General features: G+C 40.9%; 1 protein-coding gene across 1 annotated transcript; it reads right to left on the bottom strand.

Annotated features, from left to right (window-relative positions):
• Window positions 1-65847: 65847 nt before the first annotated feature.
• Window positions 65848-199931, bottom strand: LOC136859766 (dynactin subunit 6). The gene is made up of 5 exons (XM_067138715.2): window positions 199728-199931; window positions 111371-111532; window positions 93721-93845; window positions 90778-90919; window positions 65848-66271 (listed from the first exon to the last, which is right to left on the bottom strand). The coding sequence occupies exons 1-4, from the start codon at window positions 199832-199834 to the stop codon at window positions 90846-90848; spliced, it is 468 nt and encodes a 155-aa protein (XP_066994816.2). The 5' UTR covers window positions 199835-199931; the 3' UTR covers window positions 65848-66271; window positions 90778-90845.
• Between the last annotated feature and the right edge of the window lie 88427 nt (window positions 199932-288358).

The following is a 288358-nucleotide window of genomic DNA, read 5'->3' as shown; positions in this document are numbered from 1 at the left end:
GCTGCCGATATCTCACCGATGCCGTTCGGACCCCTCAAGTACCCTGAGATACCGCTCTCCCGCACTATGAGAGGGGTGGTGGTGCTGCACGCCGCAGATGAGAGGTGAAGTCTCAGTCTCCAGCTGAGTTGATGGAAGAGCCGCCGCGCAACAGCCCGTGCCGGGAGATGGACTCCGGCGCGCCGTACTAAAATAGCCATCACGGGAGTGGAGTGGGCCCGTACCCCACCTCAGTGGGAGTACGGCGCCGAACAGTAGCGGAGCACTGAAACATTAAAATTTCTGCGGCAGAAAGATGTTTTTGGAGACAATTAATTTTGGGTACGGTATAGTGATTGAGGCAGAGGGGCCAGCGGCGTGAACTTTTTCATAAAAGCCACTAGTGTGTTTTAGCAGGAGACGGGAGCTTGGTAATGGCCGAGGTGGACAGGACAGCAGATTAACAGACGGGGGAGGTTGTACAATGAATATAGAAATACAAAAACATTATTCAAGAGCAGAAGGCCTTAAAATGAAACCAAGAAGAAGAAAAATATAACCTTCAGGATTCTTACAAAATTATAAAAACTAAGTTAGAACGGAAATTACACAGGTTTCACCTGCGACAGGTGGACCCTAAATATCCTCTCGGTGGCTGGATTGCTTAGTAACAACGTCACCGGGGTAAGGAAATCTAAAATGATGCACGGCCCATGGAATCTGGGGGCAAGCTTGCCCGCGCGAACAAAATTCTTGACCATGACTTGGTCGCCTACCTTCAAATGGGTGGGTCTCCGTCCACGATCATATCTTTCTCTAACTTTTTCATGAGGAACTTTAAGATTGGCCTTAGCCTTCTTCCAAACATCTCTAACATTATTTGGATCAATTGTCCCCGGGAGAATGTCACTAAGGGACCAAAGGTTAGAGAGCGGCGTGTTGGGTACAAACTTAAACATTAATGAAGCTGGAGTACATTTATGAGATTCATGAACCGCCGAATTCAAAGCGAAGGCTAACCAATGCAGGGATGTGTCCCACCTGGAGTGGTCGTCATGATGATAGGCAATTAGAGCCGACCTCAGATTACGATTGACCCGTTCAGCAAGAGATGGTTGAGGATAGTAGGCAGAAGTAGTTACATGTGAGATAGATAAATCAAAACAGAATTTACGAAAGAGATTGGAGGTGAAAGCTTTAGCATTATCGGACACAATATATTGACACGGACCAAAAGAAGCAAAAATGGAATTTAAACAAGAAATGGTGGACTGAGCGGTAGCCAGCTTAGTCGGAAATAACCATGAAAATCTAGTGAAACCATCTACACACAGAAGGATGAATTTATCAGCATTCCCCTTTGATTGGGGAAGGGTCCGACGTAGTCGATATACAGGCGTTCCATTGGCTCGACGCTTGATGAGAAGACAATAGGCCTACCTTAGTGGACATGGTGGGTTTACTAAGCAAGCGAGATTTACAAACTTTTACTAGTTCATGAATTTCACCGTCCATACCTTTCCAAATAAACATCTCCCGGATCTTTTCACGGGTTTTGAAGATGCCTAAATGCCCCCCGAATGGGGTCTCATGATAGTATTTGAAGATCATGGGCACAAGAATAGTTGGAACCACAACTTTCATCTTATTATCATGCCTCGACGGGCAACATAAAACACCATTCCTCAGCACATAAGGGACATGTTCCCCAGAAGAAAGGGTTTCCATGATAGGGGCCAGCGTCGGATCTTCACGTTGATATTTTTCAATATCCCTAAACAACATGGGAGCATCAGTTAAAATGGCAATTACACCATAAGGTATGGAGTCGGGAAGTGAAGAACTGTCTTCCTGTTCAGAGTTCTCTACATCACAAGAAAACATGCGGCTAAGTCCGTCTGCCACAACATTTTCAGTTCCCCTTATATGCCTAACATCAAATTGGAATGCAGAAATTCTGATGGCCCAGCGGGCTATACGACCCGTACGACGCGGCTTAGCTAAGACCCAGCTGAAGGCTTGGTTATCTGTCTCCAAGTCGAATTTGACATGTTCCAGATAGAGGCGGAACTTTTCTAGAGCAAATAATACTGCCAAACCTTCGAGCTCATAGATGGAATACTTGGCTTCTTGAGCCGATAGAGTCCTAGATGCATAGGCGATGGGTCGCCTCCCGAGTTCAGTCTCTTGAAGAAGGACTGCGGCCACGACGACGCGTCGGTTTGGACGATGAATTTCTTCGCGAAATCAGGCATAGCAAGAACAGGGGCATTACAGAGAGCTAATTTAAGGTCTTCGAAAGCGGCTTGTTGAGAAGGCCCCCACTCAAATTTGACGCCTTTCCTACGAAGAAGGTTCAAGGGCGCCGCTCTGGTAGCGAAGTTAGGAATAAATTTCCTGAAGAAATTCACCATGCCGATGAACCTGGCAATACCTTTGATGTCCTTGGGAGGTTTGAAATCACGGATGGCCTGTGTTCTAGAATGATCTACTGCAACACCATCGGGCGACACAATGTGCCCTAGGAATGACATAGAAGGCTTAGCGAAGGCTACCTTAGATAACTTCACCGTTAACCCAGCCTTACGAAGGCGATGAAGGACCTTTTTTAGATGATCTAGATGTTCTTCAAAGGTCTCAGAAAACACGACGACATCATCAAGATAGTGGTACAAGTACTCAAACTTGATGTCGGAGAAGACCCTATCTAGCAGTCTAGTGAGCACAGCTGCTCCCGTGGGGAGTACGAAAGGCACGCGGTTGTACTCATACAAGTTTCAATCCATGGCGAAAGCTGTTAGATGTTTAGATTCTTCATCTAGAGGGATCTGATTGTACGCCTGATTGAGGTCTAAGATGGTGAAAACTTAGCTTTTCGAAACCATGAAAAGCAAGAGTGAAGGTCGGGAAGGAGCACAGATTGTAACACTACCTTCTTATTTAATGCCCTATAATCAATCACGGTCCTAAAGCCACCTTGGGGTTTTGGAACCAAGAAAATAGGCGAGGAGTACGCCGACTTAGAGGGCCGAATAATACCATCTTTTAACATTTGATCAATGATCTCCTTCAGGACCTTCATTTTAGGCGGAGATAGCCTATACGGAGGAAATCTAACGGGGATCGAATCATTAACCTCAATCTTGTATTCGATAAGGTCAGTAACACCGAGAGTATCAGAGAAAATATCTGGAAATGACTGACACAACTTACGAATATTATCAGTCTGCTCCTCAGGTAGATGTCTAAGGTCTAACATCTCATCCTGGGTAGGCGACACAGATGAACATGACGCAGAAGTACATTTCAATAAAGGGATTTTACGATTAGAATCAAATTTGAACGTGCACGATTGACTCTGTATGTCGAGCACTAAACCAGTAAAAGACATGAAATCAGTTCCCAATATAATGGGGCAAGACAAGTGCTTAGCCACCAACAGTTTAACTTTCCAAGTGAATTTCGAAATGCGAATTTTGACATATAGGGAACCTAAAATTTCTAATGGAGATCAGTTGGCCGAAACACATTGGACCGAAGACGAAGGATACTCGGCAAGTTAACAGACAGACTTTAATTTCGAATACCATTCACCCGAAATTATGGAACACACACTACCCGAATCTAATAGAGCGGTTACGGGTTCATTATTCAATTCAATTTTGAGAAATGGAACCGGTGCGGGGGTATCCGCCGCAATCCTACGACATTCTTTGGGGCCTTCAAATGATAGATTAGAAGACTGACACTTCCCTGAGATTTCGCCGGATTTAACCAGGGCTGAGCCTTGTGGAGAGGAAGTAACAGACTCAGCCGCTGCCACTAGTCACTTATTATTATTATTGGTGTTGATGGAAGTTGCACCAGAAGTTGAGCAGGGGGGGGGGGGGGGTGTTATTCGAATTTGGGCAATTCTTGGCGATATGAGAAAATGCGCCGCATTTAAAGCAGCCTTGGGATGACCGTGCTCCATTATTCGTCCTACTAGATTTAATTAATGGACACTTATTCCGAAGATGGTCTGGCGACCCACAAGCACAACATTTTCGGGTTGTGACGGTTCGGCGATGTGGAGGCCGAAAGTTACCTGAAGACGGAGGGGGCTCCTTCGCGACACGTAATGTGTCAGCATACCTAACCCCTTCGGCTGACACAGCCATAGCTTCTAGCTCAGAAAAGGTTTGCGGGCGCGACGCAAAACACAAATATGACCTGTAGGGAGGTGAAATCCCTTCCACAATAGCCTGCACAATTTGATCTTCTGGGAAATGAAGAGCAAACACCCTAGTATAAAATTTGATATCCTGGATGAAGTCGGCAAGATTTTCGTCTAGACGCTGTACACGATAATAGTACTTTTGAATAAGAGATGACCTAGCTCGAGCCGGAATGAAATGAAATTTGCGAGAAGGTGTGCATGAAAATCTTCAATAGATGACTGTTCAGCTATGGCTCTTACTATTTTGTCAGAGAGGACACCAATGGGATAGGGATATATTATCTGAAGAATTTGGCACGGAGAAAGAGAAAAGACAATAGCATGATTGTGAAACTCAACTAGAAATCTTAAAAATGCGATCACATCAGTGGTTGAGTCGATTAACGTTCTTATACGTAAATGGTATATGCGTACATATATTACGGGCAATTTATGAACTATTCTAGGATTGATTTGTATATAGTCATCGATCAGCTCCTCGGAATCCACAATCCAGCTGTATATAGTAACGATCGTCCATGCCTCATCTGGTCTGTGTACCTCCGTTTTCAGGTTATCTCCTACGTCTACTGATGGGCTTTTTTTAAACCCCCCTCCATTTTCTTCGTATTCTGGAGCGTTAGGGTTCAAGTTCCGCCCTCTATTTTCTTCCATGTGTCGCTGATATTCTCTGCTCGTGGCCCCTACTTCATTTATGTCACGGCGAGTCTGTACTGCCTCTCTCCATCGCTCTCCTTCCTGTCGTTTGTCCTGTAATTCTTGCACGTATTGCTGTGCTTCCCTTCCGCGATTCTCGGCTCCATTTTCAAAAGAACGATTTCTCGGCCTTTCGTTGCTCATGTTCGCTCGTGCATACGGTCGCCTCTCACCTCCAAAATTGCCGTACCGATAACGGTATCCTCTGTCTATTTGTCTATTATTTTGCTGGTTAGGTCTCTCGACCGGCATCGTCACTTCTCCTATCGTGGTTGTAGTTTCCACGGTACGGTCTCCGGTTATCCATGTAACAATTGTATCTATTAGGTTGCCGGGTCTCTCTCATGTTTGTTTGCGTCCCTGAATTTAATCTATCGTTTCCGCAGTTGCTAGGCGGTAAATTCTCCTCGTGCGTCAAATCGATAGTGTGTACTTGCTCAGTCTGCCGTACCCTCGGTAAATTGTGCGCTGATGTTTGATCGAGTTGACGTAACGTAAGTTCAGCCTCGACAGCCGTCTTGATGTTCGCCGCTATGAGAGTACGTTGGACTTCCACTGGCAACTGACGTGAAATAGATACTATTAATTACTGTTCGCTGGGTGGACAATCTAGTTGGCTTAACTTAATAAGCTGTATCGTGAAGAATTCTGAAAAGCGAGTTGGGGCGCTAGCAGCGTATTTCTTCGAATACATTTCCATCCTTAACTGTTGCTGCACACTAAGATTCCAGTATTTCTCCAAGAACGCTCGTTTAAACTCTTCGTAGGTGGAGAAAGTATACCTGAACGCAACCATCCAGCTCAGAACGGATTCCCCTAAAAATCGTTCCACGGTTCTCAGTTTTCGCTCCTCCGGAACCCTGCAGTCATGAAAATACGCCTCCATCTCTCTAAGAAATGTTTTGGGAGTGGTACCATTTTCCCCCGTGAATTTCTTAGGCTTGTCTTCCCCATTCCTTATTAACTGATATATAGGGATGGCTCCGTGCGCGTCTGGAGTTGAAGTACGGATGTCCGGTCTGGGAAGGCTTAGAATCTCCCTTAAAGGTGCCTGATCGCTGGCGTTACTGTGATCTCTCGTTGCATGCTTCGCTGTTTCCGCTAAGCCATCTGGTAAAGTGTGTTTTCCCATGCTATATTCCTTGCCTCCTGTAAGGTACAATAACTCCACCTTGTCCTTTAACCGCCCTATTTCCTTATCGATCCCTAGTACTTTATTATTCGTCTTCTGAGAGAACTCGGCCCAAGCTTGGATTGCAGAATCATGTTCTTGCTTCTGAGCCTTATATATCACTCTATCTGCTACTACCATATTCACGATTTCATTCCCTTTCCTAGCAATCTCTGCCGTAATTTCTTCCTTCAGTTTCTCTCTTACTATCCCCCGTGCTTGCTCTATGCGGTCGCTAACTTCATTTGACATCTCCGCCAATCTGGTTTCCGTCTGCCGTTTAATCATCTCAATCGTACTTTGGTTTTGTGCTACTCCGACTAAAGCATTCTCTACTCCAGTATTCAAGGTTTCTATTCTCCTATCCGTGCTTTCAAATTTCTCTCTCATATTCTCCTCTATAACTTTTACCGTTATTTCTAGCGCCTCGATTTTGCCATGTGCCGTGTCTCTTACTTCGATTAATTGCTTTTCCAACCTGTCCGTACCTTCTATGCAACATCTCCTAACCTCTTCGACCCTTTTATCGAGCAGTACTAGAGTTTCTTTAGTTGCGGTATTGTCTTTAACTATCGTCTATTTGCTTAGCTTTAATTGTTCGCTAGTAACACGCGCTGATTCTGTTAATTGTTCGCGAGTGTTTTCTGCGACCTCCACTAACTTTTCACTATTACTTCGCACAGCCTCCGCTAACTGTTCCTTACTCTCCCTCTTCATTTCTTCCATCTTTGCTAGAAGCGTTTCTAGCGTCACCGCCATACTGATTCAAAACTTTGAGAAAACGTCCCGGCCCGTGAGCACTTCAGCGATATGCATATGATAAATCTGACTTCCACTTATGACTGATTTATTCTAATTTAATTTACTTCTGCTTAATTACGTTAAATAAACAACATCAGCAAACTCGGCCTCACAAATCAACCGTACAGAAGCATTAAATGTTGACGTATTTCTTATGCTTTAGTAATATGAAAACACCGTGAATGAAATCCCGAAAATTTTGAAAATATGACTTTCGATTAGCCCCAAACTGAATTTATAAATATTTAGGCCTCCTATCGCTAACTTTGGGCTCGAATTGTACTAGACAACAGTACACGGTCATAATCATACTATTGCCCGCGACTCAAGACAAGTGTTCCACCCAGGTTCATACGTCTCGGCTAGAAAGCAACAATATATTATCACCATCAATTCAACTGTGAGGATGAGGTTCCCTCATTACCGATATTTAACAATTTACACGAAAAATCCCGGATCTCGGCTATGTCCGCGAATGTTTTACCTGATGGATAATTAACATTCACTCCACCTCAAATAGGAATCATTGCATTGTCCTATAGCTCCGATTAGAGTCTTATATTGTGACATGCCTTGGTAAGTGCCTTAATGGATTCGTATCACAACAGTGATGCTCCATTATTTGCTTCTCCTTTATCCTTATCTAATTTGAATTTTAACTTTATTAGGTCACTTTCTAATTCGAATGGTCGCCGTGGCTAGTTTAGGTTTACTGACTTCCTAAATCATCCGTTACAATGCGATCCATCCCCAAACTCATGGTATCACAATTTTCTATACACACAGTGGATAGAAATGCACACAATGGTGAATAACACCGCCAAACGTTTGGGTCGACATTTTAATATTCACTACAGTAAATATAAATGTGCGTCTAACAACGAATCAGCCCTCACGTATTTGCGCCATTTACTATGTACCCGATCCTGTCCATGTGCCTAAGGCCTAGCTCACCGGAGAGATGCGTGGTTAGTCCGAAAAAAGAATAAAATGGGTTCAAACGTCTATCCAAAGTAAAATATACGCACCAAAGAGGACAGGTCTAAGAATACATAGTATTTAAATGAGAAACGTGGGTTAAAAGATCGAATAAAAACTTTAATTATAAAAATTCATGAGAAAATTACATCAACGTACAAACTTTACACAAATATACACAAATATAACACGGTATCACATAGCGTGACCCTTCGATGTGAGTAGAAGACTCAAATTGACAGTCATTATAAGTGGTGAATCAGCTGACTCAATATGCCTGTTCAGCTTTATGTTAGTTGGATTCGATCCGCAAGTGGCGTACAGCCTTAAGAAAGTTATATAAAAAACGCAAGTAAACAAGATATCATTCGCATTGTAACGCCCAAATATTTACATGAATAAAAACCCGAATACATCAGTAAACATAAATACACACAGCAGTCTTGGGACTGACGGCACTAACCCCACAATAACACAGAAGCTAAATACGGACGGCCCGTATGCAAATGAGAAGTCAGAACTTCCACCCCGGCAAAGCAGTCCGTACCGTTTCCCATAAGTTAACACAACGCTGAATGCACTCTATGACAACATCACACAACAAACATACACTTCAATATCACAAATGTCTGAAAAGGAAATACATGTAAATATACACTTAACTAACAATTGGCGCGTTCCTCAGTCATCTCCAGGAAGTCCGACTGTATGCAGGTACGCCCCCTCGGCGTGTTTCTGTAGTAACCACAACAAACTCTCAGCTGGAGAGCGTAAATGAATGGCGAAAGTGAAAGCGATCAGCTGTCAGAACCTTCCCTCTGCTTTGAGATATGTGAAAGGGACCTGCTTGCGCCGCTCGGCCGCACCTTGCACTTTATTCCGTACAAACCAACTTTCATGGCCGCTAAATAGCCTCGACTTTCTCCTCACAGGCAGAAGCACCTTACATAAAGAAATTATCCTCGGAAATTATCCCATCCGATAATACTATGCCATCTCTGGGCACCTTACTTCATTGTCTTGTTATTAGCACTCACGGCCAACACAAAATCTCTACCAGCGCTCTCGGCTTTCACAACAACAGTATGCCGGTTCACAACTTGGTCATATCGCGGCTTTTCACCTCGTTGCCACGCAACTCAATATCTGTATCTCCTCGGCCGTGCAAATATAACATGGCGCATCCTGGCCATCTAAATATGTCCCTTCCAATCACATCTCATATCCCTAGCTACGGTTCGGTTCCTCGCTTAATCGTAAAGAAGATCTTGCTACAACGGTGGTAAACGGTTCCATACACTCTGCTCGAAGTACCAGCTGTAAAAACATGCAACACAGCCCTTCCTATTTTTAACTATCTCTTGTTCTGGCATCATTCCCTGCACAACATCTGAGGTCCTAGCACCTCTATATATTAAATGATCATGACTTCAGTATAATCTTGCACCAGCAATACGGTGCCATAGGAATATTGTAATCAACACGATAACATACTAAACTACCGTTCCCATTAACCAATGATAAACAAAGCTAAGTATAATATAAAGAAATGGATTGTCAGCCCCAAGTACTAATTAAATTGGTGAAGAAAAATCATATATGCATAAGGCATCAAAGTAAAGCAAACTAACATGCATATTTACAAATTAACGTAGTATAAGAAATCCGAATGCTCTTATTTAGCATGCAAAAATATGTGGATCAAACTCAACCAACTTCTGCTTCATCGCTTTCGGCTCACTGGCCGAGACTTATGTGGTATTTAGCCCATCATATTGCCGGAGACGTCTGGTCTGGAATGGTGGTCTTCAATCCCTGGGATGGTCTGGATCATGTTCTGGATTTTCTTTCTTGCGCTAATACAGGAAGTTCTTCTTTCTTGAACATATATCAACAGGTAAAGCTGCCTGGAACACGAACACAGTGATATCATTTGCCTATTATGCACTGATGATGACGAAATTGTTATACTCGGTCTCACATAACGGACTGGTTATCACTCGTAGTGCTCACGTTAATTAGAGACATTCGATTATAGTTTAGTTTGTGAAGGCAAGGCAAAGCGCACTTGAATTCCCTTAACTTCCCTTATATCTCCACCTATCACTGTTTCTCGGATGAGCTTCTAACACTCTATTAATTAATATCACAGTTTATTAATTAATTAACGAATCACAGTCTAATTTCTGCGCGAATGGATCATATCTTATGACGCTTATATAAATGTTCATCTAGAGTTGTTGCACGAAAGCACACGGTCTTATATTATGAAGTCAGTTCGCGCGGCACACAGGATGTCACACAATGGAAAGTACTATCACGGCGCGACTGATCACATCAACCGACCTCGACAAGTAGCTGCAGCAGACTGGCTGAGGTTCGCGTCTCTGTACTCTTCTCAAATCAGGCTTGGGGCGCCGCTCATAAGTTCCGTTAGGTTCGTTTGAAACTTCTTTGTAGTCTCACCGTTGCCTCTTCAACCACTTCTTCGTTTGAATTTCATGATGCTTAAATTATTCGCATGATATCGAGGTGATATTTTATCAAATTTCCAAATTTCCAGCATGCAGCATCTGGTCATATCGGCATTAACTATTGCTCCTGTTAGCAAAAAGAGTAGAAAAATGACCGTCTATCGGTCCTGGAACTCTCATATTTCCGTGGGCCAGGTTGGTAGTCTCTCTTCTACGTCACGACTTTCAAAATTCTCTGTCTCAAACTTCAGTGAACTCACACCCGCCAGCTTGGTTTGAAATTGTTTGAACTCAACGAGCTTCGAAACGTTGGTCCACCACACCTATCTGTACCGTTAGCCTGTACCTGCGTAGGTGGCACTCCCTAATTCACACAATGCCAGTCTTACCCAGCTTCTCTTCAGTTTTCAGGATGATAGAAACTGGTGAATAAAATGAAATATACTGTAGATCCCATTGCTTTTACGGTAGGTATATTAATTGAACCGTGACCAGGTGATATGGTTTAGTTTCATGTTATCACTAAACTCTCTATCATTGACAAGTTTACGCTACGTAAACAATACCGTACATATATAAGCTCGTTTTTAAGTGATTTCATAGAATCTGAGGATGTTCTTGTAGAACGAAACATGTCATTCTTTGTATGTTAGTGTGTATTTTACAGGTATGTTTATAGTGTTATAGTTTACATTGTATTTGCTGTGTGTTTGACAGACTGAAAAGCCTTTTTTACATTTAATCGGAATAATATGAACCCACCGCCAGTGTTGCCTTGGGAAATATATCCTACAAAATTTACTGATTTCCCGCATGATCCTTTCTGCTGGGTTGGATTTTGGGTGTCTGATAGAACTCATGACGTGCTGGATTCCCATTTGCTCCATAGCACGGCGAAATGTAATAGACGTGAATTGGGACCCGTGATCGGTAGGCAATCATTCCGGTTGGCCCATTTTCGGAATGATCTTATTCCTGATCTGAGCAATAACTGTACGGGTATTCGCTTTTTGCACCGGGCATAAAACAACTATTTAGTGCACACATCCATGCAGACCAAGATGTATTGCAGCCCTCTGGTCGCCTTGGGGAGGGGACCGTAAAAATCCATCGAAAACAACTCACGTGGCCTCTCAGGTATTATTGGCTTCGGTGGTTGTTTGAGCAAGTATGCGTTTGATTTAACCCTTTGACAGGTGTCGCAGGTCATCAGACTGTGCGCGTTATTCTCTTCATCCGAGGCAGTGTGAAGGTCTCCCTAAGTGTGGCCATGACCTTATCAACTCCTCCATGCCCTACGGAATGATGCGCAAGCCATATTAAATCCACTTGGAGAGCAGGCGGAACGACCACTCTAAGACTAGTGTGCGCTTCGTCCACATATTTGTACAAGACTCCGTTTATGAAATTGTAACTTGGAGCGCGCTTCTCGGCATCTTGATACTCAGGCGTTCCTGGCTGTAATTCTTTGCGAAGGAAACGGATCATACGACGGGTTTCAGGCCAGCTTTCCTGTTCTTCCGAAATTTGTCTCAATCTGTCAAGAATCTCTTGGTCACATTCAACAAGCTGCAATGGATGCACAGTCTCAATTTCAGAATCCGGGTTTCTGCAAAGTGCGTCGGCGACTACATTCTCCTTGCCCGCGCAATGTTCCACCTCCAGATCGAACTGTTGTACAAATAATGTCCAACGGTTTACTCTTTCGGATGACATAGTGGATTTAAGCATGAATGTGAGAGCTCGATGATCTGTACGCAGAAGTATGGGAAACCCATTGATATACTTCCGCCAATGGTTTAGAGCTGTGACGATAGCAAGCATCTCAAGCTCAGTTACTGTGTAATGACGTTCATGTTCACGCAGCTTGCGGCTCATGAAAGCCAAGTAATTTATCGGTGGCACAGTATCTTTCCTCTCTTGATAGAGTACGGCGCCTACCCCAATCATAGACACGACCGTTTGGATGACAAACATTTGACTGGAGTCAGGATATCCCAATTTCACGCTCCGGCTCATTAACTCCTTTGTCTTATTAAAAGCTTATTAACACGTGGCATCCCACTTCCATTTATGATTTTTCTTTAGTAAATCTTGCAATGGCGCAACGTTGGCAGTTTATGCAGGACAATGGTCCGCAAAAAATCCACATAAACCTAAAAATTGTCGAACATGATTGACCCTCGTGGGTTTCGGAAAATTCTGAATTGCTTTTATTTTCGTTGGATTTGGAGGAATACCCCTGCTTCGATTACATGTCCTAGGAAAAGAATGCTGCGTTGGCAAAAGTGCGATTTCTCGAAGTTAATTTTGAAATTGTTCCGACTCAGATCTTCGAGGACAAGATGCAAGTGTTCCAAATGTTCTTCTAATGTCTGCGTGGTGATCAAGATATCATCCACATAACGGACCGTTATCTGTTTGACTTTATCACTCAGATTTCTATCGAGTGCTCTGATTAGGGCTGACACAGCATTCTTAATTCCAAATGCAGCCGATTATAAACATAGGTCTGCTAATCAAATAAGAACCCCGTCAAGACCTTAGACTCAGTGGTTAGTTCCACGTGGTGATAAGAAGATCGTAAATCGATACTTGAGAACAACTGCATAATTTGAAATTTCTTTAAAATGTCCTTAATATTTTTGCCCTGTCGTACTCTGGCACGAGGCTTTCGTTGATGACCCTAGCATCCAGGCATACCCTCAGAGAGCAATTTGGTTTAGCTAGAACGACTAACGGGTTTAAAAATGGTGTTGGAGCCTTGGATATGATATCATGAGCTTCCATTCCTTTAATAAGCGTGCGCACCTTCGCGTGATGTTTCTCTGGGATAGGATAAGGATTTTTCTTGAATGGTTCCCAACTAGTCACCACCAGATTATATTTGTAATTAAAAATTTTCCCAGGTTGTGAGCCGAAAACATTTCTATGCATTTTTAGGATTCCCTTCCAATTATCTTTGTCATTATCATTGATTTTTGCCTCATCTAATTTAATCTGCAATACGTCTTCAAATCTAGGCTCTTCACCTTCTTCTTTCTCCACAACCATCATCTCGAATTTCTCCCTGATTTCTTCCATCATTTGAGCGTTCCAATTGGGAAATTCTCTAGGGCTATCTTCTTCGCTATGGAGTATCTGCGTTGTCCAGATCCTTTCTCCATCTCCTATTTCTGGCCTATCATTTAACTGGATATCCTCTCGGCTCATATTGATGCAAAATTTGACATGGTTTTGGTCCATGTCGATAACCGGTCTATAATCACGCAAAAGATCTGCACCCACAATCAGGTTGTATTCCATCTTATCTAAAACCAAGAATGAATGCGCAAGAGTAGAGTTACCTATCTCTAGGTCTAGATATACTTGTGTATCGCATACAGTCGTGCGATCCGGAATGATGCCTCGCACCTTTACCTTAGCTATCGGTAAAGTAGAAATTTTAAATTTTGATTGGAACTCTCTAACAAAATTTCTCGATACGACGCTAACGCTGGCTCCAGTATCCACTAAACAACGTACGCGCAGTCCATGAACACGTATGTAAATCACCGGTAGTTCTCTAGTTATCTTTTTACTGCATGGATTTGGGTCTTCTATCAGGTCCTCTGCTTGCATCACCCAGGTGTCAACGGTGACGGTGGTCCATTCTAATTCGTTTTGGTGGTTGTTAGTGTGGGGAAAACTACCTCCTCGCTACCTAGTTCATCTTTTTTACAGCTCCACCCCCAGCATGATATTCACTCGCGTGAGAGTTGAGTCGATTCTCGGAATCCTGTCTACGTTGGGCCTGAAGTTGGAGACTTTCCGCCCCTCTACTTTCTTCCAGTGTGGCAATCTCTTGAATTGGGCCTTCCCATTTGTCATTCATAACAGGTTGACTTCTGAGCTGTTCAACATATCTTCGAGACTCGGCCTGACGATCCCGTATCTGGCTGTCCGAGCCTCTAGATCAGGGCCTCTCAGGGTGCATGCACTGTGCACGGTGCAAAAGACGACTTCGCTTGGTTGACTAGAGTGCAGACCCCCACTCCTCGATTTGGAGAAATAGCGCTGTCTCTCTCTTTCCCCACGCCTGTCTCGCTCGCTCCCCCTGTCTCCCTCTGCCCCACTTGCTCCGCAGCGCTCCAAACCCGAGCTGAAATGAGCCGAGTAGAGCCGAGCTTAGCCGAGTAGCCCAGTGACGAAGCGTTGGTACGAGCCAAGCCGAGCGGCAGCGATGCACAGTGCACGGAGCTCTTGCGCCTCGATCTGCACGCGTGAGATTTTGGGCGTTTGAGAGGCCCTGCTCTAGATCCCATGACCGTCCTCTATCACTTCTCCATTTCGTGTACGGTCTTCGATAACGATCGACTTGATTGTATCTGAGTCCGTTTCTTCTTTCGTAGGGTCTTCTGTGTTCGTAATTTCGAGAACCCCATCTTTCACGATACCGTTCTCTTGGTCTATTCCACTTCGAAGTATCCCTATCTTCTGCCCTTGGTGTAGAACACATTTCTCTCCTTTCCTCTGTACTATTCCCCTGATTTCTGAGCTGAGGTGTTCCTTCTCGATTTGTATTGTTTGTGTGGATGGCCTCACGATGCCTCTGTCTAACTTATCCCCCGTTAGTTGATTGGTCCAGCTGTCGCAAAAGGTTTTCAGCTTCGACCGCTGTCGTAACATTAGCAGTGATAAGTAATTTCTCCACCTCTAGTGGTAACTGCTTCCCTATCGCCGCTACTAATTCCAATTCCGATGGTGGACTGTCCAGTTCCTTCATCCTCTGGAGCTGGTGCACGAATTATTCACAGAATCGTGTCTGCCCTGTGGCCGAATATCGCCCAGAATACAGTTCCAAGCGTTGATTTTGTTGAGTTTCAGTCGACCAGTATTTCTCAAGGAATCGACATCTGAATTCTTCGTAGCATCCGAAACAATATTTGAACGCCTTGAACCAAATGAGAGGCTGTTCTACTATGGTTCATTCCACGTTAAGAAAACAGTATTGCTCTTATGACAACAGGGATGCCATGTCGAACTGCTGTGCGCAACACAATCACGGGGAAATGGCGGCACATAAATCTGTGAAATTTAATATTAACTTCAAGATAACAAGCGGAATAAACTAAGCTGCAAATAATTTGTATGAACTAAAGAGGACGGGGAGTTTACAGGGGCTATTTTTGGTTTGTACAGAATGAGAGGTAAACTACGGCACATAAAAACCTCAGCATTGAGGTGTATGGTAAATCGGCGGAGAAAATAGGCAAATGATATTTTTATGGGCTCGAAGGGTGAAGGATGCATATAATAAATTTCCCCAGACGGGATGAATGGCTCAGACTGTTGAGGCGCTGGCTTTCTGACTCCAACTTGACAGGTTCGATCCTGGCTCAGTCTGGTGCTATATGAAAGTGCTCAAATACTTCAGCCTCGTGTCGGTAAATTTACTGGCACGCACAAACTCCTGCGGGACAAAATTCAGGCACCTCGGCGTCTCCGAAATCCGTAAAAGTAGTTAATGGGACGTAAAACGATTATTATTATGATTAAATATTACCAGGCAACGCAGGGTACTACTGCGCTGTCGTATCGCTTAACAGAAGACAATAGTAAAATTTAAATGCGGTCTTAAAGAAAACAGCGGTAATTAAAATACGCTTAAGAAAGAACAGCTAAATAACAAAACCAAGCACAAACAAAACACATGACAAATTTTTGTTTCAGTACAAGTTATGCCATGACTTATCGTTGCACACCACAGCATCAAAATCTTCAGTAACAACTTCTGTACAGTACGAAAATAATACAACACACACACATACTATGCAATATACAACCAAAGTAAAATATCTGCCATTAGACAACTTTATGGTACTCACTCAACAGAAGATTATTATAACAGAAGACAAATACGCACTGATTTACAGTCTAAAACACACATGCAATAAAGAAACATTGCACGTGACTTCACGACAGAAGTGAGCTGCCCGCGGTTCACAGATACTTGTTCCAGAGCAACACAGAAGGCAAATGAAGCAAGGCAACGAAGCAATAGCTGTTCCCGCCATTGTACTTCCTCCCTACGAATATATTTATGAAAAATACAATGTTATATAGTTATTTTAATATCTCACGGGCAAAAATGCCTCATCCTTTTTATCAGTCTTTCATAATACATTACAAAGTACAGTGTAATATCTCTTAATCATGAGGAATTATGGGTGTCTCAGAGGGGGTATGTTCACTCGTTGTAGGTCCGTAAGAGCAATACTGTTTTCTTAACGTGGAATGAGCCATAGGTACTTCTCCGCCATTCTTAGACGCTTGTCTGCTGGAATATTGTGATCAAGAAAGTATTGGTCCATTTCAGACAGGAACCCTCTTGGTGTCATGTGAACATTCGAACCGAACGTCTTTGGTTCATCATAACTCACACGAAGAAAGTTGTAAATTGGTATTGAACTACAATCTTGTGGTGCCGAGCTACGTCCGGGTGGAAGACACATTGGATTCGTTTCATTGATTTGCGAAGAATCGTCCGTTTTATCCGGTTTGGTGCGATTTCCCAGAATATCGTGTTCACCTTTCTCTGGCTTCTTTAAGGCGGATTTTAGTACCCCGTCTCCTCGAGACTCTTGAGATTTAAGGTTCTCGATCTCATCCTGTAACTCCAGTATTAATCTGTCGTGGACATCAGCCTTAATACTAGCTTTATGAGCCTTCAGTTCGAACTTATCAACCTTGTCCTTCGTTTCCTTCAACTTGCTTTGAATTTCCCGTTGTTTTCTCTCGACGTCGGTTTTCAACTCGACTTTCATTAGGTCCACCTGTTGGTCGAGGTACTCCCTACATTTCGTCTCTGTACTGTCGGTGACCATTATCAGTTGCGCCTCAATGTCTTGGGATTTCACGGACAATTCTTCAACTTGAGTTCGTAAATTTGTGACTTCTTCCGTTCCGGTATTAAACTTTGCTTCCAACCTATCGATTTTATTCTCCTGAGCGGTAAATTTTGCATTTACTTCCTTTATTTGTCCCTCTAGACGGATGTTTGTTTGGTCTAATTTTTGTGTCAAAGAATCTATATGAGTGGTTAAGTCATCAACACGGGAAGTGAAATGATCTTTAAGTTCCGCGGCCTGGGCCTTACATTGCGCCTCGTATCTCTCTAAGCGTTCAGTGAGTTGCCCAACCTGGCTGGTCTGTTGGTTCAAACATTCATCTAACTTACTAAGTTGCTCTTTGGTTTCAGCGTTCGCTTGCTCATGTCTAACAAAGCGTTCCTCAAGCCTGTCACTATCGACCCTAATCTGCTCCTTCAAGAGTTCCGCTTGCCTTTCACTATCGATCCTGATCTGCTCCTTCAAGAGTTCCGCTTGCCTTTCACTATCGATCCTGATCTGCTCCTTCAGTTCGGCCAATAGACTGGCCATCATCGCCTTTATCTCCTCTACGTTCATACTACAGTTATTTTTGGAGAACGTGTACCCCCTGAATCGAGCTGATCGCAGTATCCTCAGTTAACATGATTTATTTTCCTAAATTTAGGTAGGTGTGTTAATTTTGCATCTCCGAATTTACCTTATACCAAAATTAGCTTCACAACAGCTACGTCACACCTCCTAAAACTACAAGTGTTTTCTTAGTATGCCAATACATCATTCGCAAATATATTCCCGAAACTTACTGCAAAATAACTTTCTGTAGCCCTCTGTCAAATTAAATGTCACCCGAATTCACGACCTAAATTGGCTCGGTACTTTACGTATACCAGACACATGGTATATTCAATAAACATTGGATGCTGTCAGCTTCAAGATTTACAAGTTGCACTAGTAGTCAGTCGTCCGTCTATGAGCTGACAACATTTCACTGTTCATTTTGGGAAATATAAGTCATGGGGTGAGGCTCCCTCTCTTACTCGCGGTTTCTAATATTTACATAGGACGTATCCCCTAAATTACCAAGGCCTGCTACTAATGCATCGCCATTAGCACAAACCCGTAACCAGAAGGATTTGACGAATTCTGTCCGGTCACTTTATCCTCACTAATGGGAAAGTCACTTTATTGGTTTCCTGAAGTTTCACCATTGCGTAACTTCATCGGGTCTGCCATGATTATGAGTGACCATCGTGTACGTTTCCACTTAATCTGGTTACACGATTTCTCCATTTTCTCCGTGTCTTTATTAAATAATATATTCCAGTCACTCATTCAAATATCATTACGTGTGATACAACTGTCTACGGTAGTGACCTAAGCACTCCGTCCGACACATCATTCATACTAGCTACTGTATTCACACGCTCTGATTTTATCTCGTATTCCTCCTTTCTAATAGATTCAATATTCGGATAAATTCGGCATTTCTAATCCTTTAGTTCTCATCATACCCCTTTGGTAGTGCTACTTTACCAGGTACTCCTTCTATAGTAGTGGTGTTCGAAACAAGCCACATGTTCGGAAATAAACTTGTACTCTGAAATACGGATGTAGATTTTTGCCACTAAACTATCATATCAAGTCCCTAAACTACCATATCAATCGCCCAAACGTTGGCCGCCATTTTGTATGCACCTGTCCAGGGCTCCAGTGGATAACAATTTATCTTAATTGGCTTATGAAGTGGCTGAAAGGATTTCCTTGACTAGACCCTCGAACAATCCCCGGAATTGAAGTCCATCACCCCTACTAGAGTCTTTCCTCGGTTGGCTCAAGTGCTTGGGTACGTGGTATGTCCGGAAAGGGGCTTAAATTATTTAATTCTAATTAGGGGGAGGAGTCACGATTATAAGAGGAATACGAACAGACTACTAAATGAGGAGGATCATCTATTTTTGCAGAAACATTTATTAATTACCTAAGGAAACACTTGTATAATGCGCTACATAAAGACATGCCGAGACATTTACATATACAATAACATTAATTTCTAAATTAGGTTTGAGCTTCGAATGTCCATTTCTGTCTCTCTCAGATTAGCATTTATCACTTCCTAATCTTCAAAATTATTGAAAATACATCGAAAGGGCGTCCCTTTCCAGACTCATTTAACACATGGAAAACCTTATTATATATCCTAATACAACACTTTACACATATCTTTTACAAAGGCATATCTCCTTTCCGGCATGAATCGTTTTACTCAGTTTATCATTCATTTTATATCGCGATCCCGTGAGATCATGTTGATTGAGGTTTACTGCAAACTCCCTGAACGCATTTTAACCACATGACAGTTATGTCACATTATCTACGTTAATGACCTCGTCTAATTTATCATACGGAGTATTAACTCTTCATAACGTCTGCTTCACTGTGATTATCTGTATACTAATATTAACACCTGACATTTCAACTCAAAAGTGTCCCTAAAATAAACGATACATATAGCAACTCAATCAGCCAATATATTACATTATATGGCACATAATATTAACACTCACTGGAAGAAATAATGTAACATCATGCACTTCATTTCCATGGGAAAACAGTATCCGGCATTATCCATCTCCATACCTGCCAACTTTCCCGATTTAGGAGGGTGACTCCCGATTTTCGACAGTTTTGCCGCCTCCCGATTATTCTATTATTTCTCCCGATTTTAGCTTATTTTTTGGTGAACTTCAAACATTTGTTTTCAAATCCCTCCATTTCAGCTTTTTACGCCAGTGGCCGGAAGTCCTTTGCTCATTGGCCGCTTTCAAACGAAATATCGACGTTTATTAATGCGCGAAAGTGCGATGTTTATTGAAAACTGTATATCGTGACCCGTATATCAATTGTCAATCTCTCGTTCTCACGCGCTATGTTCGTGTTCGTTCACATCAGTCTAGTAGATTCCATTCTCTTCGGTCGATTCTAGACTGTAGCCTCTAGATATTGAGTCTTTCTTGGTAATTTAGTGACAGAATTTGAATGATAACGACTAGTGAGTTTTCTAGACAGTTTAGGAGCCATTTGGAGACATTTCTGATAATTTTAATTTATCTCAATATAAATAAAATAAGAATATTGTCTGTACATTGCTCAGAATTTAAAAAGAATGATATATCTGTACCGGTCGTGACCATAGAAACAAGGGAAAATGCACGTTTTAATTTTCCGTAATTTCTGTCTGTCTGTCTCTGTCTGTCTGTCTGTATGTATGTATGTATGTATGTATGTGCGTATGCACGATCATTACGAGAAAACGGCTGAAGAGAATTGAATGAAAATCGGTATATAACGTCGGGGAATAAGTCGGTACAATCTAGGCGATAAATAACTTTATTCACGCTGAATGAAATGGTAGTTTAGGGGAAGGCCTAAAGTTTAATTCTCAAATATTTGTTATTATTGGCCCTATCCATAAATACTAAATAACTAATATTATTCAATTTCCTATCATTTATGTCATATACATTTTTACCGTACGGGCTATGATAACAGAGATATTCATGAATTTGTATATTTTTTGCTAAGTCCATATCAGCGCTGTGGTACGAGAAAATGGGTGAACAGAATTTTATGTTAAGTCGGGAAATAAGAAACTACAGTCTACGCTATAAATAATTTTATTCACTCTTTTCGAAATGGTAGTTTAGGGAAAGGTGCCAACAATTTAATTTCTAATTAACTATCTTACTAGTCATATTGAAAAGTACTACATAACCAGAGTTATAGAGAATACAATTTCCGATTATTTATGTCTTATTCAGTTTTGCAAGAGATAATTCTCATGATTGATCCGTACTGAAATTAACTTGAGCAAATTATCACAAAAATAATTTATTGTATTATCACCACCTATTGAACACAAGCCACGTGCTACGTGGATGAAATCTACATAATACTATATACACTTCTCAGGGACATGTTTCGCCCCTTGTTAAGGGCATCATCTGCCTATAGGTGACCTTAAGGTCAAATGTCTGAAACATTATCTATTCGTATATGGATTACATTGAAAAATATGTTACACATTAATAGTATTCCAGCTATTCGATCCCTACTCGGAGGCAGTGATTTGAATGAGCAGTGTGCACACTTAAACGGAATAATTACACAAGAGTGTTCGCCGCGGCTGTCTGCAGCCTGGTCATTCTAGCTCTGAAACTTGGAACTGTTAGATCGACACCGTAGTACTTTTCGCTAAAAGTGAGAAAATGTGCTGTTTTCATTTTATCGAATATTTCATATGACAGCAATGCTTTTAATCGCGACATTCATACTCTTGTCATTGCAATGACCTATGTTGATTTCAGTTGGGAAAACTATAAGGACAGCCTTTCTGAGAATTCCGTAGAGAAGCACGGGTATATCAGCTAGTTATTTGATCCAAATAGCATTCCGTTTCGCATGATCGCGCGGGCACTTGATGCAGTATATTAATATATGTATTTTCTAAGTAATGCCATTTTAAGTGCATGACTGATTCACACATGTGGAGCATGAGTTAATACTATTTTCGAAAGGCTTATCAGAGACCGATCATCTCACTCACATACTTCCTGTGAGGGAATAGAGATGTGTAATTTGTAGCCTTGTAGCCTCGTATAGCAACAGTCAGGCTTTGAGAGTGTAAGTGTTATAAATATATCGTAGTACTGTATTGCGCAAGACATGTAGAATAAGCAGTTTTATCTCCTGATTTCTCCTGATTTTCGTATCAGAATCTCCTGATTTTGGGTTTTGTAAAGTTGGCAGGTATGCATCTCATTTGCCGCGGGTGAACAACAATCATGGCCAGAGTCTGGAATTCACCCACGGACTTCGACGAGTAAAGGTGTAACAGCCTGAAATTCCTATAGCGGTTTTTATTTTAGTAAAACAAAATAATCGAAATGTGGGAGGATTTCATTCATTGATCAAATCTGGGGTCTATACAACGATGTCTTTTTCTTAATTTATGCATGTCTCCGTTATACTAGAGGAAGAACAGAGCGAACTGAATGTATCTCCTTTCACAAAGTGGTGAACAAAGTTCGTTTGAGGTCTAGCTTCTCCCATCCCCTCATAAAACTATCACACCATTCGGTCACAGTCGTCCGCTCGGTTTTTTCTTTTTATCCTTGGCAGAGCAAAGCTTCCGGACTTTACCTGCTATTCTTAAATATTCATATAATCGCAGAGACATTCTCTCTGTCCTCATCGTAACACCAAGGTGGCATTTTACATCGCCCTCATTACAAACATTTAACAGGGGAACTCATATATTTAACACCACTACACTCTAAAAATTACGAACTTACACATCAGGTTCCGTCTTCCCCTTCCTCATATCCCGAGAACATGCAAATTTTAAAGAGAAGATACTAACCTTCAGGAGCAAAAAAGAAAATTTCACGGTTAATCGCGATCTACATAATTCACTTACACCCTCACAGTTGACTTTATGTTGTCTTGAAGTTTGCCGTCTTAACTCTATGTAGGAGGGACCTGCGATCAAGAGATGAATAATCGGAGACTCTTATGATGACTCATAACATTTAATCGTAACTTTATGACTGGATCATATTACGAAAAGTTATCCCTTTGCATTACATCACGTCACTTGTAAATCATACTAGGGCCTTATAACTACCATGCAATGTTTCCCCATAATGAATGAAATTATTGGTACAACACCACGAAGAAAACCTCACAGAAAAATCTTACGAAAACTATAATCCCTCTGAAACATCGTCATGATCAAATAATATTCAATGCATTTACATGCAAGCTACTTATTTATCTGAATGTGACCTAACTGCCATGCGAATAAGTTCAAAACAATGTACTCAACACTCAGATATCTGCGATCACCTTTCCTCAGGGAGTACAGCCGTGGATTTAAGCTGCCATCAGCATGTCTTCACTTGCGGTGGCTCCTCGAATCGTCCTCTATTGGTTCACTTGCTCACTGTTATTGTAGGTTCAAGCCTTACTGTAACACTGCTATCGAACTATCCTTGTACTGAATTACTTCCTTCATTTCAACCTCATTTATATGACTCGTGTAATTAGGTACAATCCACTAAACTCACTCAGATCAATTTCGTAATTGCACACGTAAAAATTCACTTCAATCGACCACCTCTTCTTTTTACAATCCCGTGCCGCTCTGTCACATAATCAAAGTAAATTTTTTTATCACATACGAGTCATAGCAATCTGAAATGCACAATACTGTTCGGAAACAACCTGAATATTGAAACTGAATGCTTATTTAAGAATGGGTCTGCTGATTACACCGAATGCAGTGAATATACTTTGTATACGCCTTCTTGCTACTCGCCTTTATAGTGAGAAGCCTTACTTTTTGGAGGGGTGCCTTCTTGCTACTCGCCTTTATAGTGAGAAGCCTTATTTTTAGGAGGGGGAGTCAGACCACGCCCCCTTGTCCAACCACGGTCCTTTGGAAGGTAGATTTAAAGGTTGAATTTGATATAAAATTAAAGCCTGTACATCCTTCTTTCCACTGATCAATTTTCGTTCCGAGTCCTTCGCGGGTTCGTCTGCAATCATTAAAGCGTCCGTATCAATTCTCAGTAGGTGGAGACTGACCCCGGGGATTTTTAAGTTTTCCTGGTCCTGTCAGAGTCGAACATCTGGTTTCACTCTCTTCATGCCATCAACTACCTGCGCACTTCCTATTATTCTTATTATGTAAAATGGTTCTCGGCATGATAAATCCGCATAAAATCTCCTCATTCATTGAAGTCGTAACTCGAAATTATCCATCAAGTATTTCCGAGTTGTTAATGTTAATATCATCGAAACAGTTGAAAGCTACACAATGGTACCAATGGATTTTTAGGGGAATACATAGGGTGATATCATCTCGCACGTTGAGACGACTCCTCTCAGGCTACTCCTCAGTCACGTGACATTTGTCTCGTTCTAGCTCTCTCGCTCAGAGAAAGATCGAACTCCACTTACAAGCGCTCGTACTCGCTCTTTTTCCCAATTGTGTGCAACGAGAGGAGGTGCGCGCGACTCTACGGCGCTCAGCTCGAGCCCTGGAACCTACAAGAATATCCTCGTTTGGCGGCTATTTAACGTAGAATTGCGCGGAAAACGGCATATTCTCTATGCAGGATGTCTCTATATTCACATGACGATTTCGTGAGCGGTTTCAGTACATCCTATCTACAGTTATTAAAAAAATATATAGGGTTATTCAGCTAAGATGTCCACCTCAAATAACTCGTGAACGGTTTTTTACTGACGTACTGTTTTCACTTTCGTTAATGGCATTATGGGGCTCATTATAGAACATGCAGTACTTTTCTAGGCTTTTCACAAAATTTATTGTTTCCCTATGAGAACGCTGATGGTATACTATGGAGCTTACGCTTGTAGTTACTGGGATGTCGCACAGATCGCAGCACTGGAGGATCTGTCTCGAGAGCATTGCCCATCACTACCCTAAATCTATTGAAGAAACTATTTAAAATTGTTTATATTGGGTCCTGAAACATGTATGATAGAATAAATAATTTTCAATCATTAAAAGTGTATTGACAAGGTGGACCCAACATAAACTATTTTAAATAGTTGCTTTAATAGTATAATAGATTTAGGCAAGTCAATTCAGGATCAAATGAAATACCAATTATGGTTAAGGTTATCAACATCACTACCCTGTCGATAGAATTGAAGCAAACTCGGGCATTTTAGATTACACGTACCACTCATGCGTAATGTTGGTTGCATATGCAGCAAGGCACACATTGTCCCATCTCACGTTTGAATAACGCACTCCTCTAGTATCCAGGCATCCAACAGTTATTCACGAATTATGCGGGGTTATTCAACTAAGATATCCACTACAAATAAGTCGTGTACAGTTTACGATACCGACATTCTGTTTTCACTTTTGTTAATTGTATTAAGGGGTTCATAGTTGAACATGAAGTAGTTTTATGGGCTTTTGGCAAAATTTATCGGCACAAATTTCTATATGAGAACGTTATTTCTTGCAATAACTGCTGATATACTATCAAGCTTACACTCGTAGTTACTGGAACGTCGCGCAGATTGCAGCACAGGAGAATCGGTCTCGAGAGTCAAAATGGCTATGGACCTTAGAGCCATTCAGTTCTACCTCCAAAATGCTTCGAGAAACTAATAGTCATAAATTTCATTGTGTTCCGTATTGAAGTAGGATTACAGTAAATTAAGATTTTCAAAGGCCCACCTATTCAATACAATAATATTTTAGCGTGAGTCCATCACATGTCATAAGGATACTAGTTTCGGCATGTGTTATATGCCATCATCAGCCCTAAATGTAAATTGAACAATTCCTTACACATACCTAAAGCAACCTAAGACACATAACTAGCAACTACAATGATGCATGAAATATTTTAAAATTATGGTACAATTGAAATGCTGCAGTATATAATTCGTAAATTTTTTACAATTCCGTTGTAAAATTATTATGTAATGTCCAGGTTAGGAGAAATCTATACTATTTTTATGTTGTCTACATGAGTTGGCACTTGTTCACTTGAATTAGGTGGTTCCAAGAAGTTTAATTGATCATATTGAACCCTTTAACTTACCATTCCATCGTTGGTCGGCCACAGCTGCTACAGTAGAGCAATATTGAACTCTTAAAATCTTGGGGTCGTTGCGGGAATAATTCGGTCACGATCTTAAACAAACGATGGGGTTCAGAAGAGAGCATAACTACTTGAAATGAGGAGCAAATATGTGCTTACTAACTTTTATTGAATCCTTAATTGCGCAAAAAATGTTTATTTGTATAAATCCTTGATAAAAATATTAATTATTAAATGTTTCAAACGCAGCCACATTGCATAGCGTTAATTTGTCAATTACAAAATCGAAGAATTTTCTTCCGAAAAAATTGAAATCTCATAAATTAGTGGACAGCAAAACTGAAAAAGTGAAAAGAAAACCTGAAACGATAACTGAGAATTAATCCACACAATCCGTGGAAAATCTGAACTTCAACAAGTAGACTGCCTGATTTATTCTTAATTAAGGTTATCCACCAGTCGAATACCCTTTCGGATACGGAACACCCGCCGAATGGACCCTTAATCGAAACAAATTGACTATCAGTTGCTTTGGATAGGTTGCGAAATATTATTGGAAAGCATGGTGATCACTACAAGTTAACAGCAGCATTCACAATTGAAAACAAAATTCCACCATGTATTGTCATTTCATGACACCCTTAAGTTATAAAATAATCCCGATGCCAAACGTGCATCACCCCAAACTGCTGTTCTGAAGACAACACGATCCGAGAGGATCTTACGTTACGTCGTTCTGAAGGAACAAACTGCGAAATGCAGGAAACACATATTCATCACGCATTTAGAAGAAATGCCAAACACTGAAGTTAAATCAAAAGTGGTAAATCACTCGAAAAAATATTATTATAAAACCAACTTTCAGGTTATAAATGGTTACGTTACGCTTAATAAAATTACAAGTCCACATGATAAAATTAAAACAAAATTATAGAATTCTTTCCTTTACAACAATAACTACCATCATAGATCCATCTACTTATTGTTTGTCCCAAGACACTACCTACAAAGTTATTAATTTACCACACTCAACACGTATAAAATACAAGAACGACAAAATTGAAAATAAAATATATTACCGGCTGACGAATCGAACCCGCATTCGTAACTCAAGTCTCACACTAATACGTTGAATGTTAACACGCACCCTACCAAAGCAAAACGGACGTCAGAACGACAAAACAATTAAGTCCGCGGAATAAAATACAATACTGAAGTTCATTGAACTCAAACACGCATGGCAAACTGTAGTAAATATTCAATCACCCTTAACTCAGTACCCAGTATTGGACAACCCTCAATGCCGTTAGTGGTTCCGTAATCTTAGGTAAACGTCTTCCAGCTGGTGAGGGCTGCATGCAAGCTTGGCATCAATATTACTGAGCTAATACTCTTCGCATCGCATACACTACCATCGCTCAACACTTCGCCAAAACATCTAATCTAAGACTTGAGTATGTACAGCTGACATCCCAGACCTGTCGTCGGGCATACCTAATGTCAGTACACCCTAACACTAACCCCTATGTACATACACATACCTTCCTAAACCTATTGCTGAGCGTGAACTAGGACCCCCATCATCAATATACTCCTAGGATAACATGTGACGTCCTAAATCTATTATCGAGCGGAAACTGGGTCGTATACGCTTCCTCTAGCATATCAAGCGAAATCGTAACTTCAGACACACTCTTAGATATTTAGCTGTAAACCTGGTCGAAACTAATATCACACAATGAACGAATCTTGCCATAGAATGAACGCAAGTCAGGAAAATGCAACTAAGTCCCTACCTTGTTAATAAAACGTGAAATCAAAAAATAAATAAAGCGTGGTGAGCAATCTACAACTCCAACACTATCTCAGCATGCGCAATGAATTTTGGAAAATTTATAGCGACTTCCAAAACACGTCTAACATTAAATGAATGTCGTCAAAAACAATATTCATCACCACCGCAAAAATCCACACTAATTTTAGGGTGAAGCCCTCAAACCGCCTACCATCATTTTCCACATATTCATATCCATGACTATCCAGTAAAACAAAACTCAATGAATCTACACAGCCAAACATATCACTTTAAAACGTCCAATATCTCGTCCCACAATGTTTCCGATTTAATGATAAATTATCGTCTCGTAATTTATGAAATTTACTGATTGGAAACTTGTCATTATAGTCAAATAACAACAACCGTGTATTCAGAATGCTCTTCTATCCTTGAGGTCACATTACTATAATGTTCATTATACTGACTTTACGTAACTAGTTACTTGGATTTAACTATCACAAGCTACACTCTTCAACAGGAATTGTTTCTCACTTGGGATCTTAACTTGAAGTCTTAATACTCATCTAGAACCAATCTTCTCCTGGTCTCAATTTTCGGATTGTTAGCGGAATACACTACAGCCTGCTACATAAATATCACATTTAATATACAGCCTGTCTCAAAAATTCGTTCTCATCAGCAAATATAGCCTGTCTCAAAAATTCATTCTCATCGCCTTCTCACGACGGTATTATATGAAATATACAGGCTTCCTCTGCCGTCAACATCTATACAACTCTTATCTCAACATATATACATTCTTCGCCCTCAATCCATTTTCTTATATTTCAAGAGTTTTCAAATCTCAATCCTCTCCTGATAAACAACTTTTATAAAAATACCTTTTCATTTATTTTACTACAACTCTCGGACCTCACGAATACAACAACACACTGTGATTTCCTATATACCGACATACACGCTGTCACAAAATTTTACTTTCCATGAATAAAACATAACTTTATCAGATTTCACTGGTTTTTCCTAGACCCACGCAAACCTTATTGAACATAATTGTTAAATCTACTTTAAACATAGAAAAATTTTATCCCGCGATAAACATTATCGTCATTATTTTTATTATTATTTTGACAAAAGTTTCTGAATTCAAACGGTATTCGAAATTAAGACATTCACCACGACTACGTTATCGTCATCACCATCCTAATTTTACTCAATTTGAACAATATCTCAAAGAATATTAACACAATATTTAAACTTCGCATTTTATAGTTTCTCGACATGAATTTTACAGCTCTACCGAGTTTCACACGACGTCCTGAAATGGAATACTTTCGCCTGACCATTATTAAATATTACTCCGACACACGCACTGAAAAATTGGTTGGGACAAACAACAGTCTAACTACAACATAATACAAAATATAGACAGACCTGCATTGGTGTCATCTTCAGATATTCTGGCTACATTTAGCCAGCTGCCCTCGTGTTTAGCCGCACATGGCTGCAGGGAACGTCATCTTATATATATCTATCTTACAAATACTGCCTTTTCACACGTTATTGAATGACAACACAAATCACGCACTTCCTAATTTTATTTGGACGGCGAACCTCCCTCTTTTTGCAGTCGACCGCGACTGTCTCCGTTCTCCCAAGACTCGGCTTGCCTTCACCCTAATAGACAACAGGTGTTCCAAAGATAACGAAATCAGACCTACTCTGACTAACTTCCCAACTCTCTTAACAATTTCCAACACACACGAGGTAATACAATAAAATCAGCTATGTATTTAAGCAGACGCCTATGCTTTCACAGTTTTCGTCGGCGGAAGTTCAGAAAAATTTCTATCACCTTCTACTTTGATATTATATTTGACCAAGTTATTCGAAGAACAACTCCTCGCACTTTTCTTCCAGACGAATGACGTGAGCTCTGCCGCTCAGATAACCAGACAAAAAGTGTAAAATAGGGCTTTTACGGAGGGCCCCCGTAGCCCGCTCGCCCGCCGTGACCATCGACTCAATCTACATGGCCTCCGACATGCTATTAATTTCTAAGTAGAAAAGAGATAGCTGGGTAGAGTGGGAAGTGATACAAGGAGTATCTGCCTGTTTCCATGTCAGACACGTTATCAGGCGAGATTGTGTTAGGTATGTGGTGTTGAAGTATGGTATTGAAGGGTCAGGGAAAACCACATAGGCAGAAAATAGAAAGAGCCTACATGTAAAACCTGACATTTTTTGATAGCACATGCAAGGATGTGGGCTGGAAGTCCAGAGGTTGTGTTAGTTAGGAGTTTGTGTCATGCAATCATAACCATTTACCTAGCTTTTGTCAATTATTATGGGGATCAGTCCTTCTTGTCACTGCCTGGTGCGGCTCGGGTCCGCTGGCGCCTGGGCTTCGGGCCACAGGTTAGTCCCTCGGCCCAGGAGCCAACGGTCCCTGGTGCCAAGTCTCCTTTAAGGAGAAGGGTAGTAGAGCCAAGCCTTACTTAGTGTAAGGGGCTTCTTCTTTCTTGCCTGATGACGTCCCTTCTTTGCGGTGTTGGTTTCACACACTTGTCACTGCAACTATATACATACATCACATCATATATACATTGATATACATCAACTAATACTCTTCCTCTGTAGAGTGCGGGCCGCTCTTCCGCTCTCGTGTCCTGTGAAACAAGTAGATTAACTAGTTGAATGATATATGCAGGGGTGGGTTTATGCGTCCACTCCCTTATCGCTGGTGGGTGGCGGGGGTGGATTGAGTCGTCCTTTATTATGGCTGTGTTGCCTTCGTCATGGTAAATGTTTCTTCTCTCAATCCTCCCTCGCTTGATTCCCTGTGATGTATAGATCTCTAACATAATAATAATAATACAACATACATAGTCTGGGACAAGGAAATAGATATACAGTTATGTACAGATATACAGCTGTTTGCAGTGTGGTTTGTGTGGGTAGTATTCAGTGAAGCGGTGTAGTGGGTTGGTGTCAGCTTAGGAGCGAGGGCGGGTTTGGGCCCCGGGCCTCCTAACCCTGTGGCTGAACAGAATGTGTTTTGGCGTGGGGTACTTTGTGTATAGGTCGACGTCATAGCATCCTATTCCACTGACAAGTGGGTTGACCTTACTACCCCATGACTTCGTGTACATTCGGAGTGTTTGTTTTCGTATATGTCTTATCGAGCTGACATTCGCAATAGAGCGTAGTTGCCGTATCGGCGTGTCGTACGGGAGTCTAGCCGCTGCTCGAATGCATTTGTTTTGTATTAGTTCCAGCTTATCCATGTTTGTCATAGCAGTGTAGCCCCAGGCGGGGGCTGCGTACGTTATTATCGGCCTAATTAGGGCCTTGTACATGTTTATTGCTACTCGCTTGTTAATACCGGTACTTGATCTTTTATTCAGTATCGGATAGAGCTGTGACAGTTGTGCGTGTGTTTTTCGCTGGATGTCTTTAATGTGATATAGCATGGTTAGTTTTCTATCCAGGACTACTCCTAGATATTTGACCTTGTCGTGCCATGCTATATCACGATTAAATAGTTTGAGCGGTTTTATATTGGCTGGCCTATGTGTGCGTCTGTTCTTCCTAGTGAACATCACAGCTTGGCATTTGTTAACGTTGACCATGATACGCTATTTGGTTAGCCTCGTCTCAAGGGTTCGCAGTGCTACTTGTAGTCTCTTTCGGGTGCACGCTAGCTGAGGGTGTTGTACTGTGATAGCAGTGTCATCCGCGTAGAGGTGCGTAGTAGTGAGTTCCGCTGTCGGCATGTCATTCGTAAATAGGATGAACAGGATTGGGCCTATTAGTGACCCCTGAGCTACCCCCGCCCTGATCGGTCGCGTGCTTGACAATGTGTTGTGAACATCTACTTGGAACTCTCAGCCTTCCAGGTATGATTTAATTAATCTTATGTACCCTGGGTGGAATTCGAGGTCTATTAATTTCGCTAATAGGCCTTCGTGCCAGACTTTATGGAATGCCTCCTGGATATCAAGGAATACCGTGCCTGTATCCCTCCGCTTGTTTAGTCCGGTGGTCGTTTGTTCTAAAACCCGGGTAAGCAGTTTCGGGGCGGAGTGGCCATTTCTAAATCCGAATTGTTCGTTTCGAATGATTCCTCTTTCCTTGATATGTGTTATTAGCCTTTTCAGCCGTATTTTCTCGAATACTTTGCTGAGGGTGTCTAGGAGACTGATGGGCCTGTAATTGTTAGGGTTAGATTTGTCCTTGCCTGGTTTGCCGAATACAAGGATTCTAGCCTTTTCCCACTGTTCCGGATAATACTGCAATTGAAACATTGTATTATATATTTTAGTGAGTAGTGCGAGGGCTTTCGGAGTTAGCTTTTTGAGTATTATGTTCTGAATCTCGTCTGGGCCGGGTGCCTTCTTCGGGTTAAGGTGATCTATTATCCACTTAATTTCGTGGATATTAGTCTTCTTAACCTCGGGCTTAGGTGCGTTTGCTAGGAATTCCTAGCTGCCTTGGCCTCTGTTTGCCTAATAAAGGCGGGGTCTGACGGTACATCATTGGGCTTAAAGGCCTCTTCAAGTGAGTGGGCTATCACCTCTGCTTTATCTTGGTTTTCACATACTGGTCCGTTTGGTCCCTTAATTGTTGGGATGACGTGTGGTTCTCGCGTGAAATATCTCGCTAGGTTCCACACCGGTCTGGTATTTGTGTCAAACGTACTCAGTTTGTTATTCCAGATCCGAGACCTATACTCCATTATTTCGGTTTCGATTTCGACCATGAGTTCATTTTTACGTATCCGGTCTTCATCGCGGTGGTATCGGGCCCAGTTGCGCTTGTGTCTGTTGCGCTGGCGTATTAGATCTTTAACGTGGGCCGGTATTTCGAAGTTAGTGTTTTGTCTAGGTTTGTGTACCGGGATGCTCGCAGTTGTGGCTGCCTGGATCGCATTTATAAGTGTTTTTAGGGATTCATCCGTTTGGGCTGGGTTTACTATTTGTATGTCCTCAGTCCCCTGTAGGAGTGAATCGAGTTTTCTTTCGAATTTACCCCATTTGGCTGATTTATAGTTATGTCGGCGCTTGGGGTTATTCTCATATTCCTCCGGGTTCGCTTCCAGTGTGAATATTACTGGTTGATGCCTCGACCCCAGGTCGTTAATGACCTCTATGGTGTGTCTTTGAGGAATATTTGCCTGAATGGCCTGGTTTCCTTTTGCGTGAAGCGCCTATGCCTGAAGGGCCTGCTTGGGCTTTAGGGTTGCCACGCTTGTTACCCTTTTGCCCTTTGCCTTGAAAGGCGGCTTCGAAGCCCCTGCGGCTGGGGCAGTCCTTAAAATTAGCCGCGTGTTTCTCCCCGCAGTTAGCGCACTTAGAGTACGCGGGATCGCTGCCGTGGGGGCAGTGGCGGGACAAGTGGGAGGCGGCGTATCTGCGACACCTGGGCTCCAGTCTGCACGCCGCCCCTGGATGGCCATGCCTCTGACACACTCCACATTGGGGGCCAGTGGCTGGGGGGCGGTATGGCTCGACCGACACCAGCATGTTCGCGAGCATCCTCATTTTTCGCAGATTGTCCGCGTCTGGTGTGTCCGCCACGGCAACTAGGAATAGTTGCTTCCGTTAATGGGGGTCCTCACTACGAACCGCTTCATTGTGCTGTTGGGCAATACTTTTACAAAATTAATATTTAGCCCTTTTAGCACCTCGATAGCGATTTCGTAGCTCTCAAAGCTCGTCATGTGTAGCCGGATCGCTTCATGTGCGTCTACTCTCCGCCTAGAGAAATAATATTTTCTCTCTTCATGCAGCAGCTTTTTGAGGAGCTCCATTTGAAGTGTCTTGGTGTCCTTGGTGTATACCGTAAGAGGTGGGGGGGGGGGTTGACCCCTTACGGGTGATCGTTTTCTTTTGTTGTGGTTGTGGAGGTGGGCTCTGACGAGTCTGCCTCCTGCGTGTGGTGAGCTGGGATTGGGTTGAGCCGATAGATGTTTCGGTGCTACTATCGACTTTAATTGGCGCCATTCGCCGAGTCCGTTTCTTCTTCCTTTCCCCTCCCTTGTGCGCTGTTGCCTCACCGCTCAGGTTGGCGGAACTGGGTCCCGCTTTCCCGGCGTCCGGCTGGCTGACCACTGGGCTGGGTGTAAGGGTTCGGTTCGTTTTGGGAGGAGAGGTAGCCTCCAGTTTATGTCGGCGTTGCTCCACAGTCACTGGCTCAGCGGAGCCATATGACTGCTCCTTCCCGTGCTTGGGTTCCGGCACTTCGGGGCCTAGGCCCGGTTCCCGGTCGCCCGAGCACAGCGTCACGCACTCCAGCTCGGTCTCCAGGCGCAGCCTGTTCTTAGTTCGGGGGTCAGCCTTGTGGCTGTCGGGCCGAATGGGCAGCGGCTGCACCGGTATGTGCGAGCTGGCCTGTACCGACGGGGTGGTAATCGGAGATGTCGTGGTGGTGGTGCACGCATAGTTGCGCATAGCTTGCCCCGTCAGGTAAACGTTTCCCGTCAGGTTTATTAGCTGTGAGTCAGGGGTACATTACGCTTCCTGCTCTCGGAGCATGCTAGGCGCTGAGTCACCCCCGGCCCCAGCTCGGCCGGGTCATTGACCGGAGCGAGGGCCGGTAGCGCGACGCTATGCGCGCTGGTAGTGTTAAACCCTGCAGACGTATTCAATACATTACTATTAAAAAATAATATATTGCCGGTGGGGGTTGTTGGCGGGGGGCAGCGCTGTGAGAACTGCGATTTGCCCTCCGCTGGTGAACTGACGGCCGTAGAGTGATCAGAGTGCCGTGATAACGACAGCTTCTCACAGTACTTGAAGTTCTCCGTTGAGTGTCTGTAAGGTTCCAGGCTTGCCGACAAATTGCTCTTTCCGAAGCGATATATTGCTCTTTTCGGAATAGCAAGCCTGGTCCCGTGTGTGTAACTGTTGGGACATTTTAATAACGAGCTAGTAGACGCGGGATGATCCGTTGTTTAGCGGGTTCCTAGCCTACAGATTCCCTATCTAACCCTAGGTACCGAGAAGCGGTAACCGGCTGGGACAGGTAGTGTAATCTCTAGACGTTCTCTGAAGGTCTCGGTGAAGGGAGAGAGAAGCCGGAGCGAGAGACACGTACGTCCTTCCGCTACGACAGTCAGCTCATCCCTGTGTATGTAAAATAGGTGTTTTTTTAAATACGGGGGACCCCCGTAGCCCGCTCCCCCGCCGTGACCATCGACTCAATCTACATGGCCTCCGACATGCTATTAATTTCTAAGTAGAAAAGTGATAGCTGGGTAGAGTGGGAAGTGATACAAGGAGTATCTGCCTGTTTCTATGTCAGACACGTTACCAGGCGAGATTGTGTTGGGTATATGGTGTTGAATTATGGTATTGAAGGGTCAGGGAAAAACTACATAGGCAGAAAGAAGAAAGAGCCTACATGTAAAACCTGATTTCTTTTGATAGCACATGCAATGATGTGGGCTGGAAAAGTCCAGAGGTTGTGTTAGGAGTATGTATCATGCAATCATAACCATTTACATAGCTTTTGTCAATTATTATGGGGATCAGTCCTTGTCACTGCCTGGTGCGGCTCGGGTTTGCTAGCGTCTGGGCTCTGGGCCACAGGTTTGTCCCATTGCCCAGCTGCCAGCACTCCCTGGTGCCAAGTCTCCTTTTGGGGAGGGGGAATTAAAGCCAAGCCTTACATGATGCAAGGGGCTATCTTCCTCCGCCTGTCGATGTCCCTCTGTGCGGTGTTGTTGCAACACACTTGTCTCTGCAACAATTTGTACACATATATATACATTTAAAACTTTAGAGTACGGGCCGCTTTCTTCCGCTCTCGTGTCCTGTAAATCAAGTATATAAGTATATCATATAATGAAAAGAATGAAAAGTTATTGAAAGGTATTTTCAGGGGTGGGTTATCTGTCCACTCCCTTGTCGTTGGCAGGGGGCGGGGGTGGATTGGGTCGTCCATTATTATGGCTGAGATGCCTTCGTCATGATGTATTTCTTCTCTCAATCCTCCCTCGCTTGTTTCCCTGTGGTGGCTATATCTGCAATATAATCTAGGATAGCGATAGACATATGTACATATATATAAAGTGTTTGCAGTGTGGTTTGTGTGGGTAGTAATCAGTGGAGCGGTGTAGTGGGTTGGTGTCAGCTTAGGAGCGAGGGCGGGTTTGGGCCCCGGGCCTCCTAACCCTGTGGCTGAACAGAATGTGTTTTGGCGTGGGGTATTTTGTGTATAGGTCGACGTCATACGTATGTGTTGCCTTGTCGAGCTGACTTTCGCAATAGAGCGTAGTTGGCGTATCGGCGTGTCGTACGGGAGTCTAGCCGCTGCTCGAATGCATTTGTTTTGTATTAGTTCCAGCTTATCCATGTTCGTCATAGCAGTGTAGCCCCAGGCGGGGGCTGCGTACGTTATTATCGGCCTAATTAGGGCCTTGTACATGTTTATTGCTACTCGCTTGTTAATACCGGTACTTGATCTTTTATTCAGTATCGGATAGAGCTGTGACAGTCGTGCGTGTGTTTTTCGCTGGATGTCTTTAATGTGATATAGCATGGTTAGTTTTCTATCTAGGACTACTCCTAGATATTTGACCTTGTCGTGCCATGCTATATCACGATTAAATAGTTTGAGCGGTTTTATATTGGCTGGCCTATGTGTACGTCTGTTCTTCCTAGTGAACATCACAGCTTGGCATTTGTGAACGTTGACCTTGATACGCCATTTTGTTACCCAGGGCTCGAGAGTTCGCAGTGCTACTTGTAGTCTCTTTCGGGTGCACGCTAGCTGAGGGTGTTGTACTGTGATAGCAGTGTCATCCGCGTAGAGGTGCGTGGTAGTGAGTTCCGCTCTCGGCATGTCATTCGTAAATAGGATGAACAGGATTGGGCCTATTAGTGACCCCAGGGCTACGCCCGCCCTGATCGGTCGCGTGCTTGACAGTGTGTTATGAACATCTACTTGGAACTCTCGGCCTTCCAGGTATGATTTAATTAATGTTATATACCCTGGGTGGAATTCGACGTCTATTAATTTCGCTAATAGGCCTTCATGGCAGACTTTATCGAATGCCTTCTGGATATTAAGGAATACCGTGCCTGTATCCCTCCGCTTGTTTAGTCCGGTGGTAGCTTGTTCTAAGATCTGGATAAGCAGTTGCGGGGCGGAGCGGCCGTTTCTAAAACCGAATTGTTCGTTTCGAATGATCCTCTTTCCTTGATATGTGTTATTAGCATTTTCAGCAGTATTTTCTCGAATACTTTGCTGAGGGCGTCCAGGAGACTGATGGGCCTGTAATTATTAGGGTTAGATTTGTCCTTGCCTGGTTTGCCAAATACAAGGATTCTCGTCTTTTTCTACTGTTCCGGATAATACTGCAATTGGAACATTGCATTGTATATTTTAGTGAGTAGTGCGAGGGCTTTCGGAGTTAGCTTTTTGAGTATTATGTTCTGAATCTCGTCTGGGCCGGGGCTCGGGCTTAGGTGCGTTTGCTAGGAATTCCGCTACCTTGGCCTCTGTTTGCCTAAGGGGGCTGTCACACAGGTTCGATCGAACGACTGCGATTAACCGACTAAGAAAACAAACCTACAGAAGGCAGTGGCACCGGTCACACAGCATCGATCGTCAGCGATCAACTGCGAGCGATGAAGATCGACTGGTTTGTGAAAACAAACGTGTCCGTTTTTCAGTCGCAGTCGTTCGATGATGGCGGACGCAACATAGTCATCTGTTGATGAAATCGAAACATTAATTTGCTTAGTGTATGAAAACAAAGTGGTGTGTATAATCCTAGACTCCCTGGATATAATAATAGGGACACCGTGAATTTTGTATGGCATTCTATAGCGTCGAGAATTCGGACAAAAACTGGTAAGTAATTATTAGATTGATTAGATCATCTTATGAATAGTGTTATCTTAGGTTATTTATTGATAAAATATATTATACGGAATAGATTGGTAAAAGAAGTTACACTAGGAGAAGTAGTAATTATCATTCTTGTAACTTAATTGAAGAAATGTTTGGAAAACATAAGCAGTGCTTTCCTAACCTCAATCTCGTACCTAATGAAATGAATACCATTGTTCGCTTTAATGACAAATAAGTGTAGGCCTATGCCATAAGTAGGCCTACTACATGTATATTTTCTTTGTCACAGTATTCTGATTCATTGTTTCAGGAAAAAGTTGTACCAAAACATGGAAAATTCTGAGAGCTGGATATCGAACTTGGAGAGATAACATCCTCCCTCTCCTCCCAAGTTCTGCTGTACAGAAAACATAAAATGGGTCTACTTCAATGCCCTCAACTTTCTGGAACTCTTCATTGCTGGAAGAAGGTACAATTCAGTAATATTTATTTTTAAAAGTAGGCCTACACTACAGACCACTGTTCTAGTTGTGAAAGAGTGAGGGGAAGATTCAGTCTGTAGGCCATAAGTTCCACCCATCTGTTCATCAATTTATCAGATATAACTGAAAGTAATATAATATAATCTAACCTAACAATCATCTTACTAAAATAATTGTTGAAAGTAACAATTTCTTAAACAGAAGTCTTGTGTCCAGACTAAAATGTAGCTCCAGTTTAGAAGAATTGGATTAATATGTTCATTTTTTCAGTTCTATAACAAACACATCTATGAAAGTGGCACCTGGTGTATGAGAGCCTTTTCACCAAGCTGAAATAGAGGAGGAGGAAGCAGAAATAATTTGTTGGAGGGGTCTAACTCCTACAGTTCAGAAATTACTGAAGGGACTTCAACTTCCAGTCCAGTGGCTTCTGCTTCTACAAACAGCTCTGCTAGCAGTTAAAAATAAAAGAAACAGAAATATGACAGTGATGTGTTAAGTGAATATTTAGAAAAGATACTGAAAATTGAAAAGAAAATGTAGGTGATCATAATCAATGTTATTTTTAGTGTCTTCATGATGACATGGAAAGAATGAGTGTACTAGGTCGAAGGGTTTTCAAAGTTAAAATTCAGGAACTGTTGTATACACTGTTAGACCAAGAAAGAATCTAATAAAATTTATGTTCTTGAGAAATGTTCTACTTTTTAAACTGAATCAGTTTTTGTTATCCTCAGTGAGTTATGTGTATTAACACCTGATGGGAAAGAACCTTAACTCCAATTTTTATTAATTATTAGCATTATTACAACATCTTAATTTGTATATTTTATGTGGTAGAACATGTATGGTTTACAAGGAAAGGAGTATTTTGAAATACATGTAGTAGGTCCTTTCTGTGTGTATGTAGTAAGCAGTTGTACAGCACAGGTGGTCTGAAACCAGACTGGCGTATTGATAGTTCTGACCAAGAGCTGACTTCCTTCTTACAGAATACTGTTGATCGCAATTGCAAACTCATTGCACTAGGTTTGTACAGCACAGGTGGTCTGAAACCAGACCAGTGTAAAGACATGAGTAGTTTTGTCCATGAGCTGACTGCCTTCTTACAGAATACTGTTGATCACACCTGCAAGCTCATTGCACCGGGTTTATTGTATCTGTATTCAATGTTGCTTACTATACTGCCATCCTGGGAGAATACACATCCTAAATATCTATTTGAAATTATCTACCTGTTCCAGTTTTGTATTCTCAACCTGACATTCAGTTCTATTTTAGGTGTCTTCCCTACTGCCATCACTTTAGTCTTGAAACGACTAATTTTCATGTCATATTCATTGCATCCTTTTTGAAGTTGCAAGATATTAGATTGCACAGTTTCAATAGACCAAGTCGTTCGTATAGGACAAAGTTCTTACTACAGTTATACCTGACAGAATCCCTCCCTGCCACCTTATACCTTTGTAACTTAACCTTTATCTCCTCATTCCAAGTACTCTCCTGCCATTGGTACCTGTCTGCACCAGCAATCATTATTTTCATGTCTGTTACCATACTTATCATTTATTAATAACATATAGGCCTACAGAGGGCATCAAGGTAGACCGATTATTTTATTTTTTGTGTGATGTAGATCCATATAAACAATGAAAGACAAAGATGAAAAATTCATTTGTAACTATTTTGACAGGTGTTTCTACCAAAGTTTTGTAGATTTTAATCTGCAACATAAAAAACTGTATTTTGTGTGATGTGATATTAAGGGGATATGATGGCCAAACATGTACATATTTATAAAAAATATATTCATAAGACAGTTACATGCTTGTAATAAAAGGTTGAGTAGATTAATTACCCTGTAAGTCAATCCAAGATCTTGCAAGACCCATACACCCTACTCTGTCAAACATTAATTTATATAATCGGTATTTACAAACAGTTTTGACAGGCAATGTAAGATATAGCAAAATTAAATCATTTACCACCTGAGCAATAGGCCTAAATAACATTTTACTGTAGATGGCAATAGTATTTAGTTGTTAGAAAGGCATACTCTTCACTTCTAAAAATAGAAGGCAAGGTGCTTGTTATTAGCACCTATTATTTTTTGCAGTGTTTGGTTCTCATTTTTGGTGAAATTGAAGGCAAAATTTTCATTTTCCTTGAACTGATTCATAAGGAAAGTATTTCAGGATGGATAGATAAGCTTGGTAGTGTTCACATCAGTAAAGAAGTTACATATGAACAATACACAGAAAGGCAAAATCAACATTGAGGTAAGAAAGAGAGTCCTACCAGACCTTTACAGAAAAAGTTGTTACTCTTTACCAAGGAGTTTACCAGTAACTTGGATGGAAGTGCAGGATTTATATTAATTGGTTTATTATTGCCAAGTGAGCAATTAGATCAGCTTGCCAGTGCAAAGTTTGGGGAGACAGTACTTTATGCTTAGTGATGAGGGTAATAAACAAGACCTTGTGTATAATTTACATGTAGTTGTGACAAGTCCCAGTCTATTACACTGCCAACTTACTTATTAGAACAATATTCCAGGAGCTTTTCCTATAGTTATTAAGCTAGTATACAGAGCACTAGCCTCACCTGAACTCCTCAAAAAATGTACACATATGTAAATACACAGAATCCTAAAGAGAATTTACTTTGAAAGAGATGTCCATAGACAACCTTTCTTCACAGCGATTTGGTAAAATTAGCTGCTTTTGAAGCTGCTGTAGTCTTCAATGATATAAATTAAGACATGATTGTCATTCTTGCAAAGTTTGGATGTGGACCTAGATTCTTTGCACAAAACACAGTAGGGCCTACAGAAATTCAGCAACATGCTTGTCATGAAAGCAATATGATACTATTCTGAACATGGCACAATAACAAAGAAGAGGAGAGGCAACAAGAGATTTGCAGAGGATCATGAGGAAGAGAAACAGTGTAAGGAACTCCATTGCTTTTATTATTTTCACAATATTCAGAACATATGTGCATTTTTCTTTCTTTTAAAATTATTTACAGGATTGTAATGAAACTTGACACACTATTTCTACATTAGGTAATGTAAATTTTGACTGGAAGCATTTCTTGATATGTCTATTATTTTGGCAGGTGGGATCTCACCAAGAGGTATGAAAAAAAAAGAAGCTGTTAACCTCCATCTAACAAACACCTCAAAATATCATTTTAAAGACAGTAATTATGACCCAAGATCCAGCATCATTAAAACAAATAATCATAAATGGTATTAGTCTTATATTTGAAGTAGGCTACAATGAGCCACTGTTGTGAGGCTTTTGTTGGAATTTTCACCCTGTCAAGAATTCTGGCTGTAGTGCTCTATGAATGGCATCACATATAATAGGAACAAATCCACTGATGTATTGTGAGCAATCCTAAATCTGTATGAGGCCTAAATAAATATATTTCCACTGTTGATTGTAGCACCATCAAATTAAGAATTCAAATTGATGTACAAAACAGTTTTCAGTCATTTTTATCAATACTTTATTAGAATCCTGTAGAATGCAGAGAAATGTACCTGCCACTAATCTTTTATTTGATATATTTTGCCACGGACATACAGTAGTTGTTTCGGAGGTGAACATCACTTCTGACTTTAAACCTAAAATTTCGTTGTGAATATTGAATTTAACGATAGTATCAGCCTTTCCTCAGAACTTACACTTTTCCTGTAATTTGTTTGCCTGATGTTTATTAGTGACTTCATTTCTTCCTCTAATTCCGTATACCGTAATTATTGATGGGCATTCGGTACTAGTTCCTGAATTTTTCTTCGTCATTCCACAACGAAGGCACACTTTGGTGGAATTCTCCATGGCGCTTTACCTTGTCCACTGCGATCGTCTGGTTCTTTCCTTTCTCCTGATATATTCATAGGTTAGAATCATATTTCCACCCGAATTATCGCTTTCACAACACATTCTTTTTCTCTCGTGAATATGAATACGTCTGTAGCCTGTACGGTACTGGGCGGGTGTATCAGCTTTTCCGTGCAGTCCATTTAAACCGCAGTGGTACGTATAAGTTAGAAAATTTGTTTGGAAGGGTAATAGGGAGGTACATTCAGGGCAGTAGCGTAGCCAGGATCGGCCAATGGGGGGGGGGGGTTACAGTTACAAAATTAAGATATAACATAATGAAAGTGCTTGTGCTTGTGCGTGTGTGGTACGCGCATGCATGACTGTCATAAGGATACTGATACAAGAGTGAATTACTGTATGTGATATTCAGATTGCAATACACTACAAAATTCTTACTTTAAAATACAGAACAAGAACAATATGATCGCGGTCAGCAGTTTTATCTCAAACGGTATGTTCAGTTTACAATCTAAAATCTAATTTTCGAGGCTTCCTAGAAAATAAATTTAACACATCTGTTGGTTTTACAACTATGTCTCTGTGAATGTTCAAGGGAGCCAACCCGTTGAGTCGACTTTCACTTGTGGTATTTCTGAGGTAGGTTTTAAGGCGTCTTAATGTTGAAAATGATCTCTCACTGGCTGCAGTGGTGACAGGTAGTGTGGCAAACACTCTCAACAAGCAGTAGATTGCAGGGAGTTTATCTTGATCACATAAAAGAAGTTTATTGTTTACTGTCAGTTTCTATTTATTTTCTTTTTGTGAAAGTTCAATGGGGGGGGGGTTCTAACCCCCAGTAACCCCCCCCCTGGCTACGCCCCTGATTCAGGGAAACGGGATGGCCTAGGGAGCGGTGATAAGGGAACAGGGAACTGGAAATCAAGTAGGGATGACATAAAATTGTTAGTGTTGAACTGTAGAAGTATTGTAAAGAAAGGAATAGAATTAAGTAATTTAATATATATTTATCAGATATTATAATAGGAGTTGAATCATGGCTGAGAAATGATATAATGGATGCAGAAATTTTCTCACCGCACTGGAGTGTGTACCGTAGAGATAGGATAGCAATGGTGGGAGGCGGAGTGTTCATTCTGGTGAAAGAAGAATTTGTAAGCAACGAAAAAGTTAAAGATGAGACACATGAAATTCGAGGTGTAAGGCCCATTTCTAAAGATAATAGGCAACTTGATATATTTGGAGTGTACAGATCGGGAAAGGGTAGCACTGACGCGGATTCAGAATTATTTGATAGGATAGTCACCTATGTGGGAAACGACGTGGAAAGAAATGTGATTGTAGCGGGAGATCTGAATTTGCCAGATGTAAATTGGGAAGGAAATGCGAACGAGAGGAAGCATGACCAACAAATGGCAAATAAGTTAATATGGGAAGGACAGCTGATTCAGAAAGTGATGGAACCAACCAGAGGGAAAAATATCCTGGATGTCGTGCTGATAAAACCAGATGAGCTCTATAGAGAAACTGAAGTAATAGATGGTATTAGTGATCATGAAGCTATTTTTGTGGTAGTTAAAAATAAATGTGATAGAAAGGAAGGTCTTAAAAGTAGGACTGTTAGGCAGTACCATATGGCTGATAAAGCAGGTATGAGGCAGTTTCTAAAAGGTAACTATCATCGGTGGAAAACGGTAAATAAAAATGTAAACAGACTCTGGGATGGGTTTAAAGAAATTGTTGAGGAATGCGAAAACAGGTTTGTACCTTTAAGGGTGGTAAGGAATGGTAAAGACCCACCTTATTATAATAGAGAAATAAAGAGACTAAGAAGGACGTGCAGACTGGAAAGAAATAGAGTTAGAAATGGCTGTGGAAGTAAGGAGAAATTGAAGGAACTTACTAGAAAATTGAATCTAGCAAAGAAGGCAGCTAAGGATAACATGATGGCAAGCATAATAGGCAGTCATACAAATTTTAGTGAAAAATGGAAGGGTATGTATAGGTATTTTAAGGCAGAAACAGGTTCCAAGAAGGACATTCGAGGAATCATTAATGAACAAGGGGAGTGTGTATGTGAGGATCTCCAAAAGGCAGAAGTATTCAGTCAGCAGTATGTAAAGATTGTTGGTTACAAGGATAATGTCGAGATAAAGGAAGAGACTAAGGCCAAAGAAGAAATAAAATTTACATATGATAACAATGACATTTACAATAAGATACAAAAGTTGAAAACTAGAAAAGCGGCTGGAATAGATCAGATTTCTGGGGATATACTAAAGACAATGGGTTGGGATATAGTACCATATCTGAAGTATACTTATTTGATTATTGTTTGGCCCAAGGAGCTATACCAGATGAATGGAGAGTTGCTATAGTAGCCCCTGTGTATAAAGGAAAGGGTGATAGACATATAGCTGAAAATTACAGGCCAGTAAGTTTGACATGCATTGTATGTAAGCTTTGGGAAGGCATTCTTTCTGATTATATTAGACATGTTTGTGAAATTAAAAACTGGTTCGATAGAAGGCAATTCGGTTTTAGGAAAGGTTATTCCACTGAATCTCAACTTGTAGGATTCCAGCAAGATATAGCAGATATCTTGGATTCTGGGGGTCAAATGGACTGTATCGCGATTGACCTGTCTAAAGCATTTGATAGGGTGGATCATGGGAGACTACTGGCAAAAATGAGTGCCATTGGACTAGACAAAAGAGTGACTGAATGGGTGGCTATATTTCTAGAAAATAGATCTCAGAGAGTTAGAGTAGGTGAAGCTTTGTCTGACCCTGTAATAGTTGAGAGGGGAGTTCCTCAGGGCAGTGTTATCGGACCTTTATGTTTTCTTATATATATAAATGATATGAGTAAAGGAGTGGAATCGGAGGTAAGGCTTTTTGCGGATGATGTTATTCTCTATAGAGTGATAAATAAGTTACATGATTGAGAGCAACTGCAACGTGACCTCGAAAATATTGTGAGATGGACAGCAGGCAATGGTACGTTGATAAACGATGCTAAACGTCAGGTTGTGAGTTTCACAAATAGGAGAAGTCCTCTCAGTTCCCTGGGGTAATCACATAAATGGGATTGTAAATAAAGGGTACCGATCTCTGCACATGGTTATGAGGGTGTTTAGGGGTTGTAGTAAGGATGTAAAGGAGAGTGCACATAAGTCTCTGGTAAGATCCCAACTAGAGTATGGTTCCAGTGTATGGGACCCTCACCAGGATTACCTGATTCAAGAACTGGAAAAAATCCAAAGAAAAGCAGCTCGATTTGTTCTGGGTGATTTGCGACAAAAGAGTAGCGTTACAAAAATGTTGCAATGTTTGGGTTGGGAAGAATTGGGAGAAAGAAGAAGAGCTGCTCGACTAAGTGGTATGTTCCGAGCTGTCAGCGGAGAGATGGCGTGGAATGACATTAGTAGACGAATAGTTTTGAATGGCGTCTATAAAAGTAGGAAAGATCACAATATGAAGATAAAGTTGGAATTCAAGAGGACAAACTGGGGCAAATATTCATTTATAGGAAGGGGAGTTAGGGATTGGAATAACTTACCAAGGGAGATGTTCAATAAATTTCCAATTTCTTTGAAATAATTTAGGAGAAGTCTAGGAAAGCAACAGATAGGGAATCTGCCACCTGGGCGACTGCCCTAAATCCAGAGCAGTATTTATTGATTGATCCCTCTCGATCGATGAGCAGTGTGACAATGTAAATGAATTTAGTCGTTAGTACTCGATGCCAGTTGGTCGCTCTTGATCGTTCGATGCCCTGTGTGACAGCGGGGTAATAAAGGCGGGGTCTGACGGTTCATCATTGGGCTTAAAAGCCTCTTCAAGTGAGTCGGCTATCACCTCTGCTTTATCTTGGTTTTCACATACTGGTCCGTTTGGTCCCTTAATTGTTGGGATGACGTGTGGTTCTCGCGTGAAATATCTCGCTAGGTTCCACACCGGTCTGGTATTTGTGTCAAACGTACTCAGTTTGTTATTCCAGATCCGAGACCTATACTCCATTATTTCGGTTTCGATTTCGACCCTGAGTTCATTTTTACGTATCCGGTCTTCTTCGCGGTGGTATCGGGCCCAGTTGCGCTTGTGTCTGTTGCGCTGGCGTATTAGATCTTTAATGTGGGCCGGTATTTCAATGTTAGTGTGTTGTTTAGGTTTGTGTACCGGGATGCTCGCAGTTGTGGCTGCCTGGATCGCATTTATAAGTGATTTTAGGGATTCATTCGTTTGGGCTGGGTTTACTATTTGTATGTCCTCAGTCCCCTGTAGGAGTGAATCGAGTTTTCTTTCAAATTTACCCCATTTGGCTGCTTTATAGTTGAGTCGGCGCTTGGGGTTATTCTCATATTCCTCCGGGTTCGCTTCCAGTGTGAATATTACTGGTTGATGCCTCGACCCTAGGTAGTTAATGACCTTTATGGTGTGTCTTTGAGGAATATTTCGCAGTAGGGCTATGTCCAATATATCGTCGACCTGTTCGTTTGGCGCTAGGAACGTGGGTTCACTGGGGGCTGTTACCACATAGTCCTGAGATAGCATGTGGTTGTACAGCCTTTCGCTGTCTGCGCTAGGTTTCAGGCACCCCCAGCTGGCGTGTTTCGAATTTAGGTCTCCTCCTAGGATCGTGTTTCGATTTAGCCTTAGTACCATTTCTATGTCTTGTGTGTTAAGGCTTTTAGGTCTGGAGTATGCCGATATTACATTGACGAGTGTCCCTCGCACTGGCATGGCAATTCCGCATGCTTCCAGCTCGACCAGCTCTGGTAAGTCTAGTTCCATATATTTAATGTCCTTCCTTACCAGAACTGCCACCCCTCCGACTCTATTAACCTTGTCGCTTCGGTGTATTTTATAGCCTCTTATGGCGAACTTCTTCCCCGGTGGGAGGAAGGTTTCTGTTAGGAGAGCTACGTGTATGGTGTTCGCGGCTAGGAAGGCTTCGAGTTCATATTTCCTGGACCTGACGCCCTGGCAGTTCCATATTAGAACTCGAAGCTCCTGCGTGTTATTTTTATTATTGTTGTTATTATTATTTTCATTGGGTTTTTCAGCCTTCCGGGGTTAGGAGTTCGGAGATTGCATTAGCTAGGTCCCTTAGCCAGGGGTAGGGGAGCATGTTGGCCATCATAACCCCAGTGGTTATGGCTACCGAGAGGTTCAGGTTTGGAAAGAATGTTTTCAGGATTTCTTCTATCCTTTCCCTGAACGCCTTTACTGCCGTGTTCCCCGCTGGCTGTTGTGCCTGTTCTTGCGTAGTTGGTGTGATTGGTGTGGTAAGAGGGGGGCGATGGGGGTGGTGGTGCGGATGCCGGCTGACTATCGGCAGGTTCTTTGCGGGGGGGTGGAGCTGGCCTGGGGCGGGCCCTCAGGTAGCTCGGTGGGAGCTCGCGTGGACTTAGCCTGCCTTTGTTCCTTTACATGGGACTGGGCCTTCTTGTTGTTGTTGCTTGAAGTCTTAGCTTGGACGGTGGTGGGGGCTGGTTGGGCTGAGGGCCCGGGGTTGAGTTTACCCTCCGTTCGTACGGGCTTAAAATTTAAAATGCCTCCGCCGGCGCTGCGTGCCTGAAGGGCCTTGGTTTTGGCCCTTTGTACCTGAAGGGTCAGCAGGACCTGAAGGGTCAGCAGGACCTGAAGGGTCCTTTTTGCCATATGGGCCTGGGTTTCTTTTGCGTGAAGCGCCTGTGTCGAAAGGGCCTACTTAGGCTATAGGGTTGCCACGCTTGTTACCCTTTTGCCCTTTGCCTTGAAAGGCGGCTTCGAAGCCCCTGCGGCTGGGGCTGACCTTAAAATTAGCCGCGTGTTTCTCCTCGCAGTTAGCGCACTTAGAGTACTCGGGATCGCTGCCGTGGGGGCAGTGGCGGGACAAGTGGCGGGACAAGTGGGAGGCGGCGCATCTGCGACACCTGGGCTCCAGTCTGCACGCCGCCCCTGGATGGCCATGCCTCTGACACACTCCACATTGGGGGCCAGTGGCTGGGGGGCGGTATGGCTCCACCGACACCAGCATGTTCGCGAGCATCCGCATTTTCCGCAGATTGTCCGCGTCTGGTGTGTCCGCCACGCTAACTAGGAATAGGTTGCCCTTGGCTGGCCTATTCCCTGTGCGCATCCGCACCACGTAGAATGCGGGGATATCCTGAGCTTTCAAGGCAAGCTGGATTTCGTCCGCATTGCCTCGGATCTATGGGAGTAACGGAGTCCCACTCCCATTTGACAGGCGAGGGACTCCTTGGAAAAAATTTGGCGAACGAAATGGAATTCGATGGGGAGCTATTAATATTAATGGGGCATATGGAAGAAAGAAAGTAGAACTGGCTGAGTCAGCAAAGAGGATGAATCTGGATGTGCTAGGAGTAAGTGATATTCGGGTAAGGGGAGATAATGAGGACGAGGTTGGAGACTATAAAGTGCACTTGGCAGGTGTTAGAAAGGGAAGGGCAGAAAATGGGGTAGGGCTGTTTATCAGGAATACCATTGCACGCAATATAATTTCTGTTAGGCACGTAAATGAGCGAATGATGTGGGTAGATTTGGCAGTTGGAGGATTTAGGACGAGAATTGTCTCAGTGTATTCACCATGTGAGGGTGCAGATGAGGATGAAGTTGACAAGTTTTATGAAGCATTGAGTGACATCGTGGTCAGGGTCAACAGCAAGTATAGAATAGTGCTAATGGGCGATTTCAATGCGAGAGTTGGGAATAGAACTGAAGGATACGAAAGGGTGACTGGTAAATGTGGGGAAGATATGGAAGCTAATAGGAATTGGAAGCGCTTTCTGGACTTCTGTGCTAGTATGATTTTAGCAGTTACGAATACATTCTTCAAGCATAAGGCTATTCACTGCTACACTAGAGAGGCTAGGGGTACCAGATCCATAATAGACTATATCTTAACCGACTTCGAATTCAGGAAATCTGTTAGGAATGTACGAGTTTTCCGGGGATTTTTCGATGATACAGACCACTATCTGATCTGTAGTGAACTAAGTATCTCTAGGCCTAGGATAGAGAAAGTGAAATCTGTCTGCAAACGAATAAGGGTAGAAAATCTCCAGAATGAGGAAATTAGACATAAGTACATGGATATGATCAGTGAAAAGTTTCGAACAGTAGACAGCCAGCAGGTTGAAGATATAGAAAGAGAATGGGTGGCATACAGGGATGCTGTAGTAGAAACAGCAAGGGAATGCCTGGGAACAACTGTGTGTAAAGATGGGAAAAGGCGAACATCTTGGTGGAACGATGAAGTGAGAGCAGCTTGTAAACGTAAAAAGAAGGCTTATCAGAAATGGCTCCAAACAAGGGCCGAGGCAGACAGGGATTTGTATGTAGATGAAAGAAACAGAGCGAAACAAATAGTTGTTGAATCCAAAAAGAAGTCATGGGAAGATTTTGGTAATAACCTGGAAAGGCTAGGTCAAGCAGCAGGGAAGCCTTTTTGGACAGTAATAAAGAATCTTAGTAAAGGAGGGAAAAGGAAATGAACAGTGTTTTGAGTAATTCAGGTGAACTCGTAATAGATCCCGGGGAATCACTGGAGAGGTGGAGGGAATATTTTGAACATCTTCTCAACGTAAAAGGAAATCTTCCTTGTGTTGCGAACAGCCAAGCTCATGGGGAGGAGGAAAATGATGTTGGTGAAATTACGCTTGAGGAAGTGGAAAGGATGATAAATAAACTCCATTGTCATAAAGCAGCAGGAATAGATGAAATTAGACCTGAAATGGTGAAGTATAGTGGGAAGGCAGGGATGAAAAGGCTTCATAGAGTAGTAAGATTAGCATGGAGTGTTGGTAAAGTACCTTCAGATTGGACAAAAGCAGTAATTGCACCTATCTATAAGCAAGGGAACAGGAAGGATTGCAACAACTATCGAGGTATCTCATTGATTAGTATAGCAGGCAAAGTATTCACTGGCATCTTGGAAGGGAGGGTGCGATCAGTTGTTGAGAGGAAGTTGGATGAAAACCAGTGTGTTTTCAGACCACAGAGAGGCTGTCAGGATCAGATTTTCAGTATGCGCCAGGTAATTGAAAAATGCTACGAGAGGGATAGGCAGTTGTGTTTATGTTTCGTAGATCTAGAGAAAGCATATGACAGGGTACCGAGGGAAAAGATGTTTGCCGTAGTGGGGGACTACGGAATTAAAGGTAGATTATTAGAATCAATCAAAGGCATTTATGTTGACAATTGGGCTTCAGTGAGAATTGATGATAGAATGAGTTCTTAGTTCAGGGTACTTACAGGGGTTAGACAAGGCTGTAATCTTTCACCATTGCTGTTCGTAGTATACATGGATCATCTGGTGAAAGGTATAAAATGGCAGGGAGGGATTCAGTTAGGTGGAAATTTAGTAAGCAGTCTGGCCTATGCTGATGACTTGGTCTTAATGGCAGATTGTGCCCAAAGCCTGCAGTCTAATATCTTGGAACTGGATAATAGGTGCAAAAAGTACCGGTATGGTATGAAAATTAGCTTGTCGAAGACTAAATTGATGTCAGTAGGTAAGAAATTCAACAGAATTGAATGTCAGATTGGAGATACAAAGCTGGAACACGTGAATAATTTCAAGTATTTAGGGTGTGTGTTCTCCCAAGATGGTAATATAGCAAGTGAGATGTAGTAAAGCTAATGTAGTGAGCTCGCAGTTGCGATCAACAGTATTCTGTAAGAACGAAGTCAGCTCCCAGACGAAACTATCTTTACATCGGTCTGTTTTCAGGCCAACTTTGCTTTACGGGAGCGAAAGCTGGGTGGACTCAGGATATCTTATTCATAAGTTAGAAGTAACAGACATGAAAGTAGCGAGAATGATTGCTGGTACAAACTGGTGGGAGCAATGACAGGAGGGTACTCGGAATGAGGAGATAAAGGCTAATTTAGGAATGAACTCGATGGATGAAGCTGTACGCATAAACCGGCTTCGGGGGTGGGGTCATGTGAGGCGAATGGAGGACAGGTTACCTAGGAGAATAATGGACTCTGTTATGGAGGGTAAGAGAAGTAGAGGAAGACCAAGACGACGATGGTTAGACTCGGTTTCTAACGATTTAAAGATAAGAGGTGTACCGGGTGGTACACCTCCACGCCGCTTATTTAAAATTTGCGCCAATTAAAACTCCTCTGCTGGAGGAAGTCTGAACTTTATCTACCGTATTAATTTTCAAGTTTATCAGAAGATGTCACTACTTGGAAACTTTGGAGTTTTTGAACGGGGTCAATTTTGAAGTATTGCTGGTATTACCTGTAGTAAGAAGTGTGAACTTTCTCTTCTAGAGGACACTACTGAAAAACTAAAATGGTCCACCCTAGTGCGAATTGAAAGAACTTCTTTTAGGAGAAAATTTCATTTCAAAAGTTTGTTCTTTGCTAAATTTCTTTCAGTCATTGTTTAAGTTGGCAATATTAACCCTTTCTTTCCCCTTGTTTTGTATTTAGCCAATCCCTTATTTCTTCAATTAATTTTCCACCAATTATGTGTTTCTTCTTCAGATTGTGTAGGGGTTTTCTTGGTTAGCCAATAAAGTTTTTTTGGGAGAGTGTTCTCATTCCCCTAACGCCTCGAACTTTCCGCGAGAGTATATAAACTGCTGATTTTAGGGTCTCTGCGCCACTTCAGTAACATCTTTCAGTGTGTAAAGTACGTAGCAGGGGGCGGGAAGCGCCTCTTTCTTCGGGCAGCAGCTCAATAACCAGGTAATGGCCTTTTAATAACTTCTTTTCTTGCTAGCTCAGCAGTTCAACTCTCGGGGCGGGTCCGAAGCGTTTCCACCATGTAACCCTTTCCTAAAATGTAACTACTCTTAGCATCTATTCTCTTTTAAAGCTACATATTGGGATAGAGAGTGCTTAACCCTCTCGAGCTCCCACTCATATTGTTTTGAAGTGAACTTATTTCTCACAACCCATTCTTCCTTAATGTAAAGTAAATGGTTCTTTTCTAAAGTCACCTCTGTAGTATGGGATTAGCCCTTGCATTAGCGGCCTAGAGCCAGATTAGGTTTTAAACAAAATGTATTAGGAGCGCAGATCGCCTCCTCTCAAGTCGTTATTTTAGAGGTCATGTAATTAACCTTTTTCTTACTTAATAGACCTCAGTAGGTTGGGTATGTTACCCCTGTATCTATGTCCTTAGAGGACAACTTGAAGGTGGAGTTTGGTGTGGCCTTTAATGGGCTTAATGTTGAGAGCGAGTGGCTCTTTCTCGAAAATTGAGTGTTGTATGCCTCGAGGAGGCTTTACTGTGTAATTGGGAGCGAGTGCTCCTGGGCATGATTGGGGTCCTCTGCCCCTTTGTTGAATTTCTGTATATCGTAAGATTGAGCTAATTGTTCATGTATTGTGGGTTTGGCTCTCGGAGCCCATCCTGTAACTCTGTAATTGTACATTCTCGAATAGTGGCTTTGCTACTCTGTACCTGCCATGCTTGTTATTTCTTAATTTTGAAAAGAAAATATAACCTTGTTAAATTTTAAATTCACTTTAATTTCGTAGCCTGAGACCTGTTCACCCCCCGCACCTTCTTTCACCTCTAACTACCACGGAAAACTCCGTAACAAGTGGTAGCAGAGCGTGGTTGAATGGCTCTCAATTTAGCCCCTTTTGACGGCTAAACATTGTTTTGATTCGAACTCTAACAATTTTCTCAGTTGCTGGATTTTTTTAAATTTTCCTTCTTCAAAATTGTTCTGTCATCATGCCCGGCCCTTGCGATGTTCTCCATCTTAACTATTTGCGCAAGGAGGAGTTGATCTATGAATTAACTATTAGAAATGTTCAATCTGGAGGCACGGTTGCGGTAGATAGAAACAAGCTTGGAGAGTCCCTTGATTTGCCCATTTCCATCCCCACTTTGGGAGAGAAAGAAATTGACGACTCTCTTTCCACGATCACCGAGAATACTACTGGGCTAGCATCTGTAGTTAGTTTTTTGACGAAAATGATCCTTCTCCTAATCAAATTAAGCGTGTGCAAGCCAGGCTATATCATTTTTCAAATAGAGTTAACGATCTGTTGTCTCTGAAGTTGAATGACGTTCAGAGGAAGGAAGCTAGTATGTTGCTTGAAAATATTTCTGAATTATCCAGTATGGATACCCAATTGTTAACTGGGGAAGTTCCTCCCAAAATCGATCAACCCACCACGATGAATGCAGGTAGCGAGGAAGAGCCTCCTAAGGGAGAATTTAATAGGATAACCGTTGCTGCTCAAACTATCTCTGCCCCATTGGACAACGAGTCTGAACGCCGTAACTCATTGAATAATGTACGTTCTGAATTAACTTATTTGCCACTTAAACCTTTACCGACTATGTCACCTGGGTTCAGCAGTTTGCCTCATCCATTGGCAATGTTGCTCAGAGGTATCTCGAAGTTTTCTGTCAACACCACCAGTGAAGTTATTTCTTTCTTAAGGTTTTTAGTTGAATTTCAGGATCATGCCCTTGTTTTTTCTCTTTCTCCATGTCAAATTTTGCAAATCATCTATCCTTATGCAATTGGTATTCTCTCTGACAAAATGGTAAGAGCCATAGCTGAACAGTCATCTATTGAAGATTTTCATGCACACTTGCTTGCAAATTTTATTCCTGCCCGCGCGAGGTCATCTCTGATTCAGAAGTACTATTATCGAGTACAGAGATTGGATGAAAATCTGGCTGATTTCATACAAGACATTAAGTTTTATACTAGGGTGTTTGCTCTTCATTTTCCTGAAGATCAGATTGTACAGGCTATTGTAGAAGGAATTTCACCATCCTATAGGTCATATTTGTGTTTCGCGGCGTGCCCGCAAACCTTCTCTGAACTTGAAGCATTGGCCGTCTCAGCGGAAGGAGTTAGATACGCCGATTCCTTGCGTGTCGCGAAAGAACCCCCACCTTCTTTTAGTAATACTCGGCCTCCACCTCGCCGATCAGTCACACCTCGTAAATGTTACGCTTGCGGGTCGCCTGACCATCTTCGGAACAAGTGTCCATTGATCAAATCTAGTAGGGCAAATAATGGAGCTGGCTCATCACAAGGCTGTTTTAAATGTGGGGCTTTCTCACATATCGCCAAGAATTGCCCAAATTCAAATAGCACCCCCTCCTGCTCAACCTCTGGTGCAAATTCCACCAATGCCAATAATAAAATGTGAATAGGGGCTTCGGCTGAGTCAACTTATCCCCCTTCCCGAGGCTCAGCCCCTGGTAAACTGGTCGAAAATTCAGGGAACGTTCAATCTGCAAATCCATCTTTTGAATGCCCCAAAGAGTGTCTTAGGATTGAGTTAAATAACGAGCCGATAACCGCTCTATTACATTCAGGCAGTGTTTGTTCATTTATTTCGGATCTATGGTATTCAAAATTGAAATCGGTTTGTAAACTACCTGACTATGGTTCATCTCCTGTTCAATATGTTTCGGCTAATTCATCTCCATTAGAAATTCTCGGTTCTTTACATGTCAAAATTCGTATTTTTAAATTTACATGGAAAATCAAACTGTTTGTGGCTAAGCACTTGCCTTGCCCCATCATATTGGGAGCGGAATTCATTTCTCACACTGGTCTTGTGCTCGATCTTCAGAGTAAATCGTGCACATTCAAATTTGCTTCCAATTGTAAAATCCCCTTGTTAAAATGTAATTCTGCATCATGTTCATCTATTTCGCCTACCCAGGATGAGATGTTGTTAGACCTTAGACATCTACCTGAGGAGCAGGCTGATAGTATTCGTAAGTTGTGTCAGTCGTTTCCAGAGGTGTTCTCTGATACTCTTGGTGTTACTGACCTTATTGAATACAAAATTGAGGTCACGGATTCGATTCCTGTCCGTTTTCCACCTTATAGGCTATCTCCACCAAAAATGAAGGCTCTGAAAGAAATTATCGATCAGATGTTGAAGGATGGTATTATTAGGCCCTCTAAGTCGGCGTATTCTTCGCCTATTTTTCTAGTCCCGAAACCCCAAGGTGGCTTCAGGCCTGTCATTGATTATAGGGCTCTCAATCGGAAGGTGGTGTTACAATCTGTGCCCCTTCCTGACCTTCATTCTTGTTTTTCATGGTTTCGTAAGGCCAAGTTCTTTACTATCTTGGACTTGAATCAGGCCTACAATCAAATTCCCCTTGCGGAAGAGTCTAAACATCTTACAGCGTTTGCCACGGACTGGAATTTATACGAATACAACCGCGTGCCTTTCGGGCTCCCCACGGGAGCAGCTGTACTCACTAGGCTGCTAGATAGGGTCTTCTCCGACATCAAATTTGAGTACTTGTATCACTACTTGGATGATGTCGTCGTATTTTCGGAGACCTTTGAAGAACATCTAGATCATCTGCGAGAAGTTCTCAATCGCCTTCGTAAGGCTGGGTTAACTGTCAAGTTGTCCAAGGTTGCCTTTGCTAAGCCCTCTACGTCATTCCTAGGGCATATTGTGTCACCCGATGGTGTTGCAGTCGATCATTCTAGAACACAGGCCATCCGTGATTTTAAACCTCCCAAGGACATCAAAGGTATCGCCAGGTTCATTGGTATGGTGAATTTCTTCAGGAAGTTCATTCCTAACTTCGCTAATAGAGCGGCGCCCTTGAACCTTCTTCGTAGGAAAGGCATCAAATTCGAGTGGGGACCTTCTCAACAAGCCGCTTTTGAAGATCTTAAATTAGCTCTCTGTAATGCCCCTGTCCTTGCTATGCCTGATTTCTCAAAGAAATTCATCATACAAACCGACGCGTCGTCGTCAGGAGTAGCTGCAGTCCTTCTTCAAGAGACTGAACTAGGGAGGCGACCCATCGCCTATGCATCTAGGACCTTGTCGGCTCAAGAAGCCAAGTATTCCATCTATGAGCTCGAAGGTTTGGCAGTCTTATTTGCCTTAGAAAAGTTCCGTCTCTATCTGGAACATGTCAAATTCGACCAGGAGACAGATAATCAAGCCTTAAGCTGGGTCTTAGGTAGGCCGCGTCGTACTGGTCGTATAGCCCGTTGGGCCATCCGTATTTCTGCCTTCCAATTCGATGTCAGGCATATCCGAGGTACCGAAAATATTGTCGCTGATGGACTCAGCCGTATGTTTTCCAACGACGTCGAGACCCATGAACCGGTCGACAGTTCATCACCTCCCGAGTCCATACTATCTGATGATAATGCCATCTTAACAGATGCTCCCATGCTCTTTAGGGATATCGAGAAATACCAACGTGAAGATCCGACGCTGGCTCCGATAATGGAAACCCTTTCTTCTGGGGAACATGTCGTCCCTTATGTCCTGAGGAATGGTGTTTTATGTTGCCCATCAAGGCAGGATAAGATGATGAAGGTTGTCGTTCCAGCTGTTCTTGTACCTATGATCTTCAAGTACTATCATGAAACCCCATTAGGAGGGCATCTAGGCATCTTTAAAACTCGTGAGAAGATTCGTGAAATGTTCATCTGGAAGGGTATGGACGGTGAAATCCGTGAACTAGTAAAGGTTTGTAAATCCTGTTTGCTTAGTAAACCAACCATGTCCACCAAGGTAGGCCTTTTGTCTTCTCATCAAGCGTCGCGCCCCATGGAACGCCTGTATATTGATTATGTAGTACCCTTCCCCCAGTCGAAGGGAAATGCTAACAAGTTCATCTTTGTATGCATAGATGGTTTTACAAGATTTTCCTGGTTATTTCCGACTAAGCTGGCTACCGCTCAGTCCACCATTACTTGCCTAAATTCTATTTTTGCTTCTTTTGGTCCGTGCCAATGTATTTTGTCTGATAATGCTAAGGCGTTCACATCAAATCTTTTTCGTAAATTTTGTTTTGACTTGTCCATCTCTCATGTAACTACTTCTGCTTATTAACCTCAACCATCTCTGGCTGAGCGGGTTAATCGTAATCTCAGGTCCGCGCTTATTGCCTATCATCATGAAGATCATTCCAGATGGGACACGTCCCTGCATTGGTTAGCTTTTGCTTTGAATTCGGCGGTTCATGAATCACATAAATTTACTCCAGCTTCTTTGATGTTTAAGTTCGTTCCCAACACGCCGCTCTCTAACCTTTGGTCTCTGAGTGACATTCTACCTGAGACAATAGACCCGGACAATATTAAAGATCTTTGGAAGAAGGCTAAAGCCAATCTTAAAATGTCTCATGAAAAGGTTAGGGAAAGATATGATCGTGGACGGAGACCCACCAATTTGAAGGTAGGCGACCAAGTGATGGTCAAGAATTTTGTTCCCGCAGGCAAGCTTGCCCCCAAATTTCATGGGCCGTGTGTCATTCTTGATTTCCTTACGCCGGTTACGTTGTTATTAAGCAATCCAGCCACCGAGAGGATATTTAGGGTTCACCTTTCGCAGGTGAAACCTGTATAATTTCTGTGCTAACTTGCTTCATATAATCTTGAAAGGAATATGAAGGTTATATTTTTTTTGAGTTTCACTTTTAAGGCTTTCTGCCCCTTCTATAATATTTTGTTTTATATGTAAGCATTTTTGTAAAACCTGCCCCGAACCGTTAAACAGCCATTCTGTCCTTACCACGGCCATTACCACGCTCCCGTCTCCTGCTCCACTACACACAGTGGTTTATGGGAATTAAATAAATATCTCCACGCCGCTGGCCCCTCAACCTCACCACAATGAATATACCCTAAAATCATTCTGGTCCAACAGAAATTCTGCCGCCGAGCTTTAATGTTTCAGTGCCCCCGCAGCCGCGCGGCGCCGTACCGCTACTGGAATAGAGGAAGGGCCCCCTCTCCTCCAGCGAGGTCGACCAGTGTACGGCGAGCCCGAGCCCTCCTCCCGGCCAAGGCTGATGTGCGGCGCACGACCTGCTACTTGCCCGCAGCCTGTATATGTTTACCGCGGGCGCGGCGTGCTTCAACACCACTACTCCTCCCATAGTGCGGGCGAGCGGTATCTCAGGGTACTTGAGGGGTCCGAGCGGCCTCCTCTGGACACAAGCTGCAGCGGCCGGTCTGGCCATCCTATTTAATCAACTACATGGACATTTACTACCAGCAATTACTACACTTGGGAATTCTACTGCAATATTTGGTGGACTTAGAAAATGTTTCCTCAACTTTAAAAACTAAAGATTTCCTTCCGAATTTAACTTCTACAAACATAAAGACATTACTTCAGCAGTTACTACGAGAATTTTTAAAAACTGGATCAAATCAAATTTCAACAATTTTGATAAATGCTTCTGCAATTAATCTCCATATCAACATCATAACTTGGACCGGGTTTTCAAACAAAAGTTTATGTTCTTCTGTGTTACCCCCTTGGAGGAACTTTTTTTGGGGGGGGGGAGGTCTGTACCGGGTGGTACACCTCCACGCCGCTTATTTAAAATTTGCGCCAATTAAAACTCCTCTGCTGGAGGAAGTCTGAACTTTATCTACCGTATTAATTTTCAAGTTTATCAGAAGATGTCACTACTTGGAAACTTTGGAGTTTTTGAACGGGGTCATTTTTGAAGTATTTTTGTTTTACCTGTAGTAAGAAGTGTGAACTTTCTCTTCTAGAGGACACTACTGAAAAACTACAATGGTGCACCCTAGTGCGAAGTGAAAGAACTTTTTTTTGTGAGAAAATTTCATTTCAAAAGTTTGTTCTTTGCTAAATTTCTTTCAGTCATTGTTTAAGTTGGCAATATTAACCCTTTCTTTCCCCTTGTTTTGTATTTAGCCAATCCCGAATTTCTTCAATTAATTTTCCACCAATTATGTGTTTCTTCTTCAGATTGTGTAGGGGTTTTCTTGGTTAGCCAATAAAGTTTTTTTGGGAGGGTGTTCTCATTCCCCTAACGCCTCGAACTTTCCGCGAGAGTATATAAACTGCTGATTTTAGGGTCTCTGCGCCACTTCAGTAACATCTTTCAGTGTGTAAAGTACGTAGCAGGGGGCGGGAAGCGCCTCTTTCTTCGGGCAGCAGCTCAATAACCAGGTAATGGCCTTTTAATAACTTCTTTTCTTGCTAGCTCAGCAGTTCAACTCTCGGGGCGGGTCCGAAGCGTTTCCACCATGTAACCCTTTCCTAAAATGTAACTACTCTTAGCATCTATTCTCTTTTAAAGCTATATATTGGGATGGAGAGTGCTTAACCCTCTCGAGCTCCCACTCATATTGTTTTGAGGTGAACTTATTTCTCACAACCCATTCTTCCTTAATGTAAAGTAAATGGTTCTTTTCTAAAGTCACCTCTGTAGTATGGGATTAGCCCTTGCATTAGCGGCCTAGAGCCAGATTAGGTTTTAAACAAAATGTATTAGGAGCGCAGATCGCCTCCTCTCAAGTCGTTATTTTAGAGGTCATGTAATTAACCTTTTTCTTACTTAATAGACCTCAGTAGGTTGGGTATGTTACCCCTGTATCTATGTCCTTAGAGGACAACTTGAAGGTGGAGTTTGGTGTGGCCTTTAATGGGCTTAATGTTGAGAGCGAGTGGCTCTTTCTCGAAAATTGAGTGTTGTATGCCTCGAGGAGGCTTTACTGTGTAATTGGGAGCGAGTGCTCCTGGGCATGATTGGGGTCCTCTGCCCCTTTGTTGAATTTCTGTATATCGTAAGATTGAGCTAATTGTTCATGTATTGTGGGTTTGGCTCTCGGAGCCCATCCTGTAACTCTGTAATTGTACATTCTCGAATAGTGGCTTTGCTACTCTGTACCTGCCATGCTTGTTATTTCTTAATTTTGAAAAGAAAATATAACCTTGTTAAATTTTACATTCACTTTAATTTCGTAGCCTGAGACCTGTTCACCCCCCGCACCTTCTTTCACCTCTAACTACCACGGAAAACTCCGTAACAAGAGGTATAGAACTAAATGAGGCCACAGCACTTGTTGCAAGTAGAGGATTGTGGCGACGTTTAGTAAATTCACAGAGGCTTGCAGACTGAACGCTGAAAGGCATAACAGTCTATAATTATAATGTATGTATGTATGCTTCCGTTAATGGGGGTCCTCACTACGAGCCGCTTCATAGTGCTGTTGGGCAATACTTTTACAAAATTAGTATTTAGCCCTTTTAGCACCTCGATAGCGATTTCGTAGCTCTCAAAGCTCGTCATGTGTAGCCGCAATGCTTAATGTGCGTCTACTCTCTGCCTAGAGAAATAATATTTGCTCCTGACAGGTACAATATTACAAAGAGCATAGTTGCTCCTGATAGATACAATATTGTGAAGAGCATTGTTGCTCCTGATAGGTACAATATTATGAAGAGCATAGTTGCTCCTGACAGGTCCAATATTATGAAAGATCATAGTTGCTCCTGACAGGTCCAATATTATGAAGAGCATAGTTGCTCCTGACAGGTACAATATTATGAAGAGCATAGTTGCTCCTGACAGGTACAATATTATGAAGAGCATAGTTGCTCCTGATAGGTACAATATTATGAAGAGCGTAGTTGCTCCTGATAGGTACAATATTGTGAAAGAGCATAGTTGCTCCTGACAGGTACAATATTATGAAAGAGCATAGTTGCTGCTGACAGGTACAATTTATAAGGGTCTCAGCTCCTGGACACAAGTGGCTAACCTCAAACAGGCTATTGGTTGCTTTTTACATGCTTAATTACACTCAGTAACCCCTAGGGTGACCCCACTTCAAAGTATTCATACACGGTTGCCCCGTGGTGGGCTTGCCTATTACAAGCTTCCACAATTAGGTTAAGTTTTGTTTCCAAAGGGAACCAAAACATAGACACAGTTACCAAAAGAACTGTGAAGTAAACTGGGGCATATATAATTACCCATACTGCAAGGTCTTAAGAGTAGAATGAAAAGGTTACATACAACCGGCCATTAACGAAAGGCAAGAAGGCAAATCACCAGTGCTCCTTATAGAACATTCTGGAAGAGGCAAGAACCTACATGGTCTTAAGGCCCAATGATACAGAGGCTAATCTCATGCTAAAAAAGGGTGACTAAAGGGGGATAATTTGAATGCCGAGACAAGATTTCCAAAATTTAGAGGCTGAAAAGTTTAGTCACCCAGCTCAAAAGTTGAAGGGGAGTAAACTGAGGGTAACCACTCCTAGTGGTGGTGGTGGTGGTGGTGGTGGTGATTATTGTTTTAAGAGGAAGTACAACTAGGCAACCATCCTCTATTAACTCTAATCAGAGAGAAGAAAATGGAAGGGTACGAACACTTCGAAAAATGAAGGTATCGGCTGAAGGAATACAAGGGCCACACAGGGCCTGAGAATGAAAGACTCCCTAGGCCTCGAGTGCTCTAATACTCTCAGGGTCGGCAAAGGACAAGAGTTGACCAAGGGAGATCGAATAGGATAGATGAAAGTGAGGAGACTGGCACGAGTAAGTGGAAGCAATGCCAGGACTCAGCTAAGGGTCCCATGGTCACCAACCCACGCTCCCATGTTGAGAGCCCCTTGGGCCCCTTTAATCGCCTCTTATGACAGGCAGGGGATATCATGGGTGTTATTTTATCGCCCCCACCCTTACATTAAATATTTTCCCAGTAGGGAATAGAGTCCGAAGACTGCGCAGAAGGTCCTACATTTTAACCCAAAAAGATAAGATTACATTTTAGATATTACAAAAACTCCTGAAAGCTTCTCCTCGAAATACCCGCAGGCACAATCACAGGTTTAGGTAAGTTCTGCTATTACCTTATAGCGTTGGCTCTTCTCCAAGCCGGCCGCGCCCTACCCCCTAGCCTTCATCAAGACGCACTCCAAAGAACTGGAGCAATTCAGACAAGACGGCCCTAAAGAGCTCTCCTTAAATAGTTCTGTATGGGAAAGTTCCAGACTAAATTAAAATACAATACGCTGATAGGCTGAATTTCCATACACACCCTCAGGTTCGACTGGATAGAGAACATAGTTACAAGCATGTGATATGTGGATTACAATAGGGGAGGAACCAGCAAAGGGTTGACAACTTTGGTACATTAAAGAAACAATACTCAGAAAAAAGGTTTACCACCTAAAAAAAAATTATTCAGCTGTTAGTTTTTGTCTAGCCATAAGATGTCCCTAGCAAATAGATGGCAGAGTCATCTAACCGTCGAAGAAAAAGGTTTCGAAAGTTTTTAAAAGTTTATGTTCACTGACATAGATGGCCATAGAGAAAGCGTGTACCCCTGGTACAATAATAATCACAACAACAAGAACGGTAATACTGAAGTAAGTGCTAACAATAAAAATAAAACACAGCATGTCATTGCCGTAGATAATGGGAGGGGTGTGACGTGGCGAAAGTCCATTTTGGACCCACGCCAATGACCTCACAGTAAATGCTGGAATAGAGACAAAGGAGGACGACATGAAGATAAGTTCCAGATATCAATTTGCTAACTATTAAACAGAAATAAACATTTGAGTGTGACTTGATAGAATCTGATGATATCATGCTTTGTTCAATAGCGTGTATTTGATTCCTTGTTTAACAATGTGTGTTACAGTGTAATATTAATATTTAAGTTGTCTGATCGACAGACTGAAAATATTTTAAATTACCTTTGTTTGTTCTTGTCTTTTCTTTTTGTTGCTTTCTCTTCTCACAGTGACTTGTCGCTGTGTTTATCATATTATGTGTTCCTATTTTATTTTACATTCTTCCTACAGCATCTATTCTTTAAAAAAGTTTAATGATGAATGAAAGAAAGAAAAGATAACGTCCATATGCGTGGTTCCTAAAAATGGCAGTGGCGTGCACTGAACCCCAGCTACCCCACCGCTGCTCTACCGCGAAACCAGTCCAGGTCTCTCCAGCGAGGTGGATTCTTTTGCCGGCGCGAAGGAGAGCTACCCCAGCGAAATTCAAGTCGCTTGGTTGACGTGTGCGTTCAAACCTCCTTTTCTCAGGGAGGCGGGGTGATAACTGTTGGCCTCGCTCGAGATTCACAGTCTTACGGTGGGGGAGCAGCTAGCTTGGGTACATGTTAGTTCAGCGCCACACACCAGAGGCTACAAGATAAAATAGTATAGCCACTGGCAGATAGTCTTGCTAACAGAAATAGCCATTTTATGAAATCAATTGTAATAAAAGTATTTGCTAATTGCTTTACGTCGCACCGACACAGATAGGTCTTATGGCGACGATGGGATAGGAAAGGCCTAGGAGTTGGAAGGAAGCGGCCGTGGCCTTAATTAAGGTACAGTCCCAGCATTTGCCTGGTGTGAAAATGGGAATAAAAGTATTTTATTGTTGGATTTCGGCATGTATGAAGTTCTTGGGGGCGATTCATTGATGGCACTTGTAGAGGAAGTTTTTTCACACACACGGAAAATATAATTAGGTTGCCCTGCTTGAACACAGAGCCAAGCGCGAAGTATAGTAGAAAAAATGTTGTATATGGTTGCTCTGTACGAGTGGGCTTGCCGTGGTAGCGTTCCTCTTGGATTGTAGGTGAAGTTTCGCGAATTCTGTGGCATTCTTCGTGAATATAACAATGCGGCACGAGGAACATTTTCTCTCGTTTTTCGTTGCTGTGCCTACACTCGGTAAGCGAGTGAAGCTGTAAAACTCTGGTGACGGTAAAACACCTGCTAAATTTTGCTCATTCAGTTTAGGTTAGGCTTTTTTTAAACAAAAGTTGGTTCCAATATATTTCTTTGAAAACCACAACTGTACTGTTACGAAGCAACAGCGGGTGAAACTAGTGTTTAAAATTTGCTGTAGCTTAAGGTGCGATGGTTTCGCCACTGCCGTGAATGGCAATTTGGAAATATGTTTGAGTATGTGGTTGAAAACATTCTTATTCAAGTGAATTGTAATTTCATAAATTCTTCAGTAGGTACCTAAATTGTCTTATTCATTTTCTGAACAGTTAGCTTTTTATATTTCCACTTAGTTATTGAGTGAACATATGAAATAGTGATGTTGGCCTTAGAGAGAGTGGTGGGACTCCGATTGCTATTTTTTCATTTTCATTTTTGCAGCTGGGGTAACGAATGTGTTCACCACACGCCACTGAAAAATGGAGATATAACCTTTCAATGCACTAATTGCTATGGCAGTGATGAAGGTCTTGGGAAGTCTGAACTGCTTATAGAAGCCTACACATAGCTTAGGGGTGGTGCCTCTCACTCAGATCATCAAACCAGTGACTGATATATCTGTGAGGTGATACTTTTCTTTCAAATATTCAACGGTAGGTTAATAGATTATCTTCTTCTCTGCACTGAAGTCCTCGGGTTGATTGGCGTGAGTCTCAAACCTTATGATAGGTTTTGTTCGTATTTGTTCCTCGCATATCCTTAATACACTTGCTTAACTTCCTTTTTGTGCTACTCAGATTGGCACAGAGGTTCCGTTGCAACAGATAACAATTTCAGTGCAATAACTTTCATAAATCTAGTTCCGTAGTTCCTTGACTTCTGCGGCTAAATCTGCGCGGTGAAAGACCAACTGGCACAGCCTATATCTTGATCAATATTGGAAAAAACAGCAAATAAATATTCATAAGCAATGAGAAAACATACTCCTACACGGCACTTTTTATGTACTTCATCTTTGAAAGGATTCTAGAAAAAAGAAAAAAGGAAGGACAATTAAAAAGTAGTGCATTATGGCTTTACAAATACAAGATCATCCCTGATGGAAAAGCTGCAGGAATATGGAAGAGAAACGGTGATGGGAAAAGGCAAATGATAGCGTCCCCACAGCAAAGATATTCAAAGTCATGAAACAGAACGGATTTGGAAAATGAATAATCGAAAAAGTGCAAGCAACGTACAATTGTTGCAGCAATGTACAGACCTATATTGGTAGGGCAGAATAGTTTTTATATGTAACTGAACTAAGGCGAGGAAGTGTGCTGTCGCCATTGTTGTTCATAATGGTAATGGATGAAACTGTGGAGGAGACAAGGAAACATATGGGGACAGAGAACTGAAGGCGGTAATGTTTGTGGTAATGATGGGCAGTCTAAGACGGTTCTTGAGATTTCTCAAGACTACAGCAAGCACTGTTTCTCGCGAGAAATTTCAAGAGATCTCTCGAGAGCGTTGTCCTTGCATTGTGTGACGAGAAGCATGTCATAGGCTTATAGGTAGACGGAGCGCAGTGTTGTTTGTGCCAAATATGCGAATATCCAATCATGCGCGTTCTTCATTCCGCAAATCCGTGTCAGGAAGAGACTAGGGCATTAATTTCTACCGAGGTCTATTTTGACGCAGTACCGGTATAACATAATCTTAAAGGATACGCATTGTATGCAGCGGTAGTACACGAATGAGTAGGCCACGTACAGAAAATGACGGCTACTGTAGATGTACATCAACATCCACTTGACCAGTGCTTATGTTTATGGACATTATGGTGACAGAGTAAATAATTCCTTACAATGGTATAGAGTGTTCGCGTCATAATCAGGTACTTCAGTATATGATGGTGCAATCTGTGATTATGTCTAAATGTACGCAACAACTTTAAGACGATGTACAAAATGCAATGCTGTGTTTTTTATTCAAAATAAGTAAAACATGTCAGTAGAAATATTTCTGAGATTATCCGGCACTTAAAAATACATAATATCAGCGAAGAGGAATCGTCACAGAGAACACCTCCGGCCCGGTCTGCATCACAAGAAGCTGTCCTGTCGACAACAAACACCAGGTATCCAGGTAGGAGTACATCCTATGTCTATCTACAGTTATTCACAAATTATCAGACGTCCACTACAAATAACTCGTGAACCGTTTAAAGATACTAAAATTATTTTCTCACTTTTGACAAAAAATTTGGCGCATACGTTTCTATATAACTGCTGATGATATAATATCAAGCTTACGCTCGTAGTTACTGTGGCATCGCACAGATCGCACCACAGGACAATCGGTCTCGAGATCGTTGAGGTCTGTGACGTCAGTCTTGCCCTTGTCTAGTTTGTGGTGTCTGATTAGCACAAGGACAAGAGGACATGTTGAGTGAGTATGTTGGTAATTGTGGAATGAAAATAATTAGGACAGGACAATGGAGTTGACTAGAGAAAGAGAAGGGAAGGATCACAAGACCTAGGATCTGTAGAAAGTGAACTGATGCAGCACCGGACATGGAGTTCAGTTTTATTTATTTAGCACACAATACAATGAGAAATTATACAATTTACAGCATTAGGACCATACTGAAAGGTCTGTAATCCCTGAGACACTGAGTGGAGTTCAACCGACGCACTGGGGTACGAGTGTAGAAGGCAATCCTTCATGATGTGTTTGATAAGTATACATTTCAAACTACAGTCACTTCAAGGAGAGTCTAACCAGCTCCACCAGTTAGAACAGTGCTACACCAGACTGTCCGAGACAAATTGAAACCAGATAGTCTATTGATAGATTCACAGAACTGAATAAGGCCGCAAGGTGTTTGTATCCCATTTTCTTACACTGATTTTCTGATCTGGTGGCCTTCACGTAGTGGTTTCTTCAAATGGTGGTAATTTGGTAACACTCTGGTCAGGAAGTATAGTTGAAGAGCCGGCTGAAATAAGAACACACATACTTAAGTTCACTTTATACACATTTCTTAATTTACAATACGTTTACACAGAGGACACACAGACAGCACCATCGTGGTCATAGTTACCATAAACAATTGTCAAGTATTACATGTTTTGTTTATCTATTTGTGCACTTTGAACACCGTCAGAGCACATAACAGTTGTCTATTAGATTAAGATAGTAATGGTAGTTGTAACAGCGGTCCACAGTGTCTGGGGATAGACAAATAAGTGACCACATAAATGGAAAACACTAATATATTTTCTATCTCACTCATTTCTCTTTAACAAGAAACCACAACAAGATAGTTAACGATGGTGATCAATCACACTTAACAATAGTCTGGTAATCATTTAAGTAACTTTATTTATAACAACATGACAGCTCACAGAGCTTCATAAATAATACGAGAGAACTGAGCTCCCCAAGGGAAACCATGAAAATACACATACGAACTGATCAGGAGCTAAAACACTTGCTACAAATATTCATTAATGAACTTAAACTGGATCCACAAGTACTTCACAATACGCACACTGTTAACTCACCACTGTTGCAATCCAACTAGAAATGTTCAATTTAAATAGTTCAATATCATCTACTCCAAGTTACTCAAGTTACCAAGTTACCAGACAAAAGAGTGACTGGATGGGTTGCTATATTTCTAGAAAATAGATCTCAGAGAATTAGAGTGGGTGAAGCTTTATCTGACCCTGTAAAAATTAAGAGGGGAATTCCTCAAGGGAGTATCATCGGAACTTTATGTTTTCTTATATATACAAATTATATGAGTAAAGGAGTGAAATCAGAGGTAAGGCTTTTTGCGGATGATGTTATTCTCTATAGAGCAATAAACAAGTTACAAGATTGTGAGCAACTGCAACGTGACCTCGGGAATGTTGTGAGATGGACAGCAGGCAATGGTATGTTGATAAACGGGGTTAAAAGTCAGGTTGGGAGCTTCACAAATAGGAAAAGTACTCTCAGTTTTAATTACTGCGTTGATGGGGTGAAAGTTCCTTTTGGGAATCATTGTAAGTATCTAGGTGTTAATATAAGGAAAGATCTTCATTGGGGTAATCACATAAATGGGATTGTAAATAAAGGGTACAGATCTCTGCACATGGTTATGAGGGTGTTTAGGGGTTGTAGTAAGAATATAAAGGAGAGGGCATATCTCTGGTAAGACCCCAACTAGAGTACAGTTCCAGTGTATGGGACCCTCAGCAGGATTACCTGATTCAAGAACTGGACAAAATCCAAAGAAAAGCAGCTCAATTTGTTCTGGGTGATTTCCGACAAAAGAGTAGCGTTACAAATATGTTGCAAAGTTTGGGCTGGGAAGAAATGAGAGAAAGAAGAAGAGCTGCTCGACTAGGTGGTATGTCATAATCTACTATAAACTATAGACCAAGTCCCACATACAAATTATCACAATTTATCCAAAGATTTCTCAAGAAACATTATGTGTTCCAGGCCAACAAAACCATAAAAACTCAATAGAATTCTGCAATATTACTAAAAACATAAAAATAGAACAGCACCATAGATTAGCATCGTATGACATAATAAATATGTAGCCCAATATACTTACACAGAAAACTATAGAAATCATGGAATACAACCTCAAAGATATAGCAAGCTCAGTAAGTTAGAAATAGAGGAATTCATATAATTATTACACTTTGCCATTAACAACAATTACTTCAAATTTCATGACACTATATATCACCAGAAAGGATTACCTATGGGATCCCCAACATCGGGTATTTTGGCAGAAATATATATAGACTACCTGGAACACCAAGAAATCCAAAAACTAGATAATATCCATTTTTGGTGCAGATTTGTGGACGATGTATTTGTTATAATAGATAACAGGTATACCAACGAAAATAAAATCCTAGAACAACTAAATGAAATAGATCCTCATATAAAATTCTCCATGGAAATGGAAAACAACACCATCATAAATTACCTAGATATATCCATAATTAGGCACAATAACCATTTAACATACAAAATATACAGAAATCCTACCCACACATCCAACACAATAAAAATAGTTTCTACTCACCCACACACATAAAAAAGCCGCATATTACAGTATGATATACAGAGCATACAACATACCACTCACAAAAAAGATCTAAATAAAGAATTGAATTTAATTCACGAAATAGCCAAACAGAATGGATATAAAAAGAAATGATTAACAAGATTATCAACAAAATAAAAAACCGACCTAAAACCAAGCTAACTAGAACCGAAAAAGATAAAAAAGACTAAGTACTATTCACCTACAACAATAGCCACATACATCCCATAACCAATATTTTTAAAAAACAAGGCCTGAAAATAGCATACAAATCTCACACAACTCCAAATCAGTCAACAATATAAATCAATACAACTACTCAGGCGTCTACCGCTTGAAATGCAATGACTGCGAGGCCAGTTACATAGGGCATACCGGGAGAAACTTTCAAATACGATATAACGAACACATAAATGCAGTTAAACAGACATTTTTCAGCTATGGGACAACATATCAACGATCAAAAACATAGATTCACAAATATTAATAATGACATGCAAATCCTAAATACCAACCCCAAGAGCCCCTTGCTCAGTATATTGGAAGAATTATATATAAATTTAGATCAATACGTCAACCAAAATTTCAACCCAAATGAAATCACAGAAAGAAATAACATCCTTTTCGACACAGCCATTCCCCTTCTAAAGAATTATTATTTAAAAATAATTAAGAAACAACAACTCACACATACAAATGAACCGCTTAAAACCCCCCTACTCTAGCCCCGCTCCTTCCACAGTCGCTCCACCCATCCCTCCAAACCTTCCCTCCGCAGCCGCGAACTACAGTCCCAGAATATCACGTAACAGATCTCAACGTGCAGCCGTGCAGCGCACACAGTGCCAACACTCAACGTAAGTACATCATACATATTCACTCTCCACAGCCAATTATACGCCGTTTCTTACACAAATTATCTCTACTTACAGATATCGTACTCTACAACATAAAAGAAGCCCTCACATTATCACCCGAACAAATATATTGGCAGACATTCAACATAGTTTAAATCCTGTATCAAGATGCACGGCATACTAAACGAATCCAGCTCATAATAGGCATTATTTAACTTAGCAATGGCATACGCAATTTCTCACAACATCTAGTACATGAAGATAACTTCATTACCTGCATACCAGCAGCAGTCAAGAAACATTGGAATGAATGATAAACCAATATAAGCCCTAACATTAGCATACTTACTGTGCACTTACCATTTTATAAGTACAATGCAGCAATAATGAACAGTACAAAATAGAGCAAAAGTGAACCCATTTTACGTTGTTTTCACCAATTCATTCACTTTTAACCAGCCTGACATATCAGGTCAAAAACTTTTTACGTATTTATACCGTACTTTTTTAAGACAATGAATGCTCTAACACTATAAATGTAAATATGCAATAATTTTACAAATACCAGTGTAAATAAGCTATAAATTTTACTTGATGTTCACTAAATTTAAGTAATAATGAAGTGATATGCCTCACATAGTAGGTACTATTTTAAAGACAATGAATGCTCTAACACTATAATGTAAATACCGGTATGCAATGTAACGGTTCAAATCCCGTTACAAGATAATATCTGTATTATTATTATTATTATTATTATTATTATTATTATTATTATTATTATTATTATTATTATGTCCATATTATTATTATTATTTTATCTGTGAGATTACCATTATTTTGTTATAATTATCATTCAATTCCATTATGCAATGGTTGTCGCTTGCGTATTTGTAATTGAGTGTATGCATATTGTTACCGTGTTTTAGCGGTAGGTAGAGGTGTAAGAAGGTGCGGGCGTGAATGGGTTTTCAAACTACGGAATCAAAGTTAATGTAAAATTTAACGAGGTTATATTTTCTTTTCAATATTAAGTAATAACAAAGAACAGGTACTTAGTAGCCAAAACACAATTTGAAATGTAAAATTACAGGGGTTACAGAGTTTGGGCTTCGAGCCCAGAGTTCACAATTCTTGAGCAACTAGCCCAACTTTCCGATATACAAATTTTAACAAAGGGGCAGAAGACCCCAATCAAACCCTGGAGCACTTGCTCCAAATTACACAGTTAAGCCTCCTCGAGGCACACAACACTCCGTTTCCAAAAGAGCCACCCGCTCTTTAATTTAAGCCTCTCCCAGGCCACACCAAACTCCACCTTCAAGTTGTCCACAACGGACACAAACCCAGGGGTAAAATACCCAATCTACTGCGGTCTATTAAATGAAAAGCAGGTTAATTAAATGACCTCTAAAACAATTTGAGAGGAGGCGAACTTGCACTCCTAATACACTTTGATTTTAAAACCTACCTTGGCACTAGGCCGTTATTACAAGGGCTAATCCCATACTACAGAGGTGACTTAATAGCAATTTACATTACATTACGGAAGGATAGGTTGAGAAACAATAAGTTCACCTCAAAACATTATGAGTGGGAGCTCGAGAGGGTTAGCACTCTCTATCCCAGTATGTAGCTTTTCAAGAGAATAGAAGAAAAGACTAGTTACATTTTAGGAAAAGGTTACATGGTGGAACGCTTCGCACCCGCCCCGAGAGTTAAACTGCTGAGCAAGAAAAGAAAGAATTTATTAATCGGCCATTACCTTATTGTTGACCGCTGCCGAAGAAAGAGGCGCCTCCCGCCTCCTGCTAGGTACTTAACACACTGAAAGAGGGAACAGAAGTGGCCCAGAGACCCAAAAATCAGCAGTTTAAATACTCTCGCGGAAGTTTCTAGGCGTTAGGGGAAAGAAAACACCCGCCCACAATGTTTTTATTGGATAGGACCCCGCAACAGATACAAGTTGGGGGAAAATACACCAGATTGGTCAGAAATTACTAAAAGAAATTCGAGATTGGATAAATCTAAAACAAGGGGAAAAAGAGGGGTAAACAGCCAACTTAAACCATAACAGAAAGAAATTTAACAAGAAACAAACTTTTGAAATAAAAATTTCTCCAACAAAATAGTTCTTTGACTCCGCACTAGGGTGCACTATTGTTGATCTTCAGTAGTGTCCTCTAGAAGAGAAAGTTCACACTTCTTACTTCAAGCGAAACAAAAACACATCAAAAGTGACACAGTTCAAAAACTCAAAATTTTCCACGTGGTGACATCTTCTGAGAAAGTAGAGAATTAATAGAGTAGATAAAGTTCAACCTTCCTCCAGAAGATGAGTTTCAACTGGCGCAACTTTTAAATAAACGGTGTAGAGGTGTACCGCCCGGTACAGACCTCCCCCCCCAAAAGTTCCTCCAAGGGGTAACACAGAAGAACATAAACTTTTGTTTGAAAATAAGTTCCAAGGTTTGATGTTGAGATTAAGATAACTTGCAGAAGTATTTGAGAAATTTCTTAAGTCGGTTCCAAAATTTTGTTGTTGCAGGTGAAGTAAAGTCTTTATGTTTATAGAAGTTGAATTTCTGAAGATAAGCTTTTAATACTTAAAAGTGAAGGAAAAATTTGCAATGTCCACCAAATATTGCTGTTGAATTCCCAAGTGTAGTTATCTCTTATAGTAACTGTCCATGTAGTTGATGTTGATGAAGTTGGATGGCCGGACCGGCCGTTGCAGCTTGCGTCCAAAAGGAGGCCGCTCGGACCCCTTAAGTACCCTGAGATACCGCTCGCCCGCACAATGAGGGGAGCAGAGGTGTTGAAGCACGCCGCGCCCGCGGTGAACATATACAGGCTGCGGGCAAGTAGCAGGTCGTGCGCCGCACATCAGCCTTGGCCGGGAGGAGAGCTCCGGCTCGCCGTGCACATGTCCTCGCTGGAGAGGAGGGGGCCCATCCCCCTCCCCAGTTACTGCACGGCGCCGCGCGGCTGCGGGGGCACTGAAACATTAAAGCTAGGCGGCAGAATTGTGTTGGACCATCATGTTTCTTTTAAGGGCACAGGCATGTAAAGAGATTGAGGGGCCAGCGGCGTGCAGATATCCATGGCATTTCATCTAAGCCAGCCACTGAGTGTAGTGGAGCAGGAGACGGGAGCGTGCTAATGGCCGTGGAAAGGACAGAATGGCAGTTTAACGGGTCGGGACAGGTTTTACAAAAATGCTTACATCTGAAACAAAATATTATAGGTAGTGCAGAATGCCTTAAAAATGAAACTCAAAAAAAAAATATAACCTTCATATCCTTTCAAAATAATATAAAGCAAGTTAACACAGAAATTACACCGGCTTCACCTGGGACAGGTGAACTCTAAATATCCTCTCGGTGGCTGGATTACTTAACAATAAGGTAACCGGCGTAAGAAAATCGAGAATGATACAAGGCCCCTGAAATCTGGGGGCAAGCTTGCCCGCGGGAACAAAATTTTTGACCATTACTTGGTCACCTACCTTTAAAGGGGTGGGTCTCCGTCCACAATCATACCTTTCCCTAACCTTTTCATGAGATACCTTAAGATTGGCTTTAGCCTTCTTCCAAAGATCTTTAATATTATCCGGATCTATTGTCTCGGGCAGAATGTCACTCAGAGACCAGAGGTTAGAGAGCGGCGTGTTGGGAACAAACTTAAACATCAAGGAAGCTGGAGTAAACTTGTGTGATTCATGAACCGCCGAATTCAAAGCAAAAGCTAACCAATGCAGGGACGTGTCCCACCTAGAATGATCTTCATGATGATAGGCAATAAGTGCGGACCTGAGATTACGGTTAACCCGTTCAGCCAGAGATGGTTGAGGGTAATAAGCAGAAGTGGTTACATGAGAGATGGACAAGTCAAAACAGAATTTACGAAAAAGATTTGATGTGAACGCCTTAGCATTATCAGATACAATATATTGGCACGGACCAAAAGAAGCAAAAATAGAATTTAGACAGGTAATGGTGGACTGAGCGGTAGCCAGCTTAGTCGGAAATAACCAAGAAAATCTGGTAAAACCATCTACACATACAAAGATGAATTTGTTGGCATTTCCCTTCGACTGGGGCAAGGGTCCTACATAATCAATATACAGGCGTTCCATGGGGCGCGACGCTTGATGAGAAGACAAAAGGCCTACTTTAGTGGACATGGTGGGGTTACTGATCAAACAAGATTTACAAGCTTTTACAAGTTCCCGAATTTCACCGTCCATACCTTTCCATATGAACATTTCACGAATCTTTCACGAGTTTTAAAGATACCCAGATGCCCTCCTAATTTGGTCTCATGATAATACTTGAAGATCATTGGTACAAGAACTGCTGGAACAACAACTTTCATCATCTTATCATGCCTCGAAGGGCAACATAAAACACCATTCCTCAGAACATAAGGGACAACATGTTCCCCAGAAGAAAGGGTTTCCATTATCGGAGCCAGCGTCGGATCTTCACGTTGGTATTTCTCGATATCCCTAAAAAGCATGGGAGCATCTGTTAGGATGGCATTAACCTCAGATAGCATGGACTCGGAAGGTGATGAACTGTCGACCGGTTCGTGGGTCTCGACGTCGTTATGAAACATACGGCTGAGTCCATCAGCAACAACATTTTCGGTACCTCTGATATGTCTAACATCAAACTGGAAGGCGGAAATACGAATAGCCCAGCGGGCTATACGACCAGTACGACGCGGCCTACCTAAGACCCAGCTTAAGGCTTGATTATCTGTCTCCAGGTCGAATTTGACATGTTCCAGATAGAGACGGAACTTTTCTAAGGCAAATAAGACTGCCAAACCTTCGAGCTCATAGATGGAATACTTGGCTTCTTGAGCCGACAATGTCCTAGACGCATAGGCGATGGGTCGCCTCCCTAGTTCAGTCTCTTGAAGAAGGACTGCCGCTACTGCTGACGACGATGCGTCGGTTTGGACAATGAATTTCTTCGAGAAATCAGGCATAGCAAGGACAGGGGCATTACAGAGAGCTAATTTCAGATCTTCAAAAGCGGCTTGTTGAGAAGGTCCCCACTCGAATTTGATGCCTTTCCTACGAAGAAGGTTTAAGGGCGCCGCTCTATTAGCAAAGTTAGGAATGAACTTTCTGAAGAAATTCACCATACCAATGAACCTGGCGATACCTTTAATGTCCTTGGGAGGTTTAAAATCACGGATGGCCTGTGTTCTAGAATGATCGACTGCTACACCATCGGGTGACACAATATGCCCTAGGAATGACATAGAGGGCTTAGCAAAGGCAACCTTGGACAACTTAACAGTTAACCCAGCCTTACGAAGGCGATCAAGAACTTCTCGCAGATGATCTAGATGTTCTTCAAAAGTCTCTGAAAATACTACGACATCATCTAAGTAGTGATATAAGTACTCGAATTTGATGTCGGAGAAGACCCTATCTAGCAGCCTAGTGAGCACAGCTGCTCCCGTGGGGAGCCCGAAAGGCACGCGGTTGTATTCATATAAATTCCAGTCCGTGGCGAACGCTGTAAGGTGTTTAGACTCTTCGGCAAGGGGAATTTGATTATAGGCATGATTTAAGTCCAAGATGGTGAAGAACTTGGCCTTACGAAACCATGAAAAACAAGAATGAAGGTCGGGAAGGGGCACAGATTGTAACACCACCTTCCGATTGAGAGCCCTGTAATCAATGACAGGCCTGAAGCCTCCTTGGGGTTTCGGTACTAGAAAAATAGGCGAAGAATACGCTGACTTAGAGGGCCTAATAATACCGTCCTTCAACATCTGATCGATGATTTCCTTCAGAGCCTTCATTTTAGGTGGAGATAGCCTATACGGTGGAAAACGGACAGGAATCGAATCCGTAACCTCAATTTTGTATTCAATAAGGTCAGTAACACCAAGAGTATCAGAGAACACCTCGGGAAACGACTGACACAGTTTGCGAATACTATCAGCCTGCTCCTCAGGTAGATGTCTAAGGTCTAACAACATCTCATCCTGGGTAGGCGAAATAGAAGAACATGACACAGAATTACACTTTAATAGTGGTATTTTACAACTAGAAGCAAATTTGAATGTGCACGACCTAGACTTGAGATCGAGCACAAGACCAGTGTGAGAGATAAAGTCAGCTCCCAATATAATGGGGCAAGACAATTGCTTGGCCACAAACAATTTAATTTTCCATGTAAACTTAAAAACACGAATTTTGACCAGTAAGGAACCTAGAATTTCTAATGGAGATGAATTAGCCGAAACGTATTGAACAGGAGAAGAGACATAGTCAGGAAGTTTACAAACCGATTTCAATTTAGAATACCATTCAGCCGCAATAATCGAACAAACACTACCTGAATCTAAGAGAGCTGTTATAGGCTCGTTATTTAACTCAATCTTAAGAAAAGGAACAGGTGCGGGGGTATCCGCCGCAACCCTAAGACATTCTTTAGGGCATTCAAAAGATGTATTCGAAGACTTATCGTTCCCTGAATTCTCGACCTTTTTGCCAGGGGCTGAGCCTTGGGAAGATGGATTAGTTGACTCAGCCGAAGCCACTAGTCACTTTTGACTGTTGTTGGAAGTTACCCCAGAAGTTGAGCAGGAGGGGGTGCTATTTGAGTTCGGACAATTCTTGGCGATATGTGAGAAGGCCCCACATTTAAAACAGCCTTGTGCTGAACCAGCTCCATTATTTGCCCTACTACTTTTGACCAATGGACATTTATTGCGAAGATGGTCAGGCGACCCGCAAGCATAACATTTACGGGGTGTGACTGGTCGGCGAGGTGGAGGCCGAGTGTTACTAAAGGAAGGCGGGGGTTCTTTCGCTACACGCAAAGAATCGGCGTATCTAACTCCTTCCGCTGAGACGGCCAACGCTTCAAGTTCAGAAAAAGTTTGCGGGCACGCCGCAAAACACAAGTATGACCTATAAGATGGTGAAATGCCTTCCACAATAGCTTGTACAATTTGGTCCTCAGGGAAGTGAAGAGCAAACACTCTGGTATAAAACTTAATGTCTTGTATGAAATCAGCCAAGTTTTCATCCAACCTCTGTACTCGATAATAGTATTTCTGAATCAGAGATGACCTTGCGCGGGCAGGAATAAAATTAGCAAGTAGATGTGCATGAAAATCTTCGATGGATGACTGTTCAGCTATGGCTCTTACTATTTTGTCGGAGAGAATACCAATAGCATACGGATAGATAATTTGCAAGATTTGACACGGAGACAGAGAAAAAACAAGGGCATGATCCTGAAATTCCACTAGAAATCTTAAAAATGAAATTACGTCACTGGTGGTATTAACAGAAAACTTGGATATACCTCTGAGCAACATTGCCAATGGATGAGGCAAGCTACTAAATCCGGGTGACATAGTAGGTAAAGGTTTCAATGGCAAGGAAGTCAATTCAGAACGGATGTTACTCAATGATGCACGACGTTCAGATTCGTTGTCCAATGGGGCAGGGATAGTTTGAGCAGCAACGGTTATCCTATTAACTTCTCCCTTGGGAGGCGCTTCCTCACTACCTGCATTCACTATGGTGGGTTGATCAGATTTGGGAGGAACTTCCCCAGTTAACAATTGAGTGACCTTACTAGATAATTCAGAAATATTTTCCAGGAGCGTACTAGCTTCCTTCCTCTGAACGTCATTCAGTTTTAGAGACAACAGATCGTTAACCCTATTCGAAAAATGATATAGCCTGCCTTGCACACGCTTAATTTGATTAGGAGACGGATCATTTTCATCAAAAAAACTAACTACAGAAGCTAGCCCAGTAATATTCTCCGTGATCGTGGAAAGAGAGTCGTCAATTTCTTTCTCTCCCAAATTGGGGATGGAAATGGGCAAATCAAGAGACTCTCTAAGCTTGTTAGTGTCTATTGCAACCGTGCCTCCAGATTGCACATTTCTGATAGTTAATTCATAGATCAACTCCTCCTTGCGCAAATAGTTAAGAAGGAGAACATCGCGAGGGCCGGGCATGGTGACAGAACAATTTTGAAAAACTCAAAAAATTCCAGCAACTGGGAAAATAGTTAGAGTTCGGAACAAACAATGTTTAGCCGTCAAAAGGGGCTAAATTGAGACCCATTCAACCACGCTCTGCTACCACTTGTTACCGTGTTTTAGCGGTAGGTAGAGGCGTAAGAAGGTGCGGGCGTGAATGGGTTTTCAAACTACGGAATCAAAGTTAATGTAAAATTTAACGAGGTTATATTTTCTTTTCAATATTAAGTAATAACAAAGAACAGGTACTTAGTAGCCAAAACACAATTTGAAATGTAAAATTACAGGGGTTACAGAGTTTGGGCTTCGAGCCCAGAGTTCACAATTCTTGAGCAACTAGCCCAACTTTCCGATATACAAATTTTAACAAAGGGGCAGAAGACCCCAATCAAACCCTGGAGCACTTGCTCCAAATTACACAGTTAAGCCTCCTCGAGGCACACAACACTCCGTTTCCAAAAGAGCCACCCGCTCTTTAATTTAAGCCTCTCCCAGGCCACACCAAACTCCACCTTCAAGTTGTCCACAACGGACACAAACCCAGGGGTAAAATACCCAATCTACTGCGGTCTATTAAATGAAAAGCAGGTTAATTAAATGACCTCTAAAACAATTTGAGAGGAGGCGAACTTGCACTCCTAATACACTTTGATTTTAAAACCTACCTTGGCACTAGGCCGTTATTACAAGGGCTAATCCCATACTACAGAGGTGACTTAATAGCAATTTACATTACATTACGGAAGGATAGGTTGAGAAACAATAAGTTCACCTCAAAACATTATGAGTGGGAGCTCGAGAGGGTTAGCACTCTCTATCCCAGTATGTAGCTTTTCAAGAGAATAGAAGAAAAGACTAGTTACATTTTAGGAAAAGGTTACATGGTGGAACGCTTCGCACCCGCCCCGAGAGTTAAACTGCTGAGCAAGAAAAGAAAGAATTTATTAATCGGCCATTACCTTATTGTTGACCGCTGCCGAAGAAAGAGGCGCCTCCCGCCTCCTGCTAGGTACTTAACACACTGAAAGAGGGAACAGAAGTGGCCCAGAGACCCAAAAATCAGCAGTTTAAATACTCTCGCGGAAGTTTCTAGGCGTTAGGGGAAAGAAAACACCCGCCCACAATGTTTTTATTGGATAGGACCCCGCAACAGATACAAGTTGGGGGAAAATACACCAGATTGGTCAGAAATTACTAAAAGAAATTCGGGATTGGATAAATCTAAAACAAGGGGAAAAAGAGGGGTAAACAGCCAACTTAAACCATAACAGAAAGAAATTTAACAAGAAACAAACTTTTGAAATAAAAATTTCTCCAACAAAATAGTTCTTTGACTCCGCACTAGGGTGCACTATTGTTGATCTTCAGTAGTGTCCTCTAGAAGAGAAAGTTCACACTTCTTACTTCAAGCGAAACAAAAACACATCAAAAGTGACACAGTTCAAAAACTCAAAATTTTCCACGTGGTGACATCTTCTGAGAAAGTAGAGAATTAATAGAGTAGATAAAGTTCAACCTTCCTCCAGAAGAGGAGTTTCAACTGGCGCAACTTTTAAATAAACGGTGTAGAGGTGTACCGCCCGGTACACATATATACGTATATGTAGATTAACATTAAATACCTGTACAGTGAGAGTCTCGATGTATCAGATGTGGATGTGACGTTGTTATATTTTTCACTACTGGCGATTCTGCCAAGTCATTGCTACGACATGGCTGCGTCATCGTGAGCTTTCAGTAATTCGCTCAGAGACTCAGCCGCCCCAGGGCATTTCACCATTACATGCAACAGTTTGAGGCGTTATGGGAGTATGTCATTGTTATTTCTGGAGATTGCGTAGGTGTGCCATGCACGTCTATAAAAGGAGGATGCATATTGTAGCGTCAGTCATTATTTAAACGGAAGCAGTACAGTGAAGAAGCCAAAATGGATAAGTGAACAGTCATTAGTTAAACGGAAGATGAACAATGAAGAAGTCTACTAGATGCAGAGGCCTCAGTCGGTCAGTCAACGAGTGTGAACGAGAGATGGAGAAGACTCAGTGAGCCATTAATCATTGGTCATTGAGAGAGTGAGACCAAAGTTAGTTGGTCACTTACTTGAAGACACGGACGCAAGGGCTTACCATGGAGTCAGAGAGGGCAACCCTGGACCTGCCATGAGGTAATAACATATTGACTTACAAAGAAGTCAGATGATATGGAGAAGAAGCAGTCACAAGGATGTATCACCAAGTTAGGCGTGACACATCTACAGTAAACACCAGATCAAAGGAATACGTCGTAATTACACTCAAAGTGTTGAAGGTACAGTCAAGTGAATCAGTGAGGGAAATATTTCGTATAAATTGTTAAATGTCCGGTCAAGAAGAATTCAAATTCATGCCTAGTTTCTTTCAGTTGCCATGTCATAATTTCATATTCTCATCTGTTTTATCGCAACAAGACTCACTATTTTTTATATATTATTCCAAGAATATATTTTGTTCTATCAAACGAATTCTTAGTTTTATTTCAATAACAGTAAAATATCTTAACCTCAAAATTAATGGGGAAACCGAACGCCAATCTCCTTTTCCCAGAACTTATATGGTATGTTGTCAAAAGTAAGCTTATTACCCCACACCCTAGAGATGGTCAAGAGTCTCATTCTATTATTGCTGCACCGAGTGGTAGCTGGCGCACTTCAAATAACGTATGTGTAAGTAAGCAAGCAACAAGTAAGTGTGAGTACAAGGTCCGACGAGTGTGTATTTTATTTAATGAATATTAATTTTCAGATTTTCCATTTTAAATGCATATATTCAGATTTTTCAATTTAAATCCAGATTTATATGTCTGTAAAGTTAGTAAGAGAGTTAGGAACCTCTCAGCAATAATTTTACAAATACCAGTGTAAATAAGCTGTAAATTTTATTCGACGTTCACTAGATTTAAGTAATAATGAAGTGATATGCCTCACATAGTAGGTACTTTTAAGTCAAAGAAAAAGGATCCATTTTACTATTTTGAAAAGCAACATTTTAATGATTTGCTACAATTGGGTCAATTATGTGAAAATGTTAAGTTTTACAATGTGATGTTTTTGTAACCAATTTAATGTGTGATAGCTGAAGATGACCCCATAGGGGTCGAAACTGGTACTAAATTTACAGCATTAAGTAAATAAATATTGTATTGATAAGGTGGAGGCTTCTAAGTTATTACTATTTTATGTTGTAAGCGGTATGTTCCGAGCTGTCAGCGGAGAGATGGCGTGGAATGACATTAGTAGACGAATAAGTTTGGGTGGCGTTTATAAAAGTAGGAAAGATCACAACATGAAGATAAAGTTGGAATTCAAGAGGACAAACTGAGGCAAATATTCATTTATAGGAAGGGGAGTTAGGGATTGGAATAACTTACCAAGGGAGATGTTCAATAAATTTCCAATTTCTTTAAAATCGTTTAGGAAAAGGCTAGGAAAACAACAGATAGGGAATCTGCCACCTGGGCGACTGCCCTAAATGCAGATCAGTATTGACTGATTGACTGATTCAACTAAACAAGATTCCTCAAACTTTTCTGACAGATGCAGATAAAATATTGAAGAGTGGAACTAAAGAAATATTACAACCACCAGTAGACGTTCCGGATTACATGGTGTACAGCGAAAGCAAGTATAAAGGCCTCGGATTATTTTGTGCTACTTGGGAAGCCAAACTGCAGCATATCAACGTTTGTAATTAATTAACACTTGCAAATAACGGCTACATTCATGCAACTAAGAGGAACATCTAACTTGTTTGCAAGATGTAGGTATAGAAATGAATGATCAAGTTATGTCCATAAGTAGCCATCTTCCCAATGTAAGGAAGGTCCGGCAGTTACTATGAGACAGAAGTTCAGTCATGGATGAAGCTGTTGCACAAATGAAAGGGCATGACTCTTTCAGGAATACACGCCAGGGAGCAAACAGATAAGAGATCACCGAGGCTTATGCTGTGCGAAATGGAGATACGCTATCAACATGACGGCGAATGTGCGCGCCGTTCGCTCCATGCCGGGAAGGTCCCAGGGCAGCACCTTCTATCGACATTGGCACAGAAAGCATGAAACCCTTGCCCATGTCCTGGGTGCCTAAACTCATGGGGAGGTATTGAGAAATTCCCGCCATGATTCGATACGGAACATCATTGTGAACTCTCTGAGATCACGGTTTCACAGTGCATGGAGAAGTTTCTGGCCTCGCTATGGATGGGGGTAACAGGCACATTGACATGATAGCCTTTCAACCAACTAGCAAGCAAGGACCGATTTTGGATTCCACAGTACGCTTCACGAGTCACATATTGGCCAGCCTGAACTGGTGGACACAGAGAAGAAGTCGATTTGCCAGCAACTTTTAAATCTAAGAATTTCATTTTTTGTCCGTATTGAACTGAGAACGTAAGATAGGAAAATTAAAAGGGTCCACCTTTTCAATACAAATAAATGTTATAAGTTTATTTACAACATATATATACACTTGGAACTAGTTTCGACGCTGTTTGGCGTCATCTTCAGCCAAAATGTGGGAAAAAGGCATAGGCGTAAGCATGGAGACATTTACATTATACAAGATGTTAAAACAGTGTGATTAAACGAGATACATGAAATAGTAAATTACATTGTCAGTTAACAAAATGGTCAAGAAGGGCGAGTCAAAATTGTATAAACATGAGTTAGGGCTCAAAAACATAATCACTTAAAACATATAAACCGCAACAAAAACATGCGGAAGTTCAAGATGAAATTGGCACTGGAGATTCAAATTGTTTCATACACTCTTCTACTGAAAGTTGCCTGTCGTGAGTGTAGTACAAAACATAGGTTAGAATTCAACAGACACGTCGTCTCGAAAATGCACATAACATTTTAAAATATTTTTGGGATGAGGTGAAATTTGGTAGTTAGGGATTGAAATCACTTATTCACTAAGCGTCAAATCAAAAATAGCTGTGAAGGGTGAGGCAAAATTGTGCAAGTGTGAGTTTGGACTCGATCTTCTAGCACTTGTGCAACTTGAAATGATTTTTCTCGAAATTCATTCTCAATTTTTGCATCCTTAACAAACATATCACTGTCTGATCTCTTCATTTAAGAGAAACATCGACTTTCACTGTTTCTGCATCAGAATCTGCACAATCTTGAACAGAACCCTTTACTTCCACACTCCTACACTAACATATTTCACCATCTATCACTTCATTGTTTAGTGACACTTTCAACTTCCCTGTTTCTGTATCATCAATGCTATCTATCGTTCCCTTATTTCCTACATCACCTTGAATAGCACATGTCATATTCAAATATTCCGTAAGTACAAGGTGAAATTGGCAGTTAAAGAGTTAAATTTGTAGACAGTTCTCCGTCCGATGCCATATAGGTCAAGCGCAGCATAAGTATGAGACAGGGCTCAACATATCCAAACTTGTGTAAATGCATATAACATATCTAAATCCAAGTGTGAGATGAACATGGTAGTTAAAGAATCACGTTTGTTGAGGGTGTAGTAAACATATTCAGCTCGACAGGAGTACAAAATTCGAATTATGTAAGATGTTCCTCTGAGAGCTTAGAAGTTGACTGTGCTATTATTTGTGGTCTATTGTTGCAACGTTACGTGTAGGGTGGGGGCAGTTTCTATGATGTTCAATGTTATTTGCGGGATGTAAGGCGGTAAAGCTATGGCGCGAAAGAGGAGGAACAGAGCACGATGGATAGCTTAGGACGGGGGATCGGCCATTGTTGGATTAGGAGGGGGGAGGAGAGGAGCGGTAGGGGAGGAGGAGTGGAAGGAGGGGGATTGTGGAGGGTGATGCGGTGAAAGTGTGTGGCGTGATAAAGTATTATACATAATGTGAAAGACAGATCTATTTTTCGGAATATTAATGTTTTTGAAAAATTCAATGAGAAAGTCGAACAGGATCTTTGGTTTCTCTGAGATATCATTTAAGTTTAGGTTTGGATTGAAATATTGATCTAAATGAATATAGAGGTTTTCAGTTATGTCTAGTAAAGGACCTTTGTTTAGAATTTCTAGTACCTCAAGATCTTGATCTATTTCAGTAAAGTTGTGCTTAAATTCTTTTATATGTAGGCCAACCGCGGAAAAACGATTGTGCTTTATGGCATTGACATGTTCTGCATATCTGATTTTAAAGCAGCGTCCTATTTGCCCTAGGTAAGAGCTTTTGCAGTCTTGGCAAGGAAACCTATATACACCTGATTTTGGAAAAGGACTATTTTTATTTATTGATGAAGAGTTATGCAGGATCTCTTTGCTTCTATTGTTAGTTCGAAAGGCTATTTTAACGTTGTGTTTTTTAAAAACGTTAGTGATGTTGTAAATTTCTTTATTAAAGGTAAATGTAGAAAACGTGGTATTGCTAGTATTGTCTTTTATTAGGGTGGTTTTTGGGCGGTGTCTAAATTTATTGATTATTCTTTCGATAAAGGCTTCACTGTATCCATTAAATTTTGCTACAGAGCGAATGGTGTTTAGTTCTTTATTTAAGTTTTTTTCTGGACATCGGAATCTTGAATGCTCGATCTACTAAGCTAGTGAATATTTGGTGTAAGGGTAGTTGGTATTTGATGTTCGTTGTGTAATTGTTAGAGCAGATGTATGGGATATAAGTGTATGGTATTAGAGTAAATGGAACGGTAATGAACCACATTGAGGGAATATTTTTCTTGCGCCATGTAGGGCAAGCAAATTATGAACCGGTCTTGTAACCCATTATGTACCTGCACCGACTCCTTTCTTGACTAGCCCGACAAAAGTTTTCTTCCACCGAGATGTTTTTGACTGGGCTGATAATCTCCTTTTCAAGCCTCACTGTTGGCGACAAGTAAGTCTCTAGCTAGCTGCACTATACATCTCAGGGACGAAGATTATACATTAAAAAATATTTTTTTATGTGGACTCGACTGGGAAACCGCTCCTCCAATTTTCTAGTACGTCTGCATATCCGTCTGTTCTTTAAATGTAATTATAATCAACTTTCAAGTTCAACCAACCATTATCCTCGAAGAAATCAAAATTAATCTTCCATAATAAAAATAGCAATAACAATTTAAATTATTAAATACTAGCTTTATTTATAACAGTTTAGTAACTCAGGATGGATTAATAAATTATCTAAACATTCATTTGCATACATCATAGTCTCATTCAGAAAAATAAAGAAAATTCTTGTTTGAAATGTAATTATTATCTTATTAAAAGAAAATGTTGAAATTATTAAAGAGAAATGTTAATATAACGAATGTCACACATTACGAATGTCAAAAATAACAAATAACAATATTGTCGAATGTCAAAAACGCTTGTTCATTTTTATAACTTCTGATCATTACTTTCATGCTATTCTCTTCTCACTTCATAACGTAGGCAGAATAAGTAAATTCCACCAGCATAGCTTCCAATGGCTACATTTCAAATTTATATCAACAAATAAACAAAAATGATATATAAGTATTATCTGTAACTGGGTATATACCCGTAAAATTTCCTGAAAAATATGTAGGAATTTTCTAACATAGCCTTATCATTTTTTATAAATAGGTCATACAGCTACCGAGGTCAAATCTTCATTTAAATTCTATCACCTGGTCGCGAAAATTCAAGGAATACGGTAGATGACATCTCTTAATTCGTTAATGGCAGTAACATAAAAATTATGAAGACACTTTCATCAATGAATTATTGTTTTGACTTAAATCAGTTAAAACACAATGCGACTTGCGAAATTCCCCTTGGAAATACCATGACTGTACCTTAATATCAGTTATTTGGAAATAATCTTTTGAAGATCGTACACCGTTATTAGCCTATAAATTCAATAAACAAATATCACCGTATGTATATCACATCAACCCACATTATACGCTACTCCATAATTCACATTGCTATCACGAAAAATATAACCTAGGATTAGAATTGTGTCGTGAACTTACTATCAATTAACCATAAATAAATACCTTTCATCATATTTTGTCGTAAATATCATAATTCCACAACAACTGTATCAACTAATATATATCAATCATAATACTCACAACTCTAACCACATAATTCTGTCGTATTTGTTTTCTGCCACACATTTAAATATCAATTAATCTTTTCCTGGCAGCGTATAATTCAAAAAGTTCGATATCATAACACAATGACGCTTTATGTGTTTCTAATTACCATTCACATAAAAAATAACTATACTTTCCTTATGGAAATTCTAAGTTCCCTCCATTGGGAACTTAGAATTTCCATTTGGAATTGCTACGCGGGCATTAATTCCATTGTGGAGTTTTATCTCCCGTATGCAGTTATCAGACTGTGCCTCTTAAATATGCTTCTGATAAGTTCACCTGCATACACCCCAGTGTCAGTGGGTAGGGTCTGACACATCCCACTCTGAAAAGTCTAGTGTCAGACCCAAGACGAAACACTGGTTAATAGAGCAAACGCCTGAAAAGCCAACATCTAATTATACTTTTCTTGTCAAAGAATGAATATATCAGGCTCATATTTACTTACATTTGGTGTCAGGTTGGTGTTGAATCTAGTCTCAATATCCTACAAGTCAATCCATTTGCATTTCAACTATATTGGATCGCATTGCGCATGGTTTATCTCTTTAGAAATAAGTCAAAAAATTATTATTAAAGCTCTCCACTAGTAAATATCATCTTCCCTATATATGGATGTTATCTTATGTAATCGAGGACTACCTACATCCATCATTAAAACAATATTATGAATTCTTTCGCAAAGACACTGCACATTGAAATTATCTCTCGAAGATACCATAATCGACCTTCTTTTCATAATAACACAAATATCAACTAACTACATATCAGGTTAAATATGGAAAATCTACAAATAAATTTCATGGAACTTCGCTTATTTTGCCCGCGTTACTGGACTGGGATGGCTATCATCTAGTTCTTCTTTGGTACATCATCTCCAGGATATGATTGCGTCATGTCCGGGTTGTGGTTACTAGTCTTGGGTTCACAGAATCAGCTGGTTGGTCTCCGTCAGATGTCAATCCCATTCTCAGCTTAGTTGTTCATCATGATGCCGTTGTATACATGTGACAGAAACATAGTTAGAGATATCATTAGTTTCACAATTCTATTATTTCTCTTGAGTTTTATTTCTACTATATAAAGTAGATTATAACACCGTAGACGATAATATCTCAGATTAAATGACTTCTAAAATGCTTTAAATATCTCCTTGTTTGATGAAGATATACTTCAAATTAGTGATATCTAATTTCTGTTCTAAGTAATCCTTGTTAATTTTCGATTCAATCCTAGACTACCGACAGCTATTCTTTTCCTTCTCCTTTCAATTAATGTGCTTGATAATCTTGTTACATATACGAAAATTGGCGTAATATTTCTGTATTACTAATCGTTATGAAATCTTCTTTCCAAAACAAGCTCCTTTTCTTTGCGTGCTAATCCCCTCATATAACTTCGTCTTGATGCTCAACGTAATATTTGATTGTTCACTGAGCCGGTTTAACAATTTAAAAGTTCTGCACTTTTCTCAATCACGTCAATTTGGATTCCGTAGGTCTGAACATTTTTACTTCCCGATCATGGCTTACTTGGTTCGATACGTCTGTATTTTCTTATAACATATTCACGGCCTATTTAATTCCATATGTCTGTATTTTCTTATAACATATCCTTCTACTGCATAATTTCTGACATTTTATCGCAATTCATGGTAAAAGTTACTATTCTAACACCTTGTTTCGACGTAATCAGGGCAATGAAATGGTACATTTTCTTCCCTACTCCAGATAAATAAATGTACTGCTCGCAGTATATTTATTTCCATTTCATTTCTTTATATAAATGGAACTTTTCATTGATCTGTTTGAATGACTCCGTTATTTATGATTTGAACATTGTACTTTATACTCTATTCATGATCTTTTTCATAATATAATTTCATACTGGATTCATTGTATACATTTCTGTATGTTCCTGTCGGATTTTCAACTACATAAGCGTTGTTACGTAGCACTTTCTTTATAACGTAAGGACCATCAAATAGGTGAACAAACTTTGAAAATATCCGCCCTGAAACATTAGAATTTGGTGCTTTCTTAATAATTACCATATCATTATTTTTAAAAGGTGGATGGAATCTTTTGTTTTGAACTCTTTTCTGTCGTGTACCAGCCTGTTCTCTAAGTCTGGCATTAACCATCTGGTTGATTTCTACACTGCTGGGTCTTGATTGATCGTTTTCCCCTAAAATATTATCCCATGGTCTCTTTGGTTGTTCGTTTAAATGTTCAACACTAGGTATCTGATTTAGGAATCTCAATGGATGAAGCTGTACGCATAAACAGGCTTCAGTGGTGGGGTCATGTGAGGCGAATGGAGGAGGATAGGTTACCTAGGAGAATAATGGACTCTGTTATGGAGGGTAAGAGAAGTAGAGGGAGACCAAGACGACGTGATCTTGCCTGGGTTTGCTAGGTGTGGAATTGTGTTGCCAGACTAGCTTACTCAGGCAGGCAATCTGGGACATGGTTAATGTTGCATAACCCCAGCGGGTGCGCAATATTTTCAAGTCAAGTGCTTATCAGCATCTGTCGTTCATTGTCATTTAATTTTTCCCCTATCAGTGGCGCATTTCATTTTAGTTTGTCTTATTGTATTTAACTTTGCCATTATACAGTATTTTACCAATTTAATTTTGCCTGATTGTAAAATACGTGTGCCGTCACTGCCGTAGTGCCATGGCCATTGGATCTCCGGTAAGGAGTTGTGCATGGCCATTTATCAGCATCTGTTGTTCATATCATTTTAGTTTAAATCTGGCTATAGGCTGGACATTGTTATTTTTCTCATTTATCAGATCAAATGGGTATTTGTTTACTGTAGATCTGGAGAAAAAATAATAAAGTCACAAAAACTAATATTACAATCTAGAATATACAACTTCAAGCAAACACACACTATAGTAATTGAATAATGTTCAGCATCTGAAGAAAAGCACTCAGCATCACAATCTTCATCTGCTGCATTGGTTGACTCATCAGCCAAGTCTGCAGAACTACCATCAATGCTTTACAATTCTATAAGGAAGAAAAGAAGAGAGTTATACAAAGCATCAAAAGGACTGATGAGGCCGCAGGTAGAAGCGAGAAGGCAGTGTAAAAAAGCAGATCTCTGGTTTCTGAACCAAGACGAATCACAATCCTTTCGAGTTCCTGTTCCATTAATGAGTCAGAGTCCATTCTGTACTTCATTGTATTCCATGAAGGTTACACATACAATACCTTGTCGAGGCAAATCTTCTTGGCACATGCTCAAAGTTTACCTGGAGTTTACCCTGATCTAGTTTCTCACACTGCTAGTCTTGTCACTTCTACCAACAGCCTTAGTTTCAGTCCATTTCAAGGGTTTGGTAACCTCCTTTTCTTCTTTACAGAATTATAAATCATTGTACAATCGCTCTGTTCTAAGAGCAGATTACTTCATACGATTTCACTGGAGGCATTTCCATTCAATAGAGTGTTACAGTTCCACTAAACAACAGAGAAACAAACCAAAAAGTACAACAAATCTCTAGACAGTTTTTCACTACACATGCCCAACATCAATACTATTGCGAAGAGTGTTCCTTGAAGACGTGAGTGTACCAATCTAACTGAGGTAAAAGAATGTGTCACTGTTTAGAGCAAGGAGTATCTGTCTGTGCTGCCAGTAATCACTCATCGGTGAGGTGACAGAATGCATCACTCTGTTCAGAGAGAGTAGTTTCTGTCACAGCCACCAGTAATCACTCATCAGCCGATTAATACTGTACCGGTTGGTACACCTATACGCCGCACATTTGAATTTTCCGCATTAAGTAATCCCCTACAGGAGAAACTCTGAACTTTAAAATCTGAATCAACTCAACAGTTTCTCAGAAGATGTCACTACCATAAATTGTGTAATTTTGAAGTTTTCTGAACTGTGTCAATTTCGAAGTGTTTTGTTTGCTATCTAGAAAGAAGTGTGGACATTCTCTTCTAGATGTCACTGCCTAAAAACTATGATTGTGTACCCTGGTGCGAAGTGAATGAACTGTGTTTGAAGAAATTTCGTATTCATAAGTTGTTGTCTTTACTAAATTTTGTTCTTTCTTTTGTTGGGTTGGCAATATTGATCTCTTCTTCCGCCAGTTTTGAATTCAGCCAATCCCTATTTCATAAATTAATTTTCCACCAATCCTAGGTTTCTTCTTCAAGTTTGTATGTAACTTTTCCAGTCACCAATAAAGGAAAGGGGGCGGGGTTGTTTTATTCACGAAAGGTCTCGAACCCTCCACGAGGGTATAAAACTGCTAATTTTCATGTCTCCTCGCGACTTCATCAGCATCTTGCTTAGTGTGTGAACATGTAGCGGGAGGCGGGAAGCGCCTCTTTTCTTCAGTCTACTACTCTTCAACAAGGTAATGGCCGTTTAACATCTTTATTTCTTGCTAGCTCAGCAGTTTAACCTGCGGGGCAGGTCCGAAACCTTTAACATGTAACCTATATCTTAAATCATGTAAACCTTTTCTGTCTTTGAAAGACTTTATATATCTTTAACTGTAATTTGGGGATAGAGAGTGCTTTTCCCTCTCGAGCTCCCCTTCATTTTGCTCTTGAGGTGACTACGTTTTCATAACCGATTTTCTTCTCTTCTTAATGCAGTAAAGTTTTCTTATTCGAGTCACCTCCCTAGTGTGGGAATAGCCCCTGTGTAATAGGCCTAGTGCCTCTTAGGTTTTAAGAAGTGTCATTCAGGAGTGCAAGTATTCGCCTCCATTCATTTGGTATTTTGGGCCATTTAATTAACCTGTTCTTTTTCGGCTAAGGCCCAGTAGTTTGCGTACAAGATACCCCTGTTTAATTTTTGTGATGCCTCGATGGCAAGAGTAATGTAAAGCCTGTCGTGGCCTTGAATAGGCTTGAATAATGGAGAGCAGTTCGGCTCTTTTCTCTCTATAGTAAGGGCAAGTGCTCTTTGATTCAGGGGATTTCTGCCCCAGGTAATAGGTGGTATGTTTGTAAAGTTGAGCTAGGATCTCATGACGTTTGCCCCTAGGGCTTTAAAACCAAAATTGGTAAAATTCAGGGCTGGTAGCCCAAGAGTGTAAAATCCCTAAAATTGGGATACTTCTAGTCTTGCTGCTAATTTTGTCACTGTACCTGATTGTCATTTATTGACTTCTTGTTAAACATTCAAAATTCTATGTGAATATTGTCAAGTTTGCTAATTTCGAAAATATAACCTTTATTTAAATTTTAATTATTCTTTTCGGCCTTGTACCTAGACCCATTCCAGCCCGCACCTTCTTTCACCTCTGCTGTTCCACAGATAACTCGGAACAAATACCATCTCACCATTCTGGAGAAAAACACTATATGCACTGAGTATTGTGCAGTAGACTTTGAACACTGTACTTACAGGAGTATGGTCTGCCTACTACCTCCACATACACTGACGATCACACACTACTGAGTTTGGGGAAGCAACTATGGGCACGTCCCCACGCATGCTGCGCCCACAATACAATTGTTGGTCAGCTCCACTTCACGTCCAAGAAAGCCTGGAACAGAAAACAAATGTTAAGGGCTGTTTACATAGAAGATCTATACTAAATGATATTCTGATCTGAAAACTGGTGGGGAAAATCAATGATAAAGGGCTGGTTCTGTTGACAGACTGCATGCAAAGTGGGAAGTAAACACCCTGACCTACAGTAGTAGTGATATTGGGCCAGTGTTTTATGGTAAAACTGTCAGCTTGTTCAATCTGTCAAAACGAATTTATGATTAAATAAAATACCTGAGAAAGAAAACATATAGCAACAGATTATGCCTGATATAGCCTAGAAACAATTTAATTAAAATTCAAAAAAGAAACATCAGACTCTATAACTGTACTTTTATTCTTATTAATTGATTAATATTGTGAAGAAATGTAAATAATTCTAATATGAAATGTTATAACAAGTTATATTAACAATTAACAAGCTGCAAATTGCTTGTTACCTCCAGTGACTACATTCCCTTGGTCCGGTCGTGGTTCCTATGTAGCGGGGAGAAAGAATTGTAGACAATAACTCTGTTCAGTGGAGAGGGGAGGGGAATCAATCAATCAATCAATCAATCAATCAATCAATCAATCAATCAATACTGATCTGCATTTAGGGCAGTCGCCCAGGTGGCAGATTCCCTATCTGTTGCTTTCCTAGCCTTTTCCGAAATGATTTCAAAGAAATTGGAAATTTATTGAACATCTCCCTTGGTAAGTTATTCCAATCCCTAACTCCCCTTCCTATAAATGAATATTTGCCCCAGTTTGTCCTCTTGAATTCCAACTTTATCTTCATATTGTGATCTTTCCTACTTTTATAGACGCCATTCAAACCTATTCGTCTACTAATGTCATTCCACGCCATCTCTCCGCTGACAGCTCGGAACATACCACTTAGTCGAGCAGCTCTTCTTCTTTCTCTCAATTCTTCCCAACCCAAACATTGCAACATTTTTGTAAGGCTACTCTTTGGTCGCAAATCACCCAGAACAAATCGAGCTGCTTTTCTTTGGATTTTTTCCAGTTCTTGAATCAGGTAATCCTGGTGAGGGTCCCATACACTGGAAACATACTCTAGTTGGGGTCTTACCAGAGACTTATATGCACTCTCCTTTACATCCTTACTACAACCCCTAAACACCCTCATAACCATGTGCAGAGATCGGTACCCTTTATTTACAATCCCATTTATGTGATTACCCCAGTGAAGATCTTTCCTTATATTAACACCTAGATACTTACAATGATCCCCAAAAGGAACTTTCACCCCATCAACGCAGTAATTAAAACTGAGAGGACTTTTCCTACTTGTAAAACTCACAACATGACTTTTAGCCCCGTTTATCAACATACCATTGCCTGCTGTCCATCTCACAATATTTTCGAGGTCACGTTGCAGTTGCTCACAATCTTGTAACTTATTTATCACTCTATAGAGAATAACATCATCCGCAAAAAGCCTTACCTCCGATTCCACTCCTTTACTCATATCATTTATATATATAAGAAAACATAAAGGTCCGATAACACTGCCCTGAGGAACACCCCTCTCAACTATTACAGGGTCAGATAAAGCTTCACCTACTCTAACTCTCTGAGATCTATTTTCTAGATATATAGCAACCCATTCAGTCACTCTTTTGTCTAGTCCAATTGCACTCATTTTTGCCAGTAGTCTCCCATGATCCACCCTATCAAATGCTTTAGACATGTCAATCGCGATACAGTCCATTTGACCTCCAGAATCCAAGATATCTGCTATATCTTGCTGGAATCCTACAAGTTGAGCTTCAGTGGAATAACCTTTCCTAAAACCGAATTGCCTTCTATCGAACTAGTTATTAATTTCACAAACATGTCTAATATAATCAGAAAGAATGCCTTCCCAAAGCTTACATACAATGCATGTCAAACTTACTGGCCTGTAATTTTCAGCTTTATGTCTATCACCCTTTCCTTTATACACAGGGGCTACTATAGCAACTCTCCATTCATCTGGTATAGCTCCTTCAGCCAAACAATAATCAAATAAGTACTTCAGATATGGTACTATAACCCAACCCATTGTCTTTAGTATATCCCCAGAAATCTGATCAATTCCAGCCGCTTTTCTAGTTTTCAACTTTTGTATCTTATTGTAAATGTCATTGTTATCATACGTAAATTTTATTACTTCTTTGGCCTTAGTCTCTTCCTCTATCTCGACATTATCCTTGTAACCAACAATCTTTACATACTGCTGACTGAATACTTCTGCCTTTTGAAGATCCTCACATACACACTCCCCTTGTTCATTAATTATTCCTGGAATGTCCTTCTTGGAACCTGTTTCTGCCTTAAAATACCTATACATACCCTTCCATTTTTCACTAAAATTTGTATGACTGCCAATTATGCTTGCCATCATGTTATCCTTAGCTGCCTTCTTTGCTAGATTCAATTTTCTAGTAAGTTCCTTCAATTTCTCCTTACTTCCACAGCCATTTCTAACTCTATTTCTTTCCAGTCTGCACCTCCTTCTTAGTCTCTTTATTTCTCTATTATAATAAGGTGGGTCTTTACCATTCTTTACCACCTTTAAAGGTACAAACCTGTTTTCGCATTCCTCAACAATTTCTTCATCATCTTTTAATGTATTTTTGTGTATTAGGGAGTAAATGCAAGCTAATGATTTTGATGAAATGAAATTAAATTAAAGAGTATGTTACGAGACATTATTTTTTGTGGTAAATAATATCATACTAAAATGTCTCAAGTTCGATAGCACTGCCTGTACAGAAAGTATTCATCTAACCCAAGTGAGTGACTTACTTCCAGACTCCAAGATGTTGTTGTTCCCAATCTTCAGAGCCTCTGAATGACTGCCCCCTTTAAAAATATTGTTATTTCCAATGATGAGAACTTGCGCGTCGGAAGACTTCTCTCCAGGAGGCAGCCTGCAACGTAAACGATCAAAGCAAGTTGAAGAATATGTTAAAGGTTTGAATTTTAAAAAAGAAATCATCCTAATTAAGAGAATAATACTAAGTCATTATTACTATTAACAGTCACCCAACATAATTGTTATATACTGAAGTTATGTAGTCCATATCGCTTGCAAGGACTTTCTTTTTCTTTCCTGAAATCACAATTGCCACAACACAAGAGAAGATAATCCTACTACACATGCAATAATACGTAGGTGGATCAAAAGGTTAGTTGCACTAACGCGCCGCAGCAGCGCGCTGTGTGTCGCAAACGTGGAGAAAGGGACAGACACTCCCACACGTCTGTTAGGCAGGTCGCTGTGGTGTCTCGTCTAGTATTGTGTGAATAGCGGCGAAATGCAATGGCGTGTCAACTGGACGTTCACTCCAAATATGAGGTGCGTGCGACAATCCGATTCCTATGGGCCAAAAGGAAGAATTGCACGGATATTCATCGTGAAATTAGTGCTGTGTATGGGGAGCGGGCCATTTCCCGGCAAGGTATCGTAAAGTGGTGTCAGCAATTCGAAGCCAGACGCACGGATATCACGGACAACCATCGCGAAGGCAGGCCCGCAACGTCCAGGACCCGTGCAAAGTTCAACAGTGTGAATACGATCATTAGACAGAACCGGCGCATTAAAGTGAGAGAAATCGCGACGCAGCTGAATATGTCGTATGGCAGTGTGTTCGCTATTGTTCACGAGGACCTTGGATATCATAAGCTGTGCCAATGATGGGTCCCACGTCTTCTCACCAATGAGCACAAGGGACAACGTTTCCAATCCTCCCTGGCATTTTTGCAACGCTATGCCGCAGACGGCAATGAGTTTCTGCGGCGAATCGTCACAGGTGACGAAACGTGGGTCCACCACTTCACTCCCGAAACGAAGCGAAAATCAATGGAATGGGTGCACCCCTCATCACCACAACGAAGGAAGGCCAAGGTTCAATCAATCAAATATGTTATTTCACTCCCACTCCTCGGACGAGGAGCGGGCGGGCCGACAACTATACTAGTAGCTCTTTGGTCAAGTGAAAAGGAAAGAGCGTTATAGAAAAGCATACACAGAGGAGGTGTGTGTCGTACACACCATAAGAAGAGGAGAAAAATATTGAACTGGCGCGAGGACACCATGACAACAAGCCGGGACCCAGGGGAGGCCCGCAGAGAACCCCGCCCAAGCTGACCCCCACAATCGGGAGAGGAAAGGTCTGAAATTGTATTTTACGTAAGGCGTATGTCGGGCGCGCAATGCGAAAAAGAGAAAGTGTTACATCGAATTACAAAGTTTACAAACATTGAGGTGGTACTATGGTTGGATGGGGTGTGAAATGGGAGTAAGGAGGAAGGTAATGTTGGGAGAGGAGGTAATAAAGTGTCGTGGTGATATTAGTAATGGAGGTAGCAAGTAGTCGAAGAAGGTCCAAGATCGGGAGCGGCGGAAGGAAGAATTGTGGGGGTGGAATGGATGAATAGGCAGCTAGCGGAAGGGGGGGGCGGGTAAGATGGGGTGGAGATCAAGAGTGTTCCACTCGATGATGCCGACGACGGAGATGGACGCCGAAGGTGACCAGTTGATAGACGTCTGCATCACTGGGTAATTGGAGACGAACCATGAACGTCGGACCTCGGTCGTTATAAATACGGAAGACGCACTGAGCTGGGACCCCTGCTGTATGGAGTTCGTCCATGATGTCTTGTTCCGTGACGGCAGGGTCAACACCTCGGACCACGCAACTCGGCGACGGAAGTTGAGTGGAGGTCGTTGCGGTGGTGCTGGCCTGTCCTGAAGAGACTGATTGAGCCGTTCCTGTGGCAACCGTTGAGGCTGGCTCAATACAGGGCGGTATAGTAGGGAGGGAGACGGTGGTCGTGGATGGAATAGGAAAAGAATGGCTAGATGTAGTGGAAGGAGAAAAAGGTAAGGAAGTGACGGTCGAAGTGGTGAGGGAAACAGTAGTGATAGTAGTAGTGATGGACGAAGGCGGAGTCGGAAGCACTGCAGGGTGCACTCGGGGAGGGAAAGGGGAGTCAGAGCGCAGTTGTTGGAGAATGTACTCAGGAGTGGGGACCACTTTGTAAAGTTGTCTATCGATGTTGGCGCCACTGGTTAGGAAGGCTGGCACGTCGACGTCCGGGAAGAACTGGACCAAGACCTGTGTTGACAATGCATTAGTGGTGTGATCCAAAAGCCGTTCAGCATAATGGATAGGGAGAGAGTCGAGAAGCGTAGATTCGTCAATAGTGGTGTCCACACCAAGAATGAGATGGGTGGTGGGCATGATGAGTAGGGGGAGGCGACTGCCAACGAGGTGTCTGCCGTTTGATTATACTTGGGCCGACTGAGTAGCTGTTGAGAAGAGGGCCACCCAGCCGAAAAAATAGTGGACATGCGACGTACGATGAGGGATCGCCGAGGTTCAACGTTCAGCCGGTAAGGTTATGGCGACAGTGTTCTTTGACATGGAGAGTTTGCTGCACGTGGAATTCATGCCGAAAGGAACAACGATCAACGCGGCGTCGTATTGTCAAACGTTGCACCGGTTGCGTAAAGCGATTAAAGAGAAGCGCCGGGGGAAATTGAGCGCCGGTGGGATTTTGTTGCACGATAACGCAGTACCTCACAAGGCCCGCCAAACGAGAGAACTGCTGCAGCGTTTCAAGTGGGAGGTCTGGCAACATGCACCCTACAGTCCCGACCTAGCGCCATGTGACTTTCATCTGTTCGGTAAGCTCAAAACGGAGCTCGGTGGTCGACGTTTCCAGACCGATGAGAAGGTGAAGGCCGCTGTCTCCGAGTGGTTGCAGAACGCTGGAGGAAATTTCTATGCATCCGGCATCGACAAGTTGGTTGTGCGTTCGCAGAAATGTTTGGAGTCTCTTGGAAACTATGTGGAAAGTGACGTTACAGTGTAAGTCGTTATAGTCGTGTTGCTGTTGTATAGTTGGTGTAATAAATGGCCATAACTGTGCAACTTATTTTCTGATCTTTTTTTTGCTATTGGCTTTACGTCATACCGACACAGGCATGTCTTATGGCGACGATGGGACAGGAAAGGGATAGGAATTGGAAGGAAGTGGCCGTGGCCTTAATTAAGGCACAGCCCCAACATTTGCCTGGTGTGAAAATGGGAAACCATGGAAAAAGCATCTTCAGGGCTGCCGACAGTGGGTTTCGAACCTACTATCTCCCGAATACTGGATACTGGCCGCACTTAAGCGACTGCAGCTATCGAGCTCGGTATTTTCTGATCTGCCCTCGTATAAATAGTAATGTACCGAATGAATTGGTCTTGCAGTTAGGTTCGTATAGCCCTCAACATGGTTTTCCGTGGTTTAGCATTTTCATACCCCTTTGAGTAGGGGCGGTAGAATAACACCCACGGTATCCCCTGCCTGTCATAAGAGGAGACTTAATTTTTTAGTAGCTGATGTACCCATGGTTCGCTACGGAATTCTCAGAAAGACTGCCTTTGTCGTTTTCCCAACTGAAGTCAACATAGGTCATTACAATGACATCAGAAGGAATGTTGTGATTGAAAGTAATGCGCTTATATGAAATACTCGATCAAATGAAAAGACGCACATTTTCTCACTTTTAACGAACAGTCCAAAGTTCCAGAGCTGGAATGCTATGATGAACCCGTTTGTTTACGTACCAGTAGTATGAGTAAATTTATGAACCAGAGGAATGGCATGCTAACGAAGAGACAGATGTAACTCTCCAGCTCCTTTCCACCAATATTCAGGTGGGCTGTTATACCGGTACGCAGCAGTAATCCCATCTATCAGAGATGATTGACAGCAGAAGACACAAAGCACATCACAACAAACAATGGTCCATGTAATGTTATTGTTGATCAATTTTATGTGCTTTCTATGTTGTAGGCCTTCATATTTAGTTTTATTTCGACTCTGTGATATAAGGGGATCTAATGTAAAGTGAAACCTCCTTTCTTTCACGACTCCCTCTTGTCTTATTATTCAAGTGATTGTTCCTTTAAGGTGTTTTCCCATTTTTATAAAGATCTTCCATGAGTCCTGGCATTGCTTCCACTTGTGCCAGTTTCCTCACTTTCATCTATCCTATCCGACCTCCCTTAGACAACTCTTGTCCTTTTCTAACCCCGACAGTATTACGTACGGAGGCCTAGGGTGTCCATTTTCACGCCCTTCGTGGCCCCTGTCTTTCTTAGATCGACACCTTCGTTCTTAGAAGTGTCAGATCCCTTTCATTTTTTCTATCTCAATAGTGTTACATAGAGGATGACCGGAAATTGTATTCTCTACAACTTTGGATAGGCCCAGTAACACAGGTAATTAAAAATTAAATTTTAGGCGCTGCCCCTAAACTACCATTTCAACCAGGGTGAATAAAATTATTTATAGCGTAGACTGTAGTTCCTTATTGCCCGACTTTACATACAGTACCGATTTTCTTTAAATGGTGTTTGGGCGTTGATATGAACCTAGCAACAAAATTCCAAATTCATGAATATCTCTGTTATCATAACCGGTACGATAAAAATGTATGACATAAATGATCAGAAATTTAATACTATATAATTTTAGTTACGTACAGGGCCTTTTTGGGGAACCTCTTCGTGGGTACAACTCTCTAAAAAAATATTTAGACTTCAAATATGATTTTTTTCAGGTTAAGGAATTTTAAAAATATTATTTTTACTGTTCCCGCGCTAAATGACCTTAATTGAAAAGAAATTATCGCATATCGCCTTGTTATTTCGAGAATCGAAATCGAAAACATTCTTCCGGTTTGCTGGCAGCATGGATATACGGTATTCGTGCTTGTTCTTTCTTTGCTCACTTTGTAGCTGTTTTGTATATTGGTCCTAGTTCTAGTTACGTTTCATCTGGATTGCCCTCAATATAGAGTACTGTTGTTTGTTCCATTCTCAGCCGTAGTTTGTACTACTTCCTACGCGGCAATAGACATAACCTAGATCTGTCGACCACGAGGCGAGAATGAAAAGAATTTCAGAATATTTTTGTGTGCCTACCACCAAACGCAAAAATTGCCCAAGCAGTTCGTCAGTCCATGAAGCTGGAGTATCATCAAACTCAAGTGTGGAACTTGAAGTAACAGATGTGTCGACGAGTTCCATAACGGTCTGTAAAGTTTAAAGTGAATTTCAAAGTCTGTGGCCTAGTTGTTGGACTGTAGAACAAAAGAACTATTTTGTAAAGAAAAACGATTGGAAGTTTAGGTGTACAGTAGAATGTGGGTATGCGACTATCAAAAGAGTGCGTAAACTGTGAAATTGTGTCTTATGGAGAAAATCGTAAACAGAAGCTAACATCTCTCAGGAAAAAGATTTTTGACCACAAAGAAATTGCTGGACACAAAAGTGCTAATAAAATAACTGAAGAAGGAAAAAAACTTGAGACAGTATGTCTAAAGTCATTAGAGAGAGAAAAGGAAATTACTTGTAAAGTATTTCGTACTGCTTATGAGGTGGCAAAAAAGAACCAGTCTTTCTAAAATTTTGAAACTGAAATTGATTTTTTTTTTGCTAGTTGCTTTACGTCGCACCGACACAGATAGGTCTTTGGCGAAGATGGGACAGGAAAGGGCTAGGAGTGGGAAGGAAGCGGCCGTGGCCTTAATTAAGGTACAGCCCCAGCATTTGCCTGGTGTGAAAATGGGAAACCACGGAAAACCATTTTCAGAGCTGCCGACAGTGGGATTCGAACCTACTATCTCCCGAATACCGGATACTGGCCGCACTTAAGCGACTGCAGCTATCGAGCTCGGTGAGATTGATTTACAAGAATTGAACGGGATTGATATGGGGAGAATTTTGCATTCAAGTAATGCCTGTATAAATATAGTAAACTACATAGGCAGTGAAATGAGAACAAGATTGATAAAAAATGTGCTTGATTCACAGACAAGTTCTCTCTTATTCTTGATGAATCATCTACTCTAGTCAAAAGTCTGTTCTGATAGTATATGTTCGCACCTACATTGAAGAAATAAAAATGGCAGAACCGGTCAACCTTTTCATTGATTTAATTGATTAGATGACGTAACAGCAAATGGAATTTACAAAAGCTTGATGTCTTCTATAGGAGCACTAGGGTTCACAGAAGATTTTCTAAAGGAAAATTTAGTTTCACTGACGTGTGATGGTGCCGCAGTAATGTTCAGAGTACGGGGAGGAGTTTTTAAACATTCCAAAGACAGATTTCCTGCCATTGCTTTGTGGCATTGTGCTAGCCATAGACTGGAATTATCAGTACACGATGTTGTGAAAGAGGTTTCTGGCATCAATAGATTTAAGAGTTTTATGGGCAAATTATATGTTATGTATCATGCGTCTCCAAAGAATGCAAGGCAGCTACACTGGAGATGCAGATTTTAAAATTTGGAAGAATTATGTCCACAAGGTGGGTTGTATCCAGCTATAGAACTGTTTTGGCTGTTTGGCAGAATTTTGAAGCAATGGTACTTCATTTTGAAAGAGGTAAATCAGAAGATGGTTGTGACAGAAAGGAAAATGCACTTATGAAGTTCTTCACAGGAAAATAACATGTGGAATTAATTTTGAATCTGGGATTAATTTGCGATGCTTTGCAAGAACTGTCTGAACTAAGCTTAGATCTGCAGGAGAGAAATGATGATCTTTACAAAGCGCACAGCAAGACTGAGTGTCTTGTTGATTTTTGTGAGAAGAGGAAGTCTGTCCCAGGGCCTTCCTATCAGAAAGCTCTTGAGGCAGCTGCAAATCTACAGTTTAAGGGTATTCCATTGCATAAGAAAAACATAATTTATGATCCACCAATCTCCCCGAATGCTTTCTATGAACAACTTAAAACTTCTCTACAGAAAAGATTACTTTCCGAAGAAGACACTGAACTGTCAAGATGTGCAAGAGTTCTGGATTCTAAGAATTGGCCAGCAAACTCAAGAGAAAATATTCTGTATGGAGAAGCAGAAATAGGCACACTGGCAAGAAGATTCCAACTGAATGAAAGAGAAGCTGTTCGAGCCTTCAGAGATCATCTGAAATTCAGAGAAGTAATGCCCAGGGAACTTTCTCGGGTTCGGAGGACTCTCATCACAATAGCTATATCTTCAAATGAATGTGAAAGGGGATTTTCTCAGATGAACTTGATTGTGACTCCAGAAAGTTCATCTTTGTCAGTGAAAACCATTACCTCATTACTATTTATAAGAATTGTTGGACCTCCTTTGACGGTATTTGATCCAACGAAGTATGTCAAAACTTGGTTGTTACAAGGTCGTCATTCAGCCATGGATACAAAAAGCAAGACCAGAAAACGAACCGAGGAGGATGATGACATGTCAAAAATTTGGAAATTGTTTTGAATTCAGTGTACGTAGGTTTCTTTGAAAATTACATGCTTTCTTAAATGTTCGGAAAATCCCATGTATTCTTCCTTAATTTCCCTCCTGTGAGTTCCGGCACCTCTTTTTCCAGAAAGAAAAGCCCTGGTTATGTATTATTTATTGAGAGAACCACTATTAACATAAATATTGAGAATAAAATTTTAGGCCTCCCCCTAAACTACCATTTCACTCAGCGTGAACAAAACTATGTATAGCCTAGATTGTAGCGACTTATTCCCCGACTTTGCATGCCGATTTTCACTCAATTCTCTTCCACCGTTTTCTCGTGATGCGCGTACAGACAGACAGACAGACAGACAGACAGACAGACAGACAGACAGACAGACAGACAGACAGACAGACAGAAATTACGGAAAATTAAAAAGTGCATTTCCTTGTTACTGTGGACACGGTCAATGCAGAAACACAATTCTCTTCCAATTATTCTGAGCAATGTACAGACAAAACTCTTATTTTATATACCGTATATAGACTCGTGTCAGTAGCACAATATAGATTACAACTACATTTTACAAAATTAAATAAAATTCGTGAAATTACAATACTTACAAAAATTATACAATTATTTACAAAATATCGGCCCAGAATTTGGCCATATTAACAGCACTGATATTGGCCTGTGCTAAATCAAGTTCTGTGCATTTAACAGGGCCTTGTGGTTTGTACCACGCCGCATTCACATAGGGTCTGATTCCCCTTCAGGAGGCCCCATTTCTTCATATTGTCCTTGGATCTTCCAACGCCTGCTCTTAGTACGTTCAGTGCCTTGGATGTAGTCCAGGTTTCTTCATGACCAGGGGGAAGATTTTCCTCCATTTTTAACATTCTGTATGAAAAGCGTAGGGTTACCAGACGTCTGTATTTACCAGGATTTGCTCTTATTTTTAGCGTCTGTCCTGGCGTCAATATTTATTTTTTAATTATTTGCTGATTGTCCGTATTTTCGTCTAATAATGTTAAAATGAACTTTTTCCAAATGGAAACCCATTTTTGTAAACTTAGACTCGCTTATTCCACAACCGTTGACTTCAACTGCAGCTTGAACTTTTTTAAATTCCTGTAGACTTTGACTAGAATATCATCGCTGGTCGAAGTAGATAGTCGACTTTGGCGAGAGCATACGAAAACGGAAGCTAAAAACAAATAATTTTCGTCCATATTGCTGATTAGTTGTGCCACAATCCTTGTGATCTACTCTACAATATCTGTTGTGATCTGTTGGTACGTTAAATGTATTATGGGGAAAAGAAAGTGTAAGTTCACTGCTGAATTGAAGAAAAGATATAAATGCTTCGAAAAGGGCCACGCCGAGGAAGAAGCCATGTGTCTAGTATGTAAACCAGGAACATACGTTTCTGTGGCTAATCGTGGAGCTATGGATTTAGGAAGTCACATTACAACGGGCAAACATAAAACTAATCTTCAAATAATGTGTTGACATTTTTTCAAAAAGAACATATCACTGAACGAAAATGCGATTCTCCAAAGACCGTAAAAGTAGTTAGTGGGACGTAAAGCAAATAATTATTATTATTAAAATGCTGTTCATCACGGGAGCTACAAAACTGTGGATTGTATGTCTAAGTTTCCATCTAAATTATTTCCTGATTCTGAAATAGGGAAAAATATTCAGTGTGCTCGTACAAAGTCTGAGGCCATTGTCAATAATGTACTTGGACCTCACTGTGTAGCAAGTGCCATTAAACAAGTCAAAGATGTATCATACATATGTGTTTGTACGGATGGCAGCAATCATGGGAATATAAAACTGTTTCCTGTGCTCACGCAGTCATACGAATTTTAGTGAAAAATGGAAGGGTATGTATAGGTATTTTAAGGCAGAAACAGGTTAAAAGAAGGACATTCCAGGAATAATTAATGAACAAGGGGAGTGTGTATGTGAGGATCTTCAAAAGGCAGAAGGATTCACTCAGCAGTATGTAAAGATTGTTGGTTACAAGGATAATGTCCAGATGTGCGGATGATGTTATTCTCTATAGAGTGATAAATAAGTTACAAGATTGTGAGCAACTGCAGCGTGACCTCGAAAGTGTTGTGAGATGGACAGCAGGCAATGGTATGATGATAAACGGGAATAAAAGTCAGGTTGTGAGTTTCACAAATAGGAAAAGTCCTCTCAGTTTTTAATTACTGCGTTGATGGGGTGAGTTCGTTATCGGGATCATTGTAAGTATCTAGGTGTTAATATAAGGAAAGATCTTCATTGGGGTAATCGCATAAATGGATTGTAAATAAAGGGTACAGATCTCTGCACATGGTTATGAGGGTGTTTAGGGGTTGTAGTGAGGATGTAAAGGAGAGGGCATATAAATCTCTGGTAAGACCCCAACTAGAGTATGGTTCCAGTGTATGGGACCCTCACCAGGATTACCTGATTCAAGAACTGGAATAAATCCAAAGAAAAGCAGCTCGATTTGTTCTGGGTGATTTCCGACAAAAGAGTAGGGTTACAAAAATGTTGCAATGTTTGGGTTGGGAAGAATTGAGAGAAAGAAGGAGAGCTGCTCGACTAAGTGGTATGTTCCTAGCTGTCAGCGGAGAGTTGGCGTGGAATGACATTAGTAGACGAATAAGTTTGAATGGCGTTCATAAAAGTAGGAAAGATCACAATATGAAGATAAGGTTGGAATTCAAGAGGACAAACTGGGGCAAATATTCATTTATAGGAAGGTGAGTTAGGGATTGGAATAACTTACCAAGGGAGACGTTCAATAAATTTCCAATTTCTTTGAAATCATTTAGGAAAAGGTTAGGAAAGCAACAGATAGGGAATCTGCCACCTGGGCGACTGCCCTAAATACAGATCAGTATTGATTGGTTGATCGGCGTCTCCGAAAACCGTAGAAGTAGTTAGGGGGCGTAAAACCAATAAAATTAATTGCATTTGGCTTTTAACAAGCTGAGCATATCACGCAAGAAAAGTATCTTGGTGACATTTTAGTCGTTCAATACAGGAATGTCTTTGGGTGCTGTGACTTTTACTTTTTTATATTTTTTTTGCCATTTGCTTTACGTCGCACCGTCACAGATAGGTCTTATGGCGACGATATGACAGGAAAAGCCTAGGAATGGGAAGGAAGCGGCCGTGGCCTTAATTAAGGTACAGCCCCAGCATTTGCCTGGTGTGAAAATGGGAAACCACGGAAGACCATCTTCAGGGCTGCCGACAGTGGGGTTCGAACCCACTATCTCCCGGATGCGAACTCACAGCTGCGCGCTCCTAACCACATGGCCAACTCGCCCGATATTTTTACCCTTCGGTTTATTGACTTGGCTTGCATAACCTAAAACTTAGGCTAAGTTGGATCATATTTTAAACACCAACATCACTATTTTCACCTGTGTGCAATTATGTTATTTATTTAATTAATATTATGATAATTATTATAATTGAGCATTGTTAACTTATAAGACCCCGATAGACAAGCATTGGTTTTGTGTAGAGATATACATTTGTTAAATTCACGATTTCTTTCAGGACGTACATGCCTATTTTTTGTTATATTATAGAGTCTTTAGCTATAGGCTATATTTCTTTACAAATGTAAGTTCTTCAATAAAGACATTAATAACTGTCGCATGCCAAGACAGATTAGTATAATTAACACTGTCAATATGTTTCATAACCCCCTTGATTTATTACCTTGACATGGTTCACCCAAAACATAGGTTAGGTTTGGAGAATACTTTAATAATCAGCATTAATTAATGCACTCTTTATTACTTTCATATTCCAGAATGTAATTGAAGCATTTAATTAAAGTATCATACATTAAAATTTAAAGTTTTACCACTAAAACAACTGACATGGAAAAATGATTGAAAATTCAAACAAATTCAACTTATGTTAAAATGATCTTCAAAAAAATAAAATGTAGACATTTCCGATATGTCACCAGCATTTCTCCGGCCCGCCAAAATCAATTTCTCCCTAGTTTTAGCGTCTTAGGAACATTTATAAACAATTTGTTTGGGATGGTATGCGATGTGCTATTGCACATCAGAACTATACACCATTTATAAGTTTTCTGCCTCACTGTCTGGGCAGGATTCATTTTAAGTCTAAAATATACCACTCAGATTATTATCCAATGTATAGCCTTCAAAGTTAACTACACCAGACACTAACATAAAGTAGAAATACGCAAAGTGTATCCTGCTTCTCACAGGACACTAGGTGTCATTTCGTCTGCTCATTCAGTCAACCTGTACGATGACGTCAGACCAATGAGATCGCGCACTTGCATCACGTGACATTTTCGTACTTTAATTTATTTTTTTATCATGTTTGGAGTTATTATTTGTACATTCTTATCACATTTTTTAATTCTGCATGAAATTTTGAATCAGATTAGCACATTTTTAATTATCATCCCGGATCGTGCATGTTCCCTATTGTAGAAGCACTGTAAACAAAGGAATCGAATTAAGTAATTTAATAGATATATACTTACCAGATATTGTAATAGGAGTTGAATCATGGCTGAGAAATGATATAATGGATGCAGAAATATTCTCACGGAACTGGAGTGTGTATCGTAGAGATAGGATAGGAATGGTAGGAGTGGGAGTATTCATTCTGGTGAAAGAAGAATTTGTAAGCAACGAAAAAGTTCAGGATGAAAAACATGAAATTCTGGGTGTAAGGCTCATCTCTAAAGATAATAGCCAACTTGATATCTTTGTTGTGTACAGACCGGGAACGTGTAGCGCTGACGCTGATTCATAATTATTTGATAAGATAATCAGCTATGTGGGAAACGATAAGGAAAGCAACGTGATTGTAGCGGGTGATCTCAATTTAACAAATGCCAATTGGGAAGGTAATGCCAACGACAGGAAGCATGAACAACAAATGGCAAATAAGTTAATAAGGGAAGGGCACCTGATTCAGAAAGTGACGGAACCAACTAGAGGGAAGAATATTTTGGATGTGGTGCTGATAAAACCAGATGAGCTCTATAGAGAAACCCAAGTAATAGATGGTATTAGTGATCACGAAGCTGTTTTTGTCGTTGTTAAAAATAAATGTGAACGAAAGGAAGGTATTAAAATTAGAACTGTTAGGCAGTACCATATGGCTGATAAAACAGGCATGAGGGAGTTTTTAAAAAGTAATTATGATCGCTGGAAAATGGTAAATAAAAATGTAAACAGACTCTGGGATGGGTTTAAAGCAATTCATGAGGAATGTGAAAATAGCTTTGTACCTTTCAAGGTGGTAAGGAATGATAAAGATCCACTATATTATAACAGAGAAGTAAAGAGACTAAAAAGGAGGTGCAGGTTGGAACGAAAGAGAGTTAGGAATTGTTATGGAAGTAAGGAGAAATTGAAGGAACGTACTAGGATATTGAATCTAGCAAAGAAGTCAGCTAAGGATAACATGCTGGCAAGCATAATTAGTGGTCATATAAATTTTAGTGAAAATTGGAAGGGTATGTATAGGTACTTTAAGGCAGAAACAGGTTCAAAGAAGGACATTCCAGGAATCATTAATGAACGAGGGGAGTGTGTATGCGAGGATCTTCAAAAGGCAGAAGTATTCAGTCAGCAGTTTGTAAAGATTGTTGGTTACAAGGATAATGTCCAGATAGGGGATGTGAGTAATACTAAAGAAGTATTAAAATTTACCTACGATAACAATGACATTTACAGTAAGATACAAAAGTTGAAAACTAGAAAAGCAGCTGGAATTGATAAGATTTCTGGGGATATACTAAAGGCAATGGGTTGGGATATAGTACCATATTGAAGTACTTATTTGATTATTGTTTGGTTGAAGGGGCTATACCAAAAGAAAGGAGAGTTGCTATAGTAGCCCCTGTGTATAAAGGAAAGGGTGATAGACATAAAGGTGAAAATTACAGACCAGTAAGTTTGACATGCATTGCATGTAAGCTTTGGGAAAGCATTCTTTCTGATTATATTAGACATGTTTACGAAATTAATAACTGGTTTGACAGAAGGTTGTTTGGGTTTAGGAAAGGTTATTCCACTGAAGCTCAGCTTGTAGGATTTCGGCAAGATATAGCAGATATCCTGGATTCAGGAGGCCAAATGGGCTGTATTGCGATTGACCTATCTAAGGCATTTGATAGGGTAGATCATGGAAGACTACTGCCAAAAATGAGTGCTATTGGACTAGAAAAACGAGTGACTGAATGGGTGGCTATATTTCTAGAATTAGAGTAGGCGAAGCTTTATCTGATCCTGTAATAATTAAAAGGGGAATTCCTCAAGGCTGTATTATTGGACCTTTATGTTTTCTTATATATATCAATGATATGTGTAAAGAAGTGGAATCAGAGATAAGGCTGTTTGCAGATGATGTTATTTTGTACAGAGTAATAAGTAAGTTACAAGATAGTGAGCGGCTGCAGGGTGACTTCGATAGTGTTGTGAGATGGACGGTGGGCAATGGTATGACGATGAACGGGGTTAAAAGTCAGGTTGCGAGTTTCACAAATAGGAAAAGTCCTCTCAGTTTTAATTACTGCGTTGATGGGGTGAAAGTTCCCTTTGGGGATCATTGTAAGTACCTAGGTGTTAATATAAGAAAAGACCTTCATTGGGGCAATCACATACATATGATTGTTAATAAAGGGTACAGATCTCTGCACATGGTTATGAGGGTATTTAGGGGTTGTAGTAAGTATGTGAAGGAGAGGGCATATAAGTATCTGGCAAGACCCCAACTACAGTATGGTTCCAGTGTATGGGACCCTCACCAGGATTACTTGATTCAAGAACTGGAAAAAATCCAAAGAAAAGCAGCTCGATTTGTTATGGGTGATTTCCGACAAAAGAGTAGCGTTACAAAAACGTTGCAAAGTTTGGGCTGGGAAGACTTGGGAGAAAGGAGACGAGCTGCTCGACTAAGAGGTATGTGATATGCTAACAATATATTAATTGTTTTGATCCACCTTTTCAATACGAATTGGTATTGTGTTGCTAGCTCATAATATTACAACACTAATTTACAGGGATATGTTTCGCTTTATTTACAAGCATCTTCAGCCTATATAATTGTCTCAAGGTTTGTCATATTTGAATTATTTTTACATATTTAATTGCTTGAATGTAAATCTAAGTTCAGTAATAACATATAAAAACATAGCAATAATGTACACATTAAAAGTATGACAATGTGATTTACAACGTTGAATTTTAGTAACCCTTAATTCTAAAATATATTGATGTCCAAAACATAGTATTTACAATTTGAAAATTTGGCTAAAAATATTTTTACAGTGTTATGGTAAATTGAACCAACTATAATTTGGCATTAAATTTCGAGTCATAATTATAAACTGAAGGTTAAAATATAGGAGCCATTGTTTCTAAAATCCATTGGTTTCTAGAATACAGTAACCTTCGATATTGAGAATTTTAGCTAGGAATTGTGTTCTCTAAATAATTTTATTTAAACGACTGTAAATTTGCTCCATGTGTGATTTGAGTCATAATGATAATCTGAAATTGAAATCTTGGAACCGTTGGAGAACAGCTTCTAGATTTATTGAGGCCTGCTGCTGCAGTTTGGCAATTTGATCAGAGAAAGTGTTGGCATAATTGATTCTTGTTTATAGCGACCAGACTCTCAGTTGGAAGCAGATTGTATTAATGTAAGTTATGGTTAAAAGGGGCTTCAAACCAATTCTTGAGTAGCTGATTATGTTTCTTTTGAGATACAGAATGGGAGAAGCATCTGGAACAAATGGAAATTAACTTGAATAATGTTGTGTGTATGTTGTGCTTATAATGTGAGTTTGATGTTACGTTTTCACTTACCCCCTTGACTGCTGCTGCAAAGTCTTATGGACTTTCTTACGTTACTGTGACTATTGTCTGTTGTGGTTCTACTCCTTGTGATGTACGTATGGAAGAGCTGTTGTGAGGGGCGGGTAGGGGGTTGAGGGGGAGAGATGCTGGGCGGGGCGTTTGCTATTGGCGTACCATGTGGTAGGGAGTTCTTATCTGTTGTCGAGGTGGGAGTAGGGGACGACCCTGCGGGCGGGGCGTTAAGGTTTGACGTGTTATGTGGAGGGGGATTTTTTGCGTTGTCTTAATAGTTTCTGTTGTGGGTGTTTTAGATTAAATATCTTAAAGAATTTGCTTTTATCTGATTTGAAAGTTCGTAATAATATTGGCAACTGCTGTATTAACGGGCTTTTTATTTCGACCGCGTCATTCATGTTTTTTTCCTTATTAAAGTATTGATCCAAATAAATATATATATGTTTTTAAACTCTGTCATTAGCTTTCCCTTTTCGATTCTTTTGATTATTGTGAGGTCTTTGTCTATTGAGGTATAATGATGGCCGGTTTCTTTCATATGATTACTCATTGCGGAGTATTTATTGTGCTTTAAGGTTTTAAAGTGTTCCATGTATCTGGTTAGGAAGCTGCGGCCAGTTTGGCCAACATATGAAGATTTACACTGTGTGCATGTTAGTCTGTATATTCCGGAGCCTTGAAATTTGTTATTGTAGGAATTTACTGTGTTATGATTTAAAAATAAGTTTTTATTAGTGTTATGTGTTTTAAAGGCTATTTGCATATCCCTTTTTTGAGTGGGTTTGCTATTTGGTGAATCGTTAAACTGGTGTAAGTGAAGGTTGCGTATTTTGATTTTTTAGTCTTTTCCGGTTCGAAATTTGTGGCTAGTTTGAGCTTTACTTTGTTGATGATTCGATTTACTATCTCTGCTTTATATCCATTTCGTAAAATTCGCGGGTGATCAGGTTATTTTGTGAGCTCTGTAGACCATACAGAAAAAGGTTGCTTGTTTATGGGATTTCGGGTGGAGTGAATCATTTCTTATTGTTATTGATGTGTGTGTCGGTTTTCTGTATATTTGATAATCGAATTTAGAATTCGAAGCCACTCCCGCCGAATACATGCGCTCTTATACCTTAAGATAATATTATTAATAATATAATTCAATTGCAACTGATTCCTAAACAATCAACGGTAGGCCAAAACTGTAAAGGTAGGAGTTATAGAGCACAAAAAAGAAACTCTGGTAAGGCATACTGTTACCTCCAACAGCTGACTCTCTACAAGCGATTTTCTCGGTAAAATATTAGCTCCTTAAAATTCACTAATTATTTTGAGCTTGTTCATGAATTCCCCAAACAATATAATTTGTTTAACCTCCTCTACAATTCTATAAGGATGAAAACAACCTTTAAAGAACATAATTTGCACTAATAGTTCAGAAGTTCTGACCTATTTTAATCGAGCTGTACCCGTCCTGGTCAATACCACCTGGACTTCCCACCAAAATTTCCCGGACACGCCAGCACGAAGCATGTGCGCTTCTTGCATATGGGAGGGTCGCATCGCCTGGCAGTCAAAGTTCAGCGCCGGCTGCCGGTACTTGTTCATCTTCTTCGCCTTCTTCTGCTATAATAATAATAATAATAATAATAATAATAATAATAATAATAATAATAATAATAACAATAGAAAAGGTAGTATATTCTGATTCTTGGTGTGGTACCGTATCGCTGGTATAAAACTGGATATCCAAAGTACAGTTTACCAAAAGCTCAATTGATACTGTGAAGGACATGATTGGTGTGTGTTGTGATTTTCAAACAGACCTAACCAGTCACTATTAGCAATTTTGTCAAACACAATAACATAACCATCATTATCAGTAATTTTGACACAGCTTGTAATAAGTATAACACTCCCTGTACGATCTCTCCAAACTCTAAACTAATCCCGTCACCAACAGTAACCATCGGGGACCATTAAGGCGTCATAACTAACAGTGATGTTCGCCCACAATGCGATTAGTGCATTATGTATTCTGTATATTGGCAGCCACGTAAAACCATTGGCCATCAGCACTCCAAGTGGAGAATGGGAAAGTGAAGGGAGGGTAAGAAGATTGTGAAATGTCAATGTTGTTAAAACAACCACAACCACCATTTGCATATTTTCGTACCATTACTTAAGTCAATTCAGTTTTCTGACTGAGCGCTCAGGGACTTCTAAAACTGCCAGAACCTCCTCTAAGCGTGTCTCTGAATCTTTCAGAGTATGACCCTAGTTTCTTACCTGTTAATGATAACTGCCTTATCATCAATGATGTTGGTCGAGCCAATTATGATCGGCCCGTCTTCAGCAATGATAGCTGCCCCTGGGTGAATTGTATTAGCGCTACCCATGGTGATAGGATAAGGTCCCCTGCTCACCACAGCACCAGAAGCAGTCTTCAAACTAGTAACAAAATAAAATTTCATAAGTAACAGATATAATTATAAAATAATGATGCTTTCATATATTGCTAAAATACACAAAGCAGATGAACCTTTAAATACATGTACAGTCACTAAAAAGAAAAGAATGAGCATATGGTGCCAAGAGAGTTTCTCGTATATAGGGTGCTTTATATCCAATGAGCCTACACATAGATTGCAATGATAGGTATTCAAGATAAAAGCACAGAAAATGATTCGAAATGATCTGGCAGTTGATATTTGCACAAGAGATGCATTGAAGTAGTTCTCTTCAGGACCCCAGTTGACAATTATGTCCATAAATACAGCCTAGAGGGAATGTCTCTGGCAAAAGAGAAACGTCTGCAGAATCTTTGTAGAACAGGTCTACATGGCTGTGACTTCCTTTGTGTTCAAAAAACACACCGAGACAGTACTTAGCATCGTCCAAGAGTCAGTCTAGCTTAAACCAGCAAGGAGGTCAGGCGTGTCGTGCGGTGTGTGCCGGCTGAGTGGAGTGGTAAAAGAGTGCGGGAGCGGTCGGGTCAAGTGGAGTGTGTGGAGGAAGTTCGGAGGAAGAGTTTAAAGAAGATGATTGGTGTGGAAGAATACAGGGCAATAATAGGAAGATGGCAGGGGAAAAAGAAGAAAGAAGAAGTGAAAGTAGGAGGGAGTAGAATGGTATTGGGAATTATCACGTAGTTTCCTGACATTCAAGCGATAGTTGTGGCATGACCAAGGACAAACAGAAATTAGAACATTAAAACAAAACTTACCTTCACAGTCCAAAAGGTCGCGTAAACGTGAGAGCGAACAAGACCCAACAGGTCTAATGAATCACCAGAAGAAAGAATTCTAATATACTGACTTAAATAAGAACACTGCATATAAGGAAGTGATAACTTTAATAAACTGAAATTGATTAATTAATTAATTAATTAGGTTTCCAGACAATCTTAAGGTCCAAAGAACATAAAATAATTACGAGTTCCCGTTCAATAAAAGAAACACACTTCAAACCCACCGATCATAAGATGATGCTAACTATAATTACTTGGGTTTACAACCGATTGATCAATTATCAAGAAAAAAGAGATTTACTTTATTTACAATTCTGCGATCTTAGATCACACTTGATTTAAAATGTGGGAGCCGAACACAGTCTCTTATGGCTATCTCAAAACGAAATGAGGCATCCCCAACGCAACGGTCAGCAAGAGTAAGTTCAGGGAGAACAATTCACCGAAAAGCAAAATCAGAAGGTAATTCGAGAGATCACCGAACGGCAAACTCTCCAAAAACAAGTTATATTAAAACATTAGTTATGCAGAGAAAAGTCTCTACACCGACACATTAGGCATACACCCGCCCACAAACATAACCCTCACGAATATGTCTCTTCTTCACAATAGACTCACTTCATATGTTGAAAAGCAATAATGATGGGGTCATACGTCAAATGTCAAAATGAAAATAGTACACACCCACAAATATGTGTACTAAGAGTAGCCATGGGAACACATCACGTGACACCCGAATGAAACATGGCTGCCCAAACAAACTGAGTTAGTCAAAGAAACAATTTTACGGCTCATTAATTTACCCCCGAGCTCGGAGTTTAGTAAATCAACCCATAATAAGGAAAATACTTAGTAACAGTATGGATCTTCATGACATTACGAGTTACACAGACTCTTACGACCCATTACGATATGTAAATTTTAACAAATAACACCAGATGTCTAACAAATTTATGAAATGGTCGCTCAAGCAAGCTTATTCTTCAAAATATTATATCAAAATAAACCCCAAATAACTTGGAACACATTTACTAGATGATGGTGACCGAAACACAATATTATTCTTTTCTCAATTGTAATTTCATTATCCCGGAAGTTATTCAACGCAATTAAAGCATAACTTAGGCGCCCAAATCCAGAAGAACTTGTTCACAGTTTTACTTTAGGTTGAATTGATCACATCATTTCTGCTTTCAGATAGGAAGAACTGGTAGCTTACTTACAATTTCCAGGAAACCTTAAGAATGAAACAAAATGTAAGACTTGTTTCGGCATAACGCCGACCGGCGATTGGTTTACCGCGGGTCAACGTGCAGCACCATTTCTTCTTCTTTCAATTACTGTAAATTAGATTAAATTTCAGTAGCACACAAAGGGAGGACGTTCCTCCTAACGATCGACAACAACCAAAACAACTGCCACTCTTCTCATTGTAGCGCGTCCATGCGTTGACAAACGACTGTCTCAGTTCCATCAACTCAAATAGATGGCTCCACTATACAGTCAGGCACTCAGAGGAGATCAGCTGTAGCGGCGCACAACGGAACTATTGCGAAAACACAGGGCACCGCAATGAATTTAATTACAATCCGCTGACAGTTCAAGGAAACGGAAACATGCAGAATAATGCTCATTGTGACATGTTTAAGTATGCTGGGTGGCAAAACACCTCTAAATTTAGTATAATCGCCATAGTCTCCTCCCCCAAAAGGGTTGGGCGTTACAACAACACGCGACGGAACAATCTTTTTTTCAATTCCAGCATATTATTACACTCTTACTTGAGGTTGGTAGGAGCCATATTTGTTAGATATAGACATTCCAAAGGTTATGGCAAAGGAGAAATTCCGACAGTCATGAATCGGGCGGTATTCATTAGAGTTCAATAGTCCAACATTTAGTACGACTTGACCACATATCTTCGACACTGGTACTACCACGAAAAACGGAAACGGTCATCCTTTTTGAAGGAATAATACACTAATAGTTAGTGTTTTTATGCACTGAATGTTACACGACGTTTGGAGTTGACATAAGACTAGCCCCGGAAAGAAAAACAGGTCATAATCCCAATATTGAAACATATTTAAAATTTCCCTTATCAAGTAAATTTGGGACTTCTATCATAGAGAAAGAAAGGCAGAGTTATCTTGTTTATGACTAAACTGATTCAGAAATAATACTCTCACACACCGACCGAAGGAGAAAAATAAAAATTACAGAGATAAAGCAGAAATCACCGCAAACTGATGAATCAGCGCATAGATGTACATAAATAAGTAAATAAATACATATATTACATACTAATCTCTTCATCAACAGGTATCAGTCAGCATCAACATCAATCACCCAAAAACAGAAAGATCATAGGAACTAAGTAGATCAAATACAATACAATTCACCAGAATAATGACTAAATATACCTAGGTACGACCTCGAGAAAGCGTACATTTAACACTACAGATTCAGAACATCAGAAATCAAGCTTTAAAATCAAAATCAAATTAGAACATTTCAGCCTCAGAACTACAAATCAGCGAGTCTTTTTAAAATTCCCCAAAATACATAACCAAGTCATGCAATTTATTCACAACTGTACTTGTTCACATCCATATGTACCAAATGTATAACCCAGCAGAAGAAGAAGAAAGGTAGGAATTCACCATACCGGCAGAATAGTAACAGAGTAGTAACAAGGATAAGAGATCACCCTAAATTCATGGTTTTTGAAATAACAGCATGCCAAGCAAGGAGAAACAGGATGAACACGATTGGAGACTTCGAGCTCAATTAGATGGAGGGTACGCATTATGTTTGTCATCGACAACAGATTCATCGAATAATACCAAGCAAAGCATAGCACCAAGATAGAAGGGGCAAAAACTCGATAAAAGATAACCGTAAACACCATTGGAGGGGAAGGATAGAACTCATTAGGAATAGTTCACATCAGCATACAATGATCTGACATCAGCAGTTTAACCAAATCCATAGAAATACACCAAAATAGACCTCCATGATAGGCACCCAATTAGATGAAAAGGTAAAGAAATTTACCTCAAACCAGGTGACCACAGGAAAAAAAGGAGCAGTAATCTATATCATACACCACCAGTAAACGTCTAATGACAGGTAAGGAGTCAGAGTGATAACCAATGCTCAATAGGACTAAGACAGTTTCATGATTATGTCCGAAAATGGGTTATGCAAGCAAACACAAGGATAGAACCAAGACATTACACTAGGAACTAGAAGGTTGCATTTAACAATTAAGGTGCTATAAGATGAGTTGCAGACACCTATAAATAAATCACAGCCCATACTTCAATGACACAGAGGTAACATGAATAAAGGCAAAGACCTGCATCACCAAGTGTCTTAAGCAAGAAATAAACACCAACATCACAATCACGCCATTATATATAGAGTTGGGTCGTTCATGAACTAACTAGTTCATTTGAACGACTCTTTTATTTGAACTAGTACGAGTCTGTTCAAATAATTTGAACTGGTCGTTCACGCAAGCATACAGCATGTTAGAGGACGAAGACCTAAGCAAGCACCATCTATTGTAAAATGTACGTACTAGCTGGCGCCTCGTTCATTTGAACGAGTTCGTTCATTGAATGAAGTGGCGCGAGAGCTGATTCCATGAAGACAGCACAAATGAACTACCTCGTTCATTTGAACGTCAAAATAAGCTCGCACATAAATGGCCAATGGCGTGCCGTGTTAATGATCACATGACAGCACATCTCTCACACTTCTCAACTGGCGGCGACGCTGTGCATTTGGTACCTGTTTTCTGTTCGTGCTAGGAGCTCCGAAAGACGACAATCAAATTCCAAGTTCGCAAAATGTCGTACCGGTACTTGCCTGCCATCTATAAATGAGCTCGTGTTTGTTCGAGTCCGGTTTTATGCAAAATACGGTCCACAGTACACACAATGGAGTGATAATATCGCTGGTTTACCTCTTAAAACATTACGAAAAAACCCCCGTGTTTATAGTCTGGCACTTACGTACTGTAAGCGTTCTATAATACACGACAGTTGTGGGAATTATACACGGGCAATGGTAAATAAATACTTTGTCTACACAAAAACAATCAATGTCAACAACATGAGGCACAACGAAATCACACGCACTTGGAGCAGAGTAACAAAATCATGTTATCACGTGGTAACCGACACAAGACTACGGTATTGTATTCAGTACGCATAGGCTATCATAAGATGAGTGTATTGGCGTAGAAGAATAATCAACTAAAATAACAACATATGCTATTATTGTTCCTACCACATAGAAAACGCTCATAAATTTCAAAGTGCCCAAATACGACAGCCTCTTGTCAGAAATTTACTGGCAGGTAAAAGAACTCCTGCGGGATAGAATTTCGGCACCTCGACCTCCATGGAAACCGTAACAATAAATGGGGGCCGTAAAACAGTTCAGATATTACTGTTCATAAAATAATAGCTGCTCAACCATTTTTCCTTTTCCTGTGAGACGATTCTTATTCTCGGTTACTATCTGTCCTGCCCCACGTGTAATGATGTCTAAAATGAGTTGAATGTAGTAGTGGTTAAAATTAGCTGGTGATCGACAGAAAACTATAGAAGTTCATAATTTCAGTCATTACTCCCCTTATAACAATGTAATATTAATGGAAATATTAAGGGAATTAGACTTTACACACCAATAGAGCATATCAAAAGTTAACGGGCTTCTGATAAAACACCAGCATACATCCTACCGTCAGTGGGTACGGCCTGACACATCCCACTCTGATGAGTGCAGTGTCAGGCATAAGGAAAAAACATTGGTTTACTAGAGTAAATACTTGTATAGACTTATATCTAACATTGTAATATTAGTTAGTTATTCAGGAACATTCCTTATTAACAGGACGTTTCCATAGGATTCGTCTTCCCCACCTCTTTAACAGCTAAAAAGGACAATTATCATCTTAGAGAAATTTTTCCCCTGGATAAAACAGGTAAATCGCTTCTTCTCTCTCAAACAGCTGATTCATACGCCCCTCGAACCGCCGAGCTTTAAACAGCGTAAGAGGTGCGGTGTGGTTGAAGGCTATATGGTTTGTCGTTCATATTAAGACCTAAACAAGCACCAGCTATCGTAAAATATACGTACTAACTCGCGCGCTATGCTGGTGCTAAGATGCTCATAATAAACTACCTCGTTCATTTGAACGACTTCGTTCATTGAACGAAGTGCCGCGTGAGCTCTTTCCATGTAGACAGCACAAATGAACTACCTCGTTCATTTGAACGACTTCGTTCATTGAACGAAGTGCCGCGAGAGATGTTTCCATGCAGACAGCACAAATGAACTACCTCTTCATTTGAACGACAAATAAGCTTGCACATGAATGGCCAGTGGCGTGACGTGTTAATGGTCACGTGACAGCACATCACTCACACTTCTCAACTGGGGGAGAAGGAGTTATACAAAATTAGAAAGCTTACATGTCTCTCCGTCTCTTAGATACAATTTCTTTACTTAGGCAGACGAGCGTAAGCATTGTGTAGCTGTTTTCTGTTCGTGCTCATAATAAACTAACACGTTCATTTGAACGAAGTGCCGCGAGGGCTGTTTCTAGGCCTGTATCACGTCATGAACTACCTCGTTCATTTGAACGACTCAATGCTTTGAACGGTATCTAATGAACTAGTTCGAGCAAATGAACTAACTGGACCCATCCCTAATTATATAACTCTACATAAAAGATACCAGATTACATGAGTCATTCCCCGAAGGTTAAAGGAAAAATTTTACAACCTACAACAAATGCCATCAAATCACTATGTAATCACAATCAATTGCAGAAACGTTTCCACAATATCGTCACGCACATTATTCCCAACAAAGGATCAAAAATCATATCATTCAAATTAAGAGGAGATTACTCCTTTACACTTCAGGTTAAGATTCCTTAGTAGCTAGATAAGTCTTTCACATCCTCGTCAGATAAAACACATACGCAAATTGGTCAATGGTAACACTTACTCGTTACCCATAGAAATTTACCCCCCCCCCCAACAACAACCAGAACAACTTAACTCACTCACTGAAGTGCAGACTGAAGGTAAATAAGCAACATCATAATCACATGAATAACACATAACCTCACCATCATAATTCGTCAGGATAACTTTTAACTGTTTACCAAATCCTAATTTTCTACGGTTGAGACGATGGGCACAGTTAAACCAAGAATACAGTTCCTTCCAAACATCAATACACCTGCATCAAACAAAATTCTATACACCACATGTTCATTAATTTCATGAACAATATCGTTGGTGATTTTCCAAATTTAAAAGACGATCATGTTTAATCGAAATGATAACCGGGCAATTACCCTCAAGAAGCCAAATTTAGAATTAACCTATACCAAACACAACAATTATACAGGAATTCAAGCCGATTTGACTTGAGAGAGATGAACTCTTCCTATCCTTTTGGCAATAGGATCACTTATCAGCATAGATACTGGACTCAAAAACTGCAAGATGGTACAAGGACCTTGGAACCTAGGAGCTAACTTCGAAGAAAATTTACTAATAGCTTTGCTAATAGGGTAACACTTAACAAAGATTTGATCTCCAACCCTCAGCTTGGTGGGTTTTCGTCCCTTGTCATAGTTTTTCCGTACTTTCTCATATGACACGGCTAACTTTGCCTTGGCTTCATCCCACACCTTACGGACATTACAAGGAGTAGATAGGTCCGGTAACAGTTCCTCAATATGAAGGAGGTTTGACAGATGTGAAAATGGAATAAAACAAAACATCAATTCCATAGGAGTCTTACCATGAGATTCGTGGGTTGCTGAATTGAAGGCATACGACAGCCAATGTAGACAAGTATCCCACTTGGACTGGTTAGAATGATGGTACGCAATTAGTGCGGCTTTCAAATTTCTGTTCATCCTCTCCGAATACGATGGGTTTGGGTAATAGGGAGTAGTAGTGGCATGCGAAATGCACAAGTCGAATAAATATTTCTTAAACGTGTGGCTGGTAAATCCACTAGCATTATCTGAAATCAAGAACTTAGGTGCACAAAAGGAAGCAAAAATAGAATTTAAACACTTAATAGTTGTTTGTGAATTAGTAGATATGGTTGGGAAGATCAAACAAAACCGGGTAAAAGCATCAATGCACACTAATGCATGAGTATTCTCACGAGAAGAACGCGGCAAGGGTCCGACATGGTCAATAAAGAATCGCTCCATGGGTCTGGATGCTTGGGAAGAAGACAGCAATCTCACTCGGTTATTCAGATTAGGTTTACTAAATGCACAAATTCTACAAGATTTAACCATGGATCTTATGTCACCATCCATCTTCTTCCATATGAAAAACTGCCGGATTTTCTGCCTTGTTTTAAATACACCCAAATGTCCACCAAGAGGGCTATCATGATAATACTGGAAGATGGTAGGAAAAATAATTTTCGGAGCAACAATCTTTAACCTTTTATCATGATGGAACTGACAACATAGAACACCTTTCTCACAAGAATATGGCTTCAGATTTTCGCCGGACATGATTTTCTCTAAAATTACTTTCAGTTCAGGATCATCCTTTTGATATTGGGCAATGTCTTGGTACAGCATAGAAAGATTAGATAAGACTGGATTTACCCTTACCAAACTACACTGACGAATATCTTCTACAGAATTTTCCGGGGGGTCCTTTTTACCATCAAACATTCGACTGAGCCCATCGCAATTACGTTATCAGTACCAGGAATGTGGCGAGCACTCAAATTGAAGGCATAAATCCTTAATGCCCATCTAGTCAACCTGCCAGTTCGCTTAGGCCTTCTAAGCACCCAAGAAAGAGCCTCATTGTCAGTCTCCAAATCGAAATTTACATGTTCCACATACATACGGAATTTTTCCAATGAGAACAGAACTGCTAAACACTCAAGTTCATAAATAGAATACTTCCTTTCCAGGGGAGAAACTGCCCTGGATGCATAGGCAATGAGTCTTCTTCCCACTTCCGAATCTTGCAATAGGACTCCAGTGATAGCTTTGCCAGAGGCATTAGTTTGGATGATAAATTTCTATTTAAAGTCAGGAATAGCAAGCACCGGAGCATTGCTAAGGGCGGTTTTCAGGGAGTCGAAAGCAACTTGTTGAGGTTGATCCCACACAAACTTGACATCTTTCCGCCGTAAGGAGTTCAACGGGGCAGCGATTTCAGCATAATGAGGCAAACATTTCCGAAAAAATTGGTCATGCCAATGAACCTAGCAACGCCCTTCACATTTTTGGGTAGTTCGAAATTGTGGATGGCCTGGGTACGGGCATGATCTACAGAAATGCCCTGTGCCGATAAAATATGCCCAAGGAAACGGACACATGCAGAATAATGCTCGTTGTGACATTTTTAAGTATGCTGGGTGGCAAAGCACCTCTAAATTTAGTATAATCGCCATAGGAATGAAGGGAGAGAGGATGCTGACAGTGGCGGTGATTATAGTAATGCTATGTATCGGGGGAGTTGAATTGAACCCCGGGCCGAACTCCAGCGGAAGCATGAGTTGGAAAGACTTGGAACTAATCAGAAGGGTTGTAAAAGAGGTGGTTGAAGAGTTGTGCCCATTTGAGCAACTTAAAAATTTGATACAAGAGAAAACGACGGAGTATGAGAAAATGAAGAAATGGTTTCGGGAAAAGGCAGATGACACAACATCCAAAGTGAGAAACAACGCCGAAGAAGTTGCATCATTAAGGGAGAAAATAAAAGTTTAGAAGAGGAAGCGCTTAAGCTTAAATCAGAAGTAGAAAACAGTACTCAAATTCGTAGAAAGAAATGCCTATATATATGGTGTGCCCGAGGAGAAGAGGGAGGACAAACTGCTTACAATTTACAAAGTGGTGGATCTAATTCAGGGGAAAACGAAAATTAATTTTAGTGAAGCAGACATAGACGATTTGGCGAGAATAGGGAAAGTAAAAGGAAATAGGCCGATTAAAGTGCAACTGTTTTCCACGCTAATGGCCGATATAGTGATTGGAAATGCGGGTAATATACAGGGTGAAAAAATATGGATCAGAAGAGACATGGAGAGTGAAGGGATCAGGAATGCAAAAATTCTTAAGAAGCATATGATTCGGGCTAGACGCCAAAGTTTGAGAGGTTCTATCAGGGGACAGGAACTAGTAGTGACAAATGGCTGCTGGAGAAGGATCTGGCTCGTGATCAAATTACTGGACCTAGAGGAAAAGATGACACAGGAGGAAGATACGGAGATGAGTATGGGGAAGAGAGTGGAAGAAAGGCAAGTTATACAAAGCAATGTTGGAGAAGACGGTCAAGGTGATAAGAAAAATACCAAGGAAAACAGGAAGCCGAATGAAGAACGGGAGGGAGTTGAATTTAGTGAAAGTGTGATCGTAAATAGTGAAAAGGGAAGAGCAGTGGACAATGGGGTGAGAAGAGGAAGGTTTAGGAATACAGCTACGGACACAGCAAAAGAAGAGGAAAGTCAGAGAAGTGAATGCAGTGAAGTAAATGATGTGCAGAGTGAAAAGGAAAAGGCAGAGGTACCCAGGCAGAGAATTGAACTACGTATGAGCAGAGGAAATAGTAAGAGCTTAGGAAGGAACAAGAGCTTAAGGGACCTGTGGGGATTAAAAATAAATGACGAGGGTATTGTAATAAGAAGCATGATGTAATATTAGAAAAGAGATTTAAGTAGTTGTAGTTAATGTTTTGGAGGAGTGATAGTGGATATGGTGAAATTGTTGGTGAAAGGTATTCTGGAGGCGTGTTTATGGTTAGAGAGAGGAGGAGAATGAAATGGAGCTAATGGTTCATGGAGGTAGGTATTTGTATTTTGAGTAAGCTGTATTTGGTATGTAAATGAACGGTGGTTTATGGTGAAAGTATGGGAGAAGTGTGTTTTGGAGGTGTGTTAATTGTGTAGAGATTATGATAGTGATATAGTGTTAACTGTATGGAGGGAATTCGTTGAATGAGTTGATAATTATTAGTGCATTTAATGTTGAGATTGATTGTGAATATAGCTGGATTTGGGCTGAGTGTATTGGACTGTCTGCAAGTATGGTAATTTGGAAGAGTGATTTGTTGAAGGATAAGAGTTTGAGCTGGGTGGATAAATATATGTGAATGACGAGTTGAGAGCAGAGTGTGGTTGTTAATGGTATGTGAGAAGAAGAGTGAATAGTGTAGAGAAGAGTGATTATGAATAAGAGGTGAGTGAGAGTTTTTTGCTAGTTGCTTTACGTCGCACCGACACAGATAGGTCTTGTGGCGACGATGGGACAGGAAAGGGCTAGGAGTGGGAAGGAAGCGGCCGTGGCCTTAATTAAGGTACAGCCCCAGCATTTGCCTGGTGTGAAAATGGGAAACCACGGAAAACCATTTTCAGGGCTGCCGACAGTGGGGTTCGAACCTACTATCTCCCGAATACTGGATACTGGCCGCACTTAAGTGACTGCAGCTATCGAGCTCGCTGAGTGAGAGGTATGAGATTAGAAAGTATGATGTAGATTTGAGAATATGACCAGGCGGTATAAGTTGAGACGAAGGTTGACTGTGAATCAGTGATACGATGGTATGTTGTATGAGTCTGTAAATAACAGTGAGGTATCAGGAGTATGTGATTATGATTGGTATATGGTATGTAAATTACGAGAAGTGGTGGATGGATATAATGGTATTGGAGGAAGGACGTCAATTGGGTGAGGATGATAGTATTGTGTGAAGACCGCCAAGAGCGATTATGTGTATGGAATGGTAAGGGTGATGGATTAATTTAATGTGGAGATGGGCCTGAAATTTTGAGTGAAACAAAGGTTGGTTGAGATTGAAGGCGGAATTGATATGTGGTGAAAGAATAAGACTAGGGGGTATAAGCTGAGGTGGAGGTTGATTGTGAATCAGCGACCCAATGGTAGGTGTGGTGAGCTTTTAAATAATAGCGAGGTATCATGATTATGTTCGGTTGGTAAATCATAATACTTGGAGCTGTAACTAGATAATGGAGTTTAACAGTGGCCACTAGTAATGAAACGTAAGGAGAATATTTTTTTCTATTTGCTTTACGTCGCACCGACACAGATAGGTCTTATGGCGAGGATGGGACAGGAAAGGGCTTGTAGTGGGAAGGAAGCGGCCGTGGCCTTAATTAAGGTACAGCCCCAGCATTTGCCTGGTGTGAAAATCGGAAACCACGGAGAACCATCTTCAGGGCTGCCGACAGTGGGGTTCGAACCTACTATCTTCCGAATACTGGATACTGGCCGCACTTAAGCGACTGCAGCTATCGAGCTCGGTAGGAGAATAATTGCACACCGCCACGACAGTGGATGTAACACGAAAGCTGGGTTTGAAACTTAAGTAAAGCAACAGAGAGGCCAGTGTCCAGGAAGGATTGTGCTGAGTTGCGAACTCAGCCGGAAGAGATATGCAGTTTGTTTGAATCACAGATGCCGTCTGCCGACACTATTGCACTATACATAGTAATATGTTATTATTTTAGTTTCTTATTATCATACTGCCATACAGCCGCTTGCCATAGCCAATAGACCACCAATAAGGGTTGATCTTGGGCCATACAGCAGTGTTTATTCTGCCACATTGCCATTTATTATTATTATGATTATGATTATTATTATTATTATTATTATGTGCGTATGGACCCAATGGATCACGCAAAGCTCTAACGATTCTGTTTTCTGAGTTGCCAAACAGCTCTCATCCTTTCTCCGTGGATCCTTTTTCGTTCTTCTGTCCACTTTGCTCCAGTCTTCTTTTTCACTTCGTTCTCTGGTTGCACTTTCCATCCATTAATTTTTTTCCTATAAAGGTTTCTGTCCGCGGTGTCATTTGGGTTTATCTGGGCTTTTTCCAGATCCTTCTTCACTTCTAGTACCCATGGAATATTCTTTAGATGTTCTATGTAGGTGAGAATCTTGTATGTCAGTCTACTTGCCGGCAATCTGTGGACGTGCCCATAGAATTTCAGACGTCTTTTACGGATGTCTGCTGCAATGTTGGAATGCTCTTCTGTCTCTCTGCGTAACCTCAGTCTATATCCATCTTCCGTTTTTCGGGGGCCGAGAATTTTCCTCAGGATTCTCCTTTCTTCTTTTAAAATATTTTCTAGGTCACCTTTCCCGTTTAGTGTAAGGGTCTCACTGGCATATAAGACTTCGGGCTTTATTACTGTATTATATTGTCTGATCTTTGCATGGCGGGACAAGCACTTTTTATTGTATATGTTGTGAACCCTACCGTAGGCTCTCCGAAATTTTTGTAGGCGAATTTTCTGGGCAACCTTCTCGCCTCCCGTTGGTTCAAGTATTTCTCCCAAGTACTTGAAGTGTGGTACTCGGTTGATTTGCCCATGTGTCGTGTTCAAAGTTTGGATGTCAAGTTTTGAGCAGAAGAACTTGGTCTTTTCAAAGGAAATTTGTAGGCCAACCTTTCCAGCACATTCGCTAAGGGTTTCACTTTGTTTAACGGCTGTGAATACATCATCTGTAAGTATGGCCAGGTCATCTGCAAAAGCGAGGCATGATATCTTAATACCGTCTTAGGATCGTCCTAGTCGTATGGGGCGCCAGTATCCCATGTCTTTCAATACCTTTTCCCACTCCCGGATGACTTTGTCTACGACGAGGTTGAAAAGAAGCGGAGATAAGCCGTCACCTTGTCGGACGCCAGTTTTAATCGGGAATGGTTCAGAGATCTCTCCCATGAATTTAACTTTGGAGATAGTGTCAGTGAGTGTTGCCTTGATGAGGTTGAGGGTCTTGGAATCAAGCCCCAGTTCCTCAAGAATAACGAAGAGAGACTGTCGATCAACCGAGTCGTACGCTTTCCTGAAGTCAACAAAAATGCAGATGACCGGTTTGTTCCTCAATGCTTTGTATTTAAGTGTTGCCTTCAAGTTGAATATTTGTTCTGCACACGAGCGACCAGGGCGGAAGCCTGCTTGATATTCGCCAATACTTTGTTCAAGTTGTGCTTGCGTTCTCTTCAAAAGGCAAGCTGAAAGAATTTTGTAAGTCACTTGGAGAAGAGAAATGCCCCTGTAATTGTTTATGTCGGTCTTATCTCCCTTTTCGTGTAATGGGTGGATGAGGGCGCACTTCCAGTCCTGAGGTAATTCTTCCGATTGCCAGATATCTGTGATGATTTGAGTGAGCTCCTTGAGGGAGTTAGGTCCAAGATTTTTCAGAAGTTCCGCAATGATGCCATCTTCTCCGGAGGTCCTATTGTTTTTAAGTTTGAGGATGTGGCCGCGGATTTCTTCCTCTGTCGGTGGTGGAGATTCTGGGAAAGTGTGACTTGGGGGTTCTTGAGGGAATCTTGTGAGGGGCTCTGGACAGTTGAGGAGATCAGCGAAGTAAAGTGCTAATTCCTGACAATTATCCTGATTACTGAATGCAAGTTTTCCATCTGATCTTTTGAAAGCCAGGTTTTGAGGAGCATACCCACGGACTTGTCCTCCGAATTCCCTGTAGAAATCTCGTACATTGTAGTTACGAAAGTTGTCTTCAATCGAGTCCAGTTGTTGCTTCAAGCGTTTTCTCTTGACCTGCCTGATGATTTTGGCTACTCGTTTTCTAGTTTCATTGAAATATGTTTGGTTTTCTGGTGATTTCTTGCTGTTGTATTTCTGGAATGCTTCTTTTCGTTCCTTCAAGGCACGTTCACATTCAGAATTCCACCAAGGGTGTTTAGTATTCTTTTTCAGGGGAATTTGCTCTCGAGTTTTCTGGATGATTTTGTTGCGGAATTTCTCCCAGGTGCCTGCATGTTCCCTTTTCCACACTTCTTGCAGATTAGTATTTCCAATCTGTGTCGTATCAAACTTCGGTATTTGTGACCTCTTATGATGACTTTTCTTCGGGGTGAATTTTACTTTTATTCTCACTAGGTAGTGATCGGAATCGACGTTTGCTCCTCGGCGTACCTGTACATCGTGTACCTCTCTCTGCATGGGATGAGAGATGGCAATGTGATCGATTTGAAATTCACCGATCCCTGGAACGGGAGACCTCCAGGTCTTCTGTTTCCGTGGAGATTTTCTCAGAGAAGTTGACATTATTTTAAGATTGTTTTGTTGACACAGTTCAACGAGTCTCAACCCGTTTTTGTTAGTGAATTTGTGAGCAGGGAATTTGCCAACAGTTTTCTGATGTTCTTTTTCTTTACCAATTTCTGCGTTAAAGTCGCCCAGCAAAACTTTTGTATCCTCTTTTGGAATCTTCGCCATGATCTTCTCAAGTTTAGCCCAGAATGCATCAGTTTTTTGCGGTTCTTTTTTATTGTCCGCGTTAGTGGGTGCAAGTACATTCACTATTGTATATTTCTTGTTAGCACATTGGATTCGCATTGTCATGAGCCGGTTACTTATGGGAGTAACTTCTTTTATTGAGTCTACAATACTTTTATGTACCATGAAGGCCATTCCTAGTAAGGGAGTTCCCTTACCAACTCTCCGCTCCGTTTTACTCTTGAAGATACGGTAGTTTCCATAATCAGCTGTGTCCTCATCAGTGAATCTCGTTTCCTGCAGGGCAAGTATCTGAATTTTCTGTTGATCTAGTTCTGTTGCAAGATTGTGCAATTTACCAGGTTGGATTAAGGTATTTACATTGAACATGCCAATGTATGTGAAGGTTTTGGATGTTAGTTTGCCAGAGAACTCCGACTTTCTCTGCGTTCGTGATTGCCTGGGTTCCCCAGAATCCGAATACCCAGTAGCCGTCTCATGACGGGTGGATTGGTTACCACCTGGGGTAATGCTGATTTTACTCTCACGAATCATCATAGCTTGTAATCAAAGATTGATCCAGTGTTTCCACTGGGAAATTAGGACCAGGGATTGCTAGTTCCTGGAACGGAACTATACAGCCGTACCTACTAGGTAAACAGACGCTGACCACTTCACCGCTCGATCCGAGTCAGACGCGAGGTGGATTTTATTTTTGGTTCTTCCACCCTCTCAGCCATTGAGACATATGTCCTCTTCTGCCATCGAAGCCGTTGACCACAGTTCTAGTTTCCTCAGTTGATCCGCGAGTGCTTATTTGACTACGTCTTATTCACACTTGTCCTGTATATCTACAGGAGACTTCCCCTATTAGTCATTGGGACGCGCCGTGTCGGGGTTGAGGGCCCCATCCCAGTGTCTCACGCAGGGTTATGCTTAGTTCGTACTCAGTTCGGAACTAAACCCCCACGTGAGCTGACCAGGTAATAATGCATTATGCTGTCCATTACATATGCGTCACATTGCCAGGCTTAGAAATGGCTGACAGTATAGTGGCCGGCAGTGTGGCCTTGGCAACGCTGATAGTAAAAGGAATATTGCATATCTTATTCGTGGTTTCTATGGAATTGATGACAAAGGAAACAAAATAAGTGCAGTTATATCAAAATTGTTCACTAGACATATGAAGTGACCTCTAGATCGTGTTATCTATGGAATAATTGTCGTATTTACCAATATGGCGGACATTTACGGCATGGAATTCATTTTAAATATTAAACAAAAACCCTGTTATATAACAGCAAAATCACAAGATAACACTAACTCATTTGTAACACCACAAGTAGAACCACTATTATTCCTCGGAAGCCATAAAAGAAGTACAGTTCTTCTGTATAAGCCGACAAATGACGCGGCACCATTCATTACACATGATCTTACCCACTGGGCACGGATGATTATTATTATTATTATTATTATTATTATTATTATTATTTATGGTTCTGTTCATATCTGCCTATCTGGTAGCATTATTATTTTCTTTTTGTGAGCTGGTTTAGATCAGACTTGTTATATTTTCTCTCCATTAATGGATCATATCCATATAATGTAGATCTGGAGGAAAGAATAAAGAATATTGCATTGCATCGTCCAAGAGTTACCGATGTGCACTTAATGGTAGAGATACTGAATCAATGTTATGGCAGTGCCATTTTTGTTAAACTTGGTATAGCTGTCGTCTACTGACATTTTGCGGGCAGATGATATAGAGATTCTTACAGTTGAGCTGAATCATTGTACTGTTGTTTCATCTGTGTAACTACCCAGTAGTGTATTCCACTAAATTATGACTATCAGACTGTTCATATTGTGATTGGAGATTCCAACAGCCATAGCTCTGTGTGGGAATACAAACATGACAATGAAGATGGAGAAGTAGTGCTGGAGTGGGCAAGGGCTAATCAGCTACGTTTGATCCATGATGCCGAACTGCCTTCTTCTTTTAGTGGCAGCAGGGCTACAATCCAGGCCCAATTTTTTCAGCGAAGGGTTAACTAAACAGTGTGTAAATAGTATTGGCCTCCCTATACCACATTCGCAGCGGAAGCCAATCATATGTCACGTTATTGTGGCAGTGTTCCCCTTTCTGCAGACGATTTAATTTCAAGAAAGCTGACTGGAACTTGTTCACTACATGTTTGGAAGATGCTGTATCTAAGATAAGTAACTCCAAAAATGATTACAGTCTGTTTGTGGAAGCTGTAAAGTAGAGCTTTAGACTATCAACTCATCGTGGATGTCGTCCAAAAACTATGTTTCTGGACTCAACGGAGACACGTCAGTTCTGTTATTTGAATACTCATATATATACTGTATATATATATAATTATTTGATCGAGACACATTTGCAGAAGAAACTGTTTGTAAAGGTTAGTGTTTGTCAACATCATTGGCCACCAACAAAAGAGTGCGTTGGATTTCCACCCTCGAAGAACTGGATATCAGTTGCCAGAAAGCTAGGAGACTCTTGAAGAGGCTTAATAATAACTTCACTAAAGCCCTGGTACATGTCAAATTGTCCCTGGATGCCATTGCTCTCAACTTTTGCCCAGCAGTGAAATTGGAGGGCGTATAAGCAGAGCGAAGTTGGAAAGACAACCTGACATGGAGACTAGTGACCTCACAGAAGACATCACCATGAATGAACTAGGAGGAGCCATCAAGGAATCCAAGACAGGCAAAATGAGACCGGAGCAGGTTAAACACTTCAGTACCAGGGCGAAGGAGTGGTTGTTTCTTTCTTCAAAAACTGCATAAGGATTAAACAAATACCAAAAGTTTGGAGAAAGACCTGAGTGATTGCCATCTTGAAACCAGGTAAAGCTGCATCAGATGTCAGGAGCTATAGGTCAATATCACTGTTGTGTCACGTCTATTTGTGAGGATTGTGCTTGAGTGCGTGATTTCTAAGGTAGAACAACATATTATTCCTGAACAAGCAGGTTTCAGACTGGGTACGAACTGTATCTCAGGTCCTAAATCTCACCCAGTACATTGAGGATGGATTCGAGAAACGCACGGTAACTAGCGTGGCCTTCCTGGACTTCACTGCGGCATATGATACGGTGCACCACAACAATTGTGCAAGCTTTACCACGTAACAAAGGACTATGGTTTCACAAAGATCACTGAGATGCTGTTACAGAACTGCAGTCGTACCGGCAATTACTGGTACAAGTAAACAAGTACAACAGATAGCAAGAAACCAGGAAAAACATAAAAGGAAGCGGAAAAATACTTACCCAGGTTCAGAAAACAGGCCCGAAAACAGAGGTGACTAGATCGAGAACCAAAGAAAAACACGGCAGTAAATAGTGGAAAACATGAAAGAAAACTCTGTTATTTTCTTAAAGGAGATAAATAGTTTAGTAAAGCAACCAAAAATTACATTCGATAATTATTAAAACCAATGAGTAAAGATTAAAAGGTGCACCTGATAAAAATCTGGAAATTAATTACCTAAGTAATAAATTGGTTAACCAAACTCTCAAATTAAATAACATTTGATAAATTAATTGACTAAATTGAACTAGGTTAAAATCAAAGAGTACCTTGAAACGAGGGACGCCCTTTCAACTAAGGAAATTAATTAAAAGTTAATTTGAAAACACATCAGTTACAAATAATTAATTGTGTTAATGTCTGTTACCGAGTTTTTGTGGTAGTTAAGCATGAAAGAAGGTGCTGGGTGGTGAATAGGTCTCAAGCTACTAAAGAGAAATTAAATTTTAAAATTTAACAAGGTTATATTTTCTTTTCAAAATTAGGTAACAACAAATAGAACAGGTACTTAGTAGCCGAAATACAACTTGAAATGTACAATTACAGGGATTAAAGAATTTGGGCTTCGAGCCCTGAAAACACAATTCTTGAGCAAGTAGCTCAACTTTACGATATACCAATTTCAACAAAAGGGGCAGAAGACCCCACTCAAACCCTGGAGCCCTTGCTCCAAATTACACAGCAAAGCCTCCTCGAGGCATACAACTCTCAATTTTAGAAAAGAGCCACTCGCTCTTAAAGTTAAGCCTCTCCCAGGCCACACCAAACTCAACTTTCAAGTTGTCCTCAAAGGACATATACACAGGGGTAAAATACCCAACCTACTGAGGTCTATTAGGTGAGAAAAGATTAATACATGACCTCTAAAATACAACTTGAGAGGAGGCGAACTTGCACTCCTAATACACTTTGCTTAAGACCTACTTGGCACTAGGCCGTTAATACAAGGGCTAATCCCATACTACAGAGGTGACTTAAAGGCAATTTACATTACATTACGGGAGAATTGGTTGAGAAAAATAAGTTCACCTCAAGACGATGTGAGTGGGAACTCGAGAGGGTTAGCACTCTCTATCCCATAATGTAGCTTTACAAGAGAATAGAAGAAAAGAGTAGTTACATTTTAGGAAAAGGTTACATGATGGAAAACGCTTCGAACCCGCCGCGAGAGTTAAACTGCCGACCTAGCAAGAAAAGAAGATATTAATAGGCCATTACCTGGTAGTAGATCGCTGCCGAGGAAAGAGGCGCTTCCCGCCTCCTGCTATGTACTTAATACACTGAAAGATGGAACAGAAGTGGCCCGGAGACCCTAAAATCAGCAGTTTAAATACTCTCGCAGAAAATTCTAGGCGTTAGGGGAAAGAAAACACCCTCCCACAAAATCTTTATTGGTTCGGGAAAAGAAACCCCTACATAGAGGAAAAAGAAACACATTATTGGTGGAAAATTAATTAAAGAAACTCGGGATTGGCTAGATCCAAAATAAGGGGAAAAAGAGGGGTATACAGCCAACTTAAACCATGACAGAAAGAAATTTAACAAAGAACAAACTCTTGAAATAAAAATTTCTCCAACAAAATAGTTCTTTGATTTCGCACTAGGTTGCACTATTGTAATTCTTCAGTAGTGTCCTCTAGAAGAGAAAGTTCACACTTCTTACTTCAAGCGAAACAAAAACACATCAAAAATGACACAGTTCACAAACTCAAAAATTTCCAGGTAGTGACATCTTCTGAGAAATTAGTAGATTAATAGTGTAGATAAAGTTCAGACTTCCTCCAGAAGAGGAGTTTCAACTGGCGCAACTTTTAAATAAACAGAGTAGAGGTGTACCGCCCGGTACAGACCTCCCCCCCCAAAAGTTCCTCCAAGGGGTAACACAGAAGAACATAAGCTTTGTTTCCAAAATAAGGTCCAAGTTTTGATGTTGATATTAAGATTAATTGCGGAAGCATTTATAAGATTTTAGTAATTTGGTTGGTTGCAATTTCAAAATTTTGTTGTTGCAGGTGCAGTAAAGTTTTTCTGTTGTAGTAGTTGAATTTCTGAAGATAAACCTTTAATGCTTAAAAGTGAAGAAAAGTTTTGCAATGTCCACCAAATATTGTTGTTAAATTCCCAAATGTAATTATTGCTTATGGTGACTGTCCATGTAGTTGATGTAGATTGAGTCGGATGGCCAGACCGGCCGTTGCAGCTTGCGTCCAACGGAGGCCGCTCGGACCCCTCAAGTACCCTGAGATACCGCTCGCCCGCACTATGAGGGGAGCAGAGGTGTTGAAGTACGCCGCGCCCGCGGTGAACAGATACAGGCTGCGGGCATGTAGCAGGTCGTGCGCCGCACATCAGCCTTGGCCGGGAGGAGAGCTCCGGCTCGCCGTGCACATGTCGTCCTCGCTGGAGAGGAGGGGGCCCATCCCCCTCCCCAGTCGCTGCACGGCGCTGCGCGGCTGCGGGGGCGCTGAAACATTAAAGCTAGGCGGCAGAATTGTGTTGGACCATCGTCTTCATTGAGGGTACAGGCATTATGGAGAGGTTGAGGGGCCAGCGGCGTGTAGATACCCATTGCATTAAACATTATGAAGCCACAGTGTAAGGTGGAGCAGGAGACGGGAGCGTGGTAATGGCCGTGGCAAGGGCAGAATGGCAGTTTAACGGGTCGGGACAGGTTTTACAAAAAGCTTACATCTGAAACAAAATATTATAGGTAGTGCAGAATGCCTTAAAAGTAAAACTCAAAAAAAAAATATAACCTTCATATCCTTTCAAAATAATATGAAGCAAGTTAACACAGAAATTACACCGGTTTCACCTGGGACAGGTGAACTCTAAATATCCTCTCGGTGGCTGGATTACTTAACAATAAAGTAACCGGCGTAAGAAAATCGAGAATGATACAAGGCCCATGAAATCTGGGGGCAAGCTTGCCCGCGGGAACAAAATTTTTGACCATAACCTGGTCACCTACCTTCAAAGGGGTGGGTCTCCGTCCACGATCATACCTTTCCCTAACCTTTTCATGAGACACTTTAAGATTGGCTTTAGCCTTCTTCCAAAGATCTTTGATGTTGTCCGGATCTATTGTCTCGGGCAGAATGTCACTCAGAGACCAGAGGTTAGAGAGCGGCGAGTTGGGAACAAACTTGAACATCAAAGAAGCTGGAGTAAACTTGTGAGATTCATGAACCGCCGAATTCAAAGCAAAAGCTAACCAATGCAGGGACGTGTCCCACCTGGAAGGATCTTCATGATGATAAGCAATGAGAGCGGACCTGAGATTACGGTTAACTCGTTCAGCCAGAGATGGTTGCGGGTAATAAGCAGAAGTAGTTACATGAGATATTGATAAGTCAAAACAGAATTTACGAAATAAATTAGATGTAAAAGCCTTAGCATTATCAGATACAATATATTGACACGGACCAAAAGAAGCAAAAATAGAATTTAAGCAGGTAATGGTGGACTGAGCGGTAGCCAGCTTAGTCGGAAATAACCAGGAAAATCTAGTAAAACCATCTACACATACAAGGATAAATTTGTTGGCATTTCCCTTCGACTGGGGGAAGGGTCCTACATAATCAATATACAGGCGTTCCATGGGGCGCGATGCTTGATGAGAAGACAAAAGGCCCACCTTAGTGGACATGGTTGGTTTACTAAGCAAACAAGATTTACAGGCTTTTACAAGTTCACGAATTTCACCGTCCATACCTTTCCAGATGAACCTTTCACGAATCTTTTCACGGGTTTTAAAGATTCCAAGATGCCCCCCCAATGGGGTCTCATGATAGTATTTGAAGATCATAGGCACGAGAACAGCTGGAACGACAACTTTCATCATCTTATCATGCCTCGAAGGGCAACATAAAACACCATTCCTCAGAACATAAGGGACGACATGCTCCCCAGAAGAAAGGGTTTCCATTATCGGAGCCAGCGTCGGATCTTCACGTTGGTATTTCTCGATATCCCTAAAGAGCATGGGGGTATCATTTAAAATGGCATTAACATCAAATAGTGTGGACTCGGGAGGTGATGAACGGTCGACCGGTTCATGGTTCTCAACGTCGTTTGAAAACATACGGCTGAGTCCATCAGCAACCACATTTTCAGTACCTCTGATATGCCTGACATCGAATTGGAAGGCAGAAATACGGATAGCCCAACGGGCTATACGACCAGTACGACGCGGCCTACCTAAGACCCAGCTTAAGGCTTGGTTATCTGTCTCCAGGTCGAATTTGACATGTTCCAGATAGAGACGGAACTTTTCTAAGGCAAATAAAACTGCCAAACCTTCGAGCTCATAGATGGAATACTTGGCTTCTTGAGCCGACAAAGTCCTAGACGCATAGGCGATGGGTCGCCTCCCTAGTTCAGTCTCTTGAAGAAGAACTGCAGCCACTGCTGACGACGATGCGTCGGTTTGGACGATGAATTTCTTCGAGAAATCAGGCATAGCAAGAACAGGGGCATTACAAAGAGCTAATTTAAGGTCTTCAAAAGCGGCTTGTTGAGAAGGTCCCCACTCGAATTTGATGCCTTTCCTACGAAGAAGGTTTAAGGGCGCCGCTCTATTAGCAAAGTTAGGAATGAACTTTCTGAAGAAATTCACCATACCAATGAATCTGGCGATACCTTTAATGTCCTTGGGAGGTTTAAAATCACGGATGGCCTGTGTTCTAGAATGATCGACAGCTACACCATCAGGTGACACAATATGCCCAAGGAAAGACATAGAGGGCTTAGCGAAGGCAACCTTGGACAACTTAACAGTTAACCCAGCCTTACGAAGGCGATCGAGAACTTCTCGCAGATGATCTAGATGCTCTTCAAAAGTCTCTGAAAATACGACGACATCATCCAAGTAGTGATATAAGTACTCAAATTTGATGTCGGAGAAGACCCTATCTAGTAGCCTAGTGAGCACAGCTGCCCCGGTGGGGAGCCCGAAAGGCACGCGGTTGTATTCATATAAATTCCAGTCCGTGGCAAACGCTGTAAGATGTTTAGACTCTTCGGCAAGGGGAATTTGATTATAGGCCTGATTCAAGTCCAAGATGGTGAAGAACTTGGCCTTACGAAACCATGAAAAGCAAGAATGAAGGTCGGGAAGGGGCACAGATTGCAACACCACCTTCCGATTGAGAGCCCTGTAATCAATGACAGGCCTGAAGCCTCCTTGGGGTTTCGGGACTAGAAAAATAGGCGAAGAATACGCTGACTTAGAGGGCCTAATAATACCATCCTTCAACATCTGATCGATGATTTCTTTCAGAGCCTTCATTTTAGGTGGAGATAGCCTATACGGTGGAAAACGGACAGGAATCGAGTCCGTGACCTCAATTTTGTATTCAATAAGGTCAGTAACACCAAGAGTATCAGAGAACACCTCGGGAAACGACTGACACAGTTTGCGAATACTATCAGCCTGCTCCTCAGGTAGATGTCTAAGGTCTAACAACATCTCATCCTGGGTAGGCGAAATAGATGAACATGATACAGAATTACACTTTAATAGTGGGATTTTATAACTAGAAGCAAATTTGAATGTGCACGACCTAGACCGGAGATCGAGCACAAGACCAGTGTGAGAAATAAAGTCAGCTCCCAATATAATGGGGCAAGACAATTGCTTGGCCACAAACAATTTAACTTTCCATGTAAACTTAAAAACACGAATTTTGACCAGTAAGGAACCTAGAATTTCTAATGGAGATGAATTAGCCGAAACGTATTGAACAGGAGAAGAGACATAGTCAGGGAGTTTACAAACAGATTTCAATTTAGAATACCAATCAGCCGAAATAATGGAACAAACACTGCCTGAATCTAAGAGAGCTGTTATAGGCTCGTTATTTAACTCAATCTTAAGAAAAGGAACAGGTGCGGGGGTATCCGCCGCAATCCTAAGACACTCTCTGGGGCATTCAAAAAAAGAATTTGAAGATTGCTCATTCCCTGAATTCTCGACCTTTTTGCCCGGGGCTGAGCCTTGGAAAGCAGAATTAGTCGACTCAGCCGAAGCCGCTAGTCACTTTTTATTATTGGCATAGGTGGAATTTGCACCAGAAGTTGAGCAGGAGGGGGTGCTATTTGAGTTTGGGCAATTCTTGGCGATATGTGAGAAGGCCCCACATTTAAAGCAGCCTTGTGATGAGCCAGCTCCATTCCTAGTCCCACTTGGCTTGATCAGTGGACACTTGTTGCGCAGATGGTCAGGCGACCCGCAAGCATAACATTTACGGAGATTGACTGATCGGCGAGGTGGAGGCCGAGTGTTACTAAAGGAAGGCGGGGGTTCTTTCGCTACACGCAAAGAATCGGCGTATCTAACTCCTTCCGCTGAGACGGCCAACGCTTCAAGTTCAGAGAAAGTTTGCGGGCATGCCGCAAAACACAAGTATGATCTATAAGATGGTGATATGCCTTCCACAATAGCTTGTACAATTTGATCCTCAGGGAAGTGAAGAGCAAACACCCTAGTGTAGAATTTGATATCTTGTATGAAATCAGCCAAGTTTTCATCCAAGCGCTGTACACGGTAATAGTACTTCTGAATCAGGGAGGACCTGGCCCTAGCCGGGATGAAGTTAGCTAGCAAATGGGCATGGAAATCCTCAATAGATGATTGCTCGGCAATGGCTCTTACGATTTTATCAGAGAGAATACCAATAGCATACGGATAGATAATTTGCAAAATTTGACATGGCGAAAGAGAAAAAACAAGAGCATGATCCTGAAATTCCACTAGAAATCTTAAAAATGAAATTACGTCACTGGTGGTGTTAACGGAAAACTTGGATATACCTCTGAGCAACATTGCCAACGGATGAGGCAAGCTGCTGAACCCGGGCGACATAGTAGGCAAAGGTTTCAAGGGTAAGGAAGTCAACTCCGAACGGATGTTACTCAACGATGCACGGTGTTCAGATTCGTCGTTCGATGGGGCAGAGATAGTTTGAGCAGCCACGGTTATCCTATTGACTTCTCCCTGAGGAGGCACTTCATCACTACCTACATTCACTGTGGCGGGTTGATCAGTTTTGGGAGGAGCTTCGCCGGTTAGCAATTGAGTGACCTTATTAGACAATTCAGAAATAGTTTCAAGGAGCGTATTAGCTTGCTTCCTCTGAACGTCATTCACCTTTAGAGACAACAGATCATTAACTCTATTTGCAAAGTGATACAGCCTGCCTTGCACACGCTTAATTTGATTAGGAGATGGATCGTTTTCATCAAAAAAGCTGACTACCGATGCTAGCCCAGTAATATTTTCGACGATCGTGGAAAGAGAATCATCAATTTCTTTCTCTCCCAAATTGGGGATGGAAATGGGTAAATCAAGGGACTCTCTAAGCTTGTTAGTGTCTATTGCAACCGTGCCTCCAGATTGCACATTTCTAATAGTCAATTCATATATCAACTCCTCCTTGCGCAAATAGTTAAGAATGAGAACATCGCGAGGGCCGGGCATGATGACAGAACGAATTTGAAAAACTCACAAATGCCAGCAACTGAGAAAATGGTTAGAGTTTGAATTAAAGCAATGTTTGACCGTCAAGAGGGGCAAAATTGAGACCCATTAACCACGCTCTGCTACCACTTGTTACCGAGTTTTTGTGGTAGTTAAGCATGAAAGAAGGTGCTGGGTGGTGAATAGGTCTCAAGCTACTAAAGAGAAATTAAATTTTAAAATTTAACAAGGTTATATTTTCTTTTCAAAATTAGGTAACAACAAATAGAACAGGTACTTAGTAGCCGAAATACAACTTGAAATGTACAATTACAGGGATTAAAGAATTTGGGCTTCGAGCCCTGAAAACACAATTCTTGAGCAAGTAGCTCAACTTTACGATATACCAATTTCAACAAAAGGGGCAGAAGACCCCACTCAAACCCTGGAGCCCTTGCTCCAAATTACACAGCAAAGCCTCCTCGAGGCATACAACTCTCAATTTTAGAAAAGAGCCACTCGCTCTTAAAGTTAAGCCTCTCCCAGGCCACACCAAACTCAACTTTCAAGTTGTCCTCAAAGGACATATACACAGGGGTAAAATACCCAACCTACTGAGGTCTATTAGGTGAGAAAAGATTAATACATGACCTCTAAAATACAACTTGAGAGGAGGCGAACTTGCACTCCTAATACACTTTGCTTAAGACCTACTTGGCACTAGGCCGTTAATACAAGGGCTAATCCCATACTACAGAGGTGACTTAAAGGCAATTTACATTACATTACGGGAGAATTGGTTGAGAAAAATAAGTTCACCTCAAGACGATGTGAGTGGGAACTCGAGAGGGTTAGCACTCTCTATCCCATAATGTAGCTTTACAAGAGAATAGAAGAAAAGAGTAGTTACATTTTAGGAAAAGGTTACATGATGGAAAACGCTTCGAACCCGCCGCGAGAGTTAAACTGCCGACCTAGCAAGAAAAGAAGATATTAATAGGCCATTACCTGGTAGTAGATCGCTGCCGAGGAAAGAGGCGCTTCCCGCCTCCTGCTATGTACTTAATACACTGAAAGATGGAACAGAAGTGGCCCGGAGACCCTAAAATCAGCAGTTTAAATACTCTCGCAGAAAATTCTAGGCGTTAGGGGAAAGAAAACACCCTCCCACAAAATCTTTATTGGTTCGGGAAAAGAAACCCCTACATAGAGGAAAAAGAAACACATTATTGGTGGAAAATTAATTAAAGAAACTCGGGATTGGCTAGATCCAAAATAAGGGGAAAAAGAGGGGTATACAGCCAACTTAAACCATGACAGAAAGAAATTTAACAAAGAACAAACTCTTGAAATAAAAATTTCTCCAACAAAATAGTTCTTTGATTTCGCACTAGGTTGCACTATTGTAATTCTTCAGTAGTGTCCTCTAGAAGAGAAAGTTCACACTTCTTACTTCAAGCGAAACAAAAACACATCAAAAATGACACAGTTCACAAACTCAAAAATTTCCAGGTAGTGACATCTTCTGAGAAATTAGTAGATTAATAGTGTAGATAAAGTTCAGACTTCCTCCAGAAGAGGAGTTTCAACTGGCGCAACTTTTAAATAAACAGAGTAGAGGTGTACCGCCCGGTACAATGTCCATGGACCAATTTTACTGCCCAACAGAAGGCTAGAGTGATTACCTAAATTTCACAAGAATTTGCTTGTATATTAGTAAATCAAACCCAAAATTTTTCTACAGAAATCTTGGTACCGACGAGATAGTAGGTTGAGACCGCTTGATTTTTTCGTGAACCGGGGCCCAATAATCGCAACGAGGAATTAAATAACACGCACCAAATGCCTTTTCCAAAACTGGAGGGGCACACAAAATTAAAAGATACGAAACAGATCATCAAATGGCCCCGAAATTACACCATACGTAGTAAAGGAAGAAACGATAACACAAAAGGATAACAGGGAGCCTAGTCAAAATCACAATACGGACATAAATTATCAGAGCAACAGGACGAGGTACAACAGTGCGTGTACACATCGAATCAAATTGCCGTGAAGGGCAGGTCAGCTCAAACCAGTAGGAAAAGTTCACGGTTTCAAATAAAAATTCAATACAGGGGATGAATTAAGAGCTAATAACTCCCAACATAATAGCACGCAGGGCACAAATTAAAATCATACATCCATCAGCAACAAACGTAATTATTTTCAAACCAAACAATAGTTCCTCCTGGCAACGGTTGTCATAGGAACCGCCAACAACAGTTAGCGTACCGAAGCAAGGAAAGATATATCAAAGGGAAAGAAACACAGAAAAGGTAGCACAAACAGAAACTAGATCCCGATCCGCGGAGGTAATCTCACGATCTCAAACCTTTAAAAATATTAATTACATAATTAAATTAATCTTCACGAAACATCTCAAACATAATTTGCAACGGCAAAACCATTTGTAACATTAGTCCAAAAGTATTACTCCCACTTGAAACAGTTTTATTCTTTGTAGTCATTAAACCCGAAGTTTTCATGTTTTTTGTAATTCCTACGTTCATTCGAAACGAAGGTCCTTTGGAAATGGTGATAGTAAAACAGAACATTTTTCGCTTGAAAATGAAGGTTTGATACGATGCCATCCAGCTCCATGGTAAAGAGAAAATCGTAGTCCACTTACTTTTGATCCATGGCGTCAGTTTTAAAAGCAGTTTACTTACATTCCTTCAGCACACTATTTAACCAGGAAAAATGACGGACGTCCGCTCAAAAAAGATAATAAATAACCAAGAAAATATAAAACACTTCAGCGCCTTAGCCCATATTCATAGCACATTATCCGGGCAACTCTAAATAGAAAGATGCCCAATTAGAGAGCCATCTTGGAACTCGACAATGCACTCAGGCTACGCTACACGGCGAGCCTGTTGTAGAAGTCGGTAGAACAGCGAGCGGACCTAAGATCGGCCTCGCTCTCAGGCTGGCCTGAGGCGGACCAACAGACAACAGGAAAATCGTGACTTACATCAAATTGAAACATTTGAAGTACTCCAAGGACGGACGTGATACAGATACAATAAGCGACATTAGTCGCACAGTACATAAAATGGAACAGAGTTGGAATAAATTCCAAAAAGATACAAATTTCAAGGGTGAGTCACCAAGGCCTAAAATGTTTGTGGAGAAAGGCTAAAATCGTGTCCCACCTGGGAAAGTTCCTGGATCCTATTCAGCATATATACGAATGAGGAACCGTGACCGCCTCTCACTCGGAGCTTCATTTATGATGATTATCTGGCTTTGCCTGTCCACCGTGATGATTTCCACACTATTGAAGTGACAATGACTTCCTCACTTGAAGAAATGTCAACTTATTATAAGTAAAACCGGTCAGTTCAAAACCTGCTCAGACCCAGTGTTTGTTTACAGTTCCTCTTAGGAATTGGGAAGCTAACAGGCAATTGATTGTGGAGTGAGAGAGGAGCATTGCGTTTTACTGAAGTACCTTGGAGTCAACAAACAGGACACACTGTACAGGTATCAGCCCGGAACAATATCTTTCGTTAACTTTGCCCCACAAAGGGTTGAGCAAATCCAACCGTATTAAGGACATCTGCTTTGGCTTTCAGTTTCTCTGCGACAGAATGCACAAGCCCTGTGTGGTTCAGTTCGGTTCATACAAAGCTTTGAATGAAACCTGCAGAGTAGTTACAAGATGCCTGAAAGCAACCCCTAGTGAGAAACTCTACTGCATGGCTGGGATCGCTCCGCCTGATATTCGGAGGGAAGTGGTGACAAGATATGAGAGAACAAAGGCGGAGAACAACACAAGTCACCCACTATTTGACTTCAACCGGCTCCTAAAAGATTAAAATCAAGAAAGAACTTCCTCAATATCTCTAACACTTTAAACAAATCACCAGCAACCACACGCCGACACCTGTGGTGAAGTAGGACACAACACCTTTCGGAGTGGATGTTACCTCATGAATCTTCACCTCCTGAATCTGGGATACTTGGAGGTCACTTAATTGTTTGAGGAGTGGTTCTGAAAGGTCTAGGGCCAACCTCAAGAGGTGGAAGGTTTAGAAAAACTGACAGAACTTTGTGATTGCAGGGAGAAACAAACTACCCCACACGTGTATAAATGTCAAATATGTCCTGTCCAATGTACACTTCAAGACCTCGATCAAGCGCCTGAATTGCTGTCGCTCATTATTAGATGGACTCAGTGTGACCGCACGAAATATATATCTGTCATGTACTTTGTGTGATTGTAACGTGTATATTTGTATTGTATCAATGCTCTGACACAAAATAATAATAGTAATAATATTCTGGATACCGAATTAACTCTGCCAGTGTATTGCGATTGTGCCAATCATCAAGTAGCAACACTATACTGGTGACAAGAAGGTTTCTCGTACATAGAGTGTTTTATATACTAGCACGATCTATGACCTCACATGAAGGACACATCCGATAACATACTATCAACATTAGTGCGGCTTATGAACAGCTGCATCAGCAAAGAGGATACATCTGAATGTGTCAGGAGTTAATGATATTCAGGTAAGGCGAGATAATGAGGAAGAGATTATACAGTGTTCTTAACTGGTGTTAAATAAGGAAGGACAGAGTGTGGGGTAGCACGGTTCATCAGGAATACTACTGCATGCAATATATTTTCTGTTGGGTACATAAATAACTGAATGATGTGCGTAGATTTAACAACTGGAGGAATTAGGACGAGAATTGCGAACCATGTAAGGATGCAAAAGAGGATGAAGATGACAAATTTTATGAAGCACTGAGTGACATCTTAGGTCATAAAAAACTGGGACCTAATCATAACCAACTTTGCTAATGTTAGGAATGTGTGGGTATTCTTCGATGATACAGCTTACCATTCTGTACTGAGCTAAGTATATCTAGACCTAGGACGGAGAAAGTGACATTGTTTGCAGATAAATAATATTAGAGAATCTCCAGGACGAGAATATTAGAAGTATCTAGGTATGAAAAGTGAAAAGTTCAAAACAATAGACACTAAGCAGGTACATGATATAGAAAGAGAATGGGTGGTTGTACAGGGATGCTGTAATAATAATAATAATAATAATAATAATAATAATAATAATAATAATAATAATAATAATAATAATAATAATAATAATAATAATAATAATAATAATTGTACCGGGAGGTACACCTCTACGCCACGCATTCAAAACTAGCGCCTAAATGAACTCCTCTATTGGTAAAACAGTGAAACTGAAACTACACCAACTGGGAACGTTAATAAGAAGATGTCACCACTAAAATATTGAGTAATTTTGTTGTTGTGAAGTTTCCTAAAGTGACTGAATTTCTCCTTGTTGTTTGCTGTATATCAAGAAGTTTGGACATTTTTCTACAGATGACACCACTAAAAATCTATGATCATACACCCTGGTGCAAAGTTAAAGGACTTATGACTTAAAGAAGTTTTGTTTTCCTAGGTTTCTGTAACTGATTGATGTTCATTTATTTTTGGGTTGGCAATATTTCCTTTTTATTTCCGCCAGTTTTGAATCCAGCCAATCATTAATTTCTGTAATTAATTTTCCACCTATCACAGGCTTCTTCTTCGATTCTGTGGGTTACTTTTGAATTTAACCAATAAAATCGAGAGGGTGTGTCTGGTTTAATCTGGAATGATCTCGAACCTTCCCTGAGGGTTTATAAACTGCGGCTTTTCATGTCTCTTGGCCCTTTCATCGTCATCTTACTGAGTGTGAGTGTCAGAGCAGGAGGCCTCTTTCATCGGTCAGCAGAACATCTACAAGGTATGGTCACATAACTTCTTTCTTTCTTGCTACCTCCGCAGTTTAACCCGAGGGAAAGGTCCGACTCTCTAGTTATGTAACAAGCTTTTCTAAAATGTAACTTTCTTCCGGCTAATGTAAAAACCTTTACAAATCTTTAACTATAAACCGGGGATAGAGAGTGAATTACCCTCTCGAGCTCCCCTTCATCTTGGTTTGAGGTGACTACGTTTATAACTGTTTTCCATTCCGTAATGTGTTAATGTAATTCCATACGAGTCACCTCAGTAGTTTGGGAATAGCCCCTGTTTCACCGGCCTAGAGCCCTGTAAGTTTTAAGTTCATTTTCTTGGAGCGCAGTGTACGCCTCCATTTACTTTGTGTTTGGCCCAGTTATTTAACCTGTTATTCTTATTCCACGAAGGCCCGGTAGGTTGGGTATTTAATAACCCCGTAAAAATAAGTTCCATTTGTAAATGGTGGTTTAAGAGACCAGAAATTGATGTAATGTTGCCTTGAGTAGGCACTAAGAAACTGAGAGCCTGTTAGCTCTTTTTCAAGTTTTGTAATTGTAACGAGTGCCTCAGGAAGGCTAGATATTGTATTTTGGAAAGCGAGTGTTCTTGAATGAAGGGATTTCTGCCCTTGAATAAATGTGTGCTCCTTTGTAAATTTTAGCTGGGAGCTCAAGAATTGTAAAGCGAGGGGCTTGAAGCCCAGGACCTGTCGAATTCACTAATATTGTATATTCCTTGACTTGTTTCAAAATGACTATTGTACCTGTTATGTTGTTATTTATTGATTTTTGAAATTCTAAAGAAATATAACCTTTGTTAAAGTTTTAAATTCACTTTGATATTGTAGATAGACCCATTCACCCCGGCACCTTCTTTAACCTCTTTCTGCTCCACGGGTAACCCCGGAACAATAATAATAATAATAATAATAATAATAATAATAATAATAATAATAATAATAATAATAATAATGTTATTGACTTTATGTCCCGGTAACTACTTTTCTGGTTTTCGGAGTTGCCGAGGGGCCGGAATTTAGTCCCACGGGAGTTCTTTAACATACCGTAAATCTACCGACACGAGGCTGATATATTTAAGCGCCTTCAAATACCACCGGACTGAGCCAGGATAAAACCTGCTGAGCTGGGGTCGGACGGCCGGCGCCTCAACCGTCTGAGCCTCAGCCCGGCTACTGTAGTAGAAAATGCAGGGAAATGCCTTGGAACAACTGTGTGTAAAGATGGCAAAAAGTGAACATCTTGGTAGAATGATGAATTGAGGGCAGCTTGTAAATATAAAATGAGAGCGTATCAGAAATTGCTCCAAACAAGGACTGATCTAGATAGGGAAGTATACGTAGACGAAAGAAATCAAGCGAAAACCAATAAGTGCTGAATCCAAGAAGAAGAAATCGTGGGCAGATTTTGATAACAATCCGGAAAGACTTGGCCAAGCGACAGATAACCTTTCTAGATAGTAATAAAGAATCTTAGAAAGGGAGGGAAATGGAAATGAATAGTGTTTTGCATAAATCAGGTGAACTCATAGTAGATCCCAGGGAGTCACTGGACAGGTGGACGGAATATTATGAAAATTATCTTAACGTAAAAGCAAATATTTCTATTGACATCACGATCAACCAAGCTCATCTTGAGGAGGACAATTATGTTGGTGAAATTACATTTGAAGTGGAAAGAATGGTAAATAAACCCTATTGTCATGAACAAGAAGGAATAGATTAAATTACACCTCCATGGTGAAATATAGTGGAAAGTCAAAGATGAAATTGTTTCACGAGTAATAAGATTAGCATGGAATATTAGTAAGGTACTCTCTGACTAGTCGAAAGCAGTAACTGCACCTTTCTATAAGCAAGGGAACACTAAGGATTATAACTACTGGGGTACTTCATTGATAGGTATACCAGGCAAGGTGTTCACCAACATTTTGAAAGGGAAGGTGCGAACAATGGTTGAAAGCTGAAGAAAAACGAGTGTGGTTTCAGACCTCAGAGGAATTGTCAGGATCAGATTTTCAGCATGCACTAGATAAATGAAAAATGCTACAGGAGGAATAAACAGTTATATTTATATTCCATAGTTGTACAGAAAACATTTTTATTTATTAATTTATTAATTATTATTTATTAATACAACTTCCCCCATGCGGAGGCTGCTACAAGGACAAAGTATGTCGACTACACAGTATTTTGTCTTCTAAGTTACTGTTGAGTTTGCTAGTGTGCCAGATAGAAATAACACAAGGCTCAGAAATAAAACTTGCAATGAATTTGGGATATGGCATGATGCATGGTTCTTCAAATGTTATACAGATGATTGCGGAGTATGGTCACTGAACCTCGTATTGTGGCGATAGCGATGCCGTGAAGTCGTAGAGTGGAGGGAAGAGTAAAGAGACAGAAGATTGACGAACGTGTGGTAAACTGATATAACTTGAAAACAACATTCCCTCACCCATGGGTAAACAATGCAAGTATCGAGCTCGAAATATTACTATTTTACGATTATGATTATTATTTTATTATGCCTTGCAATGTATCACTATGAAGTGTTTACATCTATTATTATTATTATTATTATTATTATTATTATTATTATTATTATTATTATTATTATTATTATTATTTACGTAGTCCGATGATCGCATTGTTTGTAAGGTTTCTGTTATGAAACACCTGTATATATGGTTTGTAATCTACTACAGTATTGCGAAACACACTATAACATCCAGAATGGTACTAGGTAAACGAGAACTATGGAGAATATTCTGTACATTATATCTATGTATTAAGCACTCTAGACTTTACGAGAAGGTATTTAGTAACGTATCTTTCTAGAAGCCTCGCCAGGCATCTCTATAAGGAGGTGCTCTTGATGGTGGTCACGAGCTATTGCTTAGTTGGAGTTATGGTTTAACAGGAGTATACTTGTGACCACGTGTTGTGGGTGACATGCTTGTAGACAGACAATTGTTTTTAAGGTTGCGATTTCCATGTGGCATGTGCTTAGTGATAGGCATTTGTTAAAGATGGTGGTGTGTTGATGTTTTTGTAGTGAAGTGTTCTGTTTGTGACGGCCGTGATTAAGGTTATGTGAGTTTAATTTGTAAATAATTGTAAATAAATACGTTTACCAACTGACAGCAATTTGTGTGCGTCTTCTGGATACAACAACTGGCGACCGTGACGAGGACGTAAGAATTTACGAGTGAATACGAGTGTAGTGTGAAATAGATCAAGATGCGAGTGACACTTGGAAATATGTCCGTGCAACAGCTCAAAGATGAGCTCGCCAAGAGAATTCTCCCGACGGACGGGAAGAAGAAATCGCTGCAGACGCGGTTACGGGAAGATCTCGTCGAAAAAGAAGTTTTCCATCGAATTCGACGAAGTTTCGGAGACTAAAGAAGAGGTAAATATAAAAGAAATGTGTTATAAGTTAACGAACATGATCCAAAGACTCAATGCCACCTTAACAGAACAAATTTCTCAAGCTAACTTGGTTTTAACCGGACAAATATCACAAGTGAACACGCAGGTTTACCAAGTAGAACAGGGCCTAGAATCGAAAATTTCAACCGTAAATGACAAAATTGCATTCCAAATTATCGACGTCACCAATCAATTAACGCAGAAGATATCGGAAATCAGGTCAAAACTGGGACAGGTTGAACAGATCGAAAGTAGGGTAAGCCAGCTGGAAGGGGACATCACCGACCTCAAGGAGGAGGTGGAAATCCAGGTTTCCGGCATAAAGCAACAGGTTGAGGGTAGAATTTCTACCGTCGAGGGAAGTCTCCAAAGCCATATTTCTACCGTTGAGGGAAATTTTGGGAGCCGTATTTCTGCTGTTGAAGGAAGGTAAAAAAACGGATTTTGACCATCAAGGGAGATGTGCAGAATAAAATAGAAAGCATCCTTCACGCAGTAGAAAATAGATTAACTCAAACAGGTCGTATCACCACACCTCTAACCCCCAAACCTAACCGCCAATACAACACACCTAGACCCGAAGGTGATTATAGAGAGCCTTCCGGAATTCCATGGGCGACTGGAAGAGAACCCGACTAGTTTCATCGAGGGATCGGTCAGTCTGTTTGGAAGGACGAGTTTACCAGAAGTCATTTTTGTGCAATTTTTCAATTTTTCAGCCATACTCGACAGCCCAGCAAGCTATTCATTTGTCAACGGGACTGTCGTCAGATTACTACCGCCTATGAAGTGTCACCACCTCGGAATGGTAGTGGGAGCAGCGGGCAGAGTAACCTATTCCATCCAAGGACAGTCTAACGCAACCATAAACGCATGAACATGCCTATTGTAATTGATGTTGCAGTGATTCAGAACCTGATACCTGACATTATACTTGGTAATGACTTTCTGGTGGAATACAATGTGATCCTAAACTATGCAGCGCATGAAGTCTTCTTGGGAAAAGACAGACGTCTGAGGGTTGCCTGGCACGATGGAAATCTCCGGACTTGCAAGGATGCGGAAAGTCGACGTAGACCTGGAAGATATCCAGTTAACGCATCTTCGACCGAGTGAAGAGGAACTGAGACACACCTTGAAGGACTTTCCGGAAGTCATCAGCAATACAATAGGACGGACGACCATGGTAATGAAAACCATTGAATGCAGCGCTTCCTCACCCATCAAGCAACGTCCATATCCAATCAACCCGGATAAGCGCAACTTCGTCATCCAGAAGATTCAAGAGATGGAAGGGCATGGTTTCATCGAACCGTCTACATCTTGTTGGGCTTCACCTAACGACCTACCGAAGAATAAAAAGAATAGGGAGTATCGACTGTGTGTGGACTATCGCAAGTTGAACGAGAAAACCGGTAGTGACGCCTACCCCATGCCTGACCCAAAAGAACCACTGAAACAAGTAAGTGGGTCTAGGGTTTTCAGCACACTGTATCTCAACTCCGGATACTGGCAAGCGGAGGTCGAGGAAAGTTCTAGACCACTGACACCGAGAGGTTATACCAGTTTGCAGTAATGCCTTTTGGATTGAAGAATGCTCCTGCCACCTTCATGCGACTGATGGATAAGGTATTATCAGGATATGTCGGATATTTTTGAAAAGTGTTTCTAGACGACTTTTTAATTCACGGCAAAAATTTTCAAGAACATCTTGTACATCTGACGAAAGTACTGGAACGACTGAAGATCATGGAGTGACTTGCCAACTGGAGAAGTGCCACTTCGCCCAGTCCCGCGTAGAATATTTTGGCTATGCCGTACCATCTGAAGGCTTAGAAAGGCAACCGGAGAAGAATCGAGCTATCGAAGAAGCTAAACGCCCGCGGACCAAGCAACATGTACGTCAGTTCCTTGGCTTTTGTGGATGGTATAGCAACTTCGTGCCACACTTTGAAGAGAAGGCAATACCACTCACCGACATGGGCGCCCGCAAGGGGGGGCAAGGGGGGCACTTGCCCCCCTGGAATTCTAAAAATGTTGATGTTCAATTGTTTAATATCATACTAGATTATTTCATAAACTGAAATTACTGACAGTCAGCTAGCATATGTTATAACTGGAAGTTTCTGTAAACAATTTAATGTTGCTAACCTAATATTGGTTTTTATATTCAAGAAAATTGTTAATGTGCCCCCCTGGAAAAGATCCTGCGGGCGCCCATGCTCACCGATATACTCCATAACAACCGCCCGTTCCGATGGACCAGCAAGGAAGAGGCAGCATTACAAGGTATTAAGGTTGCGATACGCAACCCTGCCGGTCTAGCCCATCCCGACCCTCAACGGAAGATGTGCCTGCAGACGGACGCCAGCAACTTTGGCTTCGTAGCAGTGTTATTCCAGGAGAGGAGTGACGGCGGAAGGGACATCATCGAGTAAGACAGCAGAAAGCTATCTCCCACCGAACAACGCTACTGCACTGCCGAGAAGGAAGCCTTAGCCGTGGTGTGAGCTATGGCGAATTCAGAGGCTACTTGGAGGGAACGAAGTTCCAGCTCTACACCGATGACGCCGTCTCAAATGGTTTAATTCTGCCTCTGGCTCAAAATCTAAATTGATGCGATGGGCTCCGTTAATCACAGAATTTGGTTTCGACGTGTGTCACGTCCCAGTACCGACGAACATAGGAGCAGTTAGCTTATCTAGGCACCCAGCGATGCAACCTGAAGCTAGGAGCACCATTGTCGTGGAGTTCCCACGAAAACACCAGAATGAGCCTATGAAACCTCTCCTTATGACCATTAAGAAGGTACTTTTTTTAAAAGTACTAGCCAGGCTATTAAGAAGGAACTTGATCTGGGAGTAATCAAACTGTGGCAGGAACAAGAGAAGCCCTGTAGGACTGTGATTCAGTGGATTAGGAGACAGAACACCGATTGTCGAGTCGTCCCGAGGGAATTCAAGATGTGCTACAAGAACTTCCGGGTTGATGGAGGACACTTGATGTTCAGATCTCACCTCTCTCACACGGCTGCAGTAGTGGTGATCCTCAGACACCACACGATGGACATCCTTGAGAAATTCCATGACAGCACTGAACCCGGACATCCAGGAGGCGAAGAGATGTATCAGTCTATCTGACGAAGATTCTTCTGAGTCAACATGCAGAAAGACATCTTGGACTATGTGAAGGAGTGCTACATCTGTGCCTGCACCAAGGCGAGCAACAGGAAGGCAGATACCAGTCAGCGAGGAAGACGGCCGCAATGCCCTTGGGAGGTCATAGCCCTGGACTTAATGGTTCCTTACCTTAGGACACCACGGTGTAAAACAGGACTCCTACAAATCACTGACCTCTTCACAAGATGGATTGAGGCCTTTCCGATACCGGAAGCCACAACGGGACGCATCACCAGCCTTCTACAAAATGAGGTATTCAGCCACTACGGTTATCCACGGTGCATTCTGTCAGACAACGGGAGTCACTTCACATCAAGGAAGTGGCAGCAAATGATGGCAGAATGGGGTGTGGAGCACTAGACCACCCCTATCTACAACCCAAGGGCCAATTCAACAAAACGATGGAACCAGGAGCTAAAAAGAATTTTATGGGTCCACCTAACAGACAAAGAACGTCGACTGTGGGACCGTCAGATACCGCAGTCACTCTTTGCCCTGAGACGACGCATCAACCGTGCCATCGGCTATTCCCCAGCGGAGTTCTTCCTTAGTCGACAACTATACGGCACCGGGGATTGGGAGATTCGTCCACCACCCACTTCTGGTAAAGATAAAGCAGCTGTTTCCCTGGCAGAGTGGCTGCAGCAGCAGGACATCAAGGAGAAACAAACTTTGGCCGAGAAGAGATCCCTCACCCAGGCCAAGGCTCAAGATGTCGAAGAGACCCAGATCTTTCTCCTAGGCCAACAAGTACTGCGACGTAACCACCCATTCAGTAATAAGATTTGAGTGTTTCACGCAGGTCTCGCACCTAAGTGGGTTGGTCCCATCGAGGTGGATAAGCAGTTGGGCCATGGGGACCAACCCTCCTGTCAACGTCCACCCATCGGTGTTGCGGCGAGTCAACCAACCGCTGCGCATAGAGTAAGTCAGGTACTGCCACGGGTCCACCTGGAGGAGAGGCTACTGATGACACAGCTCAGTGTGGTCATGAGGAGAATGCATCGACTATCATCGAGGAAGAGGCTAGCAGCGAGGCATCCCTGACCCCCGACACGGTACGATCCGGTCAAGAGGAGGAGAGCACATCCAGCGACGTCGAGGAAGGAAGAAGATACAATCTACGACCAAGGCAAAGTCGATGAGTGTGACAGACTGTGGAAATTGTTTCAAGTTATAGGGGGGATAGTGATGCAAGTGTGATAAACTGATATAACTTGAAAACAATATTCCCTCACCCATGGGTAAATAATGCAAGTATCGAGCTCGAGTTATTATTATTATTATTTTACGATTATGATTATTGGTATTTTTATTATGCCTTGCAATGTATTGCTATAAAATGTTTACATCCATTTAGTATTATTATTATTATTTACGTAGTCCGATGATCGCATTGTTTGTGAGGTTATGTCATGTAACATGTACTGTATATATACATTTATATGAGTTCAGTTAATGTCAGAACCTGATATAATTTTTTTTACTCGTGTCAGAAGCATACTTAATCATTCAGTTAAAAATAAAATAATAATTAAACGATTTACAAAAATTTCCAGACAAAGGGAATTGACCCAATTTACTGTACATCTAGATGGTGCTTTTCCAAAACTGAGCCACACCTAGGGCGTTGTCATCAGCAAGCATTAAATGTTGTTCTGAGCATGAAAATGTGCAGAGAAAACATTGACACATATGGTTCACTGTTTTTCCTTCACCGCAGTCGCACTTGCTGTCCTCTTATGTGGAGCCCCATAACTTAAGTGAGAACTTAGCCCTACCGACACCAGTTCGTAATCGCGTAAGGGACCTCCAAACACTCCAGTCTTCATTGTAGCCAGCCGGAAGTTGTTTACGCGGCTCCATCCATTCTTGCTGCTTAGATTTCCACAAGGAAAGTCTTGCCTTATCTGGTGGTCCTTTCAAGGGCTTGGATGTCTGGAGGAAGCTTTTCCTGGATTTCAGCCTAGATTGAGATTGCTGATGACCAAACAGCGGGTGAGCTTCAACGTTCTCAACCTTCAGTCGTTCTTGATTGGGAGCGACTTCTCGACGAATACTTGGAAGTGCAACGCTAGCTTCTCAACAGGGGTAGGTACCTGTATATCCATTACAGTATTGTGAAACACACTGTCATATCTCGAATGGCACTAGGTAGACGAGAATTATGGAGAATATTCTGTACATTATATCTGTGTATTAAACACTCTAGAATTTACGAGATAGTATTTAGTAACGTATCTTTCTAGAAGGCTGGTCAGGCACCTATATAAGGAGGTGGTCTTGATGGTGGAGACGAGTTAATGCTTAATTGGAATTATGGTTTAACAGGAGTATACTTGTGGCCACGTGTTGTGGGTGACATGCTTGTAAGCAGTCACTTTGTTTTTAAGGTTGCGATCTCCATGTGGTATGTGCATAATGAGAGGCATTTGTTAAAGACGGTGATGTGCTGATGTTTTCGTAGTGAAGTGTTCTGTTTGTGACGGCCGTGATTAAGGTTATGTGAGTTTAATTTGTAAATAATTGTAAATAAATAAGTCTACCAACTGGCAGCATTTTATGTGCGTCTTTGTGGATACAACAAGATGCCAGCTGTACTGCGGGATTATGGAATTAAATGTAATTATTAAAAGCAATCAAATGGGCTACAGTGAGAATTGATGATAGAATGCTAGTGGCTTTACGTTGCACCGACACAGATAGGTCTTATGGCGGCGATGGGATAGGAAAGGCCTGGGAGTTGGAAGGAAGCTGCCATGGCCTTAATTAAGGTACAGCCCCAGCATTTGCCTGGTGTGAAAATGGGAAACCACGGAAGACCATCTTCAGGGCTGCCGACAGTGGGATTCGAATCCACTATCTCCCGGATGCAAGCTCACAGCCGCGCGCCCCTAACCGCACGGCCAACTCGATGATAGAATAAGTTTTGGTCCAATGAACTTACACGTGTTAGACACACTTGTAACCTTTCATCTTTGTTGTTCACAGTTTACATGGATCATCTACTGAAGTGGTGTCCACACAGTGGGGAAGCCTCCTCGCCCATCAAAAATGTCATTAATTTTATTGCTGATATGAAAATATTAAGCTTGTTATTAAAATTAGCAATCAAATTGCCAAATATAATGGATATTTGTATGTTTCTACATTGGCAAACACACATCTACCTTTATACAACAATAAAACTAGCACGTCTTTGCTAATGTACAAAATACAAATGGCTGTTTTATTTTCAATTATTCTTGTTTTCATGAATAAACAATTATCATAATAGCAGGTGCTAATGAACATGTTACAGACAAGTGTAAACAACTGCTCGCAGTCCTGGTTTATCTAGTTTTAATACTGAAAAGAACTGTTCGCATACAAAGGCAGCCATAATTTATTTCAGACCAACTTTGCTGTACGGGAGTGAAAGCTCGGCGGACTCAGGAATTAGAAATCAGACATGAAAGTAGTGAGAATGATTGCTGATGCACACATGTGGGAACAATGGCAGGAGGGTACTTGGGATGAGCAGATAAAGGCTAAGTTACGAATGATCTGGAATGATGATACTGTATGCATAAACTGGCTTCAGTGGTGGGGTCATGCGAGGCGAATGGACGAGGATAGATTACGTAGGAGAGCATTGGACTCGGTCATGGGGTGTTAAGAAAAGTAGAGGGGGACCAAGAAGACGATGGCTAGTCTCAGTTTCTAATGATTTAAGGGTAAGGGGTATGGAACTAAATGAGGTCACAGAGCTAGTTACAAAAAGGAGATTGTGGAGGCATTCAGTAAATTCACAGGGACTTGCAAATTGAATGCTGATAGGCATAACAATCTATAATGAAGATATAATATGTAGGTATTTCCCAATAAAAATCTTCTTATATTCATCAGAAAGTCAACAAGCATGTTTATATAACTTTAAGAAATTAAATAATGGTGAGGTGAAAAATGTCAAGTCATAGAAACCCGTCCCTTAGTGATAATTGTACAAGAATTCTAAACTTGGTCCTTTAGCATGATTTCCTTTCCTGGCCGACTGTAACACATTTGCTCCCTTATCCGACCGTGGTCAGATTAGGTTTCACGTGTGTAAAATACTGTATCCGACGTTAGCCGTATTTTAATTCGTGCCAACATTTTACGTTCATATATATGTTAAATGACACAGTGTATCTGTTTGCTGGTAGATAGCGGGCAGATAAACATTTTAAAAGAGCTTGGGGTAATTTCCCACATTGTGGGATGTGACCTAAATAAACATGTGCCAGTCCCGAGGTCTCTGAAGTGCGCAGTTGGAATCGAAATGGCACTGAGTAATAAAATGAACAGTCATGGCAAGTAAAATATCATACTAGATTATCTTTTGAAGGTACGCACAAATTTTCATATTTTTAGGATTTATAGTGTAAGGTTTATACTAAGTTAAATCCACGTGTTTCATGTTACCTAGCGAGTCAGAGTGGCATCTAAAATCACTGGGCTGCATGATTAAATACCCATAGAGGGAACTTCGAGTGAATGTGTTAACAGTGCATTAACACAGGTAGTTTCTGGCAATGCTAGGATAGGAAAATAATGGGACTGCAAAGATAGCAGCCGTTGTGTATTGCCCTTTTGGATGTTCTAGTAAGAAAGAAACCGAACGGCTCCGTAAGGCATACCGTCTATCGTAAGCCTACCCATACAAATCGCTATCTTCATGCAGATTCTCACCACCATTCAGCACAAAACAATGCATTCTCACGACACTCACCAAGAGGGCGATACGAATTTGTGAGCCATCAAATATCAAGGAGGAGACGGACACACTCAAAGTCACGTTCAAGGGTAATGGTTACAGCAATGTGCAGATTCATAGAGCCCTGCATCCCAGAGGGACGACCAAGCAAAGCTCACAGAAGAAATGAGATCGAATTGCCAAGGATCTCCGCAAACAATATAAAAACCATGTTTGGCACTGTCACTAAAATTGCTCAGAGTCTAGGTAAGACCAAGGACAAATTGTCCCCACTTGTACATCCTCGGGTATACAAAATTACCTGTACTTGCGGCAAGGTATACATTGGCCAAACATGCCGGTCCATTGATACCCGTTGACGTAATCACAAAGACGCACACACGAGATGTTGTCACTTGTATACATTGTTTCATTTACAAATTATACACACACACTATTAGACTGTCACATTAGCATGTCAACCAATTACCAACACAACTAAAATCACAACATGAGTTCACATACTTGACGAACGACTTTCACTAACAAGTCTCGCTAACAATTCAACTACAACTTTAAAAAAATTTTTTAAAGTTTTCAATCCCCGCCTGAAGAGCGGGGCGGGCCTCTCAGAGGGTTACGCCCTCTCTCATGCCGGATGAAGTGGGAAAAATCTGGAGAAGCGAAGGAGGATGAAGATGGGGAAGCGAAGTGTAGAAGTAGAATAGGAGGGCTACGACCAGGGAATTATTGATGGGATGTGGATAAGGTGTGAAGTTTAGAGGAGAGTTCCAGGTTGTAGATGAAGGGTGAGGAGATGGAGTGTAGTGGTTATATATCCAGAGGGAGGTGGTGAGAAGTCGGAAAAATTCAAGTGTTGGAAAGGGTTGAGGGAATAAGCTATTTGGAGGAGGGGCGGACAAGCGGGTTGCGGGTGTGGGACAAGAGGAGGGGTCGGCCGGGGGCGACGAGAGGTGGTGTGGGATGGAGAGCGTGCCGGTGGAGTTGGTGAACGGGAAGGCTCCACTCTCTAGCGATGACGATAAATGAGGGCTCCGGTGGCAATGAGGTGCTGGACAGTCGGGAGGAAGAGACGACCCATGTTTGTTGGACCTGAACTGGTCTGGATGCGAAACGCACTACGGGCTGGGATTCCGGCGGCGTGAAGTTCCTAGATGACGTCCTCGCTGGAGATGGGTCAAGTCCGCGGATCACACAGCTGGGAAGACCATGATGAGGTGTGGATTGCTGCGTGGGAGATATCGACGATGGTGCTGCTGCGACGATGTCTGAGGGCGATGCTGACTGCAATGGCGGCGTTGAAACGGCGGATGCCAAGGGGTTGGAGGGATTAGCCGTTGAAGCAAGTGGAAGAGAGGAGGTCACAACGGGCGATGGGTGGCAAGTCGTAACGAAAGTAACCGGGATGTGCGAGGAGGACAAAAGCGTCGAGGTAGAGGTTGTGGTGGTGATAGTTGTGGTATGGGATATGAAGTCTATGTGGGTTGGTGCAAGGGTATGATCAGCGGCATATGAACCACATGGACGATGGTGGGGTCGGCGGAGAGCTGGGTAAGGATAGATGGAGGAGTGGGTACCACAGGATAGAAACAGTCATGGATGGAGACGCCGTAGTCGAGGAGTCGCTGCTGATCCACTAACGTGAGCAGGTGCAAGAAAATCACTGGCGATGGTGTGGAGCTGGCGCCGTCCAACAGGCGATAGGCGTCGTGGAGGCGGTAGCCGGCGGAGCGGATGGCGATACAGACGTCATCTTCAGAGATGGTAGGAGCAATGTCGGATATGATGCATGCGTACATGGCGACTGCCAACGAGGCGTCAGCCTTTGTTTTTGAGGGTCGACTGGGTAGCAGGCTATAGATGATGGCCACCCGGCCGCACAAAAAGTCGAAGGGATGCGTGGACGTGAATTATAGTCCGATTCGGAGTTGCGCGATGTGCCCCGTGTTGAACTACAACTCCCAAGACTGTCTCTTTACATACCTTGCCTGGCCAGGGTTCTAAAAAAGTATGACACGACATGTTTTCTTGTATTTTCTCGAGTCTCCAATAACCTATTTATAAATGAATAGAACATTCTATACCCTACAAACGTAGTGACAAAGATGTGCTGTTGTTGACTATTACCATGTGTTGCACAACAATACATTGGATTTATACATATATAGGTAATAATAAATTATATACTATTAATTACGTGTTCTACATTAAATATAGTCGTATTAATATACATACAGCAGTTGTATCGTGACATAACCTCACATGTTTTCTTACACAAGACAGATCATACAACACACAAATAATAAATGATACGACCACGATTTATACCAAATAAAGTCCGTACATAACTACGTAAATACTACTACTAATAATAATAATATTAATAATAATTGTACCGGGAGGTACACCCCAACGCCGCGCATTTAAATCTAGCGCCTAAAAGAACTCCTCTACTGGAGAAACTGTGAAACTGAAACTACACCTAATTTGAACTTTACTCAGAAGATGTCACTACAGTAATTTGACGTAATTTTGTTATTGTGAAGTTTCCTGAACTGACTGTATTTCTACTTGTTTTGTTTAACATTCATCAAGAAGTTTGGACTTTCTCTCATAGATGACACTACTAAAAATCTATGATCATGCACGCTGGTGCGAAGTGAAAGAACTTTTGTTTTAAAGAAGTTTGGTATTCATAAGTATTTTTTACTAATTGATGTTCATTTATTTTTGGGTTGGCAATATTTATCTTTTCTTTCCGCCAGTTTTGAATCTAGCCAATCCCAAATTTCTGTAATTAATTTTCAGCCTATCAGAGGCTTCTTCTTCGATACTGAAGTGTAACTTTGAATCCCACCAATAAAATTCAGTGGGTGTGTCTTAATTATTCAGGAATGGTCTCGAACTTTCCCCGAGGGTTTATAAACTGCGGATTTTTACGTGTCTGGGCCAATTGATCGTCATATTACTTTTGTGTGTGTGTGTGTGTGTGTGTGTGTGAAGCGGGAGGCGGGGGCCTCTTTATCCAGGCAGCAGTTCACCAACAAGGTAATGGCCACATAAAATCTTTATTTCTTGCTAGCTCCGCAGTGTAACCTGAGGGAGAGGTCCGAAATCATTAAATATAACCTACCTTTTCTCAAATGCAATTTCTGCCGGCTAATGTAATAACTGCATAAATCTTAAACTGTAAATCAGGGATAGAGAGTGATGTACACTCTCGAGCTCCCCTTCATTCTGGTTTGAGGTGACTACATTTCGTATCTGGTTTTCTTCCCTTCTGTAAAGTTTAAATTTATTCTTATACGAGTCACCTCTATAGTTTGGGAATAGCCCCTGTTTCATCGGCCTAGTGCCCTTTAGGTTTTAAGTGTTCATAGCTAGGAGTGCTAGTATACGCCTCCATTCATTTTGTGTTTGGGCCAGTTATTTAACCTGTTCCTTTTCTATAAAGGCCCAGTAGGTTGGGTATTGAATACCCCTGTATTATCATTTTCCAAGTGTAAGTTGGGCCTTGAGAGGCCGGGAATTGTAAGTTGATGTCGCCTTGTGTAGGCTTGAAAAACAGAGCCTGTTAGCTCTTTTTTCAAAGTTTTTGTAATGAATGCCTCCTGAAGGCTAGATGTTGTAATCTTGAGAGCAAGTGGTCTGTGAATTAGGGGATTTCTGCCCTGGTATTAAATTGTACTCTGTTGAAAATTTGAGCTAGGAGCTCAAGAATCGTAAAGCGAGGGGCTTGAAGCCCAGGACCTGTGTAATTCACTAGAATTGTGTTTTCTAAACCTGGTTATTAATTACTCATGTTACCTGTTACATTGTTATTTGTTGATTTTGAAAAGAAATATAACCTTTGTTAAAGTTTTAAATTAATTTTGGATTCGTAGTTAGACCCATTCCAGCCCGCACCTTCTTCAACCTCTGCTGGTCCACGGGTAACCCCGGAACAATAATAATAATAATATCAATCAAGCTCGATATTTCACTATTTACCCATGGGTTTACAGAATTATTTGCAAGTTATACTAGTCCATTACACTTGCATCACTCTATCAAGGAACATATACAAAATCTTTGTCTCAACTAGGCAGACAAATCAGCAATACTGTAGATGAACACGCCCTATCGTCGGGTTATGATGTGTTCCAAGATGCTCGAGCTCTTACCCACACTAGACACTACAGGTCCAGGATTATACGGGAAGCTGTGGAAATACGTAGAAATCCTAACAACTTCAACAGGGACAATGGCTATGAATTAAGTAATACGTGGTTGCCAGCTATTAAGGATTTACGTAGGTAGTTCCCTTCCCTGTTGTTATTTCGTTTCAGTGTTTTCAAATTCGTATGTTCCTCATCACCAGATGTTTCATTCCAGGTTTGTGTCCATGTCATACTTTCATAATACGTGTACACCTGTTATGTGACCCCTCTCAGACTGATTCTTATGGTGTCGTCAGCTTCCTCTTTGAATGCTAGCGCTGTACCGCGTACGGTAAGCCACCTGGTGGCGAATGAACGTACCACTTCCACATCTATAATTAACGTCTAAATTCATACTTCATTTTTGTAGGTCTTCCTCGTGAACGGTCAATATTTTCTTCTGAAGACGCAGAGCAAAGTTCTCCGCGAAACTAATTCACCTTATTTTCTTGACACGACATAAGCCCAAAAAGCCTATATCATGTCGAAAAGGAAGTTGTTTCTTACGTAAATCAATTGAAAAATGATGGCTTTTCAGTTTCCCATGAGATGCTCCAGTTAAAGGCTGTAGAAGTAGCAAAAACCTTGAAAATTCCTGATTTTAAAGCAAGCAGAGGGTAGCTTTGTCGGTTCATGAAAAGGAATAATCTTTCTCTTCGAAGAAGGACATCTATATGCCAGCAACGTGTGCAATTTCATAGATTTGTAATTAGGAAGTGCGCGAGTTCAATTACCTGCTATCGCGAATCGGAAATTCAGATCAAACTCCGATTTTCTTTGATATGCCGAGAAACACTACAATACCGTAAAAGGAGCATCCAGCGTAGTCATGAGGACTACTGGGATAGAGAAGCTTCGCTGTACAGTTATGCTGGCTGTCACTGCGAACGGGCGAAAGCTTCCTTTCTACGCAATTTTCAAGTGAAAAACAATTCCGACATGCACATTCGTGTCCAGGAGAAAGGATGAAATGTGGCGGATCTCATGAAGGATTGGTTGTGTGTTGTGTGGGGAAGACGACCTGGCCATCTTTTAAACCACAGCTCTCCTGGTTTTGGACAGTTTCCGTGGCCATCTTGTTGATGATGTTCGCCAAGAAATGGTCAACCAAAAGACTGATGCTGCAATAATTCCTGGTGGCTTGACGTCAGCCTTGCCTCCTCTTGATGTAAGCGTCAATAAGCCATTCAAAGACAACGTGCGGCGGGTACATTCTGAATGGATGGCGGGAGATTCTCACACTCTGACGCCTACCGGGAAGATCAAGATGCCTTCACTAGAATTAACATGTGAGTGGATTGTCCGTGCATGGGGGCTGATTTCACAATATATTATTGAGAAAAGTTTCAAAAAACTGGCATTTCCAAGAAACTAGATGGAACTGAAGATGACTGCATCTGGGAGATGGAACAGAATGGGAGTGATTCATCACAGACAACTTTGGAAGAAAGTGACGATGAATGACATCGCAAGTCTAATCCTTTGAAGTGAAATACATATTAACGTAGGCAATGTTACAGATTTTACCCTAATACTGCATTCGAATTTATTTAATGTATCTGGCTCCTATCTTCAGCGAATTCTCACGTGACATTAAAAGACGATGGTTTCCGTATAATTATTGCTAGGGAACATACTATTGTCTTCGATTTTTTATTAAAATTATTTGTATTATACATATTTTCAATTATTTTGTACTATTTTAGCCTAAAATATTTTTTCACTTAAGTAAGGTAGTTGTGTTCGAATTTTTAATTTCCCTTTTTAATTTAGATTCGCATAAATTTCCCTGCCTGTTTTTGAGGTCGAAATAAAGTAGAGAAAGTGCCGGTATTCCCACACTAAGTGGGGTCGCGAGTGCGGATTAACTTCCTCCAATTGTTCCTGTCAGCGACCAGGTTTTCCTGTAGGACAGCTCTGTCATATCCTCTTTTATGCACTCCAACCATCTTCTTTTTGGTCTTCTCTTTCACCAGGCACGGCTCTCTCCATTACCCTCTTCCTTCGTAATCTTCTATCTCCTCAACATGGCCATGCTTTCCTGAATTTTATGCTGAACTCCTCCACACCTAATGTTCCTCTGATTTTCTCATTCCTTACTCTCTCTCTTGTCAGTCCAGCATCTTCATCTCTGCAACACGTATCTTTTGCAGCAGCCCTCTGGTGATGGGCCAGGTTTCTGCTCCATAGATGAGTACCTACCGATACTGGGTATCACAACTACCTTGTGTATTTTCCCATTCACTTTGGCTGGAATCCTCTTGTCTCGCAACACACTGGAAACCCTTCTCCAAACATTCTACCCAGAATAGATTCTGAGGTTTTTACTTCCGAGGGCGCCTTTGTCATTTATAGTACAGCCAAGGTATATAAAAATTGTCACTGTTGGTATGCTCACTCCTCGTACATGGCTCACACTGCACATAAACTCTGTTTCACTTTTGCCCATCCTCATACCACTATGCTCCAGTCCTCCAGTAACACTTCTTTATTCTGCGAATCTGTGCACAATATCGGCAAACAACATCGTCCATGGCACTTCCTTCCTTACTGTCTCTGTTTACGTCTTAGCTGCCCCACCAGCAACGCTCACATAACAGTGCTCTCCCCAGAAATTTTCGCCAGCCGGGTGGGAAATACTACATTAAAAATGAATATGATAAAATGTCAATTTATTCCCACCCTCTGAGGATGAGGGACGCAGATGAAGAATACACCCACGGTATCCCCTGCCTGTCATAAGAGGAGACTAAAAGGGGCTCTCAACTTGGGAGTATGGGTTGGCGACCACGGGGCCCTTAGCTGAGTCTTGGCATTGCTTCCACTTACTTGTGCCAGGCTCCTCTCTTTCGTTTATCCTGTTCGATCTCCCTTGGTCAACTCTTGTTCTGGCATTAGAGCATTCGAGGACTGCGGAGTATTTCATTTTCACGCCCTTCGTGGCCCTTGCCTTTCTTTGTCTGTTACTTCATTTTTTGAAGTGACGTATCCGTTCTTTTTCTTTTTATCTCTCTCTCTCTCTCTCTCTCTACCCCGTGGGTGGGGGACACAGATGTAAAATAGACCCCCGGTATCCCCTGGCTGTCGTAAGACGCGACTAAATGGGGCGACCAAGGGATGATGGAATCAGAACCATGAAACTATTTGTGATTAGTAGCAGCGGGGAGTGGGTACACTGTGGGTTTACTGTACCTATGAATAGTACCACTAAATGCGGAACACCACGGGCTTACGTTGCCCGTGATTAGTACCATTATGTGAGAAACACCACGGGTCTGGGCGTTGCCTGTGATTAGTAGCACAATATGAGTGACACCGTGGGTCTGCGTTGCCTGTAATTACAGTAGTACCCACTATATGAGGAACACCACGGGAATAACCCCCTGAGAGTGGGGACAGAGACGAAGAATACACCCGCGGTATCCCCTGCCTGTCGTAAGAGGCGACTAAAGGGGCCGACCAAGGGATGATGACATTAGAACCATGAAACTACTTGTGCTTACGTTACGCGAGGAACAACATGGGTCGACGTTACTTGCAGTTAGTACCACCTTGTGAGGAACACCACGGTTCCGTGGTTAGTAGGGTCTACGATCGTATGTGTTCCACCAAAGCTGGGGAGCGGGCTTTCGGCTGCGCCAACTAATGTCCATGTGCCGTAAGGCTCCTTTCACACTACACGGTTTCGACCGTACGGCAAAAAAACCGTACGGCTCTTTGCCGTGGAGATGTTGCTTTCACACTGCAACGGTTTTCTTGCCGTATGGTTTTTTTTTGCCGTGGGAAGCTCAGTGCATGTCTTGATGCTAGTCATACAAGAGAGTCATTTTAATAATAGGATGATTTCTTAATAATAGTAGTTTGTGGCTGAACATTGAACTGTGAAATTGTATCATAAGTGTATATTTGTGAATCTGTATTATGTAATAATATACACTATATATAATAATATACTGAAAATACACTTAAGTTACCAAACACATTTTTCTTTGTCTTGAATTAGGTCAAAATCTGGTTTTATTTCTAAGTAAACTTCACGCCAGGCATTTCTTGTCGCATTCCGATCTTTATCAATGCAATAGCGGCGATTAGGGGGGCGAGGGGGTGCGGTCACCCCCGCCCCACTTTGTGGAGAAAACATTACATTATTATTCCATTTTAGGTGGCTGAAACTAGGACTTATTTTAATTATTTAAAAAAGCGATTTATACAAACCCTGTTGTCTTATCAGATAAATCTTTCTTTTATTTTCTTTAATTACCTATCAGTAAAATTATTAGCGGGAATACGCACAAAATGTAGTCTGTCGCGGCTAACCGATCTGTATAGCGCCATACCAAGTAGTGGAGACTTTGCATGTCCTGTGAGGAAGGGTGGCAGGGGTGTGTTTTATTGCCAAGGTCATGGACACTGAGGTATGATTCACTCGCTTGCCGCGCGCATTCGTCTATCTGGCAATCTCTTTAGTGTGTTAGTTTCGTAGTGTGTAGTCAAATACTAAACGAATTTTAATTGAATTATCACACCGTACTTCTGTTTAATTTTAGTGCATGTGTAAAATTGTTCCTTTGATGAAAGTTTTATTGTATGGTATTGAATCAATATCTTAAAAAAAAACTATTGCCGCACTTAAGTTGGTAGTCTGACAATCTTTACCTCTCTGTCGAAATTAGCCTACCACTTTGAGCTTTTTGAAAAAATTCTGGTGTATATACGTCCCCCCCCACCCCCCCACGCTATACACCACAAACCCGGGTACGTTTTGTTGTTTGTACATTTGGCCCCCCTCCCCCAACACACACGTCCAATACCCAATCGTCACTACTGTATAAATGTCTAATGGCCGGTTTCTGGTACATCACAGTTACCTGTGAGTTACCTAAAAGCGCTTGTAACTTTAACTGTGCTGTTAACTTTAATGAGTTTCCGGAAACTTAAATCCAGATTTATAAGCCCTGGTAATAAGCAGTACAGTTATCGTCAGGTTTAGTATCTCTCGTCCACCAATAGATGTCTCTACGCGAATGTTTTAGGGTTATTTTGGTAATATCTAGTTACTTTTACTAGCAGAAGTTTTCTACAACGAAAAATGGTTGGCAAATATGTACACAGTCATCTCAATCAATCTGATTCGGCATGTATTAATCTCTCATAATATAAAAAAAGAATCGATCTAACGATGCAAAAATTATATATATATATATATATATATATATATATACAGGTGTTAGGGGTATACGTGCAGATATTAAGTTAGTCGGCAAAGAAAAATACATCTCACAATATACGCTATGTACTTTTTACCTTGTCCTATTAGTTTGCCCATAACTGAGACAAATATTTCAGGACCTAATGTGTTTTGAACGTAGCAGGATATGCCTGTTACGTCATTCTGTCCACACGTAGTGGAAGTACAGTAGCAGGGCTTGTTGAACCTGTTTCTTACCGCAGGCCAACGCATGTTGTTGTGCACTTCCCCTAAAGCCTTGGCAAGTAGGAGAGGATGACTCACGTGCCAGGCCACTTGCTATACTCGAAAAGCGGTCTAGGGTACTCTGTGTGAAATGTACACAGAATTCTTACAGTGACCTCGAAGATACGTACCAGCACATACATGCGAATCAAGTATTGTGTAGTTGTGTGTGATTTATAAGACGTCAATGGCATTACTAAGTGATCCAATCTGACAAAATGAAAGGAAATAGTTAATAAGTAAATGAAAAATGAGCGCAACATTTCTGTGCTGTTATTGCGACAGTCTACGATGAATTTCTGACAATAGACAATGCGAGTTGTCTATGCTTATTCATAAACTTTTCAGGTCAATGAAAGGACGGTGGACACTGAAAGAAAAGGCTGTAAGTATTCAGTCATACTGTTATTAATGAGACAGATTTCAAAAACCGTAGCTGCAACTATGCGTGAACATTGCTCGGAGGAAAAATAGCTACTGTGGATTTTTTTTGCTAGTTACTTTACGTCGCACCGAGACAGATAGGTCTTATGGCGACGATGGGACAGGAAAGGGCTAAGAGTGGGAAGGAAGCGGCCGTGGCCTTATTTAAGGTACAGCCCCAGCATTTGCCTGGTGTGAAAATGGGAAACCACGGAAAACCATCTTCAGGGCCGCCGACAGTGGGGTTCGAACCTGCTATCTGGGGAATACTGGATACTGGCCGCACTTAAGCGACTGCAGCTATCGAGCTCGGTCTACTGTGGAATTGCCGCCGGGCATTTCTAATAGAAGGCTTATTCTTCTTTTTCCTAATCTGTTTACACTCCAGGGTTGGTTTCCGGACTCAGCGAGGGATCCCAACTCTACTGCCTCAAGGGCAGTGTCCTGGAGCGTGAGACACTGGGTCGGGGGATACAACTGGGGAGAATGACCAGTACCTCGTCCAGGCGGCCTCACCTTCTATGCTTATCAGGGGCCTTGCGGGGGAATGGGGAGATTGGAAGGGATAGGCAAGGAAGAGGGAAGGAAGCGGCCGTGGCCTTAAGTTAGGTACCATCCCGGCATTTGCCTGGAGAAGTGGGAAACTACGGGAAACCACTTTCAGGATGGCTGAGGTGGGAATCGAACCACCTCTACTCATTTGACCTCCCGAGGCTTAATGGACCCCATTCCAGCCCTCGTACCACTTTTCAAATTTCGTGGCGGAGCTGGGAATGGAACACGGGCCTCCGGGGGGTGGCAGCTAATCACACTAACCACTATACCACAGAGGTGGACAGAAGGCTAATTACTGGACAGTAAGTGCCGATAGGTAATATAACGGACCCGTTTCATTAAAACTTCCGTAATAATAATGTTACTACTACTACTACTCATATCTTTACGTTTCACTAACTAATTTTCACGGTTTTCGGAGACGCTGAAGTGCCAGAATTTTGTACCACAGTACTTTTTTAAATGAAAGTAAATCCACAGACACGAGACAGGCGTATTTCAGCACCTTCAAATACCACCGAACTGAGCCGCCATCGAACCTGCCAAGGTGGGATCAGAAGACCAGCGCTCTATCGTCCGAGCTACTCAGACCGCCATTGGAGCTTAGAGTAAGTTGATCGTGCGGTTAGGGGCGCGCAGCTGTGAGCTTGTATTCTAGTAATAGTGGGTTCGAACTCCACTGTCGGCAGCCAGGAAGATGGTTTTTCGTAGTTTCCCATTTTCACATCAGGGAAATGCTGGGACTGTACCTTTATTAGACTTCGAACGCTTCCTTCCCACTTGTATCCTTTTTCTCTCCCATCGTTGCCGTAAGACCTATTTGTGTCGGTGCGACGTAAAACAATTTGTAAGTACATGTTTCGGTAATTTCGGAGACATGTCTGCAATTATAATATTAATAATAATTCGGACCTGTTAAAAGTTCACTATTTTCTTTAGTGTTTTCTGACAGATTACGAGCTACTAAGTTTGAGTGGGGCGATTAACTTTTTTTTCATAATAGTTAGTAATAATAGACTAACACAGTTTTTATAATAATACTGTTAGTGGCTTTTCGACGGATGCAAGCTGACAGCCACGCGCTCCTAATCGCACGGCCAACTCGCCCAGTAATAATAATAATAATAATAATAATAATAATAATAATAATAATAATAATAATAATAATAATAATACATCTTTACGTGCCAATGGAGACGCGCGGTGTCGGAATTTTGCCCACAGGTATTCCTTAACGTGCCTGTAATCTACCGATCAGAAGCGGTCGTATTTGAGCACCTTCAAATACCAGCGGACTGAGCCAGGATCGAGCCTGCTAAGTTCATTAAACCAGTGCTTGAACCGTCTGAGCCACTCAGCCTGGCAACGTTTATTTTGATACGTTTAATAGGCACTGCAATATCTGCAGTAAGCTAGAAGGCTTTCATTTACATTTAAACATGTTCTCTTCGGTTGGAAGCACGAAAGGAAGGTACGTTTAATTAATTTATGTTCATAACATGTCCCTTACTGGTATGAAGTAAAACGTTCGATGTGTTTTGACATTTCAGTTCCGATACTACTCACTTGGAAATCATATCCCATGCATTCTTTCGCTGACGTAATAAACTTTATTTACATAGACGTCAACACGGGATGTTTCTGCATACGGCGAGTTACACTCCCAAAAAACCATGATATTGAAATCGCACTGTGGGAGAATATTCCACGTAAGCAGTTCGACAAAAGCACTAGACGTGTCTCGTAACGATTCGATTGTCTGCTGTACCTAGCGACGGAGATGTGGCTGGACGGGTTCCCCGCCCCTACATGAAACCAGTCTCTCTGACCTTGACCTGAATAACAGCTGTCAGAGATGCGAATTATCGTCCGTACTAGTACGCGAGTTACTTCGTAGTAGTAGCATCAGTAGTATTATTTGAATAATGCCAGTGTATGAATACCACGAATACCATGATATGCTGCTAGTGTATCGTGTGGCAGAACAGAACACGGGTCGCCCTTCATGAATCTATCGGGAGAGGCTGCGAGCAATTTATATTTTGTTTTTTATTCACTACGAGTTAAAACAGAGGGCACTTTGCGTTTTAAGGGCCGATGACATTAAGGCAGCAATCATCATCATCATCATAACGTATAAATATTCAATAAAATAATTGTTTTATATTCATCATTACTGAAATAGGAAGTATAAGTTAACATTTAACTTAAGAAGGTTGCCTAGAGTGTTTTGTTAATTTACAAAAGAAAAATTAAAATTTCTTTTAGTGTAAGGCAATCTGTATGTTTTTGTTTTCTAAATTGTTGTACTGTAATGTTTAACATAGGTACATTTTTTTGTTCACAGGCGTTTTCGTGTACGTTCGTAAATCCGTACTTTTCTATTCGAGATAGTCTTGTTACCGTCCACCTGGAATTACGGAGCCCGTACTGTATGTTAGTTCATTATTTTTCTACAACAGAGTGTTACTCATGCGACCGTAGTTCCTACGACCACGCCACTCTTATGTCTGTGTCACTAATGTGCGCTTTGTTCGGCTCTGTACTGCTTGACCATGTGGCTCTCGTTACCTTCTTCTGCCTCTTCTTCTACTGCAGCCTTATGTCTTATTCTACCGACATCATCTTAACATGCAGTAGCGTAATCTGTTGCGATTTACCGAGCTCAATAGCTGCAATCGCTTAAGTCCGGCTCCATGGCTAAATGGTTAGCGTGCTGGCCTTTGGTCACAGAGGTCCCGGGTTCGATTCCCGGCAGGGTCGAGAATTTAACCTTAATTGGTTAATTTTGCTGGCACGGGAACTGGGTGTATGTGCCATATTCATCATCATTTCATTCTCATCACGACGCGCAGGTCGTGGATACAGGTGCTTATGTACCACAACATCACCGGCTTTCAGGCCGGCTCCTTGGCTAAATGGTTAGCGTGCTGGTCCTTGATCACATGGTTCCCGGGTTCGATACGCAGCGGGGTCGCGAATTTTAACCATCATAGGTTAATTTTGCCGGCACGGGGGCTGGGTGTGTGTGTTGTCTCGTCATCAATTCATTCTCATTACGACACGCAGGTCACCTACGGGTGTCAAATCAAAAGACCTGCTTCTGGCGAGCCGAACTTGTCCTCGGACACTCCCGGCACTAAAAGCCATACGACATTTCATTTCAGTGTGGCCAGTGTCCATTATTCGTGAGATAGTGGGCTTGAACCCCACTCTCGGCAGCCAAGAAGATGATTTTCCGTGGTTTCCCATTTTTACACCAGGAAAATGCTGGGGCTGTACCTTAATTAAGGCCACGGCCGCTTCCTTCCCTGTCCTAGCCTTTTCCAGTCCCGTCGTCGCCATAAGGCCTATCTGTGTAGGTGCGACGTAAAGCCAATAGCTGCTGCGATTTGTTATTAGCACCATCATAGTAAAATGTAATATAGTTGTGGCGGAATCTTTTTAGATACCTTCGACATCTGTGGATTGTGTATAATTTGATAACTCATCTGTACTCATGAAAGCGACCGTCGGCCTGGCGTTCAGGTTAATAGCTACATGTCTCTAACGTGTAACCTTGATTGTGTTTCTTAGATTTGTTGATGTGTATGTTTGATGTTTATACACAATACGAGATTACAGCTGACTCATCCCCACGAGCTTGACCTGGTTCTCGTCTTACGCATAGTAATCTGTAGGTAACTACTGCGTCCGATGCTAACTCACGTGACATACATTTCATCTTGTTTCCTCTTAAACCACGCGTATTTTACTATTTTCTTTCACGTATTTCAGCATTTAATTACCTGATAATAATAATAATAATAACGTTAATTGCTTTACGTCCCACTAACTACTTCTACACCGAGCTCGATAGCTGCAGTCGCTTAAGTGTTGCCAGTATCCAGTAATCGGGAGATAGTGGGTTCGAGCCCCACTGTCGGCAGCCCTGAAAATGGTTTTCCGTGGTTTCCCATTTTCACACCAGGCAAATGCTGGGGCTGTACCTTAATTAAGGCCACGGCCGCTTTCTTCCAACTCCTAGGCCTTTCCCATCCCATCGTCGCCATAAGACCTATCTGTGTCGGTGCGACGTAAAGCAAAATAGCAAAAAACTACTTCTACGGTTTTCTGAGACGCTGAGGTGCCCGAATTTATTCCCGCACGAGTTCTTTTTGTTACCGTGTTTTGGTGGTAGGTAGAGGTGAAAGGAGGTGCTGGGTGGTGAATAGGTCTCAAGCTACTAAAGTAAATTTTAAAATTTAACAAGGTTATATTTTCTTTTCAAAAACAAAGAAATAACAAGTATGGCAGTTACAAGGTAGCACGTCAAAGGGTAGTCACAATATTTACAGGATTTGGGCTTCGAGCCCCGAAAACACAATGCTTGGGCAATCAGCCCAGTTTTACCTCCCAAACACAAGTTTCAACAGAGGGGCAGAAAACCCCATTCATACCTCGGAGCCCTTGCTCCAAATTACACTGGAAAGCCTCCACGAGGCATACCACAATCAATTTTTAAAAGAGCCACTCGCTCTCAAATTTAAGCCTTCTCCCAGGCCACACCAAACTCAACCTTCAAGTTGTCCTCAACGGACCTAAACACAGGGGTAAAATACCCAATCTACTGAGGTCTAGGAAATAAAAAAAAAGGTTAATTAAATGACCTCTAAGGTAACAATTTGAGAGGAGGCGAACTTGCACTCCTAATACACTTTGTCTTTAAGACCTATTTTGGCTCTTAGGCCACTGATGCAAGGGCTAATCCCATACTACAGAGGTGACTTAAGAAAGAATAATTTACATTACATTACGGAAGAATTGGTTGAGAAAATAAGTTCACCTCAAGACAATGTGAGTGGGAGCTCGAGAGGGTTAGCACTCTCTATCCCAGTATGTAGCTTTACAAGAGAATAGAAGAAAGGAGTTACATTTTAGGAAAAGGTTACATAGTGGAACGCTTAGAACCCGCCCCGAAAGTTAAACTGCTGAGCTAGCAAAGAAAGAATTTATTAATCGGCCATTACCTTGTTGTTGACCGCTGCCGAGGAAAGAGACGCTTCCCGCCTCCTGCTATGTACTTAATACACTGAAAGATGGAACAGAAGTGGCCCGGAGACCCAAAAATCAGCAGTTTAAATACTCTCGCAGAAAGTTCTAGGCGTTAGGGGAAAGAAAACACCCTCCCACAAAGATTTTATTGGGTAGGACCCCGCAACAGATTCAAGTTGGGGGAAGATACACCAGATTGGTCAGAAATAAATTGAAGAAATTCGTGATTGGATACATTCAAAACAAGGGGAAGAAAGGGGTAAATATAGCCAACTTAAACAATAACAGAAAGAAATTTAACAAAGAACAAACTCTTGAAATTAAATTTTCTCCAACAAAATAGTTCTTTGACTCCGCACTAGGTTGCACTATTGTAGATCTTCAGTAGTGTCCTCTAGAAGAGAAAGTTCACACTTCTTACTTCAAGCTAAACAAAAGCACATCAAAAATGACACAGTTCAAAAACTCAAAGTTTTCCACGTGGTGACATCTTCTGAGAAAGTAGAGAATTAATAGCGTAGATAAAGTTCAGACTTCCTCCAGCAGAGGAGTTTCAACTGGCGCACATTTTAAATAAGCGGCGCGGAGGTATACCGCCCGGTACACTTTTTATGTACCAGAAAATCTGCCGACACGAGGCTGACGTGTATTTGAGCACCTTCAAAATACCACCGGACTGGGCCAGAAGTTGGAGTCAAAAGGCCTGCACCTCAACCGTCTGAGCCACTCAGTCCGGAAGGAGGCACGAAATATAGGTACGCTTAATTTATTTAGTTGTATAACATGTCCATTATTCATTTGAAACTAAACGTTCGATGTGTTTCGATAATTCAATTCCGATGCTACTTATTTGGGCATCCCATGACTGCTTTCGTTGGCGTAAGGAACTGCCATCTTTCTTCTACCTTTACGCAATGCACAACGGGGATCGTACCGCATTTCACGTCCCGGCGCGCTTATCCCAGCCAATAATTATGTCAGTCGTACAGGTCCCGCACCGATACAGGTTTTCAGGGCATTTCCATACTCACTAGACCACGGGGCTGATGACCACAGATATTCCAATCCCCTAAATGACATAACAGCAAATGAACCAGTATTAACGCTGAGAATTCGGTACATCTTCAGGGTCCGAAACCGATGACCAGGGTTGTCTGAAGCCCCTAAGACGGAAACTAAATACTGACAACAACGAAGCCAGTCTGGCGAGAATGTAACGTAATATGGCATACACTACTGTAGTAGCCACCTTCAGCTGTTATCGTAGCTCAGTGGCTCTTAAACATAAAACCAGTTTGACAAGTATGTTACGTAACATCTCGTGCATTGCATTGGTAGCGTTCAGCTGTTACTGTAGCACACTTGCTCGTAAACATAAACAGAAACCAGTTTGGCACGAATGGCGCGTGACTCGCCTGTTCTCAAAGGGAAGCTATTCATTCACAAGAACAAGGCATACTACCTATTCTAAAAACATCGTATCTTTTTGCTCTCGAAAATAACTTCCGAGGATTACTAAAAGTTTGATATATAGTGGTTCGTCACATCGTTCTCTATTGCTAGAAGAAATATCTGCAGGTATACACCTAACACTCTGTATATATATTATTTCCCCTTTTTTTCTTATTCACAGTAGGCTATGCAGACATCGTCTTAAATTTCCCCTTGGTCGTTGTCATCAGTAAAATTATAAAAATACACCGCAATTACGAAACAGATCACTTTTCACTGATCCAGAACACAACAAGCGTAAATGAAAATAATCACATAAATGAAAACGTGCCGCACACTTTGGAACCTATCATTCCGGCACTGAAGTTCTGCACTGATAGTGCGATATCCATCTGTTCTCGCTGCAACAGTTACAGACTTTTTCTTTCTTTTTAACACTGACCACGCAACATGCATTGACAAAAATATGCAACTGCTGACGTGAAGTCAACTTGAGAATTTCAATCGAACATAGCGAGCTAACCCTGACTCTGGGTGTGAAGTGTGTTGAAACAGATAAGAAGGTAACATAAACTACAGCTCCCTGCAAGATTTTTAATTAGTCCAGATGTTTTATGTTTATTAGGAGTCTGAGACCTCACGTCACCGGTTAAAGGATATAATATCATTAAAAAAAGCAATGAAAAATCGATATTTATTATTCAATAGGTTTATAATAAATGCATACCGGTACCTATGATATTTATTATTTAGTACAAGTGTAAATATTAATGGTAAATACTCCATAATTTCAGATTGGATGTTCACTAACTGTTGGTGGGACTCATCATTCAGAGCCTGACGAAAGAGATCTTAACATGACATCTACACTGAAGAATCAATTAGAGCGTGATGAAAATCTGTTTGACTCGAGTTCTGTTTTATTTGACGATTCATTTCCCGTATTGGAAGATATATCTACAGTAGAGGCGCCATGCTTCGAGGAGATTGTAACCTCTAAACAACTGGGACAGATGACACCATAAAAGTGGAATCAGTGACTAAAGCCAGTGATAACATGGAAGTAAACGTACTAACCGAAATATTGTCGAGTCCAGCACACCCAAGCACGTTAAAACTACAATGAATGACTGTAAATATATTATAACCAGTACATTATCACTTTCTAATGTTTACGAAACTAATATAAGACCTTGTACGAAACAGTATGAAGTGGCGCCTCATAGCGATAATTGTTGGAATCAGTTCTAACATAGAGGTAACTACAGCACTAGCTACAGTTACCAGTCGCTGCGGGGATAACTGTGAAGAAGCCGATAACTGTTGTTTCGGAAACTCATTTTAAACGTATCACCATCTTAAGTCACTGATAACTACGCATCTACAGATAACTGTCATTCCAGAAACCGGCCATAAGAGTTATGTCCCAGTATGGACCAGAGTAATAAGAATTTATGAATCTATGTCAGCCATTTCTCAAAACCAACGATAAATCCTACAAAGCAATGCACTGAACATTTTAATAACAAAGTAAAACAATAAAACACTACGATACTAATAGGCTCCTTTCACACTATACGGTTTCGACCGTACGGCAAAAAAACCGTACGGCGACATTCCTTTAGTGGCGTGAAGAAGACCTTTCACATTACACGGCACGGCAGCCGTGCCTTGCCACTGGAATGGACGGCTGCCGTTGACTCAGTGGCGCACGCAGCTAAATGCATGCTTCCACACTGCACGGTTTTTTAATCGTACGGCAGCTCTCGAGCAGCTGTAGAGGAGATAACGCGAGGGTATCTAGACACAAGTTATACGCATTAGTATCGTAGTGTTTTATTGTTTTACTTTGTTATTAAAATGTTCAGTGCATTGCTTTGCAGGATTTATCGTTGGTTTTGAGAAATGGCTAACCTAGATTCTGAAATTCTTATTACTCTGGTCCATACTGGGACATAACTCTAGACATTTATACAGTAGTGGCGATTGGGTATTGGACGTGTGTGTTGGGGGAGGAGGGCGAAATGTACAAACAACAAAACGTACCGTGCCCGGGTTTGTGGTGATTAGCGTGGGGGGTGGGGGGGACGTATATACACCAGAACTTTTTAACAAAGCTCAAAGTGATAGGCTAATTTCGATAGAGAGGTAAAGATTGTCAGACTACCAACTTAAGTGCGGCAATAGTTTTTTTTAAGATATTGATTCAATACCATACAATAAAACTTTCATCAAAGGAACAATTTTACACATGCACTAAAATTAAACAGAAGTACGGTGTGATAATTCAATTAAAATTCGTTTAGTATTTGACTACACACTACGAAACTAACACACTAAAGAGATTGCCAGATAGACGAATGCGCGCGGCAAGCGAGTGAATCATACCTCAGTGTCCATGACCTTGGCAATAAAACACACCCCTGCCACCCTTCCTCACAGGACATGCAAAGTCTCCACTACTTGGTATGGCGCTATACAGATCGGTTAGCCGCGACAGACTACATTTTGTGCGTATTCCCGCTAATAATTTTACTGATAGGTAATTAAAGAAAATAAAAGAAAGATTTATCTGATAAGACAACAGGGTTTGTATAAATCGCTTTTTTAAATAATTAAAATAAGTCCTAGTTTCAGCCACCTAAAATGGAATAATAATGTAATGTTTTCTCCACAAAGTGGGGCGGGGGTGACCGCACCCCCTCGCCCCCCTAATCGCCGCTATTGCATTGATAAAGATCGGAATGCGACAAGAAATGCCTGGCGTGAAGTTTACTTAGAAATAAAACCAGATTTTGACCTAATTCAAGACAAAGAAAAATGTGTTTGGTAACTTAAGTGTATTTTCAGTATATTATTATATATAGTGTATATTATTACATAATACAGATTCACAAATATACACTTATGATACAATTTCACAGTTCAATGTTCAGCCACAAACTACTATTATTAAGAAATCATCCTATTATTAAAATGACTCTCTTGTATGACTAGCATCAAGACATGCACTGAGCTTCCCACGGCAAAAATAACCGTACGGCAAGAAAACCGTTGCAGTGTGAAAGCAACATCTCCACGGCAAAGAGCCGTACGGTTTTTTTGCCGTACGGTCGAAACCGTGTAGTGTGAAAGGAGCCTTGTATAACTTGTGTCTAGATACCCTCGCGTTATCTCATCTACAGCTGCTCGAGAGCTGCCGTACGATTAAAAAAACCGTGCAATGTGAAAGCGTATAGTGTGAAGCGGCAAAACAAACGTACGGCGACATTCCTTTAGTGGCGTGAAGAAGAGCATTAGACCTTTCACATTACACGGCACGGCAGCCGTGCCTTGCCACTGGAATGGACGGCTGCCGTTGACTCAGTGGCGCACGCAGCTAAATGCATGCTTTCACACTGCACGGTTTCTTAGATGAGATAACGCGAGGGTATCTAGACACAAGTTATCGGTGGTAGGTACCACTATGTGCGTAACCATGTGTTGTATTACCTGTGGTTGTTAGGCTACGTAATGTGTCATACACCGTGGGTCTACATTGCCTATGCTTAGTAGCACTATGTGAGGAACACCATAAGTATACATTGCCTGCGATTAGTACCATTATGAGGGGCCTGCAACCTGGATTTTGGACCCCTTTAGATAATAATGCAAGATCCGCTCATTGTTTTTGTTTCACTATCATTCTTTCATCATTCGTTTTAGATTCTAGTCAGTGGATAAAATCTGAAGTTTTAATTTTCGTTTTGTTCACCTCTTACCATTACGGGCCGATGACCTACCTAGAATCCTTTAAACACCAAACATCAACATCATCACCACTACGGGAATACCAGCGCCCGTGATTAGTACACCTTGGTGGGTAACACCATGCGTTTGTGTTGCCTATGAGTGGCGCCATTTATGTGAGAAACACAAGAGGTCTGAATTACCTGTGTGATGTACAATACTTGTAAATAGTACCATAATGTGTGGAACACCGTGAGTTTACGATAATTTTGATAATAAATGCTATTAGTGATCACGAAGCTGTTTTTGTCATAGTTAAAAATAAATGTGATAAAAGGAAGGTCTTAACTTTAGGACTGTTAGGCAGTACCATATGGCTGATTAAACAGGCATGAGAGAGTTTAAAAAAAAGTAACTATGATAGGTGGAAGAATATAAACAGATTCTGGGATGGGTTTAAAGCAATTGCTGAGGAATTTGAAAACAGGTTTGTTCCTTTAAAGGTGCTAAGGAATGGTAAAGATCCACTATATTATAACAGAGAAGTACAGAGACAAAGAAGAAGGTGCAGACTGCAAAGAAATAGAGTTAGAAATGGCTGTGGAAGTAAGGAGAAATTGACGGAACTTACTAGGAATTTGAATCTAGCAAAGAAGTCAGCTAAGGATAACATGATGGCAAGCATAATTGGCAGTCATACAAATTTTAGTGAAAAATGGAAGGGTATGTAAAGGTACTTTAAGGCAGAAACAGGTTCCATGAAGGACATTCCAAGAACCATTAATGGGCAAGGGGAGTGTGTATGCGAGGATCTTCAAAAGGCAGAAGTATTCAGTCAGCAGTATGTAAAGATTGTTGGTTACAAGGATAATGTACAGATAGAGGAGGTGACTAATACTAAAGAAGTATTAAAATTTACCTATGACAGCAATGACATTTACGGTAAGATACAAAAGTTGAAAACTAGAAAAGCGGCTGGAATTGATAAGGTTTCAGGGGATATACTAAAGACAATGGGTTGAGATATAGTGCCATATCTGAAGTACTTATTTGATTACTTTTGTATGAATGGAGAGATGCTATAGTAGCCCCTGTTTATAAAGCAAAGGGTGATAGACATAAAGCTGAAAATTACAGGCCAGTAAGTTTGACATGCATTGCATGTAAGCTTTGAGAAAACAGTTTTTTCTGATTATATTATACAAGTTTGCAAAATGAATAACTGGTTCAACAGAAGGCAGTTCGGGTTTAGGAAAGGTTATTCCACTGAAGATCAACTGGTAGGATTCTAGCAAGATATAGCAGATATCTTGGATTCAGGAGATCACATGAATTTTATCGCGACTGACCTGTCTAAGGCATTTGATAGGGTGGATCATGGGAGACTACTGGCAAAAATGAGTGCAATAGGACTTGACAAAAGAGTGACTGAATGAGTTGCTATATTTCTAGAAAATAGATCTTAGAGAATTAGGGTAGGCAAAGCTTTATCTGACCGTGTAACAATTAAGAGGGGAATTACTCAAGGCAGTATTATTGAAACTTTATGTTTTCGTACATATATAAATGATATGAGTAAAGAAGTGGAATCAGAGATAAGGCTTTTTGCGGATGATGTTATTCTGTATAGAGTAATAAATAAGTTACAAGATTGTGAGCAACTGCAAAATGACCTCGATAATATCCTGAGATGGACAGTAGGCAATGGCATGATGATAAACGGTGTTAAAAGTCAGGTTGTGAGTTTCACAAATAGGAAAAAGACCTCTCAGTTTTAACTACTATGTTGATGGGGTGAAAGTTCTTTGTGGAGACACTGTAAGTACCTAGGTGTTAATATAAGGAAAGATCTTCATTGAGGTAATCACATAAATAGGATTGTAAATAGAGGGTATATATCTCTGCATATGGTTATGACAGTATTTAGGGGTTGTAATAAGGATGTAAATGAGAGGGCTTATAAGTCTCTGGTAAGACCCCAACTAGAGTATGGTTCCAGTGTATGGGACCCTCACCAGTATTACTTGATTTGAGAACTGGAAAAAAATTGAAAAAAAAGCAGCTCGATTTGTTCTGGGTGATTTCCGACAAATGAGTAGCGTTAAAAAAATGTTGCTAAGTATGGGCTGGGAAGACTTGGGAGAAAGGAGACGAGCTGCTCGACTAAGTGGTATGTTTGTAAGAAATCAGTTTCATTTCCCGTATCAAATCTTATTTACATTGAATCAATAACAGTAAATTTCCAACATTTTGATACTTATATTTGCTTAAAGCAAATTAATTAATCATTTACAGTTCATGTTTCCTTCCATTTGGAACTTCTTCATCTATATTACAATGCTTAGGTGAAATTACAAAGTAATTTCTTAAAAAGACATCTTAATAAGTACCTTGTTGTGCTTAAAATCTATGAGAATTTAGAAATTTAAAATAATTAAAATCAATGTCGATGGTTGAATGGGACGGTAAAATGAGGAGGGAAGAGGGTTTACTTATTTTAACCTATCTTAATATCTGTTCAAATGAATAGACATAGTTTTAAAATAAGTTAAAATAAGTAAACCTATTTCTCTTCCCAATTCACTGCCCCATTCAACCATCGACATTAATTTTAATTATTTTAATTTTTGAAATTCACATAGATTTGAAGCACAAGAAGGTACTTATTAAGATGTTTTTTAAAAAGATTAATATTATTTGTAATTTCACCTAAGCATTGTAATATAGCTGAAGATGTTCCAAATGGAATTAAACATGTACTGTAAATGATCTATTAATTTGCTTAAAGCAAATATAAGTATCAAGAAGGTGAAAATTTACTGTCATTGATTCAATGTAAGTGGTATGTTCCGAGCTGTCAGTGGAGAAATGGCGTGGAATGACATCACTAGACCAATAAGTTTGAATGGTGTCTTTAGAAGTAGGAATGATAACAATGTGAAGATAAAGTTGGAATTCAAGAGGACAAATTGGGGCAAATATTCGTTTATAGGAAGGGGAGTTAGGGATTGGAATAACTTACCATGGGAGAAGTTCAATAAATTTCCAATTTCTTTGAAATCATTTGAGAAGAGGCTAGGAAAACAACAGATAGGGAATCTGCCACCTGGGCGATTGCCCTAGTTGCAGATCAGTAGTTATTGATGAACATGACAAATGCCATGGTTCTACTTTACTAGCCCTAAGTACCCTTATGAGGGGCCATTGACACCTGGATTTTGGACCCATTTAGTCAAGAAGCAACCTCGATTCAGGATTGTACTTTGGAAGCAGTCCCTTGGTCAGTACTACCATTGTTATTAGTTTCAGGGAATATGAGCATTGCGGGTCAGATCCACCAATTGTTTCAAATTCATATTCATCCATTCATTCTTCATCATCACGTTCTGAATTCTGGTCAGTGGATGATTTTGGACTTTTCAATTGTCATTACATTTCATCTCATTTCGTGCCATTAGGGGGTAATGACCTAGATGTTAGGCCCCTTTAAACAACAAGCATCATCACCATCATCATCATAGTAAATTCATTCCCATCAGGGTATTAACAATAATATCAGATAGATAAATATTAACTGCAAAATTGAACTATTGTGGTGTTTATCACGAACAAGACATAACAGAGTATTTTGAACTTATAGTGTTCTACTGCTACAGATTGGGACAGATAGAACAGGATATGAGAATGTAATGGGACCTCAGGGATATGGTGGAAGAAATACAGAAGGTGAACATCTCCTTGACTACTGTATGAGGAATGGGTTGGTGGTGAAAAATACTTGATTCAAGAAGAGACAGAGCCAAAAGATAACACGATACAGTTGGGATGGACTACAAAAGAATGTCATTGATTATGTCATCTCAGATGAAGAAAGGAGCAGAATGGTAACAGATGTCAGAGTAATACTCAGCGAGAGTCTTGACAGTGACCACCGTATTTGTAGTGGACCTGAGACACTTCTATATGCCGAAAGTACAGAACAGGAATATGCCAAAATCAAAGTATGGGAACTCCAGAAAACAGATAAGAGAACTGAGTATCAGAACCAGGTAAAAACCCTGTTACCAAGAGATTAAAGGAAAAATGGAGAGGCATTATGGACCAGACTAAGGGACACATTGGTTAAGGAAGCAACTGAAGTTTGAGGAAAGACAAGTATGAAAACAAGGGAGAAGGAAGCACCTTGGTGGAATGAAAGAGTGAGAGCAGCAATCAGGGAAAGAAATCTCTTGCAGAAAGAAAGAGATTGGGAGAAAAATAAACCGGATCTTACTAGAGATGAGGTAAAGTTAAGAAACCTCGAACAACTATACCGAAACAAGAAACTGGACGTTAAAAGAGCAGTATGAGAAGAAAAGACCAAGGCATGGAATATATTCACTCAGAAACTGGAGGAAGACAGCAGAGGCAATAAGAAACTACTGCACAGTGTTATCACAGGTAAAATTAAACCGATGAATACCGGTACCATAAAGGCACTTGAAGATGAAAATGGAAATCTGGTTAGGACAGAAAGTACACGAGAGAAGTCCTGAAGAACCATTTCGATCACCTACTGAATAGACAAGTTCAAGAACAAAATACAGAACTGGAAATCCAAGCCTACAATGAGGAACTTCCCATCACCTGGACAGAAACTGATACAGCCTTCAAATCTATGCCTAAAGGAAAATCTTCAGGTGCAGATGAAGTGAATGCGGACATGATAAATGCAGCAGGCATTCAGGGTGTACAGTAGCTGCACAGAGTACTAAATGCTGTATGGACAGACAACAAAATACCTGCAGATTGGAGCAAGGGCGTTATAATTCCCCTGTTTAAGAAAGGCAGCAGACGGAAACCAACCAGCTATAGAGGAATAACACTGCTGTCTCATGGGCTAAACATTCTAGAGAAGATCACAGAAAGGAGATTGAGAACCATCATTGAACCACAGTTAGAGGAGGAGCAATATGGATTCAGAAGTAACAGATCAACAACGAATCTAATTTTTAGCACCAGCATGCTGATGGAAAAGTATTGGGAGAAAGGCAAAGACCTGGTCATTGTATTCCTGGATATAGAAAAGGCCTGTGATAGTGTAATAACAGATAAGATCTATGAGTGCCTGAGGAAAAGAAATGTGCCTGAAGGACTGATAAGGAAAATTCAGATGTTGTAGAAAGACTGTAGTAGCTGTGTACAAATTGGGGAAGGTCGATCATCATGGTATGAGACCAAGAGTGGAGTTCAGCAAGGAAGTGCACTGTCCCCACTACTGTTCATCACTGTTATAGTCAATATAATGAAGAACGTCAAGGAAAAGTTAGGTGAACAGAATGCAGTGGCCTTTGCTGATGATATCATGATTTGGGGTTAAACAGAAGAGGAAGTACAGACCAGACTCAACGTATGGACATCCCATTTCCAGGAATATAACCTCATCATCAGCGAGACCAAGACAGTGGTGATGGCAGTCAACAGAGAAGGTAGTCCAGCAAGTGTAAAACTAGGAGACCACCAGCTCGAGTGTGTGGATAGTTTTCCTTACCTTGGAAGTGTAATCTCCAGTGATTATTTGGTCAGAAAGGAAATTACAAACAGAGTGCAAAAGGGATCTGAATTCTACCAACAAGTAAGAACACTTTTATGGGATGACATGATTCCAAAACCGGCTAAACTGATGATGTTTAACAGCTATTAAATACCAATATTAACCTATGGTATTGAAGCGTGCACCCTCACAAAAAGAGATTCATCAAGACTGCAAGCATCAGAGATGAAATTTCTTAGATCCATCACCCAGAAGACCAAGATGGACAAGTTAAGAAATGAGGAGGTGAGGAAAGAAGCCGGAATAAAGACATTCCTATTAGACCAAATTGGCACATCCAGACTACGGTGGTACGGGCATGTGATGAGGATGGAGCCTACAAAAGCAGCAGGAATAAATTTGGAAGACAGGTGGAAGGAAAAAGACCTGCACGAAGACCTAAAACCCGATGGATGGACATGATCAAGGTTGATCTAGTTACCAGAGGATGGACAGTGGATTATGTTCTCCATGACAAGTTGTATATGGACAGGGAGGAGTGGAGAGTCTCATTAACAGTACCCGGGAAACTGGAACTGTACAATGATGATGACGATGATGATGAGTGTTCTACTGCTCGTTCATAATTAGGTAACACCATGGCTTACCACTTGGTTACTGTGGAGTGCCGTAAGGGGTTTGTGATGTCATGCAGAATGGAGTATTCACATGCGATTCCACGCTAATCCAGGCACCACTCGCGCACGGCACAACGTGATAGTCAAGCTAAACATTATCTTCGATGTACAAGGGCACTAGGAAAGTTTAGCAATAAGCAAAAACGGTTGGCTGGACACTCCTGTTATGGTAAGGGATGAAAAGAGGGGTGAAAACCGGTCTAGAAGACAGCAAGGCACGACCTTCACATCAGTTGTTACCAAGCAGTGGGATTGAAACCAAGTTAAGATGTCAGTGTGCTCTAAAGGTGAATATCGCGCAATTATCCGTTACAATTTTGCTCGTGGATTAACTGTTGACCAGTACCTGGAGGAAATGACTCCTGTGCAGCGAAAAGACTGTCCACATTGGACAACAATTTTCCGCTGGTACCAAGAGTTCCAGAGGGGAAATTTTGGGGTTAAGACGATCCTCGTTCTGAGCGACCGTCTGAATCAGTGACTGAGGAAAATATTGAAGCTGTGAGGAAAATGTTGGAGCAAGAGAGGCAGTTGTCATATCAACAGGTAGAAGAGACCCTCCACATTCCTGCAACAGCTATTCATTCAATTCTACATGACCATCTCCGTGTTAGAAAGGTTTGTTCCCTTTGGGTGCCCCATTCACTTTCAAAGGAACAAAGGGCACATCAAGTGAAATGGTGCCGAAAATTGCTAAAACAGTTTGAAAATGGGACTTTGCATAACATCAATAGCATCGTTACAGGTGACGAAACTTGGCTTTATTATTACGATGACCCAACAAAATCCCAGAACAATGTGTGGCTGTTTGTAGATGAGGGCACTCCTGTGACTGTGCGAACGCCAAAGTCAGTGAAGAAAAGGATGATTGCAGCATTCTTCACTAAACGGGGCATCCTGACTCGGGTTGTGCTAGAAACACAAAGGACAGTTACTACGATGTGGTACAGTGAGACTTGTCTGCCTCAGGTCATCCAGACTCTCAAGCAGCTAGGTCCAAGGTCACGGCTCAACACTTGGCTCTTGCATCACGACAATGCTCCAGCACATCGTGCTAATGTAACAATGGATTTTCTTGCCAGATCAGGGTTGACTGTGCTTGATCACCCTCCATACAGTCCTGATCTTGCCCCATGTGACTTCGCACTCTTCCCAGAAGTGAAGGTGAAGCTGAGAGGGCAGCGTTTTGCATCCGATGAGGAGCTTCTGGCAGCATGGGATCAAGAGTGTGAAAATGTAACCGAAGAAAAGTGGCAGAGTTGGTTCAGTGACTGGTTTCGACGTATGGAGAAGTGTACTGTGTGTGGTGGAAATTATTATTATTATTATTATTATTATTATTATTATTATTATTATTATTATTATTATTATTATTCTTTGCAATTCGCTTTACGTCGCACCGACATAGATAGGTCTTATGGCGACGAAGGGATAGGAAAGGCCTTGTTGGATGCGCTTGTGAACGGTTGGCTGTTAAGAGAGCTCTTGCATTATGGTAGTGAAAAAGTAGTTAAAACCTACTGAAATTATTTAAATTTTGTGTGTGTGTTCCATTTAGTACTATTTATATATTGGCGTTTAGTGCTTGTTGGTAGAAATTGGGAGTAGTGTTATTTATTTTGAATTTTATAACAAGTAATTCATGGTGTACAGTAGATTACGTTTTCTAGGTTAAGTAGGCTAGCTAGATGTACCTTGTTTCAAATTTAGATTTAGGAAATACTTCAGGTAATAATATTAACTGTAAAAAAATATTTTTAAATATCTGTAGGTTCGTTGGTGTAATACTTACAAAGGCAGATTATCATAAGGAGTTGTAACTCATTGTAATTTCCGCCTCTACTTTTCCGATATTTTGTACAGATATCCATTCAAACTATCACGAAGGTAATAATTTATTACATTAAATAACATGATAAGCCTGTAAACATCGTTTTAAAGAGAAGTTAAAGAGAATTCACAGAAATTTCACTGGATAAAAACAGTACTTTACAGTTTTTTGGATTGTTGATGATTGTTGCTACATGCACATGATAGTTGTGTAAGTAAATACAAAGTGAGCTGATTCATTATTCCGATAATTTGTAGTCTTAGTTCCCTGCATACTTTGTACTTTCCATCTTCGTTTATTCATCGAGTAAAAGTTAATAATCAAATTCCTATATCCCAATAATATTGCAAATCAAGCCCCCGGTGTGGTTTTGACAGAAATTACAGTAGACAACCTCTTATTCTCAGCATTTAAGGACACTTTTATTCTCCGTCCCGAGTAGTAGGGAAAATAATACTAATCCACCAGCGGTAAAAGTTCATATAACCACACTTCAGCTGAAAATTGTAGTGTAGATACAGTATATTTAGATAGTGCCGTATCTTGCCTGCTATATTCGTGTATTATCTTTCGTATGTATCTATTAGAGTGTAGTAATAATAATAATTTGTCTAAGTATTTAGCTTTGTTGGTAATCTTTGAGTACAGTAGTTCTTGTAAATTTCATTTCTGTTTGTGCTTAGAAGTGACATACGGTATCGGTATTGTAATTAGGATACGTCTGAAACTAGTTTAAAAATTACTGTAGTGTACTGTACAGTAGTACACGAGTAATATCCTATTAGAATTTAGTGTGCTTATTTTATTATTGTAAAATATTTGTGTAGTACTGGTGTAGTAGAGGTATCTGTAGAAACTCTTACTACAATTCGGTTGTTGTAATTAGAATAGGCTTAATTGCAGTTCGGAATTGTGTAGTTCTTGTGTATTCCTTTCGATATTCAGTAATTAACAGCAGTTTATATCCTTCCGTTCATTTATTTTTTGCAAATAAGTTATTTTATTTTTATTTTCATATTTTTCCGTAAAGATTGGCTAAGGAGTGAGAGTGTACGAACTGTGGGTGTGGCGAGGCATTGCGGGGTATGAGGGAGGAGTTGGAGAGTTTGAGGGAGATAATTAGAATTCTCACAGAAGACAGGAAGGAAGGTAGGACTCCCTCAAACAATGTACAGGTTACAGTAGGTGTACAAGAGGGAGGGGAAGGAAAGGGGGGAGTTGTAGAAGACAGGTGGCCTAATGTTCTAAGGGGAAGGAGACTGCAGGCTAAGGGCTTTATTCAGGATCAGAATTCAGGACAGGTGTCTGTGCAAAATCGGTACGAGTCACTGGGTAGAACAACAGAGGGAAGATGAGGGACAGGGAACTGTTGCTGAGATGTGTGGAAGTAGGAGGAAGGGAAAAGGTAAGAAAGGGAAATGTAGAGTAGAGGATAGGAAAAGACAGGTGGAACAGGGTCATGGGAAGGAGAAAAGGGAGGAGGAAGTAGCTTCTGCGGCTATCAGGAAAGATAGGGCTGACCAGGAGGAGAGGGGATCAAATGAGTACCAACATAGTTGGGGATGTGTGGGATCTGGTAAATGCAGCACAGGTGAAGTTTAAGAAAGCGGAGATTGTTATTAGTGGAATACTGTGTAGGAGGGATACTGACTGGAGGGTGATTGGGAACTTAAATGAGACTATGGAGTGGTACCAATATAAATGGTCCATTATTGGACATTATAAATTTTCCAGCTAACTCATTCCTGGTTGCCAGCGTTTTACCCTCATGTGCTAGGGTGGGCTCGTCAGTTGGTACCTAGCACACCTACCAATACACTGGCTAGTGCATACCGTGGAGGCCACTGTATCATCTGATGGCCAAGCAGGCATCAATTTTTTGTAATGAGACAAGTCTAGAAATTTCACACCCAGTTTCCCACAGGGTCATGGGGAGGAGAAAAGGGAGGAGGAAGTAGCTTCTGCAGCTATCAGGAAAGATAGGGCTGACCAGGAGGGCAGGGGATCAAATGAGGTGGGTAGGGTTGATGCTCTGGTCATGGGGGATTCCATCGTTAGACACGTGGGGAAAGTGTGTGGAGGAAAGGGAACCAGAGTAGAATGTTATCCAGGAATTAGGTTGAGGCAGATGTTGAGGAAAGTAGAAGAAAGGGAGGAGGGGAAGGAGAAGGTGGTAGTGTTTCGCGTTGTTACCAACAACGTAAGGCAAGCTGATATAAGTACCAATATAGCTGGGGATGAGTGGGATCTGGTAAATGCAGCACGGGTGGAGTTTAAGAAAGCGGAGATTGTTATTAGTGGAATACTGTGTAAGAGGATACTGACTGGAGGGTGATTGGGGATTTAAATGAGACTATGGAGTGGGTATGTGGGAAACTGGGAGTGAAATTTCTAGATCCTAATGGGTGGGTAGGAGATACAGATCTGCACTCAGATGGCCTTCACTTAAACCCCAGTGGTACGTATAAGTTAGGAAATTTGTTTGGAAGGGTAATAGGGAGGTTAATTCAGGGAAACGGGGTGGCCTAGGGAGTGGTGATAAGGGAACTGGAAATCAAGTAGGGATGACATAAAATTGTTAGTGTTGAACAGAAGAAGTATTGTAAAGAAAGGAAAAGAATTAAGTAATTTAATAGATATATATTTACCAGATATTGTAACAGGAGTTGAATCATGGCTGAGAAATGATATAATGGATGCAGAAATTATATCACGGAACTGGAGTGTATATCGTAGAGATAGAATAGGAATGGTGGGAGGGGGGGGTATACATTCTGGTGAAAGAAGAATTTGTAAGCTACGGAAAAGTTAAAGATGAGACACATGAAATTCTAGGTGTAAGGCTCATTTCTAAAGATAACAGGCAACTTGATATATTTGGAGTGTACAGACCGGAAAAGGGTAGCACTGACACGGATTCAGAATTATTTCATAAGATAATCAGGTATGTAAGAAACAGCTTGGAAAGAAATGTGATTGTAGCGGGAGATCTGAATTTACCAGACGTCAATTAGGAAGGAAATGCGAACGACAGGAAGCATGACCAACAAATGGCAAATAAGTTAATATAGGAAGGACAGCTGATTTAGAAAGTGATGGAACCAACGAGAGGGAAAAATATCCTGGATGTGGTGCTGATAAAACCAGATAAGCTCTATAGAGAAACTGAAGTAATAGATGGTATTAGTGATTATGAAGCTGTTCAATCAATCAATCAATCAATCAATCAATCAATCAATCAATCAATCAATCCATCAATACTGATCTGCATTTAGGGCAGTCGCCCAGGTGGCAGATTCCCTATCAGTTGTTTTCCTAGCTTTTTCCTAAATGATTTCCAAGAAATTAGAAATATATTGAACGTCTCCCTTGGTAAGTTATTCCAATCCCTAACTCCCCTTCCTACAAATGAATATTTGCCCCAGTTGGTCCTCTTGAATTCCAACTTTATCTTCATATTGTGATCTTTCCTACTTTTATAAACGCCACTCAAACTTAATCGTCTACTAATGTCATTCCACGCCATCTCTCCACTGACAGCTCGGAACATACCACTTAGTCGAGCAGCTCTTCTTCTTTCCCTCAATTCTTCCCAACCCAAACTTTACATCATTTTTTTAACGCTACTCTTTTGTCGGAAATCACTCAGAACAAATCGAGCTGCTTTTCTTTGGATTTTTTCCAGTTCTTGAATCAGGTAATCCTGGTGAGGGTCCCATACACTGGAACCATACTCTAGTTGGGGTCTTACCAGAGACTTATATGCCCTCTCCTTTACATCCTTACTACAACCCCTAAACACCCTCATAACCATGTGCAGAGATCTGTAGACTTTATTTACAATCCCATTTATGTGATTACCCCAATGAAGATCTTTCCTTATATTACACCTAGATACTTACAATGATCCCCAAAAGGAACTTTCACCCCATCAATGCAGTAATAAAAACTGAGAGGACTTTTCCTATTTGTGAAACACACAACCTGACTTTTAACCTTGTTTATCAACATACCATTGCCTGCTGTCCATCTCACAACATATTCGAGGTCACGTTGAAATTCCTCACAATCTTGTAACTTATTTATTACTCTATAGAGAATAACATCGTCTGCAAAAAGCCTTACCTCTGATTCCTCTCCTTTACTCATATCATTTATATATACAAGAAAACATAAAGGTCCAATAATACTGCCTTGAGGAATTCCCCTCTTAATTTTTACAGGGTCAGATAAAGCTTCACCTACTGTAATTCTCTGAGATCTATTTTCTAGAAATATAGCAATCCATTCAGTCACTCTCTTGTCTAGTACAATTGCACTCATTTTTGCCAGTAGTCTCCCATGATCCACCCTATCAAATGCTTTAGATAGGTCAATTGTGATACAGTCCATTTGACCTCCTGAATCCAAGATATCTGCTATATCTTGCTGGAATCCTAGTCGTAGTGTATGTGTCGTAGTTAAAAATAAATGATAGAAAGGAAGGTTTTAAAAGTAGGACTGTTAGGCAGTACCATATGGCTGATAAAGCATGCATGAGGCAGTTTCTAAAAAGTAATTATGATCGGTGGAAAACGGTAAATAAAAATGTAAACAGACTCTTGGATGGGTTTAAAGAAATTGTTGAGGAATGCGAAAACAGGTTTGTACCTTTAAGGGTGCTAAGGAATGGTAAGGACGCACCTTAGTATAATAGAGGAATACAGAAACTAAGAAGGAGGTCCAGGTTGGAAAGAAATAAAGTTAGAAATGGATGTGGAAGTAAGGAGAATTTGAAGGAACTTACTAGGAAATTGAATCTAGCAAAGAAGGCAGCTAAGGATAACATGACGGCAAACATAATTGGGAGTCGTACAAATTTTAGTGAAAAATGGAAGGGTATGTATAGATATTTCAAGGCAGAAACAGGTTCCAAAAAGGACATTCCAGGAATAATTAATGAACAAGGGGAGTGTGTATGTGAGGATCTTCAAAAGGCAGAAGTATTCAGTCAGCAGTATGTAAAGATTGTTGGTTACAAGGATAATGTCCAGATAGAGGAGGAGGCTAAGGCTAAAGAAGTATTAAAATTTACATATGATAACAATGACATTTACAGTATGATACAAAAGTTGAAAACTAGAAAAGCGGCTGGAATTGATCAGATTTCTGGGGATATACTGAAGAAAATGGATTGGGATATAGTACCGTATCTGAAGTACGTATTTGATTATTGTTTGGTCAGAGGAACTATACCAGATGAATGGAGAGTTGCTCTAGTAGCCCTTGTGTATAAAGGAAAGGGTGATAAACATACAGCTGAAAATTACAGGCCAGTAAGTTTGACATGCATTGTATGTTTGCTTTTGGAAGGCATTCTTTCTGATTATATTAGACATATTTGTTAAATTAATAACTGATTCGATAGAAGGCAGTTCGGTTTTGGGAAAGGTTATTCCACTGAAACTCAACTTGTAGGATTCCAGCAAGATATAGCAGATATCTTGGATTCAGGAGGTCAAATGGACTGTATCACGATTGACCTATCTAAAGCATTTGATAGGGTGGATCATGGGAGACTACTGGCAAAAATGAGTGCAATTGTACTAGACAAGAGAGTGACTGAATGGATTGCTATATTTCTAGAAAATAGATCTCAGAGAATTACAGTAGGTGAAGCTTTATCTGACCCTGTAAAAATTAAGAGGGGAATTCCTCAAGGCAGTATTATTGGACCTTTATGTTTTCTTGTATATATAAATGATATGAGTAAAGGAGAGGAATCAGAGGTAAGGCTTTTTGCAGACGATGTTATTCTCTATAGAGTAATAAATAAGTTACAAGATTGTGAGGAATTGCAACGTGACCTCGAAAATGTTGTGAGATGGGCAGCAGGCAATGGTATGTTGATAAACGGGGTTAAAAGTCAGGTTGTGTGTTTCACAAATAGGAAAAGTCCTCTCAGTTTTAATTACTGCGTTGATGGGGTGAAAGTTCCTTTTGGGGATCATTGTAAGTATCTAGGTATAATATAAGGAAAGATCTTCATTGGGGTAATCACATAAATGGGATTTTAAATAAAGGGTACAGATCTCTGCACATGGTTATGAGGGTGTTTAGGGGTTGTAGTAAGGATGTAAAGGAGAGGGCACATAATTCTCTGGTAAGACCCCAACCAGAGTATGGTTCCAGTGTATGGGACCCTCACCAGGATTACCTGATTCAAGAAATGGAAAAAATCCAAAGAAAAGCAGCTCGATTTGTTCTGGGTAATTTCCAACAAAAGAGTAGCGTTACAAAAATGTTGCAAAGTTTGGGCTGGGAAGAATTGAGAGAAAGAAGAGCTGCTCGACTAAGTGGTATGTCAGATCAAAAATTAGATGGATGGCTTTTCCGGCGTTTGCTCTATTAAGTGGTATGTTCCGAGCTGTCAGTGGAGAGATGACGAGGAATGACATTAGTAGACGATTAAGTTTGAGTGGCGTTTATAAAAGTAGGAAAGATCACAATATGAAGATAAAGTTGGAATTCAAGAGGACAAACTGGGGCAAATATTCATTTATAGGAAGGGGAGTTAGGGATTGGAATAACTTACCAAGGGAGATGTTCAATAAATTTCCAATTTCTTTGAAATCATTTAGGAAAAGGCTAGGAAAACTACAGATAGGGAATCTGCCACCTGGGCGACTGCCCTAAATGCAGATCAGTATTGATTGATTGACTGAATGAAGCGGCCGTGGCCTTAATTAAGGTACAGCCCCAGCATTTGCCTGATGTGAAAATGGGAAACCACGGAAAACCATCTTCAGGGCTGCCGACAGTGGAGTTCGAACCCATTATCTCCCGGATGCAAGCTCACAGCCGCGCGCTCCTAACTGCACGGCCAACTCGCCCGGTGGAAATTATTTTGAAAATAAAAGACTAAAGTGTTCACTCACATTGCAAAAATTTCCTAGTGCCCTTTGTAGTTGATGCAATTATGCTCACAATAGTGATGTATAATTTAAATAATCAGTTTTACAGTATTTACTTTTTAATTTGGGATATCCAAGGACTCAAATACGTATTATGTAACTAGCACATATTTAAAGCCGGGCGGTTTGTAAAAACGACAGGGCGGTATGCTCATTAAAAAGGTCCTAGGGAGAATACTGCATAGGCTTACCTACTTTGTTCTTTAAAAAGAAATTTAGCCGACTGCACAACCCCAGGAACCGCGGTTGTGGGCAGGTGGTAATCCGCTTTTATTTTATTGATCTGCGCATGTTCTGGCTAGTGACAAAATGTCAGGGCTTGTTAGCAGAGTGCCATCGCACACACTGTTTAGGCTTTTGTGTCTGTGTGTGTCTGTGTGTGTCTGTGTGTGTGTGTGTGTGTGTGTGCTGATTGCTAGAAATGAACGTCACATGAATGATATTTTAGCTAAGGAGAGTGGTAGCAGCCGCAGAAAGTATAGAAAATGATGTGTGCTTTATTATATTAAGTTATAAAAGTAATTTTGTTACTAGGGTTTGGTTGGCGGATCCTTGGAATTCATAATGAACACCCGGCTTTGATCCAGATGGTCCCAGGTTCAACTCAATTCAATAATTAATCAGACGCGATTAAAATCTCCGACCCGGCCGGGAATCGAACCCGGGACTCTCTGAACCGAAGGCCTCAACGGTGACCATTCAGCCAAGTAGTCGGACCTTAAGTGAACTAATGACTTTAATGAATAAAGAAAGGAAAGAATTTGTAATAAATAAGCTAAATACAATTTCTACACATCCTCATATTCCTTTCCAGAATGCATTAAATATATGAGAGGAATAACTAGCATGAAATTAAAAATGGTGAGGACAACTCCACTGAGTTTTAAGGGACAGTATAACTGAGTGATAATTGTCAAGGCGATTCTGGTCATCTCTACAGACTCTGAGATTGAAATGAATAACAAACATAAGATGAACACAGATGAAGTCCGAAAAGTGCATTCATATCAGAAGTACAATATTGCTTCAAGCATTTAAACGAATCTAAACAACCTAATCATCTTCCATGCAGTAATATTCTATAGTCTTACTGGTACAAAAACAAATGCTATGATGCCTAAAATGTATTTGTGTACGGTTCATGCAAGTAAATTTATTCATGAATATTTAGGTTTTTTTGTAGACAGGTTTTTCTCTAGGTACTCCAACTTTCCCTGTCATCTTTCATTCCAGCAACACTCCAATATCATTTCATTTCATTTGTCAGTCATTAATCCTTGCCCCAGAGGTGTGTGACAGGCTTTGGCAGCTGGCACAATTCCTATCCTCACCATTCCATTCCTGACCCGGTTGAATGACTGGAAATTGGCGTGGATTATTATTATTTAGGTACTTTGTAGTCCAATGTGAAAGTGCTGAATAAGGACGATCTATCTGTAACCATTGTAGATGATATTGTAAATGGCAAGCAAAAACTCTTCCAGGCCTTCACCGAGGAAGAAGTAAAAAAATTCCATAAATCAGGAATCAATAGCATCAATAGCATTTTCAACTAACATAAAAATTCTACGGAAAATGTACTACCAAAAACAAGGATATCACTCTTCAATAAATGCATGCAAATAAATGACAACCCTGACACCTGGAGACACTCAATAATGAAGATCCTATATAAAGGAAAGGGAAACACCAGCTGCCTCGATTTATATCACGGGACTGCCTTAGAAATCAATGTCTTTAAACTTTTCACAAGGTTGCTAATAACGAGATTGATAGAAGAGGTCGACCAAGCCTTACCGGAAGAGCAATTTGCCTTTAGACCAGGATGATACTAAACGAATGTGACAACGAATTTAATTGATGACATAGATGATGCCCAAAGACACCCAAAGGCAAAACTTTACAAGACTTTCGTAGACTACACCAAAGCGTTTCATCTAATGGATAGGAAAAATCTGCTGGAAAAATTGGGAACCATAATGGGACATATGAATCCTTTAATGAACATCATCAAGAACATTCTTGCTTATAATTAAATCACTGTAAGGGATAACATCTCTCTCTCGAATCCGATAACGCAGATGGAGTACTAAACGGGTGACCCACTGAGTCCCACACTGTTCAATATAGCGATCTCAGACTTAATACACAAAATAAAGGAGGAATGTAATGAGGTAAATATGTACGTGTATGCAGATGACAATGTACTCGTACCAAAAACACTCGAGAAACTACAGACTTCTTTCAACAAGCTGAATATTTGAGCAGAGGAAAATAAATTCACAATTAATTGGCAGAAGATGGTACAGATGATTCTCTGCAAGGGAGGCACACCAGCATTAAGCGAGAAAATTTGCTACGAGAATGGAGGAGGAACTTCGCAAATCACAAGCAACTTTAAAATTTGGACATTACAATACAGAAATTGGGGACTACTTATACCAGGCACATTAAGGATAGAATGGCTGCGGCAGTAATAACAATAATAACAATGAATGATATTTTGATTTTATGCAAGCTCTAAGTTGAAGTAGAATGAAGCTGTTCCATGCAAAAATTCACCAATAATCACAAACGGAACAGAACTAATATGAGAATATCTAACCAAAAGAAATCTTCTCAAGACACTGAAAATGTGAAAGCAATTTACATGAAAAAAGCTATTTGTGCCTATGATTTGTTTTTGTACCAGTAAGACTATAGAATATTACTGCATGGAAGATGATTAGGTTGTTTAGATTCGTTTAAATGATTGAACCAATATTGTACTTTTGATATGAATGCACTTTTCGGACTTCACCTGTGTGAGATAATTAGGATTGAGGGAGATAATTAGGATTCTCTCAGAGGACAGGAAGGAAAGTAGGCCTCCCTCAAATAATGTACAGGATACAGTAGGTGTAAAGGAGGGATGGGAAGGAAATGAGGGAATTGTAGACGACAAGTGGTCTAATGTTTTAAGGGGAAGGAGATTGCAGGCTAAGGGCTCTGTTCAGGATCAGAATTCAGGACAGGTGTCTGTGAGAAATCGGTATGAGTCACTGCAGATAGACCAACTGAGGGAAGATGAGGAACAGGGAACTGTTGCTGAGATGTGTGGAAGTAGGAGGAAGAGAAAAGGTAGGAAAGGGAAATGCAGTGTAGTGGAAAGGAAAAGACAGGTGGAACAGGGTCATGGGAGGGAGAAAAGGGAGGAGGAAGTAGCTTCTGCAGCAGTGAGAAAACATAGGGCTGACCAGGAGGGGAGAGGTTCAAATGAGGTGGGTAGGGTTGGGGCTCTGGTCATGGGGGATTCCATCGTTAGACATGTGGGGAAAGCGTGTGGAGGAAAGGGAACCAGGGTAGAGTGTTATCCAGGAATCAGGTTGAGGCAGATGTTAAGGAAAATAGAAGAGAAGGAAGAGGGAAAGGAGAGGGTGGTAGTGTTTCACGTTGGTACTAACAACGTAAGGCAAGCAGGTATAAGTACCAACATAGTTGGGGATGTGTGGGATCTGGTAAATGCACACGGATGAAGTTTAAGGAAGCGGAGATTGTTATCAGTGGAATACTGTGTAGGAAGGATACTGACTGGAAGGTGATTGGGAATTTAAATGAGACTATGGAGTGGGTATGTGGGAAACTGCGAGTGAGATTTCTAGACCCTAATGGGTGGGTAGGAAACAGGGATCTGCGCTCAGATGGCCTTCACTTAAACTGCAGTGGTACATATAAGTTAGGTAACTTGTTTAGAAGGGTTATAGGCAGGTACATTGAGGGAAACGGGGTGGCCTAAGGAGCGGTGTTAAAGGAACAAGGAACTGGAAATCAAGTAGAGATGACATAAAAATGTTAGTGTTCAACTGTAGAAGCATTGTAAACAAAGGAATTGAATTAAGTAATTTAATAGATATATACTTACCAGATATTGTATTAGGAGTTGAATCATGGCTGAGAAATGATATAATGGATGCAGAAATTTTCTCACGGCACTGGAGTGTGTATCGTAGAGATAGGATAGGAATGGTAGGAGGGGGAGTATTCATTCTTGTGAAAAAAGAATTTGTAAGCTACAAAAAAGTTAAGGATAAAAAACATGAAATTCTGGGTGTAAGGCTCATCTCTAAAGATAACAGGCAACTTGATGTCTTTGGAGTGTACCGACTGGGAAAGGGCAGCGCTGACGCTGATTCAGACTTATTTGCTAGTTGTTTTATGTTGCACTGACACAGATAGGTCTTACGGCGACGATGGGACAGGCAAGGGCTAGGAGTGGGAAGGAAGCAGCCGTGGCCTTAATTAATGTACAGCCCCAGCATTTGCCTGGTGTGAAAATGGGAAACCACGGAAAACCATTTCCAGGGCTGCCGACAGTGGGGTTTGAACCTACTATGCCCGAATACTGGATACTGGCCGCACTTAAGCGACTGCAGCTATCGAGCTCGGTCAGAATTATTTGATAAGATAATCAGCTATGTGGGAAATGATAAGGAAAGGAACGTGATTGTAGGGGGTGATCTCAATTTACCAAATGTCAATTGGGAAGGTAATGTGAACGACAGGAGGCATGAACAACAAATGGCAAATAAGTTAATATGGGAAGGGCACCTGATTCAGAAAGTGATGGAACTAACTAGAGGGAAGAATATTTTGGATGTGGTGCTGATAAAACCAGATGAGCTCTATAGAGAAACCGAAGTAATAGATGGTATTAGTGATCACGAAGCTGTTTTTGTCGTAGTTAAAAATAAATGTGAAAGAAAGGAAGGTTTTAAAATTAGGACTATTAGGCAGTACCATATGAATGATAAAACAGGCATGAGGGAGTTTTTAACAAGTAACTATGATCGCAGGAAAATGGTAAATAAAAATGTAAACAGACTCTGCAATGGGTTTACAGCAATTGCTGAGGAATGTAAAAATAGGTTTGTACCTTTAAAGTGGTAAGGCATGGTAAAGATCCACTATATTATAACAGAGAAGTAAAGAGAATAAGAAGGAGGTGCAGGTTGGAACGAAATAGAGTTAGAATTGGTGATGGAAGTAAGGAGAAATTGAAGGAACTTACGCTAGTGGGACCTAGTGTTTACAGTGCACTATGTCTTCTGGTATAGGCTAGAGCAATTTTGTTACTTTCATTGATCTGTCTCTGTCTTATACTTGGCTTTGACAATATGAAAGTGACTGAGGTATGAGCGATGCTAGTAATGCCATTCCTTATGCAGCCAGTCCCTGCTATGAACGGTGCAAAACTGTTGCTCATAGGGTCAGTTGGTGCAAGCATTTCAGTGGGCTTGGCAGACTTATATGTAATAGCAACTTCTGGCCTGGTGAGGAAAGCAACGGGAAACTACCTCACTCCTCATTTCCCTGGTACGCCTCTTCAGTGACGTCTAGGTCATCTATTACAGCTGATGGCGAAGCTCTTGAGGATCCAACCAGCCTTCGGGCTGATGACTAAACATACATACCGTACACTAAGAAATTGAATCTAGAAAAGAAGTCAGCTAAGGATAACATGATGGCAAGCAAAATTGATGATCATACAAATTTTAGTGAAAAATGAAAGGGATGTGTAGGTATTTAAGGCAGAAACAGGTTCCAAGAAGGTCATTCCAGGAATCATTAATGAACAGGGGGAGTGTGTATGTGAGGAATCGAAACTGCTCCTTCTTAACACAATCAATCAATCAATCAATACTGATCTGCATTTAGGGCAGTTGCCCAGGTGGCAGATTCCCTATCTGTTGCTTTCCTAGCCTTTTCCGAAATGATTTCAAAGAAATTGGAAATTTATTGAACATCTCCCTTGGTAAGTTATTCCAATCCCTAACTCCCCTTCCTATAAATGAATATTTGCCCCAGTTTGTCCTCTCGAATTCCAGCTTTATCTTCATATTGTGATCTTTCCTACTTTTATAGACGCCATTCAAACCTATTCATCTACTAATGTCATTCCACGCCATCTCTCCGCTGATAGCTCGAAACATACCACTTAGTCGAGCAGCTCTTCTTCTTTCTCTCAATTCTTCCCAACCCAAACATTGCAACATTTTTGTAATGCTACTCTTTTGTCGGAAATCACCCAGAACAAATCGAGCTGCTTTTCTTTGGATTTTTTCCAGTTCTTGAATCAGGTAATCCTGGTGAGGGTCCCAAACACTGGAACCATACTCTAGTTGGGGTCTTACCAGAGACTTATATGTACTCTCCTTTACATCCTTACTACAACCCCTAAACACCCTCATAACCATGTGCAGAGATCGGTACCCTTTATTTACAATCCCATTTATGTGATTACCCCAGTGAAGATCTTTCCTTATATTAACACCTAGATACTTACAATGATCCCCAAAAGGAACTTTCACCCCATCAACGCAGTAATTAAAACTGAGAGGACTTTTCCTATTTGTGAAACTCACAACCTGACTTTTAGCAGAAGTATTCAGTCAGCAGTATGTAAAGATTGTTGGTTACAAGGATAATGTGCAGATAGGGGAGGTGAGTAATACTAAAGAAGTATTAAAATTTACCTATGATAACAATGACATTTACAGTAAGATACAAACGTGAAAACTAGAAAAGCAGCTGGAATTGATAAGATTTCTGGGGATATACTAAAGGCAATGGGTTGGGATATAGTACCATATCTGAAATATTTATTTGATTATTGTTTGGTTGAAGGAGCTATACCAAATGAATGGAGAGTTGCTATAGTAGCCCTTGTGTATAAAGGAAAGTGTGACAGACATAAAGCTGAAACTTACAGGCCAGTCAGTTCGACATCCATTGCACGTAAGCTTTGGGAAAGCATTCTTTCTGATTAGATTAGACATGTTTGCAAAATTAATAACTGGTTTCACAAAAGGCAGTTAGGGTTTAGGACATGTTATTCCACTGAAGCTCAGCTTGTAGGTTTTCAGCAAGATATAGCAGATACCCTGGATTCAGGAGGCCAAATGGACTTTATTGCGATTGACCTATCTAAGGCATTTGATAGGGTAGATCATGGAAGACTACTGGCAAAAATGAGTGCTATTGGACTAGAAAAAGGAGTGACTGAATGGGTGGCTATATTTCTACAAAACAGAACTCAGAGAATTAGAGTAGGCAAAGCTTTATCTGACCCTGTAATAATTAAGAGGGGAATTCCTCAGGGCAGTATTCTTGGACCTTTATGTTTTCTTATATATATATTATCTGCGCACCTTTTCTGGATAGATTTACACCCTAGTGCTGAATTGGTCGACCTCAGCAATCTTCGAGATTCATACTGGCAACCTTTGAAACACAAACTATGAATCGCTTATGCATCGCTGTGCGACACCTGGAGTACACTTTACGTACTAGTACTGTTGCTATTTACACAGCAAAGCCACACTATAGAATTCACTCTAGGAATAAGATTTGCATCGAGAAATGTTAAATAATGTTATATAATGTGTGTGTGTGTGTGTGTGTGTGTGTGATACAGTTGTTGGCTTAAGATAACAAAGGTTTAGCAAAATTCATATCGATCGATCATATTATCGATTCAATTCAGATTTCATTTCCATTCAGTTGGCAGTACTACTGGAACCGGAATTGCTCCCTCCTTACTCCTCAAACCCGTACACAAATCTATCGATAAAAAGTGCGCAGATAATATATCAATGATATGTGTAAAGAAGTGGAATCAGAGATAAGGCTGTTTGCAGATGATGTTATTTCGTACAGAGTAATAAATAAGTTAAAAAATTGTGAGTGGCTGCAGGGTGACCTCGATAGTGTTGTGAGATGGACGGTGGGCAATGGTATGATGATAAATGGGGTTAAAAGTCAGGTTGTGAGTTTCACAAATAGGAAAAGTCCTCTTAGTTTTAATTACTGTGTTGATGGGGTGAAAGTTCCTGTTGGGGATCATTGTAAGTACCTAGGTGTTAATATAAGCAAAGACCTTCATTGGGGTAATCACATAAATATGATTGTTAATAAAGGGTACAGATCTCTGCACATGGTTATGAGGGTATTTAGGGGTTGTAGTAAGGATGTAAAGGAGAGGGCATATAAGTCTGTGGTAAGACCCCAACTAGAGTATGGTTCCAGTGTATGGGACCCTCACCAGGATTATTTGATTCAAGAACTGGAAAAAATCCAAAGAAAAGCAGCTTGATTTGTTCTGGGTGATTTCCGACAAAAGAGTAGCGTTACAAGAATGTTGCAAAGTTTGGGCTGGGAAGACTTGGGAGAAAGGAGACGAGCTGGTCGATTAAGTGGTATGTTCCAAGCTGTCAATGGAGAGATGGCGTGGGAGGATATCAGTAGATGAATAAGTTTGAGTGGTGTCTTTAAACGTAGGAAAGATCACAATATGGAGATAAAGTTGGAATTCAAGAGGACAAATTGGGGCAAATATTCATTTATGGAAAGGGGAGATAGGGACTGGAATGACTTACCAAGGGAAGTGTTCAATAGTTTTCCAATTTCTTTGCGATCATTTAAGAGGAGGCTAGGAAAACAACAGATGGGGAATCTGGCACCTGGGCGACTGCCCTGAATGCAGATCAGTAGTGATTGACTGGTTCTAAAATTTACTTCATCAAGATTATGTTATGAGCCCACAAGAGAATATTTCTACACTGAACAACTCTGATACAAACTAGTATTGCCGTCTACAGCTGCATTCAATCAAGTACAGGCAATGCTTCAAGCCAAGCAGAAAGAAATATGTAAAACTTTTGTATACTACAGAGGCCACGATCAGTACTGACTGGATGAAGGCAGACTTATGAACTCAGACACATAACTTGGCGACTAGATGAGCAACACATGGTTTTCATCAAGCCTGTACCAAGAAAACTTTTTGCACCCCAAACAAGGAATGTATTTGTGTATTATGCAAGGAGACTTGCGACATATATTTTGTTGTGACCTGTACTAAAACGCAGATTGAACTAACAAAATTCCATCAATCAATCAATCAATCAATCAATCAATTTGAATGATTCTGTTTGCATTATATAATTTAAGTGTAGTTTATGGTCATTGGCTGAAATAAATTCTTTATTTGTTTAGTCCAACGGGATATATTGAAATTATCATGACTTTACCGTAAGTTCATTCTATCCTACCCTAACCTGAAGACATACCGGTACCCAGTAATCAATTTTTAACACTTTTACTCATGTGTCAGCGTGTTGCATTTATGGAATCAGTCTACTTCACTGTCAAACGCATCAAATTCATATATATCCATATATTCTCATAAATTTGTACATAAAATTCGAAAATCATACTTAAACTAACCTGCTAGTTGAACTCGTAGCTTCGGCTGAAAGCGTATTGTAAAGCTGTAAATGAGACATAAGTAACGCTACTACGAACAAAACAACAGCTGTCACAACGGTAGTCATGGTGAGACTAAGCGTACTTCTTCCCGTATTCAAGAACAAGATTTCGAGGAAAAGTCGACTTTGTACCCACCAAAGTCACTATTTTCTTATTCATAGTCGCGACAACGTAAAGTAGACCTTGGCCGAGACTCTGCTTCAAAGTCGCCAATGGCCCATTAAACTGCTCAGATTACTTCCCATTTTATTAATACTTTAGCCCGGCTGTGTCATGTTTGTAATGTTATATTAATAAGCTAAAGCACTATACTGATATACCGTATTCAGTAAAGTTGAGATACTGGTAAAAGCCTTTGTGAGCTACCGTACCGGTACTGTACTATGGCTCAGATGGGCGACTGCGACTGACTGCGACTGCCTGACTATGTGCTTATATTGTGAAGGTGTCCTGGGCAGAAACTCGAGCTCGAGGCTTTCGTCTCTAACTAGAGGTGACAACAATATCGACTTACTATTGTTGTCGGAAACCTTTCTTGCCCTTTAACTCCATAGGCTACACCGCAAGGATTATTACGTAAAATGTTACGGTACTTTCTTCTTCTGCTTCTAGAGTGGGTGGGATGGACTCTATTAATTATCGTCCAGTCACTTTAAATGCTGCTGTTCTCTCCTAAAAATGATTGTGGAAGAGAAGTGTGTTCAATACGCTTGCCAGGGACCAACCCACCCGCTCGTAAATGTATATTTACTTTCATAACCAAAAACACTGTTTTAGACACCATATGCATTGCTTATGTAGTACCGGTACTATAACGGTGATTGGTTGACGTATGGAAGAAGATGACGTCGTTGACACCTACGCTGAGGCCGATATTTCGTCTCCAACCATGCAGCATCATCACTCAACAGCCTACACCTTCACTTGTTCTCGCTATTCAAGAATTTTTGGATAATTGTAACATTAAACTCTAATTTCTTTTGACTCGTGAGTCTTATGAGCTTCTTAACTAGCATCCTCCTCTACATAACTGCAACCCATTCACTTTGCTGTAACGTATGATGACGTCAAGTTCTCGACCTGTTGAACTACTCTATCCATCATAAGTAAAACTCAGCCTGTTTCTCTTGAAGATTTGTGACAGTAAGTGTTGTGCCTGGGTAATGGCTTTTCAGCAGCGCCCAAGAAAATCCTAAGGAGAAGAAGAATCAGCAGTCCGTGAAGGAGCACGCTTGGAGAGAGGAGAGAGAGAAGGCGAGGCAACTCTGGCTCTTAGAAGGGGCCAACTCTTCCACTGCCGGAAGCCGGCACGAGTCTCACGGTGTGGTACGCTGGTTATCGGTGTACCAGCCGGCACCTTTGGGAGCAAATTTGCCTTGGTGGTCCGCCGTCCATCGGACCAACCCTCACTCAGGCTACTCGCTTGCTTTTTGCCGTGGGAGGCAGTAGCGTAGCCAGGCCGGGGGGGCCACGTTAAGGTAGTTCTTCATCCAGATTTTATTTTGATAGGTGTCCAAACTTCCAGAGTTTAGCTGGTATAGAATACCTTAAAAGGAAATAAGTGCCACGATACCACCCCCCCCCCCCACTGCCAACATCTGTTATTTCATTATTCCGTGTACAAGTGAAATGAATGCAAGAATATATAGTTTAAGTAAGGATGCAATATTCTGGGTTAGAATAAACATGGTAATGTTGTTATATATATATATATACTTTGCAATTTGCTTTACGTCCCATCAACACAGATATGTCTTATGGTGACGATGTGATAGGAAAGGCCTAGGAATTGGAAGGAAGCGGCCGTGGCCTTAATTAAGGTACAGCCCCGCCATTTGCCTGGTGTGCAAATGGAAAACCACGGAAACCATCTTCAGGGCTGCCGACAGTGGGGCTCAAACCCACTATCTCCCAATTACTGGATGCTGGCCGCACTTAAGCGACTGCAGCTATCGAGCTCGGTTTTATTATATAATAATGGTCATGTGATAAGCTATAAATAAGTGACATTTTATACAAATAATGCAGCAAAGAAATACACACACACACACAACAAATATATAGAATATGAGCGGTATGGGTACAGATATTTTGTTAGTTGGTAAATACACGTCACAACATATGCTAGGTAGGGTTTACCTTGTCCTATTAGTTTCCCTCGCAAGCCTGAGATACAGAATATGGTAGTATAAAGTTACAGTTTTGCAATGCTAATATTTGTATGCAGAATTTTTATTAACGTGCCAGAAACCAACGACATGGAGCTGTTGTCATTTCAACACCGTTTTAAGGGCCACCGACCCAATCCGGGATTTGAACCTGCGACCTCGGACTCAGAAGGACAGCGACTCAACCAACTGAGCCACATGAAAAGGAGGCGTTTGTGATTAGTGTTATAAACAGATGCAGTTAGTATTTTTACAAAGGTTTTATGAGGAGCATTTATCAAGGCGAACGTTTTCCAACTGCCCTAAATGTACGAGACCGGGTGAAAGAACTAGTTGGAAGCTAAAGAGCCTCGCAGCGATGTCGCTTCCTTCTCTGTTTACTCTTCCAAACCAAACTCCATGGCGTAATAGCCCCGAAGGGCCATCGCCTACCAAGCGACCGCTGTTCAGCCCAAAGGCCTGCAGATTTCGAGTTATCGTGTGGTCAGCACGTCGAATCCTCTCCACCGTTATTCTTGGCTTTCTAGACCTGGGCCGCCGTCTCACCGTCAGATAGCTCCTCAATTATAAGCACGTCGGCTGAGTAAACCTCGAACCACCCTCAGATCCAGGTAAAAATCCCTGACCTGGCCGGGAATAGATCCCGGGGTCTCCGGTAAGAGAGACACGCTACCGCTACACAACGGGGCCGGCTGTTTACTTAAATAATAATAATGTTATTTACTTTACGTCCCACTAACTACTTTTACGGTTTTTGGAATCGCCGAGGTGCCGGAATTTAGTCCCGCAGGAGTTTTTTTACGCACCAGTAAATATACTGATACGAGGCTGACGTATTTGAGCACCTTCAAATACCACCGGACTGAGCCAGGCTCGAACCTGCCTAGTTGGGATCAGAAGGCCAGCGACTCAACCGTCTGAGCCACTCACCCCAGCGGCTGTTTACTTTTAGGTCTCCTTATTTTAGAATTTGACTTAAGGCATCCTGCATTTGATTCCCGGTACTGACAGAGTAAAGAAAGGCATGGGATGGGGAAGATACAGCCTTGTTTGTGGGTGCAATAGTGTTGACCTTGAGTCTCCCATAATCGAAATATCTACGACCTGGAAGGTAGTCACCTGCACTGGGCGTAGTACCGAAGTGGTTCCTTTTTTTAAGATGACAAATTAAATGATTCTACTTCCTCATAAACGAAGAACGATATAATCAATTTTACGAACAGTTTCAATAATGCAGCCGGTTTATGTTAAGAGTAGAGAAGCTATGATTTCGATTGTTGTATATAATTACATGGTAACAATCAAAACCATCAATATCTACTGAAGATCCGTCACGGCATTCGTTAGGACCAGCTCTCTTTTCATATCCACCGGGCGAGTTGGCCGTGAGTTGGCTGTGAGCAGCCCTAAAGATGGTTTTCCGTGGTTTCCCATTTTCACACCAGGCAAATGCTGGGACTGCACCTTAATTAAGGCCACGGTCGCTTCCTTCCCGCTTCTAGTCCTTTCCTTTCCCATCGTCGCCATAAGACCTACGATGCGACGTAAAGCAAATTATAAAATTAAAAAATTAAAAAATCTTTCCACAACCCCTTCCAAGGGAAAGTTGTATCCACGTTACTGGCCTGGACTTATACCCCACCCACTGAAATTATTTGGCGGGAACGCCACTGCATCCACTCACCATTTAAGGTACAAGGTAAGCCCGAAGAATGGTTGGATACTCAAAATACACCACCATGAATGATGCGATTATGGCTCAAAAGTACTAAAGAAAGGTAAGGGACGGGATCTAGTGTTTTAATTAGAATCCGAATCAGTAGAGCGTCACTTCGTATTTAAAAAATGTTTCATGCATCGACTGCGATTCAATCCTCGGCCGTCTTGATGAGAAGATAGAACCATTGGAACTGAGTTATCAAGCCCGCTAATTACAAAATAGTTACCCGCACTTTTGATGGTGCCATTTGAGGTTCCAATCAGTCTCCGGGCATTTGACAAAATATATAGGCCTACCTATAGAACTTAGGCACGCATCCGCGATCTGTCTTGCTACTGTTAGAATAAAAGAAATACTTTTCATAACTTACTGAGGATACATATAGTTTTGGCTTCTTTATGACAAAACGGTCCATCTTCAAAAAAGTTACTCATATGCCACAAAATGAGGAACTAACGTGCAGCTGACAATCCTGTCACTGCAACTTAAACACAGCACATCTCTCAACCACGGTACAACCCCAGGATCACTATGACCTTATTGTTTCCTGGAACCGATGTGCAAAAGCTGACACGATGTTGTAAGCTTGCAACTGTTTCTCTCCGTGGCCCCCGTTATATCGGTGGTCACGTTGCGGCCCCCTACTGAATAATCCATTGCTAATTGGCCTTTTCCTCATCTCTTGACATTTTTCAACACACGGTTACATTCCCAATGCTGAGGCCTCTACAGGGAAATATCCTCGCGCATCACAATCCTAAGTGTTTTCCTTTCATTCAAGCAGTACAAATATGGAGAATTGCTAGTAGATTCTTTGTCGCTACGTTAATTTAACATTTCGGCGTACGTTTTTAAGTTGTTGGTACCGTACGTAAAACAACGGCTGATCCTCGCTATAGTTTTAGGAAACATTTTGGGGGGGGGGGCAAACCTCGTCCGGTCGGTCCGCCTTCGGGCTTTTGACCCACCCTCCCCTACCCTATCGGCCGGCCTTCTGGCTCTTGGCTTGTATACAGTAGCTTGATGCAGCTAGGTAGGTAGGATACACATGGCTAACAACACCCCTGGACACTCACACACAACTAAACACTGCCGCAATGTCAACTAACGGCACTCACGCACGCACTATGCTAGGACCCAACCGAACCCGGGTGGATCGAGTAGCTCCGGCCGGGGAAGATTCAAGAACTCACAACCCTTCTCAGGGTAGTAGGACTCTTATCCCAAGAATAATTCATTGAAGGAACAGGAAGAGAAAGTACAGAAGAGGAAGGACACGGGCATGAAACCGCCTGCGCAGAAACCGGCTGAGAAGAAATATTTCTCCTCAGCCAGCATTAAGACTTCAACTGGCAAGAAACCAGCGGAGGAATACATAAAAGAAGCCTAACCACGGCACCCAAGACTGGCTAATAAACAACACCACAAAGACATCGAGGGAACCCCTACCACAACCAAACCTAAAACCCCGAAGAGGACAGCTGAAAATCTCGCCCCGCCTTCACAGGAAATGTTTTCCGAGAAGAAGACGAAGGAACTAGAGGAATGAGAAGTATTCACTCTATTAGACAGCAGGCATGCTGCCAAGGCACCCGCCACCCAGCCTAGTATGCCTGTTAGCACTACGAACCAGTATGAAGTACGGTACTGAGGAGAAGGAAGATCCGACCAATCCTGTTACAAGGGTGTGACCTCGTCCAATAACAATCGAGAAGTATCCGCTCCCTTCACACGAGAGGAAGAAATTCCTTAAGCAGAATCTCAAGGATGGCTACAGGCCTACTGCACGCACGCTACCTAAGGGAGCAATCAAATATCAACTTATCACAATGAGGGACTACAAGACATTAATAGATCGTCTTAGCAAAGAAGACATAGAATACTTCACCCACAGTTCGGAACCACCTAAAACCCCGCAGTTGGTAATTAAAAAACTATCGCTGGAAGAAATAGAGCAAATGCTACTGGCAAAGGGCTACCCAGTTCGAACAGTCATACAGCTGGCTAAATCCTACCCAGTAGAGCAAGAAAACACAGGGGAAACGGCAGCGAGAGTGAGGCGCCCTATTCCACTGTTTGTAGTAATACTTACCAACAACCCAGAAGGGAAGAAGATTCACAACGGAACATCGATCCTGGATCACTTTATAACTGTAGAGAGATACAGGAGGCCCTCCGGACCACCGCAATGCAAAAGGTGCCAAAGGCCGGGTCATACACAAAGGAATTGTCACCTTGCACCCAGGTGCGTTAAATGCCCGGAAAGGCACGCAACTGAAAAATGCCCCGTAAACACGTGGAAGGACTTCAAATGCTGCAACTACGGAGGCATGGATACAGCAAACTACAGAGGATGTGAAGCTGTCAAGGAGGCCAAAGCGAAAGCTAAGCAACGGGAACAGAGGAGGAAGGAAGCAGCAAAGCCGGCAATCAATATTGACAGCAGGACTGACTTCCCGCCACTTTCCCGGCAGAAGAAATTGTGGTTGACCCAGTAGCTGGTACTTCTAACACTCACAGAGTACCCGTGAACGGGCCACAACGAACACAGGATTAATACCTGTCAGAAGAAAGATCACACTGACGGATGGCAGAGCAGAAGCCGCCAGACAGCTAAGCAACCTCCCAACCCATGAGCAGTTCCATCTCCTGTCAGAAAACTGCACACATCGGGTCTCGCAGGACGAATTTATAAAATGCTCATTAACATCCTCTACCCCAAGGAAGGATGGACAGCACTACAAGTTGCCCTTGGATACATGATGATCAACCATGGCCAACAACAGAGTTAATAATTTACATGTACCTCGTAGCACACGTTGTTTCGTATGGAACGCACAAGGCCTAAAGCCTAAGATACAGAAACTTAAGTACCTCCTCTAGGAGTACAATATAGATATAGTAGGCTACTGATCCAGGAAACATTCCTGAAACCAAATCATAAGCTCAGGATCCCAGGGTATGTAGTACTACTGGCAAAGGGTTACCCAGTTCGAACAGTCATACAGCTGGCTAAATCCTACCCAGTAGAGCAAGAAAACACAGGGCTACTAAAACAACGTAGGCTGAATCTAGATGACACGTACTGAAGGCTCCTGGCAGATTACCTCACCAACAGGAAATGGATGAAGACGTGGCGAATTAAATTAAACGCAGCCAAGACAGTAGCTGTCCTACACACACTCGGATATGACCACAAACCGCTGGTCAATATCCAGGTCAACGGCACAGAAATTCCATGGTCACCTGAAGGAAAGTACCTTGGCATCATACTTGACAAGCCAAGTCGGGTCAATCACCAACAAAACAAAACAGGCAGCAGGAGCGCTATCTAACGAGCTCCCACTGTATAAAACGCTCACAATGTGCGGACGTCCCATACCATATTAACAATGGGAAAATCAGGCAAATGATGAAAACCCCTACACTTAAAGAAAAATTCAAATCGCTGCTATAAAGTCTGATCACAAACAGGCAGGCGCAAGTAACCATCTCATCAAAGAGATACACGACGTGGGTGAGCAGCTATATTACAAAATAAAACACCCAAAGACATTCTTGAATTAAAATGGGCACACGCATGTGTGTGACACAATCACATTATAGATCATGGGAACACCTTGTAAATACATGTAAATAGGCAATTAATCTTATAATATAATATTAACCCAAACCCCATGGGACTAGAGCCCTTGAAAGGCCTTGGCCTACCAAGCGACCGCTGCTCAGCCAGAAGGCCTGCAGATTACGAGGTATCGTGTGGTCAGCACGACGAATCCTCTCGGCCGTTATTCTTGCCTTTCGAGACCGGGGCCGTTATCTCACCGTCAGATAGCTCCTAAATTCTAATCACGTAGGTTGAGTGCACCTCGAACCAGCCCTCAGGTACGGGTAAAAATCCCTGACCTGGCCGGGAATCGAACCCGGGGCCTCCGGGTAAGAAGCAGGCACGCTACCTCTACATCACGAGGCCGGCACTGTAATATAATATTACATAGTCTTACCATAAATACTGTCCCAAACGTTTAAGTAAATTGACACAAAATGGTTAGAGATATTTTAATATCCTAATAACAAGTGTTACATAGATGCATTATGAACCATAACCACAAATAATTATTCAAAATGGCCACCATTTGCACGCACACAGGCCTTAAGTCTTTGTGGCCACTCATCAATGGCATTACGCAACACATCAACTGGAAATTCTGCAACTGCTTTCCGAAGAGACTGCTTTAAGCTTTCAATATTGGAATATCTGTTCTTGCAAGCCATCTCCTGAAGCTTGGACCACAATTTTTAATCCAAAGGGTTAAAATCTGGACTTGCAGACGGCCAATCTGAAGTGGAAATGAAATCAGGAACATTTGCCTCCAACCACTGTTGGGTTTCCCGTGCCTTGTGCGCTGGGGCTTGGTCCTGCTGGAAGCTCCAGTTCCGTCCATGGACGAGGGTGTTGTTGAGATTCTTGGCCAGTCCCTCAAGCACTGTCTCCTGGTACACTTTAGCTGAAGTTTTGACTCCCTTTTCACAGAAATGGAGCTCCGTTGTGCCCTCGACGCTCACACCCCACCACACCATAAGTGATGATCCTTGTAGCCTTTTCACCAGCTTCTCTAGAGGAATGGGCATATACCCTGTCGTTTTGGGCGTTGAAAGTCTCCTCAACACTGAAAATCTTTTCATCTGTAAACAGGATTCGACGATGACCATTAGCCGCGTAACGCTTTGATTTTAGGAGCCTCGGGCGCTTCAGGAGATGTCCTTTGCGTCGTTTGAAAGCACGGAGTCCCAGGTCAATGCTTAACGTGCGAGACATAGACATTTTTTATATCTGTAACTCACGAGCCATCACTGACTGTCTCGTCGCACACGAGCCGCCACTGCTTTGATGAGTTCTGGCGTTCGTACTGTGCGTGGTCTTCCTTGCCGCGGGCGATCTCTCACAGTTCCAATCTCAACAAATCGATTTATAGTGCGATAAACAAATTTCTTACTAATTTTCAGCTTCTGGAGGGTTTTGAAAATCTCCTCTGGTGATCGACGGGAAATTGTTCTGGTTGACGTGGCGTGCGGGGCTGCCACCGCTTGGCGGCGGATGCGCCGATCCTCGCGTGCTGACGTCACTCGGGCTGCGCCTGGACCCCTCGCACGTGCCACATGTCCCTGCGCCAACCATCTTCGCCACAGGCGCTGCACCGTGGACACATCCCTATGGGTATCGGCTGCGATTTGACGAAGCGACCAACCTGCCCTTCTCAGCCCGATCACCATACCACTCGTAAAGTCGTCTGTCTGCTGGAAATGCCTCCGTTGACGGCGGCCTGACATTCTTAGCTATACACGTGTCCTGTGGCACACGACAACACGTTCTACAATGACTGTATGACTGTCGGCTGAGAAATCACGGTACGAAGTGGGCCATTCGCCAACGCCGTGTCCCATTTATCGTTCGCTACGTGCGCAGCACAGCGGCGCATTTCACATCATGAGCATACCTCAGTGACGTCAGTCTACCCTGCAATTGGCATAAAGTTCTGACCACTCCTTCTTGGTGTTGCATTTGCTCTGTCAGTCAGTGTATAACTCCGCCTAAAGGCTTATTCAATGAAAGAAAATTTAGGGAGAATAAATACCCGAAAACAGAAACCGAAAACTAAGGCGAAAGTGCTAATTCAAGAGTGGTTGTAGGGAGCTGTAATACAAACTTAGGTGTTTCAGCATCCTTGTGCTTGTAATGTCATTTCTGCTTCAGGTATATCTTCACTTTATGCTAGTTGCTCTAGAGTGAAACTGGTATTTGAAAAATAGCCTGTACCTTCGTTATTAGCTGTTGAACAGTTTGCATCAGAATTTTGAAAATGATAAGCAGCTTCAACTCTTTTGCGTTTCTTGGGTGAGGGTAGTGCGGTCCTAGTAATTTTTCTTCTAGGACTCTTGGTACTGGGCACCCTATAACTAGGATATTTAGGGAACCGCGATATACAGAACCTTTCTTTCGTACTCTTCTACTTCTTTTACGTTGCTGACATTGTGCGACTAGCGTATGCGATAGGCCGTTCGTGACAACACTGCGCCAAGACCGGTTTTACTGGCGTCTGTTGCCAGAAAAAATGGTAATGCTGGATCGTACAGCATAAGGACCTGCGGAGAGGTTAGAGTGTCCTTGATGTCCTGATAGGCCCTGTCACCTTCTGGTGTCCATTCGAGAGGATGCTTCAGCAGCATCTCCCTGAGTCTTTGATCTCTCGTTGATAGATTGTGGATGAAGGCGCTGTAATATGTCGCTTTACCCAGAAACAACTGGAGTTCTTCCGGAGTCGTTGTTTTCGGCGCGTCTCGTACATTCGTACATCTCGGATGTGCGCATCAGACGTATCGATGCCTGATGCATCGATCTTATGGTCAAGAGCTTCCAGCATAGGTTCGGCAAAGCTGCACTCGGCTCGGTTGAGCTTCATACCGTGTCGGCGAAAGCGCAGCAATGTCGGGGTGAGGGCCTCTATCAAGCTTTCAACACTATCGGCAAAACAATGGTGTCGTCAAATAAACTTACGACATTAAGGATGTTCTGTAAAACCATTCGCCGCTGCCAGATGGTGGGATGTTGGCTGCTCCGTGAGGGCATGGCTGAATTCTTTGTCAACCTCGAGATGAGTGTACGCGTCCGTCGCGTCCAGATGGCAGTGAGGGTGGCGCCGCGCATCCGGTTGAACAGGTGCTCCAATTTCGGAATCAGGTGTTCATCGATGATGATCCGCGGTTTGAGAGTAGGTTTGCAGTTACCCGTAATTCTCAACTTTTTGTTATTCTTCAGGACGACATGAGTTGTGGACGCCCACTCTGAGTATTCATCTCTCTTGCAGAAACCGGATTCGATTTTGGCATCGATTTCACTGGCGTAAGCACCTCACAGGGCCCAAGGAACTTCACGTGCTTGGGAGAAGATACGGGTGGCACCATCCTTCAGGTGCATCTTCGCTGGTGAGCGTAACAGTTTCCCGGAGGTATCGCTGAAGGCATCCTGGTATTGATTGAGGACGGCATCAAGTTCCTTTTGTTCGTCCAGGGACAGAGACTGCTTGACGGAGAGTTGGAGGATCTGTGCTGGCCTTCCAAAAAGTTGCTCGAAATTGATCTCTCGTGCGAACTCAGAGATCCACTCTCGACCAAGAAGCGTCTCAAACTCATCGACGACGATGGAGAGGTCAAGGTGGCCAGCATAGCTCGCAAAGTTAAGATCAGTTTTCTGCAAAAGAAAATTTGGTTTTATCATAACTAACCTCAATTTGTTCATCGTCGAATGGGGGGCACCGGTGTCGAGTTCCATCTTGACGGTGGTTCCCTCTATGTTGACATGTATCAGCGGCTTACTTGGAGACTGTATTGCTCCGAAGACTTCAACTTCGTTGAAATGATGCATGGGATCAACGTTGTCGGCTAGTTGCTCTCCTTCGGTCAGGTGATTCGTCTTACGCTGCTTTGGTTTGGACCGACAAGCTTTAGCCATGTGACCTTCCTTGCCACTCGCCCGGCAATCAGCCTTGAGGAACCTGCACTGACTGCGTTAATGGTCCCTGCCACACCCAGCGCACTACAACGACGATTGGTCACGTGATGTTCCCTGATTGGCTCGATGCGATCTTTGTTGAGGCCTAGGTTGGTCAGACTTCTGTTGGCGATTGATCGATTTCTCGCGTCACCATTTGTTTCCGCCCCTCCGTGACTGTGGCTAAGCGTGGCCTATCCGGTCGCACATGTCTCTCGACTCTAAACCTTTGAGCAGTTGTTCAGTCTATAAATTCTCCATACTCACAGTGTGTTGCTGCTTTCCTTAATCTGAAAGTGAAGCTGTTGAACGTCTCCCCTGCGCACTGCATGACGCTCCGGAATGTTATGCTCTCTGCATATTCATTACGACTGGCGTAAAAATGGTCCGTCAATTTCGACTGGATTTCGCTGTATGAGGGAGTTTCCGGGTCGATGGGGCTTACGTCGAGTTGAGTTCGGCACCCATGTGAACCGCGTGAAATGGTTCCCTATGGTGGTCCCACGGCGGCGCGATTGCTGGCACCGAGAACTGTGGTGGTCGAGGCCGTGTTGGGGACGCTGACTTGTTCCCGGTAGCACCTCACGCGGTGGATTCCCTGAGAGCATTGGCCGTCATCCCAGAAAGAGCCTGAAGAAGTTCCGCAGATACTCCTCGTGACATGTTGAAGGAGAATGGTTCATTAATTCACAGATACTCTAGCGCGCGTGATGTTGAACCTCGTTTGGTAGCACGTGGTCGCGTTGAGGTTAAGTTTCGGGCGACTTTCACTTCACTGTTTCTCGGGTACACGCGACGTTATTTATCATTCTCTCTTAGGGAGTGTGGTTCACACGTTCACTAATATTCCAACACGCGTGATGTTGAGCTTCGTTCGGTAGTACGTAGTCGCGTTGAGGTTAAGTTTCGGGCGACTTTCACTTCACTGTTTCTCGGATACACTCGACGTTACTTATTCTTCCAACTTCTGACACCACTCTTGTATTTGTGGATTGATAAACATCACAAACTTGTTAGAGAATCCGTGTATTTAGAGGATAAAACTAGAGTTAAGTGCGGAGAAACAAAACTCGGTGTTGGTAGCTGCAAGTCACTCTGTCCAACATCCTTACCCACTGTTGAGTGTGAAATCACATTTGTTGCTCAGAGTTTGAATACACATCAAGTGTGGGTTTACCGTGGCTAAATAAATGTTCATTATTTTAGGATACAGTGCATCCCTTTGAGGCTTTCTACGATTGAACGGATCCTGTGAGCATATAATTATATGCGGTTTATTATGAAATAATAAGGTATTGCATATTGAGGAAGGGACTGGACCGGTCTGAGAGGCTCAGACAGTTGAGGTACTGGCCTTCTGACCGCAACTTAGCAGGTCCGATCCTGTTCAGACCGGTGGTATTCCAGGGTGTTCAAATACGTCGACCTCCTGTCGGTAGATTTACTGGCACGTTAACGAACTCCTGGGGGACAAATTTCTGGCACCTAGGCATCTCCGAAAACCGTAAAAGTAGTTAGTGGGATGTAAAGTCAATACCGTACCTAACATTGTTATTAGTAGGAAGGGACTGACATTGTTATAAAAGGCTTTTTATTAAGGCCGGAGACTTTGATTTTGGTTGTAGATATTTTGATAAATGATTAAAATTTGGGTAACAAAGGACGTTGGGCCAATGATATATTTTTGAGAATATACTTGCAAGACAAGTGTGTCTTCTATTTGCTAGCGGCATTTCACCTGTTTCTACTAATAAGGCGTTTGTAGGGGTTGTTTCTAACGCACCTATACATAACCGTAAGGCTTGAAATTCTTTGACATGAAGATTTTGTATAAACGATAAGGAGACTATATCAAAATTAAAACAACCATAATCCAATTGAGCTCCTAAATATTTCGATTATATAAGATTGCAATGACGAGATCCGCCGCTCATTTTCTTCTGACAACCATCCTTCTTCTAACAATCAAGGGAGCACTAAGTTATTAGACTCTCCGATTCATTCAATTTCAATCAATACTGATCTGCTTTTAGGGCAGTCGCCCAGGTAGCAGATTCCCTATCTGTAGTTTTCCTAGCCTTTTCTTAAATTTTTGCAAAGAAATTGGAAATTTTTTAACATCTTCCTTGTTAAGTTATTCCAATCCTTAACTCCCCTTCCTATAAACGAATATTTGCCCCAATTTGTCCTCTTGAATTCCAACTTTATTTTCATATTGTTATCTTCCCACTTTTAAAGACACCATTCAAACTTATTCGTCTACTAATGTCATTCCACTGACTGCTCGGATCATACCAATTAGTCGAGCAGCTCGTCTCCTTTCTCCCACGTCTTAGCAGCCCAAACTTTGCAACATTTTTTGTCGGAAATCACCCAGAACAAATCGAGCTGCTTTTCTTTGGATTTTTCCAGTTCTTGAATCAAGTAATCCTGGTGAGGGTCCCATACACTGGAACTATGCTCTACTTGGGGTCTTATCACAGACTTATATGACCTCTCCTTTACATCCTTACTACAACCCCTAAATACCCTCATAACCATGTGCAGAGATCTGTACCCTTTATTTACAATCATATGTATGTGATTACCCCAATGAAGATCTTTCCTTATATTAACACCTAGATATTTACAATGATCCTCAAAAGGAACTTTCACCCCATCAGCGCAGTAATTAAATCTGAGAGGACTTTTCCTATTTGTAAAACTCACAACCTGACTTTTAACCCCGTTTATCATCATACCATTGCCTGCTGTCCATCTCATAACATTTTCGAGGTCATTTCGCAGTTGCTCACAAACTTGTAACTTATTTATTACTCTGTACAGAATAACATCATCTGCAAACAGCCTTATCTCTGATCCCACTTCGTTACACATGTCATTGATATATATATATTGTACCAGGAAAAGTTGTGGGCAAAGGGCATGAGTAGGACCTCAGGGAGTGGAACTTGGTTTTTGAGCTGATACAGAGTAGGATAGACTCGCAGAGCGAATAATAGATGGTTAAAAATCTTTTTCAAAACAATTTATTAATTCTTCACCCTGCGATATGATTTTTGATTCAAATCTGGCATTGAAATTAAAAGTTTGAAAGTAATCTTCCTGAATTCTGTTCATGAAAATGGCATAAATACTACTGATTTCAAAGTCTTTCATATGTAAGAATATGAGGTATTGAATTTCCACCTAAAGTCTTTCTAAACCTAAGCACACTTATAATTGTAAGTTGATATGAGAAATTAAATTTTGGTTAATAGTTTTCAGTTCTCAGTTCGTCACCCTTGATATATAACACACTTGAAAAGCCTAAAGTCTTTCTACGAGATATGAAACTGAAATGTGAAATTAAATTAATCACTTCTGAGAAATTATGAGAACTCTGAAATATTTGTTCACACGCGGCACTGAAGTTTCCACTGTTCACAAATTAATGAAAAAAAAAAATTAGTCAGTTTGTTACTACTCACTCATGGCAAGAAATGTTGCTACAAAATGTCGAAGGATGGACATCGGGAATGTTCCCTTGACACACCATGTTGACGTTCCCGATGAGGTGATGACGGCTGGAACTGGATCATGTAGAATTGCAGCTCGTTAGGGTGATTTTTCGCACACGAAAAATTCACTTAGTGCGAGTAGTTAACACTGACACTGTCATTGACTGTTGAACACTATTTATGGCGTAATTGAAAGAATCACAGTCCTTCCTGTATGAATTACTATTTACAGTCGTTATTGAAACGTTCATAAATGCACAGTTCACACTTAAAAAGGCAAGTCGATAATCACAGTCTTTGAACACAGTCATTAAGTCACTAAGAATTATTTTCTGCTTATCCTGTTATTATAATGTTATATTACCTCAGAAAAGTTCCTAATTTTCACTCAAATTACTGTAAGTCGTATACTGACGTGGCATGAATAAAGGAATACAGTTCAATACTCGGAAAGAAACGAGTTCTGGTGATTCTACACATTAGTTTCTGCAGAAGTTCAAAATCATAAGTCTACACGTAATGACATATTCTGTGAACGTAAAATAGTTAATGTTTGCACTTCAATAAGTTCACTCGTATTACATTCTTAAATGCCTTTAGGATTAGACTGTAGTCGCGACGCGATATACTAAATATAGTGCGACGTCTTTTATAATTCTGTCGGCGATATAATTTCGCGTTCCGGAAATACGACGGAAAGTACTTTCACCGTGACTGCGCGAACATACTGTACGCGGGCCGGTCTCTCCTCTGTCTCACTCATACAGCTGTCTACTCGTCCTTGTACTGCCTGCTGGCTGGCTGGCCTTGGCATATATAGATACCAGCGCTGGGAGGGGTAGCATCTCTCTCGGCCATGTGACCGTGATTACGTAATTTCGTTGAAACTTTAAATTATTATAACTCAACAACCATGGGATGAATTAATTCGAAATTCACAGGGATTAACTTTTATGACGTCCGCTATAATTCAGCGTTTGTCCCGTTGAAATTGGTTAAGGTGTTAAAAAGCTGGTAAAAGAAAAATTCTTTCGAGAAATATCTCTAGGGGAGGTAAGCTTCAAGCGACAGGTGACGTCACTTGACTCCGCCTAGTGCACTCGTAGGGTCTGGCACATACTGGAACATTCTTTACATAGATGTTCGTACGTCGGTCGGATCTTTTATGCTGAAGTAATGTTTCTTTCAATTAATATGGACCAGGACCTAGGCTTTCCTGGTACATCTTCCCCTTGGTTGGACGAAAAGAAAATACGCAGGATTTTCTTTTCCAGGCTTTACTCTTCCTGTGGTACATATTGTTTTAAATTGGCTGAGTTATAAATACCCTCGAAAGTGCCGTCCAGTTTCACAATTTCATAAGCCCCGTTTCTCAATACAGTGCGGACACGGTAAGGACCTACGAATAGTGGACAGAACTTAGCGTAAATCCTTCTCTCAGGGTTGGAAGTAGCTGGTCTCCGTATTAAAATAAGGTCTCCAGGATTCAATGGTCTTCTGAACTTCCTATTACGCTGGCGTCGTTCTCTGAGGGCGGCTGCATGTCTTAACCTGGTCAGCGCGTCGTTGATCTTAACTTGCTGCGGCACAATAACATTTGGTAGAGCTGGTAAAATTCTGTCCCAAGGTCGCTCTGGTTTTGATCCATGATGTAGGCTGAGAGGAATGTCATTAGTAGATTCATGCACAATAGAGTTCATAATTTTTTGCATTACTGGCAAGACCTCGATCCACTTCCAGTGATGTTCACTACAATAAATTCGACAGAATTTAGCGAGTTCTCTCATTATTCTTTCAGCAGGGTTAGCTTCCGGATGCCTAATAGAATTCATGATATATCGAATGTTGAGTTCTTCCAAAGCCTGTTGGAATTCTACGGAAGTGAATTGCGTTCCGTGATCCGTCAGTAGGTATTCAGGCTTTCCCATCTCGGGGATGATGTTCTTTTTCAGCCTCCTTAAGATGTTACCGGCGTTAGCTTTCTGGATAGGCAATAACATAGTATATTTAGAAAAGACATTCACAACTACAATGACATGTCTGTTCCCCCTGGTCGCCTTTGGCAAAGTGCCGTACAGATCGATTGCCATTATTTCTCCGGGCTTTTCCGGGATCAACGGTTTGGGAAATTCCTTGAGGAGATAATTATTCGACTTGATCCGCTGGCATAAATCACAGGACCGTAAAATTCTCCTAATGTCTCGCCTAAGATATTCCCATGTAAACCTTTCCTTAATAAGGTTGAGAACTTTATCCGTACCAGCATGACCTGAAATTGAGTGACAATGCCATATGATAGCCTTCCTGATTTTAACAGGTGCATAAATCCTGCATTGCGTCTTGGCTAAATCAATGTATTTCATAAGAATCCCATCCCGTAAACAGAAGTTTGAAGAGAGTCGTTGGAGACGTGGGAATTCATCATCATCGGCGGGAATCGAACCTGATAAAAATCGAATTAATTCCCTACAATTGGCATCTCTTCGTTGCATCTGGGCAAGGTAACGAAGTTTGCGAAGACATTCTTCGTCATCATCAGTCATGATGTTAACCTCGTGAACTTCTATAACTTCAGCAGGGTTGCGGCTGAGGGCATCTGCTAATGCATTCTTCCGGCCAGGCCTATGTATTACTGTGAGGTCAAATTGTTGAATAAAAAGAGCCCATCGGGAAACTCTTTCATTCGTCATGTCAGATGACAGTATGAATGTCAGAGCTTTATGGTCTGTGTAAATCGTAATAGGATAGCCGTAGATAATTTTCTTCCAATACTGGAGAGAAAAAACAACAGCCAGAGCTTCGAGTTCAGTTATAGTATAAGACTTTTCGTGAGGTCGTAGTTTTCTACTTAGAAACGAGATGAAAAGTCTGTAATCGGGTTCTTCAGGTCTCGCTTGATACAGTACTGCGCCTATTCCTACAGAGCTGGCATCACACTCTATGAAGAATGGAAGAGAAAAATCCGGATAAACTAGTTTAACAGAGTTTTTCAACATGTCCTTAGTGGCAAGGAAAGCTCGTTCACATTCTTCGGTCCACTTCCATCTATTATTCATAAGTAGCAGTTGCTGAAGAGGAGCTACCGTCTCAGTGTAATCTGGACAGTGTTGAGAAAAGAACTGACAAAGTCCTAGGAACTGTCTCACGTTTCTAATGCGCTGAGGTCTAGGAAAGTCAATGATACTCTTAATCTTGGCAGGGTTGGGTTGAATTCCATCACCACTAATTACATGTCCTAAGAATAATACTGATGTTTGAAAAAGTTGACTTTTCTGGGCATTTATCTTGAAATTCTTCTTCTCCAATTCCTGCAGGACCAGATTGACATCTCTCACGTGCTCTTCGAAAGTTCTCGAGGCAATCAAAATGTCGTCAACATAAATCGTAGTTATGTCCTTTACATCATCTGATAAGTGTTTTTCCAAGGCTCTGATCAAAACAGCTCCCGAGTTCTTAATACCAAAGGGAATTTTGTTGAAAACATAGGTCCTATTTTCAAATAAGAAGCCTGTGAATAGCCTACTTTCAGCATCCAATTTTATGTGATAGTATGAAGAAGTTCCGTCAAGGCAACTAAAGAAATTCATGCCGTGGAATCTTCTGATAATATCCTTAAGTAATGGAGGACGGTCATATTCTAAGGTCAGTCGGTCATTTAGGACCCTTGCGTCGAGGCAAATTCTGATACTGCCGTTAGGCTTACGCACTATGGCCAATGGATTCAAGTACTTAGTTACGCAAGGCGAAATTATCCCATCATCTGTCATTTTATGAATTAAGTTGCGAACTTCTTCTCGATATTTCTCGGGTACGGGATATGGTTTCTTCTGATAAGGGGACAAGTCATTTACATCAAGATGATATTCATAGCCAGCTATCTCTCCAGGCTTGTCATCGAATACACATGCAAATTTCTGTAGAACGTCATTTTTAGCCTCCTCCAATTTTAATTTAATTTCCGGGTCTTCAACCACACTGGCTATTGACATTATATAGTCCGGACCTATGATGGAGTTCTCATTGAATAGGGACTCTGCATCGTCCTCACTTTGGTCACCCTTTCTACTTTCCGCTACGGCTGGCGCAACCTCACTTACAGCGGGCTTAATAATGTCACCACCGGCTTCTTCGAAACGGGCTCCCTTCTCTTGAACTTCCAGGTCACTTCGTCCTACCAGCTGTAGTCCTACGGAATTATTCTTGAATCTTACGAGGTTGGCATCATAGTCAATGGTTCCTTTGTATTTGATCATAAAATCTGATCCAAGTATTAAGTTGAAGTTAAGACGTGATACTACTAAAAATATGTGTTCGAATGTCTGACTGTTAATTTCAAACTCTAAAAATGCCTGGGATTTACATTTAATAATTTTATCAGGAACTATCCCTCTTACTTTAATCTGAGCTGCAGGCAATAACAAAACATTGTTCTGATCTTTAAGCGAGTCTACAAGCTTATCAGAAATTAAAGAAGCTTGCGCTCCAGAATCGATGAGCGTAATCACCTGTAGGTTGCCTGTGCGTACTGTTATGACAGGTAGTGAACGTGTAATAATTGGCCTTAGTGTTTGTGCGTCTTCGAATAGTAATTCAGAATCGTCAATATGCCAGTAATTGATAACAGCAGTACAATAATTTGAAATTTCGTCCTCATCGTGTTCTGTAGTTAATCTCCCTATTGCGAGATCGGCGTTTTTTTTATAGCGCCTGTTGATTCAGGATCAGGTGATCTTTGTTCTCTTGGTCCGAATTGACGTTGGTATTCCAGGGATGTAGCTCCAGGCTCATCAGGATTACGATTTCTCTCCCTGATGTATTCCCGTGTATCCTTCCATCTACTTTCAAGTTCTCGTCGTCTGGACTCACGATTTTCTTCAGGAGTGCTTTCGTGCTGTCTCCATAAATTCCTAGGTTGGTAAGGGTGTCTATCCTGATTCCTCTGACGTCTAAAATTCCGGAATCTGGTTGGGTTGGTAGGGCGTAATCTGCCTTCTTCACGTGTCCTGGGTTCCTCTCTCTCCGGCGGTTTTATTTCCGCAGAATTCGTATTTATTTCTCGACTCCTGTTAGTTTTCGGACTAGATTGGGTATTAGCCGTATCTAACCTACGCAAAGTAGCGTCAAAATGCTCCAATGTTTTAATGTTGGCAGCGACTAGTATTTCTTGAACATGAGGCGGATATTGAAGTGTCAGGATCTGAATAAGTTCGATATCTGGCAAAGGTGGGTCTAAAAACTGGAGCTTCTTTAATTGCATTAGGCAATAATCGGAATATCGGGAAGTATTGACTGAAGTATTGTATTTACTAGAGTAGAGTTGCATCTTGACAAGGTGCTGTCTTTCTGAATCCCAAAAGCGTTTAAGAAGTGCCTTTTTAAAGTCGTCATAGTTTTTAAAGTTGCTCTTAAAAGCTATGAACCATGATAAGGCTCGTCCTTCTAGAAGTTTGGATACTACTCTAAGTTTCCTATCGTCATCTACCCTATTCTCTTCCAGGTAATCGTCGACATTTAACAAAAATTCTCGAGCAGTGTACTCATCACGTCCTGAAAATTTGACTGGTTTGTCATCTGGTACTTTAATAAGTGTTGTTGTGCTGTGTACTTCCCTCGACGAACCAGGAATTGTGACGTCAGTCGTATGTTCTTTGAGTTTAATTTGATTCATTTCTTCAGACAAACTTTTAATTTTAGAATTAATTGAGGTGTCTAAATTTGTTATTTCATTTCTCAAGTCAGTTTTAATGACTTGTGCGTCTTTACAGAAAGCAGCTATCTGGGTATGCGTGCTGTCTAGCTGTCCTGTAATACGCTTGTCGAGTTCTCCTTGCGTGCTCTTAATTAATCCTATCTCGCTTCGTAATTTACCCACGTCGCTCTTTAATGCATCTCGTAAGGTTTCCTGTACCTGAGCTAGCTTTACTTGAGTTTGTGAGATGTTACCATGGGATTCTTGAAATTCAGTCCGTAAATCTTTAAGTTCAGTTGAAAATGCTTGAACGGAAGGAAGAACATTTCTAAGATCTTTGTCTAAAGACTTGACGACCTCTGTCTTTATTTCTTCCTTAATAGACTCTAAGTTTTCAACAAACTGATCCCGCATGTTTTTCAATGTGGCTTCGACTTGTGCACTAGAATCAGTAAGTTTCTTTTCGAGGCGAGTTCCAGCTTCACGGAATCGTTGCTCGATAAGGGCACTAGATTCAGTGAGCCTTTTATTAATGACTTTATCCGCTTCAGCAAACTTAGTGTCCAAGGTCCTGTCAATTTTAGAAGTTAAGTCTTCAACCTTACTATTTGACTCAGTTAACTGCGCTTGAAGTTGAGTATTTTGTGCCTGCATTTGTTGTTGAAGTTGAGTATTTTGAGCCTGCAATTGGTTATTAGACTCTACCATTTGCGTATTTATTCGATCTATTTGCGTGTTCATTTGAGCCTGCATTTGTGTTATCTGGTTATTAGACCTATCAATCTTAGCATTCTGATCATTAATGCTAAGCCTGAGAGCTTCGATTGCTGCAAGTATGTTATCCATGTTTCCGGAATATTCGAATAAGTCAAATACAACAAGTTGTTCGTGTTCGTAATGATTGCAGTCGGATCCTGTACTCAAAATGCAATGACTTGAATCAAACCCTGAATGTTGCGATTATTACTGGCGCATCATCTATTAATATGGCACGGTTCCGAATCGAGTCCTTGAAGTTGCGGCGTCATCTATTATTATAGCACAGCTCCAAAATCGGGCCCCTAAAGTTGCGGCGCCATCTATTATTTTACTATCCTCTCTGTACCAGGAAAAGTTGTGGGCAAAGGGCATGAGTAGGACCTCAGGGAGTGGAACTTGGTTTTTGAGCTGATACAGAGTAGGATAGACTCGCAGAGCGAATAATAGATGGTTAAAAATCTTTTTCAAAACAATTTATTAATTCTTCACCCTGCGATATGATTTTTGATTCAAATCTGGCATTGAAATTAAAAGTTTGAAAGTAATCTTCCTGAATTCTGTTCATGAAAATGGCATAAATACTACTGATTTCAAAGTCTTTCATATGTAAGAATATGAGGTATTGAATTTCCACCTAAAGTCTTTCTAAACCTAAGCACACTTATAATTGTAAGTTGATATGAGAAATTAAATTTTGGTTAATAGTTTTCAGTTCTCAGTTCGTCACCCTTGATATATAACACACTTGAAAAGCCTAAAGTCTTTCTACGAGATATGAAACTGAAATGTGAAATTAAATTAATCACTTCTGAGAAATTATGAGAACTCTGAAATATTTGTTCACACGCGGCACTGAAGTTTCCACTGTTCACAAATTAATGAAAAAAAAAATTTAGTCAGTTTGTTACTACTCACTCATGGCAAGAAATGTTGCTACAAAATGTCGAAGGATGGACATCGGGAATGTTCCCTTGACACACCATGTTGACGTTCCCGATGAGGTGATGACGGCTGGAACTGGATCATGTAGAATTGCAGCTCGTTAGGGTGATTTTTCGCACACGAAAAATTCACTTAGTGCGAGTAGTTAACACTGACACTGTCATTGACTGTTGAACACTATTTATGGCGTAATTGAAAGAATCACAGTCCTTCCTGTATGAATTACTATTTACAGTCGTTATTGAAACGTTCATAAATGCACAGTTCACACTTGAAAAGGCAAGTCGATAATCACAGTCTTTGAACACAGTCATTAAGTCACTAAGAATTATTTTCTGCTTATCCTGTTATTATAATGTTATATTACCTCAGAAAAGTTCCTAATTTTCACTCAAATTACTGTAAGTCGTATACTGACGTGGCATGAATAAAGGAATACAGTTCAATACTCGGAAAGAAACGAGTTCTGGTGATTCTACACATTAGTTTCTGCAGAAGTTCAAAATCATAAGTCTACACGTAATGACATATTCTGTGAACGTAAAATAGTTAATGTTTGCACTTCAATAAGTTCACTCGTATTACATTCTTAAATGTCTTTAGGATTAGACTGTAGTCGCGACGCGATATACTAAATATAGTGCGACGTCTTTTATAATTCTGTCGGCGATATAATTTCGCGTTCCGGAAATACGACGGAAAGTACTTTCACCGTGACTGCGCGAACATACTGTACGCGGGCCGGTCTCTCCTCTGTCTCACTCATACAGCTGTCTACTCGTCCTTGTACTGCCTGCTGGCTGGCTGGCCTTGGCATATATAGATACCAGCGCTGGGAGGGGTAGCATCTCTCTCGGCCATGTGACCGTGATTACGTAATTTCGTTGAAACTTTAAATTATTATAACTCAACAACCATGGGATGAATTAATTCGAAATTCACAGGGATTAACTTTTATGACGTCCGCTATAATTCAGCGTTTGTCCCGTTGAAATTGGTTAAGGTGTTCGAAAGCTGGTAAAAGAAAAATTCTTTCGAGAAATATCTCTAGGGGAGGTGAGCTTCAAGCGACAGGTGACGTCACTTGACTCCGCCTAGTGCACTCGTAGGGTCTGGCACATACTGGAACATTCTTTACATAGATGTTCGTACGTCGGTCGGATCTTTTATGCTGAAGTAATGTTTCTTTCAATTAATATGGACCAGGACCTAGGCTTTCCTGGTACAATATATAAGAAAACATAAAGGTCCAAGAATACTGCCTTGCTGAATTCCCCTCTTAATTATTGCAGGGACAGATAATGATTCACCTATTCTAATTCCCTGAGTTCTATTTTCTAGAAACATAGCCACCCATTCAGTCACTCTTTTGTCACGTCCAATTGCACTCATTTTTGCGAGTAGTCTCCCTAGTTCTACCCTATCTATTGCCTTAGATAGGTCAATCGCGATACAGGCCATTTGACCTCCTGAATCCAGGATATGTGTTATACGCTGCTGGAATCCTACAAGTTGAGCTTCAGTGGAATAGCTTTTCCTAAAGCCAGACTGCCTTCTATCAAACCAGTTATTAATTTCACAAACATGTGTAATATAATCAGAAAGAATGCTTTCCCAATGTTTACATGAAATGCATGTCAAACTTACTGGCCTGTAATTTTTCGGTTTACGTCTATCACCCTTTTTATACATAGGGGCTACTATTGCAACTCTCCGCTCATTTGGTACAGCTCCTTCATACAAAAAAAAAATCAAATAAGTACTTCAGATATGGTACTATATTCCAACCCATTGTCTTCAGTAGGCTATATCTCCAGAAATCTTATCAATTCCAGCAGCTTTTCCAGTTTTCAACTTTTGTATCTTACTTAAATGTCATTGTTATCATAGGTAAATTTTAATACTTCTTTAGTATTAGTCACTTCCCCTATCTGGATATTATCCTTGTAAAGAACAATCTTTACATACTGCTGACTGAAAACTTTGCCTTTTGAAGATCCTCGCATACACACTGCACTTCTTCATTAAATATACCTGGAATATCCTTCTTGGGACCTGTTTCTGCCTCACACACCCTTCCATTTTCGACCAAAATTTGAATGAGTGCCAATTATACTTGCCATCATGTTATCCTTAGCCGCCTTCTTTGCTAGATTCAATTTCCAAGGAAGTTCCTTCAATTTCTTCATACTTCCACAGCCATTTCTAACTGTATTTCTTTCCAATATGCACCTCCTTCTTGGTCTCTTTCTATATGATAATAAGGTTGGTATTTACCATTCCTTACCATCTTTAAAGGTAAAAACCTGTTTTCACATTCCTCAACTATTGTTTTAAACCCATCCCAGAGTCTGTTTACATTTATATATACTGTTCTTCACCGATCATAGTTACTTTTTAAAACCTCTCTCATACCTGTTTTATCAGCCATACCGTACCTATAAGACCTTCTTTCTATCACATTTATTTTTAACTACGACAAAACAGCTTCGTCATCATTAATACCAACTATTACTTCGGTTTCTCTATAGGGCTCATCTGGTTTATATTAGCACCGCGTCCAGGATATTCCTCCCTCTAGTTTGAGAAAATATTAAATAGTGTGAGCCTCCCCTTTATAACCTTTTGGACTTGCCTTGCGGCCTGGAGTATTTGTGTCAATCGGCTTTTCGCCAGCATAACCTTTTTAAGTTACTGTAGACAGCGCGCCATTGTCTGGCCTTGTGTCTGGTTGCGCATAACTGCGCATGCGCCGGCCTACTACCAGAGAGACTTGCTGCTTCCTCGCGTCTGACGCGAGAGCCAGTTCGCTTGAGGCAATCATGGCGAGCGCTTGTGTAATTGTGTGTTGCGCCATGGAGTGGTGGATTACCAGAAAACCTCCTTAATTACTTCATTAACGGGGATTTTCCCCGGTGGAACCAGTTGGAGACCTCCTGCCATTTCTTCTGATCATATTTTAGCATCTATATTTCGTCTGGATACTCGGTAACAAGGTCTGATGCTGGTCGTGTGACTGCATTCTTCGTCAACAATGGCCAGGTTTGAAATTCTCACAATTTCTTCACCACCAAAGGTATGTACCAGTGTTTGAAACATTTTAAACGTCGTCCCGAAGAGGATTTTGATATTTTCGAGGATTTCAGGAAAAATAATAATAATAATAATAATAATAATAATAATAATAATAATAATAATAATAACGATTTGAACTTCGTCGCTAAATTGGTACCTATTTGACGTGTGCAGTTGTGAAAATCTGAAAACCAGTTTCGGCAACTAATCACAGTAATGTGGAAGGTTCACAGTGAACTGAATTGGGATTATTAATTTAAAATTTAAATGAGTTCTTTTTGGCACTTTAAATTGTAACCTTCCTTGTGAACCAAGGTACAGGCTCCAAGGTATCGGGCTTTACTTTCTTCGGCTTTCTGTTTGCCTTCCTGTGTTTTGTTTTCCAATTCGTTTGGTATGTTTTCTTCTCCCCTCCCCTTCTGGGGTTTTTGGCGAATTAAAATTTTCTCTAGCCTGTTTTCCTCCTTGTTTTTGGAGGCGTTGCTTTTGTTTGGTGGTTACCTTGGCAACGGTTTTGTGTGGGTATTGTTGTCGGGTTTTAATGTTGTCTTGCGCATGGAGCCTGTGTGGATCTTGAATTATATATTTCTGAGTTGAGTGTATCGTTTACTGTTTTAAATGTTAATTTATTAATTTTGACCACCCTTTAAAGTTGTGTTACCATTTTCTTGCCCCGGGTGGTGTGTTTTTTTACGTAAAATTCTATATGTCTTGGAAACTGTCCTTGGTGGAAACTGAACGTTTTTAATTTTGGTAATTATGAGAAGCGGCCGCGTTGAAGATCCATTTTATTGAAAACTTGTTAACTGAGTATGTTTTTTTAATTAATTAACTATCCGTGATCGATCACATTTTATTTCAAGGTAGTATTTATGTAAGGAAGTCAATTGGTTTTCCGTTGTTTTCTGATCACATTTTATTAGGTACGGAGGTCATCCTTTTCTTTTCTTTGTTGTTTTCATAAAAATTTCAATTTATTATCTGTTAAAGGGTATTTATTTACCATTAATTGTTAATTAATAATGAATTAATTTTTCTTTTAAACCATACCTGGGTATATTCTGATTTATTTTATTTATTGTTAATTACTTTTCCACCTTTCAACTTTACGTTGAATTTATTTTCATTTTGGCTTTACTTAAAATAAACATAGGCTTTATCAACTTAATGATTTGGTTTGTTACCTACAATTTGCCCTTCAATTAAAATTCTTTAACTTCATTTGAGTGCTGGTTTTCATTCGCCACGTTCGGTGGAGCACTGTCACCGATTTTCTGGTGTATTTACTTCCACGGCCTTAAGTCGTCTTCCTCCGCTGCTCCCGGTAAGTGTGGTAACTACATCCTTTGTTTTTTTCTATGGTTCCTTGTTGTTTTATTGTGCTTGTACCTTTGTTGTCGTCCTTCTTGTACCCATCATTCTCCCTCGTGTTCGCTATAACTCCCATTTTGGGGCGGACACGCTAGCAACCTTCTCACCAGGGTCTCTATCTATCTCTCTCTCTCTCTCTCTTCCTCTCCCTCTGTGCCCTTTTTCCTCTCTCTCCTACTCTCACCCTGGTGGGTAAGGTTATTGACCTTCATCATCCCTAGGTCGTACCGGGGACCTAGAGGGTGGTGATCGGTGAGAAGTTGGTTCCATGACTTTCGAGTTAACGCCTGCGCGTCTGTGAGTATGAATTCTAATGATGATGAAGAAACCCACACTCAGGCTCCGAACCATCGGAATTAACCAATGAAGGATAAAACCGCCCAATTCTTTAAAGTTGGAATAAACTGTACGTAAAACCTTGATTCTACTGAAATATGTATTGTAATGTCTTGTTTGTACTGTTTTATACGGATGTATGTCTTGACTAAATGGTAATGTACGAGGGCGTTTTGAAAAGTTCTCGGAATCACCGCTAGATATCAGCGCTAGAGCAACGAAGTTCCCGCGCAATAATCACACATCCATTGTGATTGAACACGTGGCGCGTCAGTGCTCTAGCTGCAGGAGTGTGACAGTGACGACTCTTTGTTGTTGTTCCCGCGTAGTGATTTATGACAATGGACAAAACTGAGATTCGAGCAGTGATTAATTACTTTGTAAAGAAAGGTATGAAAGCAAAGGAAATTCATGCCGACTTTCAGAACACACTGGGGGACTCTGCCCCTTCATTTTCAACTGTTGCCAAGTGGACCAGCGAGTTTAAATTTGGTCGGGGCAGCTTGGATGATGATCCGCGTTCTGGACGGCCAAAAAATGTTACGACCCCAGAATTTATCGCAAAAGTGCATAAAATGGTGGATGATCGTCGACTGAAAGTGCGGGAGATTGCTGAAGCTGTCACATTAGCAAACATTGATGACATACGTATTTAAGGCAGAAGTAAAGCGCATAGAAGAGAAAGTGTACTCATTTACCTGTTTTAGCCGATCATAGCATAGCGCTATGAAATGTAAGATGCTACGAAAAAAAAGTTATGTTTATGAGCAATTTTAGTATAAACACCCGGCATTTCTTGTGCAACACCGTAGGTAATTTCCATCGTATCGTAAAGAAAGGAATAGAACGAAGTAATTTAATAGATATATACTTACCAGATATTGTAATAGGAGTTGAATCGTGGATGAGAAATGATATAATGGATGCAGAAATTTTCTCACGGGACTGGAGTGTGTATCGTAGAGTTAGGATAGGAAAGGTAGGAGGGGGAGTATTCATTCTGGTGAAAGAAGAATTTGTAAGTTACGAAAACGTTAAAGATGAGAAAAATGAAATTCTAGGTGTAAGGCTCATTTCTAAAGATAATAGGCAACTTGATGTATTTGGAGTGTACAGACCGGGAAAGTGTAGCGCTGACACAGATTCAGAATTATTTGATAAGATAATCAGGTATGTAGGAAACGACATGGAAAGAAATGTGATTGTCGCGGGAGATCTGAATTTACCAAATGTCAATTGGGAAGGAAATGCGAACGACAGGAAGCATGACCAACAAATGGCAAATAAGTTAATATGGGAAGGACAGCTGATTCAGAAAGTGATGGAACCAACCAGAGGGAAAAATATTTTGGATGTGGTGCTGATAAAACCAGATGAGCTCTATAGGGAAACTGAAGTAATAGATGGTATTAGTGATCATGAACCTGTTTTTGTGGTAGTTGAAAATAAATGTGATAGAAAGGAAGGTCTTAAAAGTAGGACTGTTAGGCAGTACCATATGGCTGATAAAGCAGGTATGAGGCAGTTTCTAAAAAGTAACTATGATCGGTGGAAAACGGTAAATAAAAATGTAAACAGACTCTGGGATGGGTTTAAAGAAATTGTTGAGGAATGCGAAAACAGGTTTGTACCTTTAAGGGTGGTAAGAAATGGTAAAGACCGACCTTATTATAATAGAGAAATAAAGAGACTAAGAAGGAGGTGCCGACTGGAAAGAAATAGAGTTAGAAATGGCTGTGGAAGTAAGGAGAAATTGAAGGAACTTACTAGAAAATTGAATCTTGCAAAGAAGGCAGCTAAGGATAACATGATGGCAAGCATAATTGGCAGTCATACAAATTTTAGTGAAAAATGGAAGGGTATGTATAGGTATTTTAAGGCAGAAACAGGTTCCAAGAAGGACATTCCAGGAATAATTAATGAACAAGGGGATTGTGTATGTGAGGATCTTCAAAAGGCAGAAGTATTCAGTCAGCAGTATGTAAAGATTGTTGGTTACAAGGACAATGTCGAGATAGAGGAAGAGACTAAGGCCAAAGAAGTAATAAAATTTACACATGATAACAATGACATTTACAATATGATACAAAAGTTGAAAACTATAAAAGCGGCTGGAATTGATCAGTTTTCTGGGGATATACTAAAGACAATGGGTTAGAATGTAGTACCATATCTGAAGTACTTATTTGGTTATTGTTTGGTCGAAGGAGCTATACCAGATGAATGGAGAATTGCTATAGTAGCCCCTGTGTATAAAGGAAAGGGTGATAGACATAAAGCGGAAAATTACAGGCCAGTAAGTTTGACATGCATTGTATGTAAGCTTTGGGAAGGCATTCTTTCTGATTATATTAGACATGTTTGTGAAATTAATAACTGGTTCGATAGAAGGCAATTCGGTTTTAGGAAAGGTTATTCCACTGAAGCTCAACTTGTAGGATTCCAGCAAGATATAGCAGATATCTTGGATTCTGGAGGTCAAATGGACTGTATCGCGATTGACATGTCTAAAGCATTTGATTGGGTGGGTCATGGGAGACTACTGGCAAGAATGAGTGCAATTGGACTAGACAAAAGAGTGACTGAATGGGTTGCTATATTTCTAGAAAATAGATCTCAGAGAGTTAGAGTAGGTGAAACTTTGACTGACCCTGTAATAGTTGAGAGGGGAGTTTCTCCAGGCAGTGTTATCGGACCTTTATGTTTTCTTATATATATAAATGATATGAGTAAAGGAGTGGAATCGGAGGTAAGGCTTTTTGCGGATGATGTTATTCTCTATAGAGTGATAAATAAGTTACAAGATTGTGAGCAACTGCAACGTGACCTCGAAAATGTTGTGAGATGGACAGCAGGCAATGGTATGTTGATAAACAGGGCTAAAAGTCAGGTTGTGAGTTTCACAAATAGGAAAAGTCCACTCAGTTTTAATTACTGCGTTGATGGGGTGAAAGTTCCTTTTGGGGATCATTGTAATTAACTAGGTGTTAATATAAGGAAAGATCTTCACTGGGGTAATCACATAAATGAGATTGTAAATAAAGGGTACCGATCTCTGCACATGGTTATGGGGGTGTTTAGGGGTTGTAGTAAGGATGTAAAGGAGAGTGCATATAAGTCTCTGGTAAGACCCTAACTAGAGTATGGTTCCAGTGTATGGGACCCTCACCAGGATTACCTGATTCAAGAACTGGAAAAAAATCCAAAGAAAAGCGGCTCGATTTGTTCTGAGTGATTTCCGACAAAAGAGTAGCGTTACAAAAATGTTGCAATGTTTGGGTTGGGAAGAATTGAGAGAAAGAAGAAGAGCTGCTCGACTAAGTGGTATGTTCCGAGCTGTCAGCGGAGAGATGGCGTGGAATGACATTGGTAGACGAATAGGTTTGATTGGCGTTTATAAAAGTAGGAAAGATCACGATATGAAGATAAAGTTGGAATTCAAGAGGACAAACTGGGGCAAATATTCATTTATAGAAAGGGGAGTTAGGGATTGGAATAACTTACCAAGGGAGATGTTCAATAAATTTCCAATTTCTTTGAAATCATTTCGGAAAAGGCTAGGAAAGCAACAGATAGGGAATCTGCCACCTGGGCGACTGCCCTAAATGCAGATCAGTATTGATTGATTAAATTACCTTTCAACATCAAATCCAGCGAAAGTATTGACGAAAATTTCCGAGATATTTATACAGCGCACGAACTTCTGCTCCAGTACTACTTCTAGTCCCACCGCGTAGAAAAGATGATTGTATACAGCCTCCACTTTTATTGTGGATTTGTTCGCGGTACTCATCTTCACCAAAAGCTTGTCGCAACGTTTTTTCCTGTTCCTCATCCTTATGGTCCACGGCAAGTTCCGCCCCTTTGCCGTTAATCTCAAATTTATCAGCCTTATTAATGTTCGTAGGGTACTTGTCATCACACACACAACTATGCAGTGAGATTTTTGTCCTTCGGGGAATAACATTTTCCATCTTCAAAAACACGCCTCTACGTTTTTTGGTTTGTATAAAGAAATACCGTGTCTTGTATCCCTATGTACAATCCGTTACAATACAACAACGCTTGTCTCTTTCACAGCAATATGAATGTACTCACAGAATATAGAAACTCATTGTTCACTAACAAGGAAAGAGCAAACTACACGAAAAACCTAATCATTATGTTGCCAAGGCCCATCCATACCTAGTGTTGTCAACGTGAGCGGTATCTCGCCAAATCCAGCCTTTTTGAAGAGGGTCGTAAAGGTCAAATTTATTCATCACGATTATAACTGAAAACTCTCGAGGTTTTTGAGTGGTGAGCTGGCGTTTGTAAACGATTCAGCCGTTTAAAATGCGTAAACAATACGCAATGACCTTCGGATTGCTTTCGTTTTATTCTGTGTGGAGGTTTGGTTATGCTACACGGGCATTCACAGACTCACAAAATTTAAAAATACACAACTTCCGTGCGCAATACGAGGTACATGCATTAGCAACTAAATCCACTAGGGACCGCGATGCCAGAGTTTCGGCCAGACGCCGCCGACAAGGGCAAGTTACGGGCGAGGAGAAGTGATCGCACTTTCTCTTCCTTATTTCCTTATATATTTTTGACTTTAGCGAAGTTTGAGCTCGTGACCCTCTCTTACACCTTACGTCGTTAATTACCGGATGATACATATAAAATCAAAGATAACTAAGCTAAGTAACAGATTTGGAGAACATGTAAAGAAAGAAAGAAAGCTTAAGAAATTAAATAAAATAAATCCGGAGCATAATAAGCAATGCTGTTAAGTTTAATTTCATTAAACAAAAATAACTTTGTAAACTTTTTAATGTAACTAGGGAGGGACAAGGCTTGAGTCCTCCTTAGCCCCTCTCTGGATCCGCCTCTGGGTGGAAATAATGATAATAAGAATGAGTATTTCATAAATTCATTTGATTGTACTAGGTGTATGAATATTAAGAGCTCAGATGAAAAGCCACTTCTAGGGAAAGAAGACAAAGCAGAAAGATGGCAGGAGCATATCCAACAGTTGTATGAAGGTAAAGATGTAGATAATTTGGTTCTGGAACATGAAGAGGCTGTTGATGCTGATGAAATGGGAGACCCAATTTTGAGGTCAGAGTTTGACAGAGCTGTGAGTGACCTAAATAGGAACAAGGCACCTGAAATTGATGATATTCCCTCTGAATTACTGACTGCCTTAGGAGAAACCAGCATGGCAAGGTTATTTCATTTAGTGTGCAAGATGTATGAGACAGGAGAAGTCCCATCCGATTTTCGGCAGAATGTTGTACCTATTCCCAAGAAAGCCGGTGCTGACAGGTGTGAAAACTGCCGCACCATTAGTTTAGTATCTCATGCCTGCAAAATTTTAACACGTATTATTTACAGAAGAATGGAAAAACAAGTTGAAGCTGAGTTGGGGGAAGATCAGTTTGGCTTCAGAAGAAATGTAGGAACACGTGAAGCAATCCTGACTTTACGTCTGATCTTAGAGGATCGAATCAAGAAGGACAAGCCCACGTACATGGCATTCGTATATCTAGAAAAGGCATTCGATAATGTTGATTGGACCAAGCTATTTATGATTCTGAAGATGATAGGGATCAGATACCGAGACCGAAGAATTATCTACAATCTCTATAAAAATTAGTCTCCAGTGATAAGAATCGAGGGCTTTGAAAAAGAAGCAGCAATCCAGAAAGAGTGAGGCAAGGCTGCAGTTTGTCCCCTCTCCTTTTTAATGTTTACATAGAACAGGCAGTAAAGGAAATCAAAGAGAAATTTGGCAAGGGAATCATAGTCCAAGGAGAGGAAATCAAAACCTTGAGATTAGCCGATGATATTGTTATTTTATCTGAGACTGCAGAAGATCTCGAGAAGTTGCTGAATGGTATGGATGAAGTCTTGGGTAAGGAGTACAAGATGAAAATAAATAAGTCCAAAACAAAAGTAGTGAAGTGCAGTCGAACGAAGGCAGGTGATGTAAGAAATATTAGATTAGGAAACGAAGTCTTAAAGGAAGTAGATGAATATTGTTACTTGGGTAGTAAAATAACTAACGGTGGCAGAAGTAAGGAGGTCATAAAATGCAGACTAGCACAAGCAAGGAAGAGCTTTCTTAAGAAAAAAAAATTGCTCACTTCAAACATTGATATCGGAATTAGAAAGATGTTTTTGAAGACTTTCGTGTGGAGCGTGGCATTGTATGGAAGTGAACTAGCTCAGAAAGAAAGAGAATAGAAGCTTTTGAAATGTGGTGTTACAGAAGAATGCTGAAGGTGAGATGGATAGATCGAATCACGAATGAAGAGATACTGAATCGAATTGGTGAGAGGAGATCGATTTGGCTAAATTTGACGAGAAGAAGAGATAGAATGATAGGACACATCTTAAGACACCCAGGACTCGTTCAGTTGATTTTTGAAGGAAGTGTAGGTGGTAAGAACGGTAGGGGTAGACCAAGGTATGAATATGACAAGCAGATTAGAGCAGATGTAGGATGCAATAGTTATGTAGAAATGAAAAGGTTAGCACAAGATAGGGTGGCATGGAGAACTGAATCAAACCAGTCTATGGACTGATGACTCAAACAACACAAGAATGAAAGCTCCAGAGAAGGGCCTTTAGCAGAGATAGGTTGCAGCTGTGAAGCAAGTTAGCTCAGTGTGTGTGTTTACTACCAATAAACAGATAAGAATACTTGTTATTTCTTGGCTCCAGTTGGGGAGAGTTCACAGGAATACGCTTGACTCTTGACACGTAGGCCAAAATGTCTAGAATCTGGGCAATCTGGTACATGTTTACCGCACAAGTGTCGCAGTTGTGCACATATTTTCCAGTCCTCGGGGTAACAAACAACCTACTGGCTGTTTGTATAGGAGCGTTCATCAGCTTCTACTGACAACTAAATGAGGAGAGAGGAAACGATCAAACTGTGATGGCCTACAGTAATATTTCACCGCTTGAGGTGTGTGGCTTACGACATTCAGCCACAGTTATCGTCATCATGACAACAATCGCCAGGACCTGATGTTTGCACGGCTCATTCCCTTCTAAAGGATTACATATTGGTCCGACTTCGTGTCAGCGTGGAGACATTCGGTCCACAAGGTTCCAGGTTCAGATCGGGCATTTTAACTGTATCTCTGACGCGGAAACAGCTATGATGACCAGAATGTAGTCCGGCTTCTTGGATGAATGGTCGCCTTTGGTTCACAGGGCCCCGGGTACAGTTCCCGGCCGGATCGAGCGTCGGGGGCTGAGTGATTGTACTGCAACTCGCACACCACACCTAACGCTACAATCCACCAACGCTCACTCTCAGCGGAGGGTCTGCCTTACAAGGCCTCCACCACATGAAGTTATTATATTAGCGGAATGTGGAACTTAATTCCCTAAAATGTACATCGAGATATTAAAAAATGAAAGTGAAAATATGTGAAAATAAGCAATATTTAATGGAACCTTATGGCTCAGGAGGCAGCGCGTCAGCCTCTCACCACTTTGTTCCATGGTTCAAATCCCGGTCCTTCCATGTGACATTTGTACTGGGCAAAGCGGAGGCGGTACAGGTTTTTCTCCTGGTACTCCGGTTTTCCCTCAGAACTTTCATTCCAGCAACACGCTCGAATAACATTTCATCAGACCGTCATTTATTGCCGCAGAGGAGTGCGACAGTCTTCGGCAGCCGGCACAGTTCATATCCTCGCCGCTAGATGGTAGTTCAAAATAAATATAAAAGAAAGGAAGGCATAAAAATTAGGATTATTACGCAGTTCCATGTGGCTGATAAAACATGCATGAGTGAGTTTTAAAAAAGTAACTTAGATCGGTGGAAAACGGTAAATAAGAATGTAAACAGACTCTGGGATGGGTTTAAAGCAATTGTTGAGGAATGTGAAAAAAGGTTCGTACCTTTAACGGTTGTAAGGAATGATAACGACCTACTATATTATAATAGAGAAATAAAGAGAGTGAGAAGGAGGTGCAGATTGGAAAGAAGTACAGTTAGAAATGGCTGTGGAAGTAAGGAGAAATTGAAGGAAATTACTAGGAAATTGAATCTAGCAAAAGCTGCAGTCGCTTAAATGCGGCCTGTGTCCAGTATTCGGGAGATAGTAGGTTCGAACCCCACTGTCGGCAGCCCTGAAAATGGTTTTCCGTGGTTTCCCATTTTCACACCAGGCAAATGCCGGGGCTGTACCTTAATTAAGGCCACGGCGGCTTCCTTCCCACTCCTAGTCCTTCCCCGTCCTATCTTCGCCATAAGACCTATCTGTGTCGGTGCGACGTAAAGCAACTAGCAAAAAAAAAGGATAACATGATGGCAAGCATAATTGGCGGTCAAAAAAATTGTAGTGAAAAATGGAAGAATATGTATAAGTACTTTAAGGCAGAAACAGGTTCCAAGAAGGACATTCCAGGAATAATTAATGAACAAGGGGAGTGTGTACGTGAGGATCTTCAAAAGGCAGAAGTATTCACTCAGCAGTATGTAAAGATTGTTGGTTATAAGGATAATGCCATTTGCTTTACGTCGCACCGACACAGATAGATATTATGGCGACGATTGGACAGGAAAGGCCTAGGAATGGGAAGGAAACGGCCGTGGCCTTAATTAAGGTACCGTCCCAGCATTTTCCTTGTGTGAAAATAGGAAACCACGGAAAACCATCTTCAGGGTTGCCGACAATGGGGTTCGAACCCACTATCTCCCGGATGCGAGCTCACAGCTGCGCGCCCCTAACCGCACGGCCAACTCTCTCGGTACAAGGATAATGTCCAGATAGAGAAAGTGACTAATATTAAAGAAGTATTAAAATTTACCTATGACAACAATGACATTTACAGTAAGATACAAAAGTTGAAGACTAAAAAATCAGCTGGAATTGATAAGGTTTCGGCGGAAATACTAAAGACAATGGGTTGGGATATAGTACCACACTGAAGTACTTATTTGATTATTGTTTGCATGAAGGAGCTATACCAAATGAATGGAGAGTTGCTATAGTAGCCTCTGTAAATAAGGAAAGAGTGATAGAAATAAAGCTGAAAATTGCAGGCCAGTCAGTTTAACACGCATTGCATGTAAGCATTGGGAAAGCATTCTTTCTAATTACATTAGACATGTTTGCGAAATTAATAACTGGTTTGATAGAAAGCAGTTTGAGTTTAGGAAAGGTTAGTCCACTGAAGCTCAACTTGTAGGATTCTAGCAAGATATAGCAGATATCCTGAATTCAGGAGGTCAAATGGACTGTATCACGATTGACCTATTATACCCTATAGGGCATAAACAACACTGCATAATCGATCTTACCTTCTTACCTGTTACTAGATGAATGAGCCAGCTCAACTGCAGTCGGGAGGAAGGTCGTTCTTGTGACGAGAGTAGGGGGATAGAAAAAAATGTTCTATCACGTACGCTTATGAAATGAGGAACACAAACGCATCTACAAAACTTTTGAGCATAAATTGTGTATTCTTAAACCAGTTTTTCTTTTTACAATTGATTTCACTGATAGTGCTAAAATGAATGCCCCAAAGGATTACATCCATAAATCCATCAAAAAAATATACAATAGCTGGTTGATGTCGTGCGCTAGACGATGAGTGAACCGAAGAAAAAAAGGATGTGTCCTTACACGGAACAGCATCGCTGTACCTACAAATAAAGGATATGATGGTAGGGTGAGAAATTGTCTTGCAGAAATAAAGCCATTAAAATGTCCTCACACATATTTGGGAAATGCATACAACAAATAGCGCGTTTAAAATCTACTACTACAGACATATATTTCCCTATCTCGCATAGAAATATATATATGGATGCGAACATAAATCGATTAAACAAACATTATATTTACAAGATGTACTAATTAAGCTAGTTTCCTTAGTGCCCAATTCCTACATAAGACACTTCTATTAACAAGTAAAAAAAAAAGAATAAGAGAAAGGAAGAAAGAATGAATGAACCGCAGTAATCATGCATGTCTCGCCTGCAAGAAAGACTTCCTCAACCACTGGCCCCTTTAAAAATGGCAGCGAGCCTCCCCTGCCGTGCGGGGCTGAGGGAAATGACCTTCAAGTCTCGCCAGTGAAAACACTCCCTCACTACAAAAAAAATAAAAACATGGCCTAGTTTCCAAGCACACAGAGCCCCTTCGCAAAGGCCTCTAACCGCTTCCCCACACGACAAAAAAGTAGCCATACAATGCGTGAAGAATCACATACATATTTTATCTATCCAACACCCGTGCCAGACCGCCCTGAGTCTCATTTATAACATATAACGTATTTCACCCAGTTATTCACATCAACATCACCGTCAATCCATACGACGTGTTCCTGCTAACCCTCGAGTCTAGGGTTCAAACCCTTACTTGGCAGAGTAAGATGGGTCAAAGATGTTCGTGACGTAACCTACGGTGTAGTTTCATTACACCCACAGTTGATCAAAATAAATGCGAACATTGAAGTAAACATTCAATCCAGGCAGCATGCATGCTCTACGTTACGCAGACCAGATTCCCTTCCCAATATAGAGAAATGGTACACTATCCTAAAGAACCCATAGTTGCAAGCAGATATCGTCCGATGCCAGACACTAAGAAAACACTGATCTAAGCTCATGATTAAACTCCCGCACTACAATGTACACTTCAACACTATCACACAAGCTAACTTAATCCTTGCTTCCTACAAATAAAAAATGTATATGCCTTACACTAGAATATATAAAGGAAATATCTCAATAAATGGCCTGATGGGCCGTAATCATGTCCCCTACTATATTTACAAATTAATTACTGTATTTCTGCATAACAACCCCCAGACCCTATACATACATACTAATTATGGTTCACTTATCTATCATCCTGGAGACCTCTTCCTCTCCGTCCGGGTTGACTGCGATTGCTTAAGCAGCCATGGTGGCAGCGTAGCCCCGGCTCGAGCCCCTAGGTCCAGTCTTCAGGTGTATCACGTTCATGATATCTTCTTCGGTCTGGGTGGCCCGTTGGTCGTCTTCTTGGGTTTGTGGACGGCAGTTTGTAACACCCGTCTCCTGCACACAGCATCGCTCTTCACTAAAATGAAATATCTAGTTTATTCACAGCACACCACCTCTCGATATAATTTATTCCCTTTGACATGGAAATCAGTACTGGATATCTGTAACCTCGAAACTGAATTTACTATTCCTGCTCCACTGATCTAGTCTTCTACGTCTGACCGGAATAATGTCAACTACTCTAGCTTATTGTTATTGGTACTACTTTCGCTCTTCGCCACTTCCCTCTCCACGGTTCATAACGAAGTCTATACATACAGCACTCTTTGCGTCAAATAAACAAGCACTCGCGGTCTCACTGCAAACGTCTACATACTGTCATTCACTTAAATTGCTACCGGGAAGTTTATAAATCTCGAACCTACTGAATCCAGCTATCGCCACAACACTTATTAGTCACAATCTTTGTCTTAGACACAGGTTTCTGGCGTACATATCAGCAAAGACGCGACGCGCATGGACAGCGATCTTATCGTTGACTGAATGCCCCCCTTCCACGTATCTCAGCTCTTATAGAATGCAGGAGCCCACGCGCCGCCCTGTGAAGCCCCAGGAAACTACTTGAGATAGGTATGCAGCCTCAAAATATTTTCTCACGGTGGATGGCTTACTACGTATTTATTGATTCAGTTATATATTAATGGACTTCGACGTACCGTTAGGTTCGTAAAATTTTGGCGATAATTTCCATCTTTTTAATTTCCTGGGAAACCTTCAAATATAGGAATGATGACTCAATTTCCGTGATGTGGTGACTCTGACTGCTCCCGCTAAAAATCTCTGTTAAGATGGCAAGGCTCTCCCCCAGACAAATTCCCATCTCTCCTTCTTTCTTCCTCATATATTCTTTCTCAGTCACACATGACCACGTCCTGACCTTCTCATTTCCCGCGCTTAGTATAGCATCACGCCTACACAATCGGCGTCATGTTGCGCAACATATTGATTGCGTTGAATGTCCATTCTTTTGACTAAACAGAATAGTACACTATCTAAGGCAGTTGATAGGGTAGATCATGGGAGACTACTGGAAAAAAATGAGTGCAATTGAATGGGTGGCTATGTTTTTAGAAAATAGAACTCAGAGAATTAGAGTAGGCGAAGCTTTATCTGACTCTGTAATATTTAAGAAGGGAATTCCTCAAGGCAGTATTATTGGACCTTTTATGTTTTCTTATATATATCAATGATATGAGTAAAGAAGTGGAATCAGAGATAAGGCTTTTTGCAGATGATGTTATTCTGAATAGAGTAATAAATAAGTTACAAGATTGTGAGCAACTGCAAAATGACCTTTATGGCGTTTATAAAAGTAGGAAAGATCACAATATGAAGATAAAGTTGGAATTCAAGAGGACAAACTGGGGCAAATATTCATTTATAGGAAGAGGAGTTAGGGATTGGAATAACTTACCAAGGGAGACGTTCAATAAATTTCCAATTTCTTTGAAATCATTTAGGAAAAGGCTAGGAAAGCAACAGATAGGGAATCTGCCACCTGGGCGACTGCCCTAAATGCAGATCAGTATTGATTGATTGACCTCAACAATGTTGTGAGATGGACATCGGGTAATGGTATGTTGATAAACGGGGTTAAAAGTCAGGTAGTGAGTTTCACAAATAGGAAAAGTCTTCTCAGTTTTAATTACTGCGTTGATGGGGTGAAAGTTCCTTTTAGGGATCATTGTAAATACCTAGGTATTAATATAAGCAAAGATTTTCATTGGGGTAAACATATAAATATGGTTGTAAATAAAGAGTACAGATCTCTGCACATGGTTATGAGGGTATTTAGGGGTTGTAGTAAGGATGTAACGGAGAGGGTGTGTAAATCTCCGGTAAGACCCCAACTAGAGTATGGTTCGAGTGTATGGGGCCCTCACCAGGATTACTTGATTCAAGAACTGGAAAAAATCCAAAGAAAAGCAGCTCGATTTGTTCTGGGCTGTTTCCGACAACAGAGTAGCGTTACAAAAATGTTGCAAAGTTTAGGCTGTGAAGACTTGGGAGAAAGGGGACGAGCTGCTCGACTAAGTGGTATGTTCCGAGCTGTCAGTGGAGAGATGACATGGGATTACATCAGTAGACGAATAGGTTTTAGTGGTGTCTTTAAAAGTAGGAAAGATCACAATATGAAGATAAGGTTGGAATTCAAGAGGACAAATTGGGGTAAATATTCATTTATATGAAGGGGAGTTAGGGATTGGAATAACTTACCATAGGAGATGTTCAATAAATTTGCAATTTCTTTGCAATTATTTAAGAGAAGGCTAGGCAAAATACAGATAGGGAATCTGCCACCTGGGCGACTGCCCTAAATGGAGATCAGTAGTGACTGATTGATTCACCCCGGTTGAAACTGTAAACAAGTTGTGGATTTTCATTTTTACTGTATTGTTGCAAACACATGGAAAGTTAGAGCCGTTTAAGTGCATGAAGTTATATCTATCTAAACGAACTTCCACATATTCTATTTCTCTAATCTGTTCATTGGGCGGAAACCCGCAGCAACAGGGACAGCTCTCCTACTTATCATCAGACAACCACAAGAACGGGTCACGTAGCTATCAGCCTGCATTCGGCAGCCGTGAGGATGGTTTTCCGTCGTTTCCCATTTTCACACCAGGCAAATGCTGGTGCTGTACCTTGACCCAGGCCACGGTCGCTTCCTTCCCGCTCCTGGCCCTTTGCTATCCCATCATCACCGTTAGACCTCTCTGTGTCGGTGCGACGAAAAGCAAACTTAAAAAAAACTTTATTTCTTCTTGTCCATGCGGTCATGTTTATTCTTTACATTTTAAACCACTGAGTGTTTTGAATTTCTAAAAAAAAGGGGGATATTTACAAATATTAAGAAATTCTTCCGTGTTGCCAGACAGAATGTTAAATTGTAAGGGATGTCGGGCTGTTCTGGATGTGTGGTAACCCTAAACACATTTCGCTACCAACAACAGCAGAAAAATCCCTCCGCACAGAGTTGGCATGAGGAAGGACTTCTGGCCGTAAAACAGGGTCATAACTAGCCCCGGAAATCCCGCCAGTGTGGAGAAAGCGATAGAAGAAAAAGAACATTGCACCGAGGTTGCGGTGTCTTCATGCAGAATCATTAAATCTCATTCTGTGTGTGACTGGTTGCGGGCTGAGACCATTGTTTGGACTGGACCATCTTCCGCAGTAGTGGCGACTGGGTATTAGAAGAGGGGGTGGGGGGTGGTATACACTGTACATCAAACATGAAAACATTCTACAAAGTGGTATATTTTTTTATGCTCTCTGAGCGAATTTCGACAGGTTGACATTTTACCAATTTAAGTGCGGTTATAGTAGATTTTTGAGATTTTGATTCAATACTATACAATAACACTTTAACCAAAAATCGTTTAGAATTCGAGTACACACTAATATTTAAATTGCACGGATTACAAACTGAAAAAGGTTATAAAATCATAGTCACCTCAAAATAAAGTTGAATGGGAACACGAGAGGGTATCACACTCTCTATTCCCCGATTTCGGCTAAGTTTTTGACTTGTTTGAAATTTACATTTGAATTTAGAATTTACATTTCAGAAAATTAAGGTTACATAGTTAAATATCCCAAACCTTCCCCTCGAGCTAGCTTTCACTTAGTAAAACCAGGACTGCCATTACCTTGAGCTGATGGACTACTCGACGATGAGCGAGGCACCTCCGCCGCCTTATTAACGCTGTAGACTGGAGCGATCACAAAGACAACCTGGCTCGAAACTGTGCCAGCTTTCATACCCGAGAAGAAGGCTCTAGCCCGACACACCGCTAATTTGGTTGGTTACAAAAATAAATACACAAAATTTTCTATTGGCCAACATAATAAGTTGGCGGGAAGAGGTAGAAGTGCTGTAAACTCTAACACACCAAAAAAGGAATAATCAACTCAGTGTAGAAAACCTTAAAATTAAAAAAATCTTTACAATTTTAATAGTTCCTCTTCACACCAAAGGGCATAACATATGATTTTTAGTAGACACATCTGTAGAGAAAAGTCAAAACTTCTTGTATTAGTTGTTGCAAACTTCATATATCAGATGGCATTTTTCAAGGCGCTACATTTGAATGAACGGGGCGTGTGTACCTACCGGTACAATAATAATAATAATAATAATAATAATAATAATAATAATAATAATAATAATAATAGTAATAATAATACCGGAGGTAAACCCGCCCCGCGCATTTAAAATAAGCGCCTTTTAGAAGGCCATCCATAACATAAACTCTGAAACTGCAAACGGAGGAAGTTAGAACGCTTTACTGTAAAGCTCTACTGTAAAGCTAGGTGCTCCCTCTGATGAGAGGATGGACAATTAAAACTCAAGATGAATATGGTATTCATTAGTTGGTAAAACTGAATTGTTCGTAAATTGTTTGTGGTGTTCTAAAGTTATCAACACTTCTATCTCTTCCCGCCAAGTTAATATTCCAGCCAATAAGAAATTTTTGGTATTTATCAGATTGTCCAATGACAATTGGGGGTGTGTCATGGTTTCGACCCAGATAAATCTGGAATCTTCCCCTCCGCTATAAAAGCCGGGGTCTGGTGGGCCACGTTTCGTTTGTGATCGCTCCAGTCAAGAGATTTAGAGTTTGTTCGTAGTGGGGCTGCCTCGTCCGTCTCCGGAAGGCCCACCAGATCAAGGTAATGGCAGATATTTCCTTAAGCATGTAATCGTCTGAGAAAGCTAGTTCGAGGGGAAGGTTTTGAAATTCTCCACTAATGTAAATTTGAAATAAGTCTGAGGACTCTAAAGAGTCGTACCCCCTTGTACTCACCTTGAACTTAGTAAAACTTAAACCGAACTCGTAATATTGTAACTTAAGCATTTCTCTCCATCTGGTCACCTCCATAGCCCACATAGGAGTGCAAGTGTTCGCCTCCTAACATTTTGATTTTCAGCCAGTTTTATTTTTTAACCAAGGTCACGTAGAATGAGCAGTTATTGTCCCTGTTAATTTCGACTGTCGAGCAGATAAGAGAGTAATTGTGTGGAGCACAGACGCTCTTTTTCTACTATTATAAACGCTGGAACTCCCTCTCGTTGAGTGTTGGTTGAAGGGAGCAGTACCGTAGTGCTCTTCAATCAAAAATCAAATCAATCAATACTGATCTGCCTTAAGGGCAGTCGCCCCGGTGGCAGATTCCCTGTCTGTTGTTTCCTAGCTTTTCCTTTAATGATTTAAAAGAAATTGAATTTTTTTTGAACAGCTCCCTTAGTACGTTATTCAAATCCCTAACTCCCCTTCCCATAAACGAATATTTGCCTCAATTTGTCCTCTTGAATTCCAACTTTATCCTCATATTGTGATCTTTCCTACTTTTAAAGACACCACTCGAACTTATTCGTCTACTAATGTCATTCCACGCCATCTCTCCGCTGACAGATCGGAACATACCACTTAGTCGAGCAGCTCGTCTCCTTTCTTCCAAGTCTTCCCAGCCCAAACTTTGCAACATTTTTTAACGCTACTCTTTTGTCGGAATCACTCAGAACAAATCGAGCTGCTTTTCTTTGGATTTTTTCCAGCTCTTGAATCAGGTAATCCTGGTGAGGGTCCTGTACACTGGAACCAGACTCTAGTTGGGGTCTTACCAGAGACTTGTATGCCCTCTCCTTTACATCCTTACTACAGCCCGTAAATATCTTCATAACCATGTGCATAGATCTGTACCCTTTATGTACAATCCCATTTATGTTGTTACCCCAATGAAGATCTTTCCTTATATTAACACCTACATACTTTCAATGATCCCCAAAAATAATTTTCACACTATCAACGCAGTAATTAAAACAGAGAGGACTTTTCTTATTTTTAAAACTCACAACCTGTCTTTTAACCCCGTTTATCATCATACTGTCCCCTTCAAATTTGGTGATATTGAGAACATTTACTACAAGTGAATATTAAAAGTTTTATTGTCTGTTGGGAGCTGCATTTTGTCATTTGGGAAGCAGTCGGCGAGCTCTGAACCAGTTTTTTTCTTCATTCAGAGGGGCGACGTATTGATCCGAGTTCGACCAGGGCAAGGTAATTCACGTGACGAGCCAGTGTGCTAACCTGCCACGCGCGAACGGCCTGACTGCCAACAAGCTTCTCGAACAGTCAGAGCCAATTATAAGAGACCCCAGTAACCAATAATCGTCTTCGAAAAGTACACGCCTCCCAAGCCAAGGATATAAAAGGCCATGTTCGTGTAAATCACTCTCTATGCCACTACGCTACTCTACTCTACACTACTCTACTCGACTCCGATCTACGTTACTCTGGTATTCATCGTGACCACGTTGGAGAGAACTTTGTCGTACGAGCAGACGCCCGTTCTGCGAAATTTAGTGGAAATAATTTACTCTTATGGAGTAAAATTCAACATAGAAAAACCAAGTTAAATGTAATTATCCAGGAGAACATTCAGTGACTCTGCGTGTGTTTGTGCATATCCTAATTTTTGTCGTCTCAGTTACAGCTTACACTTCTGGAACGCCACAGAAGCCATCCCGGAGATCGCAGTGTACCTCAAGATGAATAATTCTTCGACAATGTACACCTCAGCTTCATCGTGGGACGTCTACTGCCGTGTCTCCATGACTTTCTAAGTATGTGAGGCGTATCTGGTGAAGAGAAGGTGACTGATCGGGGAATGCTGGAATAATTGACTACAACCAGGGATCGAGCCTCATCTAAAACTTGAGTACCGGTACCATTCAAAATTTTATTTCTTTCTCATCTTTGTAAAGCTAGAAGGTCTTTCTTCTTTAAATCGTAGATCTATTAGTTTTCTTGTAGATAGAAGCATTTCATTTTCCATTTCTTAAGGTGTCATGGTAGTCGAGTCTCATGGGTGTGACTGAAATTTGGAACCTATTAGATTAGATGTGTAGTTTGTCCTTGAGTGAGTTCCCATGCATATGAGTTAGATATATCTAAAGAGCACTGACCACGCGATAAACTTCATTTATTTGCTTGTGACGTTGAAATTAATCGGATTTGAATTTACGTGTACCATTTGTGAGATAGGACCGAACCTAGTGTCATTTTAAGATCACTTGTATTCTTTAGGATCGAGTCATCTAATTTCATGATATTTCATGAGGATTGACAATAATCACTTGAGTAATAATAAAATCAAATAAAGATCGGGTAAAAATGGAATTAAACGATCGTGAGCTATAATTTATCTTAGATCCCTTATATGTGAGATTTAATGTGCTCTGTTGATGAAGTGCCCTGGAATACGGCAATCCTGAGGGATGTTAATTATGTAATTGAGTAATTGGAGAATTTATTTGTGATGATTGACTTGTTCTTGTGTCACTGGGAGCACAAGGAATTTATTTTAAGTGGAGCACGTGTTGTGTATGTATTTCACGGATAGGGAATAATAAGAATGCGATTGAGGCTCACGAACGCGATAGTTGTGACGTGATGGTGGTGATTACGGAATTTATTGGAATCTTCAATTATATATCAAAAATTTAGATGAATCTCCATCGTTATGAGAGAATATTTCAACCCAAGTGATATCCTTAATTTCGATCACTAGCCACTATTGATGAAAGAGTACTTTTCGTACACGAATTTATCCTTTGCCGAATGTTGACGTGACCATACTTAAAATTAAAGAATAAACTTATAAGGGCAGGATTCGCTGTAAATAATGTATATAAAAGAACGTGTTACCTTGGATGAATGTGTGCGTGTGTGTGTGCAAATATGAATATTTTCCATGTCTTGTGATTATTCAATTTGATTTATTCTGGTCGTGCATCTATGGCGACACAGATTATGTTCATCGTTGTGTGCCACCTTGAGAAGTTATTTTCGCATCTTAAGGAAATATTTAATGAGTTTTATGTCGAGGAAGACTAGAATAGGATTTTATTTTGCTGATTATTATGATTTAAGGGAAAGATCATCTCGTTATTTTCCGCAATGGCAAGCGATTTGTAAATTAATATCTTAATTAGCTCACACGTGGATAAGAAAATTTCCAACATATTTATAGTAAAATTTTGAAATATTTTAAATTAAGTTGAAAATTTGAATGCTGTGCAAATGTCAGAAGTAAATGTTCACAAACGGCATAATTAACTTGAATTCTAGTAATAATGAGTCATAGTAATTAACTGGAGAATAACTAATTAAAAATGTGAATTATAATTGCCATGTGGATAATGTAGTGAGATACACTAATTAGAAAGCACGATCGTGTGATCATAAAGGAACGTGTTACACAAACAAGGTTAAAGATTATTACTAATAGTAATAATAATAATTAATTAATTATAAAATTTTGAAATTAATTTTGATTTTTACTAAAGGTTCTACTGGTGTAACTAACGAATATTATACACTTTAAATATTGAGATTTAGCAGAATTCAGCTTAGACCACGTGTTGAGATGGAACCTTTGGCAACTTTTATTGTGGAACCATAAGCGAGACAGCTGTCCAATAATTTTGTAAAAATCTTTGTTGAAGTTTTTGAATTCTTTCAGCTAAATATTTTCATTTTAAAGGCAGTGAAGGCCTAAATTTCTTTAATTTTCGTTCCAGAGCAGCAAGGCTGGAGGACAAGAGATACATGGTTTTCAAATAATACTGAAAAATAAATATTATGAAAGTTCATTGTAAAACAAAATCCAGCAAGGATATTTTTTATTGTGATATGCTTATGTCAATAAATGTAAGAGTGTTGTTTTGAAATTTTATTTATTGTTGCTTGGTCATCAACCCCTTTACCCTTAAATGCCTCTAGAAAACGAAAGCCATGAACGAACGGTCCATCTCGGGATCTCTCGCTAACTGGCTGGGCTTAGCCAGACAATAATGGGGGGAATACCATTGCCTGCTGTCCATATCACAACATTATCGAGGTCATTTTGCAGTTGCTCACAATCTTGTAACTTATTTATTACTCTGTACAGAATAACATCTTATCTCTGATTCCACTTCCTTACTCATTTATAACCATTCAGTCACTCTTTTGTCAAGTCCAATTTCACTCATTTTTGCCAGTTGTCTCCCATGATCTGCCCTATCAAACGCCTTAGACAGGTCAATCGCGATACACACCATTTGACCTGCTGATTCCAAGATATCTGCTATATCTTGCTGGAATCCTACAAGTTGAGCTTCAGTGGAATAATGACAATATATCGCGTTAGTACCATTGTTGTAATTAGTTTATATACGTTATTTGATAGGTTTTACACTTTATTTGAGGGGCCCGAATGTTTATTTCGGCAGCCGGGCCCGCATCACATTCGGTACTCCCCTGAAACCAGCATATGAAAAGCTGCGATATGACGGTCCTGTAAAAACCATATTTTGAGGAGCCTATATCAACTACACAACATATTTTCCGGAAACAATCTCAACTATTTCGAAAATTGACCTAAACACCACCCATATTGGGGACCGATTTTTCCCAAAACCTACTTAAACCTATATAAGACCAATTTTGTTCCAGCGACCAGTAATTTACTTGGTATGATTTCTTTTTAAAGGCCGTTTCTAGGGTTAAATCTACTGCATGAAGCATTTATCTAAAAATGTATATTCCTTCCCAAACAACGTGGTTCCATGGTGTTACATTCCAACGTACTCGACCATCAAGCGTTGTGGGCAACGAGCCCACGAGATGACGGGGCCCGCTAAGCCATTCTATAGTAGAGTATACCTGAATGCGTAATGTCGTGTATATTTGAAATGAAACCAGCGAGCGTATTCTGTCCCAAATTAAATTATGCAATATACTTGTTTGTATTGATGTAACATATTGAACCCTTTAAGATTCATAAAGGATACCTACCTTCCTTACCTATTACCAATCTGCATGAGATCTGTCTGTTGGGTCGTTAACGGTTCTCCGTCACTTGCTTAGGTAAGGTGGGTAGTGGAATACTGTGAAGGAGGGATACTGACTGGAGGGTGATTGGGGATTTAAATGAGACTATGGAGTGGGTATGCGGGAAACTGGGAGTGAAATTTCTAGATCCTAATGGGTGGGCAGGAGATAGGGAACTGCGCTCAGATGGCCTTCACTTAAACCGCAGTGGTACGTATAAGTTGGGAAATTTGTTTGGAAGGGTAATAGGGAGGTACATTCAGGGAAACAGGGTGGCCTAGGGAGCGGTGATAAGGGAACAGGGAACTGGAAATCAAGTAGGGATGACATAAAATTGTTAGTGTAGAACTGTAGAAGTATTGTAAACAAAGGAATAGAATGAAGTAATTTAATAGTTTTGTATTTACCAGATATTGTAATAGGAGTTGAATCATGGCTGAGAAATGACATAATGGATGCAGAAATTTTCTCACGGAACTGGAGTGTGTATCGTAGAGATAGGATAGGAATGGTTGGAGGGGGAGTATTCATTCTGGTGAAAGAATTTGTAAGCTACGAAAAAGTTAAAAAATGAGACACATGAAATTCTAGGTGTAAGGCTCATTTCTAAAGATAATAGGCAACTTGATATATTTGGAGGGTACAGACCGGGAAAGGGTAGCACTGACAAGGATTCAGAATTATTTGATAAGATAATCAGCTATGTAGGAAACGACATGGAAAGAAAGGTGATTGTCGCGGGAGATCTGAATTTACCAGATGTCAATTGGGAAGGAAATGCGAACGACAGGAAACATGACCAAAAAATGGCAAATAAGTTAATATGGGAAGGACAGCTGATTCAGAAAGTGATGGAACCAACCAGAGGGAAAAATATCCTGGATGTGGTGCTGATAAAACCAGATGAGCTCTATAGAGAAACTGAAGTAATAGATGGTATTAGTGATCATGAAGCTGTTTTTGTCGTAGTTAAAAATAAATGCGATAGAAAGGAAGGTCTTAAAAGTAGGACTATTAGGCAGTGCCATATGGCTGATAAAGCAGGCATGAGGCAGTTTCTAAAAAGTAACTATGATCGGTGGAAAACGGTAAATAAAAATGTAAACAGACTCTGGGATGGGTTTAAGGAAATTGTTGAGGAATGCGAAAATAGGTTTGTACCTTTAAGGGTGGTAAGGAATGGCAAAGACCCACCTTATTATAATAGAGAAGTAAAGAGACTAAGAAGGAGGTGCAGACTGGAAAGAAATAAAGTTAGAAATAACTGTGGAAGTAAGGAGAAATTGAAGGAACTTACTAGAAAATTGAATCTAGCAAAGAAGGCAGCTAAGGATAACATGATGGAAAGCATAATTGGCAGTCATACATATTTTAGCGAAAAATGGAAGAGTATGTATAGGTATTTAAGGCAGAAATAGGTTCCAAGAAGGACATTCCAGGAATACTAAATGAACAACAGTAGGAAAGATCACAATATGAAGATAAAGTTGGAAATCAAGAGGACCAACTGGGGCAAATATTAATTTATAGGAAGGGGAGTTAGGGATTGGAATAACTTACCAAGGGAGATGTTCAATAAGTTTCCAATTTCTTTGAAATGATTTAAGAAAAAACTAGGAAAACAAAAGACATGGAATCTGCCACCTGGGCCATTGCCCTAAATGCAGATCAGTATTGATGATTGATTGAACAAGGGAAGTGTGTATGTGCGGATCTTCAAAAGGCAGAAGTATTCGGTCAGCAGTATGTAAAGTTTGTTGGTTACAAGAATAATGTCCAGATAGAGGAGGAGACTAAGGCTAAAGAAGTATTAAAATTTACATATGATAACAATGACATTTACAATAAGATACAAAATTTGAAAACTAGAAAAGCGGCTGGAATTGATAAGATTTCTGGGGATATACTAAAGACAATGGGTTGGGATATAGTACCATATCCGAAGTACTTATTTGATTATTGTTTGGTCCGAGGAGCTATACCAGATGAATGGAGAGTTGCTATAGTAGCCCCTGTGTATAAAGGAAAGGGTGATAGACATAAAACTGAAAATTACAGGCCAGTAAGTTTGACATGCATTGTATGTAAGCTTTCGGAAGGCATTCTTTCTGATTATCTTAGACATGTTTGTGAAATTAATAACTGGTTCGATAGAAGGCAGTTCGGTTTTAGAAAAGGTTATTCCACTGAAGCTCAACTTGTAGGATTCCAGCAAGATATAGCAGTTATCTTGGATTCTAGAGGTCAAATGGACTATATCGCGATTGACCTGTCTAAAGCATTTGATAGGGTGGATCATGGGAGACTACTGGCAAACATGAGTGCAATTGGACTAGACAAAAGAGTGACTGAATGGGTTGGCATATTTCTAGAAAACAGATCTCAGAGAATTAGAGTAGGTGAAGCTTTATCTGACCCTGTAATAATTAAGAGTGGATTTCCTCAAGGCAGTATTATCGGACCTTTATATTTTCTTATATATATAAATGACTAGCGGAAGTACCCGTTCTTCGTACGGGTTATCAGAAACTGGCTTTAGTTACTCATACTATCGGCGTGACTGACTTCATTAGATATTTATATCACTGGTGTATTTACTTAAGTACGTAGAAATTATTTGTCATATTTGGAATTATAGTGTACCTTCTTCTTCTTTTCTTCATGGGGGCCTCTAAATATTAGTTCCTAATTAGGGTCGACCTCTAAGATCTTTTGCTACCATGTTTTTCCTTCATTCAAACCTAGATATACCTGATGCCTTCACAAAGCTGCAGGTTTAGTATAAGTATACTTTCGCCAGATAGTACCACAAATATAAATATTATTGAATATATTTGTTTGATCCGACATTTCATAACTATTACAAATGATAAAGGAAATACGCGATGCATAAAAGAAACTACTATAATTATCGAGAATTATAATTCTCATGGCTTGTCACTCATGTCGCACATCATATAATGAATCTGAGTATAAATGATGAGACATTTTTTCAAGTCAAGGGCGCACCATCTTGACAATTGTGTACAGTATATAGGTTTCACGGTTACAATGATCGTAAAAGTGGACCAATATATCGGCACTAATAACATCAGTGATCCTACTACTCCATGATTTGGTAGAAAATAGTTTAAACTATTGGTAACAGACTCCTCAAAATGCTGAAACCTAAGCCAGTACGTAAAAACGGAGGCCCGTCGGCAACCGCTTGTCCGGGGCTATTATTTTTATACTTCACTCCCTTTCCATCCCCGCCCAAAGGAGTGCTATGAACGTCTTACACAACAGTTTATTTTTTCCAGATAGTAAGTCATATGTGTATCAATTCTGGTTGGCAGCTATGCCCAAACGTTCATGCATAGTGGGATCCTGGAGCTGACGTTGCCATGGTTACGGGCGTTCGTTTCTTTATCCGATTCCTAGAGCAGGGGCAGTGTGGTCCCAACATCTCCATAACGGTTGGTTTTAGGGCCTTAAAACATGGTTTTCGAACCCGAAGGGTTTACAGAGTTTAGTTTTTTGCCTCAAGGGGCTTAAAATGAGCTCTGTCTCGTCCTTGTAGGACAAATTCGATTTCGCCTATTTTAGCCTATTATTTTAATATTTTTATATCTCCCCCCGTCACCCCGATCAAATTGTTTTGAAAATAAAATACAGCCCATATTACTCACTAGCAATGTAGCTTTCTACAGGTGAAGTAATTTTTAAAATCGGTTCAGTAGTGTTTGAGTCTATCCGTTACAAACAAATATACACATTTTCCTCTTTATAATATTAGTATAGAAATATAAATGACATCCCTACACATACGGTTGCCGTCAGGAAGGGCATCCAGCCGTAAAATAGGGTTTAATCCACATGTGCGACACAGTTCGCACCCGCAACCTCACAGGTGTGGGAAAAGCGATAGAAGAAGAAGATACTCATTTAAAAAAAATCACCCGCTTTTTTATTCTTTTCGCCCCCTGAAGTGGATTTTCTAAAAAGAGTGTGTTCATTTTTAAAGGAGATTCCAAGTACAAATTTTAAAGTCTGTAACATCTTCTTTTTTTGAGATATATGTATCCTCATATATATAATTCAACTCCTTCCTCACTTTCTTTCACCCCCCCCCCCCTTTAAGTGGATTTTCTGAAAACGAATATTTGCGTTCTTTTATTTTTAAAGAGGATTCCAAATATCAATTTTCATGCCTGTAACTGTTAAGTTTTTGTGATTTATTGTAGATAATCTCGCTGCTGTAGAATCCTGGAGCTGACGTTACCATGGTTACGGCAGTTCATTATTTTATCCGATTCCTAGAGCAGGGGTGGTGTGGTGCCAATATCTAGGTAACGGTTGGTTTTAGGGCCTTAAAATATGGTTTTGGGCCCGTAGGGCTTACCGAGTTTTGTTCATTGCCTCAAGAGGATTAAATGGAGCTTTGTCTCGTCCTTATACGACAAATTCGATATTTTGCCTATATTAGCCTATCATTTTTATATCTCCCCCCGTGCCCCCACTTCGAATTGTTTTGAAAATGAAATACAGCCCATGTTACTCACTCGCAATGTAGCTTTCTGTAGGTGAAGAAATTTTTAAAATCTGTTCAGTAGTTTTTGAGTATATTCGTTACAAACAAACACATTTTTCCTCTTTATAATATTAGTATAGATATGAGTAAAGGAGTGGAATCAGAGGCAAGGCTTTTTGCGGATGATGTTATTCTCTATAGAGTAATAAATAAGTTACAAGATTGTGAGCAACTACAACGTGACCTCGAAAATGTTGTGGGATGGACAGCAGGCAATGGTATGTTGATAAACGGGGTTAAAAGTCAGGTTGTGAGTTTCACAAATAGGAAAAGTCCTCTCAGTTTTAATTACTGCATTGATGGGGCGAAAGTTCCTTTGGGGGATCATTGTAAGTATCTAGGTGTTAATATAAGGAAAGATCTTCACTGGGGTAATCACATAAATGGGATTGTAAATAAAGGGTACAGATCTCTGCACATGGTTATGAGGGTGTTTAGGGGTTGTAGTAAGGATGTAAAGGAGAGGGAATATAAGTCTCCGGTAAGACTCCAACTAGAGTCTGGTTCCGGTGTATGGGACCCTCACCAGGATTACCTGATTGAAGAACTGGAAAAAATCCAAAGAAAAGCAGCTCGATTTGTTCTGGGTGATTTCCGACAAAAGAGTAGCGTTCCAAAAATATGGCAAAGTTTGGGCTGGGAAGAATTGAGAGAAAGAAGAAGAGCTGCTCGACCAAGTGGTATGTTCCGAGCTGTCAGCGGAGAGAAGGCGTGGAATGACATTAGTAGACGAATAAGTTTGAGTGGCGTTTATAAAAGCAGGAAAGATCACAATATGAAGATAAAGTTGGAATTCAAGAGGACAAACTGGGGCAAATATTCATTTATAGGAAGGGGAATTAGGGATTGGAATAACTTACCAAGGGAGATGTTCAATAAATTTCCAATTACTTTAAAATCATTCAGGAAAAGGCTAGGAACACAACAGATAGGGAATCTGCCACCTGGGCGACTGCCCTAAATGTAGATCAGTATTGATTGATTGATTGATTGATTGATCGATTGATTGATTGATTGATTGATTGATTGATTAAAGAGGCGGGTGTCAGTAATATTTAATCTATCTACGAAATGAAAATCAAATCTATAAAAATCGTGGTTTATTCAAGAAATTATTTAAGTGGGAAATTTAAAAAATTGTAACTCGAACTTCAACTTGTTCGATCAACATAATCAACAATAATTACAACGCAGAGGAGAAATGTACTGGTTTTAGAAGTTTTAACTGCCTGATGTTCATCCTTACTAGAAACCACTGTCACAAGTTAAGAGCAAGGTAAAGAAATTCTGAAAATCCTTAAATTCGGTTTCCATGTGAGACTACATGTACCATTAAAATGATTCGTGATGATCCAGCCCTCGTAATACGAACTCTGGACTCTTGGTATAATTAAGGCCGTCCAATCGGTATGTGCCACACAGTGGTTGTAGGGCATGGACCGTTAATTGAATCGATGTGACCTGCAACTACCTCATGGACCTACATCTAACTTTGCAATTTACTTTAAAGTTATTCTGGATGATGACCGCAAGGAACATGATGCTATAATGGCAGATGGCCTTAATCTAAGTCCCTGAGGTTGATGACCCCATGACCATCAACATTTTAAGCTGAAGGCTAAACACCATTAATTTTACAGTATTTGATGACCAAGGTTTCCACTTTACTAATCCCAGCACATTTAATGCTCAATCAATCAAAGTCAAATATCCAACAACAACAACAACAACAACAAAAATAATGCTCACAACACTTTGTGGCAGTAAAATCCTTACATTCGGATACGACCCCTTTATCGTTACGTTAACAATTGAATTTTCCCAACAAAATAATCTAGGATTTCAGGAATACATTTTTAAATTAATCACCTGGTTTTAAGTTATGTCTCAAATACGGTTTCCACTGAGTTTAGTGATTTAATAAATTGAAATGTTTTTTATAAATCCTAATTAACAACAAATTCTATCTCCGCGGACGAATGGTTTCTTTAACAAGTCGCTACTCAAATTTATTTACGTTTTATTATAACGTTGATCGTCACTTCATGGAGACTAGAAACATACATTCTTATTTCCAATATTATTTATTTCATGACGTCACACCACAATAATTTAACACTAACAGTTATTAACACCCGCTTGCATACCCCTAATTATTAAGTACTCAAATCGGCGCAAGTAAACTCAACACAAAATAAGCCAACACTTTGTCACATCCCAACATGACATTTAAAATAAGGCTTTGTGCATCCCTCAAAAATAAAATCAATAACTACCACCAATACTCTATTTTGGACATTCCTGGAATTAGTTAAATCAGCTCATTATTGTCTATTTCCGTCGCTTCAAATATACGTTCAAATCTCGGTTAAACAAGTTAATATAAAAAAAAGCGATCTAATAACATACAAATTACTCAATGATAATAATTTCAGTTAGTTTCTATAAAAAGTACGAGCTCCATTCTAAAGAATACAATCTGATTTTCAACACTTACTTACTTACTTTTCCGGCGCTACAGCCCTGTGTTCCTCTTTGCCTTGAGCTGTTCTGTATTTCAGCATTCGTCCTTATCCTCCAACCATTCTGGTCTTGAATTGGGCCATATATTTGTCTAATAATCTTTCTTTCAAATATTCTTAATTTATTTGCATCATCAACTAAAAGGTTCCATGCTTCTGAGCCATTGATTTTCAATATGTTGACTATAAAAAACGGCAAATTACTGTTATCATCCGAGCAGCGGTCTACCTGATCAGCTGTCCAGCGGAGCGAGCTACCCCTCCTGTCTTCGCTTTGATAGGAAACATCTGTTCTATTCACGTCTTAACTGGTCTTGAAAGAATGATATCTACAATCTCGCTGATAAAATTACAACTACGACATTCCTGGTCCAAACAGATTATACGCAGAGATTTACTTTCAGATGTCACTCAATATTCACATACACCACGAACCTGCAACTTAAGGTGGAATCCGATCCATATTCCCATCTCAAAACATGTCGGACTCGATGCCTGAATGGTCAGCGTAGTGGCCTTGGGTTCAGAGGGTCCCGGGTTCGATTCCCGGCCGGCTCGGGGATTTTAACCTTAATTGTTAATTCCGATGGCTCGGGAGCTGGATGTGTGTGGCGTATTCAACATTAGTAATCATCCTACGGAGGGCCCTCATCTTCGCAGACATGCAGGTCACCTAATTGGCCGTCTTCCAGAAAAAGACCTGCACCAGGCCTCTCCGGAGGCCATACGCCATTATTATTATTATCTCGAAACATTAGACAAATAAATACTTCGGGTTCACACAGAATCTCCCGGCATCATTTACAGTTTACCAATCACCTGATTCACAAAATCCTACCTCAACTCATATTTAGCAAGACTCGACCACACGACAAAAATCTCGACGATATTAAAATAACTCTTAGGATCCACAACGTTGTACACACACAAATACTCTGATAATGAAACATCTCCGCATAACGTGGCCTCGTATTTCTGAACTGGATTTCACGAAAATGACTGAAAATTTACTGTTATTTTCATCGCCAGTTATACACAGTTTAAAAACGGACATAGAAATAGCAATCCCTTCGTAACAGATATATACCGATCTCGCCTCCTAACTTTCCTTAATAAAATTTTACATAGCTCCACACGACATCGTGCCTTCATTCGACTGGAAATGAGTAACCACGGATTTCTTATTCCACTTTCGTCATAATTTCAAACAGAATAATTTTCACATCGGATTAAAGATCTTAAGTTGACACCACACAATACAGAAAATAAACGCACGGAAATGACAATCTACTTCAGACATTATATCGTTTCCTAACCATCACTTGACTATTTTACAACACTTCACACCGTACTTTGCAAAAATTCCTAATTTTATCCCAGCGTTAAAAATCAATGACCTTTCGTCATATTTCTGACATTTTACAAAAATAAATGGGTGACCAAACTGCGTCACAAAATACACATATAAAACAAACGGTGAAATCATGAAACAAATACACAAGTGGTAACGGTGATAATTCACCTACCTTGGACGTACGCCAGCTTCCATCGTGTGAGTTCAACAGTAACTCTCTGGAATGTATTTAGCCATTTTAACACTTTTGGCTTCAGAGGTCATTTCATTCATCTTGATTCACCTGAATTAAAGGCACATAAAAATACCCTTCACTCGATATTTTCGCGGACCGAACACGACTGTTGTAAATCTCGATCGCACACGCAATACTTTCAACAGGATATTATTAAAATTTCTATTATAAGACTGCAGCCTATAATGACCGTTCTTTACATGTTTATTAAATACATGTTACTTAAAGAAAATACTGTCTCCACTTGGAGACGATACTTCACCCAAATCGGCCAAAAATCGAAGAACTCAATTGGGCTAAGTCTGATAATCGCCGAAAAATTGTACAATAGTACGAGGTTCCTCCTCTAACTCAAATGACACAATGCGGGCAATTTCAAGACGGCGCTCCTATTTTTATAGGCATTACCCCCTCTATTACGCATTTTCGCTTGCCGCCAAGAATAGTTACATATATTTTCCGACCTTAAGGAAATGCATTGAAAGCAGATTTTACAGTAACCCAGGACTTGCTAATTTAATAGTGACATTGTTTATGAACATTTACGATTATCTCGTAACAAATTGACTGGTTAAATGACCTCTTTTGATAGGCACTATATTCTGATGACGTGACGTAGGTTGAACAGATACGCGCGTCTTTCGCCACTTTCCCACGGAAACAGCTTAGCAATCAAAAACCTGTGTTACTGAAGATCAATTGTCTCACATATAATTACAGGCCATTTACTATATTAGTTTCGCTGCTAATTCCCCTTTAAACAATATTTTTATCAAACCAACACTTTCATAGTATCAATCCTCCATTTACACGTGCGAGTGACGTCATTTTTCTTAGCATGGGAAAGCGAGCCATTCTCCCCTCCAATGCCACGTGTCGTTCCGGTGAGAAAACATGTATCAGAGCTCCTCATTGCGATTAATATGGGGCCTCATGTGGTAACTTTAGGACTCTAATTTCTTATGACACAAAGGACATGGGTTCAATACAAAATGTAGTTAGTAATGTGATTCACGTTGCACACGATGCTGCAGCTCTCTATTACAATGTCGCAGTGTTGCCAACTCCTAAGCTCAAATCCCCCAGATCACTTCTAACATCACGCTAAAAGAGACAATAACCCCCAAATAATAATAGCACTGCCATTATTCATGTTATGGGGATACCGTGGTGGACAGAGGTGAAAGAAGATGCGGGCATGAATGGGTCAGCTGTATATGAGGCAATCAGAAGATTAGTTTAAAACTTTACAATCAGAGCATATTTCTTTTTCTATTTTTTGTTGCTCAGGTGCTAAATTTTGACAAAAAAAAGTCACTCAGCGACAGAACAAGATTTCAGGTACAGAACTAGCTCGTTAACTTAGGTACAAGGATGGAGAAATCAGAAAAATCAACAAAATTGCCAATTAACAATCTGAGCATAAAGCTCCCAAATTTACAAATGTTACTTGAGCACTAGGTATTGCTTCATCCACTCAGTAGTCAAGGAGACAGATCTCCCAATATCATTTACAGAGTATTCACAATGTACAATCTTCCAAGAGCACCTTTTGCTCCACAAATTCTCTAGGATACCACAACGTTACCGCCTTCCAAAAGGCACCATTCAAAACCTCTACATGAATAGAAAGAGAATCTATGCTCTATTAATTTATCTAGGAGACTGCACTCCTAACCTTATACCCTTACAGCCTTCTCAAGGCAACCTTCAACTTTTACATTTATACCAGAGCATCTTTGCTCAATAAAGTTTACGCTTTCCACGCCTCTCTAGGCACAACCTACATTTAAAAAGACCGTATTAGCTGTCTTCTAGGCTCAACAGTCTACCAATCAATCAATCAATCAATCAATCAATCAATCAATCAATCAATCAATCAATCAATCAATCAATCAATCAATCAATCAATCAATCAATCAATCAATCAATCAATCAATCAATCAATCAATCAATCAATCAATCAATCAATCAATCAATCAATCAATCAATCAATCAATCAATCAATCAATCAATCAATCAATCAATCAATCCTGATCTACATTTAGGGCAGTCGCACAGGTGGCAGACTCCCCATCTGTTGTTTTCCTAGAATTTTCTTTAAATTATTTCAAAGAAAGTGGAAATTTATTGAACATCTTCCTTGGTAAGTTATTCCAATCCCTAACTCATATTGTGATCTTTCCTACTTTTAAAGACACCACTAGTAGTATAATTGGATGGTTCTGCGGCACCTCCGCCGCCGCACGCCTCCGCCCGCCTCCTCCTCCACCGCCTCCTCCGCCGCCTCCTCCGCCGCCTCCTCCGCCGCCTCCTCCGCCGCCGCCGCCTCCGCCGCCGCCCGCGGGAAATTTGAATTTTGGCGGGAAATTTGAATTTTGGCGCGAGATTTGAATTTGTAAACAAAGCCACGTGCTTTTTGACAGCTGTCATCGACAACAACGCATCGCTAACCTCACTGCTGCCATCTTGACGGGCCTAAACCTCACTAGTGCCAACTTAACCTCACTAGCATGAGGTAAACAAAGCCACGTGCTTTTTGACAGCCACGTGCTTTTTGACAGACAACAACGCATCGCTAACCTCAGTACTGCCATCTTGACGGGCCTAAACCTCAGTAGTGCCAACTTAACCTCACTAGCGCGAGGTAAACAAAGCCACGTGCTTTTTGACAGCCACGTGCTTTTTGACAGATTTGTAAACAAAGCCACGTGCTTTTGACAGACAACAACGCATCGCAAACCTCAGTACTGCCATCTTGACGGGCCTAAACCTCAGTAGTACCAACTTAACATAACTAGCGCGAGATAAACAAAGCCACGTGTTTTTTGACAGCCACGTGCTTTTTTGACAGCTGTCATCCGCCATCTTTGAGCACTGTGCTGCCCTCTATATCGCAGTAGCTGCAAAATTCATCACCTGTCATCGACAGTGTTGCCATCTTGACGGGTCTAAACCTTAGTGCTACCAACTTAACCTAACTAGCGCGAGGTAAACAAAGCCACGTGTTTTTTGACAGCTGTCATCCACCATCTTTAATCTATAGAGCACAGTGCTACCCTCTTTGTGGTGGCGGATAATTTGAAAAATGCTTTTTTGACAGCAGCCATCTTGCATCGCAAACCTCAGTGCTGCCCTCTTTAGCTAGATACCTGTGGTGTCAGACAATTCCACGTGACAGCAGCCATCTTTAATCAAGAGAGCACCGTGCTGCCCTCTATGTGGTGGTGGTAAATTCCACGTGGTCTTGTTTGGAAACAAACTCACGTGCTTTTTTGACAGCCGTCATCCACCATCTTTAATCAACAGAGCACAGTGCTGCACTCTATGTGGTGGCGGCAATTTGAAAAAATCTATGTGCTCTTGTTGGGAAACAAAGCCACGTGCTTTTTTGACAGCTGTCATTCGCCATCTTTGAGCACTGTGCTGCGGGCAATTTCGTCAGCTGTCATCCGCCATCTTTGAGAACAGTGCTGCACTCTATGTGGTGGTGGCAAATTCCAAGTGCTTTACAAACCTATGCGCTTTTCTGACAGCCGTCATCCGCCATCTTTGAGAACAGTGCTGCCCTCTATGTAGCGGTGGCAAATTCCAAGTGCTTTACAAACCTATGCGCTTTTCTGACAGCCGTCATCCGCCATCTTTGAGAACAGTGCTGCCCTCTATGTGGTGGTGGTAAATTCCACGTGATTTACAAACCTATGCGCTTTTCTGACAGCTGTCATCCGCCATCTTTGAGAACAGTGCTGCCCTCTATGTAGCGGTGGCAAATTCCAAGTGCTTTACAAACCTATGTGCTTTTCTGACAGCTGTCATCCGCCATCTTTGAGAACAGTGCTGCCCTCTATGTAGCGGTGGCAAATTCCAAGTGCTTTACAAACCTATGTGCTTTTCTGACAGCTGTCATCCGCCATCTTTAATCACCGTGCTGCCGGGTGACGGCAAATTCCACGTGCTCTTGTTTGGAAACAAAGCCATGTGCTTTTTTGACAGCTGTCATCCGCCATCTTTAATCACCGTGCTGCCCCGGTGACGGCAAATTCCACGTGCTCTTGTTTGGAAACAAAGCCATGTGCAGCTGTCATCCGCCATCTTTAATCACCGTGCTGCCCTCTATGTAGTGACGGCAAATTCCACGTGCTTTACAAACCCATGTGCTTTTCTGACAGCCGTCATCCGCCATCTTTAAGCTGTAAATCCCCGATTCTCGTGTTAGAAGTTGTAAAACAGATTCTTAATCCGAGTTGTCAGGAAGGGCAACCGGTCGAAAACAATAGTGTATGACGTGAGAGGCTAGATACTGCTAGTTTTGTGTCAGGAAGGGTAACCCAACAAATTCATGCGATTTAAAAATCTTAGTCAGGAAGGGCATCCGGCGAGCATCTAGCTGTAAATCCTCTCCGATTCTCGACAGATTCTTAATCCGAGTTGTCAGGAAGGGCAACCGGTCGAAAACCATAGTGTATGAGGCTAGATACTGCCAGTTTTGCATCAGGAAGGGCGACTAGTCTTAAAACAAATTCTTGCGATTTAAAATCTTAGTCAGGAAGGGCATCCAGCCGTAAAACAATAGTTCGTGATTTAAAATCTAAGAAGTGCATCTAGCTGTAAATCCCCGATTCCCCGTGTTAGACGTTGTAAAACAGATTCTTAATCCGAGTTGTCAGGAAGGGCAACCGGTCGTAAAACTATGGTGTATGAGGTTAGATACTGCTAGTTTTGCATCAGGAAGGACAACTCAACACATTCATGTGATTTAAACACATTTTTATTCCCAAGAGAATCGAACCCGAGACTACCGGGTGAGAGGCATGCATACTGTAGGCTATAGATTTGTTCTACAGTCCTCGAAGTATCGGCACAGTCATTCTGAGCGAGTTGTGTGGAATGCGTGTGTTAGCTGAAATTGTACACGTATCTTCCGGCTCGACCTTGAACGAGGACACGGCATGCTTGTAACTCGCGAAGGTCTTCTTAGCTGAGTACCATTCAAGCTCTTAAAACACAGTACTAATTAAGGTTGTAAAATATTCTGAAATAGCCCTCCTCTGTAGTGCTGTAGTTAGTGTGATTAGCTGCTACCCTCGGAGGTCCGAGTTCGATTCCTGGCTCTGCCACGGAATGTGTAGCATTTAGCCTATGTAAGTTCCTAACGTAAAATATCATGATTGTACCGAGAGGTTAAAACACACACAGTGCCTACTCCTATCGAAAGAACCTGCACGGTACCGGCATGTAGGCTTCTCCTGGTGAAGGAGCTTGCACATAGTTTAACGCCTCCTATCAACAGCCCTTACTTAATGCTGGCTTTCTTGCACACCCCGCCTCACACCATAGTTTTACGACCGGTTGCCCTTCCCGACTAGGATTTTAAATCGCAGTATACGCGATAAATTTGTTGTAGCGGGTTTTATAACTAGATATCCCGGTACCGACACATAGCCTACTCCCGCTGAAGAAGCCTGCACAAGGCTTATTGCCTCCATCCGACAAATGAATCACCGTCAAGTCTTGTACTCAAAAAATCATTTTCGAAGGAGTCTGCACAAGGTTTAACGTCCCCATCAACAGCCCTTACTTATTGCTAGCTTTCTTGCACACCCGCCTCACACCATAGTTTTACGAGCGGCTGCCCCTCCTGACTAGGATTTTAAATCGATATCCCGACATAGCCTACTCCTACCGAAGAAGCCAGCTTAACACCTCCATCCAACAAATGAATCACCCTCAAACACTCTTCAATCATTCTCGCTACTTCGGAAGATAGCGGGTTCGAACTGGAAGCCGTAAATGTTAGGTGAGGGACCTGCGCGATCGTCATAACATGATCTAGCTAGATGCCCTTCCCGACGGCATAAGTTACCAGGATTTGAATCGCGTACCCCGACTAGAAGAAGCCTGCACATAGCTTAACGCCTCCATCCGACGAATGAATCACCCTCAACATTCTTCAATCATTCTCGCTACTTCGGTAGATAGCGGGTTCGAACTAGAAGCCGTAAATGCTAGGCGAGGGGGCCCTGCGCGATCGTCATTACATGATCTAGCTTTAGCTCAATACCTACAGGTAAGGAATACCGCGTATGTACCCTCGAGAAGTCGAGGATCACACGCTAACTTTCCAAGGCTCGAACTCTTAAATTCTGACACCTCGGCATCAACAGGAGGTTCGAATACGTCAGCCTGCAGGTGGGAGCTCTTGTTGCATTCGTCCCGACTGTACCGCAGTTGTCAGCTCAGCGATTTTTTCACATCCGGTTGGTAACAAGCAGAATATTTAGCCGCTGCAGTCTGCGCGAAGTGCTCACAGTTCTCTGTATGCGTTTATTACGTACACACACACACATCTCCCGTCTGCAGTGAATATTATTCTTCAGCCTTTATCTTAAGGTGAGGTAGAACTGTTAGTTACTTTTTTTATTTGCAAAGCAACTTCTACGCTAGACATCTACATTCATATATGTTTGTTCTTTTTTAGGTACCGTTCGAAAGTACACAATTTTATTCAACCCAGTAACAGTCTGCGGCACGTGCATTTTTTTAAAAAGGTATGTTTTCGAACTTTGAGTTATAAAGATAACTAGGTTAGATGATGCACCCTACACTACATTCATATATGTTTCTTCTTTTTTTAGGTACGAGCAGAATATTATCATTCGAGTTTCAGGCTTGAACGCATGCATTTTATACATCCGAGTAACAGTTTGCAGCGCGAAGATTTTAAGGTATGTCTGAGCTCTATTCGTTGAAACTTGGTTTCTTCTAAAACATCGTAACTTTAGTCTATTGATAAATAGTTGTTCTCTTTAATCCTCACGCGGGGTGCGTACATAGCTATGTCTGCCCTCAACAGGCTGAAACTTGGTTTCTTCTGTAACTTTAAGCTATTCATAAATAATTGTTCTCTTCAACCTACATACTATAGACGTGGTATAATTTCAAACACGCACACATAGCTATGTCCGTCCTCAACAGGCTTAAACTTGGTTTCTTCCGAACATCGTAACTTTAGTCTATTGATAAATAGTTGTTCTCTTTAATCTACATACTATAGACGTAGTATAATTTCAAACACGCACACATAGCTATGTCTGCCCTCAACAGGTTGAAAGTTGGTTTCTTCCGAACATCGTAACTTTAAGCTAATCATAAATAGTTGTTCTCTTTAATCAACATACTATAGACGTGGTATAATTTCAAACACGTACACATAGCTATGTCTGCCCTCAACGGGCTGAAACTTGGTTTCTTCTGTAACTTTAAGCTAATCATAAATAGTTGTTCTCTTTAATCTACATACTATAGACGTGGTATAATTTCAAACACGCACACATAGCTATGTCCGTCCTCAACAGGCTTAAACTTGGTTTCTTCCGAACATCGTAACTTTAGTCTATTGATAAATAGTTGTTCTCTTTAATCTACATACTATAGACGTAGTATAATTTCAAACACGCACACATAGCTATGTCTGCCCTCAACAGGTTGAAAGTTGGTTTCTTCCGAACATCGTAACTTTAAGCTAATCATAAATAGTTGTTCTCTTTAATCAACATACTATAGACGTGGTATAATTTCAAACACGTACACATAGCTATGTCTGCCCTCAACGGGCTGAAACTTGGTTTCTTCTGTAACTTTAAGCTAATCATAAATAGTTGTTCTCTTTAATCTACATACTATAGACGTGGTATAATTTCAAACACGCACACATAGCTATGTCCGTCCTCAACAGGCTTAAACTTGGTTTCTTCCGAACATCGTAACTTTAGTCTATTGATAAATAGTTGTTCTCTTTAATCTACATACTATAGACGTAGTATAATTTCAAACACGCACACATAGCTATGTCTGCCCTCAACAGGTTGAAAGTTGGTTTCTTCCGAACATCGTAACTTTAAGCTAATCATAAATAGTTGTTCTCTTTAATCAACATACTATAGACGTGGCATAATTTCAAACACGTACACATAGCTATGTCTGCCCTCAACGGGCTGAAACTTGGTTTCTTCTGTAACTTTAAGCTAATCATAAATAGTTGTTCTCTTTAATCTACATACTATAGACGTGGTATAATTTCAAACACGCACACATAGCTATGTCCGTCCTCAACAGGCTTAAACTTGGTTTCTTCCGAACATCGTAACTTTAGTCTATTGATAAATAGTTGTTCTCTTTAATCTACATACTATAGACGTAGTATAATTTCAAACACGCACACATAGCTATGTCTGCCCTCAACAGGTTGAAAGTTGGTTTCTTCCGAACATCGTAACTTTAAGCTAATCATAAATAGTTGTTCTCTTTAATCAACATACTATAGACGTGGTATAATTTCAAACACGTACACATAGCTATGTCTGCCCTCAACGGGCTGAAACTTGGTTTCTTCTGTAACTTTAAGCTAATCATAAATAGTTGTTCTCTTTAATCTACATACTATAGACGTGGTATAATTTCAAACACGCACACATAGCTATGACCGTCCTCAACAGGCTTAAACTTGGTTTCTTCCGAACATCGTAACTTTAGTCTATTGATAAATAGTTGTTCTCTTTAATCTACATACTATAGACGTAGTATAATTTCAAACACGCACACATAGCTATGTCTGCTCTCAACAGGTTGAAAGTTGGTTTCTTCCGAACATCGTAACTTTAAGCTAATCATAAATAGTTGTTCTCTTTAATCAACATACTATAGACGTGGTATAATTTCAAACACGTACACATAGCTATGTCTGCCCTCAACAGGCTGAAACTTGGTTTCTTCCGTAACTTTAAGCTATTCATAAATAATTGTTCTCTTCAACCTACATACTATAGACGTGGAATAATTTCAAACACGCACACATAGCTATGTCCGTCCTCAACAGGCTTAAACTTGGTTTCTTCCGAACATCGTAACTTTAGTCGTTCTCTTCAATCCTCATGCTATAGGCCTAACTCACAGCCATGTCCAACCTCTATACGCTGAAACTTGGTTTCTTCCGTAACTTTCACCTAATCTCTATCGGTCGTTCTCTTTTCAGATGTCCCCCTGCTGCGAGGAATATAATGTAACGTTTGCAAGGCGTGATAACTTCATGCGCCATATGAAATCAAAACACCCTAGCATAACATCTGCTTTATGTAAAGTTTGTAGTGTGTATTTCGCTAACGTAGAGCGATATGAGGATCACTTAGCAGAGGAACATCAAATATCTACTCGCCCTCAGGTAGTAGTAGGGAAAAAGCGTGCAGCTACTGATGTAGCCGTAGAAAGTACTAGTAGTAAAAAACCTAGAAAAAATCATGAACAGATGTCCCCCTGCTGCGAGGAATGTAATGTAACGTTTGCAAGGCGTGATAACTTCACGCGCCATATGAAATCAAAACACCCTAGCATAACAACAGCTTTATGTAAAGTTTGTAGTGTGTATTTCGCTAACGTAGAGCGATATGAGGATCACTTAGCAGAGGTACATCAAATATCTACTTGCCCTCAGGTAGTAGTAGGGGAAAAGCGTGCAGCTACTGATGTAGCTGTAGAAAGTACTAGTAGTAAAAAACCTAGAAAAAATCATGAACTTCAAACTATTCACTGCGAGCACTGTAACACTGATGTACCATCTTCGCATTTTCAGGGGCACTTACGGAGTAATGTGCATAAAAATAATGCGTGTAGAAGTGGTAGTAACGCAAACATCGAGGAAATTAATACAGCATTTAAAAGTAGGATTGCTAGTTACCGAATTCGCACCAGTCAAAAGTTTCAGAGCACTTCAATCTTTTTAAATTGCGTTCAACCGGATGTACAACAGCTTCTTGCTAAATCTTTGTCCAATCATAGTTTATTTAAAGTTAATTTTGAACTTTTCGCCTTGTACATTAAAAGCACGGATGAATCCGAAATAACGGACATTAAATCATTTAATACGAAGAATTTTGTCATAAGTCAGTCGACTAATTTTGGTGATGTACTTAGGGATGTCTCTAACATTATTTCAACTAAGAGCGAGGAATTTCAGGAAAAGGAATCAGGGTGGGCTTTAGTTGAGATAATGTATCTAGAAGTTAACATCAATAAGTACAATCCTATGCGTGGATCTTCGCACATTGAGCTGCCGACATGGATTCAGCAAAGAAAAGCTGTTGTAAACATCCGAAACAATGACGAAGCATGTTTTGCATGGGCGGTGATGTCGGCTTTAAATCCTGCGAAATCAGACGTAGCTAAGAGAACATCATCCTATCCACACTATTCAACGCAGCTAAATTTCGATAGTATAGAATTTCCCGTACAGTTAAAAGATATTAAGCGCTTTGAGGAACTAAATAACATTAGTATTAATGTGTATGGTGTAGAGAAAAAGTCTGTAGTAGGTCCTCTGTATTATACATGTCATAAGAAGAGTACTCATGTTAATTTACTCTATATTGAAAACAGTGAGAATAGCCACTTTTGCTGGATTAAAAATCTGAGTAGACTTGTTGGTAGTCAATTGTCAAAAGATAAGTGTAAAAAGTGGCTATGTGATGGATGCTTGCAGTATTTTAGAACTGAAGATCAGTTAACGAAGCATTCCAAGAATGACTGCAATCATGTACGTACAGAGATACCTACTACAGGCAATAATGTTTTAAAATTGACAAATTTTCACAAGCAGATGTGGGTACCGTTCGTGATTTATGCAGACTTTGAAGCCATCCTCACGCCATGCAACACATGCTCACCTAATCCTGACAACTCTTTCACTAATACTACGCACATGCATGTCCCGTATAGCTTCGCGTATTACATCAAGTGTAGTTACGATAGTACGCTTAACAAGTTAGAGCTGTATCGAGGACATGATGCTGCTAAAGTATTTTTAGAAAGACTTGAAAGTGATGCAGTTCGTCTCGGTCGTATTCTGAATAGTAATATTCCTATGAAGCCACTCACCGAAATTCAGTTAAATGATCATGAACGTGCTACAAAGTGTAGCATTTGTGATGGGGAATTTTCCGAAAATGACCCTAAAGTCTTTGATCATGATCATTTAACTGGTTTCTACAGATGTGCCGCTCATTATAGCTGTAATCTTAAGTATAGAGTTCCTAAATTTATCCCTGTAATTTTTCATAACTTATCTGGTTACGACTCTCATTTCATCATTTCACAATTTGGAGCTTCGGATGAAAAAGTAGATATAATCCCTCAGAATAAAGAGCGGTACATTGCGTTTGCAAAGTCTGTAAAAGTAGATGCTGAGCATTCTATAAAACTGAGATTCCTTGACTCGTTTCGCTTTATGGCGAGTAGCCTCGATAAACTTTCTAGTCATTTACAGCCTGAACAATTTACAGAAATTCGACGCGTTTTCCCTGAAGAAGCGCAGTTTAATTTACTTCGGCGTAAGGGTTTTTTTGTTATGAATATCTCGACTGCTTAGACCGCCTCGAAGAACGTGCCTTACCATCGAAACAATCCTTTTACAGCTCGCTGAATTCAGCAGATATTAGTGATGATGACTATTTACATGCGCAACATATCTGGGAGCAGTTCCACATTCAAACGCTGGGTGAATACTCTGATTTATATTTAAAGACAGATGTACTTTTGTTAGCTGATGTTTTTGAAAATTTTCGCTGTGTTTGCATGAACACCTACAGCCTTGACCCATGTCAGTATTTTACTGCACCTGGGTTAAGTTGGGACGCGATGTTAAAATACACGCGTGTGAATTTGGAACTGCTGTCCGATATCGATATGGTGCACTTTATAAAAGCATCCATTCGAGGCGGTCTGAGTCAGTGCAGCGGCCGGTATTCGAGTGCTAATAATAAGTACATGCCGAGTTTCGATTCCAGTCAGGAATCTCGGTATATCGTTTACCTCGATGCTAATAATCAGTATGGGTGGGCGATGAGTCAGCATCTACCGGTGAGTGGTTTCCGCTGGCTGACGCAGTGCGAAATTGATGCTTTACAGCTACACGCCCTAGGTGATGAAGCTGATAAAGGTTATTTCCTCGAAGTTGACTTACAGTATCCTAAAGAGTTACACACTTCTCATAATGACCTACCGTTCTGCCCTGAAAATATGAAGTCCCCGTACATTGCATCAACGACGAAAATGCTCATTGCTAATTTATGCGATAAATCTAAGTATATCATTCATTACCGAAATTTAAAACAGTGTTTGCAGCATGGTTTGAAGTTATCCAAAATTCATCGTGTACTAGAATTTAATCAGTCACCGTGGCTAAAGCCATATATCGATCTGAACAATAATTTAAGAACGAATGCGGTTAACGAGTTTGAAAAAGATTTCTACAAGCTCATGAATAACAGTGTGTTTGGTAAGACTATGGAGAATGTTGACAAACGCGTTGATGTAAAATTGATTACAAACTGGGATAATATTAAGAAAAGGTATGGTGCTAACTATTTAATAAGTAAACCAAATTTCCACAGCTGCACCATCATACATGAGAATTTAGTTATTATACAGATGAATCGTGTCAAGGTTAAGTATGACAAACCTACCTACGTCGGCTTCACAGTACTTGAATTGGCTAAAACACTCATGTATGAATTCCATTACGATTATATGATGAAGAAGTACGCGCATAATGCGCAATTGCTCTACACAGATACCGATTCGTTTATTTATCAAATCAAAACTGATGACTATTACAATGATATAAAGCCTGACTTGGGTAGGTTTGATACGAGTAACTATCCTGCAGATAATCAATATCATCTGCCGCTAGTGAACAAAAAGGTTCTAGGTAAAATGAAAGATGAATGTGCTGGGAATATTATCGATTCATTTGTAGGTACTAAATCCAAGTCATATTGCATAAAACTCTTAAATGAATTACAAATAAAGAGATTGAAGGGGGTTAAAAAGAATGTCGTTCAGAATCAGCTAAGTTTTGAAAACTATAACAATTGCATTAAAAGTAATCCACCTGTTTTGCATAAGCAAATGTCTGTCATTAGAAGCAAGAAGCACCAGTTGTACACACATTTAATTAGTAAGGTAGCCCTTAATAGCGATGATTGTAAACGGTTTGTCATCCCAAATTCTACCAACACGCTAGCCTGGGGGCATAGTAGTATTGATAAGTACTACTTTACATAAACATTATGCTAAAGGTGTGTGTGTACTTACGTTACGCTGTCTTACATCACAATTCGGGAGAGGAACGCTGGTACGGCAAGTCTAAACTTGTACATTCAAGAATTGCATCGAGAAGTACGCTAGGGTAAAATGATTCGAGATAAAACTTGTACATACAAGATGTAAATAAATAATGTAGAATTGGCATATTCTTTTATTTTAGGTTAGGTATCACCTTCCTCCCGCTCCTTATTTGCAGGATAGAGTTTTTGTTTATTACTCATGGAAGAAAGAAGGTGATGAGCAGTTTCGTAAGTATAGTTCGGTAAGTATCTCGAGAGCAGAATTTTTTTTTTTTTGTCAAAAAAGCACATAGCTTTGTAAAGCACGTAGAATTTGCTACCACCGGGGCAGCACTGTTCTCTCTGGATTAAAAGCTTTGTTTCCAAACAAGAGCACGTGGAATTTGCCGTCACCGGGGCAGCACGGTGATTAAAGATGGCGGATGACAGCTAACAGAACTTTTCAAATTACCCGCTACTACAGAGAGCAGCATAGTGCTCTGTTCATTAAAAGATGGCGGATGACAGCTAACGAAATTGCCCCGCATGAGGGCAGCACGGTGCTCTGTTCATTAAAGATGGTGGATGACGGCTAACGAAATTTCCCGCAGCATAGTGCTCAAAGATGGCGGGTGACAGCTGTCAAAAGAGCATGTGGCTTTGTAGAGCACGTGGAATTTGCTACCGCCACATAGAGTGCAGCACTGTTCTCAAAGATGGCGGATGACAGCTGTCAGAAAAGCGCATAGGTTTGTAAAGCACGTGGAATTTACCGCCACCACATAGAGTGCAGCACTGTTCTCTCTGGATTAAAGATGGCGGATAACAGCCGACGAAATTGCCCGCAGCGCAGCGCTCAAAGATGGCGAATGACAGCTGCACGTGGCTTTGTTTCCCAACAAGAGCACATAGAATTTTTCAAATTGCCGCCACCACATAGAGTGCAGCACTGTTCTCTCTGGATTAAAGATGGCGGATGACAGCTGACGAAATTGCCCGCAGCACAGCGCTCTATTGATTAAAGATGGCCGATGACAGCTGCACGTGGCTTTGTTTCCCAACAAGAGCACATAGAATTTTTCAAATTGCCGCCACCACATAGAGTGCAGCACTGTTCTCTCTGGATTAAAGATGGCGGATGACAGCTGACGAAATTGCCCCGCATGAGGGCAGCATGGTGTTCAAAGATGGCTGATGACAGCTGTCAAAAAAAAAGCACGTGGCTGTCAAAAAGCACGTGGATTTGTTTATCTCGAGCTAGTGAGGTTAAGTTGGTAGCACTAAGGTTTAGGCCCGCCAAGATGGCAGCACTGCCGATGACAGGTGACGCAAGAGGGCAGCACAGCGCTCTGTAGTTTAAAGATGGCGGATGGTAGCTGTCAAAAAGCACGTAGCTGTCAAAAAGCACGTGGCTTTGTTTACCTCATGCTAGTTAGGTTAAGTTGGTACCACTAAGGTTTAGGCCCGTCAAGATGGCAGTACTGAGGTTAGCGATGTGTTGTTGTCTGTCAAAAAGCACGTGGCTTTGTTTACAAATCTGTCAAAAAGCACGTGGCTTTGTTTACAAATCTGTCAAAAAGCACGTGGCTGTCAAAAAGCACATGGCTTTGTTTACCTCATGCTAGTTAGGTTAAGTTGGTACCACTAAGGTTAGACCCGTCAAGATGGCAGTACTGAGGTTAGCGATGCGTTGTTGTCTGTCAAAAAGCACGTGGCTGTCAAAAAACACGTGGGTTTGTTTACCTCACGCTAGTTAGGTTAGGTTGGTACTAGTGAGGTTTAGGTCCGTCAAGATGGCAGCAGTGAGGTTAGCGTTGCGTTGTTGTCGATGACAGCTGTCAAAAAGCACGTGGCTTTGTTTACAAATTCAAATCTCGCGCCAAAATTCAAATTTCCCGCCAAAATTCAAATTTCCCGCGGGCGGCGGCGGCGGAGGCGGAGGCGGCGGCGGGAGGAGGAGGAGGCGGCCGAACCCGCTTATTATACTACTACCACTCAAACTTATTCGTCTACTAATGTCATTCCACGCCATTTCTCCGCTGACAGTTCGGAACATACCACTTGGTCGAGCAGCTCGTCTTCTTCCTCTCAGTTCCTCCCAGCCCAAACTTTGCAACATTTTTGTAACGCTACTCTTTTGTCGGAAATTACCCAGAACAAATCGAGCTGCTTTTCTTCGGATATTTTCCAGTTCTTGAATCAGATAATCCCGGTGAGGGTCACGTACACTGGAATCATACTCTAGTTGGGGTCTTACCAGAGACTTATATGCCCTCTACTTTACATCCATACTACAACCCCTAAACACCCTCATAACTATGTGCAGAGATCTGTACCCTTTATTTACAATCCCATTTACAATGATCCTCAAAAAAACTTTCACCCCATCAACGCAGTAATTAAAACTGAGAGGACTTTTTCTATTTGTGAAACTCACAACCTGAATTTTAACCCCGTTTATCAACATACCATTGCCTGCTGTCCATCTCACAACATTATCGAGGTCATTTTGCAGTTGCTCACTAGTTTGTTATTTATTACTCTGTACAGAATAACATCATCTGCAAAAAGCCTTATCTCTGATTATACTTGTTTACTCATATCATTTTTATATATATAAGAAAACATAAAGGTCCAATAATACTGCATGGGGGAATTCCCCTCTTAATAGGGATGTATCACGAAAAACTTGTCCGCTAAACAGCGCAATGGTAATACCCGGTATGCGCTTTCCGCTGCTCGATTGTTTTACATGAGACTTATATGGACTATTCCTACATTTGCGATCATCGAAACGAAACTTTTGCTTTAAATGCACTAAAATGGAGTTACCATATTCTGCTAATGTTTTCTACAAGACGGGAAATGGTATAGGTGCAATGGCGATTGCGGATTCGGAAGCAGAATTAAAGAAAGTGGGAGAAAAAGTATCCGGAAAAATGCAAGAGTTGATTGAAAGGTACCAGTAAGGAATAAATGCAGCAACTCCTTCTTTTAGCGTTTTTTTTAATATTGAATTTTTAAAGTACAAATAGCATTTTGAAGACATTCCTAATACGGTATTTTTTCTTTTCTTTGCCGGTTATAGGCGTACATAAGGCACGACATTGGTGTGACAGCAGTGCCTGGGGCTACATCCAGTACGACTGAACTTGATTTCCGTGTAGCGCACGAGTTTCAGGATACAAATACCGCTATAAAAATTTCAAATTTGGAAGTAATGAGTTATTTCCTGTTTAGGAAGTCTGAAATTGATGGTGCTCCAGTGTCAAATTATAGGTCACTGTGTGATTCAGGGTACCGTACCGCACACGGTGTTATGGCTGTTTTCCTACTTCTATATCTTCTTTCTCTCGGAGTTACTTCCAAGGTACCGGTGCCACACCATGAAAATATCGAAGGTACAGCGTTCTCCTTAAGTCCTCGTCTTTCGCCTAAAATTATTGAAATAGGTCATATTAAGAATGTACTACCTTATTATAAAATTATTTCTCAATTAGTACTAATTAGCTTACTTACCAGTTTCAGTAATGACTTAATCTTCAACTGTAAAATGTTTCGAGCAGACTTTGATATTAGGAGTCATATTTTTATTTCGTAGGTCTTGCCTACGAATCGCATGCAACCACTTTTTACGGAAAGCATCTTGCTTAGGAAATTGATGGTATGAATACGGTCGACCTTGATATTGGGACATTGGGACACAGCAATTGTCAGACATCACAATTTTCTCGTCGTCTTTGTTATCGTAACGATATATTAAATCTTTAACTTTAGCATTTGACTAGGTAACTTCCATTAAAAACACATACAAACAAATGACGATCGACAAGCGCATACCGGGTACTACACGTGAGACATCTATCGGTAGTGTTTCAGTACATCCCTATTATTACAGGGTCAGAAAAAGCTTCGTATACTCGAATTCTCTGAGATCTATTTCCTAGAAATATAGCCACCCATTCAGTCACTCTTTTGTCAAGTCAAATTGCACTAATTTTTGCCAGTTGTCTCCCATGATCCACCCTATCAAATGCGTTACATAGATCAATCGCGACACAGTCCATTTGACCTTCTGAATCCAGGATATCTGCTATATCTTGCTGGAATGCTACAAGTTGAGCTTCAGTGGAATAACCTTTCCTAAAACCAAACTGCCTTCTACAAAAACCAGTTATTAATTTCGCAAACAAACCTAATATACTCGGAAAGAATGCTTTCCCTAAGTTTACATGCAATGCATGTCAAGCTCACTGGCCTGTAATTTTCAGCTTTATGCCTATCACCCTTTCCCTTATACGCAGGGGCTACTATAGCAACTCTCCATTCATTTGGTATAGCTCCTTCAACCAAACAATAATCAAATAAGTACTTCAGATATGGTACTCTATCCCAACACATTGTCTTTAGCATATCCTCCGGAACCTTGTCAATTGCAGCTGCTTTTATGGTTTTCAATTTTGTATCTTACTCTAAATGTCATTGTTATCATAGGTAAATTTTAATACTCCTTTAGTATTAGTCAGCTCCTCTATATGCACGTTATCCTCGTAACTAAAAATCTTTACATACTGCCGACTGAATATTTCTGCCTTTTGAAAATCCTCACATACACACTCCCCTTGTTCATTAATGATTCCTCGAATGTCCTTCTAGGAACTTGTTTCTGCCTTAAAGTACCTATACATACTCTTCCATTTTTCATTAAAATTTGTATGACCAGCAATTAAGCTCGCCATGATGTTACTCTTAGCTGACTTCTTTGCTAAATTCCATTTCCTAGTAAGTTCCTTCAATTTCTCTTTACTTCCACAGCCATTTCTAACTCTATTTCTTTCCAAGCTGCACCTCCTTCTTAGCCTCTTTTCTTTTCTGTTATAATATAGTGGATCTTTGCCATTCCTTACCACCTTTAAAGGTACAAACCTATTTTCACATTCCTCAGCAATTGCTTTAAATCAATTCAAGGGTCTGTTTACATTTTTATTTACCGTTTTCCACCGATCACAATTACTTTGTAAAAACTCCCTCATGCCTGTTTTATCATCCATATGGTACTGCCAAGCAGTCCTCATTTTAATTCCTTCCTTTATTTCACATTTATTTTTAACTACCAAAAAACAGCTTCGTGATCAATAATACCATCTATTACGTCGTTTTCTCTATAGAGCTGATTTGGTTTTACCAGCACCACATCCAGAATATTCTTCACTCTAGTTGGTTCCATCACTTTCTGAATCAGATGCCTTTCTCATATTAACTTATTTGCCTTTTGATGGTCATATTTCCTTTCGTACGTATTACATTCGCAATTGACATTTGGTAAATTGAGATCACCCGCTACAATCACGTTCCTTTCCTTATCGTTTCCCACATAGCTGATTATCTTATCAAATAATTCTGAATCAGCGTCAGCGCTACCCTTTCCTGGTCTGTATACTCCAAAGACATCAAGTTGCCTAATATCTTTAGAGATGAGCCTTACCCCTAGAATTTCGTGCTTGTCATCTTTAAGTTTTTCGTAGCTTACAAATTCTTCTTTCACGAGAATGAATACTCCCCCTCGTACCATTCCTATCCTATCTCTACGGTTCACACTCCAGTTCCGTGAGAACGTTTCTGTATCCATAATACCATTTCTCATCCATGATTCAACTCCTCGTACAATATCTGGTAAGTATATATCTATTAAATTACTTAATTTTATTCCTTTCCTTACAATACTTCAACAGTTCCGCACTAAGTTTTTTATGTCCTTCCTACATGACTTCCAGTTCCCTGTTTCCTTATCACCGCTCCCTAGGCCACCCCGTTTCCCTGAATGTACCTCCCTATAACCTTTCCATACAAATTCCCTAACTAATATGTGACACTGCGGTTTAAGTGAAAGCCATCTGAGCACAGATCACTATCTTCTACCCACCCATTAAGATCTAGAAATCTCACTCCCAGTTTCCCACATACCCACTCCATCGTCTCATTTAGATCCCGAATCACCTTCCAGTCAGTATCCCTCCAACACATTATTCTACTGATAACAATCTCCGCTTCCTCAAACTTCACCCGTGCTGCATTTAACAGATCCCACTATTAATTACAGGTTACATTAAACTCATATATATGTACAGCATATGTACCATGACATAACCTCACAAATATTCCGATCGTATCGTCTGTACAAATGACGTAAATAATACCAATACTAAATGGATGTACACACTTCATAGCCATACATTGCATGTCGTAATAATAATAATTATAATCATCATCGTAATCATAAAATAATAATATTTTGAGCTCGATACTTGTATTATTTACACATGGGTTAGAGAATACTGTTTTCAAGTTATATAAGTCTTACACTTGTGTCACCGTAATGCACAGGAAATTCATACGAGCTTAATCCAAAATCACTTTACAGTAAAAAAGAATAAATAGTTAATACAGGATTAAACAACACTAGCACAGTGTATGGTCCTCCCCTGCGAACCATGTGACTTTGCCGCAGTGGGGAGGCTTGCGTGTCCCAATGAAGCGGATAGCCGAGCTGCAGGTGCAACCATATCGGATGGTATCTGTCGAGAGACCAGACTAAGGAATGGTTCATCGAAAGGGGGTAGCAGCCTTTCGGAAGTTGCAAGGGCGGCAGTCCTGATGATTGACTGATATGGCCTTCTAATCATACTCAACATGGCTTCGCTGTGTTGATACTGCTACACGGCTGAAATCAACGGGAAACTAAAGCCGTAACTAACTCCCGAGGACATGCAGCTCTCTCTCTCTGTATGAATGATATACTGATGATGCCTTCCTCCCGTGTAAAAATATTCCGGAGGTAACTTAGTCCCCCATTCAGATCTCCGGGTGGGGACTACACGAGAGGGGGTGGATACTGACATTCTGCGAGTCGGAGCGTGGAATGTTAGAAGTTTGAATCGTTGTGGTAGATTAGAGAATCTGAAAAGGAAGATAGATAGACTACAGTTAGATGTAGTTGGTATAAGTGAAGTACGTTGGCAGGAAGAACAGCATTTCTGGTCAGGCGACTACCGAATTATCAACACAAAATCAAACTGAGGAAATGCAGGAGTTGGTTTAATAATGATTAAGAAAATAGGGCAGCGAGTAAGCTACTATGACTAGCATAATGAAAGAATTATTGTCGTCAAGATAGACACCAAACCAATGCCCACCACAATAGTGCAGGTCTATATGCCTACTAGCTCAGCGGTTGATGAGGAAATCGAAAGAACATATGAAGAGATGGAAGATTTAGTACAATATGTAAAAGGTGACGAGAATCTAATTGTGATGGGAGATTGGACTGCAATGGTAGGCGAAGGAAGAGAAAGTAATACAGTAGGAGAATTCGGATTGGGACAAAGGAATGAAAGAGGAAGTCGGCTGGTTGAATTCTGCTCTGATCATAATTTAGTCCTTGCCAATACTTGGTTCAAACACCACAAACGACTGCTTTATTCGTGAAAGAGACCTGGAGACACTGGAAGGTATCAAATAGACTTCATTATGATTAGGCAGATATTCAGAAACCAGGTGTTGGATTGCAAAACTTTCGCAGGAGCAGACGTGGACTCTGACCACAACTTGTTGGTCATGAAATGCCATCTGAAGCTGAAGAAATCGAAGAAAGGAAAGAATGCAAAATGATGGGATCTAGACAGGTTGAAAGAAAAGAGTGTGAGGGATTGTTTCAAGGTAAAAGTTGCAAAAGGACTAAATGAAAAGGCTGAAGGAAACACAATAGGGGAAGGGTGGATAGTCATGAAAAATGAAGTCAGCAGGGCTGCTGAAGAAATGGCGCCTAATGCTTCTGTCTGTCCATACATATGGGACATTGTTCTTCAGGAGTTCGTACAGAGGTTTCGCAATCCTACTGTTCTCAGGAATGAATCTTCTATAATACCCGCTTAATCCTAGAAATCCCTTCAATTGTTTTGTGGTTTGAGGTCTAGGTAAATTCCTTACTGCCTCCACTTTTCGCTCATCTGGTTGCACTCCATGCTCGGTAATGATATGATCTAGGAATGCTACTTCTGTTTGCAGAAATTCGCACTTATCTGGCTGTAATTTTAGCCTGTGTTCCCTGAGTCTTTGAAATACTTCCCCTAATCTCTGATTATGGTCTTCTATGGAACTAGCAAAGACCAAAATATCATCCATATAAATAAGGCATTTGACACCATTCAAGCCCGACATGGCGGTTGTCATGAGTCTCATAAAAGTACTCGGCGAGTCTTTCAACCCCATCGGCATACGTAAATACTCGTAATGTCGCCCTAAAGCTGAGAAAGTCGTCTTCTCACGGTCCTCTGGCCTTATTAGCACCTGATGGTATCCCGACGCCAAATCCATGGTCGAAAAATACCGTGCTTTCCCTAAAGCATCTAAGAGCTCTGATATGAGAGGTATTGGGAATACTGTCCCTATTGTCACCTTATTCAAATCCCTAAAATCAATGCATACTCTGTATTTCTGCTTCCCTGAAGCGTCCATTTTCTTGGGAACAAGAAGTAATGGCGCTGACAATGCACTCTTACTAGGTACGATTATCTCATCCTGTAACATCTGGTCAATCTGTCTTTGAATTTCCTCCTTTTGAGCCTCAGGTAATCTGTAAGGTCTCACATTAATTGGAGGTTGGTCTTCCCTGACTCTAATCTCGTGTTGTAACAGATCGGTGTACGTAAATTTATCGACTTCTAAATGAAAAATATCATTGTATGCTGCACAGATAGCGTACAACTCTCCTTGGTCTTTAGGTGCCAAATGTTCTAATTGTTCTATCACTCTTTGTTCTCTAGGTTTCATGTTTTTCTGCTCTATTTGTGTTACGTGGTGCACTCTCTTTTGTTGGATACGTTCTGAGATTGTCATGGGCTCAATCTCTTGTATAGGAAATATGGGGCTTTCAAAATTTACTTCTGTTTCCCTCGTATTGAGCACACTCACTATTGCCTTGTGATTGCGTGCCTTCGTTAAGAAACTCGCTATGTATACCCCTGGCAAAATTTCCTTTTTGTCAATCACACCTTCTGCCATTCTTTTGTCCGTCCTTACTTCAATGATCTGGGTTTGAGACAGATCGTGTGGACCTGAGCGGTCTTCATAGTCATGTGGTGTTGCTCACCCTTTAATATGGCATAACCCTCTCTGAAATTTATTATGCTATCCTTAAGTATGTTTCGGCCTATAATCCCGTCATACCTGAGCTGTACATCGTCCCCCACTATATGAAAGTCCGCGTTTGACTATCCTATTGGAAGTCTTACGGTGCCCTTGGTTCGGATTCTCTCTGAACCTACGTCCTATAATTTGAGGGCAGGTTCCCTAGAAATCATAGCTTCTCTTGCACTACCTGTCTTTTTATGAGGGATACTTCACTTCCGGTATCTAATAGGAATCGAAGCAGGTTCTCCTGACCTCGTATTCCAAGTTCTACAGTGCCTTCTAATGCCTGTTAGTGGCACTCATTTGGCATACTTCCTTACACTTAAGCCCATTGGGTATCTTCGATCAAAAATTTCTACATATCAATCCCTATAATTAATTATACTCTCTTGCAAAAGGTCTCTCCCTATGAGGCCATCTGACGAAAGTCGAAATCCTTCTCCGGCAACATGAAATTCAGGGGAAGAATCCCCTATGTGTAATGTAATGCATCCCCGAGTGCGTGAAATTTTCCCAGTCACGCCTGAGAGCTATACTACCGGTTTACGATAGTGAATCTCCTTCTTCGGTACACTTCTTTCCCGAACTAAATTAATGTCAGCCCCGGTATCTACCAAAAATTTGAAAGGTTTATTTCGTTCTCTGGCATGCACGAGTATCGAACCCGTTCCATCATGTTCTTTTCGTGATTTATCCCATTCTGTGATGGGCTGGTTTCTACTAATCTGTCGCGGAGGATTACGCGACTTTTCTGCGCATTTCTGAGTTGGGCTCCTGCATGGGCCTTCGCTTCGCTGGGACTCATCCTTAGGCCCGTTGTGGCGGTCCCTGTTTAGTTTAAATCTCTATTACGAAAACTTTTTCCTTTCGCGTACTGTTTCGGCCCGTCTCCGTATTGTTTATCCCTTTCTTGTCCCTTTCTCGCATACTCACGAGGTTTGGAATTTCCACTACTCTCTTTTTGGTCTTTAAACCAACAAGCTCTTTGTAAGTGACCTTTTCGTCCACAGATGAAGCACTTTCTTTCCCTGAGTTGTTTCGGCTTTTCGCGACAATGGGACTGTTTGTGTCCCGTCCTGCCACAATTATAACATCGAATTATTGCACAAATGTGGATTTCTCGTGACCTGTCCTCTTCTTTTTCCCTGGCTTTGTTCCTACAATCCTTTTCTATATGGCCTACCTTCTGACAATATTGGCAGCTAGGTGAACCTTTCTTGGTAGCTCTCTGTTTTCTACTGTCCCTAGCTATGTGCCTCTCACAATTACAATTATAACAGATCACTCTGATGTTTGCCCTTCTACTTGTTACTGTACTGGACGTTTGCCTGGTCATAGGTGGTGACTGTCTGTCTGAGTGCGTGTATGTTTTTGCCCTTTTTTCGGCTGGTTTCCTTATCTGACCCATGAGGTGTTGTTTAGCCTGGGCGGAAACTATCGCTTTTTCCTCTTCTGTGGCAATGTTGACCGCCTGTTCTAGTGTTTGTGCGTCCCGGCTCTTAATGAGAGACTGTATTCTCTCGTCTCTGATACCCTGTACAAAGCTAGCCTTCACTAGCTTGCGTACCGCCCGTGTTTAGTACTCTCGGGCAACTAATGGCTCACCTTGGACCATTGCGTTCCGGAGTTCGGTTCCCATACGGTCGATCCGGTGGGCCCATTGGGCGATAGCCTCTGTTTTACCCTGTCTTGCGGCAAACAATTGACATGCATAGAAGTCTACGGTTCGTCTCTCGGAATAGTATTCGTGTGAGGCTCCCTTTATATCATTCCACGTTTCAATATCGGCCCTTACCAGTAATTTGCTACGCGCATCTTTCGTTACTTTTGTGAGTATCAATTTGTCAAATAGCTCACGCTCTTCTGGCTTAACTAACCCTATTGCCATTTAAACATTTTCACAGAATTTCTGCAATCTTTCCTTGTGTAAGCCATCAAATTCAGCCCCTATGGGTTTTAGAGCCTCCGTTACTGATAAGAGACGAGCATGCACATTTTCACTTGCATCATGCATTACTTCTGCATTACTAGGGGTAGGACTAGCATTTCTATCTGTACCCTCCATTATGAGTTGGCCTTTGACTCACCCTCTCCGGATAATCACTGGACTCCGAGCTGGATTGACTGTTCCCGAGCAACTGCTACTGTCTGCTTTCTGCCTCCAAGCGACTCGAACGACTTGAATTCATTTCCCGTTGCCTTCCTCTTAATGTACCTGGAACAATGATCAAATACAATTACAATTTTATTCACTTGTATTCCGATCACTAAGCGGCGCTTAGAGTGATCGTAGTTATACTTATATATATTCTCAACAATTAGATACCCGAATTTTCTAGTACTTTCCCGTTAATTAATTGTTACCCCACACCTGACACCAAATATTTTAAGTCCACCTGTCGTGACCCTAAGGATTTCAACAGGCTGAGGACTTGGGTTCGGAGTTTGGGAGCGTATAATCAGATTGGCAAAGTTTGAGAACTACTTATATTCTAAAACCCAAGAATATTAACATACAAATATATACAAACAAATGTACACTTTCAATACAATATCTCTGACACAATTAAATACTCTCAGTATCTTCTCAACTTCTGAACTCTGTGAAAGTCTTTTAAGTCTTTTCCTAATACACACAAGAATGCATAAAATACAAATATTCACTGATTGAATACTTAACTACGGTGTACAGCTGACGTCTTCACTCTTCTTTCTTGCCTTCTGCATATATATATATCCCTGCGTAGCGATCCCTGGAGCCCGTTGCTCTTCACGGCGACGTGACTTCTCCCAATATAAATTAAGCTGCTGGTCTATAAACTTACGTCCCAACACCTACTTTGATAATCGGTGTGGAAAACCTTTGTGATTGTTCACTAAAAATTCACACTTACTTTGAGAGCCTGATATCCCTGTATATTACTCACTTTACTGCGTACTGCAACTTAATGCAAAGTCTACCAGCACTCCGACAGTTCTCCCTAGTTAACTATTCACTTCTCTGCGCGACAGGCCCTACGGCCGACACCAACATTCTAACGCCTCCTCTGAGGGATGAAAGTCAAAAAGCCTCCTTCGAGGTCTGTGAGTCAAAAAGCCCTGTTGCTTACAAGTTACCCAGTATATAGTTTCTTCTATTCTTTCTGGAATAATCCCACTGATTCACATACCACCACCACATGTCACTAGTTCAAGTCACGACTGCACTGTTCTCTCATTGGTTGTTGCGCACGGATCCACCCTGTCACGTTGCATTACATACATTGTTCTAGAACATTTGGAAGCTGTTTCTACGTCTCTTACATGTGACTCTGTATATTTCCAACTCAAAAGAAATGCGTATTTGACTTACACAATGTTTCACAATATTAAGACACACAGTCCTTGGTTTATGAGGTTCTACGCAACATCGAATGTTCTAAATCCTTCTTTGGAATATTCTGTTATTTCTCTTATTATTATTATTATTATTATCATCACTTATGAATTATGAGTTATGAACTTACACAAACTCTCTTACAATTTCCCTTCATATATACATGCGTTCATATACCTGCTACTTTTTAAATCACAGGCTTTCTACCCTGGAGGTCACGGATTCGAATCCCATTCGAACCCGTTCGCTCTCTCGTTAATATGCGGAAGGCGCGTCGTGAGCCGCCGTTCACGACAGAAGCGTGTGACTAGGGAAGAGCTGCCCATGCGCGTACCGCCATGCTGCGGGCGCTCCACAGCTCCCCGGGGAGACCGTAGTATGGAATTCATGCATTAACTTACATTTCGCACATATTATGAAAACACCTGATCTGGTAAATTAATGACAGCCTACACAGACTACCATGTACACACGCAATAAATATACATAATATCAAGACTGTGGTAAAATTAAAAAATACTTGCGTATAAAAACTGAACACATTTTGCATTGTACTAAACAATCTACACAAATCCTTTGGATAGCGTATAGGTGGCGCACATAAAAGAAAATTAAAATATAAGAAAACCTTTAGCAGACTGAATAAGAAGACTGACAAATACACTACTAACAAAAATACATATGCATACCTACTATTTGAAATTCAGTCCCCGAAAACAGAAAAAACAATATATAGGCCTAGCGGTAGTTAAAGATAATCATGTCGCTCATTTTAATATAAGGATCATGTTTGTAACTGATATGTTTGAACATTCGGAACAGATACGTGTAATTGAAACCTAGGCTCTACACTTTAGCTTTATTGAAAACACCAAGATATGTTCAAATGACAGAGGTCTACAACTTAAGTACGATTACATATCACGAGAGAAAAATTGCCCGTCTCTCAGCAGACTGGAGAATACATTAGTTAAATATTTACAAACTCCAGTACCGATAACAATAATCTTCAGTATCAACAAAAAGGAAACCTGTGAAATAAAATATTTCTATGAATGGTACATAGCTTATCATTTTTCTCTGATAAGTCATTACAGCAAATTTTACTCAAGTCTCTGAACAGTTTGTTTAAAAAGCACATAATTGCGGAAATCTTTCTAAAATATCAGATACATTTATCATTTTCTGAATATGAAATACCGGCTCCGCGGTGTAGGGGTAGCGTGCCTACCACTTATCCGGAGGCCCCGGGTTCAGTCTCCACCCAGGTTAGGGAATTTTACCTGGACCTTAGGGCTAGTTCGAGGTCCACTCAGCCTACGTGATTACAATTATGGAGCTAACTGCGGGTGAGATAGCGGCCCCGGTGTAGAAAGCCAAGAATAACGGCCGAAAGGATTCGCCGTGCTGACCACACGACACCTCGTAATCTGCAAGCCTTCAGGCTGAGTAGCTCTCGCTTGGTAGGCCATGGCCTTTCGGTTTGGTTTGGTTTGGTTTGGTTTGGTTTGGTTTGGTTTGGTTTGGTTTGGTTTGGTTTGGTTTGGTTTGGTTTGGTTTGGTTTGGTTTGGTTTGGTTTGGTTTGATTTGGTTTGGTTTGGTTTGGTTTGGTTTGGTTTGGTTTATATATGACTTAACGTAATGGTATGAGTAGAACTTAAATGATAATTTCTGTGTGATTAGGATTTAGGAGAACTTAAGACATAAGTCACGATACCAGTAAATCATTTTTCAGATAACTGATAATAATTTGAAGCTATACCTTACCCTAATATTGAAAGGGTTTATTCAAGCTTTATCAGTCATATCTTACGGATTCGAGGCCCAAGTTTATCAAATTTGTTATACTGGTACACAGTCTGTACGAAAAATATGTATGCTTTTTCAGAACAGCTGTTTAGTTCTAAAAAATTATCTCCGATGAATTGGAAAGAGGCAAAGAGGGAAAAGAAGAAGCCTAAACATTCTAAATTTAATGTCCATACGTTGTCTGAATCAACCACCTTGTAACCTGTTTAGTTTTCGATTATGGTCATTGAAAGTCATTTTATAACCGTTCAATTTCTACTCACGTGTGAAAAGAAATACCAGATCCCATCTGATAGCGATCTGTACAAATAAAGGTTGCACACGAATTCACCCTAGTGCATACGGTACCTTATTACCATTCCACACGTAAGGCCTAACTTACTTCCCTTTAATATTGACAAAAATTTAACTAGCATATCGTACAAGCTCTCACATTCCTTGAAGATATTTGACAATATAGAATCACTCCATCACATACAATACTACAATAAATCCACTAACAGACATGATTCAAATCGAAAACATGCACAGGACTGTAATCATTACCACGTGCTAAGCATACATTCGAAGCTGAAGCGCCCGCAACATGGCGATGCGCGAAAGTGTTCAATATTCCGAATAGCATCAGCGCATTCTGTGAGTCTAGATAAGTAATATTAAAGTCTTTGGTTTCAACCATCTCTGTCACTACCTTATTACCCAATTTACTAAACTTACTTAAGATTCCTTCTATATTGACAAATCCTATCCTCAGTTCTAGTTATTTCTTCTAACTTACATCTTCCCCATTTCCTACTTGGTTTTTATTGCTCTCGGACAGGTTTGAAGTCTTATTCCTTGTGATCCTAGCTTTTACTACATCTAACGTACACTCTTCCGGAGTTTTATGCATTTTGCCATTCTCTTTTCCACCCTTATCAGTCTGTGACTTAGTTCTCTTTGCCCATAGATCTTTTAAACTTAAATTTTTACCCTTAGCCATTGTCTCTCGTTGCTGACCCCTGGGCGTTGCTCGGTAAGGCTGTCATCCAGTGCTGTGACCTCGGCTTCTTCGTGCTCGTCTCTTATATCCGACTTCCAAGTGGACTTAGCTCCTCTTCCTTCTGTCGTATCGCTCCCACCTACGTCATCACTGACCACCCTCAACGTTACCTTGCTCATTTCTGTTCCTGCCTCACACGTCACACTCTGCTGATGTTGTTGTTTTGTTTCCATTTCCTGCAGCTGCACTGCTGACCATGTCCGCCACCAGCGACCATCTCCGACGATCAGGCGTTGTGTTTTAATGTAGGCATTTAGTCATTGATATCTGGCTTTCCCTAGGTGTCTGCGTAGAATACTTTGTTCCTTGATGGCGCCGTCGTCCACGTCCCTTCTCACCCCAATTTTCTCCCCTTTTAGGTTTCTGGTATTTCTCATCACTATTTCCGCCATCAGAGTTGATGTTAGTTTAACCTTGATCGGCCCCATATGCCCTTCAATTTCCCTACTCTATGTATATCATCTATGTCCACCTCACTAAAATTTATCTTCATTTGGCTTTGTATCACTTCTACCACTTTATATACCACTTCAACCTTGTTTTCGTTGTCTCTTTCCGGCACACCACATAGAAAAATGTTTTTACTCCTGAGTTCTCGATTAGTCCTGTTTTCCGACCACTTTACTTGGCTAAGCTCCTCCTCCAAATCCCTGACTTTGTTCTTTAGTCGTTCTACTACATCCGTGTTTTGAGCCACTTTCTCTTTTATCACATTCAACTCCTCTTTTACACACTGTTTTAGCTCTTTTATTTCCTTAGATTGTTCCCTAATTAAATCCCTTGCTTGCTCGTCCTGGCATGCTACTTTGACCACTTCCTTTATCATTTCGGAATTCTTCCCATTCAATTACACCCATTGGTCCAGGCCCCGGATTTCATTCAACGCTACCAATTTCCAATAAAACTACTATCACTGCTGCTACCATCAAGGTTGCTAATACTCCAAGTTGCTGCCCATTTTTCATTTCTCCTATCACTCTTTTGTATTTCACCCCTCCATTCCATCTTCCTATAGCTGCCCTGTACTGATCTAGTGAATCACCCATATTCAGCACATCCGCTCACTCCACTGTCTCGATCACGACTGACATTAGCATCGTGCAATATAAACGTACAGGGTACTTCAACTCAAAGGTAAATAATTCACGTCCACAGTTGAAGTGTCCAAAACATCATTTGCTTGTTCTATTTGAACATTTTCAAGCAGTGTCATAATATTCATAGCACCACAACATCACTCACATTCCCCGTAAGGCCCCTATCACTTAGCTCTAATCAACTTTTAATATGAAGAAACTGTGCTTTGTCAATTCGTCATATACAGTGTAGAAACCAACACATAAACACGACAACAGGTCAGTTTGTCAACTTGTCAGTCTTCATGTGGAAAGTGTAGGGAAGGAAGGAAGCCGGAGGAGGAGACGAGCTGCTGATTAAATGATACGTTCGCAAGAAATCAGCTTCATTTCCTGTATCATATCTTATTTATATTTAATCAATAAAAGTAAAGCCAAGTCGCCCTATTATTTAAAGTTGTTTTTGCAGTGAATGAGTGGATAGACGAAGCAAAATTAGAGCTCGTGACAGAGGCCTGACGGGGAATGTGAGTGATGTTGCGGTGCTTCACGCTGCTTGAAAATGTTTAAATAGAACATGCAAATGATGTTTTGGACACTTCAACAGTGGAGGTGAATTATTTACTTTCGAGATGAAGTACCCTGTACGTTTAAATGCGACAAAGAGTTCATGGGAAGACATGGATTAAAAGTGCATGCCGAGAAAGTCCATGAATCCTCATTCCAGGTAGTCATCTGCGGTCTTACAAATAACGTTAACAACTGTTCACTTAATGAACAATCAAATATCCAACTGCAGTGTCTTACTACATCGACAGGACAATCACACAACATTCCGGGTAACAGAGATGCCAAATGTTTTATACCTGCTGAATGTATAATAAATGATATAGGAAATGACTGTAGATTTCTTATCACTAGAACTTCAATCAATCAATCAATCAATCAATCAATCAATCAATCAATCAATCAATCAATCAATCAATCAATCAATCAATCAATCAATCAATCAATCAATCAATCAATCAATCAATCAATCAATCAATCAATCAATCAATCAATCAATCAATCAATCAATCAATCAATCAATCAATCAATCAATCAATCAATCAATCAATCAATCAATCAATCAATCAATCAATCAATCACTACTGATCTGCATTTAGGGCAGTCGCCCAGGTGGCAGATTCCCTATCTGTTGCTTTCCTAGCCTTTTCCGAAATGATTTCAAAGAAATTGGAAGTTTATTGAACATCTCCCTTGGTAAGTTATTCCAATCCCTAACTCCCCTTCCTATAAATGAATATTTGCCCCAGTTTGTCCTCTTGAATTCCAACTTTATCTTCATATTGTGATCTTTCCTACTTTTGAAAACGCCATTCAAACCTATTCGTCTACTAATGTCATTCCACGCCATCTCTCCGCTGACAGCTCGGAACATACCACTTAGTCGAGCACCTCTTCTTCTTTCTCTCAATTCTTCCCAACCCAAACTTTGCAACATTTTTGTAACGCTACTCTTTTGTCGGAAATCACCCAGAACAAATCGAGCTGCTTTTCTTTGGATTTATTCCAGTTCTTGAATCAGGTAATCCTGGTGAGGGTCCCATACACTGGAACCATACTCTAGTTGGGGTCTTACCAGAGACTTACATGCACTCTCCTTTACATCCTTACTACAACCCCTAAACACCCGCATAACCATGTGCAGAGATCTGTACCCTTTATTTATAATCCCATTTATGTGATTACCCCAGTGAAGATCTTTCCTTATATTAACACCTAGATACTTACAATGATCCCCAAAACCCATCAACGCAGTAATTAAAACTGAGAGGACTTTTCCTATTTGTGAAACTCACAACCTGACTTTTAGCCCCGTTTATCAACATACCATTGCCTGCTATCCATCTCACAACATTTTCGAGGTCACGTTGCAGTTGCTCACAATCTTGTAACTTATTTATCACTCTATAGAGAATAACATCATCCGCAAAAAGCCTTACCTCCGGTTCCACTCCTTTACTCATATCATTTATATATATAAGAAAACATAAAGGTCCGATAACACTGCCCTGAGGAACTCCCCTCTCAACTATTACAGGGTCAGACAAAGCTTCACCTACTCAAACTCTCTGAGATCTATTTTCTAGAAATATAGCAACCCATTCAGTCAGTCTTTTGTCTAGTCCAATTGCACTCA

The sequence above is a fragment of the Anabrus simplex genome, chromosome 1 (genome assembly GCF_040414725.1).
Source record: "Anabrus simplex isolate iqAnaSimp1 chromosome 1, ASM4041472v1, whole genome shotgun sequence".
Classification (NCBI taxonomy): Eukaryota; Metazoa; Arthropoda; class Insecta; order Orthoptera; family Tettigoniidae; genus Anabrus; species Anabrus simplex.
Note: the sequence above shows the minus strand (reverse complement) of the source record. Positions and strands in the feature narration are given on the sequence as shown.

Bases quoted from the DNA above. Each gene is read 5' to 3' on its own strand.
- LOC136859766 (XM_067138715.2), bottom strand. From the start codon at position 199,834: ATGACTACCGTTGTGACAGCTGTTGTTTTGTTCGTAGTAGCGTTACTT. The intron at 111,533-199,727 runs GTTAGTTTAAGT...TTTTGTTACTAG, and splicing joins GCTACGAGTTCAACTAGCAG to TTTGAAGACTGCTTCTGGTG. The intron at 90,920-93,720 runs GTAAGTCACTCA...TTTCTGTTCCAG, and splicing joins CAACATCTTGGAGTCTGGAA to GCTTTCTTGGACGTGAAGTG.